The sequence below is a fragment of the Acartia tonsa genome, chromosome 8, assembly GCF_053477335.1.
Source record: "Acartia tonsa isolate MP-2025a chromosome 8, ASM5347733v1, whole genome shotgun sequence".
NCBI lineage: Eukaryota > Metazoa > Arthropoda > Copepoda > Calanoida > Acartiidae > Acartia > Acartia tonsa.
This window is the reverse complement of record NC_137267.1, coordinates 34,808,111-35,096,468: the sequence shown is the minus strand read 5'-3', so window position 1 is coordinate 35,096,468 and position 288,358 is coordinate 34,808,111. Positions and strand designations below refer to the sequence as shown.

The 288,358-nt window shown below is 31.4% G+C and overlaps 3 protein-coding genes across 5 annotated transcripts; all 3 read right to left on the bottom strand.

Annotated features, from left to right (window-relative positions):
• Positions 1-42,455: 42,455 nt before the first annotated feature.
• On the bottom strand, positions 42,456-48,232 carry LOC145326802 (uncharacterized). 2 transcript variants are annotated; one of them, XM_080170218.1, is made up of 8 exons: positions 48,068-48,232; positions 47,860-47,907; positions 47,479-47,610; positions 47,207-47,318; positions 43,677-47,006; positions 43,469-43,516; positions 42,834-43,237; positions 42,456-42,633 (listed from the first exon to the last, which is right to left on the bottom strand). In XM_080170218.1, exon 5 carries the CDS (start codon positions 46,523-46,525, stop codon positions 44,576-44,578), a length of 1,950 nt encoding a protein of 649 aa, XP_080026344.1. In that variant the 5' UTR covers positions 46,526-47,006; positions 47,207-47,318; positions 47,479-47,610; positions 47,860-47,907; positions 48,068-48,232; the 3' UTR covers positions 42,456-42,633; positions 42,834-43,237; positions 43,469-43,516; positions 43,677-44,575. The 2 variants fall into 2 exon arrangements, with proteins under 2 accessions (XP_080026344.1, XP_080026343.1); XM_080170217.1 differs by lacking the exon at positions 47,860-47,907 and having other exon boundaries at positions 47,207-47,610; positions 48,068-48,162.
• A 93,181-nt stretch (positions 48,233-141,413) lies between these two features.
• LOC145326798 (homeotic protein ultrabithorax-like) lies at positions 141,414-266,037 on the bottom strand. Of its 2 annotated transcripts, none has more exons than XM_080170211.1 (10): positions 265,967-266,037; positions 220,762-221,503; positions 220,201-220,358; positions 216,409-216,622; positions 215,663-215,735; positions 176,639-176,692; positions 147,039-147,102; positions 146,380-146,439; positions 145,998-146,063; positions 141,414-143,085 (listed from the first exon to the last, which is right to left on the bottom strand). In XM_080170211.1, exons 2-10 carry the CDS (start codon positions 220,828-220,830, stop codon positions 142,947-142,949), a joined length of 897 nt encoding a protein of 298 aa, XP_080026337.1. In that variant the 5' UTR covers positions 220,831-221,503; positions 265,967-266,037; the 3' UTR covers positions 141,414-142,946. The 2 variants fall into 2 exon arrangements, with proteins under 2 accessions (XP_080026337.1, XP_080026338.1); XM_080170212.1 differs by having other exon boundaries at positions 215,663-215,726.
• Positions 233,869-234,727, bottom strand: LOC145326797 (uncharacterized). Its single transcript, XM_080170210.1, has one exon. It carries the CDS (start codon positions 234,654-234,656, stop codon positions 234,009-234,011), a length of 648 nt encoding a protein of 215 aa, XP_080026336.1. The 5' UTR covers positions 234,657-234,727; the 3' UTR covers positions 233,869-234,008.
• Positions 266,038-288,358: the final 22,321 nt, after the last annotated feature.

Below are 288,358 nucleotides of genomic sequence, written 5' to 3'. Positions count from 1 at the left end.
AGAGCCCCTTTTACAATCTTAAACGAGTCAAGTTTTAAGTCAGTTGACCTAAAATAGACTTCATACTGGTTCTAATGGTATGCCTACCTTATTCTACAATTACTATGAGCCGCTCAATTTAAATTTTAAAATCTACGTATGTTGTGGCTCACATAGGCGTCCAAGGGGGGGGGTAATGGGCCATTTGGCACCCCCAAACGATTTTGGGGGTGCCGTAGGCACCCCCAAAATTTTTTGAACAATACCCCCCCCAAAAAAAAATTACCCCTACCTTGGGGGTGCCGTAGGCACCCCCAACGATTTTGGGGGGGGTATTTACCCCCCCCAAACCATTTTGGGGGGGGTATTACCCCCCCCAAAATAAATGTTCTTTAAAAAAAAATTTTTGGGGGGGGTATTTACCCCCCCCCAAATTGAATGTTCTTAAAAAAAAAATTTTACTGAAAATTTTTTTTGGGGGGGGGGGGATCTATAATGTAATTGTAAAGCACTGAAGATTCCATAAAATAGATACCTAACTAAATTAAATATTTCATGAAATAATGAAAAAGAATTTCTATAGGCAATTTCTTTTGGGAGGATGTCAGGGTGTCTCAAAACTAGTTATAAAACTTACCAGGACCTATAAGACGCTTCACTTTAAAGTATAATCATATTGGTTCATTGGTTAGTGAGTTAATTATTGTATTTTTATGTTCTAAAGAATGAGATACTACTATATATTTGAATAGTAGTGACGCCCTTAGCATCTAAGAACTCGTGTTTTCTAAAGGGTAAAAAGGGAGGAGAAAAATAGCCTAAAACCACTCAAAGGATTGAACTATAATAGTGTGGAACCATCATGGGATCTATGTGAAGCTTTCCTAAAAAGGAGAACTCAGTATTAAAAGTAATGAAATCTGAAGCTATAGTCAAATAAACCTTACTTACTACTTTATGTTATAGGATAGTACTTATTAACTTAATAGATTAGGTAGGTGCTTTTTTTACATAATCAAATTACCCCCCCCAAAAATTTTACCCCCGGGGTAAATTAGTTTGGGGGGGGTAATTACCCCCCCCAACAGATTTGGGGGGAGTATTTACCCCCCCCAACAGACTTTAGGGGGGGTAATTACCCCCCCCAATCAAATTTTACCCCCGGGGTAAAAATTTTGGGGGGGGTAAAAAAAAATTTCGGCGCGCTTCGCGCGCCATTTTACCCCCCCCAAACACGAATTACCCCCCCCCCTAAAATTTTTTACCCCCCCCAAAAAAAAAAGCTTGGACGCCCCTGGTGGCTCACATATCATTTAACTTTAATACAGATTTAGGAACCAAATATTGAAAATCCATAAAAGCGAAGCTCTGAAATGAAAGGACAAACTAACATTTACAGGATAAAATGCATAAGTCTACATAAAATTATTGCGATTATAGTAAAGAAGTTGTATCAACTTTTTTGCTTTTTATTTAAGATAGCTAGCCGGTCCTTTCAGTAAGTAGTAGATGTAAAATTTTTCATAGAATTCAGATATGTAATCGGTTTTTTTTGTAGACCTCTTATTTTTTAAGTAATTTAAGTTTTTTAAAAAATAATGGATTCATATTATTTTTCTCATTCTAATGGTATATATGAACCCATATTTTTTATGTCTGTATGAGAAAATATTTAGGTTTAATGTTTTGATTAAACCGAGGTTAAAAAAATAGATTTTTTCAACAATTACTCAACAGAATTTTAAAAGTAAGGTGTCAAATTAAAGATCTTACTATTTTTGTTTATACTGGCTATTTTCTTCTTTTATTTTGTTGCGTTTTAGTACCTTAAAACCGACTTAATTATTTTTTAAAAAAACTTAAATTACTTAAAAAATAAGAGGTCTACAAAAAAACCGATTGCATATCTGAATTCTATGAAAAAATTTACATCTACTACTTACTGAAAGGACCGGCTAGCTATCTTAAATAAAAAGCAAAAAAGTTGATACAACTTCTTTGGGGGAAACGTGGTTGGAAACGTGATTTTTAGTAGTGAAGCTACTCTATCATTCGAAATGTCCGTCCGTTAGTCCGTCGGTCCGTCCGTCCGTCTGTCCGTCCGTCTGTTTGTCCGTCTGTCCGTCTATCTGAGACAAAATGGGGGAAACGTGATTTTCTCGGCTCCTATTAAAGACAGCTGAAATTTTTAGTGAAGATTCCCATGATAAATGCGCATCTAATCTATACATTGTTTTGTCCATCTGTATGTTAATTGGGGTGCTAGATCGATTCCTAGATTTTTTTGTTTTCATAATTTTCTCGACTCCTTTTCAAGACAGACAACTGAAATTTTCAGGGATTAAGTAAATTTGCATCATACATATTTTTACTAAGTTCAAGTAAGATTTGTATATTAATTCGGGTGCTAGATCGATTCCTAGTTTTTCAATTTTAATGATTATCTCAACTCCTGTTCAGGATAAACGGCTGGATTTTTTAGGGATTAATCAAGTCAACATTTTTAAAAAGCTTTTTTTAAGATATGATAATTGGTTGGGGTGCTAGATCACTTCCTAGTTTTTCAAGTTTTCATGATTTTTCGACTCCTGTTCAAGATAAACAGCTGGAATTTTTAGGGAATAATTAAGTCAACATTATACATATTTTCACCAAGTTTATTAAAGAATTGCTATTGGTTGGGGGGCTAGATCGATTCCTTGATTTCACGTTTTTCTTCTTAGCTTAATGCTTCAAAAGATATCATACATTTTTAAAAGGTTTCGGGATTTATTTCATTTATGTCTTTTAACATACCTAAAAGATTATTTTTCCTGATGTCTATCAATAAATTTTGAGCTTCGATACTTATGGATGTTGTCATCCTTGTTTTAGCATCGCTTTCACTACATGGATTCTACATGATTCTTGTTTTTACTTCAAACTAAATTTAATCTTAACCATGAATCTTAATTAATTAGAAAATGAAGTATAAAATTATGAAAATTGCCAATTACAATACAAAAAAAAATAATTAAATTATTGGCCAAAAAAAGTTAGGATTCTGCTAGTTTGGAACCAATCAATCAAAATACTGAAATTATATCAAAATATAGGGATCTATAGAGATAAGACAATGGCTGTTCAATTGATGTACATTACCAATGATGACACATAAAATTACCCCTTCTGTAGTCCCCAAAGTTGTTAAGCCATCGCACAAGAAAACGTTATTTTAATGGCGTTGCTACAAAAGACCAACTCTACAAAAGACCAACGCCTACAAAAGACCAACTAGTCGGTTCTACAAAAGACTAACGCCTACAAAAGACCAACCCTACAAAAGACCAACGCCTACAAAAGACCAACGACTACAAAAAATCGTAGAGCTGGAAGGTCTATAGCTGCAACTGGTGTAGCATCATATTTGTATTTATCAAATTAATAAATATAATGAATATAATGTATGCTTTAAATAGATTTTAAGCGACACAATTACAAGAAAAAAATTGTAATTATTTTTTTGTATCAATGTAATCAAATAATGGCTTGAAAATCTTCTAAATTTAAAAAAAAAATCTTCCAATTTTAATGATATTCAATATGGCGATTAAAACACAAGGACAAAATTCAAAACCGAAATTTCTCTCTTGAATAACTTTGTCCACAGGCTGAATTTTAAAATTCCGTCCGACAGTTTGTCCAAAGTCTGTGTTTGCTACGTAACGGAATAGTTTCGAACCCGATACAACCTTGCTTTTAAAAAATTGACCCTTTTGTAGTTGTTGGTCTTTTGTAGGTGTTGGTCTTTTGTAGGCGTTGGTCTTTTGTAGGCGTTGGTCTTTTGTAGGCGTTGGTCTTTTGTAGAGTTGGTCTTTTGTAGGCGTTGGTCTTTTGTAGAGTTGGTCTTTTGTAGGCGTTGGTCTTTTGTAGAGTTGGTCTTTTGTAGCAACGCCATTTTAATCTTTGGGGACTAGTGTAATAAACAGCAAAATGCCCCCCCCCCTCTCTCTCTCTCTCTGCTAGTTCCCAAAGTCTTAAAATAACGTTTTCTTATTTGTTGTCTTAACAACTTTGGTGAACTTTACTGAATTTTCAATTTTGTTGGTATAACCACTGCTATATTAATAACCTGACCATTCAAAATACAATAAAAGACCACAAAGTTGTTAAGCCAGCGAATAAGAAAACATTATCGTAAAACTTTGGGGACTAGTTTAATAAACAGCCCATTGTCCCCCCCTCTCTCTCTGCTAGTTTCCAACGTTTGATAATAACGTTTTCTTTTTCGTTGGCTTAACAACTTTGGGGACTTAAGGAATAAGACAATGGACGATAAATTGATGAAAATTTCCCATTTACGATAAGAAATAAACAAATCATTGTTCAAAAAGTTTTGAGGACTTTTATCGAATTTTGATTGGTTAGTTTATTAGTTTATTTATTAGTGTCCAAACGTCCAACCCCTAATCGTAATGTATAGAAGGGGTAATTTTGTTTACCATAATTGAGGATGTACATCAATTAATCTGCCATTGTCTTATTCCTGTAGGTTCCTTTATTTGGGTATAGTCCCTTTAGTGGCAAGGGGCGTTTCGTCATATTCTAAAAGCAAGGCTTTCTATAATTAGGGTCGGTCCGTCCTTTCGTATGTACGTCCGTCTGTACATCCGGAATGGATAGCTTTTTTTTTGTTAATTTATGCATGTTAATTGTCCTATCGATTTCAAACTCTGCATTGTGATTCCTGTAGTAGTTAGGTACGATTTAGAAAGCGCAGCAATTCTATAATCATTATCAGAATGTCGGTATGTTCATTTTAAACATGTAGATTTTTTACTTTTTTAACAACAAATTTTTATGTGATCAATTATCCGATTGATCTGATTTTTGTATATTTTTGTATATTGATTCCTGGGACAACAAAGTACAATATTATAAGCTAAGTAACTCTATAATCAAGTCCTAAAAATGTAAGTATGTCCATAAACATTATCCTGTATGAACTGGTTAGAAAACTTTGGGTACAAGTGTAATTTATGGTCCAATGGCACCTCCCTCCTGGTTTGCTCAAACAAATGCATCATAAAACGGTTTGAGAAATAAAGCCTTCAAACTACCAATAATTTTAATCTGAAGATAGGTGCTAATAATGTTTATTATAATCAGATTGAGATATCAAATTATCCTCCATTGTTCATTATTATGATTTTAGATAAATTTCAGGGAGGGAGGAACATTGGGCTGTTTATTACACTAGACTCAAAAGCATTTAGTAACATTTTCTTATTTGTTGCAACTTTGCGACTTTAATTATCGGTTTATTGAGTTGAGTGTACAAATGTTTCAACCACTAATTATAATCTACAAAAAGCGGTTAATTTTGTGTATCATCATTGGGGATGTACATCAATTTATTGTCCATTGTCTTGTCCCTTTAGATCCCTGATAAATTTTGAAATTCTATCAATTTAACCGTTTTGTTGAAAATAATATTGAGTCATAAAGTAGCTAAGCTCAAAAGATTGTGTTAATTCCACTGCTGCTCTGTATGATACTGAGCAAAGGGGGAGGGGGGAGACTTGTCCTTAAACATGGACTTGTATTCTTACTTTTCTACCGATTAAAACGAAATTTGATGCTTATCCACAATTTTATTCCAATACAAAAGGCTAATGTTTAATAGCATAATGTTGTTTTTTTCTTTATTATAGTATTTAGTATTTACGGTGAATGTTGTTTGTCATCCTTATTAAATTGAACTAATATTATTAAAATGGCTTAAAACCTGTCCTTAAGCAATATATGTGCTAACCGCTCAACTAATATGGTTCCCCTTAACAATACAGCTTAAAATTAAACCACCTCTATTACCTTAATAACAAATAAAATATTATTTGAGATGCAAAGAAAGGATAGAACAATTTAGTTTGAATGGGAGGAGAAAAAACAAATATGAATAATTCCCCCAACCCCTGAGTATCATATAACATAATTAACAACATTTCTTTTCGGTCAAATAACTTGACCTTGTTTGACCCCCCCCCCTCCCCCATCACACACATCCAGATATATTTTTAAGAAGCGCAGCTTCTATCTAATTTGTTTGGCTGTACGTCACAACGTATCTCCATCAAAATAAACATGTAATCTATTGTAACCTAAAGTTAAAAAAATGTATTAAACATTTTTTTAAAGATCAATAAAAGTTTTAGACATGCTTAGAGCTGAAACTGATTTAAATTTGGAAATTATTTTCCTTGTTTCACTAATAAGTCATTGATTATTAGGAAATTCAATCATAGGTTAAAGTGAGGCGATCTCAGTGGCGAGGCAAAGTTGGTAATTTTCAACACACTTTCATTAAATGACACTTTTCTCCATGTTTTAATCGACTGATAGGAAAATCATTAAACCAAAGTTGTTCGTTATTAAATTACACACAAACAAGGATAATAACATCCATAAAAGCGAAGCTCTGAAACGATATGACAGACGAACATTAACTTTTGTTGAGTGTCAGAACTGAATATACAAAATATAAAAATATAAGGTTTGACAATATTATACGTAAATTTGTTGCAAAACTTCTTAAAAACAGAATTATGTTTAAGGACATACTGCCATTTTTAATACTTGATTATAATATTGTATAATATTGTACCTTATTGTAATAGGAATCAGTAATAAGAAATCAGATCAATCGGATGATTTTATCACATAAATAATTCTTATTAGAAAAGTAAAAAAAACAACATGTTTAAAATGGACGTACGGACCTTCTGGTAACGATTACAGAGTTTCTACGATTTCTCAATCGTACCTTACTACTACAGGAATCACCATGCAAAGTTTGAAATCGCTAGGACAATTCTAACATGCCTAAATTAACGAATAAAAGCTAACTATCTCGTACGGGCGGACTGACCGACCCTAATTATGGAAAAGGTTTGCTTTTAAAAAGTATAAATAGTAGCTGTTCATAGGAGAGTTTATAACTATTTCTGCAAGGGTATCATTATACCGAGAGTGATTGCATCAAGAAAAATTCCAATCCCCCCCCCCAAAAAAAAATTAATTAAAACAAGGATGACAACATCCATTAAAGCAAAGCATTAAAACAGTAGAACAAAAGGACATTAACACTTGTATAGGAGAGTTTATAACTATTTCTGCAAGGGTATCATTATACCGAGAGGGATTGCATTAAGAAAAATTCCCAACCCCCCCAAAAAATCAATTAAAACAAGGATGACAACATCCATAAAAGCGAAGCATTAAAATGGTAGAACAAACGGACATTAACACTTGTATAGTGTCTGAACTGAATAATCAGAATGTAAAAGTATAAGAGTCAAAGCAAAATTGTAAGTAAATTTGTTGCAAAACTGCATGATACAGGATAATGTTTATGGATGTACTTACATTTTTAAAAGTTGATTATAGAGTTGATTAATATTCAATATACCAAAAATCAAATCAAACGGATAATTAGATCACATAACAAGGATGACAACATCCATAAAAGCGAAGCACTGAAACGTTAGGACAAACGGACATTAACACTTGTATAGTGTCTGAACTGAATAATCAGAATATAAAGTATAAGAGTCGAAGCAAAATTGTAAGTAAATTTGTTGAAAAACTGCTTGATATAGGATAATGTTTTTGGACATACTTACATTTTATGAGTTGATTATAGAGTTGCTTTGCTAATAACATTGTTCTTTGTTGTCCCAGGAATCAATATACCAAAAACCAGATCAAACGGATATTTAGATCACATAAAATTTTGTTGTTAAAAAAGTAGAAAAATCAACATGTTTAAAATGGACGTACGGACATTCTGGTAATGATTATAGATTTGCTTCGCTTTTTAAATCGTACCTAACTACTAGAGGAATCATCATGCTATTTTTGAAATTGATAGGACAATTCTAACATGCATAAATTAACAAATAAAAGCTATCTATCTCGGACGAAAAATTAACATGTTTAAAATGGACGTATGGACATTCTGACAATGATTATAGAGTTGCTACGCTTTCCAAATAGTACCTAACTACTACAGGAATCATCATGCAAAGTTTGAAATCGATAGGACAATTCTAAAATGCCTAAATTAACGAATAAAAGCTATCTATCTCGGACGGACGGACGGACCGACCCTAATTATAGAAAAGCTTCGCTTTTAAAAATGTGTTGTTAAAAAAGTAGAAAAAACAACTTGTTTACAATTGGAAGTACGGACATTCTGGTAATGATTATAGATTTGATACGCTTTCTAAATCGTACCTAACTACTACAGGAATCACCATGAAAAGTTTGAAATCAAAAGGACAATTCTAACATGCCTAAATTAATGAATAAAAGCTATCTATCTCGGACGGACGGACGGACGGACCGACTCTAATTATAGAAAAGCTTTGCTATTAAAAATGTGTATAACTCTATTCTCTAATACAAAGTAGCTTGGTGTCTGTCCGTCTGTCTGTCCCTTAAGATCTTGGTAACCACTGAACTGAACTCTTTAGGGGAAAAAAATCTGTAAAAAATCTTGATTTGACCAAACTTATTTATCTAGGGATAAAGAGGTGTTTTTAAAAGAGAAGCAAAGCGAAACTGAGGCCTAGAAAATAATGGATTTTAGTGGATAAGACTTTTTAAAAAGAATTTTTTACGACTTTTGTTAGCAGGTTGACTGTCTACTATTAACAGGGATCTTAACCCTTTACGGTCGGGCCCCTTGCCGCACCTTAATCGGTCGGGGGGGGGGGGGGGCGTTGAACGCCCCCCCCTCATTATCTCAGTTACTATTAGAGCTAGAGGGCTAAAAAAATTTGGATCACCCTGCCAGGTTTGCTGGCATCCTGTGCCCGCCAGGATGGAGATATTCAAAAAATTCCAACTCTCAGTTATGTGTTATACCCATACTTAAAAAGTCAAGCAGTTTGGGCTCTTTATCTTTCACACACAGAAAATGAGATAGAAAAAACCGGAAGGGGGGGAGTTCAACGCCCCCCCCCCCCCCAACCGTTAAGGGTTAAGGGATTGGACAAAGTAGCCCCAAAGTAGATAAATTGTTATAAACCCAATAATGACAAGCCAAATATAATTATTTGTTAAAAACTTCAAGTACTAATAGTTTCAAAAGTCATGCAAGGTTGAGTGATTTTTTTCGGACAAAATTTACAAGTACCCCTTTTTGAAAAATTAGAAAATAAACCCCTTTTACCTAACATCATTAAGGATGCTATATTGACGAATATTACATCACTAATTATCTTTTCTTACCCAATATTACACACTTAATTATCTTTTCTTAAAAATACAGAAAATATAAAAATTAATAAGGTTTGTCATATTCCTATTATTCATAGTTGATTATTTTTTTTGAAAATAAAAATAAATAAACAAAATCATATAGGATAATCATATATGTAATATTCATTTTTGAGATATTGGATAATTTCGAATTTAGACAGCCCAAGGTACTATGTCTGCTCTCAATGACTCAGTTGATATAGTCCACAAGTAGGTTTTAGCCCAAAGCAACGAGAACCAACCAACTACAGTTGGGAAAGTGAAATATGATTTATATACAAAAAATATATCTAAAAGTATTATCTTTTAACTGTCTCTCACTGACTCTGTTCATATTTTCTCAAAGCACCAAGCAACATTTGGGAAAATGCACGATTATCAATATAAACAAGATAACTCAATAAATACTACATTTTAATTGTCTCTCACTGAATCTTTTCATATACAAGTAGGTTTTAGCTCAAGGCATAATGGTTAAAAGAATCTTATCTTATCATTTTTATTTTAATAATATTACATTCCCATTCTCTTTTGAGGATTGTCCATAATTTTAGTAGCGCATCTTACTGAAAAGGTTTAATAGTTGAAATAGATTTAAAAACAAAAAATACAACTTTAATAAATTATCTGTTTTAAAATTTTTATTCATCAACCTAACTGAAGTTCCTCCGACTTAAAAAAACCTTTCACCTATCCTCCCTCTCTTTCCATCTCTCCCTTTCTTCTTTCTATCCAACTCTACCCTTCCTTCTCCATCTGGGAGTTTAATTCAAGAAAATAAAATTGCAAAAGATTATTGGACATCCATTAATTTTATCCTCAGAAAATGGGAAAAAGTTTTTGTGAAAATATATAGTTGGAATGGAGGAGGTTCCGCTAGAACAATAAATCAATTGCACAGGGGAATAAAGTATAGAATAAGACAGGGGGGCTATGGGACAATGTCCCTCTAAGTAATATCCTCAATTTAAAGAATAAAGTATAGAATATGACAGAGGGGCTAAAGGACAATATCCCTCAAAGAAATATACTCAGAAAAGAAAACAAATTGTAGAATAAGAAATGGGGGACTATGGAAAAATGTCCATTTAAGAAACTTCCTCAAACAAGAACTTAAGTAAAGAATATGAAGGGGGGCTTTGGGATAAATACCCTCTAAGAAATATCCTCAAACAAACAACTAAAGTACAGAGTAGACAGTGGGTGATGGGACAATTTCCATCTAGCACCTAGGGGCTATGTATTCGTAGAGTAGAAAATTGGCCTAAAATATCCCAAAAATTTTGTCACTCGATTCAGTACTAATTGAAATATCCTCCAACAAGATAATACCATATGGAATAAGACAAGGGGGCTATGTAACTATGTCCCTCTAAGAAATAACCTTAAACTAGAAAATAAAGTTGAGAATAATACATGTCCCTCTCAGATATATCTTCAAACAAGATGATAAAGTACAGAATAAGACAGAGGCGCTATGATATAATGTTCCTTTAAGAAATATCTTCAAACAAGAGAATAAAATATAGTATAAGACAGGGTGCTTTAGGACAATGTTCCTCTAGGAAATATACTCAAACTAGAGAATAAATAATATAACAGGGCAAGGGGCTAAGGGACAATCTCCCTCTAAGAAGTATCCTCAAAGTAGAGATTAAAGTGTAGAACAAGACAGGGTTCTATGGGACAATGTCGCATTAACAAATATCCTCAAACTAGAAATCAAAGTATAGAATAAGACATTGGGTTATGAGACAATGTCCTACTAAAAAAGTCATATAAGAAAGAAAATAGTAGAGAAAGGGGGCTATAGGACAATGTACCTCTAAGAAATATCGATAAATTGAAAATAATTTGTGGAATAAGACAAGGGGGCTATGGGACAATGTCCCTCTAAGAAATATCCACAAACAAGAGAATAACTAATATGAATGTAAGTGTAGCTCAGACTTAAGCTGCATCTTTAGTTTTTACCTAAATTTTGTAGAGTAAATGTCTGTATATTAAGTTGCGAGAACTTCTTAACCACACAAATTAACTTTGTCTGCAAAATCTTCCAAAGAAGTAAATTTAAGTAAATAGTTTAAATTCACCACTGTGTAGCTTGAGACTGAGCTGCATTTCTGGTGGGGGAAGTCAACCATACTTCATTTTTTATTTTGAATTTAAAATGAAAATAATTTTTTTTGGTAGAAAAGGTAATTTTTTCTTAAGGTAATTTAATCTTCTTAAGGTGGTGTTACCCTCACTCAAAATAGTTATAATCCTTACAGGACCCATTAGAAGCAACATAGTATAGGAGATCCATATTGGTTCAGCAGTTCGTGAGATCCTTTGGTTCAGACAGAAACACAGAGATCCTGTTACTATAATATATGGATTACTGATGATATGGCTGTGACTCAAACTCAAGAGCTTTCTACTAAATAACCCAATGAATAATTCTTTTACAAAACAGCACAGAGTATTTTTCCTTACAGGTTTTATCCTACATTTAGGAAGAGAATTGAAGAATGGAGAACTTACTGCGGGAATGGAAATACAAGGGAAGGGACATGATATGGGGGAAGCTTTGCTGCATATAACTAGACCAGAAAAAGAGGAAGAATAAAAAAGAGAGAAAAAAAAGAGAGGTGGGAGGGAAATGCAAATGCTTGAATATATTATAAAAAGGGGAAAGCAAGACAGCTAGAAAAAAATTGGGATGTTAAAAGTAGTAATACATTATAAAGGAGGGGATCCTTGAATAAAAAATAAAAGGGAAGGGGAAAATGCTTCTAGATAAGAAAATGAAGGGAAGGGGATGAAAAGGGGAATATGTAGATTATTCAGCTCTAAAGCTTTCAGAAAAAAAAGATAGATTGAGAAAGGGAGAGAGAGGAAAAAACAGAAGGGAAAGAAAAAACAGTCTCATCCTTTTAAAATTAAAAAGATTAGAAGTTCTTTTATTTTGAGAACATTTAAAGATATTTATTCATTTGGATTTATCAGGCAAAAAGCTAACCTAACCCAAAGATATCAGAATCTAAAGAAAGAAGCTTTTGTTAAATTTTAGATTGAATCTAAAAACCCTGAAAGATTCTACAATTTAAAAAATCTAAATCTTTCTTTAGAAACTTTATCTATTTGTAATTTGATTTTTTTTATTTTGGTGCGTTTCTGATTCAAATCTAGCCAATGAAGTACAAATTACGGGTACAAACCTCTTATAGACATCCAACCCTTTTATTGAACGACCTTTGTCTGGAATTAATTTTTTTGGCCAAGGCATTTCCCCTAATTTAACTATTAATGCCGCTCTTTTGAAATATCAGCAGTAGGAACCATTTTAAGGTGTTGGTTATGCAGTTTCCGACAACGAGCAGATGCACAACTTGTAATGCCGCAGTCGCATGGTTATTGGTTGCTGCGCTTTCTTTTACAAACTATTCCTTGTTTTATACTAAAGCAAATATATCTCATTTTCTCTCTTTTTCTGCATAAAAACCATTTGTTTCAAAATTTTATATATTATTCTCAAGGCGGAAATTTATTTCTACCTATATATCTACCTATCCATTTATATATTAATCCAATAAGTATGCTCGCTATTAATCAAACAATCAGTCTATCCATAAATGCATAAATTCATAATTTCATTCATCTATCAATCAATCCATCTATCTGTCTATCCATCTTTTCATTAATCTATCAATCCATCTCTTCATCTATCCATATAGTCTTCTTTCCATCTTTCGATCATTTCATCAATCAATCTATCAATCAATCCATCTGTACTTCTATCCAAATACCACTCTATCTATCTATCCATCTATCAATCTATCTATCTATTCGACTATCCATCTATCAATCTATCTATCTAGTCATCTATCGGTCTTCCATCTATTCATAAATGTATCAATCAATATATGTATTATCATGGACGTCCAAGCTTTTATCTTTTGTTTGGGAGGGGGAGGGGGGGGGTTATGATAATAATAATAACATTTTGATATATGAAATGTCAAAAACTTACCTGATATGTAAAAACTGAGATTTGAGTCACACTCACGGCAAAACATTATATTTAAAATTACATATCTACTAATGTACCTTTCTATTTCAGAACTATCTTTCTTTCTATCCATCTATATGCCTTACAAATTTTTCCATATTACTCTCTAGGTATTAATATAATTTTTGTTCCAACTTTATTCCAACACATTTAAAATGATTTATTTTTAACACCTTTATTAAATGCAAAGCTTTTCTATATTTTTGTTATATCCATCCTTCTACATCTCTTTCCGTAATGGGTAGATACACTTAGAAATTTATGTTAAAAGATCCAGGTTTCAAATTCTGTGTGATGATTTCTGTATGGCATAAACTAAACTGACATATGAACTATTTATGTGGTCAAATTATTAGTTAGGACGTTTATTTTGATTATGATTTATTTAACCACTAACAGCTTGGCCTCTAGAGGCCTCAATTAATTTCAATTAAATTTTTTTTTTTTGGGGGGGGAGGTTGTTTTCTTTTCTCGGAGGGTGGTGGAACCTTCCCCAAAAATAGTTATGAACATCCCCAGGACCTAGTAGAAGCTACATTGTAACCATATTCTTGTATTGCATATAATACTTTTTTTATGTGCAAAGTAAGATTATACATTTTTACACGATTAAAAAAATTTCGAAGAAAATTATAATTATTTTTCTCGTATTCATTCGAATCCGGTGGATAGGAACCGGTTCTCATCCATACGAAAAAACTATGTCTAGCATCGTATTATATCCAGTTTTCTACGAATATAGAAATGTACAATCATAAGATTAAAACTAGTTTTTTTAGCCGGTGCCTTCGGCACCACGGGGCTAAAAAAACTAGTTTTAATCTTATAATTGTACATTCTATATCCGCGGAAAGCCGTTTATAATACGATACGAGAAATAACTATTATACTATACAATATGCATACTTGATGACCAATATTTTTATTAGTTATTATTGGTCCATTGACGTATCCCTTTTAAACCGATAAATTGTTACTTGGATGTTGCACCATATTTTCATGTACTCTGATAAAGTAATTCTTGCAGCTGGCTAAAATAACGATCCACCCTCTTTTCATTATCCCCTCCCCTCCTACTGGATGAACGAACTGACCTCTAAATAAGGTCTATATTAGCAAGCTAAATTGACGCCAAATTTTCTACTGTAACTATATCGATGATTAGAATAGAGGTGCTTTATTAGAGACAAAAAAGTTGTGGTTTTGCGGGTGGGGGTGGACTACAGGTGGCTTTCTTTTCAAAATAAGATATTCTACTAAATAATCTTCTATCCCTAAAAATGACTAAAATTCTTCTAGAGTAAGATGACAAACTAAGATAAGGAAAACCCCTTTAACCTGTTACACCTATTATGCAGGAATATAGGCATTTCCTATATAGGCATAAATTAAAGTGGTTCTATGATTGTGTCGTTTTCTTGTTACGATTCTTGTAACAATTAGGTACTTAAAGTATGCATGTCAATGTTATCCATTTTTTATCGTTTTTTTTAAGGTTTTATTAACATGATTTGAATTACTTTATGATATAAGTTTAAGGATTGTTATTTATCACATCATATTATAGACAGTTTTCCGGGAATATTAAAATAACAAAACTTAAAAACTGTCTGTAATACAATGTTATTTTTAAGAAACCCGCTCTAATCCAGCAGCTATTTATCAGTTTGGAAGACATTCTGGAATATTAAGAGGGTCAGACATAATATATTGCCATGAAAGGTAGTTATGTAAACAACAAGTACCCTATATTTTTATAAATTGTAAAACATATGTAAACAAAAATTGCCAACTAATTATCCCTATATCCTTGTTTATTGCTAAACAGTCGTTGACATTGCAATCTTTATGTCTTAGGAACATACACACACATTAAAAGAAAGGAATATGTAATCTTTAAAAACAAATTTGTTTTGATCATTACATCATAAAAACTTAACTGTTACAACTTCAGGTGCATGACATAAACAGTATGAGTAATGAATATGCTTGTTTAAAGATGTAATATTAATTTGAGACAAAGGTTGTTCAATCAAAAAGTAGGTTGTTTGTAGATTGATATCTATATACTAAAATAAAGTTAGGTTCAAGCTAAATTAATTTAGGTTAGGGTGCATATATGGTAAGAACGAGAATCTATTGAGGTGAGCCCCGTAGGGTTAGGATACTAAGATAGGGACCGGAAGTTTGTCATAATAGTTATCTATTGCATAATTTTATGAACAGCTTTCTGTGGATATGAAAATGAACAATTTTAAGATTAAAACTATTTCTGTCAGCCACGAGGTGCCGGAGTCCCGGGCTAACAAAACTTGTATTAATTTTAAAATCTTTATTTTGTAAATTGTGGAAAATTGTCTGTAATAAGATGCTGTACTTGATTTTCAGTATGGCTGAGAACCGGTTCTTATCCAGCGGATATATATCGGATTTGAAGCATTTCTGGAAATTCCTTTCCTAATTTTTCATTAAATCTTTGTCTGCCCTTGTTTTACTGTTATATTTTCAGATAATCTATTCCTACCCGAACACAGACATTAAGGAACCCCCTTGCTTGACAATAAATGTAGGTTAAATAGTTTGAATGTGAGTGAAACTGCACTTTTAATCATATTATGGCAAATTTTCATAGTCTTTATTACATACTTTAGACTTTCATGGGCGGTGGTCATGCTATTTTGTAGATTTCAATTTTTAAAATTATTTTTTTCTTTTATGGCTTTGATGATTTTTTTTTCTTGCGGAATAAAACTGATTTTTAACTGTTATAGGATTGTTAATTCGATAATTGAGTTCTTCATTTTAGGGTAGCTTCATTTAAGTCCCGGAATAGTTTTTCATGTACAGGGGACCTTAATAATTGGTTCATAATGAAATAAATCTATAAAAGGATATAAATATCACCATATGATCCATTAGTCTTTGGATAACTGAATAATTATATTCAAAAATGATTGATCATTGAATTAAGAAATATAATTATTGAATAACTATCATATTATATCAAATGCTTTGGTTAGATCAAAGTACATCTAATTAACATTAAATTATCAATTTCAGGGAAAATTACATGTTTTTTTTTTATGATAAACAGTGTTTTTATTACATAGATGTTACCTTTGCCCTAAGCTAATGCGTTCACATTCAAGATTAAGTCTTAATCAAACAGTTTTATTATGTTCAACTATTTAATATTTGTATATTTTTAGTTAAACTTTCATAAGTTAAAAAATAAAATGATTGACTTATTCTAACACAAATTTAACAAATATTGTAAAAAATCTTAATCCTAAAATATATAGATAAAAAATATGGTTTCTTTGTCCTTTAAGATCTTTATTTCTACTGAACAAATTAGGCTAGCTATTTTGGGAAGCATTTTATAGCTGCTTGTTTAAAATACACACTCCCCCTTCTACTTAGATCACAGAGTCCATAGATGCGATTGGCGAAGGCACTACTATTTACATAACACAATAACTATATTTGTAAGGTTTTGTGATAATCAGGAAATTGCAACATATAAATTGATCTTATTTTCTGCTAGGACAATGGATTTGACTGTTTATATTCTCTTTCAACTTGTTTTTCAACATATTCCTTCTTTATTTAGGATTAGTACAAAAATATGTAACAAAATATAAATCTACAAAATGTGCATCACCCCCAGTGAGCTAGATGTAGCAGTATAGAGCAGTATAGCTAGTTTATTGATATGGTTATTGCTATTGCCAGGGGTTTCCCAATAGAGCTCATTGCGACAATTTTTCACTTTTTTGTCATTGCAGTCAGCTTTAAAAAAACAAATATATACTTTATGAAATTATGAACACGAAAGCTTTAGATGTAAATACACAAAAATATTATTTTTATAAAATGTTCAGAGCTAGCTTTATCCAATTTAAAGTAGATGAAAAAATTCGGTCGCAGTGCAGACACAAGGTCGGAGAATCACACACACACACACACTGAACACAACATAAAGTTTATTTTTACGGCCACCTTTTCATCTGTTAGACTATTTGAGGGCTATAAAATGTCTCTTAACTTTATACAAGTTGAAAATTTCTTTATTTTATTTTTTAGAAGCTTTAATATAAAATATTGCCTTTTTATTTTCATTAAAGCTTTTAAAAATATAACTAAAATGGTATTAGAGCAAAAATGAATGTTTCAAAGCACAGCTAAATATTTTTGGAGCTTTTCTCATAGAGATCTTAAGATGCAGACCATATAAGACATTCCCCAAACCTCTCTTTATATATTTGGGATTACACATAAACCAAATCCACTCAGCCGTTTTTATAATCTTAATGAACATGAAAGTCATTTTAAAACTTACAGAATATTTTTTTATCTCACAACTTTAAAAACTAACTTTGGCTGTGTAGCAAAGAATATGAAATAAAAGAATCATTGTTAAAACTTTTACTTTTTATTTACTCGCTATCTGGAAGGTGACCTGGTTCGAATCTTAGCCCAACAATTTCCAGATGAAAGATGCTTGGAATGGTTCATATTGATGCACTTCCTGATTCTTGACTTAAAGGAAGCCTGCAAGAAATACCACGCTTTGACTGCAGAAAACATGCCACAAGTAGACGAAATACCCCAAATTTGAAGCCTTCAGCTTCTATAACAAAAAAATTTTATGTACAATGAAAATTTTGAAAGAATTTCAATGCTAATGTTAGAAATTTTGAAATTAAATTACGTGGACTAGAAACAAAATTATCAGCTTATTTTTGTCAAAAATTTAGGTTGCCAGTAACTAATTAATATTAATTAATATTTTTATGATAAAAATACCCATTTTTCCATTTTTATAGTCAAAATCATTAAAAAAAATTAAGTTTAACTTGCGTTGTACTGAGTGTACTGTAGCCAATCAGAAGGCTGAATCAGCTAAGCAAACAATCACAGCTGAGCTTGTATTAGTTTCCCCCTTGGTTTCCTCTATGATTTTCGTTTACAAATTCAATTTAAATCGAATTTTTTTCATAGATTTTGACTATGAAATGTGATGTTTTTATTGTAAAAATGTAATCCGTTACCGGCAATCTAAGTTTCTGACAAAGATAAGGTTATAATTTGTGTCTAGGCGACGTAATTTAATATTGGTTTTTTCTTTTATGAGCATTGGAATTCTTTCAAAATTTTCATTGTACATAAAATGCTATTTTAAAATGCCTAGAACTTTTTTGTTATTGAAGCTGAAGGCTTTAAGTTTAGGGTATTGGGTCTACTTGTGACAGTCTTTCAGCAGTTAAAGCGTGGTAGTTCTTGCAGGCGTCCTTTAAATAGTTACAGAAGGGGCAATGCTCTGGCTAATAACAAGGGCAACTTATTACCATGCTGCTTTAGAGCTTTTAGAGGAGGGTTATGCAATGAGTTAGTTGTCTGTAGGTCAAATAGCCGCTTAATCTTGCACTTAATTACCAAGACATGATTCTGAGATACAGCAAAGAAAAGGAAGCGATATATATTATGAGGTTTTTTTGATAACTTAAATAATGGCAAACTGTTTTATTTCTTGTCATAATTCTGCACTTTCAAACAAAGTAGCTTTTTGTGCACTGATAACAGCCCCTCTCCCACCCCCCTCCACTTATTTTTCACAATAATGGGGTATGTTTCCTTTTATTAATAGGCACATTGTGTGAAACCCCCATATTTCTGTTATTTTTTATATTTAATTTTGTATTTTTACATAATTGTTTTTTTGTAAACCCTACTGTTACTCTTTAACTTTTTATTCTATGTTAGCTAAACTTTTTTCATTTAATATGTACAAATTTACACAATTGTATTTTGTACTCTGCTGTTACTCTATAATCCTTTATTCTATGTTTGGTAAACCTAGACAAGAGAGGTATCTTTCACCTACTTTATGTCCCCATTAAGAGTGTGCACTCACACAGGGATATTAAGGGATAGGACAATGGGAGATAAATAGATATAAATACCAAATGATGGTAAACAAAATTGCCCGTTCTTTAAATTAAAATTTGGAAACTACTTATTCTTTAAACCAACTAATCTAGATTTTTAGGAGTTTCCATAGATTTTAATCCAATTAATGAGAGAGCTTGTTTATAAATCTTTGGGACATTTATAATCTACATTCCAATGTCCCCTTCCTTCCTGGCAAACACTATACCCTTTAACTGTTTGTGGGGTGTAGGGGGATTGGGGGGTTCCCCTTGAAAGTGTGCACATTACTTTTTACTATTTGTTTGGGATGGGGGGATTGTATTACCCTTTCATGGTGTTAAAGAGACGCTCACATTCTTTGATTTTCTTTAATTAGTATTTTTAAATATGCGAGGGGATCTCATAACTAATCCTCTCCCCCTCAAGTCTAAATCTTATTAAGGAAAAAAAAATTTAAGACTTTTTACCACATTTAAAATAGCACAAAGCCTGTACAAAAAAGCACACATTAAGCTTCTCTTTAATTAAAGAACGGTCCATTCGTTTTTGAGATCTTAATAGACATGTGGGCATTCACATAAAAACTTATATTTAAAAAATATATATATATTTATCTGTTTAATACTTATGTAAGAGAGGTTCCCTTTATAGCTATAAGGAGACAGATTTTATAGTCTTCAAGGGGTTTTCCCAACACTTAAAGTCTTGTTTTTGAGACAATAAGATGTTATCTAATCATTTTGCTTGCAATTATATACACACACACTGACAGACAGACAGACAAATTGACATACAGTGTGTTAATAACGCATTTGTAAGATTTAGTTTTCAAATTCCTAAAAATTTTAAAACTTAAAGGTTACAGGTTTTGGTTTTAAGATGTAACTAATTTGAATACACTGATATACAGAAAAATAGAAATATAGGGTGTTAAAAGCCTCATTAAGATAATCTTTGTTGATTTATATTCTTTTTCATTTCAAAGACTCATATTTAAACCCATTTAGATGCTTTGAAATATTTTTTAATTTAAGGGAGGTTGCCATACTTGGGACAGGTTTAGACTTTCAGATGTAAGAAGTTTATAGCCCTGCTTACAGACTGACTTACAGGGTGATTATTATGTTTTTGGTTTTTGATTAAGATATTGTCTAATAATTTAGCATGAATTAAAAAAACTATTTCTGACAGACAGCTAGTCAAAAATATTTTACAGGGTGTTTGTTCATATATTTTATTTATGGCCATATCTATAGCTTCATGTAACCTTCTACCTACATCTTAAATGGATAATGTTAACTTTTTAAAAACAGACATAGGATTACAATTTCTTTGACACCCTGTATATTTCTGTGGTTAATTTAGTGTAGGGTTTTAATTGCTTGTTTATTCTGTAAGATTCAGATCAAAGTATACATGATATTCATTATTAAAACAAAATGCATTATTTTTACATATTGGTTAATAAATTTTAAAAGTTAAAAACTTCAGGCATTACAGTTTTTTCTTTAGATGAAAAGCCACCTACTTCCTGTATTTCTCTGTTATACATATCTGACATAACTTTGTCTATTAACTGATTTTCTGAACTCATTTTCTGATGAGCAATCCACTAATTCTTATAATCAATTTATAAGACCTAGCATATCGTCCGTGCATTTTTTAACGTCTCTATCATGATGTGATTTGGGATATACCCCACCCACTCTGAGATTCAGCGTTACAATCACGGATTTAAAGGGATAAGACAAAAGCCTACAAATTAATTTACATCCTTAATAAACATCAAATTACGCTCTGTAGATTACAATTAGTGGTTGAAACGTTTGGGCACTCAAATTAATGAACCAATCAATCAAAATTAATAAAATTTCCCAAAGTTGTTGAGCCAACGAATAAGAACACGTCATTATAAAACTTTGGGGACTAGTGTAATAAACACTCTCCCTCAATTTTACAAAGAAGGCGTCTTAACTTTTTTGCTTTTTATTCAGAATAGCTAGCCGGTGCTTTTAGTAAGTAATAGATGTAAAATTTTCCAGATAATTCAGATATGCAATCGGTTTTTTTGTAGACCTCTTATTTTTGAAGTAATTTAAGTTTTTAAAAAAAATAATTAAGTCGGTTTTAAGGTACTAAAATGCAACAAAATAAAAGAAGAAATTTGCCAGTATGAACAAAAATAGTAAGATCTTTAATTTGACACCTTACTTTTAAAATTCTGTTGAGTAATTATTGAAAAAATCTATTTTTTTAACCTCGGTTTAATAAAAACTTTAAACCTAAATATTTTCTCAAACAGACATAAAAAATATGGGTTCATATATACCTTTAGAATCAGAAAAATATTACAAATCCATTCTAAGCAAAATTGAAAAAGTTTTATAAAATTATAATAAACAATATGAGTTTATTTTAAGAATCATAATTTTCGGCTTTAAAGGGTTGACTTGAACAAAACCTAAACAAATGTACATACACTGTAACAGATATATTTTAAACACAAGAAACAATAATGCATTTTTAACTGCATTGTTTTGAAGTTTATAAACAGACTGAAGCATATTTGTTCATAATTTTTCATTCTTTACATGTTATGTAAGTATCACTATTTTTATTGTAGTATCTATTGTATGAACATTATCCTTTTTTTTGTCAATTCTATTGGTTAAGTTTTGAGTTGAAGCTTCTTGATTTGTCAATGTTTGAGATTTTTGATTGGTTAGTTTAATAGTTACAATTAAGTGTTGCCTGTAAAAATATAATATTTTAGGCCATTTTTAATTTTTTAAGTTTTTACTTTTTTTCAATTTTGCTTAGAATGGTTTCGTAATATTTTTCTGATTCTAAAGGTATATATATATGTTTTATTAAACCGAGGTTAAAAAATTTTTTTTTTTTCAATAATTACTCAACAAAATTTTAAAAGTAAGGTGTCAAATTAAAGATCTTACTATTTTTGTTCATACTGGCAATTTTCTTCTTTAATTTTGTTGCGTTTTAGTACCTTAAAACCGACTTAATTATTTTTTTAAAAACTTTAAATACTTCAAAAATAAGAGGTCTACAAAAAAACCGATTACATATCTGAATTCTCTGGAAAATTTTACATCTATTACTTACTAAAAGCACTGGCTAGCTATTCTAAATAAAAAGCAAAAAAGTTAAGACGCCTTCTTTGCTTTAAAAACATTAAAATATTTCTTTTTATATTTCCACATATAAAGCATGTATATATATATTAGAGTGTGTAGATAGAGAAATAAAAAGAAAATTCCTCGTGTAAGTCCGACCATATTTTTTCTTTTTAGCAGCGCAGCTGCTCTATAATTAGAGTATGTCCGTCTGTCGTAAGATTTTACCCTATTTAAATCTTTAGTTTACAAACATACACTCATATGGCATTACAGCTTCTCTAAAAGATCAATTGTCCACAATATTATCATAATATTTTTATTAACATTTTTGTATTACAATTTATTGTTTCTAATTTGTCTATGTTTTTATCTAATTTTTTTATTGTTCTCTTGTTGTTGCTGCGAATGGATTTATTATTACTTAGATTTTACACCATATTATCATGTACTCTAATAAAATAAAACTTGCAGCGGGCTAAAGTAGCGACCACCCCCACTCCATCCACTCCCCTCGTACCTGATAAAACAGTTGATCAATAAATGACAGGGGAAATAGACGACAATTTTCCCCCTGTCACATAATATCCACGTATATTCTACATTCATTAAACATGCGCTACTTATGTAGAAAAATACTCCTTGTTTCTTTTCTCCCAGAAAAGTTTTGAGAAAAGTTTAATGTAAAACTTGATATTCTCGCTGCAACATTACAGGGATAAATATTACCAAAAAAATAAATTTTATGAAAAAAATCTTCAATTTTAATCCATAAATAACATAAATCATGTATTGTTTGTGCTAAAAATGTTTGTTTAACCCTGGTTTACTCTTTTCAGATTTATATTCCTTTTCTTATTAGCAATATATCAGCCAAGCTCTACACAGAGTACTCAGCTAGGGACATGGAGTAAAAATAGTAATAGATTGGGTATAGTTTTTTTTACCTAAAAACATAGACAAAGTAAAAACATGGATATAAATTATTATTTGCTTTGCAGAGATAAAGTACTGTAATATATCAGCTAAGCTCTACACAGAGTACTCAGCAAGGTCCATGGAAAAAATAGTAGGGGTAGGGGTAGGGGTAAATTTTAAATGGGGGGGGGGGTAAAATGAAAGATTTTTTGGGGGTGCCTACGGCACCCCCAAATTCGTTTGGGGGGGGGGGGTAATCGCCCCATTACCCCCCCTCTTGGACGCCTATGGTTATAGCGTTCTCAGCATAAATTAACTACTTTATTATATATCAGCCAAGCTCTACACAGAGGACTCAGCTAGGGCCATGGAGTAAAAATAGTAGTAGATTGGGTATAGTTCATTCTTTTGGCTATAAACTTAGACAAAGTAGTTTAAAAGATTGGTTATAGTGTTCTATGCATAGATAAAGAATTATAATATATCAGCCAAGCTCTACACAGATTACTAAGCTAGGTCCTTAATAGGTTAATAGAGTAAAAATAGTAATAGATTGGTTATAATAAATTCTTTTGTCCATTAACATAGACAAACTAGATTTATCGATAAATTATTTTTAAATTATTATATTAGTATATATTTCATAGACGTCCAAGGGGGGGGGGTAATGGGGCGATTACCCCCCCCCCAAACGATTTTTTTCATTTTACCCCCCCCCCCCCCCATTTAAAATTTACCCCTACCTTGGGGGTGCCGTAGGCACCCTCAACCATTTAGGAGGGGGTATTTACCCCTAGGGGGTAAAAAAAATTTGCGGCGCGCTTCGTGCGCCATTTTACCCCCCCAAAAACGAATTACCCCCCCCTCAAAAATTTTTTACCCCCCCTAAAAAAAAAGCTTGGACGCCCCTGATATATTTTTAAAAACTAGTAATGATATATATTCTTTATTATTGAGTAGCTGTTCTACTTAGACATTACAAATTCATAATCATGTTGTACTGATCTTTTAATACTTTCTCTGTGATTTCATCTAACATATTAGAACTTAATCAAAAGTTTAAAAATTATGAATCTTTTCAAATCATTATTCAAACCTAACTTTCTTTTGAAATATGAAAAAAGTTTAATTTTTAGTAGCGAAGCTACATAATAGTTCTTAATGTTTCGTCTGTTTGACAGTCAGTTATACATAGGTTCCGGAATGATTTAGGCAATTTTTAAAACTTAAGGCTTGGGATGCTTTTAGGCTATTTTACTACCCACTCCTTCCCCTAGATGATAGGGACGCAGGTAGTATTTCTTATAAAAACCGTAAATGCATTTTTTCTTAAATACAATTTTTTTTAGCCGTCAAAAGTCTTTAATAAATAATAAATGTTTTAAAAGTGATAAATCAATATTTCATAAAAGTGTATATAAAATATTAGTTAAAGAGTGTATAAAATTATGATAATATAATTTCGATCGACAAAAAATCAACCATGAAGGACAAAAGGCTTTTTGCTGGCTCTCTCCCTCCTTCCTTTTTTCTCTTTCTCTCTGTTTCTTTCTTTCTTTCTCTCTTTCTTTCTCCAGGAACATAGGATAAAGGCATCAAAGTATATTTTTAGTTTAATAAAACAGAAATTATTATTTTCTTGTAGGGATCTTTTAGATTGGCGGAAAGTTTAATTTACTTGACATTAACCTATCCCTGTACTACTATCGGCTACGCCCCTAGAGGCCTCTAGTGGCACTTTAGATGTTTTTGTTTGTTAAAGTCTCTACGTTACTTCTTTATCTTATGTTACGTTGAAGTCTCACATGTTTTTTAAAATTGATTTTTTTGTCGTTTCTCTTGGGAGGGTGGTTGTGCCCTCCCACAAAATAGTTATAAACCTTCCCAGAACCCATGAGAATCTACCCTGTTAAGGAGAACCCGATCGGTTCAGCGGTTAGCGAAATCCTTCAGTACAGACACACAGACAAACAAACATCCTGTTACTTTAGTATAAAGATTTATTTTTTGTCACTATTTATCCTTTTATTCCTGATTATTTCTGTGGAATTTTGCTTGGTCGGAAAGGGTGGTTTTGCCAGAGGCCAAAATTTTAAACAGGGCTGTATCCTTATACTAAAGTAACAGGATGTTTGTGTGTCTGTGTGTTTGTACCGAAGGATCTCGGTAACCGCTGAACCGATCGGGTTCTCCTTAACAGGGTAGCTTCTCATAGGTCTTGGGAAGGTTTATAACTATTTTCTTGGGGGGTGGGACACCCCCAACCCCCCCCCAAAAATTTTTTACTTTTTCTTTTAAAATCTAAAATAAGAAATTCAAATTCAACTCCCCCCTCCTCAAGTGCCCCTAAAGTCCTCTAAGGGCGTAGCCGCTAGTAGTGTATATATAGCAATAAAAGTTCTCAATTTAATTTTGTACATAGAAGAAGTGGGACTGTGAATTACTCTGGAAAACCTTGGTCTTTCATCAGCCTAAAAAAGTTTTGATTGATTGGTACAAATATGCATTATCCAAAATTATCCAATAATCATATTAATCTACAGAGAGGGTGATTTTGTTTATCCTAATTGGGGATGTTTATCTATTTGTTTATTCCTTGAGATATCTAATTTTTGATACTGCTAATTTGGCGGTCACAGGAAACCAGCAATTTGGACTATAGAAGCATTCATTCAAAATGATTTAAAAGTCTTTTTGAATTTTATTTGAATTTGATTGAACAGCTATTATGATTACAACTTTTTAATTGAACTCAATATTTGATTTTATGAAGGTTAAAAAATGCCGTATTGAATTTCCATTGTTTTTTCTTTTGGATGATTTAGCCTACCCATTGTAAAATAGTCATAAAGCTGCAAGTCAAAAATACTGAGCTCTTTTACCTCTATTTAAAAAAAAAATATTTATTGTACAAAATTGGGCTATGAATTAGCCCATCATCCTCCAACCTAACAACATTTAAGTGTATTATTATGAATTGAAACAAATTAACAGAAAGACATCCTACACCTTTATCTACATTTTTTTAATGATTCATATTTAGCCCTTTGACGCCGGTTTTTTTTGTGGATAAGTCGTCTCCCAAACCATATTTATTATTGCTAAGTAGAAATTATTGTTAATACGTTGTTTTAAATAAATTTATTAGTTTATGGATACATTACAAAAAATTTCGCTAAAAACCTTTTTTGAATAATTTTTTAATGCAAATAATCCATATTTTCTTTATTTGATCTTTTTGTATCTAAAGGGGTTATCTAAATAGTCATTCCTTATTTCTACAATTATTAAACAGGAAGAAACTAAAAAGACATAAAAGGAAACATAGCACTACAGGCAGACAGATGGACAGGTGGACAGAAGGACAAAGAGAAAAGACAGACAGAAGGACAAAGAGAAAAGACAGACAGATAAGACAGACAGGTGGACAGAAGGACAAAGAGAAAAGACAGATACACACAAAATCTTATACAGTAGCTGTACTGATAAAAATCAAGGGGTTAAAATGTTAGAGATGGTCCAGTTGCTCCTTTTGTGACTTTATTGCTGTATCCATAATTTTACAAGTCTAATGGTTTGAAAACCATATACACAACACCGTGCAACAACGCTATCAGTGTTCATGTAAAACTTCTATAGCGAATGGTGTAACGCGTTCAAGAAATTGCCAGAAAGGTTTCAAGTCTGTTGTTTGAAACTATTATTCTCTATTACTTTTGGTATGACCGTTTGTAAGTCGGTCTTTTAGTCTGTCTGTCCATCTGTTTTTTTTGACGTATTGCTCTAATGATTACTAGGTTTGCAGCTAATTTCAATTTCGCTATTGTGTAAAACTTTGCTGAATTGTTAACTTTTCGATAGTGGTGTGTGCAATTCTAAAGGGCAATGATTTATAGCTTTAACATAAACCATGATAGCTTTTAAATTTTAGCGATAAAAATACATAATTTGAAAAATGAATACATATAACATGTTGTGCTATTCTGTGTTGGCAAGGGGGGATAAAATGCTCCCTATCCTAGCTTGAAAACTATGTAGATAAGACACCAAGACACAATCAGGAGCAAAGTTGTTCATTTTTAAAATTCAGGAAGATTAAAATAATTTTACCGCAGTGACACCGTTATTTGCCATTACAAACGATGATAACGGTAGAAAACATGAAATAATAAAATAGGTTCAATTTTTTGATAAATTTTCTCTAGCTTTACAGTAGTTATTAACAATACTAATTAAAAAACGTCGGTTTGTCACCACCAACGGTGGAAAATTAACTGTAAAAAATCGCCATTTAAAAAAAAGTCATAGATATGTGGTAGATGAACATTTCTTATTTTTTCTTTTGTTCTGTTATAAAATGCTTAAAGCCTGATCATTGAGAATAATCATACTCTTAATTCAGTAATAGACTTTTGTATAAATTACTTTTAGAATCATACCGATTTTTTGAGTAAAATGTTTGAAACATAAATTTAGAATATGGACTCTATTCTGTTATGAAATTTCTAGAATCTACCCCCATGCATGTAGGCCAAACGTTGCATGTTAATAAATTTAGTTTTGCTTGAAATATTGAAAACATAACTCTTGATAAGACGAAGCCAAAGTGCATACAGAAAAAAAGCAGGAATATTGGGAATTGGTAAAAAAACGTCTCCGCTAGTTATTTGGTAGGCGATGTGTTCGATCCTTGGCTAGAATTACACTAAATACACCATTATAAATGGTATCATTCCATTTTTTAGGCAATTAGACACAAATTGCCTTATCGAGCTCAGAAACCACTATTTAATTTTGAAATAAAAAGGGGCATGGATAGTTTTTTGTTTGCCTGCTTACTCAAGTTGGTACTTGGTGGCCCCGTAGGGCTTCTTCATCGCAGATATAAATCCCGCAAGATAATTTCTCCACTCAGTACCTAACCTGACCTAAAGTCTCCACATCTCCTTTTTGGCCTATTTACAATATCCTTTATTTATGCGATAAGACGCCACTTTCAGAGTTGATTGAGTTATATCTTTACATTTTTCTTTTAACACAGTTTTTTATATGTTTTTTTCTTCTTGGTGTTAAGCTATTATTCAAATCGTTTCAGCTTTTTAATAATAGTCACATGTATACAATAATACAATTGAAATATTACATTGTAGATATGGGTATTTGGTAGGAAGGATTTTAATAATGTTTTAAAGACATTTTCAATATATTTTTGTTAGCTACCAATGAGCTATAGTCGCCGTTTGATATGTCTATTTTAAATTTTCGTGTACAAAAACATAAATAATTGTATGCCAATAATTCTTAATCCTGATTGGTTGATTTTATTTGACCAATAGGAGATTAGAATGAGATTGGGAAGTATAATATAAAAAAATATTAGTATGTATATGGCAGACAAAAACTAATTTTTTTTTTTCAAGATGATAGTAAATTTTCAAATACAGAATAAAATGTTTTTAAATCTCAGTCGGTTCTGCTAGTCAATATATCAAACTCTCCCTACTACCTATCCCTGTTATGCAGACCAGCCATTAATCAATGGTTTGGGTCCCCTCCTGTGTAGCCCTTATTATTCACTAGGCTATATGTCTTATTATGGTGTTTAAAGTAACCAGCACAATCAACAAAATTAAATAGCAATGACTATTTCTCTTGAGAGATTGACTTCTATACAGTATACATAAACAAATGGCCTCAACCATAGCGTGAACAGAACGAAACTTCCTTGAAAATTTAGGTCCTAAACAAAAGTCCAAGCTTTTTATTTTTGGGTTGTAAATTTAATATATTTTAAAAATTACGACACGCCCCAGTTTTTGTGGGGGGGCGGGAGGAGGTTATCACCACTTTACCCCCTACCAGTACGTCCTTACTCTTCAATGAAGATTCCAGGTATTATCCTGCCAGTTAGAAAATTAGATAACAATAGCAACATTTGAAGATAACTTTTAATTTCTTTATGTGGAAAAGGGTATTTGAAAATATAAGAAGGAGGGGGAGGGATTGGTCAAGGAAAAACATTAGAGAGCATAGTGTAGTTTAGGAAAGAAAATACCTACTTTGGATCAACACAAAGCTTGCCCGAAATTAAAGGCTATTTTCTGTCGTTTTAAATATGTTTAGCAACAAACAAATGAACACAAAAACTAAACCTGACTTGTTATAGAGAAGCTTTGATAACTACTCGTTTAAATAAAAAGAAAGAAAACTGGATCTTGATTTAGATAGGATAGAAATAGAACTTAGATATTCAAAGGAATTTTCATAGAATGAAAATAGAAAATATTTTTTTTTATTGTAAGAATTGGATCTTAACCATTTAAAAGATCATTCCTATAAAAAATTTGACACAAAATTTGGAGGGAAGAATTGTCCTATTCTATTAAAGTTGTTAGCTTTTTTTGCCTGTAGCGAAGGATCTCGCGAACCACTGAACGGATATGGTTCTCCTTTAAAGTGAGGCTTTTTATAAGTCCAGGGAAGGTTTTAGACTTTTAGATTTAACCCGTCAGATGATTTTAGACTATTTTTCTGCCCCATGTACATATACCCCTTTAAATAAGAGCCCTTAGATGATAGGGACAGAGCCGCTAGTTATACATAATCAAACAAACTGAAACACGATTTTTTTCTAGACATTTTTTTCTATGAGATAGAAGATAAATCAAGAGAGACCAAAAGTGGAGGGAAGGGGGACAACGTAAGAAAAAAAGTACAAGAAAGTTTGGGGGGGCAAATATTGGTTGTTGACAAAGGAGTGCCAAACTAACCCACGCGGTAGGGGCGTGATTTAAATATATATAGTACACATTTCTCTAAACTTAATTTAGGGGGTTACATATTATTACAACGTAGTTATAAGACTTGGGAAGCAATAAAATGAGACGTTGGGTATCCCTCTAACTGAACCGATTTTTGATTAGTCAACTGATCTAAATTTGTCTCGGCCAGGATATAATTAAAAGCCTAAGTCGGCCAAGGATTAGCTGAGTACAATAGTTTTAAACTCAAAAAATTAAAAATAAAGAGCTAAATGAGTGATTGCGTCTTTCTCTTTTTATCGACAGACGCACATGGATATATCATTTTCATAATGAATGATATGTATTTCGCATTTTAATGTCAGTTTATGTGTAAATTTGGTGAGCTACATTATTGAGTAGCGTTGTTAAGTTTGCATGGAAGAATTTTGTAATGAAAGCAAAAGTGGGGTAGAGGATTAGGGATGGGGTAGAAACCAGTTACAATAATTCCTATTTCACTTGTCAGTGGATCAAATTCGACCCAAATATTGGGGGGGAAATGGGGAGAAAGATTGGGGGGCAAATAGGGTGGTAAAGCATATCTTGGCAGTTCATGCTGAGTACAAAATATCTTCACTTACAGAATAACAGGGATAACATTGGTACAAATAACAAAATGCAAAAGAAAAATAAGTTTAGGAAGAAAAACACACAAATATCCATAATAAATACAAATAATAGTAAAACTACAAAATATACAAGGGCTCGGCATCCGAGTGTAAGCCTCATTGAAACCGTCATGTTTTAACTTTAAAATTCAACTGGATGTCTAAAGATGTCTCAACATAAACACAATTGTCATAGAAAATCAGAATGCAATCGAAAAATATATATAAGGAGACAATGGGCTGTGTATTACACTAGTCCCCAAAGTTTTATAATTACGTTTTCTCATAGGCTCAACGACTTTGGGGAATATTATTAATTTATCAGACATTGTCTTTTCTCTTTAAATCCTTAATCTTATACATAATAGAAAATATTCAATTAAAAAAAACAATTTAAAAAAAGTTGTTGTAACTAACTAATTTCAGGTTATTTCTCTTGGTAGAATTAACCTAATTTACTGATTGGTTATACACATTATAAATTTTGTTTTCAAGGGCCTAGGCGACATTGAATAGTAAATCAAACAGGTACCCAAAGTTTTTTAAGGATTATGTTATTTCATCATACATGGCTTAAAACTTTAGTTGCTTTAATTTAATTTTGACGGCTGTCTTAAACTTTCCCAGAAATAACCTAATCTTAAAAGGGTTTATTTTGTTTCCATAATAACGTATTGCACATTGTAAAACTTTTGTATTCCAGTCTAATGTTGGTGTAACTTCTCTACATGATGAAGTAGACGGAGGTATTAGGGGTCCAGAATACAAACTATTCCTAGAAACATCAGATCCTATAATATCACAATAAAATTACAGCTGTTCCTTGCTGTATTTTAATTGTTATGGGGAAAGATCGAATGACTTAGGACCAACTTAAGAATGATTCATGCTGGGCTTTACCTACAGAAAAAGAGATTGAGAGAGAGAGGTTGATTATGGAAGATAGAAACCTATATAGAGAAAGATAGATAAATAGAGAGAGAGAGAGAGAGAGAGAGAGAGAGAGAGAGAGAGAGAGAGAGAGAGAGAGAGAGAGAGAGAGAGAGAGGTTGATTAAGAAAGATATAAACCTATAATTAGAAAAATAAAGAGAGAGGTTGATTAAGAAGAAAATAGTCGGATCTGAAAAAGAAAAAATGTGAAAAAAAAATAAAAAGACAAACCTCAAAAAAGAAAGATAAAATCAAAGACAGCCCCCCCCCCCCCAAAAGAAAAAAAAGTAGAAAGAGAGAAATGAAGATAGAGAATTTGGCGAGTTGGAAGTATAGGTTTATATTCTTCTAAGGTACAATCAAGGTTATACATTAAAGGTTCATCATATTTTACCTCACTAAAAAAACCTTTTTATAGATTGTTGATTTTTTTCCTTCCTTTTAAAAAGTTTTCTTGTTATAGAGTTTCTTACTATAAACAACCATTTAAAAGGACTAACGAATTTATTCCCTTCATATCTCAACCCAGAATTAAGGACGTTTAAGCATTTATTTTGAATGGGGTAATATGAGTTAATATAAGGTATTATTTAGAATTTAAGGGGTAAAATGAATGGCTTTAAGGTTTGAGGGGGGTAAACTTCCCTTTAGCCCCACCCTTGGACGTCTATGAACAGAATTTCAAAAAATATCTGAACTAGCAAAAAAAATATAAATAATAACCTGTATTAATAACCTTGTGTTAGATCTCTTTATTCTGGGGGTAACCATATATCAAAAGGCGGGCACTTGGATAGATGCCAGTAGGGGGGGGGGGTATACACCCTCCCACCAACCTAACAACATTTCTGTAGAGGAAAGGGGGGTGGGGGAAAAGTCAGGCTGATTTATTACTTTTCCTTCCCTTCTTATGTACAATCTATCCTATACACAGACACACACACACACACACATACACACACACACAAATATAATGTCTATTTATATGCAAGAACCAATGAATAAATACATATTTAATATATAAACAATCAAATAAAAAAATTGTTAAGAACAATTTTTATGTTCTGTTTATATTATATTTTAATTTTTATTGATTTTTTCACCTTTTTCTCAAAATTAGTGGCTTGCGATAGGAATATGTAGGGGGGGGGGGGGGTGTCAACACCAACCTTAAAATTGAAATTGGACTGGTCTATCTTTCCCTTTACACCCCCGTGCCACTGTGCACGCCACTACTTTGAATAGTAAAAATATGAACACAGTAATAGTGTCTGACAGATTATGACGTAACAAAAAAAATTAGCCAATGAGAGGCCACTATAAATTTTACCATTGGTCAATAACGGCCTCTCATTGGCTAATCTTTTTTTGTTACGTCATAATCAGTCAGACACTATTACTGTGTTCCTAAATAAAATGACGGAATGTAAATCCATATTTTAAGTTTTATAATAAATTTATAAACAAAACTATTACTTTTAGAATTATGATTATATTTTTAATGGCGTTTTTATAACCATTAAAGACTGGTATCTTAAGGTATAGGACAATAAACAATGAATTAATGTACCTCCCAATTCATATAAACAAAAAATGAACCTCGTAATAATGTCTAACTTTTTATCTTTGTGACGTAACAAAAATCCATCTCTTTTTTAGGGGTTTCCTTTCCCACCTCCCCTCTCATCCTTCGATTTTTGTTACGTCACAAAGATAAAAAGTTAGACACTATTACTAGGTTCCAAAAAATAATATAGATTTATACTGATTGTTTGTTTACTATTTTATGTAAGGTTAGGTTAGGTTATATATGCTACAGGGTAGCCACGCAGGGTTAAGACACCACAGGTATAGGCTTCGCAGTTATAGGCCCTATAGGTTTAGGGCCTCCGCAAATGTTAGGCATAGGAAGAAAAAAACATTACCACTTTTATATTAAATGTTATACAAGAATAAAGGGAGAGGGGGGATTTCGTTGCTTGATTAGCACTTTAAGGGAAAACAACCATTCTATGAATATAAAAAGATAAAAATGAATAATTTTATGACTTAAAATGACTGCAACCCAATTTTTGCAAATGGACAACTTGCGAATTTTGAAGAGCAAAGTAGTTTTTTCAAAGTGACAGATTAAAGAATTAGCAAAAAAAAAAGAAAAAATATTTTCTTACACTTTTTTTCATTTTATATGAAACATTAAAGTTTTGTGTTGGCATTAGTTAAAAATGTCATTGCTAATATATTATCAATTAGAAATTTACCTGACAATTACGTAGACATTGTGTTCAGTATTTGGTATTAATATCAAAATAAATTTACACTTTACAACACTCTTCAAATAAGGACTGCAGTTTTTTTGCTGTTTATAGGCAATATCCAAAAGTATGCAAAAATATCTAGAGTAACTTGAGTAGAAACATTTACTGTCGTTGCAGAGTTCATTAGGATTATTCCTTAGACAAAAGCAGGGAGTCTTTCTTTTTGTCTATCTGTGTGTCTGTCTGTTTGTTTGTCTGTCTGTATGTGTGTCTGTCTGTCTATCTGCAAGTATGTCTGTTTTTCTGTCATTTCGTCTGTCTTTCTTTCCTAAAATATCTCACTAACCACTGGACCGACTTGGTTCTTTGATAGTGCTTCTTTTTTTTATAGGGTCCTCAGTCCTGGTTTAAGGGGCTAGGAATAGTAACTACACCTTGAAAATACAAATTAACCAAAAAATAACCACACCCAGAAATAGAAAATTGCTACAGTTATTAAACTTGAAATATGTTCTTAAAGATCTCAAAAATAAGTCGATTAAATCGTTATAAATATTTACATATCATATACACTCTTAGAGTAAGATGTGAGAAAAAAATTGTTGGTTTTAGCAAATAATCAATAATACAAAGAAGAATAAAGCCTGTCAGTCCGTCCATCCGTCTGTCCCTTAAGATCTCGGTAACCAATGACTCGATTGGATTTTACTCTTAAGGGAATATATCTACTGGTCCTGTGGTGGTTTTAAGCTATTTTCTTGAGGGTGGGACACCCCCGAAAAAAAATAATTCCCCCTCTTTTTTTTAGGCAGGTAATTAAAACTTAAAACCACCGCTTTTCTTTTTTTAAATCACCTCTTGGGGCATAGCCCCTATATAGAGGCTAGTAGCGAATCCGCTAGTTCAATATAAAGTAAACATAAAAGTTAAAAACATAGAATAAATTTTTAATTTTTTTATGTACAACTTCGCTTTTAACATTTAAATGATAAAATTCTTGTCCCAGTGAATCAGCCTTTTTAAGTTACAACCATTAAAACACATCGTAAAGTAAGATAAGATAATTGTTTTACATTCATAGATAGATACAAAGATAAATCATGGCTCGGCAGCCGGAGCCTAAGCGTTATCATCAGCCACGCGGCTTTCTCAGCCACCCACCAGCAACAGTCGCAGCCGTGCGGCTTTGAGAAAAAATAATCCACTGGAAGCCTTAGCCAAAAAAATGAACACAGTAATAGTGTCTGACTGATTATGACGTAACAAAAAAAATTAGCCAATGAGAGGCCACTATAAATTTTACCATTGGTCAATAACGGCCTCTCATTGGCTAATTTTTTTTTGTTACGTCATAATCAGTCAGACACTATTACTGTGTTCAAAAAAATTCAAAGTCAGCCACCCAAAGCCCCAGTCGCCTATTGAAGCGGCTTTTAGCCGTTGTAACTGCTGAAACACTGAAGGTGCGGCTGCCGAGCCCTTAAATAAATAAATAGAGAGAAAAAAAATAGATCGGTCTACAAACAGATAAATAGATGGCGAATAGATTGACAGATATATCGATAGATCGATACAAAAATATAGGAAAAGAAACGTAGATAAAAATATCTTAAAATATAAAGTAGTATGGTTATTTTATCTGAAGCTTAAAATTCGATGACTTCTGTACGTTTGAGTTCTCCAAGCTTTACATAGGTCTCAGGGTGTTTCAACGTTAATACATTTTAAGATTTAATTCTGGGGATGTTTATTATTTGATCTTAAAAAACATGTCCCCTAGATGCTAGGGGAACGGCCACTAGTACATTAAAAAAGCAAGGCATAAAGTAGAATAGATAAATTCTGTAGAAAGTTAGAATCCTACATAGAAAGATATTTAAAGATAATAATGGTAGATAGATATTGATTTTCTTAGATAATAGATCAAGGATCTAAATTGATAAGACTATGGCCGATAAATTGATGTGTATCTCCAACTATGATACACAAAAGTACCCCTTCTGTAGATTACAATTAGTGGTTGCTCAATGAACCAACTAATCAATTTTCAATAAAAGTCCCCAAAGTTGTTAAGGCAACGAATAGGAAAACTTTACTTTAATACTTTGGGGACTAGTGTAATAAACAGACCCTTGACTAAAATAAACTTAAAATATACTTAAAAACTGCAGCTATGCAGTAAAAATACCCAAAACATGAATCAAAATTTTAACTGTAGTTTAAAAGATGTAAAATAACCCTTTTATTAGGTTGTAAAAAATGCGTCAAGCACGGAAAAAGAGAATAGTAGATGATTTTTTAAATATTTCCATTGCAAAAACAAAGTTCGGCTGAAAATCATGAAGCATTTTAACTTTTAGAAATATGAGTTTTTTAGTTGTTAAGATGGGAGGTGGATAGTAACCCAATTATGCTATTTTTATGTGATTTATTTAATTTTTCAATATTTTTTATGTGAATTATATGAAACTTTGACCCTTCTTTTATTCCATCACACACACCCTAACTCATCACACACACACTCACACATACACACACACACACATACAGATACTTTCACTACTGTTTGAAAGGTAATAAAACTACCTCACTTTGCCCAAAGTTTCGGATAAGTATTATATTTTTTCTAATTTTGCTTTCATATTTTTAATAAAAACACCTATTAAGAGGTTAAAATTGGTTCTTTAATCTATATAAATAACCGAGCACTGATCCCCCCTTTATTTTTAAAATAAATTTATTGTATGTTAGGTTGCTTTTTCTTATGCCTAACCCCCGAAGGTAGCCATAACCCTGCGGAGCTATCCAGTACCCAATAAATTTTACCTAACCTGACCTAGAGAAATAACGAAGCAAAAAAAACTAACAATTCCCCCTTAATTTCAACGTATTTCAAAATAATGATGGGGGGGGGGGTGGTCTGTGTTCGACTAGGCACTTTAGTGAAAGCGCCTGACAATTAATCTAATGTATATTTTGATATTTTTATGTTCTTTTAATCTCAATTTACTTGTTATTTCTTTCCCTGTTCTTCTACTTTATTTCTCAGGAACATTATCTATTTTCTAAAACTTTGCCATTAAGTGTCCTTAAAAATGAACAATATCGTAAAAACAGAGTTTAAAAGGGTTATAAAAAGACACCAATAAACCTGTGCGTTTTTATCTGCAATTAAGGGGTAAATACTTCTCCTTAAATTTGATTTTCAAACAAATAATAGCCAGTTGAAAATAACTTATAATGTGATTTTTAAGAATTAGAAAAAAAACATTTTTATAAACCCTTAAGTGCATTCAATAAATATTTGACCTTGACTTCTCTAAACTGATAAAAAAAAGGTTAAAAAACTGTTTTAAACAATAAAAGAATTCGGTCAAATTTAAGCCTTTTATGACCGTTTGGAAATTTTTTACTTTTTTTCTTATTAGGTTTAAAATGATTATATAGTTGAATTACATAAAAATGTATAGAGAGAGATGATCTAATATGTATTATCCTATTATATGAAGTAGTAAGCTTTTTTCGTTGATCTAACCGCTGAGTTGATATGGTTATTTTTTACAGTGAAGCCTCTAACAGGTACAGGAAAAGATTTTAGCTATTTTAGGGGGGGGGGGTGTATCTCTATCTTACCAAGAAAAATAGCACCTGGAAAAAATTTAAATTGAAAGTGAAGGGTATACTTCCCCCCCCCCCTTACCTTAGAGTCCATCGAAGCCGCTTGTCTTTAATACAGTTATTTATATTATACTAATTCTTAAGTCTTACAATGAAAGCTCCATTTCCCTCTAATGTAGTGGTGCAGAAAATAGTTTATATAAAAGTAGTATTTGTGTAATTTTGAAGCCATTAAGCAAATAAACATTAAAACAGGCAGCTGTTCTTTTTTTTAAATTGGGCTAAAAAATAACCACAGATGCCAAGGGTAAAGAATAAATATTCTAAGAAACAATTTTCAATAGGAATATAATATTTTATAATGCTCCTATTGAAGAAATGCATTTTTTCCTATTTTTAATAAGACAATTGTATAATGTATATTTTCAGGGATCTAAAGGGATAAGACAATGGCATATGAATCGATGTACACATCCCCATTGACGATACACAAAATTACCCCTTGTGTAGATTACAATTAGTTGATGAAACGTTTAAACACTCAAGTAAGGTAATCTACCAATCAAATTCTATACAAGTCCCCAAAGCTGCTAAGCTTACAAATAAGTAAACGTTATTATAAAACTTTGGGGACTAGTGTAATAAAGATCCCAATGTCCCATCTCTGCCTGGAATATTGTCCTTTTAAATCAATAAGATATATTTTAAGACAAGTAACATTTTATATTAATAAACCACTTATTGTACGTTTATGAGTCAAGCAATTATCAAAAAAAAGCTAAAAAAATTGTCATCTTCAAAATGGATTTAAGAACCTTCTAGCAATTATAAAGTTATACGCTTTGTAAATGATACCTGTTATTGGAATCATCATAATAAGTTAAAAATCGACAGAACAGTTATAAAATTTATAAATTAATGATAAAAGTTATCCGTTATGGACGGTCCTAATTATAGAAAAGCTTCGCATTCAACACTAATTAAAAATGACCTAATAATGCAAAAATCAAGGGTAATGGCGTTTTTAAAAACTTCTAATGGGAATCATTAAATGTAATATTTGCGTAATATACATTAAAATCTAGGATTGATACACAAAATTATCAAGATTTGTACAACAAATTTTTATTTTATTTTGTGTATCCCTTAGGACAATCGTTTTAAATAAATTACTTGGATGTTGCATCAGATTTTAATGTACTCTAATAAAGTGATAGTCATAGCTGGCTAAAATAACGATACCCCCTTTCTACCTCCTTTACCCCATCCCCTCCCCTCCTACTGAATGAACGGACTGACTAATAAGTGAGGTCCATATTATCAACATACATTGACGAAAAAATTCACCGTGTCATAATATCCACGTATATTCTACATCCATTTATTTAACATACTTAAGTAAGTCAGTGGTTTAGTACTTTATAGCTAACTGGTTATAAGATTGGTACGTAAAAACGTACAATATGTACGCAATGTAAAAGTAAATGAATCGTAGGAGAACCATTTATACGTTAAGTGATTAAAGAGTGCAGAAATTGCGTCAAATAGCGTCATTATAGGCAATTTAGACTGCGTTTGCCATTCTTAATGGGTATACACATATTTACGCAAAAGTTTAAGGCTAGCAAAAATTTATTGAATTGCAGCTGCGAAATATATTAGTCATCTACTCGTTTACTGTTTTTTGAGTGTATAAATAACAAAATGGCTTAAAACAGCAAATATTAAATATAACAAACTAAAGTGAATAGACGAACGTATAGACTTTAGATTCGTCTAAAGAATAAAGGTACTAAGAAAGAGAGGTAATGTCTGATTGAGCCAATAAATGAATCGCATCGGAGCATACATGAAATCTCATTGGTTGAATTAAACTGAAGTTTTCTAGTTTTTTCATTAGAGTTAATTAGAGCTGTTCTTTCAACTTTTACTCGAATCAAGTCCATCGCATGAAGTACTGCCTTCATATTGTTGTTTCACATCTATGTTTTATCTGTGCATTAATAATAAATATGCTTCATCTATTGCAATCGTTGTAAAATAATAAAAATCCCTTTATGAATTTAAGTTAATAAAATCATATTTTTTTCTTGAGTTTCTATTAAAACAAAAAAAATAATATCTCGGACTTCAAATGTACATGATTTATAATCTTAAATTCGTAATTCGTATCTATTATAAACATTTAAAATACAAAAATTCATAGTTTGTTTCATGTTTACCTCGAAATAAATTATATAAAAATAAAATAACAACAAATAGCAATACAACAGTACGTTCGTTACGTTTTCAACAGGACCTAGCGTTGTACTGTGCATACACTGTACGCATATGGGTAAGAGGAAAGGGCATATTTTTTTCATTTTGTTCATATAAAGAGTCAGCTGTAAAAAGTCGCATTTCTTAAGATAAAGCTTTTCTCACGTAAATTATATCGTGTTAAAATTTATTTTCTAGTATAGTGTAAAGCATATTACAAATCCTTTAATAAGTTAGCTATGAATTGTTGAATTCCTTAATATAAAGTTAGCTTTCTAGAAATTATATACTTGAAAAATTTTTAAAGTTTTTTGTCAGCTGGAGGAGTTCCTTTGTCAGATTTACGAAAAAGGGGTTCACACTATACTTCTTCTCTCCTAATTCTATTGTCTAAAGTTAACAATATGAATACCTATAAATTTTCTTTAATTCTCTACTACAGTTCTTCCTCACGGTTTAAAAATCTTTGCATAACATAATTGCTTATAATTTGTTTATGATAGCTTTTAACTTAAGTTTTTAGCTAAAAAGCAGGAACGTTCATTTTATGATATTTATACAATGGAAGAAACAAAGTATACGGGTGTTTTATGATGGTAAAATAACTTTTACTATTTCATAAAATAAACTTAAACATTTTGTCATGCTACCGTGTATATGTATGTCAGGTGAGTGAAAATGTATTTCTTACTTAATAGGGAATAGCTTGACTCAAAAACAGGCGCAAGTCATTACAAATCGCAGTAAACCTTTGGATAATGATTAAAAAATGTAGTTGGTCTTTTCTAATATGTATTTAGTATAAATGACATTTTATAGTTGAAATTAAGTTTGTTTATCTATTCTAATATGTCTATTAGTGTAGCTCATAATCTATAATGTTAAAATATAGTTTATATCTCTATTCTATTATGTCTATTGGTGTAACTTTTATATTGTTTAAATTATTTTTATTCTAATTATCTATTAGAGTAATCTCTACATTGTTAAAATTATCTATTCTAATATGTCTATCGGTTTAACTTTTATATTGTTAAAATTATCTCTATTCTTATATACATAGGCGTCCAAGGGGGGGGGTAATGGGGCGATTACCCCCCCCAAAAATTTTTTTATTTTACTCCCCCCATTTAAAATTTACCCCTACCCTGGGGGTGCCGTAGGCACCCCCAACTATTTAGAAGGGGGTATTTACCCCCCCCAAACAATTTTGGGGGGGTAAATACCCCCCCAAAATAAAAAATCTCTAATAAAAAAAATTTTTGTGCGCTTCGCGCGCATTTTTAATACTATATATTTAATAAAATTTAAATTACCCCCCCCAAACTAAATTTACCCCTACCAACAGGTTTCAGGGGGGGTAATTACCCCCCCCAAGCAAATTTTACCACCGGGGTAAAAATTTTGGGGGGGGTAAAAAAAATTTGCGGCGCGCTTTGCGCGCCATTTTACCCCCCCAAAAAACAATTTACCCCCCCCTTAAAAAATTTTACCCCCCCCAAAATAAAAAGCTTGGACGCCCCTGCTTATATATCTATTAGTATAACTATAGCATTGTATATTGTTAACATTAATCCATTATAATATGTCTATTAATATAACTTCTATATTATTGAAATTATCTTTATTCTAATGTATATTAGTGTGACTAATTTTCTATATTGTTGCAATAAAGTTTGTATATCTATTCTAATATGTCTATTTGTATAACTTCTATATTATTGAAATTATCTTTATTCTAATATGTCAATAGTGTAACTAATTTTCTATATTGTCGAAATAAAGATTGTATCTCTATTCTAATATGTCTTTTGTGTAACTCATAATCTAAATTTTAAATTTTTTTATCATCTTTTTTTAAATATGTCTATAAGAGTAACTAATATCTTTATTAATGAAATTTAGTTTGGATCTCTATTCTAATATGTCTATCGACGTAACTCATGTTCGAAATTGTTGAAATATAGTTGGTATCTCTATTCTAATATGTTTATTGGTGTAATTCATGATTTAAAATGTTGAAACATAGTTTGTATCTCTATTCTAATATGTCTATTGTATTGTTAAAGTTAAGTTTATGTCTCTATTCTAACACGTCTATTAGTGTAACTAACATTCTATATTGTTGAAATTGCCTATAAAATTCACATTTTAGATCATAAAAATAAAGTTAATTTCTTTAGCTAACAGTTTCTTTATTATAGCACAAGTATTAAATAACTTACGCATACTATTTAATTCACTTTTTATCCATCTATCCATCCATCTTTTCATCTTTCTATCTATCTTTCTATCTACTCCCCGATGTATATATTCCTTTACAACTTTAATAAAAAGGAAAATTTAACTATTTTTGATAATATACAGCATAGGGATCTTTGAATAGGTCTTGTGATGGTTGTAGCCTGTTTTACAGACACAGAAAAGTTAACCACTAAAAGAATAAAAAAAACTTTAAAAAGTGTTAAAATTTTAAACTTATCATGATTTAATAACAATATTCAAAGCTGCGCCCTTAATGGAAAACGTTTTAGAGGTTAGCAAGGCCGTAACTTAACGGACAAACAAATGTTGGGTGATTTTTTAGAACGTAAGACTACCCAATGTCTTATAAATTATCTTGACCATTACGTGCGGAAATACAAAAGCAAGGAATGAAATTGGCTAAATTTATACAACAATAAAAACACACAAATAACAATAATGGTAATAAAGATAAACTATTAGAAGAATAAGAATATCTGCAGCATAAAGAAACACTGGCTTCAATAATAATGAGATTGTTGATTGGAGAAGGCTGTGGGTCTCAACTGGACTTGATCCACTCGTTGAACTGAAATAATAGAGGTGTAAGAATTTAGAGGATCAATTAATTTTCAATACTGTCCTGAAATTTCATGGGCCAAGGTTTAATCTCTTATAATATAGTTACTCTCAAATAAAGCTTGAATCTGATGCTACATTTTTAGCAGTCATTCAGTATTGTTAGTCTATTCCTCTAATCTCTATTATAAAAATACAGTAATATCTTACCGACTATTGCACAGCTTAGCAGTCCACACCAACAACAATGGGTCTAAGGTCCATCCAGGGATCAACGGGCACTGGAAGGAGCAGCAGTAGGTTGTGTATACATGGCTCTAGCCTGGATTTTGGGCAAAGTTAGTTGACCTCTTTCTCTTATTAGTAGTGTGACACCTTATTCTAATCTAATGACCTTCTATCCAGTACATAATATACATATCTTTAACTAATTTAGGGATCCCTAGATATAACCTATATGTCCTTATTATAAACTATTATGCCTGAATGTTATTGGCAGGTTAACATGGAACCAAGTAGCACACAAGGGGGGTGATGTCCATTAGCACAGGAATCTCCACACATCTAGGCCTCTTGACTCGTACTTGGAATTTACTCTAATCCACACTGTTAACCTACAAAAAGAATATACATTTAGTTTCAAAGTACACTCTTAAAGTAAAATCAATGTGCATTCAAAAGTTACAATAATGCACCTAATTTGCTCTTTTTAGCTATTTGAATTCTCAACAATTAATTAATCAATACTAATGCATTTTAAAACATTTGGATTTACTGTTCTTTTTCTTTAGTGCTCTTAAATTAAATCGGCTATTAAGGCTTTTAAATAGTAAATAAAACCTTACCGTACATCCAAAAGCCCAATCAGACAACAGCAAAAGGACAGTCTGGATCTAAATTAAATAAAGCACTTATTTTTAACTATTTTAAACCAATGTGTTCCAAAGAAATTGATAAAACATTAATGATCAATTACTATTTTTATACACATTGTTTCAATATTCGATATTACACTGTAATAATTAAGATTTTATAGCAATTTTTAATTATTACCTTTTTATTTCCAGAACATTTTAACTAACAGAGTGCCCCTTTGAGAGGGAACACTTTCAACGGCACCGAATGCCAACAAGGCTAAACAATTACTGAACAAAATCACAGTACACTTTATCGTGATTTTGTATTTATATGCATATTATACGTTTATGATAAACATATAATTACATTAACATTCTTTTTGATCTAGTTTAGTAACTTATTGGATATTTCATTTCTATTCATTTATGTGTTATTTCAAACTGTCAACAACTCCCAGTTAAACTATGTATGTGAAATTATTACAAAGCTGGATTTATCAGTTTTTCCAACTTTCACAAAACACTCCGCCAATTAGGCTGATAAATCCTGCTGAGTTACACTTCCACGCCTTTTTGTCAGAATAGTTTTATTTGACTAGTACTATAGACTACTAGGATATAAAGTCTTTTTATTGGACAAACACCTGGGAATTGAAGAGGTGACACACACCTGGAAACTATATGGGGCGGTGACTCACACCGTGTATTTGGGGGCAGTGACACACACTGAGTATTAGGGGGTGGTGACACACACCAAGTATTAGGGGACAGTGACACACACTGAGTATTAGGGGGCGTGACACACACCAAGTATTAGGGGACAGTGACACACACCGAGTATTTGGGGGCAGTGACACACACTGAGTATTATGGGGCGGTGACACACACAGAGTATTAGGGGACAGTGACACACACTGAGTATTAGGGGGCGGTGACACACACCGAGTATTAGGGGACAGTGACACACACCAAGTATTTGGGGGCAGTGACACACACTGAGTATTTTGGGGCAGTGACACACACTGAGTATTTTGGGGCAGTGACACACACTGAGTATTTTGAGGCAGTGACACACACTGAGTAAAACAAAAACTATCAAAATCTATTGCCACGGTTGCTGTAAGGAGATAAGGCATTGCTAAATGCCTGTAAAAGGTTACAGAACTGTGCAGTCATCAATTCCAATTGAAACTTGGCTTTGTGGTTAACTGGTCTAGACCTAAGTATACTCTTATTTTTATTTCTACTAGGATGAATATAATCTGATCTCTGCTGAGAGGAAACTGAGAAAGGTTGTCTAAAATTATTTTGACTAAACTTAGCGCTTTGCCTAGTCTTTCTAGGACCTTGTTCAGAATATTTAGGAGACCTTAGTTTTTCTGATTGAAAACTAGTTGAAAGAGATTGATCAGGCCCTGAGGATTTAGGCCTGTATTTACTATAGTTTGATTTTGTGCTGTGCCTAGGATTACTAGGGCTTGACATTGTGCTGTGCCTAGGATTACTAGGACTTGACATTGTGCTGTGCCTAGGATTACTAGGACTTGACATTGTGCTGTGCCTAGGATTACTAGGACTTGACATTGTGCTGTGCCTAGGATTACTAGGACTTGACATTGTGCTGTGCCTAGGATTACTAGGACTTGACATTGTGCTGTGCCTAGGATTACTAGGACTTGACATTGTGCTGTGCCTAGGATTACTAGGACTTGACATTGTGCTGTGCCTAGGATTACTAGGACTTGACATTGTGCTGTGCCTAGTGTTACTAGGACTTGACATTGGGTCGTGCCTAGTGTTACTAGGACTTGACATTGGGTCGTGCCTAGTGTTACTAGGACTTGACATTGGGTCGTGCCTAGTGTTACTAGGACTTGACATTGGGTCGTGCCTAGTGTTACTAGGACTTGACATTGGGTCGTGCCTAGTGTTACTAGGACTTGACATTGGGTCGTGCCTAGTGTTACTAGGACTTGACATTGGGTCGTGCCTAGTGTTACTAGGACTTGACATTGGGTCGTGCCTAGGATTACTAGGACTTGACATTGGGTCGTGCCTAGGATTACTAGGACTTGACATTGAGATGTGCCTAGGATTACTAGGACTTGATGTTGGGTCGTGCCTAGGATTACTAGGTCTTGACATTGAGATGTGCCTAGGATTACTAGGACTTGAAGTTGTGCCATGCCTAGGATTACTAGGGTTGCTTGTATCAACACATAAGGGATCTGTTATTTGAAGATTAGACTTCCGATTACATAATTCATTAGATGAATCAACAAGATCATCTGCACTAGACCTAGAAGAAATCAGACTAGATCTAGAATCAATTAGTTTAGGTCGCAAAAGAATAGACAAAAATCTTTCTTTTTGTGCCTTACTAAGGGAAATATAGTCAACAGTACTATTATTACTTGTAGAGTTACTAGATTCTCCTACAAGCACATGTGCATCAGCCTTTACAGGATCAGAAATACAATTTGTATGAACATCAACAAAGTTTCCTTGGACTTCAGCATTACTATCTTTAGCCAATCCATCAAATTCAAGTTTAGTTTTATTGAATTTATTCCAAAGCTTTATTAAATGTCTATTCTGATTTATAATTCTTTTATTAATATTTATCAACTCTTTATTTTTAACCTCCAGTTGTTTAACTTTTTCCTGACCAAACAATGGAGAAACAACTGGTGCAAGAGGAATACCATCTACTGCGTCAGTAGATGTAGCCTTGTTAGAAACTGAAACACCTGTCCTAAAGCTTTTAGGAGAGTAAAGGTTATCAGGAGCATTCTGATCAGCTAGGCAATGTTTTACTTTTGTCAAAAACTGCCTTATGGCTGTCAATCCTTCAGCCACTATGTGATCAGTATCAATTATGTCAATGTTTGAAGAAATATACGAATACATTGACACCAATTTGGGACATATTGAGAATTGAATAAACTCAATAATGAAGCAATCAGGATAATCAAGAGGGAACTGTCTGATAAGTTCAATTGCCTGTAATGCAACAGCAGAAACTGAGGACTTTGAGGATTCCATTTTATGTGTTTAAAATTTATCCAATTTACAAAGATATAACTGTAATGGTCAATCAAAGAAATATTTTTCAATTATTTTAACTGTTTAAACATGATTAGTATAGTTGTTGAATAAACTATACAAAAGTAGTTCAATGATTTTGAACTATTGAGGAAAGTAACTAGTTGTTTAACAGAAGCAAACTTTAATGGAACAGTAAACTGTATTAGTCGTTCAATGTTGGGTGATTTTTTAGAACGTAAGACTACCCAATGTCTTATAAATTATCTTGACCATTACGTGCGGAAATACAAAAGCAAGGAATGAAATTGGCTAAATTTATACAACAATAAAAACACACAAATAACAATAATGGTAATAAAGATAAACTATTAGAAGAATAAGAATATCTGCAGCATAAAGAAACACTGGCTTCAATAATAATGAGATTGTTGATTGGAGAAGGCTGTGGGTCTCAACTGGACTTGATCCACTCGTTGAACTGAAATAATAGAGGTGTAAGAATTTAGAGGATCAATTAATTTTCAATACTGTCCTGAAATTTCATGGGCCAAGCTTTAATCTCTTATAATATAGTTACTCTCAATTAAAGCTTGAATCTGATGCTACATTTTTAGCAGTCATTCAGTATTGTTAGTCTATTCCTCTAATCTCTATTATAAAAATACAGTAATATCTTACCGACTATTGCACAGCTTAGCAGTCCACACCAACAACAATGGGTCTAAGGTCCATCCAGGGATCAACGGGCACTGGAAGGAGCAGCAGTAGGTTGTGTATACATGGCTCTAGCCTGGATTTTGGGCAAAGTTAGTTGACCTCTTTCTCTTATTAGTAGTGTGACACCTTATTCTAATCTAATGACCTTCTATCCAGTACATAATATACATATCTTTAACTAATTTAGGGATCCCTAGATATAACCTATATGTCCTTATTATAAACTATTATGCCTGAATGTTATTGGCAGGTTAACATGGAACCAAGTAGCACACAAGGGGGGTGATGTCCATTAGCACAGGAATCTCCACACATCTAGGCCTCTTGACTCGTACTTGGAATTTACTCTAATCCACACTGTTAACCTACAAAAAGAATATACATTTAGTTTCAAAGTACACTCTTAAAGATAGGTTTATTGGTACTAGTAAAATCATTGTGCATTCAAAGTTACAATAATGCACCTAATTTGCTCTTTTTAGCTATTTGAATTCTCAACAATTAATTAATCAATACTAATGCATTTTAAAACATTTGGATTTACTGTTCTTTTTCTTTAGTGCTCTTAAATTAAATCGGCTATTAAGGCTTTTAAATAGTAAATAAAACCTTACCATACATCCAAAAGCCCAATCAGACAACAGCAAAAGGACAGTCTGGATCTAAATTAAATAAAGCACTTATTTTTAACTATTTTAGACCAATGTGTTCCAAAGAAATTGATAAAACATTAATGATCAATTACTATTTTTATACACATTGTTTCAATATTCGATATTACACTGTAATAATTAAGATTTTATAGCAATTTTTAATTATTACCTTTTTATTTCCAGAACATTTTAACTAACAGAGTGCCCCTTTGAGAGGGAACACTTTCAACGGCACCGAATGCCAACAAGGCTAAACAATTACTGAACAAAATCACAGTACACTTTATCGTGATTTGTATTTATATGCATATTATACGTTTATGATAAACATATAATTACATTAACATTCTTTTTGATCTAGTTTAGTAACTTATTGGATATTTCATTTCTATTCATTTATGTGTTATTTCAAACTGTCAACAACTCCCAGTTAAACTATGTATGTGAAATTATTACAAAGCTGGATTTATCAGTTTTTCCAACTTTCACAAAACAACAAATAAACCGTACTACATTATATATGTAATTGAATAGGATATTTGTCAATCAATCTATCTATCTAAATTGGTATTTATGTGGTGAAATACTTAAAAGCCATCTATTTTATAAATTCTATTCCTAAATTAAATTTTTTTGCCAATCTTTTATTAATCGATATATTTTTCGTTTAGTCTATCTAACTCATGTATAATTATCAAACTATCTCTCTATTAGTGTATCTATCTATCTATTCCTATGCATAAATTTTTGTTTAAATGCAATTGTTACTCCACTATAAAGAGTAATTTGAAGTAATTTAAAGCAATACATTTTAAATATATACACGGACATTAATTACAAATTAAAAATGGCGTTTCAACAAGTAATTTATAAATTAGTAATGGCGTTTTGTTTTCGAAACAAGGATGAAAACATCCATTTAAGTAGCATAGCTAAAGCAAAAGGTTTAATCCTTTTCCTATATCACTATTTAGTGGCTGCGCCGTTGGAATCTAAGGTTTTGTATTCAAAGGAAAAGTAAAAAATGGGGAGAAAATAACCTCAAACCAGCCCAAGGCATCCTATTATATAAAGTAGTAAGCTTTTTTCGTCTTTAGCGAAAGATTTCGTTAACTGATGAACCGATAGGGTTCTTCTTTACAGTGAAGCTTCTAATAGGTCCAGGGAAGATTTATATCTATTTTGAGGGAGAGTACTACCACCCTCCCCCAAATTATTAACCTTTTTCTTTTTTAAATTAAAATGAAAAGGGGTTGAGGTCGACTTCCCTCCTTCACCACAAGTGCCCCTAGAGGCCTCTAGGGGGAGTAGCCGCTAGTCTAAAAATAAAGTAACCTAAAACCATCCTGAGACCTATGTTAAGGCTCTTTTAGATAAGTAGTTGCCTCGCCTCTAGCCTGTAGAGGAAGGCGGGAGATTTTAGGAAAACAGCCTAAAACTATCCCAATATATTATGAAGCTTCCTTGAAAAATACAACCCATTCGGACTTGCAAATTCTAAGATATTAAGAATGTATGTATGTCTTCTAGGATCTCGAAAACGGCTGGACATTAAATAAAGGTTCAAGTTAGAGCCCATATTATAGAGTTGCCACGCTTTGTAATAAATCGTGGATCGATGATGATTAAGGGAAGTGCTTTTTATAGTATCTACATATTTAATCATGACTAACATACATTTTTAATTAAAGTTTAAATACATTTTAACCATAGCTAACATACATTTTTAAAGCTATTTCTTCATACTTTTTATAAGCTTTTAGTTTTGCTTTAAAACAAGGATAACAACATCCATAAAAGGAAAGCCTTAGCAATCCATAAAAATTTAATTCAAAATTATTTGAATACAGGATACATGATGTAGTCATACATACATTATTAAGATTTTTATAATAGAAGTTCATCTTTGTAAGCAGATATTTTTCTCAATAAAGTCATTAAAAATCATTTCTTTTTATACTTTTTTTTTATATGTATAGCATATTATTCTACTATTAGAGTCGGCATTATTCCCCCCCTTTTCCATTTCCTTTAGTATCCCCACAATAGGAAATGCTTCTCCCCCCCTCCCCCCCCCCCCCAGATAAAAAATCCCCAAAGGAAATAAATCTCTTGCGACCAACCTCCCTCCCCCCCCGTTCCTCCAAACAAAATTTTCTTTTGAGAATTTCTTTATCTATTGCTTACAGAAGAAATAGTGTTGATACAATATTTCAGATCTTTTTTTAAAATTGTAGTCAACTTAAATTGCATTGATTGGTCAGTTTGTCCATCCAGTTGAAGGGAGTGGATGGAGTAAAGGGGATGAAAGGGGGGAATCGTTATTTTATCCCGCTGAGTGTTACACTTTTTTAGAGAACATGAAAATCTCGTGTACGGTCCAAGTGGTTATCTATTTTTAAAATAATATGATTTTCTTTTATATTACAAATTCATCATGACTTTTAAAATAAAAAAAAACAGGCAAAAAAATCCGTGAAAATGTAGAAATATCGCCAAAAATATGGAGTGCACGATATGATAGAATGGCTTTAAGTCATTTTTAATTAGAAAAACTACAATTCTTCTAGCGCAGCTACTCTATAAATAAGATAATGCCAACCACGGACGACCAAAAGGGGAGGGGTAGTGTTTACCCCAATAAAATAAGGGGGTCAACTCGCTTGCGAATGTTTTTATAATTTTTACTGTATAAGTATAATATTTCACTGTAGTATTTCATTATTGTTTCGCCAAGTATAATAACGTCATTCTTGTATACAATATATGTATAAATATAACTTTATCATATAAGTCATTAATCTTGCTTTAGTTTTTAATTTCAGATGAAATAGAATATTAATAAGAATAGTTATTTCTCGCATCGTATTATAAACAGCTTTCCGCGGATATAAAATGTACAATTATAAGATTAAAACAAGTTTACATATTCGTAGAAAACTGGATATAATACGATGGTAGACATAGTTTTTTTCTCGTATGGATGAGAACCGGTTCAAATCCACTTGATATTTATCGGTTTCGAATGAATACGAGAAAAATTTATATGCTTTTTTTATATATTTTTTTTATATATATTTAAGAGTTAAATAGATAGCAAAAATAGTACTTTCTAATATGTTTAAGTTAGTTGACTTTAAATCCAAAAATATCAATATTTGACTTGCTGCAAATGACAAATTTTTCTACAAGTAGAATGGTATTCTTTAAATTCCTTTTCCCGTATAATTTTACCTACTGTATCGGAGATACAAAAATGGGGGGCTAAAATGGGAAAGAAGTAAAGGGTATGGGTTAGGGGGGTACATATAAGGGAAGTGGGTAAAATATATAATGCTCTGAAAGGAATAATTATTCATAAAAAAAATAAATTTAATTTTTCTGTCAATTTAAAAAAATCTCATGTTACTTGGAGCTTTTTACATAATTACTAAAGCATGGCATAGTGATCTTTTTAAGGGATCTAAAGGGATTAGATAATGGCCGATGAATTGATGTACACAAAATTACTTTGAAACGTGATTGAAACGTTTGAACATTTAACTTTCAAATGAAACAACCAATCAAAATTCACTAAAGCCCCCAAAGTTGTTAAGTCAACGAATAAGAAAACGTTATTATTGTCCCCTCTCTCACTGTTTTTTGCACTTTAGCTGGATGTTGAATATATTTTTGTGAGTACATGTCCGTGTCCATGGGCGGAGTAAATTCAGCTATAAATCACGCTGCAGGATAGAAACACATTTCCAGGGGAATATATTTAATCCTGGTTCCCTCCGACATTATTACTACAGATTCCATGCAACATAAACCAAGCATATAGAGTGCTGTGACAATAGCTATATAGAAACCGCTAGGAATAGCTTTTTATTTACTAAGTATATTTGCGATAACTTTTATTTAATGAAATCTTCCAATTTTTAACATGTACAAAACGGCCTGCTTAATTGCTTCAAGATCCATGTCAGATCTATATAGGAAATAAATGTCTATAAACGAGCTCAAATTTTCCAAGGAATATTTGTTTAAAACTCATAGTGCTCCAATAATCCATAATAAACTCTCATTGCCCAGAACGATAAGACCCATTATTTTACTTTATTAAAAATAAATTCCTTTTTTTAATTTCATGTTGCTATTTACCTTATATTGATGTATTTAATTTCTAATAATAAAAAAGAAAATTTTAACTTATAATATAATAAATTTAAGAAAACTCTGTTTTAAAAGAATTCGATTGTGGCGACATTTTGTGTGTTCAAATATTAAACTAAAATTGTAATCATCATTATTAACCCTTTGGTGATGGTAATGTAAAGAAAAAAATATAATTTAAAAAATCTGTTTAAAATCATTTAAATTATTAAATATTTACTTTCTTTTAGATAGTAATGCCGGGTGAGGAAAATAGATTTATTGAGAAATAGATATGCATATAGAAAACTAGCCAATAGGGAGATAATTATATCGAGCCAACTCTAGCATTGTAATACAGGGCGAAAATTCAAGAGAAAAAAATAGAGGAAGAGAGCGAGAGAGAGAAAACGATAACAAAAGAAAAGAGAGTAGAGAAAACTAAAAATAAATGGTTGAGATAGAAATTTAAGAAAAATGAAAAACTAATAAGGATAAAAAGAGAGAAAAATGGAGAAATTAGAAACAGAAAAAAAGTGAATTTAGAATAAAAGATTTTGAGAAAAAATTAAAGGCAAAATAAAAGGGGGGAGGGGGGCGAACTTAGCTATAAAGGCCTAAAATTCCCTTTTTAGAAAAAGATGAGAGAGAGAAATATAGAGAGAAAAAGCTAAAGAGAGAGAGAGAAAGAGATAAATAGAGAGAGAGAGAGAGAAGAGAGTGATAGATATATAGATAGATAAATAGAGAGCAGAGAAAGAGAAGGAGAGAGAGAGAGAGAGAGAGAGAGAGAGAGAGAGAGAGAGAGAGAGAAAGAGAGAGAGAGAAAGGGAGAAATAGAGAGAGAAAAAAAAGAAAGAGAAAGAAAGAGAAATAGGGGAATAGTAGAATTTTGTATAAAAGCTTTAGATTTATATTCACAAATATAGAGAAATATATTTACATATATTAACTTCAGGCGCGCTTGGTATAAGTAAATTATTCCGTTCTTTTCAGTGATGTTTTTATAATCAGGGAGGGAGGGGATATTAGCTTAACTCCCAAAGTTATAATAAAGTTTTTCATTTGCTGGCTAACAAATTTGGGGACTTTTGATTTGATTGGTTGGTTTATTAAATTGAGTGTCCAAACGGTTCAACCACTGATTGTAATCTACAGAAGGGTTAATTTTGTCTATAATTATTTTGAGAATGTACATCATTTCATCGGCCATTCTCTTATCCCTTTAGAATCCTGGTTTTTATTTGTTATTTGCTTATTTACTTGATTTTTACCTTAGCTTGATCTTTAAATCGTTTTTATGCCGCGCTGAATCGGGGCGATTCAGAGGTGAACCGTAGGCGCGCTGGTGGTAAGCCACAACGCACCTGATTTTTAAAAGATTTTCGGCGCGGTGTTGTTAAATCGCTTGCGCACTCACTAAAATATCGATCCGCGCCAGTACAACTTTATTACTTAAGCAGTGCCAGTAAGGTATTTTATATAAAATACCGTGTCAGTATGGTATTTTATATAAAACATTAATATATAATTTATTTTAAAAATAACTATAAAAATGTTTTCACGATAGTTTTGCAATAAAATATTAAAGTAATTAAAAAAATATCCATTTATTACATATGCAATGGGTCTTTCGTCGGGGCTCAGTGCATGATTCACCCCGATTTAAACCGGCAATGCCACTCGGTGAGTGCCATTGCCGCGCCGGGCCCGCGCCACTGCCCGATTCAAATCGCCCATGCAAATTCGATTTAAAGATTGATATTAATAATTTGATGGTGCGCCAAATGAATCGCCCCGGTTTAAATCACCTATAAACGATTTAAAGATCGAGCTCTTTACACCAATCTTAAATCTGTTGAGATTTCAGGTAAACGCCTAACTTAAAGTATTACTATAAGTAATAAACAAAATCCAACTCTTTTATCAAACAAACTTTGTCTGGAAATTCTAACTGTGCATGCTAATTTTTTACGCGCCTGTTTATTGAGATAATCCTTTTGGAGATTTTAATTATTAATTGAAAATCTTGAACATTGAAACAATAAAATATAATCAAAGTTTTTAGCCAACGAATAAGACTCAAGAGAACGTGTTGAGAAATCATTGGGTTCCAGTATCATTTCCAATCCAATATCCCCTTCCTCCCTGGATATATATGTGCAATTCTTTATATTAAACTAGCGGCTTCGCCCCTAGCCTCTAGGGGCTTTGCCCCAAGAGGTTTGATCAAACCAATTTTTCGTATTTTAGACTTAAAGGAAAATTTAAAAAAAAATTGGAGGGGGAGAAATTTTTTTTTGGAGGGGGGGAGGTAGTCGACCCCACTATTTTAATTTTAGTTTTAAAAAGAAATTTTTTTTTGGGGGGGAGTGTATTTTTTTTGGGGGGGGGGGTTTGGGGTTGTCCCGTGACCTATGAGAAGCTACCCTGTAAAGGAGAACCCGATCGGTTTAGCGGCTAGCGAGATCCTTCGCTACAAACAAACAGACAGACAAACAGACAAACAAACAGACATCGTTCTACTTTGTATTATAGATATCTGTATATCTCTGACAAACTTAGATTATATACACTTTTAAATATAAATATATTTCTATTCCAAATTGATCAATGTTTTAGAAACATTATTATACTCACTAAAAAGTTATTTTGTATAGTGTTTTAGATGGTTTTAGGCTATTTTCAAAATGATTTATTTATATCTTCAAGAGTAATGAATCATTACCAACCCCCTAAGAATTATAAAGTGGCATGGGGGGGGGGGGCTGATCTTCTTAACCTCCCCTTAAGACACTAGTGTAATAAAAAGTAATAATACACCATAACTCATAGGACAGGTATTTAATATAAGAGTGTAAATAATGAAATATTTCTACTAAACATATTTAGGGGTACAGGGAGTTGACAATGGATGATAAATTAATACATTCTTAGTAGTATCTTAAATTCATGTATTTTCAAACTACTGATGGTGTTTTCTTTTTTAGAATTTTTAATGTACAATATTTTTTTATGTCTTAAATTAAAGATTTTGGAAGTTACTGCTCTGCATTGCTTGTATTTTTCAGAGAAGCTTTATAAAAATCTTAGGAAGGTTTTAGGCTAACCATAACAGACGAAGATAATTGTATCTTTTTCTAACAACAATTTTTAATGATACCTTACGTTGTCCCCATTTTTCAGCCATTTATCTATTTACTTTAATACTTGTTGGTCATAAATTTTCTGGGGTTATTCCATTATATAACCAAAACATACTTTATTAAACAGTTGGGTATACAAATGAACTTTTGTGTACTGGAAGTGTGTACTGGTACTCAAATTTTCAAAATTGAAAAAATTTAGGTAATTTTGATTGTTTGGTTCATTAAGTTAAGTGTCCAAACATTTCAACCACAAATTGCAGTATACAGAGGTAATTTGTATATCTGTATTAGGGATATACAGCAATTTATCGACCAAAAAAAAGCTCAAAATCTGCCGAGGACTAATATAAAGCTTTTATTAGAAAAAAATAACTCAATTCACCAAGCCATTTCATTGACAGACTTAAAGACATCCTAATACTACCCATAAATATTAGGATAGTGTCTATAACGATCTACCAGACATACAGACAAACAAACAAACAAACGCACACACAAAATGTTTCGAAAAAGCATAGAAAATGACTTAATTCTATGTTTACCCCCATACCTAACCCCACTGGCCCCCCAGCGCCCCCCAATGGTTTTCCGACATCATGAAGTAAGACACTTAATATGCAGGTTTGCTGCTTTCCAGGGGGCGGGGGGGGGGGTATTTCAACCCCGCCCCCTCCCCCCTCTAAAAAACTAAGGGAGGAGAACATGCAAGGAAATGGATAAAGAAAAGGATAATTAACTTTAAAAAACATTTAGATTATACCTAGAAAAAGAGTTTGGTTCTTTTTTTGTATGGAAATACCCTCACACACAAGCAGACACTAATCTAAACTAACTAAGCTAAACACATTTACCTACAATTCTAAAATGTACTATTGTTATTTTTTTCACCTTTGCTATGAAACTATGTTTAGACAGGGATCTAAAGGGGTAAGACAATGGGCGATAAATTAATGTTCAACCCAAATGATGAAACACAAAACTATTCATTCTGTAGATTATAGGTTGAAACGTTTGGACAATTAACTTAATGAACAAGCCAATCAAAAATTCAATAAAAGCTCCCAAAATTATCAAGCCAACAAATAAGAAAACGTTCTTATAAAACTTGAGTAATAAGCAGTCCAATGTCCCTGATGTTTAGAATACCTATCCCTAAGTAAAGCACCACATATATCTGCATACTAATTTATGTACAATGTTTAAAACAAGAGGCTACATAGATTTATTACTTCAGACCTTTTCATCGAATTTAGGCAACTAGCGGGGGCGAGCATAGTTCAACAGGGGGTGCTAGCAAATAATTTTGGAGTTTATAAACAAATATTTGTTGGAATGGAATGATTGTGAGACCCTATTTCTCAAGGAAGAGGGGGGGGGGGGGAAGGGACATTTGACTGTAAATTATACAGGTACCTAAAGTTTTATAACCTCGTTATATCTATAGGGCAATTTTGTAGATCATCATGAGAAATAAATTTATTGTCAATTGTATTTACTAAACTATAATCCTAAAACAACGCTTACTTAATCTTTTTATTTTTCCAAAGTAGAGAAAAGTAGTTGGTGATAGGACCCAATATAACCTAATCTAACCTAACTTGAAGTAAAAACAAACAAACGTAAAACTAAACCCCCTTCCATTAATTTTGATTTAATTCGAAATAAGGAGGGGGTTCCATGGTTGACTATTATATCGAGGAAAACCGCTAGTGAAGCTATAATTTGGTATTTTGATGCTGATATACATATATGATTTTTAAAAAATAAATCTATAATAATTTTTAGAATTATATTGGCTTAAAAATTTCTTAATTCTTTTAGATTTTTTTAACTGTGGGTAGATTTTTAAAGGGCGCTGACATGGAAGGGGTTTGTTGAGGTCTATATTTACTAACAAAACATTTATCTTCACTTTTAAAGCTTTTTTAGAACAAAGGATTAAAAAAATGCTGAGAAATGAATACATAACTGCAACGAAAGAGGCTTGAAATCCGAAGAAAAACTGTTTTGTCTTTTTGCAGGTCTACATTTTACATCTCGATTTATGTATTTATGTATCTATCAGTCTTAACTAAATAACAGACTCAAGATATTAATAAACATAAAACAAAAAAATGAATTCTCGAAACCTTTCCAATTTTAAAAAATAGAAATAAAATGTTTTTGAAAGACAAGTATGAAGCAGAACTAGGGATAAATGTTCTGGAAAAAAAAACAATAATAAAAAAATATAAGACTATAATCTAGCATTAATCTTGTAATTTTATTATATAATATTCGTGAACAATTCACTATAATACGATGCTAAACATGATTTTTCAGTATGACTGAGAACCGTAATCCAGCGGATATTTATCGGTTTCGAAGCCATACTGGAAAAAATATTTCAAACAAAGGTCTTACACATAGGAAACAATACATTTTGTCCCAGTAAAGATTATTGTTTACTTTAAAATTTTCTCAAATTATTTCACATTTTTTCTCCTTTTTATGTTCAACCTAAACTAGCATCTAGGTAATATGCGATGTCTTAAAGGACAAAATAATATTATGTGTAACAGAACGTAATTTGATTTTTGTCCGTCTTATTGTTTGTTCCAAAACATGTACCTAAATCTTGAAGGAAGCAACTACTTATCTTTTTCTAGACGGCTGGAAAAAAAAATTCTAGGGGCCACACTTTGTCTATGTAGGGAGGGGTGGGGATGTTTAGCCCCACTAACCCCCCCTTCCCCTAGAAATGATTAATATGGCTGGCACATTCTTGTGGGGGTATTAGTCGGGGACAGAGTGCCATATTCTGAACAAAAAACAAGGACAATCATTTCTATAAGTAGCGCAGCAAAAACAATTTATAAAAGATGTTAAATATGAGTGGTAAAAATAAAAGTAGATGAAGAAATGCCTTGGCAATTGGTAAAACCTTGTCAGAAAAACTTGCCGTGAATAGGTGTAAAATATATGTAGATGTTTTGATAGGGGAAAATTGTCGTCGATTTAGCTTGCTAACATGGAACTCGTTCATTGGTAAGTTCGTTTATCCATTAGTAGGTGAAGGGATGGGGTTCAGAAGGTGGACTGGGGGAATCGTTATTGTAGCCCGCTTCAAGTTTTACTTTATTAGAGAATGAAAATCTAGTGTAAGATCCAGGTAATAATAAATCCATTTTGCCATTGCTTTTTCCAATCATCGCAACTGTTTGAGATAACATTCCTTTTGATTGTCAGACCTTTTTCTGTAGTTAAAGCATATCATTTAGTAATATGTCTGTCCTTACTAGAGTTACTATTTATCACTCATTTATTTATAATAAAAGTTTACAAATATCAAAGTTATTAGTCGGAAAGTTTGAACATTACTAGTTTAATACCAACAAAAAAGAATTAAATAATATTACCCAGGAATAAGGTATAACCAACAAGGGAATTTAATCTAAAATAATATTTGGGGGGCAAATGGAGAGGTCGTCAATTTTACGATGTGTTGCCCCCCAACGACAGCTGAAAAACACGTATAGGTTTCGTGATTTTTTTCCGAATTAATTTCGTTATTGGTATGAGCTGAATATTACCCCAAGTTTTTCACCCAACGAATGAGATAATTGGGTTTAAAACTTAGCATAGTTCAATACCAAGTTTATTGGAGAAGAAGGACTCGGGGTGATGAGATTACTTTGTCGTGTCAATTGTCAAGTATAACATCCATTTAGTTTCACTGTTTTGTGTTCATCTGGTTTATGAAATCTCCCCCTCTCCCGAAATTAGCTTAAAACCTTGCAAGGACCAATAGATAGGTTTAATGAAAGCAGTTTTAACTTTTCTATCATAGTTATACTAAAAAATAAATGTTATCCTTTTTTAAGTAGTAAAGGCTCGGTCCTTAGCACCTTATGGTCTATTCAAAGAGGTAAGAAATGGGCAGAAAAATAGCCTAAAACCATCCCAAGGCCAAGATAGAATAGCCTAAAACTATCACGTAACCTATGCGAATGTATTTCAAAAGGGAGAACTCATTTAGTTCTGTAGTAATTGAAACAACTTTACATAACAGGATTGACAGACGGAATATCTAATTATAGAAAATTATATTTTGAAACCCCCTCAAAACGCTCAAAATTAGAATAAATTGAAATATTTTTGAAAGGGAAATAAAAATGATTTATCTAAAATAAACGCATCTAACAGTGGGGCACTTGAAATGTCAACTGTTTACTTAACTCATTTTTAAAAAGTACTCAATAATAAATCTAATTTTAAAACGATTATACGTCTAGTAGTCAGCCGTCAATAAGCACGAGGAAAATAACCTTTAACAGTATTAAAAATCAACTGTAAGTCTAAAACTGGCCAAAATATGGAAATTTATTTAAAATCATTGACTTTTCAAGTCTTTAGATTTCTTCAGAAAATTATTAGAAAAATTACACAAGAAATGATAAATCCATTCAAATACCGACCTCTATAATGATATATAGAAATCTAACTATTTTAAATTTGACAAAAAACAGACTATGAAAATAAGGAAATTAACTTTTTTTCTTGTAGTAGTTACAGAAAGTTAAGACAATAATTTTAAATAATGAATTTTAAGGATAATTAACATGAAAGAAAAAATTTGTGATTTGCTTATGGGAGTAGAGCTAAAGTAAGATTAATGCAAAGATTCACTGTAATGTTGAAAGTGCCTAAATGGCGGCTTAGTCGTTTTTTTCTTGTTTTTTTTTTGCTTGTAAGCAATGTTAGATCATTCAACGTTTAGCTAAATTGAATTTGTATTAATTATGGCTTGGTTTGAGTTCAATTATTCTTATTAAATCTATAGTTACAGAAATAATTATACTTATATTTGTGATATAAGAATCAGTGATAGGACATCTAGAAAGAAAAAGATCTTCTATCATTTATTATTTTTTAAGGATACAGAAACCTTAAGTTTAATTTTCTATTGTAAGAAAATATATCAAAATACACCAATCCTTATTTAGGGCCCCCTTATTATATAATTCAATAACATAAAAGTCACACACACACACACACGCATATCCTAATAGCATTGCAGCTGTAACTTGGATGATTTATTTGCAACAATTTATGAACCGTAGCTTCTCTTCAATAAGGAAGGATTTTTTGGTGGGGGAGGATGTTTTTTTTGTAGGCGATTTCTCATGGGAGGGTGGAGGTACCCATCCATAGAAAATTTATAAACCTTCCTTGACCTCTAAAAATAATCAGTGCAAAGGAGAATCATATCAGTCGTCTAGTAATTATCTTGATCAAAAGATACAGACACACACAATGTTACTTTTATATTAGGGTGATTCTATTTTTTTTAGGAGAAAATTACTCGACTATCCAATTTTAACCTTATTAACTCCTTATCATTATTTTAATATTTACATTTTCTATGCGCTACTCATAAAAGGTATTAACCTTGTTAAATTTAGCTGATTTAGAAGCATAACACTCACATATTAAGAGATGCAAGGGTAAGTAAATTTATTCAGAAGTATTCAACAACTCAATTAATGCGCGAAAAAATAATTTTGTAATTTCAGCTGATTTAGGGGGCAGTCTAAGTAAAAACTAAGGTCGGTTTTCCCTAAAAAACAGCTTCAATTGGGGGGCAGTTCAAGTCAATGCTGGCCCCAAAAAAGCAACTAAAAAAAAACTAAATATTTTTTCGAATTATTTCAGCATTTGGTTTAAACCAGGGACGTCCAAGTTTAAGGGGGGCAAACACCCCTTAACGCCCACCCAGGGACGTCTATAAATTCCTATACCCGAAAATTATTCAAATCTAATTCTGAAAATTTGTGAAGCCTTCTAGTTGATTTACTTAAATTGTTTGTGATCTTTATCAATAAAGTAAAGAAATATCTCGAGTTGTAGTCTATTTTAAGGCACAATTAATTTAATTAAAAAAAATACAATCAACTTATTGATTGCAAGGTTTAAAAACATTACACAAACATTTATTTGCAAAGTTTTTGCATTATTATCATCATTTAGAATTTTAGAAGCATTTATATACTTATTGCTACATCTCTGGCATTTACTTACATACATTGAGATATTTTTAGCATATGACTCTGAGATTTATGTGTGTTTAAATATTAATTTTGGGGGGCTTAGAAAATTAGATTACATATATACAGACAGTAAAAAATCCTGATTTTAGATGGCTAGCATCTTTAAAACGTAGCTCCTCTTTATCATTATACTCAATAAATAAGATATTTTTGTTTATATATACATATATATTATACTTTAGATTAGATTGAAAACAGTAAAATAAAATTCAACGTGTACAGTTAGGGAGTTGAATCCATTTTTATAAAAGCAGAAACATAATCTATGATTATGGTTTGGACCCTCTAAAACTGTAATCTACCCTACCACTTTCCCCTCTCTTGGTGAAGATATCTTCAACGCTGATACGATTTTTGAAATGTAAGATTCCACTTTTGCCTCTCTTGGTGAAGATATCTTCAACGCCAATACGATTTTTGAAATGTAAGATTCCACTTTCAATAGAGGCGAAACTGGAATCATGGTTTACATTTTTAATATCTATGTTTCTGTAATCTTCCATTACTTTTTTAACATCGACATAATAGAAATGTACCATACTAGTTTAAAATTATGTCAAATGTGAAAAAAAGCATAGATTTTATATATAATTTAAACATTGTTGTACATTCTTAATTAATTAAACAAAACATACAAAGAGCCTTTTATAAAAGATGTTTTGTTTATTTAAAAAAATACTTTTAAAAGTGTATCAAATGAGTAATCAAAATTATATTAAGAAAGTCGTTTATTAATTAATTTAATTGTATATATTTGTAATTTTTTGTTCAATTTATTTCATCTTAATATTTCCCTAGTAATCTCTCACCGTGTAAGTAAGCACTAAAAGGTTAATTACTTATCTAATTGTGCATTTTTGTGGTAAATTACTGATCAATTACTGAACAATTTGGTCTGATTTGTGAGTTAAAAGTGGATGGATTAATAAATGGACATTTATAGTAAAAGTTGCTTGTATCAGTTGAAGTGAAGAAAAAGAAGCAGGAGTAATAAGGGGGAGGGGGGGAAGTTCTGACACATTTGAGTAAACCTGGTGTATAGGCTTTATCTTTGGACTGAGAGGATAGGTATATTAGGAATAAAATCATTCTTATATGATGAATTTCCCCCAGATTTAAGATTTTTTGGATAGGCCTCCAGGTTCCGGAGCTTCAGGCCTCCAGGTGGTCTCTGTACAGATAAAACTTAAAAATAAGATTTTTTTTTGAAGAGTTAAAGGTTAACTTATAAAACAAAATATGCTTCTTTTTGATTGTTATTCACATATTTGAAGAAAAAACATACATATTTTGTCTCATAAGCTGACTTCTAACTCTTAAAAAATTGTTTTTTCATTTTTACCTGTAGGGAGACCACCTTGAGGCCTGGAGCTCCGGAACCTGGAGGCCTATCCAAAAAATCTTAAATCTGGGGGAAATTCATCATATAAGAATGATTTTCTCCCTAATAACCTATCCTCTCAATCCGAAGATAAAGCCTATACACCAGGTTTACGCAAATGTGTCAGAACTTCCCTCCCCCCCCCCCTTAATCCCTTCCTTCCTGTAAGCAGTTTATGACGAAAATTGAAGATTTGGCTCATATAATCCAAATAAGCAAAAATTTTCATCGATTGCTTAAAAGGAATTTAACATAAAAAGGTATGATTTGGTATATAAGCCAAATAAGCAATAATTCTCATTGATTGCTTATAAGTAATTTATCAAAAAATAGTATGATTTTGTATATATACTAGCGGCTTCGCCCCTAGCCTCTAGGGGCTTTGTCCTAAGAGGTTTAATCAAACCAATTTTTCGTATTTTAGATTAAAAAGAAAAATAAAAAAAATAAAAAAATTTGGGGGGGGGGGAACAATTTTTTTTTTTTTTTTGGGGGGAGGGGGGGTAGTCGACCCCATTATTTTAATTTTAGTTTTAAAAAGAAAATTTATTTTTATTTTTTTGGGGGGGGGTGTTTTTAATTTTTTTGGGGGGGGGTTGGGGGTGTCCCAACCCCCAAGAAAATAGCTTAAAACCATCAGAGGACCAGTAGGTATAATCCCTGAAAAGTAGAGCCCAATCAGTTCAGCGGTTACTGAGATCTTAAGCTTCAGACGGACAGATCGACATTGTTCTACTTTGTATTTTACTAGCGGCTTCGCCCCTAGCCTCTAGGGGCTTTGCCCCAAGAGGTTTGATCAAACCAATTTTTCATATTTTAGATTTAAAATATAAAAGAAAAAAAAAAATTTTGGGGGGGGGGTATTCGACCCCATTATTTTAATTTTAGTTTTAAAAAGAAAATAGTTATAAACCTTCCCAGGAACTATGAGAAGCTACCCTCTAAAGGAGAACCCGATCGGTTCAGCAGTTAGCGAGATCCTTCGCTACAAACAAACAGACAGACATCGTTCTACTTTGTATTATAGATATACTAGCGGTTTCGCCCCTAGCCTCTAGGGGCTTTGCCCCAAGAGGTGATAAAAAAATTAATATTTATTGTTTTTAGTGAGAGAATGTTGCTATTCTTTCATTCAAAATAAATGCTGGAATAAAAAATAATAAAGGGCAGCCTGCGGCAGCCTGTAGCAGAGCAAAATAAGGGGGGGATTTTTTTGTTTTTTGGGGGGGTTAGGGGTGTCCCACTCCCCAAGAAAATAGCTTAAAACCACCACAGGACCAATAGGTATATACCCTCAAGAGTAGAATCCGATCGGTTCAGTGGTTACCGAGATCTTAAGCTTCAGACGGACAGACAGACGGACAGACATCGTTCTACTTTGTATTATAGATAAGTCAAATAATTTTCATTGATTACTTAGTAGGGGTGTCATGCTTAGTGGTAGCACACTGAGCTACAGTGGTGAGAGTTCAAGTTCAATTCTCTGTTGTTGACTCTAATTTCTCATTCACAACATTAATCGTGCATCATCCCCTGGTTGTGTAAGAAGGGGATTATTGAGTAAGTTTGGATACCTAATAGTCACTTACTTACAGTACTACTCTTAACCCAAGCTCCTCTTTGGAGAGCGTCATTCATTACCGTGACTTAATTTGGGACATCTGCCATATTCAGCAAGGGTAAGGTAAGAGTAGATCTCATGAGATAGCAAGTCAAGTCAAAATGTGCTTGAACATGGAGCTTGATAGCCCTATTTCTATGGAAAAGTGTCTCAGCCTACTCCAGGTCAAAACCATACAAAACTATGGCTGATCAAACAATCAATCAAATTGATTACTTATAGGTATTTTATCATAAAACAGCATGGTTTGGTATATGAGCCAAATAAGCAATAATTTTTATTGATTGATTATGAGTATTTTTTTGTAAAATTACCATGATTTGAATAATAGCAAAAATTTTGATTGATTGCTTGAAAGTAATTAATCAACAAATGGCATGATTTAGTATATAAGCCTAATAAACAAAAACTTTCATTAATTTTTTATAAACAATTAATCAAAAATTTATATTTAATTATTTTTGTACAAAATGAAAGAGTTAAATTTTCTTGCATTAGGGTGAGGGCGGACTAAACCAGTAATTTTTCAGTTTTTGAAGAAAGAAAATATTTTCTAATGAAACCAAGACCATTAGAAAGCTTATGGAAAAGACTATCAGGTTATCCTTGGACTTTTAGAAGTTTGATATAATTGGACTCAAAGTCGTTACCGATTAATACCCCACAGGGGGGCTAAACCAATAATGTTTTTTTCAACCTAAAAAAATCAATGAAAAACAGCCAATCAGACATAATTAGGTTAGGTTAGAGGGATTATCCACAAAAAATTTCATAAGGATTAGACTATTCCTTCTATGTCAAAAATCATTTTTTTTAAAGATGTGAAATTTTAATTTTTTTGCAAAAATTTTCTTTAAAAATAAAATATTTTCATACAAAAACACTGTCCTACCCACTTTTTGGCCTAATTCTTAAAAAGCCCAACTCTGGTCATTTTTGAAAAAAATATTAACTCTATTTTAAAGCTCTCAACCGATTTGAAAAATAGGGCACAATTCTTATTTAAAAAGGTTTTTACAAATTAGCTCTAGGTCTTACCAATTTTTGTGTAGGTCGATCTTTAACACCTACTAAAAAATTTTCAAAAAAAAGTAGACCCAATAGCCCAAATTTAAAGTCTTCAGCTTCAATAACAAAAAAGTTATAGGCATTTTAAAATAGCATGTTATGTACAATGAAAATTTTGAAAGATTTTCAATGCTCAGAAAAGAAAAAACAATATTGAATTACGTCGCCTAGACACAAAATTATAACTTTATCTTTGTCAGAAACTTAGATTGCTGGTAACTGATTAAATTTTTAAAATAAAAACACCAAATTTCATAGTCAAAATCTATGAAAAAAATGCGATTTAAATTGCATTTGTAAACAAAAATCAAAGAGGAAACAAAGGGGTAAACTAATACAAGCTCTGCTGTGTTTGGTTGCTTATCTTTCCTTCAACTTAAATTGTTTACTAATCTTTTCTGTTCTAGGGGATTGTTGTTGAGCAGGGACTGCGGCTTAATGCTGTGGGGTTAGGTGAAGAAATTTGTGGTGAGTGGCTCCCGCCGCGACGGTAGCAGTGTTCTATGCCATTTTTCGAACAAAATGTGTTATTTTTCTCGCTTGAAGATTTTTTGTCCTTGTTCTGTCAAAATTGAAATTTGACGCAGTTTTTTGTTGCAACAAACCACACGTTTTAGAATATTCAATTTTGAATATTCTCTGTTGCATTCATGAATATTGGAACTCATCCAATTTTCAATTTTTGTTAATTTTATTCGTCTATTCTTCATGACGCATGATTCATGACGCATAATTGTTCGGACCTTGGCAGGTGGGGCGCGGCAACCAGAGCGGGGGGGGTCATGGGCACATCTTTCTTTGATCTTTTTCTACGCTTGAATATTCATTTATTAGGGTTGGACCAAAATTAAATCAAAACCAAAATACTTCAAATTAAAATAACTTTCATTCTTTATTTATTTTTAACGTATCCTTTTTCCTTATCCCTTTCTTTTTCCTCTCCATAGCATGGTTACTAGCGTGGTTACTGCAAGTAGAATTCTTTAGGTACCTATTCTTAAGATTCTTAAGACTTCTTGACTTTTTATTTTTATTTTTTATTTTACCTCTTTATAGATAGGTACCTAGTCCTACTAAATATAGACGTATGGGATAAATTATGGATTGTTGTTACGAGTTGCGCTTCTATCTATTGATAACCTTGTTCCTTGGTCTTAGGACCATAGAATTGTATTAACTTTACTATTTAGGAATAGCATTTGGAGGCATTGCACGGCGGTGGGGGACAACCAAAGACGGAGGCGGACAGACTTCTGGGGGTGTAGCAAGCATATTGAAGCATAATTGCGGAATTTTATTATTATTGAGCTATAACAGCAATGTTCAAATTCACTAGTCCGACTATGCTGGCCAGCAATAGCGCTCGAACGTCATCAAGGGCGTGCTCCAGCCTTAGGGCTACGTACTGCACCTGGCTAGTCAGACATGGGCATTATCCGCTATCATTATTAAACTGTTTAGTCATTTTTATTGCTAATAATATGTCATAATGATTGGATGGGAAATAAATATAAACCATCATATAATTATAGTAAATGTGATAATATGCAATTAAAATCATATTTATTTATCTTGTATAATCTATCATAATCAATTTTATTTCCCGATGGAGGATATTGTCCAAGATCGGGGTTTGTCGGATCTATGGTTAATAAATTGAATTTGAATTTGAATTTGAGCTGATTCAGCCTTCTGATTGGGTACAGTACACTTTGTATAACGCGAGTTAAACTTAATTTTTTTAATGATTGTGACTATAAACATGGGTATTTTTATTGTAAAAATATAATTAGTTACTGGCAACCTAAATTTATGACAAAAGTAAGCTTATAATTTTTTATTTCTAGGCCATGTAGTTTAATTTTAAAATTTCTAATTTTAGCATTGAGATTCTTTCAAAATTTTCATTGCACATAAATGTCATTTTAAAACGCCTAAAACTTTTTTTGTTATAGAAGCTGAAGGCTTCAAATTTTGGGAATTGGGTCTACTTGTGGCAGTCTTTCAGCAGTTAAAGCGTGGTATTTCTTGCAGGCTTCCTTTAATGTGAAATCAATGCAGCAGTTGTGATTTGACTTGAATATGGTTAATAAGAGATATAAGTTTTCCGGAATTGTAATGTAGGGAGTAGATTTGAAATCTGCATCAAATTTTAAGGATTTTTTATAAAATTCGTTTTTTGTATAATTCTTTATCTAAAAGCGGAAATACAAATTAAGTTAATTAATTTTGGCATCTGTGATTGGTGGATTTAAAAAATCTGTGCTCTGATTGGATGTCGTACATCATTCAACCAATTAGAGCGCAGGTAGTTTAAAATCCACCTATCCTATTGGTCAAAATTAATTAACTTAAAATGTATTTTCGCTTTTAGATAAAGAATTTTACAAAAAACTAATTTTATAAAAAATCCTTAAAATTTGATGCAGATTTCAAATCTACTCCCTACATTAAAATTCCGGAAAACTTATATCTCTTAATGGTTAACTTGTCTTAGTGTTTAATTGTTTTCTTTTTGATCTTAACTCATTAGTGCCGAACCGGGTTTTTAAGCCCGGTTCCAGAAAATCACAAATAACCGGTTTCCAGCTTCATAATTGCATCATTCTCAGTATGAATCCCCCCTTTACTACCCTGGTTTTCATTTCCCCCTGGAGCAGGCAGTTTTGCTTACTTCAGTTTGCCAGTATAGCTCAACAAAATTTGAAAACCATGAAAATTTTGGTGAATTCAAAATACCCCTTCTAACTTTTTTGTTTTTATAGTAAAGTTGCTGATTTTTTTCATGAAATCTAAAGTTTATTGACAAGTACATCTATTTGTGAATTCGTTTTATTCAAATTATTATTTTTTATATGATTTTTTTATCGTTTTTTTTACGCCCTATTATGACCCTGTTTGGCATGGCCATAAATGCCCGACAGTTTTAAAACCCAGCTCGGCTTTGGTTTTATTACCCGGTTTTAACTTTTCAACCATTAAATATTTCTTAATGATTTATTATTCTTGAGCCACCCTATTAGATATACTCTAGTAATCTCTATATTTGTCACCCAATATTTTTATGCTCTTTTTCTGATATGTATCACCCAATTTTTATATGTTCTTTTTTTGTGTGTGTGAAGTTTCAAAACTTCGACAAACAGGCTTTTTAAACCAAAAAGGGTGGTACCTATAGCCAAAACACTAAATGTGATATATTTAAATCGCTTCGTACATTACTTGTTGCTCTATAGATTACATGAGGTTATGTAGTTTTCAATTACGGATCGTATCAAAGTTCTAAAAAGTGTTTATCTCACTTTGGGCAGTCAAAAATTACATTTTTCATTTTTTTTGTCAAAAAAACCGGGTTTTTACTACAAAACCAGGTTTTAATACTGAGGGAAACCGCCCAAAACAGGTTTAAATGCCCGTTGGGCATTTATGGCCATGCCGAACCGGGTTTTTTTGCAACTTTCCTGTGCAGGCCACTAGAACAAAACAAAAAAAATTGGAATTCTGTTTTGACCATTATAAAGCTTTCCTGAGATTTTCAGCTCGATCGGCCCATAAAAGTGGCGCTTGGCACTAATGGGTTCAACATTAAGGTATAGAATTCTTTACTTATTAAGAATCGTGAAAATTTAGAGACACCAACTCTAAATCAGCCAATAGAATAACTGCAGAAGAACAATCTGGCTAAGTTATTGGAAGAAATGTGTAAAAATTTTGACAGGAAAGAGATAAAATTTGCATTTCTTAAGACAAAGATAGCTTTTTAGAAATTATATGGTTGAAAAATTCCTTTGCTGTATTACTGGAATGATTCATAAATAACAAAAAATAAACAAAGGTTATTTTAAATGTGCATTTATTTCAAACCAATGAAAATTCAAACTGAAGTACAAAATAGAAATTTTGCCTGTCTATTTTGGCTTTCATTGTAGGTGGATTGAATTTATGTAAAGGTAATTCTTATCTCAGGATTCTTTAAAACTGTAAAAATAGATTTAAATATATTTTAAATAGCTTAATAAATTAGATTCAAAAGCCTTATTATAGATTTAATTAACTTTGGGATAATGGTAAAGGACGATGGAATATTAATTACCCTTGCAAAACGATTTAATTTTTATGTAAAAAGGTGTGATAACCAATCTGCCATTGTCCTATCACTCTCAGATAAAGTTTAACTTTGGCCTATGTTATATGTTATAACACATACTTAAGACTTAAAACTTAATGTAATGAAAAGCTTTCACTTAAAGGGAGTGTGAACGTTAAAATTTCTCATCTGATTATCAAATCGTAACATTTTCTAAGCACATTTCACTACATTGATCAACCAAAAACGTCCTATTAACAAAAATATCTAGAAATAATGCATTGATTTTATGGTATTTTGGGAGGAAAAAAGGAAAAAACAAGGAAAATCTGAACGTTTTTGTTTCTTAAAATGTTTGTAAGGGTATTTAACTTGTCATATATAGTTGAAACAATTTAGTTACTGTTAAGGAATTTATTTTGTAATATAAAATTGCCAATTAGTTGTTTTATAACGTAGTAATTAGGTAATAAAGATCTATCTTAAATTTGTATTATTGACAAAAAAATACCTCAAAGTCTACAAAGGGTTGAATCTCATAGGTTATTTAAAATAATGATATTATTTTTTATTGTGTTGGACAATAAATAACCCACTTTGAAGAATTAGTTTACACTTTTATCAGACTGTTTATAAAGAAATATTGCACCTTTATTATTTACAAATTTGTAATTAAAGGTGGGCGAGAGATGGGCCATCTAAAGTTACTTGGATACTAATAAAATAACCTGTTTCTAGCTTTGTTATTGTATTTGGTTTTCAATAAAAAATATTACTTATTTTATCAATTTTTTTGGGGACTTTTATTGGATTTTGAATGGTTAGTTTATTAAGTACTAGCAGCTTCGCCCCTAGCCTCTAGGAGCTTTGCCCCATGAGGTAATTTTTAAAAATAAGAAATAAAAAAAGAAAATTCTGGTGCTGCACACATAATTCATGAGCATCACCAGAATATTTTTTTTTTTGGGGGGGGGGAATTTTCATTTTTTGGGGGGTTGGGGTTGTCCCACTTCTCAAGAAAATAGCTTAAAACCACAACAGGACCAATAGGTATATACCCTGAAGAGTAGAATCTGATCGGTTCAGTTGTTACTGAGATCTTAAGGGACAGCCGGATGGACAGACAGATAGACAGAAAGACATCGTTCTACTTTGTATTATAGATAGTAGATCAAAATTCAGTAAAAGTCCCCAAAGTTGTTAAGCAAACAAATAAGAAAATTTATGTTTTGAGATTTTTTTTTTTTTTTTTTTTTTTTTTTTTTTTTTTTTTTTTTATGAATTATAAGAGTTATTATAACAATATTAAATAAGGACTAATCCAAGATATTCTCTTATAAAAAGTGTAAGTTCATTGTAAAGCAGAAGTAAGCAATACAAAGAAAGAAATTTTGCCGTTTAACATAAAAAGTGTACATTTAAATTAGGTCAATACTAATTCAACATAATATCTTCTCAAAATATGTCCAATTTATACAAAAAAAAATAAAACTTCAGTAAGTTCCAGAAAGAAAAATAATCGTCATCGAGAAGTAAAATATAATATAGAGATTTCTAATATAAAATTTTCTTTAAGATAAACATTTTCTGAAAAAATTGTTCTAGCTTAAAAAATAAGGAAATTACATTCATTTAACATTTTAATTAACCAAAGAAAGTTGTTAAATGAAAGGGTGAAGTAAGCGAAAAATGACTTTGTCTCACAGGGAACATGCACAATTTTTTTTGCCATCTAACTCTAATAGGAGCTGAGATGATATGTGGGGGGGGGGGGGGGGGGAGCGTTGAACTATTAAGGTCCGAAAATGGGACTGATTGTTAAGTGTTATCAACCTTTATTTTTAGGTCCTTTTTTTCTTAAAAATTTCAAACTAAAAAAAATAGAAAAAAAACTAACTAATATGTACAATTTCTACTATGTTGATTTAAATATATGATATGTTATCTTGAATGTATCATTCCAGTTTTGTCTCTATTGAAAGTAGAATGATACATTACCATTATGTCGATATAAATAAGGAAATCAATGTTTATGAATACGCTGATATGTAAACATGAATGTATGATTCCAGTTTCACCTCTATTGAAAGTGGAATCTTACATTTCAAAAATCGTATCGGCGTTGAAGATATCTTCACCAAGAGAGGGGAAAGTGGAAGGGTAGATTACAGTTTTAGAGGGTCCAAACCATAATCATAGATTATGTTTCTGCTTCTATAAAAATGGATTCAACTCCCTAACTGGTGTAGCATATCTATGAATTGCAATTTCCTTCATTCCCTGGCATACTCATGAAAGGCTTGAAGGGTTCAGTATCAATATAATTAGACCTTTAATTGAAATGCCCATATCTTGCTTTAGGTCATCTGTTGAACAGCCTAAAGAGTACGGGATACATCAAAAGATGATATTTTGGTATGTCGTTGAACGCCCCCCCATCCGGTTTTTTCTATCTCATTTTCTGTGTGTGAAAGATAAAGAGCCCAAACTGCTTGACTTTTTGAGTGTGGGTATGAGACACAACTGAGATTTGATTTTTTTTTAATATCTCCATCCTGGCGGGGACAGGATGCCAGCAAACCTGGCAGGGTCATCCAGGTAAAGAGCAAAAATATTTTTTTGACTTAAACAAAGCATTTTATCTTACCAAAATACTAAAATATCCTCTAGTAGTACATCCTCATATTAAATACAGGTGTTCAAGTCAATTTTAGGTTCCAGGTATGATCCTGCAGGTCCTGATCCTCCAGGTCTCCAGAAATCTTTAAAAGGCTCCTGTGGCCGCAATTTTTGACTTAGAGACTTCAAATTTCAAACTTAAGCTTATCTTACATGTCTACATAATGTATTAAAATTTTATAAAGATCCGCCGCCGTTTTCCCGCCGACCACAGACTGCGGCAGCTGGCAGCTGCCAAGTACAGCTGCGGCCGCTGAAATTATATTTTGATATTTCAAATATAAAATTTACATAAAGATAAACATTTTCTGCAAAAAAATTTTATTCTAGCTTCAAAAATAAAAAAATTACAGCCGTTTAAAATTTATAAGTAAAAAAGGACCTAAAAACAAAGGTTGTTGATTAAAAGGGTGAAGGAAGCGAAAAGTGACCTTGACTTACTTAAGGTCGGAAATTAAAGTGATCGCGAAGCTAATTTTTCAAATTGCATTTTTATTTACTTTTTCTTATGTTTTAAGTAATTTTCATTGAATAATGCCTTAAAAATTCCATAAAGGTAGAAATAAATTAATTAAGAATGCCGAGATCCACTTCTCACAAAAATACCACAACAATCTGTGCACTTATAAGACTAAGGAAAAATCACCCTTTTCTTTGCTTACACATAAAAACAACGAAATTTATACTACAAAAATTTTGTTGTACTACACCTCTTTTGAAATAAATGTTCAAACTTGGTTTACAATTAAATATAAAACCTGCGTTAATTTCGTAAAATCAGTTACCAAATATTGATATATCTATGCAGGTACACTAACATATGAAAAATTGTTGAAATCTTCAGAAAATACATGATTTAAGAATAAAATTGGGCAAAAAGAATAAACAAATATCATTTGCTATACATATCTAGCAAAAAAATTAGCAGTCTTACTAAAGGTTTTCCATAAACAAAAGCAATCTTTTTTTTCTCCCAATTATCGGAAAAGAGTCAAATTTTTCTAAATACCTGCCTATATTTAAACCCTAGATATCCAAATTTTGTTTTTTATTTAATTTTTTTTAAAGCCTTAAATTCATATTCCTACAATCAATATACATAAGTTTCAACTAAACATTATTTAAATGAAAAATCCATATAAAATAAACATTCAGGGCCCATTATTTTAAGTAGTTGTCTGTTTCATTCAACAGAGTTGGGGATTTAAAACAAAAAGGTCGTCAATTAAATAAAATCTGGATAATATATAAGTTGATTTTAATTAATTTTTATCCAGTAATATCACTGTTTCATTCACACAGAGTTGGGTCTTTGAAACAAAAAGGTTGTTTATCATTGAAAATCTTGATAACATAGATCATACTTTTCAAGGACGTCCAAGCATTTTTATTGGGGGGGGGGGGGAAGAATTAAAAATTACAATTTCTGAGATGCCTACAGCATCACAAAGTTCATTTTGGGGGGAGAAATCTTTATGTCATAGAGTTAGTGACGTCTAAGCTTTTTTATTTTAAGGGGGGTAAAAATAAAAAATTTTGGGGATGCCTACTCCTTTATCCTCCACCCCCTAGGACGTCCCTGGTGATATTATGTAAAATCTCGACAACTTTGTTAAACAAGTTTATTAATTTATTGATTTATAATCATACAGATTTTGTTTATAAACCCAACGTATTTCCCTCTTTCTTTCTTCGTCCCCTCTCTTACCTGTCATTGTACAAATGGTACCAACAAATTTTGTTAAGTTGAAATATAGAAACCAAACATTTTTGAATATTGTAAAAGTTGCAGTCCCTTCAGTGTATTTTAAGTTATAAGTTTGGACCAATATAGGACAATTTCAATAACTATAATAAGTAAATAATTGTATTCCCATAACTGAAAAGACATGTTATTTTATAAACTGACTTGATTTAATATCTCAGGAACCATCTTTACGTAATTTTGTTTAGTATTAAAATAAAGCCTTGCTTTAATTATTGTACATCCATATACAACAGATTTATATATAAATTTATTAAAAGAATAGAATTTGTGTGCTCTTTATCCTATTCCATGTTTTGAAGAATAAACTTTAATACAATCAAGTTCTGTGGTGTCCGTACTCTGTCTGTGTGTATGTGTGTGTGTGTTTAATTCAACCTGTCTGTACTCAAAAAACGCCTATCTTAGAAAACACTTACAGCAAAACCTTTAATTAATTCACATTTTAAAGTTTGTTTCTTTTAAATATCTTCTATAAATTTTAGTTAATTAATTAAATATAATCTAAGCAAGAATTTTACCCCAAAATAAAATAAAACCTTAATATCTGTAAAAACTTTCTCCATTGATAATAAAACTTTAAAATCCCCCAATTATGTGGGGGCCTATTCGTATTTTTAGCTCTGCAGTATGATTCCAAAAGAGAGTACAAACACACAGACAAACATCCTGTTACTTTATTAGTAACAGGATGTTTGTGTGTCTGTATATTTGTGCCAAAGGATCTCGCTGCAATCAGGTTCTTCTTAACATGGTAGATTCTCATAGGTCCCGGAAAGATTTGTAACTATTTTGGGGGAGGGTACCACCACCTTCCTAAGAGAAATCACAAGAAAACAAAAAAATTATGTTTCTTGATTTAACAAAGAGCATTCAATGAAACATAAATGTCAGACGCAACATAGACATATTTTAAATATAAAAAAAAACATTTAAAGTACCATTAGAGGCCTCTTGGGGCGTAGCCACTAGTTAGAGCTAAAAAGCTTGGACTTTATCTTAACAATTTTTAATAAATGAATGTGTCTTTATACAAAATGAATATAATTAAGTCATATTAATGATATCAAAATATATTCTTATTAATATATTGATTGCTAAATATAAAACAATGCTTTGCTTTTTAAAATGTTTTTAGAAAAGCATTTTCTGAGATAAGCATTTTTTGAGATAGGCGTTAATTAAGATGATACATTATTGATGGTCCCGAGAATAGCTTAATTTTATAGTTTCAATTATAATATTATCAATTGCCTGTATGTATCCTGTTCAATGGTTATATTACATTTTATCATACATATACAAAGCAATTAACTGATTTTAAATGATTTTTAACGTCACATATCTAAAGCCATGTAGATATGTAGAATTAGATATTCATATAAATTTTTAAATAAAGGAAAAAATGAAAATCCAGGTACCATTATCAGTGATATTCATTACCATATATGGCTTTATTTCTGTGACCATCGGAAGAAAATTTTAAATCTATCCGTAGATAACAATTTCAACATTTTTTGGTTAGTTTAATACGGTATGTAACAAAAGCTTTTATTTTACTATAAATTTGCAAGTAAACTTCAACTAAAAGATTGTTATTTGTCGATTTTGATAGGTTTTTAGATATGTATAATAAAACACAAAATACAACGATGTTTTCAAGGGAATAAATTCGTTTTTTTAAAGTTTGATTTATTTTTAAATGGGAAGTATTTAAGACTTAATTCTCTAAAAAGTAATCTTAAAAAACATTAATCAGTGACATATATCAACTTAATTCCAGCTTCGTGAACACTTTAATCATAACACAGGGGACTTGCACAAAATTTTTTAGCCCTCTAGCTCTAATAGGAACTGAGATAATAAGGGGGGGCGTTGAACGCCCACCCCCCCCCCCCCGACTGATTAAGGTGCGGCAAGGGGCCCGACTGTAAGGGGTTAATGTGCATGGTGACGATTGGTGCCATTATTTGGAAGTTAACCACTAAAATACGGTTTTATGATGTAGATGTCCTAAACATATCCAAATTCAGGTACATCAAATAGGTAACAAAGCTTGTCCGTGTACCTCTCTCTCTCCTGATTCAGGTAAGTCATTAATTAACCATGTTATATTTGTCCATTCAATGTTGTCTCAAAGGCCGAAACCACCCCCAAAAAAAGTTGCTTAAACACGGGTTCTACAGCCTTGATTGTATTTTTATTTTCATTTTTTTTAGATACTTTATTTATAATAAATAGATCGATTTTGTTTTTTAAGCAGAGCTTAAAAAATTGATTTAGCCTTTTCTGTACAATAGATTAAACTTTTTAATATATATGTGCTCAAGCGATTATACAGGTTCAGGTTGATTAGGCAAGTTGTTATTTTTTACCTATCCAAGGACATCCAAGCTTTTTTATTTTGTGGAGGTAAAATGAGGGGTTTGAGGTGAGTAATTTAATGTATTTTTAAAAAGATTTATAATAGGGGATTTCAAAATTTTAGGAGTAAACACCCCATTAACCCCTCCCCCACCAAAGGACGTCTATGTACCTATACCCTGTAGATAATCCAGTTTTTCAGAAGGGTATCTAGCTTTAACCTGGAGGATGTCAGGACAAGAGAAAACCTGCAAGAAAGTTTATTTGTATTTGTGTGCCTATCCAGGGACGTCCAAGCTTTTTATTTTGAGGGTTTGAGGTGGGTATTCAAATTTTTTTGAGGGAGTAAAAGGGGGGGGGGGGGGTTCAAAATTTGAGAGGGTAAACACCCCTATACCCCCAACAATTGGCGTCTATGTAATTATCCCCTATAGGTTTTCAAGCTCAGAAGGTTATCCAGCTTTAACCTGAAGGGATGCCCATGTTTTACCTGGAGGGTTATCCAGGTTTTTTCATGGAGGGTTATCCCGGTTTTTTAATGGAAGGATGTCCAGCTTTTACCTGGAAAGTGTCCAGATTTTACATGAAATGACATCCAGCTTTGTTTCCTGGAAGGATGTCCAGATTTTACATAGAGGGATGTCCAGCTTTTACCTGGAGGTATGTCCAGCTTTTACCGGAAGGGATGTTCAGCTTTTAGCTGCAGGGATATCCAGTTTTTACCTGAAAGGATGTCCAGCTTTTTCCTGAAAGGATGTCCAGCTTTTACTTGGAAAGTTGTCCAGCTTTTACCTGGAAGGGTGTACAGTCCAGACTTTAGAAAACCTGCAGGCAAATGTATTTGTATGACTGGAAAGTATTCTACACAAGAGAACATGTTTTTTTTTCAACACAGAACCAATAAAAGATTATTATATGCTTAATTTACTAATTTGCACAAGTTGTACTCTGTACATCCATAAAAATGGTGCAATCTTTGGTTGAGAAAGTACAAATTTGAATATATGTAAAGGGATCGGGTATGAAGAATATAACTTTGAATTAAACCACTGCACTGCGGGAAATAATAGAGGTAGGTTAAATGCCTTAGCCCATAGAAGGAATCAATTAAGGGCCTTGCAGGGTTAAGACTTGCAGGCAAAGATTCTACAGTCAATAGATTAATTGTTTTTGGATAGTTTAGTTATTAATCAATATGCAATTTTTTAAACTTTTGAATTAAACCTTAGATGCCAAATTTGGCTGATACTTTGAAATCTAAAATGCTCTTTTGATTGGAATAGATTGTTTAGTAAATTGTTGATTCTGTTGATCCAATAAAATGTTGGAGTAAAGAACATTGTGTAAGATTTATTACAACAAGCATCCCATACTGGTCATAGACTACATATTGTGTCTTAGATCAGTAAACCTGTAACAAAGATGTAACACAACAAGCATCCCATACTAGGCATAGACTACATATTGTGTCGTAGATCAGTAAATCTGTACCAAAGATGTTTTGCAACAAGCATCCCATAATAGTCAAAGACTGCATATTGTGTCTTGGATAAGAAAAATGATAAGAAGAGATTAACTGAATCCCATTCTGGAACAACATAATGTGGGTAGATCAGTAAGTTGTATTAAAACACATCCCATACAAGTCATAGACTGCATATTGTGTCTTAGATCTGTAAATCTATAACAAAGATGTATTACAAGAAGCATCTCATACTGGTCACAGACTACATATTGTGTCTTAGATCAGAAAAATAATAAAAAGAGATTAATTTAGATCCATTCTTAAACAATTTATTGTGTTGTAGATCAGAAAAATACAAATATGTATTACAACAAGCATCCAATATTAGTCATAGACTACATATTGTGTCATAGTTAAGAAAATATGTATTAAAAACAAGCATCCCACTAAGGTCACAGACTACATATTGTGTCTTGGATCAGAAAATATATGCAAAACTAAATTCTAACTAAAAATAAAATGAAAAATAAAATCAATTAAAATATTATTTGTTATGTATATTTAATAATTAAATGTATTGCATTAGTTAATAAATTCTATTCTATTCTATTCTATATAAAAACATGTAGTCTTGACTTTAGTAAAACATTTAATATGAGTTAATACCCTGGAAGTAGTGTTATTATTTTTGTTACTCACTTATTGTTAACAAGAACGGGTTTCTAGAGACACTGCTAATTGCAAAAGATAAGAATAAACCTTCTAAGGAAGAGGGCTTTGTTAATTCTTACTTAACCTATTGCTCACCCATGGATATTAGGTTAGGTAACAGACAATCAACAATTTCATGACCTTTGTTTAAAATGAGCATGGTAATTAGTTGCACATGTTTACGGACAAGGCATTCCCCCCTTGTCTTAATATCAGTGTCACTTAGCAGATCATTTTTAATGACTCTTGTATGATAAGGTGTTACTCAAACCCAACACCTGGCCCAGGTTGTTCTTAGTATAGGTAGAATTTTTTTTTTGTATTATAAAAATTATACAAAACATACAAAAGTACTATTGTATAACTTTTATAAAAATTTTGTATAGTAAATTTTTTTGGCAAAGTCCCCTCGTACATGTTGTATCAATTTTGTATACAATAGTACTTTAGTGTTTTTTTTATTAATTAGTATATTTTATTTTGTATATGTTGTACACTTTTTTTTATTTTTGTACTAATACCATTTTCCTGATTGTATATCTTGTATTCATTTTTTGTACAATAGTATTTATTTCAAAAATTTGGCAGAGTCCAAACATTTTTTACTTTACTGATTATTTCAATATGTCTACTAAAGTAAAAAAAATAATTAGAGTATAATTTGTGAATTAAAAGAGTTTTTTTGTTTCATACTTATTGTATTTATTTTTTTATACAATAGTACAAAGTTTTGGAAATTTTGTTAAGTCCAAATTTCAGAACTTTGCCTATAAATGAACATTTTATTTATTGTATAATTTTTTTGTGTAATAGTATCAAAAATGTTTTTTAAAGTTCCAATTTTGTAGACTCTAACAAAATCTTAAGAATGTATACAATTGAACAACAAAAAATATACAATAACATAAATTTTGATAAGTTCCAAAGGATAAGGACTTAGGAAATATTTTTACAAAAATGTTTTTAAGTAAAAAATTTTGGGTTTTAATATGTTACTATTGCAGACAAAATTGATACAACATGTACAAGAAAGAAAATAAGGGACTTAGCAAAAAAAATGGACTGTACAAAATTACAAAAACATAATACAATAGTACTTTTGTATATTTTGTATAATTTTCATAATACAAAAAAAAATTCTACCTGATATAGTTTAAATTTTTGCTGCTAGGTGTCTCTCACTTTTTAGAAAAAACTTTTTTTGGGGGGTTTCCAATATATGTATAGTTGTTTAAAAATCCAAAAAGTAAATCTTATTTAAATTGGTTTCTCATTTCATTGTTTTTTTTTCAGTATTTTAAAATATTTCATTTTAAATAGTTACAAAATCTAAACTATAGACACCAGTATACCAAACCTATTCAACTTCAGTATAGCATGGAAAGGATCATAGCCTAGCCATGATAAGAGTTAAAACATGAGAATCTCTTCACTGAGCTTCCATTATAGAAGTAAAAGATGAGAATATCTCATGTACTCTTATCATTATGAATAGTTTAAATCATGGAAATATCTCCCTTAACTCTATGATATTTTTTTGAGAAAATATAAGTTTTCTAACCCTTAAAGAACCACATTTGTACTTTTGTATGATTTTCATAATACAAAAAAAATTCTACTTTTACTATGTATTACCTGGGAAATTTTTTTTAAATTTGTAGTATACATTTTTTGCTTCTTGTACTAATTTTAATTTGTATTAATTTTTAATGACTCATACTAATTTTCTAACCTACAGAATCACGGCTGAAAAATGGTTTTAGTATATAATATATGTCTCTCGTACTAACAAAATTTCTCGTACCCTCGTAAGAATTCTTGCATAACGATGGTATACTATCGTAGATCCCACAAATTTTCTATACTATAGTATAACAAAATTGATACAATTTTAGAGTAAGGCCATGTATACTATTGTAAACAAAAATGTATACTAAAAAAAGGATCCACGTATACAAAGGACTACCTGGGGGGCAGCAAGTAGGCATGATACCATTAACGCTATTGTCATGGCTAAAAGTTGATGTCACTTGTAACTTTACAAAATGAGGGAGATAAGAGGAGAAGTTGGAAAGAAAACCCATAAAAAAGAGATGGATAACTTTTTATATCTGATCTATTTTCTGTATTTTATCTATGAATTTTGCCACTATCCTTACTGTAAAGAGGAGAAACCTTTTAAAAGCAATATTAAACCTCCCCCTTTCCTCCCCCCAATGTTTTCTGTACACACACTCTAACAATAATTTATTCTCTCATACAACAAACAAACAAATAGATAACAAACTGACAAACAACAAACAAACTTGGATAGCTTGCAGAAAAACAGACCAAAAATTATATTTTAAAAAAAAAACATAACATAGCCTTTTTTATTTTGATACTGTAAAGAAGTATTTCAAATAGTGTTCTTCAAAAGTTGTATCTTTTTCCTTAAAGACCATATGCAAATATTGAAATTAAAAGAAAAGAGAGTTATACAAACTGTTTTCAAGTTATTGCCCCCTTTTCTTATTTATGACTAATGCTAAGAGTTTAGAATGCATAAGATGACAATGAATACAAATATCATTAAAAATATTTCTGTGAAAAATAGTTAGAAATGTATATACACAGAGTTAGATAGAAAGATTAAAATTATGTATATCTTAGTAGCTACTAGATTTATATATATTTATCTATTATATAGAAACTTAGTAGATACCCTATAATAGAGGATAGATAGAAAAATATATACACAGAGTTAGGTAGAAAGATTAAAATTATGCATATCTTAGTAGCTACTAGATTTATATATACTTATCTAGTAGATATATACATGGTAGACACCCTGTAATAGAGGAAATATAGAAAAATATATACACAGAGTTAGGTAGAAAGATTAAAATTATGCATATCTTAGTAGCTACTAGATTTATATATACTTATCTAGTAGATAGATACATGGTAGACACCCTGTAATAGAGGAAATATAGAAAAATATATACACAGAGTTAGGTAGAAAGATTAAAATTATGCTTATCTTAGTAGCAGCTACTAGATTCATATGCTTCTCAGAAAGGTAACTGCATTATACAAAACTAATGCAAGTTATTTTGTAGATTGTTAATTATTATAGGGTTAATTATAAGAGTCGGTTTTTAGAATACTGATTCCAATGACAAAGTACAATCTTATAAGCGAAGCGTCTCTTTTTAATCAAGTCCTAAAAAAGTAAGTATGTCCTTTATTCTATATTTGACAGTTGTGCAACAAAATTTACGTACAATATTGTTTAGACTTATTTAGTTATGACACTCAAAAAGAGTAGATGTTTGTTTTTCCTCCCGTTTTAGAGCTTCGCTTTTATCAGGGATAAGGGATAGGAAACCTGGCCATAAATTAGGTCTCGGCATGGTTTTGAAAGGGATCATGCAACTTTTACCATTTGCCTAATTTAATGACCTTACTGGCGGACGGCTCATATTGGCTACCGCTCTAAACCAATAGTGTTCTGTGATTTGGGCTTGTTTTGTATCAACCAATCACCAATTGGCGGAAATTTTAGAAGCAGACAATTCTAGAAAAAATAATAATTTCGTCTGCTACTACAAAATAAATATAAATGGTGTTAGATCACATTAGTTTAATTATTAAATCTGCTTAGAGTTAAACATTAAAAAAGGGCCATATAGAAAAAACAAAAATAACGGGATTATTTTTTGGAAAGAAGGTAGCTACGAATTTTCATTTGGTAGTTTATAAATTAGATGTTGTATTTTGAATTTTAAAAATTTAATACAGAATTGATACAACACCTTAACCCTAATTTTTGTACAATACAACACAGTACAGATATATCATTACATTATAGTATCCAAAGAACTTGATAGAATGTTACCCAAGTGCATATTTATTTATTTATTTTGAATTTTAATTAGCAATGAAATTTTCAAATAAAATTTTTACTCATTAATAAAAATGCAAATAATACAAACTAAAATCTGTCTGAGGGAAACCCAACAATAGCTTTCTGACAGTTCAAATTACCAAAGTAAAAGATAAAAAAATTTTGGGAGAGAAAAAACTTCATTTTAACAAAAGCCATTAATATATAGGTTTATAAAAAGTTATGTTTTTTACTTTAAACTAGCTACCTGAATTTGATTCTATACTTTATCTACACACACACACACAGCTTTTTCATTAGCGTTTAGGACGAACCACTGCGCCATCCCAAAACTGGTTTATTAGGCCTAGGCTTGAAATAGGCCTGAAATAATATTTTCCTACGTTTCCCATCCCTTATCCCTGGCTTTTATAGATGCTGTTATCATTGTTATTTTAATAATCATATGATATAATAACGTTAGAATAATAAACATAATCATAACAAGGATGACAACATCCATAAGTAGCGAAGCACAAAAAATCGTCGATGGGAATACGTACAGGTAGATTTAAAAGGTTTTTACTAAAATCAAGAATAGATTTATTGGATAAAATAAACATGAAACCTTGTTTTATTTTGCATGATGACGATGGTCAAAGTAAATTATATTAAAGATGCTCATAACAATGGGAAAAATTATTTTGATACTGATATCCCATAAAAGTTTGAAAATTGCATCAAAATAAACAAAGATATGGGAAAATATGTAAAACATATAAAAATAACCAAAAACCTGATAAAAGGCAGTCTGGCCGTCATGGTTGTTTTATTAAAACGACAAAAAATTTAATTTTTAAATCCTTAACTTAAAAAATTTGGAAAATCGGACCATATACACTGAAGATATGGAAAAAAGTGTTAAATATATAAAAATAGCCTAAAACCTGTCAAAAAGGCAGTCTGGCCGTCATGGTTATTTTGTTTAAAAGACGGGAAATTTAATTTTGATATCTATAACTGAAAAATTTTGAAAATCGGACTATAAACACTGAAGATATTGAGAAAAATGTTATATATATATAAAACAGCCTAAAACCTGCTAAAAAGGCAGTCTGGCCGTCATGATTGTTTTCTTTAAAAGACGGGAAATTTAATTTTGATATCTATAACTGAAAAAATTTTGAAAATCGGACCATAAACACTGAAGATATGGAGAAAAATGTGAAAAATATAAAAATAGCCTAAAACCTGCTAAAAAGGCAGTCTGGCCTTCATGGTTGTTCCTTTAAACGACGGGAAATTAAATTTTGATATCTGTAACTGAAAAAATTTTGAAAATCGGACCATAAACACTGAAGATATGGAGAAAAATGTGAAAAATATAAACATAGCCTAAAACCTGCTAAAAATCGGTCCGAACGTCAATGATGTTTTATAGTCAATTGTGCTCCTTAATGATGGGAATGTTGTCAAAAAATTTCAGCATTCTATCTTTTATAGGAGCTGAGTAAATCCCATTTCCCCCATAGCGTTACGGACTGACTGACGGACGGACGGACAAAGTGAATTATAGAGTAGCTTAACTCTAATGCTTTAAATGGTAGGTTGTGATTAATATAAGAAACACAGTAGAAAGGGTCTTTCATACTCCTAAAAAAACATCCACTTTAAATTTCTTTGCTTTCCTTGAAATGATCTGAAATTGTTAGTGGTCGACTTCCCCCCCACCCCCCATCTTTTTAAATGTTTCTAGGAGCATAGCTAATAGCCGTATTATAAAGTGTTTGGCTTAATCTAACCAGATATTTCTACATAATATCTTTCCCTTTCCTTGATATTCATAAATATACATTTATCTGAAAGTCTAGCAAAGATACCAACCAACATCTTTATTCATACATACAGACTGGTACACACACACACATACACACACACACACATACAAAACATACACACAAACATAGACAAATGCACAAAAGCAGAGATAAAAAACACTTAGAAATAGAGGGTGGTCTAAAAAAAATATAATATGGTTCATTGGCGCTATCACACAAAGTACCCTCACTCCTCCCAACACTTTGTTCTTTTTTTTGAAAAATAAATTGTCAAGAAGGAGGGGGGGGGGGCTAGTTTTTCATTTGTTTATTACTTTATGTTATGTTCAGGTAGGTTATAATCACTACTAGGTAGCCCCGCAGGGTTAGCGCCTACTTATTTTCAACCGACTACTTGTAATCTATTTCTGGTCCATGTGCCTGATCAAAGGAATATTTTGTAATTCAGATGAAGAAAGAAAGATTTAAGATGGAAACTAGACAAAATTAATTAAAGAAAGAAATATATTTGGAAATAAAAAAAATATATGAATTATGAGAAAAATATACAAAATCTATAGTAATTCAAAATTAGATAGATAAACTAAAAAGAGAAAAGTAGATGAATAGATTGAGAACATAGAAAGATAGATTAAGAATATAGAAAGATAGATTAAAAAGAAAGATGAATGTAAGAATGGAATATATTCTGTGCTAATTCAGATGTCAGAGTAAGAAGAGTTATGCCCTCCTCCCTACACAATAATTCTTCTCTGCATAGCACTACAGACACAATGGGACATAACTTGGATAAATTGGACAAAATTAACAAGTTATGCCCTCCTCCCTACACAATAATTCTTCTCTGCATAGCACTACAGACACAGTGGGCCATTACTTGGATGAATTGGACTAAAATGATAAGTTATGCGGACTACACAATAATTCTTTTCTGTATAGCAATACAGTCACAGTGGGCCATAACTTGGAAAAATAGGACAAAATGCCCTCTTCCCTACAAAATAATTCTTCTCTGCATAGCACTACAGTCACAGTGGGCAATAACTTGGAAAAATTGGACAAAATTACCTCTTCCCTACACAATAATTCTTCTTTGCATAGCACTACAGCCACAATGGGCCATAACTAAGATGAATAGGACAAAATGATTAGTAATGCCCTCCTTTATACACAATACTTCCGTTTTAGCATTATACTTCAGCCACAGCTGGTCATTACTTGGATAAATTGAAGAAAAATTAAGAGTTATACCTTTCCTCTATATAAAAGTGGGTCATTACTGGGATAAATAGGACAAAATGATTAGTAATACCCCCTTCATAAACAATATTTCTTTTTTAGCATTATACTACAGCCACAGTGGGTCATGCCTTGGATAGATTGGACAAAATAACTAGTTTGGCCCTCCACTCCATCCATAAATTCTTCGCTAAAAAAGTTCTATTCTCAAACTAAGCTAAAACTAAGAAAATTTTAAAATATTTAACAGGTTTTTTTCTACAGTAATTATCTCACTTCATATGCCTTAGTAAATGTTTAGTTAATATTCCCCAAAATTTATTTGTGAGCCAATAAAAAATTCTGTAAATAAAATAAGTTTTGACCATATTTAACCGACTGTATCTATTTTGAATAGAGATATGCTTAGTCCAGGTCTTAGCTGGAAACTTTTTGGACTAAAAAATACATCATTACAAATGGTTGCAGCATAGGTAGATAGGCAGATATTTGGATATTCTGAGTGTAAAAATTGTTGAGCATGATAATAGTTATTTATCGTATTAAAGGCAGCTTTCCGCGGATATTAAAATAAGAAAAAAAGATTAAAACCAGATTGGTTAGCCTTGAGGGGACTAAGTACCTTAATCCATGATTTCGTCTAATTAAAAAGACATGCTTAATGCTTATCTTTTATATTCATGAGGCTAGATCCAATAAAATTTCCTACACTACGCTAGATGTTAGGGTTTCCTATTTATATATAGCCTGTACATAAGGCTAAGTAAACCAAAACTCCTGGCTAGCCTAGAAATATTATAGGATTTTGCGTAATATCTAGGCAAATTGGACTAACATTTGATTCTTTCTTAACTTCTCAATTCACCATTGTAGTCTAAGATTACAAGCACACATACTTTAATAACTTAAATTGGAACTAGTCAGCTGCCGCAGTTGCTTTTAAGCTCTATCGGTGTCAAATTAGCTGTCAATTGCGCGAATGATCGCAGTTTCATGCTAATAATCAGCTGCTGTTGGAAAATTTACCAAACAGTTGCCTAATTAGTAGTCTAAGTAACTGCAGAAGTTTCTTTAAAATTCAAGGTTGGAATGCCAGTCAGTTGCCAGCCAGCTGCAAATAATTATTCCCATACAATTTTAAGGCAACAAATTTCAACATTTAGTAAGTCAACGATAATCTATGCTCCGTTTTAAAAAGTTGTAATTTTGAAAAAAAGAAGGAAAAAGGGTTGAAATTGGCCTACGATTAGGAGCCATAAAATCAGGGACTTTTGGATGTGTAAATGAGTTTTTGTATTTTTTGCTGATTAATCCAATACTATAAATTAGTAGGATCTCGAAGAATACTGATCCGAAATGGTTGTACTTTTCAGGGAAGTTTAATAAATGTCTGGTGTTGGTTTATGCTATTTTCTTGAACTCCTTCTCCCTCCCTGGCGATTCTGGTGGCGTATCAACTTGTTTAAATCCATAACATTCCTCCTAGTGTTACCAATGATATCATGTGCTTTATAGCAATGGGAACCTTCTTATACAGACAAACTAAGGACCTTAAATCCAATAATCTATTGACCTATCCTTGAATTCCTGAAAGAAACGGTCACACAGCGTTCTCAGATAATTTTGGTTACAACACTTTTTCAGGAGGGTAGGCAGCTGGTCACAAAAAAATAAAACGTAAATAATCCCTTGGGTTGTTACTTAGACGTCAAAGGGTTGGGTGAGGGGGTGTTTACCTTTAAAACCACCCCCTCGAAAAAAGGTTGGACGTCCCTGGGTTGTTGTTCACTTTTAAGCCTTAGTCAAAAGATTCATATTATCTTAAAATTGTTTTATTTTCAATGAAATTTGATAATTTCTGTTACTATTCTTGTCTTTAGTGAGACACTTTGATTTTGCTAAATCTAAATTTAATGAATTCAAAGTTATTATAGTAACCATCTTGTAATAAGCATATTATATTTTTTTTAATGTTAGGATCAGAATTAATTAGAGAAAATTTACTTCTCATAGTCCTTCTTATTCTAGGCTGCACTTTTCAAAACTAAGGGAGAAAGAAAAGGCAGGGTTAGGTAAAAATGCCATAGGAGAAAAAAGAGTTTTTATCAACTAACAAAAATTTAATTCATCCGCTTGTTGTCTGATTAGAATTTCTTAGAGTCTTTTTTTAGATTTTAAAGTATTGCTTACAGCAGATTATCATGTACTCTGGCTGCCCCCAACCATACACCCCTTTTAATCCATAGCCTCCCCGCCTAATGGATGAACGAACTGACCAATAAACGATGTGCATGTTAACAATCTAAATTCAGGACAATTTTTCCCCTGTCATATTATCTACGTATATTCTACATCTATTAACACTATTGCTATGCTAGGCAAGTGAAATAATTTCTAAAAGTTAATAAAATTTCCAGATAAAGTTTGTGCAATCTGTTGTCATTTTTTCATCTGTTTTCCTATCTTTATTAGGATATTTAACTTTTTAGTTTTGAAGAAACACTTAAAAATAAAAAGTATAAATTTTTATCATGCATGAAATAATCTCACATTAAAACTAAAATAAAAACATCCCTTTTCTAATTTCTTTTTAATAGAAAGTTTAATTTCAAATTTGATGTAATTATCTAAAAGCATTTACATTTCTTTCAAACTATTAAAGTGGCCATTATAATATTTTTTTGGGAAAACTTATCAAAAAATATTTGGATCAAGTCAAGCTGAGTATGCCAATAGCCTGAATTGGCACACGTTACTTGACTTGGGGGAATATTGGAATACTCTACTTGACTAGGGGGAAAATTGGCACACGCTGCTTTACTTGGCGTAATATTGGCATACTTTGCTTTACTTGTCAAGATATGCTTTTTCTTAAATTTTAAAATAATTTATGTATATATACTAGCGGCTCCACCCACGCCCCCCCCCCCCCCCCCCTCGATGTCTTTAGGGGCATTTGAGGTTAGGAGAGAGCTGAAAATCTCCTTTACATTTAGGTTTTAAAAAGAAAAACTATTGTAACATAAACAAAATCATGGTATTTTAAAGGACCAATAAGAAACTTTATTGAAAGAAGAACCATATCAGTCCATCGATTAGTGAGATCTTTTATTTTGAAATTTTAATGGTTTTAGGCTAATTTTCGTAACTTTTCTACTTTTCCACTGCTATTTTATATATTTTACGTACATAAAGTAGTAAATTTGTAGGTTGAATTATTATAATATAAATCGGAAAATATGTTAAATTCATCTTTTTTTATTTTTTTGTCATGCTGCTTTGTTTGATAAACTATTGGCATACTATGCTTTACTTGATGAAATATTAGCATACTATGTTTTACTTGGGGAATATTGGCATACTCTACTTGACTAGGGGGAATATTGGCATATTTTTTACTTGTTACCATTGGCACACTCAGCTTGACTTGATCCAAATATTTTATAATAAGTTAGTCCAAACATAAAAAGTGGTCCTTAAAATTTCAATGAAAGCTAAGTTTAACAAATTTAAAAACACTAATATAATTATATTATATACGCTTTAGGCTTTAACTAGATTTATCCGTCAGTCTTAACAAGGAATTATAATTCAATCCTTCATTAAAGATATATATTTGAAATAAAGGAATGGAGGATTGGTCCCCATAGTTTTATGGGCATGTTTTTTATTTCTTGGCCTAAACACTTTCGGGGGCTTTATATAATTTTTTGATTTGGTAACTTTTCCATTTATAATTTTACTAGTTGTCAAAAAGTTACTCAATTATTGCATGCCCAAGGTCCTGTTAAAACAAATTAATTCATTTTTTTTGTGAGCTTCGCTTATTAAAAACATACTTGTCCTTGTACGTTCAGTATAAGGGTTGTTGATCAGGGATATAAAGGGATAAGACAATGGCTGATAAATTAATACACATCCATCTCCAATAATGATACACAAATTTACCTCTTCTGTAGATTACGATTAAAGGTTTAAACGTTTGGGCCCTCAACATAATTAACCAAATAATCTAAATTCAATTCAAGTCCTAAAAGTTGTTCAGCCAACGAATGTCCCCCTCCCTCAGTCCCTGGTTGTTGCTTATAAAGAGTTGCAATAAAAATAAAAATAGTCAACCCTTCTCAACAATAAAAGGGACACCTGAAAGACCAGTTTATTTGCAAAATATAATATTTTTTTAAAAGCAGCTGTTTTAAATTTTTATGCTGTTATTGAATGCCAATTAGTGAACTGGTAAGTACCATCTTAGTCATGGCTGTTGTTATTTCAATGGTTTAATAAAATAGGTCGTGGCTGTTATATTAACGACTTTTTATATATATTTTTTTGGATTATACACGTCGATACTAAATAAAAGTAGTAAGGGCTTACATAACCTCGATTACGGTTAATGCGGTTTTCTAAGACAATATTTTGACAAAAATGTATGGAAAATCATGTCATTTGTTGGTCATTTACATAAAATTAAGCAATTAACACTTATCATAACCTAATTTCGTTTAAACCACTAATTATAATCTAAAGAAAGGGTAATTATTTGTGTTTCATAATTGCGGATGTACATCAATTTATCGGCCATTGTATCAAGACTTATATGACAAAAAAATATCTTCAAATAAACCAGCTTTAAAGAGACATATTTTAATCAGTGTATCCAGCCTTATTTTCAATTTTTGGAACCATTTTTTGGCAATCCGATCATGATTGTAAAATAATAAAAAAAGATCTTTTTTTAGGTTTTTCGTTAGGAAAATTGGTTCAGTTTTATATTTGTTACTGGAAAACTAACATTAAAGAGTGTCTTTGTTAAGTTAAATAGTTAAAAAAGTATTTAAAGTTAAAATTATATAAATAATATAAAAATTATTAGTGAAATTGATAAATAAATAAAACAGGTATTTTTTTTTAAATGTTTTTTTTATAAACCTAAATTAAATATAATTTTTTCTCACTTTTACAATAGTTTTAAGATTAAACACCCTAATTATTTTATTGATGTTTTAATTATAAAACCATAAAATAAATATCACAAAACCTTTGAATCACGAACAACTTTGGGGACTTTATTGAATTTTGATTCGATTGATTCATTGTTGTGTGTCCAAACGTTTCAAATAATAATTATAATCTACAGAAGGGGTAATTTTGTGTATCATCATTGGTAATGTACAATGTACGTCAATTTTTCGACCATTGTCTTATCTCTTTAGTTCCCTGACAAAATAGCTCCGCTACTAAAAATGCTACACCCCCCCCCCAGAAAAAAATATCCTATTAACACCCGACCCTATTCTTTAAATTTAAAGAAACTTTGTTGATAGCCCCTGTGTGGGTCTCAGTAGATTTTTTTTCCACCTTACCTAACCTAAAATAACTAATAGTTATTTCTTTTATCGTATTATAAACGGCTTTCCGCGGATATAGAATGTACAATTATAAGATTAAAACAAGTTTTTTTTAGCCCCGAGGTGCCGAAGGCACGGGCTAAAAAACTGGTTTTAATCTTATGATTGTACATTTTTATATTCGTAGAAAGCTGGATATAATACGATGCTAGACATAGTTTTTTCGTATGGATCAGAACCGGTTCCTATCCACCGGATTTAAATGAATACGAAAAAACGATTTTATGAATTTCAAATAATACCATCGTCGTTAAGGGGTGTTATGAGAAGTACATCCCAAAAATGGATTTACCGTTGTTTTTGCCATGAATGTATAGTATAAGTATAGATATATTATACAGAAACTACCTTGATCCACTGTCGAGTACCTTTTTCGTCTGCTAGTAAATTGCTTTTAGCTCTTTTTTAGCGACTTGGCTCTGTTATTATTTCCAACTCTATTGGCTAATATTTAATATTGTAAGTCAGCAAAGGGTCCACGGAGTGGGGACATACATTTATTTAACCCCTTCCCCATCTATTGTTTTACTGTAATGTATTTACTATTTTGTTCTGAAATTATGTTATCTATTTGTTGTATCTTTAGTATAAATTCGTGAAAAGTCAAGTTGGGGGATTAGTATTCACAAAATAAAATTGTTAAACAACACAGATATAGACTAAAGTAAAGAATCTATTTGACGTTAAATTAAGATAATATTTGGATTGCGAGAGAGACGACACTGGTCCCCAAAGTCTTATAATAACGTTTTCTTATTTGTTGGTTAAATAACCTTGGGGACTTTTATTGAATTTTGATTGGTTCTTTCAGTTATTTAAGTGTTCAAAGTCAAACGTTTCAACCTTTAATTGTAATCCACAGAAGGGGTAATTTTGTTTATATTCAACATCATTTCAGATTTTTATTACTATTTGTTGTTTTAACAATTTGGATCTAAGTAGTCAATATTTAATGAGATTTTCAATTATTACTTTAACAGAATTAACTGTTCTTTTTAAAAGTATTCAAAAGAAGTAAAATAGAAGTAAAAAGGTAAGAACCACCCCCCCCCCTCCCAAAAAAAAACCAAACTGTTTTTTCTTAAAGCAGCTTTTAACCCCTCGCCCCCCCCCCCCCAATAAAATTATGTCGAGTTTTTTTAATATATTTAATGCTCTCAAATAGTTTTAGAGTGTTGAAGCGACCCTACTTTAAATAATGCATGTCCCTGTACTGTATAGTATAGTGTAGAACTATTACAGGCAATAATCTTATTCTTATGGGTCGTTATAGGTCATTATTCGGTCAACTTTATACATTAGGCATCCAAACATATATCTATCTATTTATGTTTATCTATTTGTCTATCTATCTATCTATGTAATTATCTGCAAGTTTTCTTTTTATCCATCTCTCTCTTTCTCTCTCTCTCTCTTTCTCTCTCTCTCTCTCTCTCTCTCTCTCTCTCTCTTTCTCTCTCTCTCTCTCTCTCTCTCTCTCTCTCTCTCTCTCTCTCTCTCTCTCTCTCTCTCTCTCTCTCTCTCTCTCTCTCTCTCTCCTTTTTTCTTTCTTTCTTTTTCCTCTTTGCTTTCAATTAAAATGTGTCTAGCTGTAAATTAATCAGAAATCTAATTAAAAACAAGTTTACAAAATCATTTAATGAAACCTAAAAAGTTTATTATATTAAAATAATCAAAGGGAAAAGGGCATTTATTCATCGGATTTTTTAATTTTTAAAACTTTTATATATTTTTAAAGTTTTTTTTCAAAGGTTTCGTGAAAAGCCTATAAATAATCTTAATTGAGTTTCAAGTTTTTTTCACATAACAAATAATTTAAATAAATAATTTTTTTGCAAAAATTTTTAGTTTTCAAAGGAAAATTTTGTTTTTGTCGCTGAAACTTTTATATTAAGTTTTTATCTTTTATGGTCATTTAATATGGCTATAAGTTATTGATTTTTTTTATAATTAAAGAATAATAAATATATTTTTGGCATCTCACTTTTACCAAATAAAAAATCTATCGTATTTTTTCCGCTTTCCTTTACAACAACGATTATGATTATTGTAATAACTTGTTTAACTTTACTTGCCGCCAAACTGAAAAGCGCGCGAAGCGATGATGGCTACAGACCATGTGCTGGATGGTTTTGGCGGCAAATAATTGGCCGCCGAAAAGTGTAGTTGCATTTATTTGGTAGGTGTGCATAAGGTTGTTGGTTAAGGTTGATTCAATGCCATTTTTAAAGAAAGATAGATACAGAAAAGGTTGAATTCTAGGAACCTAAAAGGATAAGACAATGACTGATAAATTGATGTGCAACCCAAATGATGTTACACAATATAACTCCTCATGTAGATTACAATTGGAGGCTGAAATGTTAGGACACTCAAGTTAATAAACCAACCAACCAAAATTCAATAAAAATTGTTAAGCCACCGAATAAGAAAGCGTTATTATATAACTTTGGGGACAGCCCACGTTCCCCTTCCTTCCTGGTAAAATAAGCAATTTCTAGAGTAAATGTAACTAAATGATCTACAGAATAATAAAGGGTTTTTAATTAATTAAATTTTTCCTTAATTTTACCTCTAGATAAATCTTAATTCTTCTTACGATTTTTGCCATGTCTAAATATCAACCTCTTTAAATAGCCTTGGTCGAAGCAATTTTGAAACATCTCCATTTTGTATCGTTATATTATATTCGGTCCTATAGCGATCTCACGCACGCACACACACACACACACATACACACACACACACGGCGCACGCACACGCATAATATAACAGAACACAATTTTAATATTTATTATTTTGGGCACATTATTTCGCTACAGTACTCATGGCTTGCTAGATTATCTGGGGGATGGGGGGGGGGGGGTATATATATTTGAGGGGGCTTAACTATTTGAGGCGGGGGTAGGGTAGGCGCATAGAAAAATGGGGGTATGTGTATGTCAAACTATAAAGAATTTATGACCAGGGCCAGAACATGCACATTTATCATGCTCAACCCGAAAGGAATCGCCAGAGATTATTTTGTAAGAATTAGTTGTAGGTACTTTTATAGTTACAAAATGGGCATATATAAACATCATGCTGAACCCGAAATGAATATCATAGCTAGGTATTTTAAACAATAGTTATCAAAAGTCATCACAGATTAATTTAAGATAGAACTTCTACTTAAAATAAGTCAATGCTTAACTCAAAAGAATCACCATAAATTACTTTGAAAGAATTAGTTTTAGGTACAGTCAAAGTCACAGAAAGGGAGAAATATCATGCCCAACCCGAAATTAATCGGCATAGATTACTTTAAGAAAATTAGAAGTAGAGTTATGTAGAAATACATTTATTAACATTTCCCTTCGTAAAATACATAGAATATAACACAAAGTAGCGTATGAATAAATTTCAAGTTTCTAAATAAAATTTTCTATGCAGAAAAAATCGAATTGAGGGGGAATGAAAAATTAGAGGGGAGAGAGGATAATAATACTGATTTAGAGGCAAAAATACAGGAGAGGAGGGGGGGGGGGGGGGGGGGGTAAATTCTTTTTATAAATATATACATTGAAAAAGGGGTTCCTGAGAAGGAGTAGAAAAGGGCATGGGTTTGGTCTAAAAGTGTTCTCTAAAAGTAAAGAACAAAACATTTCATATCTGTTTTTTTTTTATAATTATAAGTCCCAGAATTAAAGACAAAAATCTGACGTTGATAGGGTGGGATGTCTATATGTTTTGGGTTAGTAAAATACTATATACATTCCTAGGACCTCTGTGATGCTTCACAGTAAAGTAAAACCATATTGGTTCAGCGAGGTCCTTGGGTACAGACACACAGAGATCCTGTTATAATTAGAAAAAAACTAGGATCATAAAGAGAAAGACAATAAAACAAAGATCGTATTTATAAAACTTTGGGTACTAGTATAATTTACAATATAATGTCTCTCTTTTACTTAAAATAAAATAGCGCACCTGAAAACATTTGCATATTCTCTTTACTGCTAATTTAAAATGTTTTACTATTTTTCCCTATTACTGTATAAAGCATCAAGTTGCTTCGCCCCCCAGTTTCTAGAAGAGAACAGGAAAATGGCCTAAAACTACTCCAAGACAATAATAAAATTTGTCTAAAAACTCCAACCCAGTCGGACCTGTAATGTGCAAGATCTTCAGCTTCAGAAAAAAAACCTTACTACTTTGCTATTTTGTATGTAATGTAATAAGGATTTTGAAAACCTACCTAGAAAAAAGTATAGTTTGCTATTTTTTTAAACTTTGCTAAATTGTCAGAAATATTTGGTCTGGAATGTACCTATTACAAGCAATATCTAAAGTTCACAAATTCGGGACATTTATTGTACAAAACAAAATTGAACGGGTAGGGAGGGAGGAGACATTGGACTGTAAGATATACTAGTATCCAAAGTTTTATGGCTGCGTTTTCTTTTTTGATTTAAAAACATTGGGTCCTTCTTTATTTTAATTGGTTGGAATCAATCTAGAAGTGTCTAATGTACATTTTAGTCTACAGTAATGCTGTTTTTGTTTATCAGTATTAGGGATGTACTGTACATTAATTTATCGGATATTGTCTTATCCCTTAAGATCCCGATAAATAATGAACAACTTTTTACCATTAAAAAAAAGCATGGCAAATTTTATTTAATCATTTTTAAAACATTGCCTTAACCTTCGTTTTATTGGGTTTTATTGATTTAATGGGTTGATTTTTAAACCTTAATATTTATGAACAGAAATTCTTTTAAAACAACAATCCCTGTCCCTTTTTGAAAAAGTATCTGAGCTATCTACGGTCACATTTTATATATTCTTTTGAAAAAAATAGAGTTTTTTAGAGTTCCTAAAACACTCATGTCTTACCCCAATGGACATATTATTGATTGGATCTTAGTAACACCAGATTTTCATGTTCTCTAATTAAGTAAAACTTGTAACGATTCCCCCTTCCACCCACTTGACCCCATCTTCTCCCCTTCTACTGGATGAACAAACTGACCAATAAACGAGTTCCACGTTTCCTGTCATAATATCCATGTATATTCTACGTCTATTCTTACCTGTTATAATAGATATGCAGTTTCATTATTTAGTAAATTAAACAATGATCTTAAAGATTTATAATAAAATATGCATAAGAAAGTTAGTATTTTTGGAGAGAAGCAACGAACAAATATATGATAAATTTCAATCATCACTTTTCACGATGTGATATAGTGAAATTATTTCTTATTTATTTTCTATTCCTTTTGGATATTATAACAGAGGAAAAAATAATGTTAATTTAGGTTGCTAACATGTAACTCACTTATTGACCTCAGTTAGTTCATCCAGTAGTAGGAAAGTGGATGAGTTAAGGGGTGGATGGGGGTATCGTTATTTTAGCCCGCTGCACGTTTCAAGTTATTAGAGAAAATCTGGTGTAAGATCCAAGTAATACTATATCCATTATAGAAAATGAAATGATTCTTATTATAATGTGAGAAGTAAAAGGATTTACACTAAAAGTATACACATGCACTCACACACATACACACCCACACACATACATGCACTCACACACATACACACCCATCCACACACACAAAATTGCAAACTTATTAATTTATAGCTCTATCGGATCAGCTTGAATTGAAATAATTTATTAGGACTTGTATTTATGTGATTTTAAGCAAAAAAGATACATATTCAGATAAAAATGTGTGTATGTTAAACTTCTTCCTTAACTGTGGCTTCGGTTAGAGTCATGAGGTACCTACCCCAACTGGGAGATATACTTTTGTATTTCTTTACACCTTGTCATAATTCAGATATAATAATAACAACCAGAAAACAGCATTAAACCTGCTAATTACAAATGTTATAATTTGGTCATTTAACTTCCTATAAGGAGCAGCTATAAAAATAAAAACAAAAATAAGGAAAGATATTAAAAGACTGTTCTTTACTTTCTAATAATACAAACATACCATACTTATAGAATAGCTGCGCTTTAAAAAAAAGCCACACTCTCTCTCTTTCTCTCTTTTAGTAAATGTATTATGGCTAATAATAGTGAGTCGACATTTTTCTGCCTATGGCATTATGAGTTCTTTCTATGCAATAAAGGGATACGTTTGTGAAATAAAAATTCTATTAAAAAAATTAAAGGTTTTATAATTAATTCAACGAGAATTAAAGAACGTAATGTTTAAACTTTCTATCAAATGCGTATTGAAGTCAAAGTATTTTTAATTAATGACACCTTGACTTTAACAAAGCATTAGATTATTTAATAAAAAATGGTATACAAATATATAGATTATAAATCAATTTGCAATAAAGCAATTATATAGCTGAAAACCATTCAGTTACCTAAGTATATTTTCACTACACGTAGCGCATCCGCTCCTTGTAGGGTATGTGTGTTTAAATCTCAGCTAAAACTGTGTCATAAATAAAGACATTTAAAATGATTATTACTGCTTTTATGTTAGGTGCATGACATAAATAGTTTAAAATAAAGGATACCGAAAAACCTTTTATAATTTTCTGTTTTTGCGTATATTCATGTAATGTCTTTATATATTAGTATAACCCTTGTGTCTTTTTTCACCACTTTCCTTAATCCTTAATGCATGAGCCCAACTAATTATAAATTTCTTGTTTTTAATCATAATAAATCATTGCTAGGGGGTTTATGGTCTAGCATCAAAGATATTCAAATACAAATTTACTAATTTGTACAGAAAATAAACTTTACAAAATAAGCCATTTTCTTTCATAAAAAAATTATGCTGTAAATAAAAAAATATTGAAATCTTAAAATTTTTAAGTATGATTACATTAGGTATATTTTTAGAAAGATAGGTATACAATTGGCCTTAAAAGTAGATTGCAAGTGTATCAATGTTAGAAAGAGATATATATTATTATACATAAGTCTGTGGTTTCTAATTAAGTACTAAATCTTTTCAGACCCCCTCCCCCCTCCTATACCAAGTTTAAATCTCCGACCTACAAAATGATAGAGCGCTATGGCGCTATTTTAGGTTAGGTTCTAGTGGCGCAACTACTTTTTTTTCATTTTTAGTGCTCTCGGCTCTAGCCTTAAGGGGCTTTGCATTTTGGAAGGCATTTGCAATAAATTTTTTAAAAACCTTTGTTTGAATATAGAATAATCCTTTAGCTTAATCCGAACAGAAAGACAGACAGATATAAGTACAAAATGAATGAGGGAGGGGACATTGGGCTGTTTATTACAAAGTCTCCAAAATTTTACAATACCGTTTTTTATTCGTTGGTTTAACAACTTTGGGGACCTTTACTGATTTTGTTTGGTTGGATTATTAAGTTGAGTGTCTAAATTTTTCAATAACTAATTGTAATCTACAGCAGGGGTAATTTTGTGTATTATCATTGGAGAAGTGCATCAATCTATAGACCATTGTCTTATCCCTATAGATCTCCGAGTTGCTAAGCTCCTTATATAATATACAATTATTAGTTTGTTAGTTGTTGTCATTGTCATGCTTATTAGTTATGACGTTTTGTCTGAATGATTTTCAAAACAATTTTGGCTACACATATTTTTTTTGCATTTATCCTTATAACAAACAAGAATATTTATCTCCAATAGTAGCACAGTAAATGTAGTTATTTTAAAAATATAATCAAAAAATAATTACCAATATATTGCAAAACTAGCGGCTGCGCCCATAGTATCTAATTCTAGGGGGCTCTGTATTAAAAAGGATAGATAAGTTTTTTTTTGTCTGAAGCTTAAGATTTAAATTACTTCTAAACTTATTCAGTTCTCATTTATAGAAAAGGTTTACTTAAGTTACGGGATGGTTTTAGGCTATTTTAGTTTTAGATTTATTTAATTCTTGAGATTGTTTAATCCATTATTTTTATGTCCCCACTTTATATAATAGGATTTGACATTAAAGCTTATTTGTATAGATAAATCAGTTAATTAATGGGTACATCTTAGCGTTGGAGAACTTTGTATCAAATATCGTTGCAGACTTCATGAATCTTAAGGAATAGGACAATAATAAATTGTTTTGATTACCAATGAGGATTAACAAAATTGCCTCTTAAAACAATAAATTTATTGTATGGAAAGTTTGAATACTTCTAGTTTTGAATTAACCAATCACAATATAATAAAAATTATCAAAAATTGCATACCTTTGGCCTTATTGTATTACCTGGAATTAAAAATTAAGGTTAGGTTGAAACAGAGTTAGTTTTTAGCAAAATAGCCAAGCCGGATATCCGGCACCACCACAATGATTATTAATTTTTGTTCATTTTTTGAACTATAGAGAAGTTGCGCTAGTAAAAACGAGGATAAAACAGGGCTATAGGGATTAGACAATAAAAAACCATTTTCTTTTACCTAATATTTTATCGAAATTTTTTTTTTTGTAAACGAAAAATGTCAGTAAGAAAAAAATTTAATGTCTTTCTACTATCCCAACGGCCGGCCCTGTGGTACAGGAAAAGAGTCAGACAAAATTGGGATCTTTTTTTCTTGCCTTCAACAATTGCTTTGTAATTGTTATAGACAATCATATTGGCCTACAAAACTGAGAATAAATGATCTTAAACAATAAAAATAAAAAAACACTTTTAGTTAGATAATATAAAAGATAAAAAGCCTCGCATACGAAATGTTAATTTCTAATAGCAAAGTTTCTCTGAAAATGAGCAATTTTTTAGATTAAACTTACGTCCAATTACGTACTGAAAATAACATGTTTTTTTTTCGGTTAAAAACATGATAACCTTAGCTAAATTTTGCTCCAATATATAGATTGAAATTTGAAGGACTTTTTACTCTTTCGTTTTAAAGTTATTGAAATGAACTTTCTTGTAATTTGACGGACTTTTAAAACTTGGATTGCCTAAAATCTAAATATCTATACGAGATAATGTTAAACTTAACATTACTGTACATTGATTGTGAACATAATTGTTCTTGTTTTTTTTTATATAACTTTAATTTGGCATCCTTGACTTTAAAAAGTGTATTTTGAGGGAGGTGGGAAAGGGGGGTTTAAAATAAAGAAATAAGGATTGAATTAGATGGAAATAGGGAAGGAAGGAAACAACAGAAGTTTTGCTTTAAGATTTCTTTACTTAAAGTTATAGATATACATATATGTACATTGTAAATTATTTACTTTCAATAAAATAGAAATCAAGAAATGTATTATAAAGAAAGAAGGTTTTCGCCAGTTTTCTCTTTTGAATATGGCCGTAGATGTCTAAGGCTTTTAATACGGCAGGCAAAACCACCTGTAATTTTCACTATTTAAAATGATCTGGTGTAGTAAAAACACGACCAATCATCTAAAAAAACAGTCTCCAATTTCTATGGCTGCTTTGTTATTTTTCTTTCTTTTTTGTCGACTTTAATTATAGATTCCTTGGTATTGGTAATTTGAAGGTTTTGTGGCTTTGAAACCAAATCATGCAAGCAAGTCCTCAGATCTTTGGGAGCAAACTTGAAAGGCGAATCATTTTTATAAGCATGTGCTTATTATGTTAATATGTAAAAGATGAACGGAAATTCTGATCATGATTATAGAGTTGCTATGCTTTCTACATCGTATCCAACTATTACAAGAATGACAATGCCAAGTTTTAAAAAGATAGGAAATTTCTAATACACCTAAATGATAGATAAAAGCTCTCCGTTGCCCAAATATAAAAAGGCTTTGCAATTACCAAGGTTTGTTTTTATTTTTTACTATTATTCTAACAAACTAAAATATATATTTTAATTAAATTAAAATCTAATTCTCAAATTATGCTGCGGGAATATAAAAAGTAATTTTGATTATAGTTTTGGAATTAATAAAATGTAAAACACGAAATAATAAAGTATATCAGCCTTTCATTGAATTACTTTTTTAAGAATGGACTTCTAAATAAAGGGGTTTTAACAGGGATCTAAAGAGATAAGACAATGGTTAATAAATAGAGATGTATATCTCCAATGATGATACACAAAACTATCCCTTCTGAAAATTACAATTAGTGGTTTTAATCGTTAGAACACACAACTTAATTAACCAACCAATAAAATTTTAACAAAAGTCTCCAATGTTCTTAAGTCAGCGAATAAGAAATCTTAATTATAAAACTTTTGGGACTAGTACAAAAAACAGCCCAATGTCCCCTCCCTCTACGTGATTTAATATAAGATTTAAAAAGGTAAACTAAATAAAATAAAAATAGACAAATTGGAATTAATGATTAAACTTAACATATTCATAGATTTTTTTTCTCTCAAAAAGTCTCGCTATTGTTTGACTTGGAAGTAATCGTTCTTGAATTATATTTAAAAAAAAGGGGAAAAATAGTTATTCTTTGGTTAATATAAAAGAAAGAGATAGAGAGTAAAGGGGGGCTGATAAGAAAAGGGAAATGGAAAAAGGGGTTTGGCTTTTTACATAGTGTCCAAACAAATCAACTTTTAATAACAGCTTTTTTGCGATAATTAGTGGCTTCTACATTTGCATCGAGGCTTTAAGATTTCCTCCATTATTTGATTTTTATTGAAAGAGAACTGATAATGATTTTTTTATGATTTGTGGAGGGGATGGGTGGGGGGGGGGGGATTGATTTAACACCTTGATAAATAGCCTCAATCCTGCTTCTGATTTATAACAATCGATCTTTTCCCATCTCATTAGTAATATCGCCAGAAAAAAGACATATGGCAAAAACGCTTTAGTATTTACAGGAAGGGAGGATACATTGTTTTTATAGATTTTTAAGATTGGGTTGTACAAACTAGCATTTCTTAAAATTCACTCTTAATATATCTTTTAAATTTCTATTACAAGCCCATATTCTTAAACAAGTCTGCTAGTTTTACTTGTTGTTTTGCAGTCACGTCCCTAGCTTATTTATTGCATGTGTTATCAAAGCAAGATCTATATTACTTTATTAAAGCAACATACACTAACACACACACACACACACACACACACACACATACACTCATACACCCACAAACACACACACACACACATAACGTATGTACAAAAAACAAGAACAGCAAAATCGCATGCAAGATACATATAAAAATTAAAAAGAATAAAAAAAAGTAGCGCAGGTATTAGCCAGCTATTTAATTTAAATTCGTAATAATATTCACTAAATTACTCAAATTGGTGGACAATCAAAACCTAGTTATAGATTAGTTGAACTCAGGGATCTAAAAGGATAAGACATTGGTCGACAAATTTATGTATATCCCAAATGATGATTCACAAAATTGCCTCTTCTGTAGATTAAAATAGTAGTTGAAACATTTGAACACTAAACTCAATGAATTAACCAATCAAAATTCAGTAAAGTCCTTAAAGTTCTTAAGCCAATGAATAAGAAAACGTTATAATAAAACTTAGAGACTAGTGTATTATTCAGTCTTTCTGACTTGAGCTACAACATATGTAAAATAAAAGAGGACTAAACCAACTTATAAAAGCTTTGCATATAAAATTCTACTTAGCATGCATAAGAAGATTTAGAGAGTTCTCATGAGAAAGATTCTTTTTTTATTCCTAACCATTATTAAACTTTTTTTTGGCTGTTTTTTAATATCTTTATAATCTACCACTATGTTTTTACTTTAAGGCTTTTTTACATTTTATCTATCTAGTGAGTTTTTGATATATAAATTTTATTTATATTTCTTAATGAAAAAGTTTTAAAAATTTGTTAGGTTTGGATGGATAATAAGTTAAAGAAAACATAAATGTTTACTTAAATTTTTTATACAGTTAATTTTTATCCTACATTATACTAATTTGTATTTGTCTGAAGCTTAAGACTTTTTAGTTTTAGGCTATTTTTCTGTCATTGCCTACAAATAAAAAAGCCCCTATAGCTAGAATAAATTTATTATATTTCACGTAGCAATCCTTTATATTGGACATAATGTTAAAGTAAGTTAAGCAAACTAGCTATATCCTTCCTTTTACAGTACATCGATAATATGTCAGTTATGATCACATAAGTACAAAATTGTCGTCATTTAGGTTTAAAAGGAAGAATATTTTTTATTAAAATCTGCCCTGAACTACATGTTGCTATTTTTTTTGCAAAACCGCAACCAGACAAAATTGTGCAAAATTAAAATTTGCATTCGTTCATCTGATTAGGCCTTAACTAACTTAAAAAGACGGTCATGGACTTTGTTTTATCAATGGATGTAGAATATAACTATACATAGATATTATTGGTTGGTTCATTAAGTTGGGTGTCCAAACGTTTCAACCACCAATTCTCTTATCACTTTAGATCTCAGACAATTACGTCTGTTTTACCTTTAAAACGAATAGGAAAATGAGGACCGATTAATTTGACTTAATTTTCCTTTTTTTAACTTAAAAAAGAAGATTTTTAAAGTTATTTTGTTATTTATAAAAATACATGTTTAAGTCGGTGAGGGTGTTTTTACGCCTGATTATTAATTAGTCTGACTACTTTTAAATGATAGACGTACATACATAGAACAAAAGTAAAAAATATATAGAGTGCATAAAAAGGAGGTTTTACCACTCCCTCCCTATAAATGAATTTACATTTTTAAATATTTTTTCAAGCATTATTAAATTATAAATTCGAAAAATATGACAATAAAAAGAGTTTCAAAGCAGGGATCTAATGGGATAAGACAATGGCCTATAGATTGATATAAATATTCCTAATGATTATACACAAAAGTACCCCTTTTGTACATTAAAATTAGTGGTTTAAACGTTTATAAACTCAACTAATTTAATTAACCAATCAAAATTACTGAAGCCCCCAAAGATGTTATGCCAACGAACAAGAAAACGTTATTATAAAACTTTGGGCACTAGTGTAATAAACAGCCCCCTCCCCCTCTCTCTCTCTCTCTCTCTCTCTCTTTGGTTTCAAATATTGTTTTTTACCTTTTTACTTACTCCCTTCCCCCTCCAAATATAAACAAATTGTACGCCCTTGGAAAATCCTCTAAAACAAAACAAGAATTGTAAATTTAATTCTAATACTAAAAGTTAAGAAATTAAGAATCTAAAATATAAACAAATAGGATTCAAATTTGTTCTTGAATAATATGTATCATCTTTTTTTAATGCCGTGAAGTAAATTTGATCAAACTTAGCAGATAGTGTCAATAAACCTGCTATTTTCTAAACCTTATGTATGTAAATCTAATTGTGCAATGCCTGTATTATAATTGCCAGGCTCTCTCTCCAACACATTTTAGGTAATTAAACAGGCCATTATAGGCAATTAAAATGATTACACAATTACATTTCTGCAACTTTATACACATTTAGTTTTATTCATCACCCCCTCCCCCCCCCACCTGTGAATTGTGGAGGCATTTTGTTGACATTCCATTGACAATTTTTTGTATTGTCTTCATGGCATTTAATAAAGTGCAATTGATCCCAAAAACTTATTACAAGGGAAAAATTGTGGTCACATTAGCTTGCTAACATGGAACACTTTTATTGGTCAGTAGGAGGGGAGGGTATGGGGTAAAAGGGATTGAAGATGTTTTTTTTAGCCCGCTGCAAGTTTTACTTAATCAGAGGACATGGAAATCTGGTGTAAGATCCAAGTAATAATTCATCTCCATTATCCCAAATAATCAATATGAAACTAATAATAATACAATTAATTTAAAACTAGAAACCCATATCTACAACTTAACACTATTCTAATAATGACTTTATGAAGAAAGAAGCATTATAATATCAAGTAAAATTACCAAGTATTGTAAAATCACAGTGATATATGTACTTTACACCAAAAATGGAGGTTTTGTGTTTTTGAAAAAAAATTCCTTCTTTTTTCTCTATTCAATTAAACATGTCTATATATTGTATATCTTTGTTTCATTTTTAAAACTAAAGAAGTTGATTATGTAAGTGGCTGTGTGTCCATTAAGACCTCTAAAAAGGCAAAGGTGTATTTATTATAAAAACTTCATGTTGTACAAGTCCAAGATCAGGGTTTAGGCTATTTTATGGGTAGCGGGGAAGATAAACCCATATAGATAAGAAAACACATGGCAAAAATTAAAGTCTGTCTCTATTTGGGGTTGATTAAATTATCTGCCGTTGAGGTATCCAAGAATCCCAGCCGTTTAGGGCGTTTTAATTGATAATTGTTTTAATGGAGTTTTAATTAACTGTCACCCACAGTTTCATATCAGTGGCGTTTTTATATCAGTAAAACATTCATAAATTATTCGCAAGTCAAAATAAAATTACATTTAAATGTAATGAAATTCAATTAGAAGTAGATTTTGTTTTAATCCAACATGTGCTTGCTTTGTGTAGTTTAATTTATGATTTAGAGATGCTACCTGCTAAAAAAGACCAAGGGATAATGACAAAAAACTGATTTTTCACAAAAATTAAAAATTGATATTTAATTTCTACCAAATATGTATATTTCTGTATAATAGTTATTTCTTCTTTTTAAAAATTTTTTTTACTTAATTTAAATATTTTTTGGTCAAAAATCTGAAAATATTTAAAAAATAGTGCAGGGACTGGGAATTAATCAAAAGTAAAAACATAAAAGTCAAATAAAATAATAATTAAAAGTCATTAAGGCTAGTAGTAAAATTCTTTACCATTTAAATATATTGCAACCCCGTGTTGAACCTAGTGCCCGCGGTGACATTAAATTTCCTTAGAATTATTCAATGGACGATAAGTTGGTGTACATCCCCAATGATGATAAACAAAGTATCCATTTTATAAATTAGAATTCTTGATATCATTGGGGATGTACATCAACTTTTTGGCTGTTGACTAATCTCTTTAGATCCCTTACTTTGTTGATATAACAAGATTTTCAAAGGTTAACCAAGTAGAAATGATAAGAATTCCAAGTTGTATTAAAGAGTTGTAAAATTAAAACATTAACTAGCTGTAAATGCTTTTTCTGTACTAGTTTCAAAAATTGCAAAAAAATATTTTTAAGAATAGCAATAAAGTCAATTTTTATGAAAGCAGTAAAAAGGTAGTGTTTGTTTTATAGAGTTTTTTGTCTGGTAAACCTTATAAAGGAAAAACTATTGAAATTTATCTTAAATGTTTGCAAAATTATAAGTTATTAATAAGAAAGTGAAAGTTTTAGTTAAAATTTGATTTGTTATTCGATTTTTTAGGCTTTAAAATCTCAATTTCAAAAGCGAAATGCTATTTTAGATACTAGTTGCTTTGCCTCTAGCATCTAGGGGAGGGGAGAGATATCAGGAAAGTAGCCTTAAACCTACCCCAAGACAATTCAGACAAAAAACCTTACTACTTTATAACATTTGCAAGTTTGACAGGACACCTTGTGCTAAAATTCTGCACTCTAGACCTTCCCTCGTAAAATTTGCAAAGAATAAAGGAATAAATAATATAGAGAAATACTTTCAGTAACCTTTTTCGTTTCTTATCGATAAATTTTAATGATTTCTATTATTTTCTTGCTAAAAATGAATTTTTCAAAGAATTATATTATATATATTTTTTTGTATCTCAATTGCAAACTAAAAGTACAATATAAAAGGCTTAGATATAAATAAAAAATCAATTATGATGTATATAAAATTGTTATTATTTCTATTATATTATTAAAAATGACTTAAAATGCCTAATAATCTAGTTTAATGTAAAATGAATAAAGATATAAAGAGTGTATAACATAAACAAATCGTTAAAGAACATAAAACGACGTCATTAAAAAACTAGATCCTACTATAAGCAGAGTAAAAATATTACTCCGCCAAAGAGTAACGAATTTTTTCACTTATTTGTTTCTAGAACTATTTTCATATTTTTTTATATTGATAAGATCAAATTTGAACACATACTGCAAAAGCGATATAAGTCAGCTTTAAAGCTAGCTTCATATTAAGTTTTAAAGTACAAAAAATTCAACAGTGTGTCTAAAATGCTCCAATAGTGTGCCCCACACTTTTATATTACCTTTTTTCGACACTGATGTCGCTAAAAGCATTTTTAGACTCGTAAAACACTCTTCAGCTTTTCGCTGTGGAGACTGGTAAAAAAGTTGCATTTTTAATGGCGTTTAAAAATGCGTTTTTTAGGTTTTTTGCTTAACATTAATTTTCAAAATTAAACTTTTAAGATTAGATTTTATTTGTTGTAATTCATAGTTTAATATAAAATATATAACTTATTTAAATACAAAGCATTTCAAGGGAAATTCACATTTTTACTTGTTAATCTTTTCTATCTTTAGTAAGCTTGATGTCTTGATGTTATATTTATTTTGCTTAATGTACATATAAAGATGTATTGCTATTAAAACATTTTTGGATAAAAAAAGAATTATTTATTTTATTGTTTCAAATTTACTTGGAGTGCATAAAAGTTTCACTTCATTATTATCTTTTACAATTAGGCATTACTTCTGAAACCTATATCCTAAATGTTAATTTCTAAATAAACTTCTATCAGGGAGGGAGTGGACATTGGACTGTTTATTACACTGTCCCCAAAGTTTTAAAATAATTTGTTGGCTCAACAACTTAGGTGACTTTATTGTATTTTGAGTTGGTTTATTAAGTTGAGTTTCCTAACAATTCACAACTACTAATTGTAATCTACAGAAGGGGTAAATTTGTGTATTATCATTTGGAATGTACAAGAATTTATTGGCCATTGTCTTATCACTTTAGATCCCTGCACTTTCATAATCTAAATAATAGTTCAAAGAGATGGATTACAATTTTTTAAAATATGAAACAAAGAAACAGAAAGTCATTTTATAACCATAAATACATCATGGGAATAGTTTTATAAACTGCTTAAACAGACAGTCTTTTTAAAACCATAAATTCACCATAAAAATAATTGTATAAACTGCTTTAACAGGCAGCCCTTTTAAAACCATAAATGCACCAAAAAAATAATTTTATAAGCTGCTTTGACAGGCAGCCCTTTTAAAACAATAAATTCACCAAAAAAATAATCTTATAAACTGCTTAAACTGCTTAAACAGACAGTCCTTTTAAAAGCATCAATACATCATTGAAATAATTTTATAAACTGCTTAAACAGACAGCCCTTTTAAAACTATAAATACATCATGGGAATAATTTTATAAACTGCTTAAACAGACAGTCCTTTTAAAACTATAAATACATCATGGGAATAATTTTATAAACTGCTTAAACAGACAGTCCTTTTAAAACCATAAATACATCATGGGAATAATTTTATAAACTGCTTAAACAGACAGTCCTTTTAAAACCATAAATACATCATGGGAATAATTTTATAAACTGCTTAAACAGACAGTCCTTTTAAAACCATAAATACATCATGGGAATAATTTTATAAACTGCTTAAACAGACAGTCCTTTTAAAACCATAAATACATCATGGGAATAATTTTATAAACTGCTTAAACAGACAGTCCTTTTAAAACCATAAATACATCATGGGAATAATTTTATAAACTGCTTAAACAGACAGTCCTTTTAAAACCATAAATACATCATGGGAATAATTTTATAAACTGCTTAAACAGGCAGTCCTTTTAAAACCATAAATACATCATGGGAATAATTTTATAAACTGCTTAAACAGACAGTCCTTTTAAAACCATAAATACATCATGGGAATAATTTTATAAACTGCTTAAACAGACAGTCCTTTTAAAACCATAAATACATCATGGGAATAATTTTATAAACTGCTTAGTCTACTATAATCATGGATCTTAAGGGATAAGACAATTGACGCTAAATTGATGTAAATATTCATAAAGATGATTCATTATTGTAAACTGTAGGTTGAAATTATTGCTTCAAAAGTTTGGATAAACTAATTAAGATTTAATACAAGTACTCAAAGTTGAAGTCAGTGAATGAGAGAGCATGATTAAAGGTTTGCGTACTATAATAATTTCCAGTCCAATGTCCCCTCCTTCCCTGATCCTACCACTGCATGGCATATTCCTATTCAACTTAATACACATAATGTTGACATACCAGGTGCATAATTACATTCAGTTAAAGGTAAGATAAGATATTTATGGATCTGAAGGGAAAAGACAATTGCCGATAAATTGATGTGCCTCCCTATTGATGATACAAAAAATTACCCCTTCTGTTGATACAATTAGTGGTTGAAACGTTTAAACATTCAACTATATGAACCAAAAAATCAAAATTTATTATAACTCCCACAACTTGTTAAGCAAACGAATAAGAAAACGTTATTAAAAACTTTGGGGACTAGTTTGATAAACAGCCCAATATCCCCTCACGCCCTGTATACTTTACCTTCTAAAAAATGTTACAATAAAAAAATTTAATAATTATAATTCTATGTCGATATAACACCAACGCCAACGTTGAGCCGGGACCATGAGAATATATATCTTCAAACTCTACTCTACCCAGGGAGGGACGGGACATTGGATTGGACTGTTCATTATACTAGTCCCCAAAGTTTTATAAACGTTTTCTTAATGACTTGCTTTTGGGATTTTAATTAAATTTTGATTTGTTGGTTCATTAAGTGGAGTGTCCAAACGATTCAACCACTACTTGAAATCTACAAAAGGGGTAATTTTGTGTATCATCATTGATGGTGTACATAAATTTATCGGCCCTTGTCTTATCCCTTTAGATCCATGTACTCTACCACTACTAAGCCTATAGAGAAAAGCAGAGATAAGATTTGCAAAATTGTATATAAATTTTGCAGTTTAGCGCTATAATGGATGTAGAAATATACGTGGATATTATAACAGGGGAAAAATTGTCGTCAATTAAGCTTACTAACATGAAACTTGTGTATTGGTCAGTTCGTTCATATTGTATGAGGGGAGGGGATAGGGTAAAGGGGGTAAAATTTGCTTGGGGGGGATTACCCCCCCTTAAAACAGGGGTAAATTTTTAGGGGGGGTAATTTAATAGTGTAAAAAGGTACCTACCTAATAATGAAATACTATCAAATATGAAGTATTAAAAATGCGCGCGAAGCGCGCAAAAATTTTTTTTGTTAGAAATTTTTATTTTGAGGGGGGGGTATTTACACCCACAAAATTGTTTGGGGGGGTAAATACCCCCTCCTAAATGGTTGGGGGTAAATTTTAAATGAGGGGGGGGGGTAATCACCCCTTTTAACCCCCCCCCCCTTGAACGTCCTTGACTTTAATATAGATAAAATTAATGGGAAGCGGGGGGGTGGGTATTTATTCATTTACCCACCCCCTTGAACACCCTTGTTGTTATTAATTAGCTTGAATTGGATATAATTGTCTTTATTTTTAATAATTCTCCTCCCTCACCCTCGAGTTGAAGATATATAAATATCTGAATGTAGAAAAATTATCTTTCAACATGCAAGCTGCTGAGATTTTTGCAGAGGCGTGCATAGTATTTATTCTAGGGGTCGGCAGGTGGTTGGTGATAACTAAGGAGGTATTCTTTTACTTCACCTGGAAGGTCTCAGTTATTTAAACTAAAAATATTTCGGGGTATGAGTAGTTTTCACTCCATGCATAACCCCTGCAGAAAGTCCTAACTCTATGGGTTAAATTCCTACGCTGCCCTAATCCTGCGGGGTTGTCCAGTACCAAAAATAACCTATCCAAACCTGACTTAATAACTGACAGAGTGAACTAGTATAAAAGGCCTTTTCCCTCACTTCGCATATGGACCATTAACGTACCTTTTAATAACGACCTATTTTAGGTAAGTAATTGATAGAAGTGTCCTACGGGGAATATACGGGGAAAGCAGTTCGAAGGGTTAGAGCCCTTGCAAGTGTGGTATCCGCCGAGGATAAATGGCAGACACCGGAGTTCAATTAGATTACGGCAGTGTGACAGACGTGGACACCTTACTATAGAGAAGCTACGCTTCTCTAGCTTTCACTAGATAATGATCAACATCTATTTTCAGTTGTCACTTTATTGAAGGTTTAAAAGATACTGAAGCTATATACAACAAACAATAATTACATGGATAGGAATAAATAATCATAACATAAAAGCATAACTAATACATATACAATGGTCAGTTTGGGCAATAATGATCCCCCATCCCTGAAAAGGGTGGGGGAGAATTAAGAATACAGTTAACCATAATAAACATGACAGATTCAATCATTAATTCTAAGCGTAGGGAGGGGGTCACTAGACCCCTTCCCCAGGACTCGGGGGAGGGCCATTGACCCTCCACCGAACCCCAGATCAGGGGTGCCATAGGCATGGCTCACGGTTGCCGAATACCACAACTCTCCCCTCGGAAGGCTGGGAGGTGGTTTCCCTACCAGACTTCCGACAGTGGTTGAGGCCTTCGGTCCGCTCCTTAGGGCTAAAATTATATACAAACGATAATGATTCAATGGAATCCTAGTGGTGAGTATCTTCTTAGGGTTGATGGGCTCCCAATGTGGGATAGAAGGCAGAGGCTGGCTTAGGTTGGACACGTTGGTCAGCGCCGGCAGGTATCAGGTTTGCTGGTGGCACAGTTGTTGCTGGAACAGTCAGCAGTGGGGCCTGCTGGTTGTTGTTGGCAGCGGCTGGGGCACTGGCTGCCAGGTTGATCGTCTGAGCAGCGGCCTGTCCTCCTGAGGGGCCGCGGGGTCTGCCAGAGGGCGGTCCTGGCCTACCTGGGCGGTCATGCCCGCTGTCAGTTGATTTCATAGACACCATTTCCGCGGCTGCTTCCCTGCCGATGGGAATGGCATCCCAGTCCACTGAAAAGTCCCGGGACTTGGCATGGTTGAGCCTGGCTCTAGCCAGCGCTTTCCTATATAAAGCTGGATGGTACAGGAACACTTGTGATATCGCATTCAGGGCTGCTCGGACTCCTCCTTGTGCTGCTGCCAGGGAAATGATGGTTAGGTCCCCCAGCAGTTTGAGGATCAACAACAGCAAACACAGTATGGCTGCGCCATCTCCCCACTCGTGGATGGCTTGTCTAAATCCAGCCCAGACATCCAGGGCTGCCTCTCCTTCCTCCGCCAGTCGGTCAATGTTGTAGGACACTATCCCATGGTCTCCTGTGGCCGAACAGCTGCCTTGCTGAACGCAGGAGCCATAGGATAGGCCGGTCAGCATGGCACTTTTGTATGCTGGGAACGCCAGCAGTTGTTGCCAGTCGTTCAACTCAGCCTGCGAATACAAGCCACCTGAACTGAAGTCATCTAAGGGTTCTGTCAACAACTGTTTAGGCGTATCCAGCGGGGGTGGCCTCTTCTTGGGAGCGGGGGTTAACTCTATCCAGCCTTCCTCCGCGTGCACAGTCAGGGGGTAGGTGGAGGAGCAGGGAATCTTGGTGGCGTGTTCACTGTATACCCGTGTCACAGCGTCTACAAAACCTGTGGGCTCTACTGGCACTTTGTCCCAACACTCCTTGTGTTCGCGGACAACGTACTTGTGACGTTGGCAGGTCAGCTGCAGCAGGATGTCTCCCCTCAGTACCGAGAACGTGCTCCCCTGGACACGCACCGGGTGGGCCGGGTCTAGTTGCTGGAGCTTCCAGCAGTTGGCCGCTACTTCTTCTGCGGCGGTGCTTTTCATGCGCGTTTCCAGGGTAAACCCAATATAACCTGCATGTATCTGTGCTTGAAGGGGAACGTCAACATCCCTGGCCGACACTCTGGGCAGCGCAGCCGCGGCTGGGTCAGCTGCCACGAACAACGCTGGATGGTTTGTGGCATGGGCCTCGAAGTCGCAGTTCACAATCGAGGTGGGGTTGGTCATGTTGATGAAAAACTGGGCCTGATGGTCAACCAGATATGCATCCATCACCAGGCTGGGCTGGAGGCTGCGGATCAGCCTCAAGGGGCAATCTCTTCCCAGGTGGTCCCACACATAGGTTGCTTCCCCAGTGATGCAGGACAGCTCAGAATGGGGACACTCTAGGGTCAGGTGGTCAGACTGGGACTCCACCCGTCCATCCTCCACCACATAGGTCTCCTCCTTGACCAGCAGCCGTCGCTCCTGGAGCACTAATTCGTTGCGGTATAGCTGGCCCTCGAAGTGGACGTCCTCCCCCTCACAACCCACCCCCTCGGGGCTGTTGACGAGGGCGCCCACCATGTCGATGGTGAAGAACAGGGGATGGTTCAGCTGGAACGTCAGTGGCTGGGTCTTGCCTGGCAACGTGTAGACTCGGTTCCTGGCCAGGTCTCGGCACGCTTCTGGGTCTATCTTGGTTGGCCTCATGAGGGTGGGGACCGAGGTCACCTTGAGGTGACCCCATACCCCACACCTGAATGTCCACTGGGACACGGTGAGCTGACAACTGTACCCGGTGGTTTCCCTCACCTTGACTTGCTGCAGGACGTGTACTTCATGGCCAAGGGGCACCTCCTGGTGTAGGGGCTCCGTGTTACACATCTTTTCTTTATTGTAAGACGTGACATGGGTGGGGTTGGCACAGTCCCACCCCACCAGGACGTAGCTGGTTGTAGGCCACACGGCTGCCAGCAGGAGGCCCCACAGGACCATCCACCAATGGGAGAGGCTTCCAGGCAACCATCTTCCTCGTACACGCGGCTGGGGATCTTCAGCTCTGGTCACGGCTGCTTCTTGGGACTGGACACGGCTGGGCTGCTCCTGGCTAGATACAAGTTTCCATTGAGCGTTATCTGTATGCGGCCGAGGCACCCCGATACCCTCCCCAATGACAGACTGGCAAGCGACTGGCACTTGCCTGGGTGTCGGCTCCCCTAGCCCTAAGTGCTCCCTTCCCTTGTCCAAAGCATGCCCAGTGGCATGGGGCTGAAGTGCATGTGGCACAGGCTCGCCCTTACTCACTTCCCTCCCCTGCCCTAGGAACTCAGGTGCATGTGGCACAGGCAAGTCCTTATTTTCCCAAATTTCAATCTCCCCAGCCTCTGGTGCAGGGGGCACAGGCAAGGCTGGGTTTTTACAATATCTTGGATACAACACATTTAACAAATTCAACTTATCCTGATGTTGAGCAGCTGGGTTCCCTTGGCTGGCAGGGGGCTCTGGATGGCATGTAGCTGGGCTCTCCCTGCAGGCTGGTGGCGCTGGCTGACTGGGGGTGACGGGTGTCACCCCTTCCTCTGGGACCGCTGGCTCGTTCCAGGACTCAGGTCTCTCGGTGGCGGCGACGGTTGTCGCCCCAGACATCAGGTTGGAGGCTGGCTCGTTCCAGGATCCAGGTATCTCGGTGGCGGCGACGGTTGTCGCCCCAGGCACCAGGTGGGAGGCGCTGGATAGCACCCCCCCATCATCCCAGGTGGCGACGCCGGGTGGCGTCCCATACATCGATGCAGAGGTGCTGGCTAGCACCTCCTGCCTCTCTCGTTGGGCGGCTGCCAGGACCTCCCCATACACCGTCTCAGGGACGCTGGGCAGCGCCCCTCCACTCTTGCTGGGTAGGCTCAGTCGGGCAGGTTCCATCATGTTGAGGCTAAAAGGCTGGGGCCTCAGCACCTCTGGCTCGGCTATGTTGGTGGGCTGTATCAGCTCTGGCCCCAGATGGTTAAGACTGAAGCCTAGGCCAACCCGGTTGGGTTCAGCCGCGCCGCCCAGTACGTTGATCCTAGCTGGGACAGTCCCAAACTGCGGCATCCCATCGGCTCGGTCCGCAGCTCTGGGGGCGGCTGCTTGCTGTGGTGGTGCTGGGGGCGCGCTCCCTTCCATGTGGGCCACTCTGCTGGGCTTCCCTGGAGGGGCACCCTTGTCGGCGGTGCGCCTGCGGCTGGCTACCTGGGCCCAGTCAGCTCTACAATCGGCCGCCGTGTGACCGTCATAGTGGCAACGCTCACACTTGGCAGAACGGTCACGGCGTGGCTGGGTGCGTCTCTCCTCTAGGCTAACTTCCACAGGCGTTGGGCAGTCTCGAGCTCGGTGGCCTCTCCCCTGGCAGCGGTAGCAGCGGCCTGGAACCTTGTCATCTGGAGCGACCTTCCCCATCTGGTGGAGACCCGGAGCCAAGGAGCCAATCTCCATTGGCTCCGACTCGTCATATTGGGGCAACTGGATGCAGGCAGATCCAGTCAGCCCGTCGGTCGAGTCCACTAAGCACACACCTTCCTTCAGCTGCTTAGTAACCATGGTCACGGTGAACATGGCCTTACGAGTGTACTCAGGTACACTCGTAATTTCATGGTTCATCATGAGGCGTTTTACATTGGCGTTACGAATTCCACGATTTAATTCGTCCACCAACAACTCAAGATCCTCATGGTTGTAGGCGTCCCTATACAAGGCGCACTTAGTTGATATGTACGCTTGTATAGGTTCTGTCGAGTGTTGCTTGTAATCCCTAAACGCTTGTTTAAGCGTTTGGGATTCAAAAGCAGGGCGAAATAGCAATTCACACTCGGTCTTGACCTGTTCGTAGGTCAAGGCTTGGCCTGCCTCGCCAAACAGATGGGACGCCATTTCCGCCGCTTGCCCTACCAGTGACAGTAGTAGGGCGTTGCGGCGGTTGAGGGAATCATGAGGTGGCACGCGGTAAGCCGCCCATGACATCTCGAGTCTGCGGATATGTGCCGACCAGGATTGCTTGGGCGGCCCTCTAAACTCCGGCAGATTGCTCAGCATCAGCTTGCGGTACTCGGCTGGGGCCGGCTGAGGGTCATCCTGGAGCCATCCTGGGGCTTGGTCACCTCCTGGGGCTTGATGCTGGTCCATTGGGTCAACGGTGCAACGGCGGGCACAAAGTTATACAGTACTAAAATGAATGGTTTGTCACTTGAGGCTTCCTAGCCTAACAGCCAACACTGTTTGTATCACTAGGTTGGGAGTTTAGTTGCAAAGGTATAACTTAGCTGTACTTATCACTAGTTAGGTGTTGAGGTTGTAGGGTAGGCTGGTAGAGGTAGATAGATGTTGAGGGTCTGAACTGCTGTCAGGAACTGATTGGGTTTTCCTTTATCACACTAGAGCTAGAAGGAAAGAAGCTTGTAATTCTTTATTTGCTAAAAATACCCCTGTTAAATGCTATGGAGTAGCTCCGCTCCGGTGTGAGTGTGTGTGTGTGTGTGTGCGTGGAATCTCCTGTCCTTGTAACGCGCGTCCGCGCCGTCAAATCCGCGCACACGGGGAAAACGCGCTCTCACCCCTCAACTCGCTCTCTCATTGGTCCGCTTCGTCCGTTGGATTTATGATATTTTCCGCACTCTGTTGCGCTACCCGTGAATGGCGCTCTGTGTGTCCGATCGCTAGCCCCACACTACAGACGGACTTAGTCTAGTGTGGGTAGGAAGGGGGAAGCGCTTGAGGGGACGGGGGTAACTCCGTCCGTTCCCCCTGTGAGGGAGGGGGGTAACTGTGTGCTGGTGTAATATTGCCTTTTCTTCTTAATCCTAGGCTTATCTATTATATCACCCTGATTGTATTTGCCTTCAATGGAGAGGGGCTCCTCCCTTTCCTTGGAATAAGGGGTGTATTGTTGTTGTGCTGTGGGCTTGAGATGTTTTGATTGTATATCAGGATCTTTATTATATCACATCTAGCTTCTATTTTTGTCCTTATCACAATTGCATAACAGATTTGTTTACCAACTCTGTTCTATTTTTAGCTGTTATCACAATACACAATAATCCAAGCCTGTTCTATTCTTAGATTTATCACAACACAACAATTTGTTTGCCAAGCTTTGCTCATAAATCTATTGTTTGGCCATCACATCAGGGTGGTAATCCCTGCAATGTAACATAATATCTGTTTTTCTAGATGGGTGGCTGCGTTGTAGCTTCTCAGGATACTCGGAGTTGACGTAGTTTTTCTCTGTTCTGGTGCACTACACTCGTATGTTAGCTCGCAGCTTGCAGCTATGTGGCATGTTTCAGCCTATCGGCGGCAGGGAATGTCCCGTCCTGCTAGCGCCGCTGATCCAAATCCGGCTGATGGCGGCAGGGAATGTCCCGTCCTGCTAGCGCCACTGGTTCGGATCCTGCTATTTCTTGCAGTAAAGTTGGCCTATTTCCAGCCGTTTACACTTATTTGGCTTGTTTCAGCCGGTCCGCAGGCCTGTTTCAGCCCTTTTGGCGCTCAATTCTCCGTTAGATATCAGCGCTGCTCGCGGTTATTCGTCAAATTTCGCTGTCTCGCTTCCACAACTGCCGGATGCAGAGTTAAACTTTGCTGTCCAGGGTGGGTAATTCAGGTTGCTTGCGTCAGTTTTGCCAGATTCACTGCTGGGAGTACCTTAGCCTCAGATGCGCGTCTGCTCTACACTTGTGGTTCGCCGTAATCTCACACAGCTGTCACCAAAGTTGTGGTATCCGCCGAGGATAAATGGCAGACACCGGAGTTCAATTAGATTACGGCAGTGTGACAGACGTGGACACCTTACTATAGAGAAGCTACGCTTCTCTAGCTTTCACTAGATAATGATCAACATCTATTTTCAGTTGTCACTTTATTGAAGGTTTAAAAGATACTGAAGCTATATACAACAAACAATAATTACATGGATAGGAATAAATAATCATAACATAAAAGCATAACTAATACATATACAATGGTCAGTTTGGGCAATAATGATCCCCCATCCCTGAAAAGGGTGGGGGAGAATTAAGAATACAGTTAACCATAATAAACATGACAGATTCAATCATTAATTCTAAGCGTAGGGAGGGGGTCACTAGACCCCTTCCCCAGGACTCGGGGGAGGGCCATTGACCCTCCACCGAACCCCAGATCAGGGGTGCCATAGGCATGGCTCACGGTTGCCGAATACCACACAAGGACTATAAATCTGTAAAGGGGGAAGGTTTTTTGGTCCAATATTGGTTTGAGTAAAAGCACTGAATAAATTCCTAGTGCAATCTAGATATCATTCTTAAAATTGCAAATAATCATTGTTTCCAGAGACTTGGGGCAAATTTTCACAAATGAGTGGGATGTTGAATAACCAAAAAAATATTAGTTATATTAATTTGGTAGATAGCTACATATTTGATTAAACGCCATTTGTCTGGAAGTTTTAACTGTATAAAGTGCGTTAATTTTTTTCTGATATTGACACTTTTAACGTCTACTGCATGACCCATTTTTAAAATAGGCCATAATCAACCATTTAATGGTGTAGCTACCCTATATCTTTGCTGTGTTACTTAAATGAATTATTTAATTTAAATATGTGGGAAGATTGAATCTAACCACGACATTGAATTATAAATTAAAAGAAGGCCAATTCAGTCCAGCGGTTTGCAAGATAATTTGATACAAACACAAACATTTAGACATCCTTTTACTTTTATATAACGGTTACAATTTTTCTTCCTAGAATCTATTTATCCCTGTAAACCTTTGGAATGCCGACTGCCAATTATAACTTGCATTTTTACCCTTATTTATATTTACCCTGTTAGCATTCGATAGTTCCATGTATATCTGACTAAATTATATGTAATAAGTTAATATAAATAAATATGAAAATTACTACCAAAGAAACTTTCATAAATATCCGAATTTTCAAAAATAACGAAAATAATCATAAGCAATTGGTTAAAAACCTCCATAAAAGTATGGACATTTTTGCAGGAATATACGTGGAAAGCGGGGACATTTGTCGTCGATTCATCTTGCTAATATTGACCCTATACATTAGTCAGTTCGTTCATCCAGTAATAAGGGGTGGATGATGTAAAGGGGTATACGGAGGTATCATTATTTTAGCAAGCTGCGAGCATCACTTTATCAAGGTACATGAAAATCTGGTGCAACATCCAAGAAATAATATATTAATTTTTGCAGGGTGTACTGGCACTTACTTCTGTATACAATCTTATTTTAAATCTACTTTTAGCAATATAAAGCACTTTTATTTTAAAATTCAAAATGCTTTACATCTAAAATGGACGTTCTTAAAATGAAAAACCTCCATGTACATAAAAAATCATGAGAAATAATAATCCAATTTGATTTTTAGAATTAATGGGGTAAACTTTTATTTTATATTTTTTATTCTTTTTTTAACTTTCAAATATTAGTGTATTTCAAACTTTTAAACGATAAAATGAAAGTTTACGCACTAAAAAAACTATGGAATAGGATTTATAAAAACCACTATTTCTCCCCCTAAACGACTTAATAAAATACAAATTGTCGTCCAAAATTACTTTTTCCTGCATTTTTTACTGAAAGCAAAGCTTTTCTGTAATTGATGTTTGTTGTCATTAGGTGTTTTAAAAGGGTTTCAACAACAATTAGTTTTAGAATATAGATTCCTCTTACGATAGGGTACAATGTTATAAGCGAAGCATCTCTATAATTTTTTAAACATATTTACAGAGAGCTTCTAAATAATATTTAATAATTAATGTTTGTCAGATTATGAGTTTCCCTTATAGTACCTAGTCGTGCAAAGAAAGAACCCCTGCTTATTTTCAACATAGAGTTCGACAGACAGTTAGAAGAAAAACACCCTCTGAATTTTTGTCTACGCCTTTGTCAATGTTTCCATACTTGTTTTTAAAATTGTAGCGTATTTATACTTTTAATTAGTAATTTTCTCCGCTTAGAAACCACCAAGCATGGATAGGGGATTTTGCAACGGAAGAAAAACTGTCATTCCTTCAAATTTTCCAGCAGTTAAACTTTTAGATTATTTACTTTAAAAAAACTCTATAGTCTGTTATTGTACAATAAGATCCAATAATTGAATCATATAGTTATGTTTCAAGTTTGAGGCAAAATAGTTTTTTCTAAGGTGCAATTTCCCAGTCCCTGGGAATAAACCAAAAATTCTAAATCTTTTTATTCTCCCCCTCCTTTGTTTTTTGGATAGTAGTACAGCTACTCTATTACTAAGTTTTGTCGTTAAGGAAGCTTAAGAAAACAATCTTTGGCCTTAATTAATAATTATATATTACTATATTGATTTTAAACTTAATGAAAATCTTAAATAAATCTTTTATAATAATACTAAGCCTAAAATATTAAAGCCTCGCCATTCAATTGTAAATTCGTTCTTGTTTTAATCTTCTATAACATATTAATTTGAATCACAAAAAACAAATCCGAAATTATGATTTGAATTTTTAAGAAAGATTAAAACATTTGGAATTGTACTTTCCTTTAATCCCTGCTTAGCCCCCCTTTTTTGATCCAACCAACGTATAGTCATAGTTAATTTGAAAAAGGGGTGATGGGGTGGGGGCGGGTACAAACCCCCTCTTTCTAACTCTGAGTATAAAAAGTTTGGACTCTAATGTGGATAATTTCTTTGAAAATAATTACAAATTTTCAATAAGAGGAAAGACCATTATAGTATAGTATGACGTAATGTGGCTGATTTTTGAGTGACTTTCTCCCCCTACCAATCATTGTATTAAAAAAATGAAAACATAACTTTTATTAATATTTAATTAATAGATCTAAACAATAATCTCTGTATCGTTTTAAATATGGTAAATTATTGAAAAGTTTACTTAACAAGAAAAGTTTTTTAGAAAACAAAAGTTTATAAATTTTACATAATTTAATCTGGACCAAACTTATTTAAATTCTAGTCTGTCGTGCCCTAAAATTAATATTCCGAGAATATATCCATTACTGTGAAATAACTCTAGTAGAGAGAGAGATACATATAATTACTTTAGCTCTGTTTCTAATATAGCCCCGGGGGTGAACAAAGGGGGTGGCAAAAATATTTTTTTTCCTTCGAAATAGAAAAAGATACTATTGAGGTCATTTTCTGCCTTTTGGACCCCTATAAAATACTTAATAATAGTTATTGAAGTTTTTGAATCTCCCTAAAAGGGAACGTTGTGAATTTTGCTGAGTTGGGACTTGAAAGGACACTCTGCAGTCAAGGATATCAAAGAATAAGACAATGGACGATAAATTAACAATTTGTACGTCTAGATTTATCGGTTGAAAAGTTTGGCCGCTGTTAGTGTGAACTAACCATAAAGTTTTGATAAAAAATTAAAGTTTTTAAAGCAACGAATAAGATGTTTATAAAAACCTTAAGTACTAATATGGTATATGGTCAAATGCCCTCTCAATTTCTGCTGTAAAAGTAAAAATACTGGAATTTATAAATAGATATATAGGCTGATAGATAGACAGACTAACAGACATGCTTAATGGTTGATGAACAAATATACAAGAATTGATTAGAATTAGAATAGACAAAAGGAAATATAGAACAACAGGTAGGCAAAAACATAAGAAGAAACAAACAAATCAATGCCAATAATGGATCAATAAATATTCATTTAACAAAAGTATATCCTAATATATAAAGCTTAAGTATTAATAACTACCAAGTTCCCTAATTAATAAGCTTCACATAAGTTTTGTGATGGCTTTAGTCTATGTTATTTGTCAACTTTGATTCTTTGGATGGGTTTAAGATATTTTACAAGCCCTTAACTGCCCCTATATGCTAAAGGGAAGACATAACATAGTTTTCAATCTTTAAGAAGAAAATATTTATACAAACAAAGAGATTCCCTTGGAGAGCCTTTTTTTATTCGGCCACGATTCTTTAAAGTTTATGGCTTAATTTCAGGCCACTGCATAATATCAGGGTGAACACACAATTTAGCAAAAATATTCTGCACTGGATAGTGTGAGCAAATCATGATCATACCAAAATACATAAAGGAAACTATATTAATTTAATATGTATTTTTTTCAGGTAAGCGTTGAAACCCGTTGTGATGTAAGTACTATAGATAACGTTAAATGGATTGAATTTGCATGAATCCCACAGACAACCAACACTTTTATTCCACGAAATTTGTCTGAAACTTTAAACTATGCATATAATAATTTACACTCTTAATTCTTTCGTAACTTGTCTAAAAAAGTAGTAAATATAATTTTAACGTCTCTATTATGACGCGACAATATGCTAGAATCTACCATCTATTGCATAACTTTTATCAATTTACCAAAATAAAATTGGCTCATGGAAAGAAAACAAAGTAGCGGGTTTCGTCGTATTTTTGCAGTAGCTTTTGATAGGTTATTTTAGGTTAGGTAAATGTTAATGATTGCCCCGCCGGTTTATGAAATTGGCCCTGCAGGGTTAGAATCCCGCGCAGGGGCTAGAAATAGGAAAGAAGCGACGGTGAAAACACGACGAAATCCGCTACTTCGTTTTCTTTCCATGATCCAAAAATATTTAAGCTAAATATTACGAATATTTTTTGTACAATTGTGTATGAACGTCTGTAATAATGTAATGCCTGGCTAAAGGCAAGCCCATCAAGTATCGGTTAGGGGGGATAGGTAAATTGTTATGAAATAAGATATGGGGAAAAGTTATGACAAAAAAGCACGTCAAAATTTAATACCTAATTTACTAAATACTTTACTGTTTGTATATTTCTTTCAAGTTCTTTTAAAAAGCTTAAGCTATAGGTATTTTTCTTCTTTTGTGCCCTTGGTCGGTTTTTGGCTATTTCAGGAAACCAATTTTGAAGTTATTTTATTGATTTTCCGTTCTCTTTATCTCTGAGCCTCAAAACACTACAGCCATGCAAGATTAAAAAGGGGTATCTATAATTTGTAAGGGGGGCCAAAAAACTACTTTTTAATATGGGGAGCAAGGTTGAAAAAGGGGGATTTTCAAAGCCCAAGATTTTAATGGCTTAATTTTTTTATAATGCTAAATTTATTGTTGATTTTTAATGGTATTGGAATAATATAAAATAATTTAATTACAATAATGTAATAGTTTCATTAGAAATTATTAGAACATCTAAAAAAATATTAGGTATCTGAAAGAATTGAAATTTTTATTTTGTGTTAAAATAATCAGTATATTGTAATTTTTTACATGTGTCTTTATTTCTTGTGGATGGGCTAATCAATTTGTATTTCAAAATAAAATAATAGTTATTTCTCGCATCTTATTATAAACGGCTTTCCGCGGATAGAGAATGTACAATTATGAGATTAAAACTAGTTTTTTTAGCCCCAAGGTGCCGAAGGCACCGGCTAAAAAAAACTGGTTTTAATCTTATAATTGTACATTTTTATATTCGTAGAAAGCTGGATATAATACGATGTTAGACATAGTTTTTTTTCGTATGGATGAGAACCAGTTCCTGTCCACCGGATTCGAATGAATACGAGAAAAATAAATTTATCTTCCATTGAGTTATCCCAAAAGCTGGGATTAATATATAGATTCGTGCAAGCAATCAGCAAAACTAATAAGAGTTTAATAATTGACAATATAATTTCAAAATTGCATTCATGAACTTAACCAACTCTAAAACTATACTATAATATAAAGTATCCATAGACACAGTGTTTCGCCCTTTTAGGGCTCATCAGTATGGCTCAATAAAGTAGTAGGGTTTTTTCTTTGTCCGTTAAGACCTTGTTAACCACTGAACCAAATGGTTTATCCATATGAAAAGGGCCTTTGGAAGTTTTTGATATGGGGGAAAATGTGGAAATCCTAAAATAGGCAAAAACTGCTAAAAAGCAGTCAAACCACCATGAATGTTTTATATTTAATTATGCCCCATAACAATGGGAATAATGAGAATAAATTTCAGCCTTCTATCTTAAATAGCAGGTTGGAAAATCTTGATTCTCCCACTTTGTCTTTTACGGACGGACCTACTTTTGGAATTATAGGAAAGCTACTCTTTTAAAAACTATTAAAATTAATACCCTTGTACATACTTATTACATCTATCTTTTTTAATAATTTTTCAGAATTCCTAACCATTTTGCTGATTTGCTTATGAAATGCCAACAACTGACCATTTTTTTCGGGTGTAAGGAGAGGTGGAGGCATTTTCGGGGGCTGTATTAATAGAGGGATTTTTAATATTTATGGAGGTTTGATTAGAAAGGGAAAGGCGACTAAGATATCTTTTTATCTCTACTTTTTTTGGTATTCAACTAAAAATAATAATTTCAGTATATTAGCAAATTCAACAAAATAAACTTTTTAAACGTGAAGCTTTTCTATAATTAGGGTAGGTCCGTACGTTCGTAATAGTAAGCTATTTTAATTTATTTTAACATGTTCTATTGGTTTCAAACTTTGCATGATAATTTATATAATTAGGAGCGTTTCAACCCAATCGCTTAGAATCCCTCAAAAAATATTTTTAAAAATCCGCTGTGTTGTTGGGAGCGTTGATTTTTATTTATAACCATGACTTTCTAAATGCGGAATTAATAACTTCATTATATCATTATAAGTCAGGACAACACTTTGGCTCATTGCATATCTTTAAATTAATAACATTTTGGCTTATTCCTGCGATACCCTAACCCTGCAGGGCAACCCTGCACTCAAATAACCTAACCTAACCCAGACTAATGTAACAATTAACACCAGGGATAAATTACTCCTCCTTATTTCAATTAATTTTGACACATTTCCTATTCTGCTAAATGAAGAATTATTGGGCTCCTAACTTCTTCAAAGGTATGATTTCTAAAAGTATTTAGTAAAATAAGTTTTGGTTTAAGTTTAGTGTTAATTTAGGGAGGGAGTGGACCAAGGACTCCAGGGGGGGGGGGGTAAAGTGGGGATTACCCGCCTCCCAAAAAAAAACGCCCCTGGAGTGGACATTGAGCTGTTTATTACATCAGTCCTTAAAGTTTTTTTTGTATTCGCTGACTTAAGAACTTTAGGAATTTTCATTGAATTTTGATTGGTTGGTTCATTAAGTTGAGTGATCAAACGTTTCAACCACTAATTGTATTCTACAGAAGGAGTATTTTTTTGTGTTTCATCATTATCGGCCATTGTCTTAATTACTTCGATTATTTGCTTTTTACAGACTAAAATGACTTTCATATGCTTTTAGTTACAAGTTAATGAATATAGAATATACGTGGATATTATGAGAGGGGAAAATCGACGTAAATTTAGGTTGCTAACATGGATATCACTTATCGGTCAGATCGTTCATCCAGTAGGAGGGGAAGGTATGGGGAAAAAGTGGTGGATGAAAAGAAACGTTATTTTAGCCAGCTAAAACATTCACTTTATTAAGGTATATGAGTATCTTGAGTATGATCCAATTAATTATAAAACCAATTACATTTTTTTTGTAAAAGTAAAAGACTGAGAATGACACTACGCCTACAAATATCAAATAATTTGTAGAGCCCACCTTTTCATAGTAAGGGGGTCAGCAGCCGTATGGGGGGAAGATGGAGGTGTGCCTTCCTCACCCATATTTCCAAATGAAGGGAGGGGGGGGGGGGAGGGGGCGTATCTTTAGTGGATTTTTATCATTCTTAATAACCTATAATCTTTATTTTAATTTATAATACCCTCTTTCTTAAGCTATTAGTTTAAAACCTGGTATGAGTTTTGCCTAAAAAATATTTGCTCTATGACTACTATTGAACCTTTTGAGGGAAGCTTTACATGGGGATATATTTAAGCTATATATTTCATTATTTAAGTCTTGGTAAGGTTTTAGGCTATACATATATAGCCCCTTAACTGCTGAAGCGTAGTGATTAATCAGGGGCGTCCAAGCTTTTTATTTTTGGGGGGGTAAAAATTTTTTAAGGGGGGGTAATTCGGTTTTGGGGGGGTGGTAAAATGGCGCGCGAAGTGCGCCCCAATTTTTTTGTTACCCTCCCCAAAATTTTTACCCCGGGGGTAAAATTTGCTTGGGGGAGGTAATTACCCCCCCCTGAAATCTGTTGGCAGGGGTAAAATTTGTTTACCCCCCCCCCCCCAAAAAAAAAATTTACCCCCGGGGTAAAATTTTTGGGGGGGGTAATTTAAATTTTATCAAAAATTTAGTATAAAAAATGCGCGCGAAGCGCGCAAAATTTTTTTTTTTATAGAGATTTTCTATTTTGGGGGGGGTATTTACCCCCCCAAAATTGTTTGGGGGGGTAATACCCCCTCCTAAATGGTTGGGGGTGCCAACGGCACCCCCAGGGTAGGGGTAAATTTTAAATGGGGGGGGGGGTAATCGCCCCATTACCCCCCCCCTTGGACGTCTATGTGATTAATAAAGTACTATAGGCAATTACATTGGAAAAAAGGAATAACTATAACAAATAAATATTTAATAAAAATAAATTTTAGAGTAGCTTCACTCTTTAAAAATAACAAATCATCGTGGTTGTTTATTTCTAGACATGTCTTTGTGTAAGGTGTTTTACATTTCAACTAAAGATCTAAATGTTAGAGTAATTTGCTTTGTTAGAAAATTAGCAAAAATTTAGGTTTTGTGTTATAATGTAGAGACATACTTTGTCAACATTGCAGGCGCGAATTCATTTGCAAAAATCTGAAAATTATACAAAATCTAATAAATTTAGCCAAAATTTGATTTATTGTGGTAGGTTTAACAAACCAAAAGATATTTTAAAAATACATATAAACATAATTTTAATCTTATTTTTTTTTATTTCTTATCATATTTATTATTGTATTAAAGTAAAACAATAGAGGGGAAAGGGGTTAAATAGTTGTATGTCCCAACCAATGCACACTGTGCCGACTTCCAATTGGTTATTTATTTGCATTTCAGCCAATAGTATCGTAATAATAACACTGTCAAGTCGCTACAAACGAGTAGAAAGCAATTTGGTAGCAGACGAAAAAGGTCCCCAAGACAGAGGCCAGGTAGTTGTCAGGGTTATACATCTATACTTATTATGTCTATCATTATTGATAAATATATATTTAAGTTTAAAACATATAAGGCGATTTTAATTAATAAGGTAACATTTATATTTCCCTTTATTCTTTCTCTATATTAGTTCTGCATGTATAGTTCTACTCACAGATTAATATCCAATATAAAGACAAAATTGTTAATTTGGGTTATGCTTCACAGATCTGGAGACTGGGGGCTTACAGGGATCTAAAGGGATAAGACAATGACCGATAAATTGATGATACACAAGATTACCCCTGCTGGAAAAAAAAGAATTATCTATATGATAGCTGCTTAGTTTCTAGCCTCTTGGAGCTTAGTACCATTAGAAGAATAGGTATAATTATTCTTTATTAGGAATATATTTTGAAAAGCCTTTTCTAAAATCTATATCCCCATTTTATCAATAATTTGGAACAGACAAAATACTCTCCTTCCTATATTATAGACTAGAGGCCTCTAGGTGGCAGGTTGAATTTGACCCCCCCCCCCATACAGAGATCCTGTTATATTATAAGGATAAATTTCAAAGTTGAATTTGGCATTTAGAAACCTAAAGGTTTTCTAACTTTACAGAAATCTTTTTAAAATTTTACTTTGAATTTGACTTTCCTGGCCCCATTTGATATTCCTTAAAAAGTTATTTAGTGTCGGTTTTGACACTTGAATTTGTCATACAAAAGAATATGGGAAAAATCCCTTATTTTCTATTTGGAACAAAGCTCACTAACGATAAAATTTTAATTTTTAGTCTTGCATCTTCTCTTTAAAATAGTAAGTTCCATTCATATAAATATAGTGTTCATATAAATCATAACAATATTATTGTTGACGAGCGGTTAAGTCCCTAGAGGCTTCAAAAGGCACTTAAATGAAGGGAAGGGGGTGTCCAATACTTTTATATTTGATATTAAAAAAAAAAAAAAAGGGAAAATTGTAGGTGAGTCATTTTTTTCTGGGGACGATTTTTCTCAGAAGGGTTTTGAAAAACTTGGAGAAGCCCTATTTTATGAAGTTATGAACCATATCGATTCATTAGTTAGCGAGATCCTTCGCTACACAAACACACAGACATTACATTACATTAAATTTGTTACCTACTAAGTATGAAATTAGAGTAAAACACTAGAGGGAGAAAGGGTTAAATAACTGTATCTTCCCATCGCAAACGCCTTGTGCAACCTTTCTATTAGGTCATTGAAAATCAACCAATGGTGTCGCTTATATCAACACAGCCAAAGTAGCAGAAAATAATATAGAAGCAGACGAATGAGGTCTTTGAAAAAGGAGGGAGGTAGTTGTCTGTACATACATCTATACTATTAATCTGTTAGTAAGAAAATACACGCTGATTTTAAATTATTGAATTGAATTATTCAAATGATCTGATTTATATATGTAAATCAAATGTAGGAATTTATTCAAAATTTCTGCTTATTATGTTTTTTTTCTTTCATAAATTTGTTATTTGTTTTTACTAAATAATACTTTATTCACTGCTAAAAATTAAGATTCTCATTGAGATCTCCAAATTGCGTATATGCAATTTTTTTTTTAAAAAGGTGGATGTTAATGTTGCTTTACTTACAATATAAGGAAAAGTCGCAAGAATATTTCAAAATTCTAAATCCTTAACAAATGAAACTGCAAATTCTTTTACTATGTGTGTGTGTGTGTGTGTGTGTGTGTGTGTGTGTGTGTGTGTGTGTGTGTGTGTGTGTGTCTGTGTGTGTGTGTGTGAGTGTGTGTGTGTGTGCATGTATGTGTATATCTTACTCAGGATATTAAGGGATAAGACAATTGGCAATAAAATTTCTAGAATTACACATTCTGTAGATTTGAAAAGATTGGTTGAAATGTTTTGACACTAGAAGTTAGGCAACAACCAATTAACATTCAATTCCCAAAGTTTTAGAGCCAATGAATAAGATATAACGGTTATGAAATTTGGGTACTAATGGAATCTACAGCCCAATGTACCTTTCCTCCCTGATCTTTCGAGATAGGGGGAATAGGCTTATTTTTTTTGTGCTGCTTTAGTTTTAAAAAAAGAAAAAAACGAGAGAGAAAGGTTCAAGTTAATGTATAGAATATGCAAACCATAAAAAATCTTTTAAAAAAATATCACAATTTCAAGTAAAATAAATGACTACTTCCTTGTTTGTACTTTGTACTTTGCTTTAAAGACCATTCTATACAATTTTATATAGTCTAAATAACCTCTTTTTTAGACCAGGTCATTCTTTGGTGGTTTCCCTCATAGTGCGTCGTTGAGAAACCTCCTCCCATTACATTCAAATAATTGAAGATAAGATGGAATGGAGAGGTTATTTTTTTGTTTGTTTTAGGTTTTACTGGGTAAAGGTTATCTGGGCAGAAATAAGACATAAAGAAAAAAATCCCCTCCTCTTTTTAAAAGATAGCGGGAGGGGGTTATGCTCGATATGCACTTTGAGGGAAACACCCCTTCCTTTTTAAAGCTTAGATCAATACATAAAGAAGCACAGCAATTTTTTGGGGGGAATCTTAAATTTGAATTTAAATATATTCTTGGGGGGGGGGGGGGGATCTAATACGGGTTGTCGTATGCGATTGACATTCCTAAAATACTCGTTTATTATTTCAAAAGTAGAACTATAGATTGTTGAAAAGAGGTTTTAATTTCTTCAAGTTTTATTCAACAAAATAAATAAAAAAAAATTTCATTTCATTTTGGTTTTGAAACTTTTAGCCTTATAGTTAAGCAAACAGGCCGATGCGACTGCATTATGTATATAATAGCTTTGTTGCTAATATTTAGGATATATTTAATGTTATATTACATTGTTGTCTTAAATAAGTATTTTCCTATGATAATTTCACTGAGTGAAAAAGTATCTGATACTTAGTTAATTATTTATTGAAATATATTTCGGTGAACATGGCACCCTCTTCAGTCTAAATGACATAAATCATATTACTTTATGCCAATAAGTAAAGAATTAGGTATTAACCAATGGATGTGTTATTACTTAGATTTTACACCAGTATTTCATGATCTCTAATTAAGTAAAACTTGCAGCGGGCTAAAATAACGACCCCTACCCCCACATCCCACCCTTTTACCCCGTCCCCACAACTCCTCATAATAAACGAGTTCCATGTAAGTAAGCTAAATTGACAACAATTTTTCCTCTATCACACTATTCACGTATATTCTACATCTATTTGTTAACCTTTGCATCTATATATGTGATGAACTGAATTTAGTTTCCGAAAGTGTGCGTAGCTTCCGCGTCCTATCTCAATATTTGCTACTAGCTAAAAATGCTTCAAACTTAAAAGAAAATCAAAATTTGAAAAATTATAATTTTGAATGTATAATGTATAAATCGTTAATACATTAAATCGCTTTTCCATTTGACCGGAGTCGCTGAAAATAGGGTCTGCAATAATTGGGTTATCTGCTGTACACTTTAGGAAACTAGGGCTCGAATAGGAAATCCATTTCAGCTGATCATATATGTACATACATCTAAACATTTTCCATCACTCTAATAACAAAGCTCTAATGTCTAAGAGTGCGGTCTTAAATGGGGGATCTATGGAAAATTTTAATTTCATATTAGTTAGGAGCTTATTTATGTTTTCTTGTAATTTAAAAATTAAAAGGGGTGGATATTTCTATGTGAGAAAAACTGTTGTCTCCAACTTTTACGACACAATAAAACATTATCATTAGGACAAAATAAACTTTTATTTCAATGTCGGATAGATTGTTTTTACTGTGTGATAATTTAGAAGCAAAATTTCTAGCTACGAAATGTCCTTTTGGGTATTTAGATTAATTTTCAGGTTAAATACAATTTTAAGGTGATTTAGAGGATGAAAGTTTTGGCAGATATTGGAAAAAATCCCTGAATACAATGAATTTTTAACAATTTGTGTGTTTTGAAACCTAATCTTTATAGAGCAATGAATAGACAAGCGAACATATCCCTAGTCGTAGGGTAGCTTTGCTGTTAAAAAGTGTGCAGTAATTTAAAATTGATGTAGTAAAATGTTCTAAAATTAGCATTTATAAGAAATTATTTTACACATTTCTTGGAAGCTCAATAGTGTCCCCATTTTTTGGTCAGGGATTTGATGGATAAACCACGGACTGAAAGTCTATAATATGCAGGGCTCGGCAGCTGCGCGTCAGCCGCATGAAAGCCTCTGTGAAATTAACCTTTTACAAGTTTAAAAATCAGCTGGAAGTCTAAACCTGACCCAAATATGACAATCCCTCTACTCAAAAAATATTTTACAGCACCCAAAAAGGTTTCAATTTAAGGTTTAACCGCGACAGGCCGTTTAAGAGCTTCGCTTCTATGGATGTTGTCATCCTTGTTTTCTTTCAAGGTTGAGTTAAAGTAAGATTTCATAAAGACCTCTTTTAGAAAGCTATGTTGTCCTACTACTAATACAGGCGTATGATACAAGATCATAATCTTTAAAAAAAACATAAAACTACACAGTTAACTTCCAATTTGGTTCTCTTGTACAATGTACAAAGAAAAATCACCCCTTGTATTGCCCGTAATTTTTTTTCTTATTAAAAACTAGAAAGGGGAAGGTCGACTTCAACATCCTACCACCTTAAATACCCCTAGAGGTTTCTAGGGGACTTGGGTGCTAGTATTATCAAAACTTAAAGAAATCAAATTTAATAGTAACTTTTCCACCCATATTCCCTTTCTTTCTTGTGATTTTTTTGGCAGTGTCTAATGACAGGTCAGCACAATATTTTTGGCACAAATCTTAATTTAAGTAATTTTTTTGGGGGATAGCGAATATACTCTACAACTAAGGTGTTTATGTGGTTGTACAAATTTCCTAAAACTAAAGTATTGTAAAGAACAGTGGTGTCCATAGGGTTTTGCAAGGGGGTGTATTTCTTGAGAGAGGATGAATAAGGGGAAGGTAGGCTATCCAAATTTATATCTTAAGGCCAAGAATGAAAATAGCCTCGATTTTTGACAAAAAATACACTTTTATCTATTTATCTATCTATCTATCTATTTATCTATCTATCTATCTATCTATCTATCTATTTATCTATTTATCTACCTATCTATCTATCTATCTATCTATCTATCTATCTATCTATCTATCTATCTATCTATCTATCTATCTATCTATCTATCTATCTATCTATCTATCTATCTATCTATCTATCTATCTATCTATCTATCTATCTATCTATCTATCTATCTATCTATCTATCTATCTATCTATCTATCTATCTATCTATCTATCTATCTATCTATCTATCTATCTATCTATCTATCTATCTATCTATCTATCTATCTATATTATAACTTCCTGATGGAAGGGTAAAGATGCCAAGAAAAATACTTATTCTATTCCAACAAATATGTAGTTTAATGTATTTTTGGAAAGTATTATCCATAGAGTATTGATTGGGTTAATGAAGGAAACCCTCTTTTTATGTATCATTTCAATTTATAAGCAAAGCTACTAGTAATTTAAAATGTTCTACGTCCTACCGTCTGTCCGTTAGAAAGGGAAATGTGAATTTCTTTGCTGCTATTCAAGATAGACAGCTGAAAATTGTTAAGATTTTATATGCTACAGGGGAAAATATTGTTGTAATTGTTTTATTGGAAATATAATTCAAACTACTAAAATGAACACAGTAAAAGTGTAGGACTGATTATGACGTAAAAAAATTAGCCAATGAGAGGCCACTATAAATTTTACCATTGATCAATAATGGCCTCTTATTGGCAAATTTTTTTTTTACGTCATAATCAGTCCGACACTTTTATTGTGTTCTACTAAAATACTCTTTTTAGCGTGTTGCTTAAGATCTAATAGATGGCTTGGCCCATTAAGCTTCGCTTTGTAAGAAAGCTTTGTTTTATCAGTGATACATTTGGGGGAGCAGAGGAAGCATAGTCCAATAAGTTCAATTATAGATATTTTAGACAAATTATTTCAAAAAGGGGGTGTTTTTATTCATATGGGATATTATTCCTATTTTTAGTCAAAGGGGGGAATTTATAATAATAGCACTTAGTTGATGGAAATACAACTCTAAAGGTTTTAGTAGCTAATATTTGGAAATAAAATAGTTAATGATTAAAACGTAATTATTGTCAGGCGGGGAGAGGACATTGGGCTGTTTATCACACGTTTTGTTATGCGTTGGCTTAACGCCCTAGTTATTGTTGCATTGTTGTTTTTAGTTTGTAAGTTTTGACTGTTCCTAGGAAAACAAGTTTTAGGCTAAGACATTACCCCTTCCAATACTTAATGTAAAATCTCAAAACATTTAGTTAAATTTCAATGATTTCTTTTTTGACACATATACATTTTAAAAATCCGCTCTTTTTATTGTTTTATTTTTTCAAAAACTGAAGAATAAAGCAGGGATCTAAAGGGATAATACAATGGCCGATAAATTAATGTACATCCCTAATGATGATAGACAAAATCAACTTTTCTGAGATTTAAATTAGTGGCTCAAACGTTAGAACACTCAACTTAATGAACAAACCAATCAAAGTTCACTAAAGTCCCCAAAATATTAAGCCAACTAATAAGAAAACGCTATTATTAAACTTTGAGGCCTAGTGTAATATCAGCCCATTGTCCCCTCCCTTCCTGGAAGAATAAAGTGTATAAAACTCCATTATTATATTGTTGCAGTATGGATATTATGAATATTTATGCACTAGTCATCCCCCTTCCTCCCTTTCTCTGTGTTTCCCCTCTTTTTCTAATATCTCTCTCTCTCTCTCTCTCTCTCTCTCTCTCTTTGTTGAAACGCCATCATTTTTTTTCAAACTGATTTTTAAAATTTATATTTATAACACACCATATAAGATTAAAAACCTTTGTTTTAAGAGCATGGTTTTATATATCATTAGGTTAATAGTGTTAAAACTTTTCAACCAATAATAAAGGATATTTTTTTCATCATTATTTCGCTTCATTCATTGCAGTTCATTTATCATGTTTTAAAATTATATATTTTTCCAGGTTTTACTAAACAAGTTATTCTTTTTTTAAAGAAGAGACTGTTGAATAACCAGCTCAATCTGAGCTTTAATACTGACTCGGTCAGTAAGGCACTTCTTATCATAATAAACAAATTATTATCGCACCGCATTATTAAAATAAGAAGATTTAAATGAAAATAAATTTTATGATTTTTATCTTTATATTCGCGGAAAATTTTCCGTAATACGATGTTATGCATGATTTTTTAGTATGGCTGAAAACCTGTTTTAATCCAGTGTGGATATTAATCGGTCTCGAGGTCGTATTGGAAAATATATTTATATTTTATAATGAAAGGATTTTTAAAAGTTTTCAAAAATCAATAAAACGCCACTATTCAAAGCCAAAGTTTTCAATTTTAAATTTTAGAAATGGATATATTATTATTACTTGAATCTTACACTAGATTTTCATGTTCTCTAATAAAACAATATATGCAGCGGAAAAAAAATAAAGTTTTTCTTAATTAGTATTATGATTAATTTGTCTCAATTTGCACTTTCCTTTTTTTCTAAACTTAAATAGCATAATAAATCAATATCAAATATTATTTATGGTATTTTTTCCTGAAAATACTTATAAATAAGTGTGGTTTAATAATTTTCATTATAAATTAACAAAATTTATTAGAATATATTTACAAAAAAATAAATGGTTGTTTGTTTGTCTGTCTAATAATAGTTTTGTCTGTTTTTTGGGTCAATACATTCCCCCTAAAATTATTTGTTATGGTTTTTTTAGCGTTATTAGTCCCGATGCGATGGTTTTAGCATTGAATCGAACCCATCATCTTACTAAAAATTTGTGGGCACGTCACATATAACGCTAAAGATAGAGCTATACGATTAGCTACAAACGATTTCTTCATTAGTCCAAACCAAAATCAACATTTTCCTTTTGAATTGATTTGAATCCTGCATTTTTAAACTTTTGGGGGGATGTCGAAGGTAAGTTAACTTTTTCTTTGTTTGTTAAACTTCCTTTTAATAAGTTGCACCTTTTATGGGCCCAGGCGTTCCCCCATCTTTAATGTCAAATAGGACCAGACTCAAAACCAACACCTCCCCAATGGCAATTAAATTAATGGATGTAGAATATTCATGGATATTATGACAAGGGAAATAATAACGTCAATTTTATTTGCTATTTCCCCTGTCATTTATTGGTCGGGCTGTCCAACCAGCAGGCGGGGAGGGGATGGGGTAAGTGTGGGTATCTATTTGAAAGAATCGTTGTTGATGGTTCAAACCGTATTTGAACGAAATTGTAGACAAAACTGTGTGGTAAAATTCTCCATTTTCTTCATAATTATCCTATTCTTAACTATAATGGTAATTATATTAGAGTAGAGTTTAGTTATTTTATAAATTTAAATCTTATTTTTTTTAAATTTTACCTAAAGAAATTAAGTTTTAGTTTAGGACAGACGAACGTAAACACTCACCATACCTATAAAGTTGAATCACGTTGGAGGAGTTCCCAAAGTTTTATAACAACATTTACTTATTCGTTGGCATACCAACTTTGGGGACTTTTATTGAATTTTTATTGGGTGGTTTATTTAGTTAAGTGTCCTAACGTTTCAACCACTAATTGCAATCTACGAAAGGGACAATTCTGCGTATCATCATTGGAGATGTACATCAATTTATCTGCCATTGTCTCATACCTCTAAATTCCTTACTAAATGTTCAAGGTATATAAAACTGAAGTGGTAAAATTAGGTAAATAATAACACTAATAAACCATTGATAAAGACATATGAGGTTGCAATTCCAAAACATTTTACTGCTTTGGACATTTTCTCAAAACTGCAAAATTATTTTCTTAAAACTTTAGCAAATTATCCTAAATATACAGTAAAGATAACTTGATTAAATCAAAATATATTGTTTCCTTAATCATATTTTAATAATATTTTTTTTTTGTTATTCTTAGACTCAAATAGTTTTAACATATTAGCTTAGTCTTAAGAAAAATAAGCTTGCTTTTTAAAAATATTTCAATTTTGTATGAGCACTTTTTACATCTTTTACTACCAAATTGTCAACAATTTTACTTTGAAAATACTTCCTCGCCTTTATTTGGCTGTTATCTGTCCTTTTACTAAATATAGATAATAAAAAAATAATAGAAAGATAGCTAAAATTTGCCATAGAAAGATAGATATACATAAAAAGAAAGAAAAATCAAGAAAAATAAAAATGGCGTTTTATTATTTATTTGTAAATGGCGTTTATAAGTTTTAAAGATTTTTAAAAAAATTTAAAACAGATTTTTTATTAATTATTAGCCTTTGCTCTTTTCATGATTTATGATTTTGTAGCATAGCAACTCAAAATACTAATTTGACTTTATATTATTACTTGAATGTTGCACCAGATTTTCATGTACTCTAACAAAATAATGATACCCCTCATCCACCATCTTTAACCCATCCTAAACCCCCTAATGGATGAACGAACTGACCAATAAATGAGCATTTTATTTTTCTAACCTAACTTTTATTGCAAATATAACCCTTTCTGCTGTTATTTTATTAACTTAGAATACTAATTCATAATGCCCAAATTTGAAAAAAAATATATTTTTATCACCTTAATAGTTGTAAGTAAACCTTCTCTGGACATGGATTCACTGTAAAAAAGAACCATATCGGTCCAGCGGTAAGAGGATCCCAACAGTTAAACGGCAGACAGACAGATATCTTGTTATTTTAATGTTTTATTCCTTTGGATTCAGTTGTACTTGCTCATAAAGGATTTATTTGTTTAAAATAAGTCATTATTTTGATAAAATTGATAAAGAATGAAAAAGTGCTAAAATTTTATCTTTTTTGTTTATATTTAAAGATTGGCGTTTTTAAAGTTAAGATTACGAAAAGGGACATTTAATGGAAGAATAAGATAAAAGTCAGGTTTCGGCAGCCGCTCATAAGCCGCATGTTATATCTGCCCCAAATATGACAATCTCGTTTTTAAAATCAATTTTCAAAACATCAAAACGAGTGTAAATTTGAGGCTTAGTCACAGCTGACGTGTGGCTGCCGAGCCCTGACATAGGTTAGATATATTTATTTATTGTTTTTATGTCTGTAGCTTAAGATTTCGATTACTACTATAAAAAAAAATAAGCCGTTTAAAGGAAGATTTACATAGATCACAGGATGATTTTGGTTTATGTATATTCATGTCATTTAGGTTACTTTTCCGGTTTATTTATTCATCTGGATAGTATTTATAATTTTATATTTAGATATTTTAGGCCGGATAGGTTTACTTTTGTTATAGTCCAACATATGTTAACCATTAATTGGCTTAACATTTAATACTTGTTTTCCTTTTTAAATTAATTTTAGAAAACTGTAACCTGTCCTTATTTATCTTAGAATTTGAAGTTTGAACTCGTCTTTCTGAGTATTTTAGATTGTGCAAAGTTAAACAAACCTCATATCCCCCCCCCCCCCTTTCAAGCACTCGGTATTTTTTTGGTAACCTTTTTTCTTAACACCCTGAGGAACACCTAGCCATGTGAAGCCCTTCTGAACATTACTACTGAACCTAACCAAAGCTAGAAATTGGGAAAAAATTGTGAAATTTTTGGATTTTTCGTAAAAGGACTGATATGAATACTGATAATTTGCAAAATGGCACAATGGATCTGTTATATTATTTAGCTACGATTTTATAGATTTTATGTTGTTATCATTTTTTTTATAGAAATGTTAAAAAAGTGAAGAGTGAAGTTACTGCTTAAATATAATTGTCAATTCACATCAGAACGAAAAACTTCAGGAAATTAAATGAAGAAAGGCATCAAAATTCTTTTTCCAACTTTATTAGCAACATGATCATACTATATATCTCGCGTTAGACGTCCAGCAGCTTTATTCATCATTCGTTTCTTGCTTCGCTAATTATGGATGATGACATTTTTGTTTTTTGTAAATGAAAAATAATGACAAAAAGTCTCGCTGCCAAAAAAATGTAGTTTTTGTTTGTATTTTAAATGGGGAGGAAGTTTGGTTATTAAAAAGTATTAAGTTTTGCCAACAATGCCTAAGTTCAAGGAAATTATGTCATAAGTGCCAGGGAGGGAGGGGACATAGGACTGTTTAATACACTAGTCCCCAAAGTTTTATAATGATGTTTTTTTTTTATTCGTTGGCTTAACCCTTACAGATCGGGCCCCAATTCCCACCTTAATAGATCGGCCCCCCTCTATCTCGGCTCCTGGTACAGATAAAGACGTAAAATTTTTTTCTGCTGGTTCATGTTTATTTTTAGAGAAAATTACTTTTTCTAGTCATAGCAGTCAGACCGCTCCTTAGCCGCTTTTTAGCGGCCAGCCGCTAAATTTTAAAACAGCTGTAGAGCGGTCAATTTTGCAGCTAGGATGACCAAATTTTAGGACGAACTTTTATTTTTCATAACAAAAAAATTACTTTTTCTGATCATCGCCGAAAAACGGCAAATAACGGAAACCGCCATTTTCGGCGGTTACGGCGGTAAAACGGCGATTGGCGGCGCAAATTAATATTTTTATTTGTTTATTATTGCTTAAGGATTTACCAAAAAAAAATTATAGGTCTCTAGCTTTAATAGAAGCCACGATATTCATGATATATGTCTGTAGTAAAAGCCGGACAAAAATCGGTCATAAAGTCGGTCAGGGAGCGTTAAAACGGTCATAACACCACTTTTCTCAGATGGTCATTGATATCTAAGTATTCACCAAAAAAATTTTAGGTTTCTACCTTATACACAAAAATCATAATGTAGAAATTAAGATTTATTTAGAATTTTTTCTAATTTTTTTTGCTACCCAACCGACTTTGACCGGACACCACGACCGACACAGACCAGATATCCTAATAAAATCAACTCTTGCCGACGTATAATTACTAAACTTACAAAGTCATGAAGTTACAGCTCTCCATCTTACCTACAAAAAAAATAAGATTGAAAAAACTTGAGGGGGGGGCTCTTTGAGCCCCCCCCCCCCGATCTGTAAGGGTTAACAACTTCGGGTATTTTTATTGAATTTGGATTTGTTGGTTTATTAAGTTGAGTGTCCAAACGTTTCAACCACTAATTGCAATTTAACGAAGGGGTAATTTTGTTATTATCATTGGGGATGTACATTAATTTATCTGCCATTGTCTTATCTTTTTAGATCATTGCATAGAACAGGGATAGGAATATGCAGACACAATGGAGATTTGTTCCCTTTGATTCTTGTTATGTTTGGATGAATTTCTAGTGTTTTACAAACTTACTTTTCTTTCTTATATATTTATTCTAACTTTCATATGTTTATAACACCTCATAATCATCAATGTAGGTTTGTTTGTTACTCTGGATCTCAAAAACGGTCTACCGGTCAGATTTTGTATATTTAAAATTTTGCTTATTACTGACAGTTAAAAGTGAGTCCGAATTGGTTGTACTTTTCAGGAATGCTTTATAAGTGTCTTGAGGTGATATTAGACTATTTTCATTACCTCCCTCGTCTATCCCTAAAGGCTAGGTTCAAAGCATCTATTACAATATGTTAAACAAGCGGCTTCGCCCCTAGCCTCTAGGGGCTTTGCCCCAAGAGGTTTAATCAAACCAATTTTTCGTATTTTAGATTTAAAAGAAAAATTTAAAGGAAAAAAAAATTTGGGGGGGGGGTTCATTTTTTTGGGGGGTTGGGGGTGTCCCACCCCCCAAGAAAATAGTTATAAACCTTCCCGGGACCTATGAGAAGCTACTCTGTAAAGGAGAACCCGATCGGTTCAGCGGTTAGCGAGATCCTTCTTTACAAACAGACAGACAGACAAACAAACAAAGAGACAGACAAACATCGTTCTACTTTGTATTATAGATATAATAATTTAGACGAAGAAGCATTGTTTACTGACAAGACAAGTTTTGGAGCATCATCAAATATCATCACCAAAATGGACAAAGATCACTATAAAGAAACTAAGCTGTAATACTTCAGACAGGTATACTTGGAATAGCGAAGCCTGCTCTCTATATTAACTTTGTATATCTGTTTGTCGTTAACTATCACTTAAGTAAGGTCCAACAAGTAAGCGAAGTATTGTATTTATGATACCAGCCAACAGAAATTAAACATTTTATTGCACGACCTTTGTCAATGGTAATGAGTTAAGTCTGTTCAAGGGCAATTGCAACCTCCATACTCTTATAATAAATGTCACTTGCCTGACATATCAATTGTAGTTACCTTTCAACGTATCTAGTGTGACTCGAACCAAACATCTCCCCGTCCGAAACCGACAAGTTCTAATTATGCTACTAACGAGGTTTTTCTTACTCGACTGCGCGCTAACATGGACATTGAATAGATATAGGATATCCGTGGATATATCGACAGGGGAAAATTTGTAGTCAATTTAGCTTGTTAGTGTATCTCATTCATTAGTCAGTTCGTTAATCCTGATGGAAGGTAGGGGATTGGGTAAAGGGGGTTGATAGGGGGTTTCGTTATAGCTTCAAGGAAATCTTGTAGAACATCGAAGTAATTATAAATCAATTGACATTACATACCAATTTGTAGAATAGCCGTGCTGCAAAAAAAGTTAAGTAAAGAAGAAATTATGAAATACATGAATTTTTATTGATTATTAAGTAATCAATTTCAATTATAAACAATAATAAGAACAAGAGGAAAGATTAAAATTATACAAAAAAGAGATTTTTTTCTCTTTTTTTTTCTTTGATAAAACAACGTTTTACAAAGAATTACTACAAACCCTTCATAATTATTAATATTAAATAAACCTAAAAGCCACTAAGAACTATACACAAAAATATCTTTTTAACAAAAAACTTAGGAAAAAAATTCTCTATACATGAAAGTCAAAAACAATCTGAAATAATTGTGGATTGGATACTTATTGTAATTTTCGGTTTTTAGAAATTTAATAATCCTAAATATTTTAACCATTTAAAATTGATATTAATTGAGTCATACTGATTTTTAGTTTGGATACATTTATGGAATTTTTTTGGTACATCTTTTTAGATCACAAAGTTCACCAGTATTTGTGCAAAATCAAAAAGGGGCTTCAAAATTAAATGAAAGGTTTTTTTCAAAAAAATATTTAGTAAAACTGGATCGACAAAGATTTAAAATAACGTATTTTACAAAAAAAAAAATTAAAGGAAGCCTGCAGAAAATAAACCACTTTAACTGCTGATTGTATTTGTTCCCAAAACAAGCTTAGAATTTGGATTCTAGCTGGTGTAATTTGATATAACAATTTCTATTATCAGGGCTGGAAAAATTTTTAAAAGATTTTCAACTCTCAAAATTTTAAGATGCCTTCAGCGGTGTATTTCCTGCAGGCTTCCTTTAAACTTGAAATTACAGTATACTTGTACCAAATCTCTGTAAACCCATAAACTTTGTCAATCATGTCTTACCTTTACTTTTTAGAAAATAAATCCCTTTCACTGATAGAGCAAAGTTCGAATATTAAAATAAAAGATAAAAGTTGGATGTTTAAAAATCACAGAATATTATGTTTACCTATTTATATGATATAAAAGTTGACTAGATTGCCACTATTTAGAAAGAAAAAACTTAATTGAGGAATACAAATTAAAAAAAAACAAATAAAGACATTTTTTCGAGATAAAATATCTTTTTAGTTTTAAATTAAAAGAATATTATTTAGTCATTGTCAAAATTTGTCTTTATAACTGTATTCATTAAAAAAACTTATTTTTAAATGCAATATCTATGTTTTAAAGAAACTATTTTTTACTTAGAATTCTTATTAGTAAAAAGATAAATAAAACAATATGTTTTGTTTAATAATCTATTTTTCTTAATAATAAGAGAAATTTTCAAATGATTCTTTTTTATAAAAATCTTGAAAGTCAGATTTTTAGGATATCAAATATTGAAAATTTCTTTTACTTTTTTTTCATAAAATCTATTTGATAATTTTTAGGAGGTGTTTTTTACGTAATTTTGTAGATGATTTGAAAGAACTTTTATATTTTGGATACATAAGATACATATAATTGTTGTGGTTTTTGTTATTCGTTGGCACTATTTTATTATTTCATGTACTTGCACAGTTTTATAGCATTTTGATTTCACATTTTGTATTAATCAAGATCATAAACAGGGGGAGGTCTCCAGAACAAATTATTGCCCCCCAACTTTCTGCCAGTTGAATTTATTGTAAAAATGTATTTTTGGCTTCAATTATTGTTTGAAAATTTTTTCCCAAAAGAAAATTATTAATTATTTGAAAAGATTTTCCATTGGCAGAAAAGTGTGGGGCAAAAGATATTTTCTTTAGGTTCCCTATCCCCGTAAAAGATTCATTGGTCTGAAATTGAGTTGGTTTAAGGTTTGAAACCCTTCCCATAACTGGTATTTTAATAACTGGTCTGCTTAATTAAGAGAAATATTTTAAATTAAACTTTTAATCTTTATCAAAAGAATTTGAAATTAATTTTTTAATCTACCTTTTTTTTACATATTTCTAGATTACATTAATAAGTAGAAAGACTTTTTTTTAGGCTACAAAAAATATTTTTTTTCATTATATTATTGCCTTTTATGAGTAAATCATTATTAAATTAGGGTTTTCAAATGATTCTATTACCCAAAAACAAAAAATTGGATACAAAAAGTTAATTTTGACTATTATAATCTTAAGCATTATTTAATTCAATGATATATTCATTTCTATTGCATATTCATATATATTTGAAAGAGTTTTGCTTCTACGTATATTCGTTATTCTTGTTTTTGAAATGATTTTTGTAGGGAAACTTTGTTTTGGATACATTTAGTTTTTAACATGTTTTCTCAATTAAAGAAACATCTTTTCTTCGTCAAGTTAGATTATGAAAAACTGATAGAAAAACTTATTAATTATTTTTCTACACAATATTAATTAAAATAACACACATAATAATTATAATTAATAATTAATGAAAGAAAAAACTGTACATAATAACATATCAATCACTAAACTAATAAATTTCTCACTGGTATATTATGTTCAAAGCTTTCGCAAGTTTCTGGTGGATTTTTTTTGAAAAATAATCGCACATTTTATTTTGTGATGAGGAAAAATACTATTTAATTTTTTTCTCTCTGAAAAATAGCATTTTTGGAAAGCTTTTGTAACCCATTTGATATTATTCAAAATTAAACATTGATTTATGAAAATTCACTGTTAATTTTTGCTGTAATTTAATTGTTTTTTTACAGCCTTTTTTTAATAACTGAGGACAAACAACATTGATATTAATTTAAGGTTCAGGGTACATTTTCTGGCTTCACTCAAATTTTGCTGGCAACTTTGCTGGAGTCTTTGTAAACAGCTGGCTTTTGTAAGCAGTTTTTTTTTATAAAGCTGCAATTTTTATAGCATTTGAGCTGCTAAAAATTAGCATTTTACTGTCCAATTTATTTTTGCTGCTCATTTAGCTAATTTAGCCGCTGTCATACCAGCCTACCAGCTGCTGGGCTAGGCTGGCTCGCCGCTCATCTGCTCTTGCTGCTGCTGCTGAGCCGCCTGGACGGCAGCTGCCTTGGCTGCTTGCGCCTGCTTCTCTTGTTCGTTCAGTTCTTTGATGGCTTGGATCTCTTTCTTTAGCTTCATTCGTCTGAAATAAACAAAGATTTAAGTAAACGTTTTAACAATGGATCTATTATTACTTGGATAATACACTAGAATATCGTGTAGATTATAGATTAAAACTTGTAAACTAAAATAACGATCCAATTAGTCCCCTCATTGTAAACGAACTGACAATTAAGTAATGTCCATGTTAGCAACCAAAATTGACTACAATTTTTCCCCTGTCATGAACTCCATGCATATTCTATATCCATTGTTTCAAAAAAGTAAAAATAAATATGTTGTTATATAGTAATTATACTATCAATATGACGATAATATATCAGCCAAGACCACTTTTAACAATGCAATATAGTCGACGTAAAACATGGATATTGTATATTGACAAATTTATTCCAATTTGATGTGATAAAACTAACATTAGTGCACTACCCTTGATTACTATCATCCTTGTTTAATATCCATTCAATTAGTTAAAAAATTAAATTTTCAATACTCATTAAGTTGAAGTGCCACGCTAAGTGCATCAAGTTAAATTGATGTTTTTTTTTTCAGTTTCCTTAGGGATTATTTTTAGCCTTTTTTTATCCCACTTTTAAAAAGTATCCAGGTTTAAAAATGTAGAAATATATCCATGGTTAAGAAGCTAATTAAGGTCTGAATAGTAACAGTAGAATATATTTAAAAAGTGTACAATTTGCTTAAAAATTGAAAATCCAGAAAAAATATTTGAAACGCCATTAAAAATGCGGGAGAGAGAAAAACGCCATTTCCAGTCTCTGAGATGCATTGTAAATTTAATAGCACTTGGGAAGATCATTAAAGGTAGTTTTGACAATGTTTAAATAGATAAACTAATAGCAGTGCAAACTAGAGTGTGTGTGTGTGTGTGTGAGTGAGCTTGATAGATAAAGTAATCTGTTTATAGGTGCATCAAAGTCAAATTTTAAGGACATTTTAGGCCCCATGGTTGTTTATTGTGGTAGATAAATTAAGCTCTACTTGGTCAACTGACTCATACTGTTAGTTTAGCGTTGCTAAAAAACAACTCTTTGTTTATAAGACCTTTGTTAGTAAGTCCTGAATGTAGATATTATTGTATTGTGCCTGCTTAATGGCCAAGATATTCCCCTTGTTTAACATTAAAGTTTTAGCTCAACAAAACAATTGCAAACAAGAATTTGAGTTATTTTGTCAACCTCCATGAATATATAATCTTGAAGTTAGGCCTGGTATTTTAATTTGTAAAAATTTAAATGTTCACTGAACACAAAAAGTGTTTTTAAATTGTTCTAAATACAACAATTACATGCAAAAAATTCTTTCAATTTGTTCATGTCACTAATTAAGCCCAAATTATAACCTTTAATGCCCTTTTTTTGATATTTTTTGATAATTTTTCCAAATAATTGTATAACAAATGTACTACAAAATTAGATTGTTTTACCTTAAATTGTAAAATTCCTACAGTTAGGCGATTAATTTAAATGTTTGTTTCTTACATATCTTTTAAAAGAAGTGTTACAAAAAAGTAACCCTTGCCCCCTCCCCCACCCAACACTTCCCCATTTATCTGCACGCCAGTGTTTGACTTTGATTATAAAATCCTTGGCCAAGAAAGGTGGAATCTAAAGATAAATGATCTGCCTTAAATACCGAAATTTTAAAGGGGTTTAGTTCACAATGAAATAAAAAAAAGCTGCATTAAAATTGGACATTTTAAACAATGTTTTAGGTTAAGGCAACAGTTTTAAAAATGAGCTAAAATTGGAATCTAAAGATAAATGATCTGCCTTAAATACCTACATTTCAAAGGGGTTTAGCTCACAATGAAATAAAATGGCTTTAAAATTGGACTTTTTAAACAATGTTTTAGGTTAAGGCCACAGTTTTAAAAATGAGTTAAAGGTGGAATCTAAAGATAAATGATCTGACTTAAATACCTACATTTCAAAGGGGTTTAGCTAACAATGAGATAAAATAGCTTTAAAATTGGACATTTTAAACAATGTTTTTGGTTAGGACCACCGTTTTAAAAACTGCGCGAAATTGGAATTCATAGAAAAAATATCTGCATTATATTTTAAAGGGGTTTAGTTGACAGTAGAATAAACAGCTGTAAGGGTGGATATTTTAATAATAACTGCATTCCAAGTGATTTTAGATAACATTTGAAAAAAGTGGAAAAGTAGAATCAAAGAATGTAAAATAAGCTGCCTTATATATTTAAATATCAAAAGATACATACATTAAAATTTATTTCAATATGGACTTTTTAAAAAAAAAGCTTTTGGTCTACATAAGAAATAATTATTTTATTGTAGTTCAAAATTGTCATAAGATTTTCACTGTGGCCAAACAAGAAGCGGCCAAGTTGATTCTGGACAGGTAGTAAGCAGGACAATCTGCTGCATGACAGGTAAAGAATAGGCATAGGTAGGCAGCAACATACCTAGCCAGAACATAAATATGTCACATCTGATTTTTTTCTTGTTACAGAATAAAACATTGCGGTGTCCCATTAATGTAGCAAATAATAAAGATAGTGTGCCTTAATTAATAGACTATAAATAAAAATATATGGATTCTACTGTTTAATAGCTATTTAAATAAATCTAATTGGTGATTTTCAAAATTAATGAAATTAATTGCCAAAATATTTGTCAATTATACATAATTAGCTATTTATACTTCTTCAATACTTGTTGCTTTGAGGGAACAGACAAGATTTATATGTTGACCACGATAAAAAGAAAAGATTTATTTCTTCTTGTTAAGATTAAATTAAGAAAAAAGATAATTTAATAACAAATAATTGATATTTTATATAGCAGTTTGATGTGTGTGTCTTGGCATGTTTTATGCTATTTCTCTGACAGGGTGACAATTGAAAGCCCAATCTGTTTAAAGATCTTAAGCAACACAATAATGAAATACCTGTTTTGAAACCAAATTTTTATTTGTCTCTCTGTTAAACATAACTGATGGGCCATCTCGATCCGTCTGAAAAAAAGAAAAATTGGTCTTCTATTCAAAATTTTCTGTAAAAAACAAACAATCAAACAAGATTGGTTTCTATGAAAGCTTTTGCACTTCTTAAAAAATTAAGATTAACTTGCATTCTTATACAGGCATAAAAAAAAATTTACTTCTAACGAAAAAGATGAAAAATCAATTTTAAGATGTTTAACACACGGACAGATAAACATCTTGGAGACCATTTCTTTAGAGGTTCTTAGTCCATTACAATTAACATGTCATTAATATTATGCATCAAATTATCAGCAAGCTGTAATTGTTATCAATAAAGAACAACTACCTTCTTCTGGTGAGGTAATGGTTTGTGTGAAACTCTTTCTCTAACTCCAATGTTTGGTACCTAGTATACATAAAAAAAATATATTATTACATACATTGCATAATTCAAACAAACAAAAAGGATCATATTTTCACAGTAGCTCTGGATAATTTATTTATTTATTATTTTAGGTTAGGTAAGTGTTAATAATTTCCCCGTATTGTTAGGAAATTATCCCAGCAGGGGCTAGAAATAGGATGAAAGCTACTGTGAAAAAACGACGAAACCTGCTACTTCGTTTTCTTTCCAAGATCCTACAAAAATAGTACAGCAATCCAAGAACTCTCTCCACCCCCCACCACCCATGTTATTAGTAGACCCAACTTTTTTTTATAAATCTGGTAATTTTGGGCATTGAACACCCTAAACATGTATTTCTTCCCCCTCCCCCTCCGAAAAGTTTATGGAGGACATTTACCCTCAGTGTAATTTTTTTGGCAGGGGAAGAGGTAAAATAATTTGAAATGAACTACACTGTATCCAACAAACCCTTTTATTAAACAACTTTTGTCTAGAGTTCCTAACATAATCGCCCTTTTGTAACTTATATAGATAACACATCTAACGTTTTCAATATCCTAATGTCTCTCATATGACGAGGTGAAGTTATATATCATTACCTTGTATACGTTTGTCTGCCTCGTCGCCTTAAACCATTCGCTCCGGAGAATAGGTGGGTGCCTCCTGAAATATAAAAAGAAAATATTCAAAATAATGTTTAAATCTTTTTATGATATTTAGAAAGGGATAAACCAAAAAAACTTAATAAAAAATAAATAATAAAAAAGGTAAATTAAGAAAAAAACAAAAAAAATAACTTAATACAAAATAATGTGTTAAAAAATAATTATTAATTTTTAGGTGAACTTTGAATTAGAGAATAAGAAGGTAATTTGATGAAAAATATTAAGGTATATTTTTATTTTTTATATTTAGTTTATTTATGTTTGATACATCTACACTACTGAAAGGGACAATGGGCTGTTTATTACACAATCCTCAAAGTTTTATGATAACATTTTCTTAATGGTTGGTGTAACATCTTAAGGGACTTTTATTAAATTTTTATTGGTTGGTTCATTAAGTTGAGTGTCCATACATTTTAACCACTAATTGCAGAATGGAAATTTGACGGATCATCATTGGGGAACTACATCAATTTATTGGCCATTGTCTTATCCCATGTCGCCATGTTTTATATTGTCCTTGTTATTTTTGTTAGATTTTAAACTGTCAATTATAGGTTTTTAATTATTGGAGTATTCTCTTTTTGTAACTTGTAACATAACAACTACCCACTGAAAGGGATATAGCTGCCAACGAAAAACTTTTCCAGTATGGTATTATTAATTACTAGATTAGAACCAGTTCTCAGCCATTCTATAATCATGTGTAGCATCGTATTACAGACAATTTTCCACGAATATTAAAATCAAAATTATAGAAGATGATTAAAGTCCCTCCACAGATTATGACGTCATAAGATAAAATAACTAATCAGAGGCCAGCATAAATTTTACCATTGGTCAATTACAGTGTATACTGGGCTCTCATTGGCTATTCTATCGTATGACGTAACAATCTGTGGAGGGAATTTAATTATCTTCAAAATAATAAAATTCATCTTATAATTTTTCATTTTAATATCTGCGGAAAGCTGTATGTAATCCGATACGATAAATAACTATTCTGCTAGTTTTAAATTTACTGTGTTGATAACTATAACAACAATATTTTTCTCATCATTATGTTTTATGTAAAAGTTTTTTTAACTGTTGTTATAATTTGATGTAAATTTTATGTATGTTTTTTTTTATACTAGTCTCTGTCTAAAGAGCTTTTAATAAGCCATTTTCCCTAAGTTAAAAACTTGTTTTGTCCCCCTCTAAATGCTTCTTTTCTCCCCCCCTTAATTCTCTTTTTTCTGCCCACCTTACGATTCTTATCATTGGACAAACAAAATCAGTTTTTAAACATCTTCAAGATGTTTTTTTTTGATTCAATGAAATTATAGCAAATTTCTATCCCTAAAGTCAGTCTCATTAAAGTTTTTTGGTTTAAATTTATAAATCTATTTATTATTTATTTGTTTTTTTTTTAACTGGAAAACAGTAAAAAGTTTGTTTTAAAAACTGATGTATGTCCTGTTTTTTTTGTTTGTTATCATTGGAATACCATAAATACTTCTCCTTTGGTTCAAACTTTCATAAAACTGTACTTTTTGTTAAGCTTATTTTAATTAATGAAAATTATTTTTTTTTCGGCTAGTGAAACTGTTTTTATTTTGGCTTTAACAAAATATTGTGTTCTTATAAAAACATTTTCTATACAAAAAAAATAGATTCCTTCGCCCCTAGATTCTGTAGAAAGGCGAGGGATATTAGGAAAATACGCCAAGTAAGAAATGTATGATTTTAGAATTTTGTCTTTGATTTTGTATTGAAATTATTTAGACATAATTTCTATAATTACTAAAAAGTAAAACAAAAAAGTATTTGAAAATCTCAAAAACTTCAATGCTATACTCATAACATTCCCCCTACAAAAAAGCCCCTCTTATTATTTATGTGTAAAGGAGAGTTTTTGAGCAGATCCATTTTGAAAAGCCTATGGGGGGTCCCTAAACTCAATTCTAGACCCCTTTGGCTCCCTTAAATTAAAAAGCTGCAAGTAAGGCTGGGAATTTGGGTACTGAAAAATAATATAAAAATAGGATAGTAAAAAAATGCTGTACTTAATTGATATGAGAATAGTTATTTCTCGCATCGTATTATAAACAGCTTTCTTCGACAACTCTGGGCTAAAAAAAACTGGTTTTAATCTTATGATTGTACATTTTTATATTCATAGAAAGCTGGATATAATACGATGCTAGACATAGTTTTTATCGTATGAATAAGAACCGGTTCCTATCCACCGGATTCGAATGAATACGAGAAAATATTATTATTACTTGGATCTTACACCAGATTATAATGAACTTTAATAAAGTTAAATTTGTAGCAGGCTAAAATAACATTCCCTTTCTGACATTGTTTGATTATTTGGAACAACTAACCGTTTCTGTGATCATAGCCGGAATAGAAAAATACCGGTTGGAACTTTTTTTTGGCTTTTGTACTCCTTTTTTTAACATTTGAAGGTCAAATAAGATTATGCTTTTCCAATTTTTTAGTTAATTTTTTAAAGTTGGAAATTAGTTTGAAAATGTACTTAACAATTAGGTTTACAGTCTAATATGAAAATCTATTTTGCTTACAACTTTTCCGTCATCGAGATTACAATTTTATTTTATATTTTAAAAGGTAATTTTTTGTTCTCTTATTTTACAAGACGGAATGGAACATTGGGCGGTTTGTTACACTAGTCCCAAAAGTTTAAAATAACGTTTTCTTATTCGATGGTTAACAACTTTGGGGACTTTTATTAAATTTGAATAGTTAGTTCATACGTTTCAACCAGTAATTGTAATCTATAGAAGAATTATTTTTGTGTGTCATCATTAAGGATATACATGAATTTATCGGCCATTGTCTTATCCCTTTAGATCCTGATTATTTTAGCATAAATATTACTTAGAATAGATTATATCATATAGTTCTCCGTTATATTTGCTTTTTTCAATTTGCAAATTTGATAAGGTATTAGAGGGTGCCAAAAAGTTATATTTTATAATTGTTTTTAATGTTATTTTAATTAGAAATAGCAGGAGTTTCTCTGTCAGATTGTATGTATGCATGTATGAATGGTTCGGGAAGGTTCTAGGCTATTTGCGACTAATCCCACAAGAGATGAAAAAATATCCCTCGCCTACCAAAAAATCAACATTTGGTTTTGAAAGTTTATTTGAAATCATAGTTTTTTACAAAAAATCAACATTTGGTTTTGAAAGTCTATTTGAAATCATAGATTTTATAATAAAAAATTTATTTGAAACTCGTTTTTTTATTATTTTGAATTATGCTATAAAATTTAATATTTAATTAATCAGGCCCAGAGAGCCTTTTTATTCATTTTAATGAGCTGGGCGTTTTATTTTGATATTGCTTTTGAAAAAGGAATATGTAATCTTACCGAAAAATTGAAGAAAATGACCTATATGTGAAATTTTGCTGTAAATTTAGGTTACAATGGTCCTCATTTATTGGCATGTTCGTTCATTTAGTAGGATGGGAAGGGAATGGGTTAAAGGGGGTGGGTGGGGGGAATCGTTATTTTGGTCCGCTACAAGTTTCACTTCATTAGAATGCGTGAGAATCTAGTGCATGATTTAATAAATAAGAAGATATTTCAGCAATCTGCCACAAAATTAAACTTTTAAATATTATACAATTAACATAAATTTGCTTAACTCTAAATCCGGGGGGTATTGCTTTATTCTAATTAATGGTTTGATTTATATCTATAGGCAGTGCGGGGGTGGATATAAAGGGGGGCACCATTAGGGGGGGGGGGACTCTTATGAATGAAAAAATGTTGAAAATATAAAATAGTCAAACATTTAAAATAGCAAAAAGTTAATAGTATAAACTTTATTTAGTTTTTTAAAAATTGAATTTTCTATCATTACACTAAAGAATAAATCCAAATTTTGCGGTAATTTCAGAAATTTTTGCTTGTTTTTCCAAGGATCTAAAGGGATAAGACATTGCCGATCAATTTGTGTACATCTCCAATGGCAATACCCAAAGTTACCCCTTATGTATATAGATTGCAATTTCTGGTTAAAACGCTTTGACACTCAACTTAATGAACCAACCAATCAAAGTTCAATAAGGGAACCAAAGTTAATCCAACGAATAATAAAACGTTATTATAAAACTCTGGGGACTAGTCTAATAGAGAGCTCAATGTCCCCTCCCTCTCTGTTGTTTTTTCGCGGTTTTGCATGCGCTCTGGAATAAAGCAAGTAATACCTAATTAAAAGAATAGATTGAAGATATACAAATTTGAATACCACAGCATATAAGAGTGGGGGATATGGATAGAGATTCAGTAATTTTAATTAATTTTCACTTTCGTGCTAAATTGAGAGAGGGAGGGAGGGAACATTGAAATGAAAATTGCACCGGTAACCAAAGTTTTACAACCTATCAAATGGCTCAAAAAATTTGGGTTCTTTTTTCATAAATATTTCAACCATTAATTTTAATCTGCAGAAGGTGTATTTTGTTTATCATCATTGTTCATTTAAGGGTTGAGTTGAAAACATCAAAATACTTATTATGATAGAATAGGAGAAAATATGACATGATTAAAATTGGTGTATGCCCATCCTTATTCCCAAAACTAGCTTGCTGGGTACTAATAAAACAACTTTTTGAGCTTAGGTTATTTCGGAAATTAATAATCAAACAAATAGTACAACAATCAGACTGAAAAAAAATCATATAAATAAGTAAAGCCTTTTTGTTTGTTCACAAAGATCTCGCTAATAATAATGACATTTTTGCATTTCTATAGAAAAGATACTTGAAATGTCCGGAATGATTATTTTGATCCTGATTTATCTTTTTATACAATCATTTTGAGGCAGATTTAATTAACTTCAATTATTTACTATACATACTCGTTCTCTTTCTCTTTCTCTTTCTCCCTTTTTTTAACTGTCTTTTTCTCTTCTTTGCTCTCTCTTAAAATTCTTCTGTCTCTCCTTCTCTCTCTGTCTCTGTCTCTGTCTCTCTCTCTTTCTTCCTTTTCCTGTTTCTACTTTTCTCAATATATAGCATCGTATTACAGACAAATTTCCACAAACATTAAAATAAAAATCATAAAATTAATGCCAGTTATATTAGTGTAGGCCTTCGGCCCCTCGAAGCCAACAAAACTGGTTTTAATCTTATTATTTTTCATTTTAAGCTTCTATAATAAGATGCAATAAATAACTTTTATTATTGAAAGTAAATAAATTTTTTATTTCGATTTTTAATATGTATTAAAAAAATATCTTTGAAATGTAAAAAAGCTATCCCATAATTTTTATAAAAAAAGCTTCACGTGTCCTTAAAATTTTACCACCTAAATTGTCTGTCTTTATTTTTTCATACATAGTTCCCAGGAAGGGGATATCCAAATATTCCTAATTTCTTTGTTGATAACAATAACAGCAAAATGTCATACAATGCAATACATTTTGTTTCTATAATTCCAAAAAATAATTTTCTTGATATGAAAAGTCCCTGCCTGGATTTTTGTAGGCAGATGACAACGCTAAAATACATTTTACACCATCGTAAACTTTTTTATCTCTTTTATCCAAAATAAGGTGGGTTAATGGAAAAAAAATAAGTTCTGGCTGGCTAAAATGATCATTATCAACATATAATATATTATATTTTTTCCTTTTTTGCTGTAATGATTGATGTGAGCACTTAGTTTTTCTTCAGCTATCCTAACGCTGTTCTTTTATATAAACTTTTTAATAATTTTTCCCTATAACCCTGATGTTTATTGAGACTTTTCTTTTTAAAAGAAAGAGAAAGGAGTCATAATAAAGAGTGTTTTAACATTTAAGTTGATTTTTAAAACTCTTTAAACAGCAGGTAAAAAACGTGTCAATTTTGACCGTTTTAATCAAATGCAATAAAGTCGACTTAAGCTAAATTGTAAGTTACTTTATGAATAATTAACATAAGTCAAATAAATAATACGTTTTTGGAAGATTTTACGAAATTAGTTTCGAAGACTTTTTGCACAATTAAATGAACACTTTTTACAGCTAAATTTTAGTACAATGTTTTTTTTTGTTGTTGCCTGAAAATGAAATACATTTTTGTCATTGTTTGAACTGCAGTTTTATAACTACCTTTATAGCATTGTAAATCATTAGATAAATATTATAACATTTAGCTCAAAGTATCTTTTTGTAACTTGATTTTTGACCCCCTTGTTTCTTTAAAAATACCATATAAATTCGTCTATATTTGTCGCGAAAGATCTTTCAAACAGCTTTACTTATCGATTCACAATTCAAAACGAAGCAAAAAGACTATTCTTTTTAAAAGATATCATATAAAAATTAATAAAAAATTTTCGTTAAAAAAACGTACCAAAATGGTTCAAATAAAATGTATAGGATTTTAGTTAAAAATAATACAGCAATTATGACAAACAAGAACTTAAGAAGGAAAAAATGGCAAAACAAAACTCTTTGTTTTTGAGTTAATATTGAAAACGTGCTTGTAGTTTTTTTTATATTTTTAGCTTTGTTTTCTGTATTTTTTTATGTAAAGAAAAGGGCAATTTTAGTTGTTGATGATTTTTTAAAAAATATGAGTTTGACTTACTCCAACATGAATTATTTATATTCATAGAGGGAGGGGACATTGGGATGTTTATTACACTAGTCCTTAAATTTTATAATAACGTTTAAATATTCGTTGCCTCAACATTTGGGTGGGCTTTATTTACATTTTGATTGATTAGGTTATGTTTAGTGTCCAAACGTTTCAACCACTTGTATTCTACAGAAGGGGTAGTTTTGTGTATCTTTATTGGGAATCTATATCAATTTATTGGCCATTCTCTTATCCCTTTAGATCCATGTTCTTATGTTTTCTTTTTAATTACTTTTATGGTTTTAAATTGAAAAAAGAATGAAAGAAGAGTTGTTTAAAAAGACAAGTAAACATGCATAAAAATACACATTTTTCTTATTTTTGACATATTAACAACTTTTAGTGGCAATTTTTGGCTTTTCCTACAGGAATTATATTTAGAGTTTAATATGCACAATGTTTAACGAATTCACTTATCATTATTAAATTCTAAAACTATTGGTGGGAATGTTTAGACACTGTTAGTTTATTATTTAATCAAGGTTTGTACTCAAAGTTTAATGAGAATACGTGTTTAGTAAGGTTTCTTTGTCGGTAACTTAAGATTTTGTTAAGTATTAAACCTTTTGAGTTCTCCATTTTGGTGAGTCTTCAGAAAAAATAAGTCATTGGATGGTTTTTACATTTAAATTTAGTCTTTGGATTGCTTTACGCTATTTTAATCTATCTCTACCCTTTCAAATACAGAGCCCATGGGCCAGCCGCTAGTTGTTTATATACAACCACAAATTTTGATAAATATATTTATATGAAATAGCAAAGGGTTTTGCACATTTAAATCCAACAACACTTATTATTCGCAAATTGCAAAACATGCTAAGAACTCGAATTGCAATTCTTGCAAACCTTTAAATAACTGCAACAAACTAGTAATGGCAAATTAACTAACTTAAATGCCAAAAAATGGCAGACGGAAAAATATATCGTCTTTAAAAGTATTTGTAGTAAAAAGGAATTATGTGATTTTTATAACAAAGGAATTCTTCTTTTGTAAATATAGTTTTATCGGTTTTAGGCTATTATTAAGGAGGTAGTTCAACCCCATTAAGAGTAATGATGTAAAAAGAAAAGTCAACTTTAAATGTGTTTATTAGACTAGTGCGAAATTGTAAAATTATGCAAAAAGATATGCTCTTTTCATTTTAATGCGAAAACGAGAAAATTGGGATAGGGAAAAACTGTTGGAAAACTGAAAGCTAAAGGTTGAATTCCCAAGATTATTTTTCCTTTCGCTTTTCAGCATGTCAAAATTACATGGGAAAAGTATCAGGAACCAGTAAATTCGAAAATCAACAATGATTACTTTCTACTGGCAAAAAAGTAATAGACAAAATATTTTATTACGAGCAGCTGTCGAGCCCTGGATTATTTACCATTAAACCAATTTACAAAAAATACAATTTTATAAGATTAAGACAAAATAGAAAAAAAGAAATTATAAGAGGAAAAAAAACAGCAGTAAAATTTTCCATAAAAGTAGAAAACTGCATAGCCTATAAATTTATCCTTTTATGACATTTTTGTCACGTTTAGATATCAAACGAGAACTGGGATATATTTCTGAAGAAAAAAATCATAGAAATGGATTAACAAAATTTTAGTAGCTAGACTTAATGTTTTTACTTGTAACTTGAATTAAAATTCTGAATTTAGTTGTAAAAGTAATATTTTAAAAACAAAATTAAAAATTAATGTTAAATGCTTTTAACTTTTATCATTATCAGTTTATCCTATTATAAAAAGAAGTAATAGTTTTATGTCTGAAGCTTAAGATCTCAATAACTACTGAACTAATAGGATTCTCTATTTGAAGTAAGCTTCACATAGGTACTGTGATAGTTCTAGGCTCTTTCTTTTTCAGATTTAAGTCTTGGTTTAACGCATTTTTCTAGCCTCTGACTGCTCTTTTCAATACTGAGATTTAGGAGCGCAGCCGTTAGTTATTTATATAATTATAAACTATGTAATAAATGACTTTTTAAAAGTATCAATTCCAAAAACGCCATTACACATATGCATCTAAAATAAAAACGCCATTTTCACGCACACACGCATATGTGAATTGCTTTATTCGCTTAGGGATTTTTTCCTTTAGTGGCGGCAACATGCAAGTCAGAGGGTTGGGGGGTTAAATGGGGGAAATTTTGGTTTGGGGGTGGGGCAGAAAAGGGGAGGACGTGACGTCATTAATCACGTTACGCATGAATCATTTCCCTTTTTTTTGAACCTTCCCCCTATTCATCCCCAATTTAGGTTTTTCTTATTCTATGTACCCCCTTTTTTCGTCTGTCTGTAGGTTTTTCAGGAAATTAGGAAAAACTTTTTTGGAGGGAATGAAAAATGCCATTTGTATAATTTTTCATATCTATATTTTGGGGTTGGCAAGTATTTATAAATAAAAAACAATAAAAGCTGATTTTTTTACAATTGGACTGTCAAAAACTGTAGGATCTTACAAAAAATCAAGCCATTTAAATACATAAATTTATTGCAGAGAAGATGATTAAAGTCCCTCAACAGATTATGACGTCATACGATACAATAGCCAATGAGAGGCCAGTATACACTGTAATTGACCAATGATAAAATTTATGCTGGTCTCTCATTGGCTATTCTATCGTATGACGTCATAATCTGTGTAGGGACTTTAATCATCTTCTATTGCAGATGATAAAATTATGATTGTTAGAAAGACATTTTATGTATTTTTGTTTCTAAAGTTGTTGTCCGTCTATCCCTGTGGTATATTGGAGCTTGATGAAGCTATTGTACGTGCACACAAAGCAACCAACGCTAGTTCCTAGGATCAATATGTTTGTAGAATCACAGCATACCTACTTTGTGGTTTGGCTTTTAATATGCTGTAATATTGTGTATGTATATGACTTTAGGATTTGTTTTAAATATAGCATTGCTAAAATTGTTGAGGAAGAAGGGGGAGGGTGTAATGGAGAATAAAGAGGGGTTATACGAGTTATGTTGTAAGAATATATATTATTCTCATGAATATATCTACACACAGTCACACATACACACACACTCACGCGCACGCACACACACTCACACACACACATAATAAATGTATACAATATTCAAATCTCATCATATCAATGAAAACAGACAGTCTGACAGATACAGCAATTATAATCGATTTATAAAAATAATTTTAGTGGATATCTTTTTATAATACTCAAATACTTTTCTTGTAGTAAAATCCAACAAAAATATGTTTGGTATAACACAAATAATTCATTATTCAAATTATTTTGGTAGCATTATAGCTTTTATTTACAATATTTGATTTTTAGGTTTAATTTAAATACAAGAAATTTGACCGTACAATGTCTAAAATAACAGTGTCCAAACTTTTTCGACAGCAATTCTTATATACATATAATTGAGAGTAAGTTTATTTAAGAACCCTATTTTTTTCTTCTAGAATTGGTGAAAAATAAACAGCAACAATTAAGGAGCTTCGCTCCCAGGAACAACAAGCAGAAAAAAAGTCGACAATTTTGGCAATTTATCGTAATTATCACGTAGGTCCTAATATGTGTACACATCATAACCAGACTTCCGCCAATTTTAACAGGGGTTGGCATAAAAAATCGACAGAATTAAAGTTTAACACGACAGGCAAAGATTTCAGGCAAAACGTTGAGCTATACTCCCAAGATAATATAACGTTTACATTTCTAGAAATAGGTTTACTAACGTCTTTGCCTAGCACAGTATTTAATTTTCATGATATTTCGCTCAGAGAGGGAGGGGACATTGAGCTGTTTATTACACTAATCCCAAATTTTGTATAATAATATTATATTTTTCGTTAAATTTTAATTGATTGGTCCAAGTTTACTAATGCTTCAACTACTAATTGTAATCTGCAGCATTTCAAAGATTTTTAAATATTACTTAATTAATTTCTACTTAAGAATAGAAACAAAATTTAGTCTTTTGTTTTGATTTAAGTTATAAGACAAAAATATTTTATATTCTTGGTTCATTTAAGAACCATAAACTAATAAAGATACGTACATATTCTAATTATACAAAAGCTGCTAATATTAATTTTACATTTTTTACTATGATTTTATTTTCTTAGTTCGTTAGAGTATATTTTCTAACGTAAAACATTTTTGGTGCCAAAAATTTGTCAAATATTTCTGATTTATTCCCTCGGGGCCGAAATACCCCTCAAAATTTTGGGGGAGGGGGGAAGGGGTATTCCCTTATTTCCAATACATAACTCTTATAAAGAAAAATATACAAAAACCTTTCATACACACATATATTTCTTTCATATTTGCACTGTTTACATTCACCCCAAAAGGTTTCATGGGGAGTTTAACCCTCCAGTCCCCCCCCCCCCCCACCAGGGAGGGGGTTATATACGTCTTCCCAACGTAACTATAAATCAATAATATCGCTTGCTCAGATTTAGATTTATTTTTACAGATATTTGGATTATTTATAGATATAAGAAAATAAAGAGATAGATAGACATAAATGATAGAAATATAGCAGAAAAAAAACTTAATTTAAAAAAAAGATTTTCAAGCTACGTTAAATAAGGGGGTTTAACTCCCTCCCACCCCACTCCCCTAAACAAAACTTATTTTTTTTTACAAAATATTTTCTAAAACCAAAGGTCAAACAAAAACAGTCAGTCATCTAAGCACAACACTATCTTCTTATATAAAGTAGTAAATTTGTCTATAACTTAAACTTTCCAAATTTTCTGAACCGATTGATTTTTGATTTTTCCGTTTTAGGGAAGCTTTACTTATGTTCAGGGATGGTGATAGGCTAGTTTATTTAAAGATATTTGTTTTCAGATGGTTTTAGGCTTTTTTTCTGCTCTTTATATACAGAGTCCTTGGCTGCAAGGGGCGCATCCGCTAGTGATTTATAAAACAAAAATTTAATATTTGACAATACATATGATTTATCTTGATAAAAATGTTTTAAAAGACATAGAATAGTTTCTAAATGTTCTTTTGTGTTTGTTTGAACGGACAGACGCGCTAACAAACCTCGATTATAGAGTAGATGTGATACTAAAAGCGAGGTGGTAAATAGAAAAAAGAGGTTGAAAAAATACCAAACTAATTTCGCCAAACATCGATAATAATAGGGCTCAGTTCTATGGGCTTAGGGATGAACATTTTTATTAATAGACAATAGATTTAAAATTCAAAATGGAGGCGTTGTCCACTTTCCCTACATCTTAAGTGCCACTAGAGGCCTCTAGGGGGCGTAGTCGCTAGTGCATAGACAAAGATGTAAGCCTTCATTTAAAATGTGGTATAGGTCAGGTGGTTTTTTAGAATTATTTTCGGGATTACATATCCTCATAGCTGCATGATGTCTTATAGGAAACATTTTGTGGGGGGATATTTTAGTAGAATTTTCTATCAGTGTGGCTCTTTTAGGGGGGGGAATATATAAGGGGGGGGGGGTTGTATCCTGATGAGTGGTTTCAGACAGTGTACCACAAGATTTATGGCCCCCCCGACAACCCACCCATACCTCCCTCTAACCAAACTTAAAACTAGTCTGAGTTTGGTATTTTTTCATTTCTTGATTTTTTTTAGCAAATCAATGATATTTTGATATCTTAGCTTTTTCATTCACTTTTAATTATCTCTTTCCCTTAAATTAATGAAGAAATACGTGGATATTATAACAGGGGAAAATTGTCGTTAATTTAGGTTGCTAACAGGGTCATCACTCATTGGTCAGTTCGTTCATATAGTAGGATAGGGTTGATTGTGGGGAGGTTGTTATTTTTTCCAGCTACAAGTATCACTTTATTATAGTACATGACAATTTTATGTAAGATCCAAGAAATGTTATATCCATTTTGCCTTATTGATATATGTTTGATATCAAAGTTCAGTTTATGTGGAAAAAAATGTAAAGCAATTAGGTGGTTTAAAAAAAGATTTTAGTTTAGATATAAGAATTTACTGTTTTCTAACTGTTATTTTTTAAAATTGGGTAAAATTTGTAACTAAAGGCTTAAAAAGGCTTATTTAGCAAATAATTTCACTTTTAAACAAGAATGAAATTTGTGAAGGAAGGAGCCTTAAATTTTAATAAACATTATATATAAAAAAAAAGCATGTCCGCAATGACCATCATCAGCAATAATTATTTTTTGCGTCGTACTATAAACAGCTTTCCGCTTATATCAAAATGAAAAATTATGTGCTTTAAACCAGTTTTGTTATGCCCTAGGGGGCTGGAGACCAGGGCTAACAAACTGTTTTTGATTTCATGATTTGTATTTTAATATTCGTGGAGAATTGTCTGTAAAGTGATACTATACATGATTTTTCGGTATGATTGAGAACCAGTTCTAATCCAGCATATATAAGTTGGTTTCGAAGCTATACTGGAAAATTATATTCTCTGATATATAAATTAACACATGCCTTAGTTTCATTACTGTCTTATCATTAATGACTTAAGTAATCATGATTACTTAGGTCCAAACACTAAGAAACTATGGCTAATCATTAATGACTAACGGACGGACTGATGATAAAGTAACTTATAGAGTAGACACACTAAAAAAGAATTGGACAAAAAACTGTTAAAAATGCTTCTGATTACACTTAGCTTAGTAAGTCGTAAATCAAAGTATTGGAACAAAAAGCATTTTTTCAGTCAGAGTTGCCAAAAATTCATACCCTTTTAAACTTGATAAAGGAAATGAAAACAATTGGTGGAAATGTTTGAAAACTACTAGTTTGTACAACCAAAACAAGATTACATAGAAGTCCCTAAAGTTTTTTAAGCCAACAAATGATAAACCAAGTTTATAAAACTTTAGGGATAAATAAAATTAGCAGGCGAAAGTTTATTTTTGTTGTCAACCATGTTTAAAACTGCTGGCAAGTATTGTTTTCAAATCTTTGACATTTTTCATTTCAAAACAATATAGATTAGCCGAATTTTGTTATCTTTTTAAAAATGGATTCATTTTTTTAGCTTCACTATGTACTTAGCTTTTTTAGTCATTAAAAAGAAAAGTTCATTTTAATATTGTATTTTTATCTTTGTTGATTCTAATTACTGGAAATTTAATAAAATTGTAATCCTAAATGAGGGTTTTAAAAAAAAAAAAAGTAGGAATCTAAACTTTAATAAACTAAAAATATAACAATCACTTATAAATATAATATATTGATATAAATTACTATAAATAATAAGATATTTTAGGTTTAGACTTATAATCTTAAGATATATTTATTAAAGACAAAGAGGATGGGAATTAGTATTCTTAAAAATTATTATAAAACTTTCAAAGATGCTTTACAAAATATTTTTTTTCTCAACAAACTATATCTCTTTAACTTAACATAAACAATAGTCCCCAAAGTCTTATAATAACGCTTTCTCATTCATTGGCTTAAAAAACTTGGGGACTTTTATTAAATTTCAATTGATTGGTTTAGTTGAGTGTCCAAACGTTTCAGCCACTAATTATTAATCTACAGAGTGGGTAATTTTGTGTATTATCATTGGGGATGGACATCACTTTATCGCCAATTGTCTTATCCCTTTAGATCCCTGGTCTTTTCTGTTCTAAGATTTGCTTTTCAGGAAAGCTTTCCCTCTCTCTGAATGGAACCCCCCCCCCCCTATATCCCCACCTTATAATACTCTGTTAGTGGTATCAGATGTCCACACATTACTGTTAGATATTGTACATATATATAATATATCACAAAAAATTGTAAAATGCACAAAAAAAATTTAATTCCTTTTTTATTCTTTTCCATGTTTGAATTTTGATTAGTATTATGCCAAAATGTTTTAATTTAAGGGATGTAGAATAGCTACTAAAATTTTAAAAATTGTAAAAAAAATTTAAGAGGATATTTCCAAAACTTTTAACATGCTAAAAAGTTAGAGGCAAAAAGTACAATAACTAGTTATGCATTTTGCTCAAAAAAGTTATTTGGTTGTTTTACATACAAACTTGTGTATGATATGATACTAAAACAATATCTAAGCTTTATATTTATGATGACGGTTTTCTTCTATAGTTATAAGACACGCGGACACGGATAAATAATTGATAGAACAAGAAATAACTTATTACTTAAAAGGGATTTATCCATTAAAATGATTGCACATTAGAGCATAGACGTCCAAGGGTAGAGGGGTGTTTACCCAACTCAAAGTTTGAAGCTCCTCATTTTACCCCTCTTAAAAAGTTTTAAAAATCATTATATTATCCCCCTAAAACCTTTGAAACCCCTTATTTAACCCCCCTCAAAATAAATAGCTTGATTGAACGTCCTTGCATCAAATATTATTTGTGACTTTTAGATTTTACCATTAACTTTTTAATTGTTGTTTAAATCTTCTTGTGTTTTAATGGGTTTTTACATTTATCTTTAAAAGTAACTTTAATAGTTGTAAACAAACTATTTTTGAGAGCATCATAAAAGAAAAAAATTGTGAAACATTTACAATGCAATGTTTTGAATATTTTTCCGTGTGAATGAATTGTATACCAACTTATATTTATAAATAAGCTAAGCATCCAATTGGGATTAAGAATTAACTTTGCAGAAAAGCTTTCCTATACTTTAATTGGTTCGTTAGTCTTTTTATATAACTAGCAGCTACGTCCATAGAGGCCTCTAGGGGCACTGTAGTTGGTGAGTGTTGAATTCTAACCCCCAAAGAATTTTTTTGTAAGAAAATTTTTGGGTTTAATTCAGGAGTGATTCCCCAAAATAATTACAAACCTTTCCAGGACCTATAAGAAGATATATAAAGGAGAACCATATCGGTTCCTTTTACATATCTTTTTTTAAATAGTAAAATCTAAATGGATGAATGCATGTAGACTAGAAATGATATTAAATGAAATACAAGCTGTACTACTAATAAGTGCATTGTTCTTGTTATAATAAGTTAAGATTATATAAAGTATTCTGTTATGATTAAAAACTAAGAAATAAGAGGGAGAATAAGAAATTGGGATTATGGACCCCCCTACACCAGCTAATTTTATTAGTAAACAGCACTTTCAGAACTAATTCTTAATACCAAAGCTACTAGCTAGGGACAATTTGGTGACTTATATTAACTTTTGATTGAGTTGAAAAGACTTTCATTGTAACGATCTTCTTTAAGTAAAAGTAACAGGATGTCTATTTGTATATATCGCTAAAAACTGGAATAATATGGTTCTCCTTTGCAGTGAAGTTTCTCATAAGTCCAGGGAAAGTTTATACTACACAAAGTCCGAAGTTTAACTAATAAAATTAAATTATTTAACATGGTTTAGAATTGTTTTAAAATTCTTTGGAAGTGTTGATTTCTAAATAAGATTATTATTCTGTTCTAACATTTGGTTTATACTATAATATATACTTCAAATTTACTTTAATGTGTGAGGGGGGGGGGTGGATGGGGGATAGTACAAGTTTAAAGTTTTTGAACAGATAAGACATAGAACCTAGATAAAAATCTTGAGTTTTAGAAAAGTTAGGTTAGGTTAAGCTCCTTTTCAGAACAACCTTGGTAAACTATCTCATTGATTAACCTCAAATCATAAAAACAGTTTTATTAGTGTCCAATAATAAGTAGTAAAAGCTTACAAAGCCTATAGTTTTAGGGGTAACTAATATTAAAACTTATTATTCTTTAAAGTTGTTTGTTATTAGTAAATATTAGAGGGAGAAAAGTTTTTTTGTACCTCCCTTATCCGTGACATAACCCCCTTATGTAAAGTACAGTAGAAAACAAGGGATGAATATTCATTAAATCAATTCCCCCCCCCCACAGGACCCCCATAATACAACAAAAGAAAGTGGAGGATGGAGAGGGGGGGGGATTTATTCAACCCCTCCACGACAGGAAATTTAAAAGCTATTCAAATTCAAAAGGACTTCGCAGTTGTGGAGTTGCTTTCTGGGATATGAGAATAGGCAATGGAAAAAAAATATTTTATTTTTATAAAATCTCTTTTTTCCACTAGAAACGTTCATTTTTAAAGCCAATTTTATTGATTAGGTTTTGAAGTTGAACACTGCAGGGCTAATATTCCTATTTTTATCATATTTTATCTCCAAATTTCATTAAAACTTAAGAAGCAGTATTATTTGTGGGCAAGATTAAATTATTTTCTATTCACCTATCCCTGTCTCCCTGGTAGAAGAGTTCTATCTTATTCAAATCATATTCTCACTACGCTTTAAATATTCATCTCAATATGAGAGGAGAGAGAAGATTATTCTAAACAAGAAATAATAGAATAGCACAGAGTTGGGTTTTTGAAAGATTAATGTTGGCTGCGTTTTAATCAAGCAATTAAAACCTCGATAACATAGATGAACGAGATTTTTGATTGAATGATATAAACATAGACGACCTTTTTGTTTAATAAAAAAACAATCTCGAATATATATTTGATTAAATAATATATTAAGATTTTAAAACGGACTTCATAATAAACTTTCTTGTAGGTTATCTTTATGAAAATTATGAATAATATTCAAACTCTTTTATATTATATTTCATTCAAACCTTAATAATTTCTGTTCTACTACTTGATTTTTTAGAAAATTTATCTTTTTTTCTAAATCTTTGCACACCCCTCGAATCCTATATCCTTCTTTCATTGTTATCTAATGGAGGATTCATATCCCCCCCCCCCCCATCCACACTTAAAATTATGAGAAGGGAATCAAATCATGTCTCCGTAAGTCATTTTACTGCTATTGTTCTTTGAAGAAGCGCAGCTATGTTATAATTTATTCTTTCTGCAAATTATTCGTCTCAAATCAAATAAATGCGCGAAATTATATTTTAGGAAAACTTTAGGGGTTAAAAAATTAAGATAAAGGAAGATAAAACAATAAGGATGAAACTAAAGTAAACTATTACATAAATTTAACCAGCTTCCTCATGTTGCCATCCTTGTTTGTTTAAAACTCAACCCCCCTTCCCCCCTATGTTTTTTTGCTTTTGAATCCTTTTATTATTTGCTTTCGCAGATAAAAGAATAAAAAAAGAAAATTATTTTTGTCTCTTTTGTTATTTTAAACAATGTAACTTTTTATCACATGAACCCCTTCCCCCACTTCCCATTATAAACACTTTTAAAAGATTCCCACAAGCTCCCTTATTATGCTATGGGTAGGGGGTATAGGCCCCACCCCCAGGATATATTTGATTGCTTCCTTTATAGAAATTCATGACAATTGTTTTAGGGGTTTCTTTACCCCTTAAAAAAAGACTCTCGAATTTCAAACAAAAGTGTAATATTGTAGCTTAAAACTTTCTCTCATGTAATACAATCGAAATAGTATTACATAATACATAATAATTTTGTACTCTAATGAAGGGATGTTTCGCAGCTGGCTAAAATAACGCTACCCAATTACCCTATCCCCTTCCCTCATTCTAAAAGAACGACCTGACCAATAAATAAAAAAATGTTGAATAGTTTATCCGGTGGATAGGAACCGGTTCTCATCCATACGAAAAAACTATGTCTAGCATCGTATTATATCCAGCTTTCTAAAATATAAAAATGTACAATTAAAAGATTAAAAGTTTTAATCTTATAATTGTACATTCTTTATCCGCGGAAAGCCGTTTATAATACGATGCGAGAAATAACTATTCTTTTTTTTCAGGATTGGTGTAAAAACGACTAGAGGAGCTGAACCTACCTGGAACTAAAAGTAAACAATTAAACAAATAATATATTAAATTCAATTCATTAATAATTATTTAATTTCTTTATTTCACAATAAATGTTGCTAAATAATCGAATAATTATAATTTTTGTAACGAAGCTACTCTATGGATCTTTTGCTGGTTCTAAGGCAACTTAATAGTAATGTGATTTAAATAGTTGGTTTGATAACTTCAAGCAGTATAGTTTAAATTCTCTGTCCAATGTCCACTCCCTTCCTATAAAAAGAATAAGAAACGATAAAATTTATTAATAATTCTCAAATTATTTGAGGGATTTCCCTTTGTTAAATATACATTGGAATTCTTTACAATTTGGTGTCAGGATAAAATTCTAAGATTCTAATCAAACAAAAGTCAGATGGGGAAAAATAGCAAGGACAACTATGTCCATGATATATAGTAGCTTTTAAAACTATATTTTTTTTGGAAATGAACAAATGACTAATTATATTTCGTCAAATAAAAGCCACAAATACAAATCCATTTTTTTTATAAAGTTTCGAAGCAGTTCTGTTTTTTTGATGGATAAAGAGAGATGGCTGAAGGGACATAGAGGGAGGAAGAGAGAGAGAGAGAGAGAGAGAGAGAGAGAGAGAGAGAGAGAGAGAGAGAGAGAGAGAGAGAGAGAGAGAGAGAGAGAGAGAGAGAGAGAGAGAGAGAGAGAGAGAGAGAGAGAGAGAGAGAGAGAGAGAGAGAGAGAGAGAGAGAGAGAGAGAGAGAGAGAGAGAGAGAGAGAGAGAGAGAGAGAGAGAGAGAGAGAGAGAGAGAGAGAAATATATAAGATAGAATGAAGAAGTTAAAATTTATCACTTTAACTTTAGAGTTAGAATAAGAAATATTAATTTAATTCAAAATAATAAGAATTTTAAATCAACAAGCGGCAAAACTTTATAAGCAAAATAAATTAAATTATTATAATTTTTTACTTTAAAATAAGAAATTTTTAAAATTATAATATATTTTTCCCTTCATATATTCCTTTGGAACATTAAATTAAAGGAAATGTGTAAATGACAGAAAGGAATAATTTTACATATCAATTTGTTATCTAACATGGATAAAATGAAAAAATTCTCCTTTTTCTTTTTTCTTGTCTTTTAACATATGCTCAGCCTAATTAAAGGTCCTAATTTTCTTATTTAATTTATAAATTACGTAAATTATATTCATAATTACCTTAAATTATTAAAAATATAATGACCCAAGCAAATTAAAACTTTATAAAAAAGCTTATTACATATAATAGGCTATAATATATGAAGGGGGGCGGGGAGGGTTAAAAAACAGTATTTTGAAAGCTTTTATGGAAAGTACCTTTTTTAGCTTAAGTAATAATGATATGAAAGCTTTTGTTTATGACAACATTATTACAACAGCACAACCTATTTTTTTCCTTTTGCTTCAATGAACGCTCCCTTTTATTAATTTGATGCTGAGCTATTTTTGCGATTTCTTGTGATAATAAGCGGAAAAGATCGCACACCTGTAATTTAGATGTATAGAATATAACCCCCATTTTTCTAAGTTAACCCCCGTCTACCTATTAAAACCTTTTTAATTTGGGTATAATAGCTTGGGAGAACTAATTTTCACTGCCCTAAAGAGGTAAACATCAAGCTTCTATATTTAAGGAGTCATGTTAGGAGGGCTCAAGAGACTTGATTATGACAGACATCCTTCTTTCTAATCAAATATTAGTAGTCTATACCTAGATTTTAATGCTATTTAAAAAATGAATCATTTTCGGTGACTCATGTTGCTTGAAACTATCAACCCACTCAGAATGCGCAACTGTTTATTATGCCACCTGTATAATAAACCTTGAATATTAGCGTAGATACTTTTGTTAGCCAGAGGCAGTCTAAATTTCTCCATATATAATATTCACAAACTAAAAGTCAAGGAGTTTCAATCATAGGTAGAAGAATTTTTTTTTACTAAGATTTTTACTGAAAGTTTTATTATATCATCTGGTATAGATACTAAATGGCTTACTACGGTACAACCCTTTTGTTTGTCTACAAAATAAGGGTCAATGCATTCCTAACAGGAGTAAGCAAGACTAAAATACTGTCAGATGTGTTATAAATTACACTAAAGTCTCGTAATAGTAAACCTACTAAGTTTTCAAACTATAAGAATAAACTTCTTGAAATTATGAGATAGAGTCATTTATATGCTTGAAACCAACCATCTTTAACCCCCCCCCCCCCCCTCCTTTTCAATTTATGCTTTATTTTCATGGGGGGAAATTACTCCCCCTTTTCTATACATACTGCCTGTATGTATGTTTGTAAAAATTAAAAACGAGAGATATTTTTTTTAAATTCATGTAAAAAGATTTAAAAAGTTTATTTCTGTTTAAATAGAGGCAGGTAAAGTGTCTAAAAAATTTTTCGATTTACTTTGATTGAACTAACTCCATTACCCCTCCCCCTCACATACATTCACCTTTAGAAAAAAAAATACACCCCCTCTGACGCCCCTCTCCGACCCCCACGGGATATCACTACGTGTTTCTATCTATTACAGTTAGGGTGATATAAAAAAATATGAAAAGATTTAGCGAGAATAGAAATAGAGATTATTATGAACAGCTTTCTGCAAATATTGTAATAAAAATTTAAACCAGTTTTGTTACCCACTAGAGGCCGAAGGCCCAGGCTTTTAAAACTGATATTTATGATTTTTGTTTTAATATTCGTAGAAAATTGTCTGTATTACGCTGCTTTAAGGGTTATACAAAATTGCTGAGAACTGAATCTAAACCAGAGGTTGTTAATCAGTTTCGAAGCCATACAAGAAACAAAGATTTCATAGGTTTCAAGAAAGAAAAGATAAATTTGAAACTTTGATTCAAGCACCCTAACTGTTTAATGGATTTTCGTGCAGAGGAAAAAAATCAAGGGTTGGTTTCAGGGGATAGGGGGAGGTAGGATTCAAATGTGAGGGCTGGGGGAAATAATGGCATAATTATGTGGCAATGGTTATACAAAACGTATTTAGGGGGGTAGGGATTTCAATGGGGGAATTGTAGTATTGATAGGGGAATATTTTTACAAAAAGAATTAAGGTTGGGGGGGGGGGGGGGGGGGAGATAGACCAATAGTATGTATTCTAAACACAGTAGACTCTGCATAAATTTAGAGTCTAATATTTATTACAGTGGGGGGTGGGGGATACAACTGTATTTTAGGCACAAAAGGGAAGGTTTTGAGATACTTTTTACATATAAATTATCTATATATAATATATGTATATATATATATATAGGAGGTAAATTAAGAAATTAAAAATAGCGTAGCAGATACGGAGATAATCATAAACAAAGCATTAGAATTCAAGGACGATTATATCCTAAAGTAGCAATGCTTTAGAACAAAATAGTTTCTGTCGGTAAGAATAGTAATAAATGAAAGATATCTAAATATTTTTCAAAAGAAATTAATAAAATATGGAAAAAATTCTGAAACAAAGGTATGTTTTCTTCAAATGTCATTTACAGTAATCTTATTTTCAAAATATTTTTTGCCTGTTCTTCGAAAATAACCTTTAAAGCACAAACAAAAGGACTAAAAAGACAACAGAAAATCGTGAGCTTTTGCCTTTATTGTTTTTAAATGTTACGCTAGAGCTTTTCAAACAATAGCAGAAAAAAAGACAACTTAATAATTTAATATTATCACAAAAGAATAAAAAATAAGAATAAAATTATTCAAAGCAAACTTTAGAAATAGAATAGTTATTTGATCGCATTGTATTACAGACAACATTCCGCGGATATTAAAAAGGAAAATAGTAAGATTTAATCCAGTTTTATTAGTCTCGAAGAGCCGAAGGCCCAGACTGACAAAACTGGTTTTAATTTCATTATTTATATTTCAATATTCGTGGAAAATTATCTGTAACATATATGATGCTATACATGATTTTTTGTATAGCTGAGAACTGGTTTAAACGTAGCGGATATCAATCGGTTTTGAAGCCATACTGGAAAATAATATCAATTAAATTTCATCTTACACATCTTATGGTAATTATAAAATCAAATGTGTTTATGGAAGCTTTGTGTATGTTCCCATCAGGTCATATTAATCAAAAATATGTAAATTCTGACAAGTAAACTCTAAATTCTTATTTTAAAAAGTAAATAAGTAATTTTAAAGGAAATTAAAAAGGCTTTTAGGGGATGGAAAAAACTACAATCGTGTTAAGCAGGTTATTCAAATTCTTAAATTTTACAATTTTAGCAGCATATCCAATTTTTAAATGCCATATGAGGGGTTGAAAAAACCGCAATTTCGCAAGATTTAACCAATATCCCCCACCCCTAGAATCCCCCAAACCCAGGGGGTTTATTCCCCCCCCCCCCACAGGTTCTTGGATAACCCTCCCTAACAAAACTATACCCCCTTTTCTTTTCATAAATATTGTGTAGCAAAAAATGTACTAATTTCCTTTTTTAACCGCAGCTAACTTTGGTATTGTAAAATTTACAAAAAAAAAGTAATGGACAAGGAGATAGCAACGGAAGAAAAACATTTTTGTCATGGAAATTTCTACAGATTAAACATAATTATTAACTTTTTTTCTATTCCATATTTTAAGAATGATAATAGCTATTTATTCCATCGTATTATAGACAGCTTTCCGCGAATAGTAAAATAATAGTTTTGTAATTTGTTAGATGTTTAGATAAAGTATACCACAAGAAAAGGAAGGAATTTTTAAAAAGAAATACTAGCGGCAGCGCTCCTAGCATTCAGGAGCTCTGTATTTAAAGGAATAAATGAAATACGAAAAAAGCATAAAGCCAAACTTAGATATAAAAATCAAATAGCCTAAAACTAATCAGGAAACTATATTATCAAGAATATAATTAGTAGTTAAACTTACTAGTTTATACAATAGGATATGATTTAAAATTTTTGTTTTAATAAGATCAAGATAGATACAGTTTCTAACAATTTAAAGAAATAATAACAACTGTAAAACGAAAACAAAGATGACAAAATTCTTAAGTAAATATTACCAGTCTGTATACTTGATGTAAAACTTAAAGAAAAAATATATTCAGTATCATCACTGCAAAAACAAATAGGAGGCTATTTTGGGCTAATATTCCGTAATCTTTACAGCTAGTTGTAGGCCATTTAAAGGTATTTTTCTGCCATCTCATACGCTCCTTCTTAAGGGCGTAGAAACTTGATTTCAAGATTTGTACAGCTTTAATTGAAATTAATGAGCAAGATAAGAGTGTGTTCAGCTTTGTGTTAATTTAAGTTGCTAATATGGAACCAACTTATTGGTCAGTTAATTCATCCAATAGAAGGGGATCGGAGGGGATTGGATAAAGAGGTGAATAGGGGGAGGGGTATTCTTATTTTAGCCACATGCGATAGTCACTTTATTAGAGTGTACATGAAAACCTGGTGCAACATATAAGTAATGACATATCGATTAATACAAAATAACTATTTGTATAAATGAGCAACCTAAAAATAACCATTTATTGAATAAAGCAGAAACTCAACAAAATATTTGTTACAATTTAATTTGGGCGATATTTTCTTATCTTTTGGTGCAATCATGTCTCGTTGTCGTAGAATCTATGGTTTTACAATCAAGCTAAAGACATGATTTTAGCGTGATTTGAAACAATCAAACCTTTAATTGCACAATCTTTGTCCGATGGTCTTAAAAATAGATAGATTATATACTAGTTTCATACATAAGACCTCCATCTATTTCTTGTCACGCGGCTGACTTGGCAGCATTAAGTTTGTTATTTCAAACCATTTGATTTAAAATTTGGGCCATAAAAACTCCGTATAAAATTTTTGGACGTGCAACAATTTTTGCTAAACCCAAAGATATATTTTGCCATTCTACATGAACAACTGTGCAAAAAAAAGCCTTGCTTTCATGCGCCTGTCAATTAGAGGTGGTTAAGACTGTGTCGTAAAACTGCTTGCGACCCAGTCAATACTAATTGTCTTATCCTTTAGTGAGGTGCATTTTTTTGCAAGTGCATCTTCTTTTCAGTTAAATCTTTAATAATGCAACCAGCTTCGCTCCCAATTACTTTGATTAAAGCATTCTTTTTTTAATGATGGTTGTTTCTATTATTTATTTATTTATTATATTTATTTGTTAGTCTGTTATTAGTCTAGCTATGTTTCAATTTAATGAAAAGGCTTCGCAACTGTCAACATAATTGTCCTTGTTGTTTTTGTTTTTATGTAAGTTTGTGCAATACATTTTAAGTTAATTCAATTATAATTTAAAAGATTCAAATTTTTTCTTTTAATTGAAAAGTAAGTCAATTTGTTGAGCGTTCCATCTCTTTAAAAAACAGTAATTTTGATCAAACAGACAACCATTTTTTTATATCAACTAGGAGTGGTAAACATCAAGAACCCTGGCTTTTGACCTTCCTATTTCTCTAAATCGCTTGCCTGACATGACAACAGGAGGTCTAAACATGAAAATTATTTTATTTTTGTCAACCCTGTTCTACTATGGATTGTTTTTATCCTTGTCTCATTAGAAAATATTTGAAACCACCGTCACGTAAGAAACAACTTGCAAATTTGGTTGCAAATTTATTTAAAATCTCTGCAAAATTCTTTATTTTTGCAAGCAGTCTTTCCCTTAAACCCCCCTCCCCACGATTTAGCTATAGGCAATTCTTTTTCAAATAAAGAGAAGGGGTGGGGGGGAATATTAATCTGTGTATTTACCAAATAACTGTTACTACTTTGCCATATGGTTTCTATCGTTGAACTCTAAGTAAAAGTATATAGTTTATCCGGTTTTTTTTTAAATCAATAATTCTTTAACAGCTTAGACTTTTTAACTTTCAAAACAGACGGCTACAATTTCAAACTTACAGAAATACTTCGAAAGCAGCAAAAATTCGCAAGTTTGCTTGAAAAAATGGCACGAAATATTTTACTTAACTATTGTGGTAGAATTTTTACAATCATTTTATGATTTTTTTATTACTTAGAGTTTGGGGATAGGTGAATAAGGTTTTTTTTATTTGGAAAGGTGTCGGATTGCCACGGGAAGGTGTCTGGTTCGAGCCTGGTCTACGCCATGGCATACTAGAGAAGTTAAAATGGTAGTTAAAGATGCCATTTAAGGTGTTTGACATTAATAATAAGAGAAGAAGAAATGCCTTGGTGCGGTACTAGTTAATATGTGAAGTTAACACTTTCAGACAAAAGTCAAGCAATCAAAGGTATGTTTGTTTGTTATTTAATCCTATACACTAATATACTTGTGGGTGAAAATTTTCTTTAATTAACATATCTCTACATCCGTGTAATTATTGTATGACTTGCATTGCAGAAATCTTTTTATGTGTGTTTGTGTGAATTTAAAGACTTTTTGCTGTTGTTTGAAAATATAATTTTAAATTTTATAAAGTTTTGTATCTTGACCTTTAATTAGGTAAAAAAAATGTGATTTTATATGAAATTTTACTATTTCATTGTATCGAAAGCTCTCTGCGGTTAGTAAAACAAAAGCTAAACTGTTATTATTCGTAAAGATTGTCTGTTATAAGATACATGATTTTTTAGTATGGCTATTAATCAGTAGATGTTAATCGGTTCCGAAGCAATGCTGGAAAACTTATTATATTTTTCTCCAACTCTCATAAATAATAATCTAATTTTAATTATTTGCATACTATTTTTATATTTCATTTAAATGGAAATAATTCAATAATATAAAGATTTGCATACTAACAAAGGCTAACTATAAAGTAACTACGCTATTAAAATTCTAACATTCCATTGAAAGAGAAAAAGTATGATAATATATAAAGTTTATTAGGCTGTAAAAACTATAAAATCCATAATTATTTGCAATAATACTTTTGCAAGAGTGTGACGTCACAACACACTCATAAAAGCATATATAGGGATTTCCCCAATGGCCAGAGTTGCCAAATTTTACGAACTATTTTCCCCTTTTTAATAGCGAAGCTTTTCTATAATTAGGGTCGGTCCGTCCGTCCGTAACGGATAGCTTTTTACGTTAATTTAGGCATGTTAGAATTGTCCTATCGATTTCAAATTTTGCATGGTGATTCCTTTAGTAGTTAGGTACGATTTAGAAAGCGTAGCAACTCTATAATCATTACAAAAATTTCCGTACGTTCATTTTAAACATGTTGATTTTTTACTTTTTTAACAACTAATTTTTAAGTGATCTAATCATCCGATTGTTCTGATTTTTGATATATTGATTCCTGGGACAACCAAGTATAATGTTATAAGCGAAGCAACTCTATAATCAAGTCCTAAATATGTAAGTATGTCCATAAACATTATCCTGTATAAAGCAGTTTTTCAACAAATTTACTTACAATTTTGCTTCGACTCTTATACATTTATATTCTGATTATTCAGTTCTGACACTATATAAGTGTTCATGTCCGTTTGTCCTGCCATTTCAGTGCTTCGCTTTATGGATGTTGTCATCCTTGTTAAAACTATCGTAGAAGACATGATAAATTAGTTCACCCTCTTTATAATTTATAGTATTAATTTTGTTTAATAACCTATTAATTAAAAATTTAAAGTTAAATTGGGTTAAGCTTAGTTTGAAGAATATTTTTGGGAGTTTATTTTTGACTGTTAGGAAGAAATATCATTGGCAACTATGTTTGTATAAATATTCTCATAATTTTTGAGTTTATGTTAAGACTATTGCAAAAACAGAACATTTATACAAAACTAAGTATTTTTTTTAAAATGATAAAACGGGGAAGACAAATATTTAAATACAGACAAGTAAGTTTAGTAACGAAAGTAATAAATAAATAAGTTTTATCTAAAACGTTTTAGCAAAAATTTAAATACTTTTAAGCTTTTGTAACTGCTAAAAGTCAAGGAAAATAAATTTAAGTTTAAAATAATCTCGGAACCTCTCGTGTGTATTTTTATGGGGTAATTTAATGGGTAAAACTGGCCATATAATCCCGGAATATCTTTATACTCTACACACTTAAAAGGTCTGTACCTATTGGATTTTTGTTAGTAAAGATGTTATGATTGTTTTATATAGAGTTAAACGTAATTTGGTTTGTACTTTTTTTCAACCTCCCTCTACATCAAAATACAGAGTCCTTTGATGATTGGGTAACAGACACTAGTTCTATGATATAAAGTAGTAAGGTTTTTTTTATCCATCCAATAAGATATCGTTGAATACTGAACTTACCCCCATTTAAAACTTAGCTTCTAGATGCTAGGACCGCATCCGCTTGTATTATATAAAGTAGTAAGGTTTTTTGTCTGTCCTATAAGATATCGTTAACTTCTTAACTGAATGAATTTTCTATTTTGACAAGTTTTATAAAGGTTCCGGCGTGGTTTTGGAATTATTTTTTAGAAATTAGGTATAGGGAAGGTTTTAGGCTATTTTTCTGCACACTCTACTCCACGTCAAACACAGAACATTTATATTATAAAGGCAAAGGAACTAGTTTCTTTATAAATTAAACAATAAATGTACTGCCCTATAGTAAAAAAAATCTAACATGTAACGCTTTAGAAAAATGTAACATACAGTCCTTCTAAAGTATTTGCAAATGGGTCTAAAAGTGTTTAAAATTGCCGCACTTTATGTCAAAATTATTGATTTTTACCCTTTATTCTCTTAGGTAGCGAAGCTTCTATTTATATTGGTCAAACCGTCCGTGCGTTAAAGTGTGCTTCGTCTCCAACGTTGTGAATTTTGTTTTGGTCTCTAATAACATATAATATCATAGCTGTACAACGTTTATTTGTTCTTATTTCATATTTTGACTTAGCTGCGATAATTTTGATTATAATTGTCCTTGTCTTCTTATAATGGTATGTACAAGAATTATAGGTTTTCTCAAGAATAATTGCATACTTAAAATCTGGAAAATAAAGGTCGTAGGTTCGTGCGCAAACCTTTCAAGGCATATAGAATCTGAATAATGATTATATTGCCTCCAACTTTTCCGTTAATCATTCAAATCAGACAAAATTTATAAATCGTTCACTCTCATGTTGTAATTATAAATGAATAATAAAAAGTTAGAAAGTGAAATGCAAAATAGTTGCTATAGGTGGAATATCCCTATCAAAACCTAATAATTTTTAGAACTTTAAAACAATTTCCTTGATATTGGTTTAACTTATTCTTACTAAATTCCATTCCCGCCTTATTTAAAGAGTAGCGTCTCGCTAACTTATATAAGAAAACGGTTTGGATAGCCTTAGCACTTCTTATATTAATGGATGTAATATGTGGATATTATGAGAGGGTAAAAATGTCGTAAATTTAGGTTGCTACTTTTCCTGTCATTTGATGGTTACTTCGTTCATCCAGTAAGAGGGGAGGGGATGGGATAAATGGGGTTATGGGGGGATCATTATTTTAGCCCGCTACAAGTTTGACTTTATTAGACTACATAATAATCTGGTGTAACATCCAAGTAAGAATAAATCTATTGGTACATAAAAATTTTAGATTAATCAATTAATTCTTTAATTTCAGATAACGAGTAACAAGAAAATCAAAGAAACAAACAAAACCAAAAAGAAGTAAACTAAGAAAAAAACAATTCTAATGAAAAAAAATAAGTGATTTTAAAATGACGTTTTTACAATTTAGCCAGGACTACTTTAAGATACATATTGAATATTGTTCTCAGACTTATGGAAATAAAAACTTTTAAATTGTGTTAAAACCTTTTTAAAGTACTAGATGCATCAGTTTAATTTGAGATATATGTCATATGTTTGTGATTAATCCTTAAAAAGTTTTTTAAATTTTGTATGTAAATGTACAATTCAGTAGTACATTACTGTAACCTAATATTTAATTGTCCGACCATTATTAGACTTGTAATGTTGCCTCGCTAAAAATAAACCCTTCATCGGCTTGATTGTAAAAACAGCATTCTGCAGGAGGGATAAAGCTCTTTCAAGAAAAATTATATTGCTTCCATTTTTTTTCGACAATAGAAATTGCTAATTTTGGAAGAAAAAAAACATACAATTATTATCGAATAAAACAGAGGTAAAATATAGTTTTTTTTTAAAGTGCTCTATCCTTGCTTCCTGACTGGCGCGTAGCTACTCTATGTGTATAGTTACCTGTCAAACTAAACAACTCAGAGGATGTTAAATTAGAAGACATACCTGAAAAATCTATTAAAAGGATTAGTTAATAAATGCTGAAAAAAGAAGGATTAACAAAAAATAAAGAATAATAAATATAAATGTTAATGTAACTTGATTTATGTATTATGTTTTTCTGCTAAGATCTCTTAAACGGCCAGACTAGTCAATACGCATATTTACAAATGCTATGCATTGATCCTGGGCAAGTTTTAGGCTATTTAAAGGGAAGATACGTCAAAATCCCCCTAAACATAGAGACCCGGGCAAGGATGTCCAAGCTATTTTTTGATGGGGGTAAAATTAAGTGTTTCAAAGGTTCAACGTATTTTAAAAAAAAAACCTCTTGGACGTCTAGCGACCCGGAATAGAATTTGAAATCTGAAGTAAACATCACAACGCCTCCCCCCCCGCACTCAATTTTTTCTCTCTAGAATATCAAATCCTGTTTGTGTTTAATGTATTACGTATAGCGATAGTAAATCACTATTATATTGCTTATAAAGCAAGCTATGGTCGATCCTTAAAAATCTGTGAAATATTTCTAAACTCCTTATACTAAAGTAACAGGATGTTTGTTTGTCTGTGTGTGTATCTGTGTATCTGTGTGTCTGTACCGAAGGATCTCGCTAACCGCTGAACCGATTGGGTTCTCCTTAACAGGGTAGATTCTCATATGTCCCGGGTAGGTTTTTAACTATTTTGGGGGAGGGTACCACCACCCTCCCAAGAGAAATCACAATAAAATCGAAAAATTTTTAAATATTTTCGCCGCATAGTGTCGCTAGCGTAGTCTCGCTAGCGTAGTCGCGCTGCGTAGATGCATGAATTTAAGAGCTGATAACGTAGACAAATTATTTCTCAAATTAGATATTTAAAATAAATTAAAAACATTTAAATGCCACTAGAGGCCTCTAGGGGCGTAGCCGCTAGTATTGCTTATAAAGCAAGCTATGGTCGATCCTTAAAAATTCCGCGAAATAATTCTCTTTTTTTTTCAAATATTATGTCAAAGTGTAATAAAATTCTTGTAAATGTTAAAGAATAGGATTGAAATAACTACTATTAACTGACATTAAACCTTTAAATTCATGACCTTTCTTCAATTCTTTTAAAGTTATTTTTTTAAGGAACGAACTTATATTAAAGAACATAATTCTTATTAATTTAAAAACCGTGGGTCGGCATTGATTTTATTATACAATGTTCTATTAGGGAAAGAAATAAGTATTATCATATTTTATATCAAACTATATTGGCATATTCCCTCTAATAAATGAAAAATAGGGGGGGGGGGGTGGTCTTCGTTTGTTTGTTTACAACAACAGGGCAGTTTGTATTATATTATATTGGGTAGCCCCACATGGTTAGGCATTTGAAGAAAAAAATAATAACCCCTGGCCCCTCTTATTGATAATTTCAAAAATAAAGTGGGGGTGTAACAGTGTTCAACGGGCATTTTGAGGGAAAGCACCCGATAATTTCAAAAATTTTATCAAAATATTGTTTATTATTTGTTCATAGAATTTTTCTTTAATCTTCATTTAGGTTAGGTTAGGTTAAGTGTTCGATAAAAGAGCATGGCAGGGGGGGGGGGGCGGTGGTTCACTAATAGTTATGAAGGAAATAACCTCTTTTGCCTTTGAAATTGTGAAATAAATAGAACATTGTAACTTTTACCTATTGAATCGATGAAAGCGATAAAATCATGAAAAAAAAACTTGAATGCGGTATCTCTCATATAAATCTGTATTGTTAATAAAAACAAAGATAATAATATTCATAAAAGCAAAACAAAACTAATATTTTTACGCTTAAACTATAGAAAAGAAATATGAGAGACAATTTAAACTGTTGGTTATCTCTAGTGTTAACTGTCTAGACCCCCCCCCCCCACCTTATTTTGAAATAAATTGAAAATGGGGGTTGGCTGCGGGGGGGGGGTCATATTTCGTTTGTTTATTGGTTACTTTGGGTTAGGTTATGTTGGTTATTGGATATGGGTTAATCACATCTTAAACCGATTACATTTACATTTTACATATGGGTAAGTTCAAGTTGAATTAAATTTCTAACATTATTACGAGTTGCAAACCGTCTTTGTTTTCAACTTACAATCAACAATTTAGAATGCTTCGCTTTTAATAAAATAATATATATCATGTTAAATGCATTAAATCTTATAAAACTTTATTTGAACCTCCTTGTTAAAATGTGTAATAGTTAATATCCTATGAAATAATGTACCGAAAAAATTCTAGTACTTCTAGAAATGTTAGGTAAGCTTTAAATTTGTCCCAGAAAGGCTTTCAAATGTGTTATGAAAACCAGAGAGGTAGGAAACATTTGACTGTTTATTACACTAGTTCCCAAAGATTTATAAAAAAATTCTCTAATTCGTTGGCATTGGGGACTTTTATTTAAGTATGATTGGTTATTTTTTTAAGCTAGGTGTCCAAACGTTTTAACCACTAAGGGGTAATTTTGTGTATCATCATTGGGGATTTACATCAATTTATCGACTATTGGCTTATAAATTTAGATCCCTGTATGAAAACCTCAATAGAAAAGGAAATGTAAAAAAGCCTTCCCCCCCGCACTAGTTTTTTTTTTATAAAATATAGTAGGTAATGAAGGAGTGGGTCATTATTGGTCTATTTGAAACAAATGAAATATTATATAAAATGTGATGTAACCAACGTTAAAAGATGATCGTTCATTAATCATATTTTAACACTTTTATTACAGTTTTATTACCATATTCTATATATTCTTTCTAGGTATAAAAACTTTAGAAAAAAAGCTATTGGATTAAAGGATTGAATTTGTAAAAATAACAGGAAAAATAAGAATGAAAAAAAAAGAAAGAGAGAAAGAAAGGAGATAAGTAAGGAAGAAAAAAACAGCATGGTTAAAGAGAGAATTTTTTTTCGATGTTGCCTCTATTTTTAATTATCTATTGTTTAAATAAAGGTTGGTTGATATTATTAAAACTGAAATATTGATCCTATTATGTTCAATGATATTTTAGAGAAAAGTAGTTGGAGTTTTTTTTATGTCCATTAAGATAAAAAAAAGAATCATAAATAATTGTCCCAATCTTTTAAAGAAAAGGAAAATATAGAATTTTTTCCCTGCTTTATTTTACATTTTACCCCTACGCAAAATTAGTGTCTATACAATTCAAACACTTAAATAAGCACAAACACTTTGCGAAAATTATATCTTTAAAGTTTTAAAATAGTAATGTTATTATATAATTCTTCAAATTGATAACAATTAAATGATATATTTAAAATTAAAGAGGTTAATAATTTTCTTTATACTAACATATTTCAAGTAAATATTTTTATGACACCTTTTTCTTGCTGTTTTATAGCACCACTATATAAGTTAACTATGATCAATCCACGAAGCTGTTAAATTATTTCAATGGGTTGGGGTACAAAATTGTAAAATAGTTTAAAATCGCTAATTCATAAGTTTTGAATTTTTAGTACCTTTTGCTGCTAATTCAGACACGTAACATTTTCTTTTGAAGTAGGGGAATGTATTGGTCTATAAACAGGTGCATTTTAATAACAAGAGCAATAATAACTTCAAGACAAGGGTTCTTTAAACAATGATTAATAGTTACAGTCATATCTTGTATTTAGAAGCTGATCTCAAATACTATGTAAAAATATATTTCCCTGTTTATTCTTCGATGTAAAAAATGTATTTTCTTTGCATTTTACTCATTCTTGTAATTGTAAATTTAATGTTTTTACACTAGAACACTGAAAAACACATTTAGAAACAAATAATTCTTCTTTTATATTTATAGCATTTTTCAGTTTTCCCTTTTTTTAACCTACTTTTAAATTTTTAGTTTTCAGTTTAAAACGTGTAACTTTTAAAGGCAGGTTAGGTTTGAAAGTTGAAGCTCCTTATAGGGCATATAAAAAATGACAATAATAGGCCAATACACAGACTAAATTACAAATGGCAGGCCAGTCCATATTTTAATTGACAAATGGAAGGCTAGTATGACGTCGTTTTTTATGGGTACTTTAAAAGCTTTTTAAAAATTATTTTTGGACATGAGGGTTTTATAAATTGAGTTGCTAAGATTTTCTCCCAATTGTTTACACCTAGTCTTTTTATTACTTCATCCCATTAAATCCGCAGACTATACGGGTGTCAAAAGTTTCTTACAAATATCTGTAAAAGGCTTGTTTTCTGCAATTTTATAAATTCATAGATGTATATTCTAATAAATTCTTTAGAAAGCTAATAATACATGATTAAAAACAAGACATAAAGAAAAAATGTATGTTATTTATCTAGAGTAAAATAACCAGTATATAACGGATTTAACTCAGATTCTGACACCCATGAACGCGAATAAAAGTTTTGTATAATATTAATAATGGTTAATGGCTCAATAAAGCATCTGATAGAACATTATACATTGTAATGATTTCTAGATCATTCGCTACACACTCTCCCACCTAGTGTTAAAACATTCTGGGGAGTAATTTTGAGCCATTTTTTTTAACAAGGATGGCAACATCCAAACAAGATGGTTAGACAAAACTAACAAATTAAGAGTAACACAAATTTAGAATTCAACATTTCTTATATATCTATGAAACTGAGGGAAGTTTAATTTATATTCTATTCCCAAATCCCAGGATCCCTTGGAATAAAATTAATTTATGCCAGGGTTATTACACCCGGTAAAATAGTTTTTTGCAGGTGTTATATCCCTATACCAAATTTTAATAATTTAGCTTTTTCTTATGGACTCCCCATTCGCACATTGTTTGAGACCCATCCATCTCGAATTAATAACTAGGGTTCTAAAAATCAACTGTGAAAGAGATACGGTTTAGGAAAAATAATTTGTTGTTTAGAAGATTTTTTTTATTTTTGTAGTTATAAGTCAAAAGCTTAATGCTTAACCTTTACCCAAATTAAAAGCGAATTATTTCTTCTTTTTTTGCCATGTGTATTAACATATTTAAAAATAGTTATTTCTCACATCATATTATAAACAGCTTTTCGCGGATATAAAATGTGCAATTAAAAGATTAAAACCAGGTTTTTTTTTATATTTGTAGAAAACTGGATATAATACGATTCTAGACCGGATATTAATCGGATTCGAATGAATACGAGAAAAGGTTTTCCATTTTTCATTAGTAAATATTTGATTTAATTTGTCGATGTAAGTATAAGGATATTTTTGCAAGAATATAACCATGTGGATAAAGTGTCATCAATGACCACTATCATAAGAGAATAAAACTGTAAAGTTTAGAGTTTAATAGATACACCTTTTTTTGTAATAGTAATCCCTGTCAAAAAAAGCCCATAAAAATTTTATCCCAACTTCTAGTGGTATTTATGGTTAAAGGTTTAATTATGGATGGTTTTCCACAGGGTTGCTTCATAAAAAGTTTGAATTTGAAAGTTTAAATGCAATAATGTATCTTTAAGGTATGAGGTTGTTTCAAATTCAAGATGAAAAAGGACAGGCACATTTATCTAGAATAAAATCTATTTGACTATTTTCTGTAAATTAAAACAGTTATCTTTTTTTATGGATATAATGACAGACAATTATAAAAATAGCCCAAAACCCGACAAAGACAAAAATACAATTCTCAACATAAAAGTTTAGGCATTTTTTAGATCAAATTATATATATACACATAAACCAAACTACTGTAAGTATACGATATACACAATACAGTTTTTTTTAACATTGAACAATGAGCATATATTTTTCAGACATTTAGGTAATTATTTCTTTTTCTTGAAAAATTCTATACCCCCAAGGGTTTCTAAAATAAATATGGGTTCTAATCCTAACTATAATTTAATATATAATATAATTTTGAATTGAGTAGTTTGAGGTTATAAGTATGCTTAACATATTTGACTAAAAAAAGAGAATGAGAGAAAGAATAAAGGGAGGGAAGTGACATTGGGCTGTTTATTACACTAGTCCCCACTCCAAAGTTTAATTTTAACGTTTTCTTACTTTTTAAGTTGTTGGCTTAACAACTTTTGGAACTTTTATTGAATTTTGATTGGTTGGTTATTAAGTTGAGTGTCCAAACATTTCAACCATTGATTTTAATCTACAGAAGGAGTAATTTTGTGTCATCATTGGGGATGTACATTAATTTATCGTCCATTGTCTTATGTTGTAATAAATTGTATGTAATAAAATAAAAAAACTAAACAGAAAAGATATAGAAGTAGATAGAAGGTAGACAATGACATAGGTACTTTCAAAGGATAAAGATGGAAGAAAAAAGATAGATAGACAGTAGAGGCAAAAATTAGAAACAATAAGAAAGAAAACGGAGGACTGGATTTTTTGGTGAAAAATATTGATAGTGCACAAAATGGGAGGTATCTTTTTAACTTTAGGATATTTCTATAGTTTGAAAAAAAGCAACAAACAGTAAAATTGTATTAAATGAAATGCTACTAGGCTGTTACTTTTCTGTAACCAATCGTTCATAGAAACCGCTCTTTTGAATGGTGTTCATCAAAAATAACATTGAATTGCTCTCAATAATAACCAATAATAACTCAATAATAAGCCCCTCCAGGGGTTTAAACCTTGTGGACGGCTACCTTTAACTAAATATGATAAACCTTAACTTAATCTAACCTTTGGAATGCTATTTTTTGGAATTAAGTACAATTTCAAACAGTAAAAAGAAAATCTAGTGTTGCTAATAATTAAGTTAACAAATACATTCACATATCTCAAGAGAAAAGTTAACAATAAGTTTTAGAATCTTAAAATGTTGATTTAAGTAAAATAAGGAAGCATGTAAATAAATAAAAAAAATAGAGCTTCTTTTGGCCTTTTACCATTAAATTCAAAAGGTATTTAATAATTTTAGGCAAAGTTGGTAAATGTAAATGTTAAAAGCATTATTATGTGTTTGTATGTAAGGTTTTATAATTAGAAATTGAAAATATGTTCTATCTAAAAATAGGTTCTTTTGCGCGCTTGTTGGGACACTTTTTTGTAATAATTCCTGACCGACGTTAATGTGGTGATTAAACCTGATTGATTAAAATTAAAGCAACATTCTTTAATTTTCAATCCATACACCTCAACCTTACCATCCAGGGACAGGGTAATGGCATCTAAAAAAAATTTACACCCACTTTTACAATCAAAATGAAATTTGTTGTGGCATGTATTCTTATAATAAAATAACAGGATCTCTATAACAGCTGAACCGATATGGTTCTCCTTTACAGGTTAGCTTTTCATGTGTCCTGGGAAAGTTTAGAACTATTTTTTTGGTCTAAAATTTATCATTTTAACTGGTGGTTGATATGTAGACAAAAAAAACCTTACTCATACTCATCATACTAGAGACGTTTAAAATTACCTAAAACCAGTTAAGACTTTCGGACAAGTGATATATAATCAAAGGGTTGGGAGTATGTAATAAAAAAATGAAATATAAAGTAATTTATATTACTAGATTTATATGATTCTTTTATATCATTGTTTGTCGTTTGTTCTATTTTATCGAAACGATTATAACTTTTTTTGCCCTAATAAAAATTGCCATAAAAGCATGTATGGAATCATAGAAAAACCTTAGTTATCAAATCTATATATTTATGAAAATTTGAAAATATATTTTACTTGTTATTTTTTTCTGATTAAAATGCTAGCTTATTTTTCTAATTGTTACATTAAGGTTAAGACATCCAGAAAAGAGTCATACAATCAAATTGATAATGTTTGTGTGATGTAGCCTCATTTATCGCAATTTGACAGAAAAGATGAAAGAATATTTTACGTGATGCTTTTAAATACTTTACCGATACTCAATTTTAGTATTTTTCCATGGTTTCTTGAATAAATACATTACCTAAAATATAAATAAAGGTTAAAGAGTGTGTTTTTAAATGTATTTCTAATGTGCATATGTACATTACAGATTAACGTAAGCCAACTTTACTTAAAACATGATTTTTGGTTCTTAATCTAAAGAATAGATACATTTTTAATTGGATCTTACACCAGATTTTCATGTTCTCTTATACAGTGAAACATGCAGCGGGCTAAAATATCGATTCCACCCTTCCAACCCTTTTACCCCATCCACTCCCCTCCTACGAGATGAACAAACTGACCAAAAAACGAGTTCCATGTTTGCAAGCAAAATTGACGACAATTTTTACCCTGTCATAATTTCCACGTATTTTCTACATCCATTATTTTTAGTAAGTTTTGTAAAATGAGATTGAACTGCCTTAACAAATTTGGGCACTTTTATTGAAATTTGATTTGCTAGTTAATTGAGTTGAGTATCGTCCAATCGTTTCAACCTATTTGTAATCTACAGAAGGGGTAATTTTGTACATCATTATTGGATATGTATACATAATTTTATCGGCAATTGTCTTATCGATTTAGCTCCCTGGAATGAACGACTGACTAGCTTATCAAATGAGTAAATGGTGGTGGGGTTAATGAAATTACAATGATCAGCAGAATAGGGCGAAACAAAATTTCGAACTGTATTGAGAGGTGCCTCGGTGTAGTATGTCACTTTTATGTGACTTCCACACAGAATATCTAACTATATAGAATACTGAAAAAATATACTTTGAAATCAATTATAGATATTCATCGTATCGTATTATAGACAGCTTACCGCGAATATTAAAATAGAAATTATAAGATTGCAACCAGTTTCGGGGCTAATAAGGCTGGAGTTAATTTTGTGATTTTTTAATAATTGTCAGTAATACAAAGTTATAGATGATTGTTCAGTTTGGCTGAGAACCGGCAAGAGAATCATCTAGTTGCTCTGAGTAAGAAATGGATAGAACAATAGACAAATATTGTTTACCAATGTTCCTACCCTCTCTAGCGAAACTGATACTAATCTACCAAGAATCTAAATCAACCAATTACACATAGGGCCATCGTTTTGTCATGTTTCACTTTCCTTGGTCCCTATATTGATCTATATAAAACATGTCTATGGTGTATAACATACATGTTCTCCTACTGTCTTTTAATCGCTTTCATTTTTAATGGGGCGAAAAGTTTCCGATATTATAGAATCTCATGCATAGGGATAAGAAATCTAAATATAGGATGTGTTTGTGTCTGTCTGTTTATATAAGCTTAAGATATGGCTAACCGCTGAACCAATATGGTTCTCATTTACAGTGAAGCTTTTTATAGGCCAACAAAAGGTTTATGATGTTTATGATATTGTCTTTTCTGTTCTCCAAAATTTTTTCATAAAGAATTCCCCCTTTCACTTTTAGAAACGTATGTGCATGAGTGTGTGTGTGTGTGTGTGTGCGTGTGTGTGTGTGTTATTAACTGCCAATTTAGCCAAGAAGGTATTAGGTTCGATTGATAGCTTTTAATCCCATAGATAAAGCTTCTATAAATCAAGGCTAAGTATTTAAAATTTACTTATATCAATAGCGTAGCAACCCTACATCATTTTTAAAGAGCACAAAATGTATGTTTTGGTAGGTATTATCAATAAATAACTGACTTATTCATTTTTACTCAAGTTTAAATGATCAAAAACAAAAAAAGTGGCCCTTTCTAATCAAAAAAGACAAAGGCTGCCGGCAAATAAAATTAGTTTAATTTTTAAAGGTTTCAAATAAAATTTAAATGACCAACAAGCTAAAAAAACAATTAGGTTAGAGAAATATATTACTTTTAGTGCTTTTTGGGACAGAAAACAAATTTTCTTAGGAACTGATGAAATAACTTTTTTGCCCTTGGTGTTTAATGTATTTTTAGCGCAGCTACTCTTTGACTTTTTGATGGTCTGTTATATTGATTTGTCTAACATATGCAATTCATAGTTCCCTAACATTTCTTAGATGCTTTAAGTATTTATAGACAATGGATGTAGAATATACGTGATTATTATGACAGGGGGAAAATTGTCGTCAATCTAAGTTGCTAACTCACTTTTTGGTAAGTTCATTCATCCAGTAGGAGGGGAGGGGATGAGGTAAAGGTGATAGATGCGGAAGTTATCATTAATTTAGCCCACTACAAGTTTCACTTTATTAGAGAACATTCAAATTTGGTGCAAGATCCAAGTAATAATACATACATTTTATAGACCTACCTAACCTCTTTTTAAAAGCGAAGCTTTTCTATAATTAGGGTCGGTCCGTCCGTAACGGATAGCTTTTTTCATTAATTTAGGCATGTTATAATTGTCCTATCGATTTTAAATTTTGCATGGTGATTCCTTTAGTAGTTAGGTACGATTTAGAAAGCGTAGCAACTCTATAATCATTACCAAAATGTCCGTACGTCCATTTTAAACATGTTGATTTTTTTACTTTTTTAACAACAAATTTTTATGTGAACTAATCATCTGATTGATCTGATTTTTGGTATATTGATTCCTGGGACAACAAAGTATTATGTAATAAGCGAAGCAACTCTATAATTAAGTCCTTAAAATGTAAGTATGTCCATAAACATTATCCTGTATCAAGCAGTTTTTTAACAAATTTACTTACAATTTTGCTTTGACCCTTATGAATTTATATTATGATTATTCAGTTCTGACACTATTCAAGTGTTAATGTCCGTTTGTCCTACCGTTTCAGTGCTTCGCTTTTATGGATGTTGTCATCCTTGTTGGTGATTGTTTTTATGAAGTTAAAAATGGACAAACTACATCAAATTAAGAAATTTAAAATATTTTTGACAAATTTCGTAGTGGTTGTAGACAGGGTAGGGAGAAATTGCGCAGATAATGCAATTACTGACGTTATAAGCAATCGTAGGTAAAAATACACCCTAGTTGTAGAGTAGCTGCGCTTCTAAAGTTCGTATTGCTTTGTCAATATAAAGGAAAATTAAATTTAAAATACAACTGATTAAAAGTACAAAAAAAAAGTAAAAACGGGCTAGACCTTCAAAAACTGTTCTTTTATGTCTAATAAATTTTACCCTTTCATTCCGCTCAAAAACCAATTCTAACTTTTTTATTAGACCAATATCAGCAAAAAGGGAAAAGTCAATAGCAATTAATAATAATCCCCCAATTTAAAAGTTCTATATTTTACCGATTTCAAGAAAAAGTAATGTTTCATATTCAGCAGTTTCCCAGGTTGACCAAAGGCCTCTCTCCCCCTCTTACTTAATTTGCAAAAAAATCTAAATCAGAGTAAAATGAGAGGGTAGGTTTCCATGTACTTGAGTTTTACATAAGATCAGTTTAGGTTAGGATAAACAGGGTTGTCCCACAGGGCTAGGGGTTACTTCCTTCCCTTTCTTTCATTTGTTAAAAAATAAAGAGGGAGGGGGGTCGTTGTACTCGCTAGGCGCTTAAAGGGAAAGCATTTGGATTCGACAAGAAGACTATTTAATAAATTAAAGACAAAAAAATTTTCTGGTACATTTACCCATGCTTGTATCCCTGGACCAATATATACCTTTTTACTCTTCCCATTACTACATTTTTTCTCTTTATTTTCCTAGCTGTTTTTACAATAAAAAATGTATTTCTAAAATAGCAATACATCTTTTAATCAATCATTTATTTTCAAGAAATATTTTGGTAAAAACATATTTTAAGTTTTTCAAACATACCCTATCCCTCTTTAGCTCTGATACTGCAGGGCTTTCATGGACTTTGCTTAAATTTACCTAGCCTATGCAATTTTCTCAAAACCAAAAAAATCTCATTTCTATTGCTAAAATAAAGCAAAATTTTAGCTGTTTAAAAAAAATATCAGTAGGTTTTAGTTTGGTTTCTTTTGGACCAATTACAATTATACAAACGCTTCAATATACTGTAAAAAAAAATATTGCGTCTCTAATTTTTATTCAAATAATTATTGCTTTTTCTCTGGATATTGCTTTATGTTGTTGTTCTATTTTCATTGTGCAATTGGAAAAAAAATACAAAAAACAATACATATTGCTTCAACAATGATTATCTTTACATAGTAAGGAATATTTCTAATTATTTTTAGAGTGACTTTAAAGTGCTTTTGTGAAAAAATCAACCAAACACTAACAACAATTTGGCGAGGCTATTTTACCCTTTTTGGAAGAAAATTGTTAGTCTTCTATCTTAAATAGCAAGCGAGAAAATGACATCTACTCTTTAAAACATATTTATACAAACGAAATATTGGATTTGTAGAGTAGCCTATCTGGTTAAAATAACCAAAAATTTACTTATTTTTCTTTCTGTTACTAAAAGGGTTATTCTGAGACTACTTAGAAAAGATTGATTGGTTTTCAAATTTTGGGTAATTGTTGGAAGCAAGCTATGTTAAATTCCATTCCAGTATGGCTTCATAAGCGATTCATATCCGCTGGATTAGAACTGGTTCTCAGCAATACTAAAAAATTATGCATTGTATCGTAGAACATTACAGACACTTTCCAAGAATTTTTTTTTGCATACAATTGCTAGCACAGGCCTTAGGCTTTTCGCGTTAACAAAACTGGAAATAATCTTACATGTTTTTTTCATTTTACTTTCCGCGGAAAACTGTCTATAATACTCTGCGTGAAATAATTAAGCAAAGCCAAGTATGAAGAAATTATTACTGAAAATAGCATTATTTACTTTATTAAAGACAACTATAGCCTGTCAAATAAGTTAAATAAATGAAATAAAATATTTTTGATTAAGTATAAAGCTATGTTTTTGAATTCTTATTTTTTATTTTCTGTTTTTATCTGTTTAGGAAACGGTATAAATAAACAACAGTAGCAGTGCCTTAAATTAGATATTTTATTTTCAAAGGTGTCTAATTTTAAACCATTTAAGAGCTCCTTTAAAACAGCCATTTTTAAAGAATTCTCTTTGTCATGTATGAGATACAAAAAAGCTTTTTTAATTTTTCATTAAGTTTTTTTTGCCAATTTAAAATATATTATTGAATATATTGGTCAGAACATTATGTAATTGGATATAGAATATACGTAGATATCATGGCATGGGAAAATTTATCTTCAATTTAGGTTGCTAACAAGGACATCATTTATTGCTAAGTTCGTTCTTACAATAGGAGGGGAGGGAGTAAAGGGGATGGATGGAGTGATTATTATTTTAGCCAGCAATCTGGTGTAAGATGAAGGTAATAATAAAGCTAATATTATAGAACAGTAAGATGTATAAAAAAAAGAGCATAGTTTGTCGAAAATTCAGGAGCAAACAAGTTTTTGAATGTTGCTATTTCTGGCATTTAAATTGTGTTAGATTGTATGAAATCTTACCATTAACGGTAGGAAATAAAATTAGTTTTTTTTCTTATTTTTATCGATCAATTTAAAGTTTTATATTTCCTATTTAGACATCAGAATTAAATGAAATAGTAAATTGACTAAAGTTCAATTCTATTTGTAAAATATATGTTTTATGGCTTAAAACCTTCCATGGTAATTTGTCTTAGAGTAGCTATAAAACAAGAAAACGTAAGATTTTTAAAGTTAAGATATGTTCAGGCAATCCATATAAAAATAGGCATTAATTATGTAATAAATCTCAAAGACAAGGAATATTATTCCCATAAACATTTTTTTAAACTTAGTTAAATAATATGCTTTTTGAAAAACTTTCATTATTGAATGACGGATAAGTTTACCAATTTTTTTTTCTCCTAATCTTCAATTTGCTTAACGAAACAATTATCCCTTCCCCTGACAAAATCTAACAAAAAAATTGAAGGTATTAAATCATTTTAATTATTTTGTTGGTAAGCCTAAATGCTCTTTCATCATTTTAAACTGTAATAAAATTGGTTCAAAAAAAATAGTTGAGAAATACAATTTTAAAAGGTTTTGCTGTCTAAATAAAAGACCTTTTACCTATTACTTTTAAACCAATAAAAAAATACCAATAAAGCATTGGTTGTAAGACAATAATCGTTGTCATAGTTTTAGAGTAGATGCATTGCAAAAAAAAAGTGCAAAAAAATTCGCAATTTCAGTTATGTTATTATACTCTGAAATATGAAAGTTACAAAAGGTTGAAACTAGAACGGGATGTTCATTGTCCCCCCCCCCCCCCTCCTCTAACTCGGAAAAGATAAAGATTGCCTTCTACCCTCCCTCCTCCTCTTCTTGGCTTATCTCACTTTTTAGACTATATACCACTTCCCTTTGTAGATTTTTGATAATAAAGTTATTAGAAAAGACCAAGTTTCTAATATTCTAAGGGAAAGATATAAATATGAAAAGCCTCAACTATATGACGACACTCCTTTTCAAGGTTAAAACCTCGTTTTCCCATTAAATAATTTTAAAACTTTGGATGAAATTGTCACAATTCTTTTTTCTAGGTTTGTTTGATAATTTTTTGTATCATTATAAGAATAGCATCACTTGGAGTGAGCGTGTATTAATTTATTCATTGTAAACAGCAGATAAACCAGCAATTAACATGTAAATAAAACAGCTGCCTGTAAGACTCAAGAAAATCAATCTTTTACGATTTTTATAATCAGCCAAAAGTCTAAACCTGACTTAAAAATTTCAAAGCATTAAAAAAGGGTTTAAATTTGAGGCTTAGTCGAGGCTGCTGAGCCCTAATTTGATTATTATTTACCAAGCTGATAAGTCAAATAAAACCTCTATTTTGTGTAGCTTTATTGCCAGCCCTTTATTTATATTGTACACTAGGCAGATTTTAACATTTTAATTAATGTTGGAACACATAATTAAAGCTCGTAATTAGATTAATTAAAATATTAATTAAGTCATAACTGCGCATGCTCAATTGAACATGAAAAGCGTCGGAAAACAAAAAAAAAGTAATTTTATAATTTATATATAACCATGGTAGTGCAGCTGCTACTCTATAACATCTCTGTACGTCCAAAATCAACTAATCAAATAATTTTTACAGCGCTAATATCTTATTTAATGACAATGCATCTTATTGTTAAAATTTTACTGTACTAAAATTGCTGCGCATATTCGTCCTTGATTATGTTAAAAGCAATTCCATAATTTTAATAAACAAATACTTACCTTTTTAGAGCTAAATCAAATTAAAGGATTTAAACTACTTATAAAAATAAAGAAATATGGAACGTTAGAATAAATAATAGTAAAATATAACAGACAAAGATTTCAATTTAAATGTCTATAGACGTCCAAGCTTTTTTAAATTTTGGTGGGTGGGGGAGGGGTGATAAAACATTTTTTTTGATTGTAGTGCAGTAACGTCTAAGGGGAGTGAGTAGAAAAATCTTAATTCAAACATGGGGATGACACAGGCACCCCCAAGTCCCCCCCCCCTTTTTTTATAGAGAGCGAGGGGGGGGCTATTAACACCCCAATCGCCTTGACATTTTACAATTTTTGACAAAAGTAAGTTTTACTCCTTAACATGTCAATTTTACCCCCGTTGTAATTATTTTGGGGGGATTAAAAATATTTCGGTCAGCTTTGGCAATTTTCTTACCCACCAAACTTTCATTGGGATAAAAAAAAGCTTGGACGTCCTTGTTAGGAAATATATCATTAAAATGTTTGGTTGCTCTTATTTTGTTTTTATTTCTTGTAATACAAAATAATAAAATTAAAAAAACCATATGTTCAGTTCATAGAAATTAATAATTAAAAATTCAAATTAATAAAAAAAAAATAAAGTTTTAAACCATGCTTAAAAATTAAATTATATGCAATATGTAAAAAGACAAAACAATGAAGATATAATAACAATAAAGTTTATTTTAAAGTGTATTGTAAAAATGTTAATAAAATTTGAAATCATGCATTAATCTTATTTAAAATTTGTTTTAAAAAATGGTAAATATTTAGGTTTTAAAATATTTTTCTCCAAAATTAAAAAAAAAATAGCCAGAAATAGGTGAAACTGAATAATTAAAAAAAGACTAGAGCAGGACATACAAAGATTTAATTCCAGTTTTCGAAATTAATTTTCAAATTCGATTTTTTCGAAACAGAATATTGACGTTATGAGACAAATATCCATTAACCCTTTCTAATGACGTCATTAAATATGAATAAAATTTCCAGCATGGTTTCGAAACCGATTGATTAGCACCGGTTCTCAACCATCAGGCATTACATAGTATTACAAACAATTTTCTACGAATGATAAAATAAAAATCTTAAAATTAATACAAGATTTGTTAGCCTAGGACTTTGGCTAACAAAACTAGTTTTAATCTTATAATTCTTATTTTAATATCCGCGGAAAGCTGACTATAATACGATGTTTTATTTCTTTGTATATCCAGTTCCATATTTTTTATATCAGAATCACACTTCCTGCTTCTGGCTTTGTAAATTTATAGATATTTAATGTGATACAGTGATAGATTAAAAGAAGATAATTTATTCTTTCCCCAAAACTTTAGATTGAGGGGAAGATAAATTTGTCCTCTATAAACCTATCTCTGTATTCTAGAATATATGAATAATTGTCTAACCTGATAATCCTGGACGGGGAACACATGAAAAAATAGTAAGCATCAATTTTTAAATTAACAATATTTATGGAGTAGCTTCGCTACTAAAAATTTCACAATTAGTATCATAAATGTTGCAGGGAATATAAGCTAACACATCTCATTCTCGACATATTTTCTTTAAGTTACTTTTTTTAACTACAGCCAAACAGACTTTTAAGACTTCAAAATTTGATAGCGTAACAACAAGCTTTTTACCCTTTTCATACAAGCCGGCTTCGTAACTATAAAAGTTTTCGTTCTAGTTACGTGATAAAATTATGACTCTTGTCAAAATGACTAAAATGAGTTTTTTTATCTCCCAAGGGACAAATTTACATGACTTTGTATGTTTATTCAAACTGCAGATATAGTCCTAAAAGGCAAAAGTGTTCCTTTTCTATGAAAAGATTAACTTATATTTTGTTTTAATTCTAATTGAAATCATAAAAGATTTGAATTGGTTTGCTTAATAATTAAATTTATTGAAAGTTTAAGCTAAATAAAAGATTTTTTTCGACATTTAAAGAACACTGTTTTTAAGTCTATTTTTTGGCCAATAAAACATCAGTTTTTGTGTGTTAAATTTCATCTTTTTCAACTCTTTAAAATTGACATCTAATTTTTCATTGATTTTTCGATTGCCTGAAGCAAATTAGTTTTAAATATAAATGTGCCTCTAGTCTCTCAGATAATAAATTAAAATTTACTCTTTAAATGTAATGAGGGGGGGGGGGAAGGTCGGAAGAGAAAAGTTTTTTTTTCGGAAGGGGAGGGGATTTTTATAGAGAACTTAAGTGCATAGGTGGAAAGAAAGACATCCAGTTCAATAGGCAAAGCAACTTCAATTGCAAAATAATAATGCCAAAATGATACCATTGGAATTATTTATGCTTGATATTTATGATTTTAACATACCAATAAAATTTCAAAAAATTAAAATATTTAGCCACTCCTGTGAATTATATAGTGTAATAAAGGTATTAAATCTATAGGTAATGAATACTGAGCTCGATCTTTAAATCGTTTATAGGTGATTTAAACCGGGGCGATTCATTTGGCGCACCATCAAATTATTAATATCAATCTTTAAATCGAATTTGCATGGGCGATTTGAATCGGGCAGTGGCGCGGGCCCGGCGCGGCAACGCCACTCACCGAGTGGCATTGCCGGTTTAAATCGGGGTGATTTATTTAATAAATAAATATTTTTTTTTAATTACTTTAATATTTTATTGCAAAACTATTGTGAAAACATTTTTATAGTTATTTTTAAAATAAATTATATATTAATGTTTTATATAAAATACCATGCTGACACGGAATTTTACATAAAATGCCTTACTGACACGGCTTATGTAATAAAGTTGTACTGGCGCGGATCAATATTTTATTGAGTGTCGCAAGCGATTTAACAACACCGCGCCGAAAATCTTTTAAATATCAATGTTTTATAGGCGCGCTGTGGCTAACCACCAGCTCACCTACAAATCACCTCTGAATCGCCCCGATTCAGCGCACTATAAAAACGATTTAAAGATCCAGCTCTGAAATAGCTTCTTAAATGTTTTTTAACTATTACTCAAAAATATTTGATGATGTAATAATTCAAGGTTGACAACATATTTTAAAATCAATTTGAGGAAAATGTTTAAATTGCTAAATTACTTTACTTTAAATTATCATATTTGTCCTATTATCTACGCTAGCGGCTACGTCCCTAGGGCACTTGAGGGAAGGCGGGGGCGGAATTTGACCCTCAACATAAACGTTATAAACCTTCGCTGGACCTGTGGAAACCTTCACTGTAAAGGATAAGTTCTTTAGTTACACAGACACAGAGACCATAGGCGTCCAAGGGGGGGGGTAATGGGCCATTTGGCACCCCCAAACGATTTTGGGGGTGCCGTAGGCACCCCCAAAATTTTTTGAACAATACCCCCCCCAAAAAAAAATTACCCCTACCTTGGGGGTGCCGTAGGCACCCCCAACGATTTTGGGGGGGGTATTTACCCCCCCGAACCATTTTGGGGGGGGTAATTACCCCCCCCGAACCATTTTGGGGGGGGTAATTACCCCCCCCAAAATAAATGTTCTTTAAAAAAAAATTTTTTTGGGGGGGTATTTACCCCCCCCAAATTGAATGTTCTTAAAAACAATTTTACTGAAAATTTTTTTTTGGGGGGGGGGGAGGGAGTAATCCCCGCTCCCCCCCCCCTAAAAAAAGTCATAGTGTGACTCGAGCCTTGAGGTGTAATATATTTTATGTTCTTCGTTTGGTCTCCTAATAGTTAATGAAAAGTACATCCTAATGTTTCAATTAAATCAGATCTTGAACACCATGATAACAAAAAATTTAATAGTTTGATCATGTTTTATTTGCTTGGGCCTTTATAAGGGCTAAAACCATCCCGGGGATCTATGATGTAATTGTAAAGCACTGAAGATTCCATAAAATAGATACCTAACTAAATTAAATATTTCATTAAATAATGAAAAAGAATTTCTATAGGCGATTTCTTTTGGGAGGATGTCAGGGTGTCTCAAAACTAGTTATAAAACTTACCAGGACCTATAAGACGCTTCACTTTAAAGTAAAATCATATTGGTTCATTGGTTAGTGAGTTAATTATTGTATTTTTATGTTCTAAAGAATGAGATACTACTATATATTTGAATAGTAGTGGCGCCCTTAGCATCTAAGAACTCGTGTTTTCTAAAGGGTAAAAAGGGAGGAGAAAAATAGCATAAAACCACTCAAAGGATTGACCTATAATAGTGTGGAACCATCATGGGATCTATGTGAAGCTTTCCTAAAAAGGAGAACTCAGTATTAAAAGTAATGAAATCTGAAGCTATAGTCAAATAAACCTTACTTACTACTTTATGTTATAGGATAGTACTTATTAACATAACCCTTAACGGTTGGGGGGGGGGGGGGCGTTGAACGCCCCCCCATCCGGTTTTTTCTATCTCATTTTCTGTGTGTGAAAGATAAAGAGCCCAAACTGCTTGACTTTTTAAGTATTGGTATGACACATAACTGAGAGTTGAAATTTTTTGAATATCTCCATCCTGGCGGGCACAGGATGCCAGCAAACCTGGCAGGGTCATCCAGGTAAAGAGCAAAAATATTTTTTTGACTAAAACAAAGCATTTTATCATACCAAAATACTAAAAAATCCTCTAGTAGTACATCCTTATATGAAATACAGGTGTTCAAGTCACTTTCAGGTTTCAGGTATGATCCTGCAGGTCCTGATCCTCCAGGTCTCCAGAAATCTTTAAAAGGCTCCTGTGGCCGCAATTTTTGACTTAGAGACTTTAAATTTTAAACTTAAGCTTTTCTTACATGTCTACATAACGTATTAAAATTTCATGAAGATCCGCCGCCGTTTTCCCGCCGAACGCCAACTTCGGCGGCTGGCAGCTGCCAAGTACAGCTGCGGCCGCTGAAATTTATATTTTGATATTTCTAATGTAAAATTTACATAAAAATAAACATTTTCTGGAAAAAAAATTTTCTTCTAGCTTCAAAAATAAGAAAATTACAGCCGTTTGAAACTTTTAAGTAAAAAAAGACCTGAAAACAAAGGTTGTTAAATAAAAGGGTGAAGGAAGCGAAAATTTACTTAGACTTATAAAAGGTCGGAAATTCATTATCAAACAGGGGACTTGCACAAAAAAATTTAGCCCTCTAGCTCTAATAGGAACTGAGATAATAAGGGGGGGCGTTGAACGCCCCCCCCCCCCCCGACTGATTAAGGTGCGGCAAGGGGCCCGACTGTAAAGGGTTAATAGATTAGGTAGGTGCTTTTTTTACATAATTAAATCACCCCCCCCAAAAATTTTACCCCCGGGGTAAATTAGTTTGGGGGGACTTGCACAAAAAAATTTAGCCCTCTAGCTCTAATAGGAACTGAGATAATAAGGGGGGGCGTTGAACGCCCCCCCCCCCCCCCCCCCGACTGATTAAGGTGCGGCAAGGGGCCCGACTGTAAAGGGTTAATAGATTAGGTAGGTGCTTTTTTTACATAATTAAATCACCCCCCCCAAAAATTTTACCCCCGGGGTAAATTAGTTTGGGGGGACTTGCACAAAAAAATTTAGCCCTCTAGCTCTAATAGGAACTGAGATAATAAGGGGGGGCGTTGAACGCCCCCCCCCCCCCCCCGACTGATTAAGGTGCGGCAAGGGGCCCGACTGTAAAGGGTTAATAGATTAGGTAGGTGCTTTTTTTACATAATTAAATCACCCCCCCCAAAAATTTTACCCCCGGGGTAAATTAGTTTGGGGGGGGTAATTACCCCCCCCAACAGATTTGGGGGGAGTATTTACCCCCCCCAACAGACTTTAGGGGGGGTAATTACCCCCCCCAATCAAATTTTACCCCCGGGGTAAAAATTTTGGGGGGGGTAAAAAAAAATTTCGGCGCGCTTCGCGCGCCATTTTACCCCCCCCAAACACGAATTACCCCCCCCCCTAAAATTTTTTACCCCCCCCCAAAAAAAAAGCTTGGACGCCCCTGACAGAGACATTCTGTTACTTTAATAAAAGGATAACAAATCAATTGTTCTTATAAATTTGCATCTTATTATTTTTACTTGACAACTCAGCTATTGGAAAAAAGCTATAAATCAATAACTATGAGAAACCTGATCGTTTTTTAGCTTTTCCAAAACAAGAAATTTTTTCATTGCAAAAAATCACTACAATCGATTTGTATCATATAATTTGTTGTACAAATATTATTTTTTTTTAAATACAGATTCTGATTTTCTAACATTAGTTTTAGCGAACTTAGGGAGTGATGAAAAATTGGATTGCAAATTTAACTGGTCACCAAAGTTTTTAACACGTTCTATCATTCGTTAGATTAAAGACTCTTATTGAATGTTGATGTTAATGTACAAACTTTCAATGCTCAATCGTTTACACCAATGAATTTAGTATGTAGAAGTGGAAATGTTGGTGGACATCATTTTACCAACCATTGTCTTATCCATAGAAAAACTACATTATTGATTAGCAATAGGTGGATTGTCTTTGGGGGGAAAGAATGCCCTTATGTCCAATTTTCTTTGCCATTCATCATTGTATCTGTCTCTCATTCTTTCTTACTCTTTCTACTTTCCACTTTCTCCCTCTTTTTTTTTCTCTCTCTCTCTCTCTCTATCCCTCTTTCTCTCTCTCAGAGGAATTTGTTTTGAAATATAATATTTCTTATTTTTGATTTAGGTGACATTCCAAGTAGATTTATATCCAACAGGAGTTGCCGCAGTTTCCCCTGCGTGCCTTTTAGACCCCCTTTTACATGGGTCATAAATTAATCCACCCACCAATTGATGTGGTCTGTATTCTTATTTTGGTAGCTTGTGACCTTATAAAGGAAGAAAAGTTTGTATATTAATTCAAAGAGAGAGGGGTAAATTTATTGTGAATTGTATTAGTTCCCAAAGTTCTATGGTTTGCAACTTTCATTTTATATTGTATAGAATGTGTTGTACAAACAAACATCAAAACTTTTACAACAATAATTTTAATTTACAAATAATAAATTTTGTTTATCATTATTAGAGGTGTCAATTTAATATCCATTGACTTAAGATCACCAAGATTAATTGGTCCTTTAGGCCATTCGAATTTGTTTAATTGCTGTTGCAATGAAAAAAAACTGTTCTTTCAATGGGTCAAATTGTCTAAATTGGAAATTGATTAAAATAACATACATCATGGATGAATTTTGCTCTTTCCTTAATAAATGAGATACGTAAGCTTCTAAAGAAGTTGTATCAACTTTTTCACTTTTTATTTAAGATAGCTAGCCGGCTCTTTTAGTAAGTAGTAGATGTAAAATTTTTCATAGAATTCAGATATGCAATCGGTTTTTTTTTGTAGACCTCTTATTTTTAAAGTAATTTAAGTTTTTTAAAAAAATAATTAAGTCGGTTTTAAGGTACTAAAACGCAACAAAATAAAAGAAGAAAATGGCCAGTATGAACAAAAATAGTAAGATCTTTAATTTGACACCTTACTTTTAAAATTCTGTTAAGTAATTATTGAAAAAATCTATTTTGTTAACCTCGGATTAATCAAAACTTTGAAATTAAAAATATCCTCTCACAGGCATAAAAAGTATGTGTTCATATATACTTTTAGAATGAGAAAAATAATACGAATCCAGTCTAAGCAAAATTGAAAAACTTTTATAAAACTAAAATAAAAAATATAAGTTTATTTTAAGAATCATAATTTTCGGCTTTAAAGGGTTAGCTTGAATAAAACCTGAATAAAACCTAAACAAAAGACAATGCAATGTAGCAGATATTTTTTAAACACAAGAAACAATAATGTATTTTTAACTGCATTGTTTTGAAGTTTATAAACAGACTGATGCATATTTGTTCATAATTTTTCATTCTTTACATGTTCTGTAATATCACTATATTTATTGTAGTATCTATTGTATATATTGTATGAACGTTCTCCTTTTTTTTTGGCAATTCTATTGGTTAACTTTATAGGTTAAGCTTCGCGATTCGTCAATTTTCGCGATTTGTGATTGGCTAGTTTAGTAGTTACAATTCTTAAAATAAACTTTTTATTTTTTATTACAATTTTTTAAAACTTTTTCAATTTTGCTTAGAATGGATTCGTAATATTTTTCTGATTCTAAAGGTATATATGAACCCATATTTTTTATGTCTGTTTGATAAAATATTTAGGTTTAAAGTTTTTATTAAACCGAGATTAAAAAAATTTATTTTTTCAATAATTACTCAACAGAATTTTAAAAGTAAGGTGTCAAATTAAAGATCTTACTATTTTTGTTCATACTGGCCATTTTCTTCTGTTATTTTGTTGCGTTTTAGTACCTTAAAACCGACTTAATTATTTTTTTTTAAAAACTTAAATTACTTAAAAAATAAGAGGTCTACAAAAAAACCGATTGCATATCTGAATTCTATGAAAAATTTTACATCTACTACTTACTAAAAGAGCCGGCTAGCTATCTTAAATAAAATATGAAAAAGTTGATACACCTTCTTTAATAAATTAGAAGTTAGAACGTAAGAGACATAGATTTAAGTTTTTAAGAAATGATAAAAACAATTTAATGAGCAACAAAGGGGGACTATCAAAATATTGAAGAGTATTTATCAGAACTAGAGTTATTACCGAAACCCTGTCCACTTGCCTCTTTTAGAAAGATTTTTAAAAGCATTTAATTTTCAACTTAGCAATATTTCGTTCTTGATAAAAATCTAAACTTTAAAGTCTTGTCGTTAATGAATGAAAAAGACAGAAAGGTCAAAATTTTGATTTATACGTTTCCTTAAATAATTTATTGTTTTAAAGTAGATCTTTACTAGTTAGGAATTTATTTCAAGTTAGGAGTTTAAAATAGTTTGGACTAAACTAAAGTGGGCAAAAAGGTGTTTTTCAAGACTAATTTTTAACAGTTATCAAAGCCACAATAGGGCCCTAATAATAGTAAATTATCGTATCGTATTAAAGACAGTGTTCAGCGGATATTAAAAGGAAAGGAAAGGTTGTAATTTTAAAGTAATACTTGTTTTATTAATAATAATTTATGTATCTAATTTGTTTAATAAAAAAAACATTTTTCAAATGCAATTAAAAGCATTGTATTAAAATATTAATATTTAAAGCTTTGCGGCTAAAAATATAGATGTAATATACTGTAAAAAATTGGAATTTAGTTATAAAATTTATTAAGGAAGGAAGGGGACATTTTGCTGTTTATTACACTAGTCCCCAAAGTCTTATAATAACGTTTTCTTATAAGTTGGTTTAACAACCTTGGGAAATGTTATTGAGTTTTGATTGGATGGATCATTTAGTTAGGTGTCAAAACATTTTAACAACTAAGTGTAATCTACAAAATAGGTAATTTTGTGTATCATCAGTGGGGATTTATACAAATTTATTGGCCATTCTCTTATTCCTCTATAAAAATTGGTAAAATAAAATTACAATATTAATATTTTTTAATTTGAAAATTTTTAATTTTTTAGAGTACATAAATTTGATGCTTTTATGATATTAGTTTGCATTTTTTATCAGTTTAATTGATCGTTTTTATTAAATACTGTAAAATTTTCAAATATTTTAAAAATTTAATATAATCTTATCAAATTAATATTTATGGGAGCGGGCACCTTTTTTGTAGGTTATTTTATGGGTTTTCTAACTTCACCGCACCAACCCCACATCCCCACCCCTCTTAAGCATAATAGCTTAAAACCTGTCCTCTATGAAAACAATTTTCGAGCGTCGTTTACAAGATCTTAGAAGAAACCTATTTAAACATCCAATAATAGATAAAAAATCTTTTTTATGTTATTTTTAAGAGTATTTATGTTGAGCAATTAATTAAACAAATATGGATTTATTACTCTCAAAACTGTCAATTAATATGACTAAATGTTCGCGAGTTTTCAACTTGAAGCTTCTCCATAATTTATACAAAGATTATTTTGAATTCTTAACCTATTTGGTTTAAAGTATTAGAAAAAAATACACCCCTAAATAACGCTTCTGTACTTTAAATTATTGGTTGAAAAGTTTGGACAAAAGTATAATGAAAGCAACAAATTAAAATTTAAGATTTTGAGCCAACGAATAAAATAAGGTTTATAATTACATAAATCTTTGGGTACAGTACGATGTCCCTGCCTTTCAATTAATGTTGTTTGGTGACTTATAAAGAATATTTAAGTTAATTAAGATGTGCTTTTAATAATTATCATATTCTTGTTCTTAAAACTTTAAAATTTGATGATTTTAAATTTGCAAAGCGGGGACAGTTGCAAATCTGCATTTGTGTATGGCCTAATTTAATGAAAAATAAATCAAGTAGAACAGGGCACACAAAGACTTCAACTTTAAGTTTATTGGGATAAGTGATGTATCATTTGAAACAAAAGTATTTTACACAAAGTTGCCAGAAAGGGAGGGGACAATGGGCTGTTTATTACACTAGTCACAACATTTTTATGATAACGTTTTCTTACTCGTTGACTTAACAGCTTTGGGGACTTTTGATTGTTTGAATTATTGAATGGAGTATCCAAACGTTTCCATTAATTGTAATCTATAGGAGGAGCATTAATCTGTATCATCTTTTGGGATGTTTATAAATTTATCAACCATTCTTATCCCTTTAGATCCCTGTATTTATATGCTGCAAAATAACCCAAGTTAAGTTTAAATACCATAAAAACTCAAGAACCCAAGATATTTTACAATAAGTTTTTTCTATGGCTTAACTTATAATTTTGGGTTTTGTTAGATCAGTCAATTTCTATATCGATTTCGTGCCCGATTCACATTTAGTTAAATTTGGATCTAAATTTGGTTAATAAAAGACTCCTTAGACCTTACTAAAATACCATTAAAATCAGGGTGGCTGCAAACTATCAATATATTCCTTGTTAAGCTTAAAACTGATATTTTATTAACATATTATTGGTCATTATGCCATTTGTATGGTATTGGCTTTGGAAATACTGAAATTAATAAGCATCTACTATAAACTAATTTTAAGCTGATTTTCAAGTAATGAATGTTGGCATTCTTGTTTTTTATTTACAATTAATTTTATTGATGTAAAAATAACTTAAGGAGTGTAAAAATATTTCATAGGATTAAAAAGATAAAAAAAATGGTATAATATATATTTTTAGTGCACCATTAAGTGCTTTTTTCAGACTGTTTGAGAAGAATTAAATCCAAATAACAAGGATGACAACAACCATAAAAGCAAAGCTACAATAAAAAATAAAAAGTGTTGAAGTGAAGCTACTATAATAACCCATTAGTGCCGAACTTCCCCCCTGTCGTCAGAATCGCTTGAAATTTTAAACACAGCTTCCTTAAGGGATTGTAAGACATTTGTATTTTTAGATTTTTTGATTTGTGGCATACCAAAGAAGTTTTTTTTTTGCGTCGTTTCCGACGCATTCGGACTAATCATTTTTCCCATGCGTCTATTATGTACCATATCGGACTAATCATCTTAGGCCTTTACTGTATAATCTATTAGTTGCTTCGCCCCTAACCTCTAGGGTGGGTGGGGAATGTCAGAAAAATAGCATAAAACCATCCCAAGATATTTATAAAGCTTTCCTGGTAAGTAAAACCAATTCAGACCCGAAATTTCTATAATCTTTAGCTTCAGACAAAAACCTTACTACTTTATAGTATGGAACACAATACTTGCAGCGGTTACGCCCCTAGAGGCATTAAGGGGCCCTTGGAGTGGGGGTGAGTCAAACACCCTCTTTTAATTACAGTTTTTAGAGAAAAATTTATAAAAAATTTTGAGAGGGGTTTATTATTTTCTAGGGGTGATTTCTCCTAGGGCGGTTGTGGTACTCTCCCCCAAAATAGTTATAAACCTTACCAGGTCCTATGAAAGGCTACCATGTAAAGGAGAATAATATCGGTTCAGTGGTTAGTGAGATCCCTTTGTACACACAGACACATATATATAGAATGTATATCCTGTTACTTTATTATAAGGATGTACATAACACAGATACTTTACAATCAGTGTCTGCCTGTACGTCCATTCGTCTGTATAAAACAATTCAGAATATAATTATTTGGTACTAGTAGCTACGCCCCTAGAGGCCTTTAGGGGCACTTGAGATGGGGAGAGGTCATTGAATTCAACAACAATATTTTTGTTTTAGATTTAAAAAGAATTAATTTAATTAAGTTAATTCTATTTTTTTTGTGTTGGCGATTTCTCTTTGGGGGGTCTTTTTAAAGGGGCGATTTCTCTTTGGAGGGTGGTGGTACTCTCCCCCAAAATAATTATAAACCTTACCAGGTTCTATGAGAAGCTACAATGTAAAGGAGAACCATATCGGTTCAGTGGTTAGTGAGATCCCTTAGTACACACAGACACATGTAGAATGTATATCCTGTTACTTTATTATAAGGATACATCACACAGATACTCTACAATCAGTGTCTGTCTGTACGTCCATTCGTCTGTATAAAACAATTCAGAATATAATTATTTGGTACCAGTGGCTACGCCTCTAGAGGCCTTTAGGGGCACTTGAGATGGGAAGAGGTCATTGAATTCAAAAACAATGTTTTTTATTTTAGATTTAAAAAGAATTAATTTCATTTAGTTTATTCTATTTTTTCTTGTGTTGCGAGGTCTTTTTTAAGGGGCGATTTCTCTTTGGAGGGTGAAGGTAACCTCCCCAAAAATAGTTATAAACCTTCCCAGGACCTATGAGAAGCTACAAAGTAAAAAAAGAAGCATATCAGTTAAGCAGATACACAGAGAGGTATCCTTTCACTCTATTACAATGCTTTAGCTAAGAAATATGATTTTGTCGACAATTATATTGAACAACCCAATACATGACAAACCCTCGCCCCCCCTCCCAGCCCCTGTTAGTCCCCAAAGTTTTATAATAACTTTTTCTTATTTGTTGTCTTGCCAACTTTGGGGAATTGTATTTGTATTTTGATTGGTTGGTTTATTAAGTTAAGTGTCCAAATGTTTCAACCACTAAATGTAATCTACAGAAAGATTTTATGGTATAATAGCCCTGAGTAAGTACATCAATTTATCGGCCATTGACTTATTACTTTAGATCCCTAACAAATACATTTCTTAGTTGTAGAGTAGTTGTTAATTATTTGGATGCAATTGTATGTATACATACGGACGTATATACAGACAGACCATAATTGTAGAGTATCTGCGCTATTTTTATGAATACCTTAACAGCTAGGCTGCAATAAAAATTACAGAAGTATAAACATATTTACAGTCTTTAATTGGCTGTAATTTTGATATATAGACAGACATACATACATTCCCTAGTTGTAAGGTAGCTATTATTTATTTGGATACAATTATAGACAGGTGGACGTACAGACAGACCCTAGTTGTAGATTATCTGCGCTACTATTTTTATATCCTTAAAATAAAGTAACAGGTTATGGTATGTCTTTGTGTGTGTAGTGTACCGAAGGACCTTGCTAACCACTGAACCTATATGGTGCTCCGTTTTATGGTAGCTTCTACTAGGTCCTGGTAAGGTTTATAGCTATTTTGAAGGAGGGTACCACCACCATCCCGAGAGAAATCACCCCTAGAAAATAAAAAACCCCAAAATTAAAAAAAAAATTTTTTTTAAATAATTGTAATTGAAAGAGGGGATTTGACTCCCCCTGCAACCTAAGGGCCCCTAGATGCCTCTAGGGGCGTAGCCGCTACTTGTATTGTATTCCATACTAAAAAGTAGTAAGGTTTTTTGTCTCAAGCCAAATATTACAGAAATTGCGGGTCTGAATTGGTTTTACTTATAAGGGAAGCTTTATAAACACCTTGGGATGGTTTTGTGCTATTTTCCTGACATCCCCCACCCACCCTAGAGGTTAGGGGCGAAGCAACTAGCAGATTATAGGAGATTATACAGTAAAATTCTAAAATGATTAGTCCTATAAGGTCAAAAAGGACGCAATGGCTAAAATGATTAGTCCGAATGCGTCGAATACGACGCACAACAAATTATCAAAAAAAAGTATGTAAACTAACTAAAATTAAAGAAAACTTAGCAGAAACTAAAAACATATAATAAATGCTATAATTAATTATAAATAAGTATGTTTTAATTCATTAATAGAAAAAAGTTAGACCTGGTGTGGAAATTTTTTCCTATTTTTTCCACCTCTGCCATGAAAATATGATTTCATCTGGTCATCGAATTAAGTGAGAGCCCAAGCAATGTAGAGGACAAAACTTGAAGCTCTATTCAGTTATTTACAAACATTTAAAAAGGACATCATAAAAAAATAGAGTGATAGTATAGGTTTGAATTTGTGCGTCGTTTAAGACCCTATTGTCATTAATGGGATAATAAGCTTTGCTTAAAGGACATCCAACTTTGGAAGGGGGGAGAAAATGTGGATGATATTTCTCCCCCCCCCCCCTCCCCCCACCTCCCAAAAAATCTAGGGGAAGTTATTATTAAAACATTGTAAATTTTACCCCCCGGATAATACGTATAGGGGGGTGGGGAGAGAAGATTTTTACGGACTTAGCCGTACATACAGACTCAGAATCTTATTGAAGAGCAGCTTCGCCTGAAAGAATTGGATTTTTGAAAGGAATTAAATCCAGAAAAAAAAGGGTTTTTATTGCCTTCAACCCTTTGACCCAATCTTATTGAGAATTTTTTAATGGCTTTTTTGCCCTTCTTTCCTTGCAAAGTCTTTTTTTGACTTCCCAATGTTTTGAAAAAACAGTAAATTTTAAAATAGCAATACTAATAGATTTTAGTTTAAAAATGTTGAATTAAGCTGCTAATTTTATTGACTTGAGAAAGGATCTTCCATTGATATATCCCTGTATCTCAAAATTAAAATAATGTAGCAAAATTATTTAGGTTTACAATTTTTATTCAAAAAAAAGAATAGATTGTGGAAACAGTTTTAGCTATCCTGCATTTTTCGGAACATGGGAAAAATTTAGAAGGATGAAAAGCGCCCTACATAGTTTTTTTTTCTATTTCTTTAGTCGACGTTTCCCCTTTAATAAGACCATTACATGCCTTCAATGAAATTTAAGATTCATCAAAATGAGCGTTCGTTATTGTAATTTTGACTGTCTGATAAGTTGGAAGGGAAAAGTTTTTCTGTTGGGAAAATCCTTATGCTAATATCATAAAGAATTATTAGATTTATAATATTTCAAGCGTGCCATTTACTTATTGAATTTAAAGTTAAAATTAGGGATAGGACAATGTTATATTAATTTGAATCCATTATCCCAAACTAATTGATTTCTGCTGGTAATAATGCTTGAACCTCGATGGTATTGACTAAAATCATGTATAGTATCGTATTGCAGACAATTTTCCACAAATATTAAAATAGAAATCAGTTTTGTTAACCCGGGTCTACGGCCCTTCGGATCTAACTGGTTTAAATCTAAAATTTTTTCATTTTAATATCCACCAAAAGCTGTCTATAGTACGATGCGTTAAATAACTATTTAAAAATTTTAAGTTAGATACTTTTAAAGGATTAAGGCATTGTTATATTCTTCCAAATTAAAGTTTGAAAGTCTACAGAAACCTCCGATTATAAATCAGTTAATATTTGACAGGTATATTAACTTTGGAACTCCTTTATCAACAATATTCAATGAATTTCAAGGACAAATTTTTCCATGAATACAGCAGCAATAACAATGCTAGAAATATTCACCTTTTTTGTCACCAATTAATGTCAAAAGATTTGTTTTTAAAATGAAACATAAAAGTAAATTTATATTATTTTCCTTTAAATGGGACAAACGGATAATTGTATAAATATTAGCTTCGCTCTTATTAAAAATTCACATTAATATGTATAACACATTCTTATATGATAATCAAATTTAGCTTTAAAATTTAGATATCTAATAAAGACAGGCAAAAACTTAATAATTTTTTGTAAATCATTAAATCAAATCTGTGCATTCAAAACAAAGAATTGAAATAAAGCTTTCTTTTTGAGTTTTCCAAAAACTAAAAGAAAAGTGGCTGAAATATAAATTTTACAGGACATGAAAAAATGTTTAGTTTAAACTTAAATCAGGAATAAGGTATAGCAAACAGGCGAAAAAAATCTAAATAATTTTGGGGCAGACTAAAAGGTAATCTATAATACAAAGTAGCTTGATGTCTGTCTGTCCGTCCGTCCGTCCGTCTGTCCGTCCGTCTGAAGCTTAAGATCTCGGTAACCACTGAACCGATTGGATTCTACTCTTCAGGGTATATACCTATCGGTCCTGTGGTGGTTTTAAGCTACTTTCTTGGGGGGTGGGACACCCCCAACCCCCCCAAAAATAAAAATTTACCCCCCCCCTCCCAAAAAAAAAAGATAATTTTCTTGAGAATACATTAGACTATGAGCAGCACCAGTAGTAATTTTCTTGAGAGAACACATTAGACTATTTTTTTACGAATTTTGCGAATTCGTTATTTAATCGAGAAAATGTTTTCCTGCTGAGTAGGTGCGAAAATTTGTGATCCGTTCTGCTGGGTAAGTAATAGAAGATGTAATTATACCTCTTGGGGCAAAGCCGCTAGTCTTTACTATAAAGCACTGCCCCCAAAATCACGATAGAATCAGTTAAAATTATTAAATATATTTTCATATTAATTTAGTTGTTGGTTACTGCTGCGCTTAAACTTTAGAGTCTTAATATTTTGCCGCATTTATATCCTTCATTAGAAATTGCATTTCACTTTGATAGAATCAATTTTTAATTTAATCAATTGTTCTTTAGTCCTAGAGTGTTGACAAATTCCATCAATTAGTGACTAAAAAATATCATTTCAGGGAATAAGGATAAGTTTTCTTAATAAAAAGATTGGTTGGATGCATATAAGCTTTTGGCACTTTTATGTTCCAAAAGATCTTTAAAACAGCTCTTAACTTGTAAATGTTAGGGAATTTTTATTACCTAAGACAGGTTTGGGGCTATTATTCTTTTGGCTTTACTCCACGAATCTGAATCATGATTAAGGTGTATCTCTGAACCAAAGTTTGCTTAATGGTGAACAGTGCATGTTTTAATGGTCAAATGGCCTTCATACGATCCACCCTTTGATTGCACGACTTTTATTTGTAAGTCCTAACTATGATTGGTTATGACTATGAGTTGCGCCTGTTTGTGGCCATGGCATTCTAACTATTCCTAATTTATATTTAAAGCACCTCTCTGTATACCCTTCATATTATTATTCAGAACACTTTTCCAATTCTATTATAGGCTTAACAAGGGAGGAAGCATAAAATGAAATTTTACAGTGCAAATTTTACATTTACAATCTGTTTGCAAAACTGTTGCAAATTTTTTGCAATGTATTTATACTTTTTAAGTGATAAGTTATATAAGAAACTTATACACAATATCCTCACATATATATGTGTGTCTAGAAAGATCTTATAAACGGCCAAAATTCTCGCGGAATTGTGGTATTTCCTATGGGTAGGTTTAAGGCTACAAAAAGAAGTAAAAGAAAACGTTAGTATACTTTTAATAAATAAATATATTTGCAAGTCAGAATAATAAAATTCTTCATCTATTTCACCTCTTTGTTTTAAACTAATATAATTTATTCGATTTATTAGTTGGAAAAATGTCCCTAAAAATTACAAAAATCAATAACAGAGCATATAAGTCGTTTAAATTTTGGGGGATTTATATTCTTTTAAAATGATAAAATATACAAAAACGTTGCATGATTAAAATATAAATTGTTAGTTATATGTATACTATTCCTTTGTATATTAAAATTAAGATTATAAATTACATTGCTATGAGCTCAGTTTTGTTAATTTGTAGGTCCACCTAGGCCTAAAAAAGGGCATCTAATCGCACTTTGATCACGATTGAAAAATAAATTTTAAGGCTTGCTGTTTGACTGGGGGACAGGTTTTTAAATAGTATACTCTCCCCTTATCATTATTTTTAATTAATGACTAATAAATGGCTTTTTTTCATCTATGATTTTCAATTAATTTGTCTTTTACAAGATTTTATGTAATATAAACATGCATTCATAATAAAAAATAATTCAAAAAAGTTATTTAAAAACTAGATTTCATCGCTCCTAAAAATTCATATCGATATGATCTTTGTCTGTTCGGATTTTTAAAAAAAGTTTTGGATGTGTGTTTATTAAAACCTCTAACACAGCCATTTTGATAGTTATGAACTAATAGGTAAGATAAGATGTGGTTGTAGGTATGTGTATTGGGAGGTAAAACGACAGAAGATTATGAGTCGAGCGCTTCGCGCGACCCATCGAAAACAACTTTAACGTCAATGTTCGATGTTTAAAAAGGTAAACCCAATAAATATCTAAAAAAGAATTTCTTTTTACAATTACGTGTCAATAAAGGCGTTTTAGCAACGAAGTAAAATTAAAACTGAAAAATGCCAATTTAAAAAAAAATATATTGAATAATTTCATTGCAATCAATACCTATAGTTTTCCTACTATTGATTGCATTTTTTCTGCTATTTAACCCTGACTTAGAACTTGAAAAAAATATTTCATTGACATTACCTTCGAATAAAGAAAACTATTTTTGGCTACGAAACCGATTAACACGCTTGAATTAAACCAGTTTTGTAGCCCGGGCCTTCGGACTCTCGGGGATAACAAAACTGGTTTTAATCTTATAATTTATTTTGGATCCACGGAAAGCTGTCTATAATACTATTGCTGTTATGAAAAATGTTTTAATTGTGATTGCTCTCAAAATTTAATTGCAAACTTTATCAAACATTTTTGGTTGTTTCATACACTAACTCTATAAAGCAAAGATAATGACCGATTTTGTTAATCCCCGTAAACCGTAAAAAAGGCAATAAAAACGAACATTTTTTTTAGCAAGAAAAGAAAAAATAAAGCATTTAAAAAGATTCTTATCCTGTTATATTAGTAAGTTTTTTTTTGTTTGTAGCTTAGGATTTCGATAACCACTGAACCTATTTAGTTCTCAATCTTAGGGAAGCGGCACACAAGTCATAGGATGGTTTTGAGCTATTTATTTCTTTATTAAAGTCTTGTTAATTATTTAATTTTTATTTCTATATTAAACCTAAATTAGACTAAAGCAGCTTTTACAGTCAAATGCATACTTTCTTGGTGATTTTATGAGAAAATGATAATACTTTTCTTTTTTTGAAGTGTTTATAAAAAGCTGTAAAATGAAACAAGTTTATATTTATAATTTTTGCGAGTAAAAGAGCCCTCATACAATTGAGTGGCTTATCTCCTCCACAAATAGCCTTAAACCTGATTTGGACAAATATTATAACCCCACCCCCTCCTTATTTTGAAATAATTTGGGACCCCAGCCCATCAACGGGTTTGCAGTTCAAATATTAATATTAAAAGTTATAGGCAAAACAGTTTTAACTTGAGTAAAAAATTCTTCGCTTCTTAAACTTGTGGCTAGCTAATTATGAAAGATACAAATTTATTATACTAATACCCTCATAAATATATTAAACAACAATCAAAAAAGGTTCGTTAGAAATTTTTTCATTGCTTAATTTATGAATTATTAGTACTAATATAGTTTTTTAAAGCGCAGCTTTTCTGAAAATAATGTATGTGTGTTTTCAAATTTCTGGGATTTTAATGGATAAGACATACTGATGTTAATAAATTAACTTCGGTAGGTTAATACTATTGGTTGAAAGTTTAGACAACCAACAAAATAAATTCAAAAAAAGTATCCAAACTTTGATTCAACAAATAAGATAACGTGTTCATAAAATTTTTAGTGACATCGAAATTTACAATTTAACCTCCTTTCCTGAGAACTTTCGTAGTGGTTTTAAGCTTTGCTTTTGTAAAAGCTATCATCCTTGTTTTAATGTAACTTCTTGAGTGGTTTATTACATAATCTTTAATATATTATAATCCGTATAAAATAATAAAAAACATATACAATATACATATTATGGTTATATCAAGGTTAGCGATGCTAATTTTTATCAGATTATCATTAACTCTAATAAAGTTAAACTGGCTAAAATAACGATCCCCCCAACCACCCCTTTACCTTAACTCCTCCCCTCCTACTGACCCCAAAGTTGTTGAGCCATGCAACGATTATAAAACTGTAACATAAAACTTTGGGGACATGTGTAATAAATAGCCCAATGCCCCCTCCCTCCCTGGTCTTTGTGCCTGTGATTGTGTGTGTCTGTGTGTGTGTGTGTGTGTATCGGAAACGTGAAAGGTATAAAAATATCATTGATACTGATTTAATGGCCGTTATATCAAGATAGAGGGACGGGTTCCATAAAGAAACTTTATTCTTATACCACAACAGACAGTGTACTTCAGCTAGCCTGCTTAATTATTGTAACACTACGGTTGATCATCGTTTTAGAAACCTTGTCTTTATTTTTCCCTTTTTCGCAAAAAAATATAAAAGAACGTGGCTTTCAAATAGCCAAACTATTTACTTTTTTTGCTAAAAATAAAATAGCGTGAAAACAGAAAATTGCCCTTAAAGGGACATTTGGATGCTTATTACACTGGTACCCAAAGTTTTAAACCTACATTGCTTTACTTGTTGAATCAAAAACTTTGGGTAGTGCTACTAAATTTTTATTGGTTATTTCGAACCTAGCAGTATTCAAACGTTTTAACCAACAGAAGGGGTAATCTTATTTATCCTCATTGTGGATTTATATCAATTTATCGTCCGTTTATCTCCCTAAGGGCCTTACTGAAACTTACTTCACCCAACCTAACCTTTAAACCTGTATATAAGGTAGGGAAGAATTGAAAATTAATGATTTTTAATTTTGATTACTGAAACAGTCTAACCAGAGCAGTTTTAGCTTTATGACACAACACTTTTTATTAATCACAGACACACACACACAAACACACACACATCAAATTTCCCCGGTGAAAAAAAACGACTGAACGTATAAAATAACTATTTTGACATCGTTTATTGCCATTTTAATCTCTTTTTTAACAGCAATAACATGGGATAAGGGGATAAGTAGATTAGAAGAATTTTTAGCAGTGATCTTAAGGGATAAGACAATCGACGATAAATTGATATATAGATACATCCTCAATTATAATAAACAAAATTACTCATATTGAATAATAAAAAGGATGCCTTTTTTAATTAGTGTTGTTTTATCTATAGAAAATACTTTTTATATACACTTGGTAAAGTAGAAAAATGGTATAAATACAGAATACAATTTATCAAGTTATCAAAGAACATTTAATGATCTTTAAATTCTAGAATCTCCGGCAGAAGTTGAGGATTTTAGAAGCTATTAATAGCCAGAGAAATGAATTAAAACTGCACTGCATATGCAAGGGAATGGTAAGATGATTAACCAATATTTTGCAAAGAAATTTGTTTGAATTTATTCAAATTTTTAAAATGTCTATCAACCTATCTATCTATCTCTTTCTTCTCTTTCTATTTTACTTTCTTTCTCTTTTCCTCTCTCTCCATCTATCTATTTATCATTAATATATCTCTCTATCTATCTATCTTTCTTTTTCTTTATCTATCCTCCTTTTTCTCTAACTATCTTTCTCTATCTATCCATATGAATTATTTTCTTTTTTTCTATCAATTATATCTTTTTCTATCTTTTTATCAATTCTTCCATCTCTATTCTTTTCTTAATCTTTCTCTTTCAATTAATTTACAAAATATTTACTATTTATGTAACCACTATGAGGTTGCTACGTATATATAAAAAGATTACCATATTAATGTGTTCTAACCTAACCTAACTTAACCTAACACTTTCAGTTACATTTTTAATGGTTAATTTTTTAGATGGATCAATTTAAAAAGCGAAGCTATTCTATTATTAATTTTTGTTGGTTTATCAAGTAATTTTGTCACCACGGCATGAGAAGAGACGTTAAAAAAATTACTTACTTCTGTAATGTCAGTCGCAGAAATTTAAATCATTACTTCAGTTACTACAAATGGATATTTTCACCCTTGTTTTAAACCATTATAATTGTCATTTTTCATTTTATATCTAACATGTAAAGTTTTTGTTAATTATTGATTTATCCTTATATAAAAGTAACAGGATCTGTGTCTTTCAGCTTGTGTGTGACTATCTGTCTATATTGTAGGATCTATATGAACCGATACAGTTCTCCTTTACGGTGTAACTGAAAGTTTTAGAAAAATTTATAACCATTTTGGAGGAAGGTGCCACAATGCAATGGTAATTTTTGACTTGTGGAAGGCAAGGAAATAATAGGTATAATACAATAGCCGATAAATTGATGTAAACCCCCGATGATTATTTACAAATTTACCCCTTTGTAAATTACAATTTGTGGTTGAAATGTTAGGACAATCAACTAAAATAACCAACCAATCAAAATTCATAGTTGTTGAGCCAACAAATAATAAAACATTAATATAAAACTTTGAGGACTTGTGTAGAGCGCAATGTCTCCTCCCTCCCTATATTCTTCAATTGACATGCCCCTGTCCCTGGCCTGGATAGATAGATAATATAAAGTCAAATTTAAAGCAAATATTATTTATGTCTTGGAGGTGATCTGAAGCCTTTCTTCGGCTAGCTAGATGCTAAATGGGAGTCGGAAATTCTTTGTACATTTGTAAGAAAGATTAACCCCCAAAGAATTTACTAATTTGTATTCAAGCAGCTGTGGGATGTGGTAATGAAATGACTGATAATTCTTCATAGCATTTCCGAAAATATAGCCTAAATCCCATACAATGCTAATATAAGGCTTCAAATCAATTTTTTCAAGATTCTGTCTTTTGTTAAGAATAAATTGCATGAAATAGTCCCTTTTAAAGTCAGCGTATTCGTCTCTAGTTTATTATAAATTCTAAAGGGACGTAATATCAATTTTTAAAGGATTTGTTTTATATCAAGTACGTAATTTAAATATAATTTAAAAAAAAAAAACTTGATCAAGAAAGCTTCTTTTAATGTTAAGACGCTAAAAACATTTCCAGGTAGGATTCGGGTTATTTTTGGGATGAGTGTCCCTTTATAAAAAATCTAATTCGCACGAAAAAGAAGTCATAATTTCTCATTTCAAATTAAAGATATTATTCATACAGCTGTTTCTACTTTTAAGTAAAATTTTTTTTATATCAAAAAGTTATTTCATTCTGAAAACCAAGTTGAGTTCGGGTAATTGCTTTTTATCATTTATTTCTTATTAAAAAAATTCTTCTCTTATTTTTAAGGATTTTTTTTCATGGTAAAATTGAAATTATTGAATTAACACTTTTTATATTCATCTATGATTTCCAGCTATTTTAATAGTCATAAAAACATCAGAATTCTTCTTTAATTTTCTTCATTTTTACCAATATAAAAGAGCTAGAATCTTTTTTCTGTTATCATATGAAATATTTAAACAAGATTGAGCTTTTTAGACAAACCCCAAACTGTCCAGTTTTGAGCAAGACGATTCCAGTTACGTCATATACGTTTCGGGAAAGAAAAAGGGAAGGGGGAAAGAAAATCTCTTCAAAAGAGATGGGAGAAAAGGGAAGAGATTTTCTTCCCCCCTTCCCTTTTTATATGACGTCACAGGAATCGTCTTGCTCAAAACTGGACAGTTTGGGGTTTGTCAGCTTTTTAGGGAAGACTAAAGATTATTTTCGGGCAGGTTTAAATTATATTATAAAACTTAAGATTGGCATATTTGTACAACCCCAATTATTACAAACAAAATTATACCTTCTGTAAATTTAAAAGTTAAGGCACTTCTATTTTGTACCAACTAATCAAAATTAGATATAAGTAACCAAAGTTTTAAATATAAAAACTGAAAGAACGTGTTTAAAAAACTTTGGGTACCAGTGTAAATTACAGTCCAATTCCCTACCTCCCCTGAGTTAGGATATTCAGATATAAAGAAAAAGATAGAAAATGGATGTCTTTCTTACCTGCTATAGCCATCCACGGATAGAAAGTCTGATGGGGGGAGGGCTGCTGCAGCTGGGAGGGGGGCTGGGTAACCTAAATAGATAGATATACACACTTATAAAAGCTGGGAGGGGGGCTGGGTAACCTAAATAGATAGATATACACACTTATAAAAGCTGGGAGGGGGGGGCTGGGTAACCTAAATAGATAGATATACACACTTATAAAAGCTGGGAGGGGGGCTGGGTAACCTAAATAGATAGATATACACACTTATAAAAGCTGGGAGGGGGGCTGGGTAACCTAAATAGATAGATATACACACTTATAAAAGCTGGGAGGGGGGGCTGGGTAACCTAAATAGATAGATATACACACTTATAAAAGCTGGGAGGGGGGCTGGGTAACCTAAATAGATAGATATACACACTTATAAAAGCTGGGAGGGGGGCTGGGTAACCTAAATAGATAGATATACACACTTATAAAAGCTGGGAGGGGGGCTGGGTAACCTAAATAGATAGATATACACACTTATATAACACGAGTTAAATTAATGTATAAGCGACATATGGTCATGTTATATATCCTATAAAACATACGATGAACACCTTAAAAAGTATATTTCGTGTATATAAGATAAACTGCATAAAAGCTGTAGACTGTTAATTTTTTTTTATGACAAATCATTAGCATGTCTTTGTAAAGAGTAGCCATAATATTCTTTAATTCAGAGGCTAACCAAAATGCGCGAAAAAAGGTTTACCTGTGCTGCCGCGCTGAGGGAGGAGCAAGTATTCATCCAGGCCCTGTCCCTCGCATCCACAGAGGAGGGGGTGTACCGGGTCATGTCAGGGGTGCACACGGAGGGGCGCACTGCACCCCCGACTCCCCCGGAGCCCCAGCCGGGGACACCACCGCCCGTGGCCCCTATGTCGGGCTTTATTGGGTAGCCGTTCTGCTCTTTGCACTCAATTTTACTATTCAGGGGGGAGGGATATTAGATTTTTTTGTGTTTTATATGACTGACATAGCAGTGGTGAAAAGTATAAGATAATGGATGTAGAATATATGTGAATATTAAGACAGAGGGAAAATTGTCTTTAATTTAGCTTACTAACATGAAACTCGTTTACTGGTTCGTTTATCCAGTAGGAGGGGAGCGGGTGAGTTAAAAATGGAGGAATTGTTTTTTCAGCCCTCTGCAAGTTTCACTATATTAGAGAACAAAAAATCTGGTGGTAAAATCCAAGTAATAACAAGTAACATAGTTATTTTGTTAGATAGATAGACAACCAGATAGATTGATAAACAGATAGATAAATAGACAGAAAAATAGACAGACAATAGATAAATAGAAAGATAGATAGATGACTGATGGGCAAATGTCTGTAAGTTCATAGAACAATATAACCATCAAATTTTTTACATACTCAAAGTCTATAAATGTGTACATACTATTTTAACAAGGATGACAAGATCCATAAAAAATATTTTTGAGCACAAAAATTTATTTTGTCATAAAATAAGAGAATTTGTTTACTAGTGGCAGCACCCCTAGCATCTAGGGGCTCCATATTCGAAGGGGAAGGGATGAACAAAAAAACTAGCCTAATAACATACCAAGACAGCATAAAAAACCATCATAAGACCTATGTGAAGATTCACTAAAATGGAGAAAGTAATCAGTTCAATAGTTATTGATTTCCTAAGATAAAGACAAAAAAACTTTCATATAACAGGATGTACTACTAAAAACCTAAAAAAAAGAACGTCCAACAATAAAGAAAATAAAGAAATACTGAGTGGCTTTACTTCTTTTAATAGTTTGTAAATGCATATATTATACTTAATACAATGATGTATAGAAGGAATAAAGGGATAGGCCAATAAAATATTAAAGTGTATGAGTATAATCAACCCGATGACAATACTACAAAACTAACCCCAATCAAGTCAAACATAAAATTTTCCAAAAAAAAATTTGGTATAAGTTAGGTATAGTTGGGAGAGAGGTATAACTCTGGGGTTTGAAGAAAAGGGTTAATGGCGCCGGAGAGTATAGTTTAAAGAATCATGTAGGTATTTAGTTTGATATATATTGAGAAGATTGATTTATCTTCTATTAACCTATCCCTGTATTTTCCTTATGGATTGTTGTAGTGGGTCTATATGGTAATAAAAGTGTTTAAAGCTGGCTACAATGAAACTCGTGGTGTGCTCTTAAGTCCGCGAAAAAACTGTCTATAGCAGCAAAATTATACAATTGTAGAGTTTAATTTATCAATTTAGCAAATTTTTAGAAGCGCAGATACTCTATCAATGATATAATTTGATTAAAATCAAAGGCATGATCAAGGGAAGTGTTCTAAATCAGTGATATATCGACAATACATGCAAAAAATTCGTCAATTTATTTCAAATTCATAATAATTTACTATTTATATATTTTATATTGTTTGTTACTTTGCTGCTTATGGTATTGCTATTTTTAAGCAAATATGGACTCTTGTGCTTAAAAATATATAAAAAAAGTTGTCAATCTATGTATTTTGGGGCAATATGAAATTAATGTTAGCTAAAATGTTCGCACACCGTTTCGACTGGATAATAGACTTTAATGGCTTTATAACTTGCATGCACGTATGTATGTATGTATGTATGTATACTCTACTCTTTTTTTAGCAATAGCGCAGCTACTCTAAATCTAGGTATGTCTGTCTGTCAGCCTATTGGACCTTAAAAGTTCGAAAACAATTTATTTTAAAACTTTAAATAGTCTCTTTGCAATTAAAAGAAGTTTATTGAGAAAATTTATATTGTATTATAACATACATATATTGTATAATCAGTTTTTAGCTATTTTTTGCTGCGCTGTTTATAGAAAATTTTGTCCTTGTTTTTAAGCAAACATACGGCCCCCTCAATTTTAAAGATAGTGAAAACTTTTTTTTCATTTGAATTTTATAAATGTTAAAAAAATAATTACATTCCTTTAATGAAATCAACCCTATGTATCTTAAGAATAAGGAAAATCCAAACTTAAAAATAGACTTCTCAGTCCCTTTAAATAATGCACAATTGCCTGTAATCGCCTTTTTTTCTTGTTTATAAATCTACAATGTTAGAATGCTATAGCCACATTTTACTAAACTATACATTTTAAGGTTCATGTAGATATACGTTTTTAGTATTATTTATCGTTTTATGTACATAATTCTAATCCTTATATAAAAGTAACAAGATCCCAGTTTTTCTGTACTGTAGGATCTCGCTGACTGCTAAACCGAAACTAATCCACACCACTTCAAGTACGCCTAGAGGCCTCTAGGGGCAAAGCCGCTAGTAATGAATATTTCAGTAAAGTCTGACTATGCAAATCTTATCTGCTAATCTTAATTGTAACAAAACGTACAATGTACATGTATCTACGTAGTAGGGGTCAATAGAAATTGCCATTTTACATATATTTTTTATTTAAGGCATTTTTAAAGCATTTTAGGCCATGTTTACTAAATAAAACTTTATTAGGGCAAAAAAAATAGGGAAAATTTGCTAAAAATACGGTTTCATTAAAAAAAGATAAAATCGTAAATGCATAGATATAATGGTAATAATATGGTTATAAACTGGGATACAATGATGTCTAGAACGATAATGTATATAAGTAGCGGAACAATAACAAGTTTTTAACATTACAGATTACAAAGAAAAGAAATAAGTATGCTAGAATAAAGTTGTAAGGTTTTTTGTCAGAAGCAAAAGATCTCAGAAAATATTGGTCTAAATTGGTTGTAATTTTTAGGTTAGCTTTACAAATGTTTTGGGATGGACTCTCCAGCCCTCTTATATTAAATAATTTTCATGTGATTCAATAATTATAAAATCCCCCAATTTTAAAAAGTAACCGGCGACTTTGTAGTTAAAGAGTGGCTGGACTCCAGAAAAATTAATAATTTGTGCATTGCATAAATGAATTGTAATAAAGTAAATCCTAAATAATTATATATGGATAATAGTAAAAACATTTAATAGCTATCTTTTTATTGTTTTTTTAGCGTAGCTACTTTTTAACTTGTTTTTGTCTGTTCGTCTTTACGTTAATCTGTTCGATGGATTCTATAAGTTTAGAAACAGATGGCCTAAAATTTTTCGAGTATGGAACATTATTAAAAAAAAAATTTTCTTGCTGTTATATTAATTTATTCTTGATTTTTTCAAATTGTATATTGGCTCGATATTTATGGTAAAATTTGTCCTAGATTATAGTATACAGAAAATTTGAATAGAATTGTTTTTGATAATAATAAAATAAACATATTTCAACTTATATAATTTTGTAAAAATTTTTAAAATTTGTAGAGCAAGTTTATAAGGTGCAAATGTTATTAAAGGTTTTGTTTATGTTAAAATTACATTAAATCATTTTAATTGATGTAAATAAATAGTTTTATTACATGTAATCTCTTACATAACAAAATTACTTAAATTTTAAAGATTTTTCAAAATTGGAAGTATGAACTTAAAAGAAATTATTTTAAAAAATCTAATATTTTGCCTATAAGAAGAAGGGTCACTAAGAGAGCTATAGAGGGAAGATTTGGAAGGGCTAGCCGGAGACTCATATCCCCCAGTTGGGTCCTGAACAGCCCTGGCCGCCTGGTGCTGGCTGTAGGCTGTTACACCCCCCAGTCCACCCAGGCCGATGGGAAATCTTAACAGATTATAGTTTTTTTTAACTTGAAAAAATATTTCACTTAAGTTTTCATGGTTTACCATTATATTAAAAAAAACTTTGCCTTATACATAAAATAGATTAAATTTTCAATGAACTTTTAACCTTTATGTTTCAAGTAGTAAAAATTCTTAAAGCAATTCTTTAAAGTTAGATATATTTTTTTAAGATTGCAAATATGATTTGAATATATCTTTTTATTTTAAATATCTTCACTAATAAAATGTATATTATTTTTAAAAAAAGAAATTGGAATTTTTTTTTTTTAAGCAAAGTTATCTACTTTTTTATAAATGAAAAAAAAAACATGTACTAAAGACTTAAGACGAATTTTTAAGCTGCTTTAAAATTTTTTATAAAAAAAAACTATTAATCTGTGTTCCTATAGTCGGGGGTGGCCCCTGCAGTTCCTCCTTGTCCATAGAACCCGCCTTGGTCGAAATAAGAATTCATTTTTATTTAGCTTTGTATTTGTACGTGTCTCTGACTCTTACAATTGTTTCTCTATGCAAGAAACAGGTCTCTTTAACTCTTACAAGATTATTCTTTCCCAAAAAATAAACTTTTTGTTTTTCACTTTTTTGAAATCACGAAAAATGTTCTTTTAGCAGCGACATTTTTTAAAAATCACTTTTTTATTCTATGTTTTTTATAACTTTTTATATTTTTACAATAACTAAAATTGAAACTATATGATATAAAACTATGGTATATATATGTTATATAAAAAGATATATATATATGTATGTATATGTTAATGTACGTATAGTCACTATATCACTGCTGTGTCTCACTACTGGAGTAGTACATCAAATTTTTACTCAATTCCGAGAGATAGATCGTCTCTCTCACTCCCTCTCTCTCTTTCTCTCTCCTTATTTATCCCTTTTTCTCCCCTTATATCAATCTTTTTCTCCCTTATATCACCTCTTTTTCGGCTCGTATACGTGTTGAATCCCCACTCTCCTCACCCCCTCGGGTGTGTAGGTTATATATGACTAAGGGGGGGCTGAACGTCCAATGAGATTGCGGCAAACGTTGACGAAAATCCCCTCGCCAAGCAGTTTTTCGAAGCGTAGACTTTTTTGGGCTGGATAAAGACTAGGCTTCCTCAAAATTTGATTTTCTGAAACAAAAAAAAATTATTTTTACAAAATATTGATTAAAATAACTAAAAAAATAAAAAATAATATTGGAATATTCACAAACCTGACTTAAAATAAGTAAAACACTAAATAAGTTCGTATTTCGCGCCGTCTTGGTGCTTAGTGTGGGGCACAAACAGAAAATGCCAAGTTTATCCGCAAGTTTGATGTGGTGTCGCTAGTGTTCCAATTTCGACTAGTCTCACACTCTTACTTAGAAAATCCCCAAGTTTTCACCCAGTCCCTTTTATTAAAGTGTTCCTCTTTCCCTTTAAAAGAAAATATAACCTTCTCTTTTAGCAATAGTTCCGTTCTACCCCCATGCTGTTGATTTTAGCGGCAATTTGCGAAGAAAATTGCCGCCAAAATGTTTAACACAGCAATTGGTTGCAACTTTTGCACCTTAGATCGCAATTTAATGGCCTTAGGAGTGCAATTGATAACTTTTTATCAATTGTAGCGTGTGTATGTGTGTGTATGTGTGTGTGTGTGTTTGTCTTGCACCCAAGTAAACAATTCATTCTAAGCAAAATACATGGATTTAATTGTTTCTACAAATTATATCAATTAAAAATTTTGAATAAAGATGCCGAAATTTTAAAATCAAAACGCCATTATTATTTTTTTTCAAAAAAGCTTAAAATTATAAAATTGACATTAATATTAATTAATTACGGGATATTATAATGTATTTACATGATATTTCATGTTAATTTTGAGGAAAATACACCTTTAATGTTTATATAAAATAATATGACATTTTTTCTAATAAATAAGTGTATTGTTCAACTGAAATTTGTAATTAAAATAAAAAACTTTAGAAATATATTAATATAAAATAATCATTTTTAACATAATTAATATAATATATATATTTCTAAAGGCTGAGCCCCTAGTATCCGAGGCTTTGTAAACAAAAAGGATGAGAAGGGAAGAAAAATAGCATGAAACCATCTAAATACTATCAATAGAAATTGCAATAAATCATCCCAGAACCTATATGAACCTTCTCTAAAATGTAATACCCAATCTATTAAGCAGTTAAATCTTAGACTACGGACAAAAAAAAACTTACTACATTATACAATAAGATAATCCTAATAATTCTGTTTCTAGATCAAATATAAGGGTATAAACCTAACCTAAGGTAATTAAAAGTAAAATTATTAAAATCATTTTTAAGAATAGATAGATTAAATTAGCTAAAGGACAATATATTTGGTTTTAAAAGAAAAATCTTTTTGTTAGAATTTTTAAAAATAGTTATGTATCACATTGTATTATGGACAGCGTTCCGCGGATATCAAAACTGGGTTTAGCTAAATCATTTTCATTTCAATCTTTGTATAAAAAAATGTCTGTAATTCAATGCTATACATGTTTTTTTAGTATGGCTGCGAACCGGTTCAAGCGGATATTAATTTATTTCGAAGCCTTACTGGAATAGATTTTAAATAATTGAAAATAATTATGTGCTCTTTTTAAATTCTTAAAAATATTTTTAATTTACCAATTATATTATGTAACTTTAATTATATACTTTAAAATTAAACAGAAGATTTTTCAAAAAGATAAATATTTTCATATTTGATTTTTTTGTAAAAAAAATATTTAGCTTTTCATAATTTTTAAAAATGTATGATATTTAGATTATCAAATTTTTTATAAATTAGTTAGTTTTATGTCCCTCGCTTAGATATCGAAAACTATTGAACAATTTTTGATCTATTTTATGAAATCTTTATATAGGTTAATTAAGATGGTTTTATACTATTTTATCTTTAGATTTAAGTCTTAAGATTAACTAGGCTATTTTCTTCCCTTTCTTTATAATTACAAGGCCCATTGATGCTAGAGGCGCAGCCGCTAGTTAATAATAAAAGGGAAAAAAGTATTTCTTTTCATTTTTTTTATTGATTTATATATATTTTTTATTTTGAAAAATCTAATACAAAACGCCATTAAATTTTTAAAAATCCTTTAAAAAATAGGTCTTTTAATACCATAAAAGAAAGTTGAAATGTATAACGGGAAAATTTGGTTCTTTTAGAGCAGCCTTTTCTTTTACAGATTTTTTTGTTTGCTAGTCAGATTATAAAACAAATCTTCAAAAATGTTAAAATTGACCCCTCATAAAATAACCCCCCTCTAGTATTTAAAAAGTTGAGTAACTTAATTTGTAAAAAAATATATAATGTATTATAGGTAAAGTTATTTCAATTTTAAAATCTATTTTGATTTATCATTTATTTATAACTTTAATGGGACTTATTATTATACATACATAAGTAAGAGGATGTCTATGAGTCTGTCAGTATGCCTGTTATTACCGAATGATCACGCTAAGCGCTGGACCGATATGGTTCTCCTTTAAAATGCAACGTCACATAGGTTCTAACAAAATGTTATTACTTTTTTAAGGGAGGGTACCACCATCCTTCCAAGATAAATGACCTCTAGAAAAAAATTATAACCATAACTAAATTGGAATATGGGGGGGGGGGGGTAAACTTCTTCTCCAAAAGTGCCCCTAGAGGCCTTAGGGCTTCTAGCCGCTAATATCTAATAATTGTTTTAAATGCTTTCCAACAAAACAAAAATACATAAAATGGGCTTTAAAAATATAATTCTGGATTTTTTTAAAAACAAAAAGAGGTCTAAAACTAATCAAAAGGATTGTATTAATTTTTTTCATAGAAAAAAGTATTGAAGCAGCCATCAGTAGGTGAAGGAAAAAGTATTTACAATCCCCAAAACAAGTTAACAAACACTGACGGACACAGACAATTATTTTTTAAACTTTTACCATATTTTGGGGGTGGTTATATCCATTTATAATTCTCCTCCCTTAAGATTTTTGTTTTTACCCCTTCAATGAGCCCAAACCGTTCACGACTCTGCCCAACCTTGCTTACCTAACCAAACTTTTTTTTCTATAAAATGTTAATGATAGATTTTTTTCAAAATTAATATTTTTAGAATAGTCACAGTTACCAGTAAGGATTTATACTACTTTATTTTGAGATTAAATTCTTAGGATGGTTTTATGCTATTTTTGCTTTGAATACAAAGCCCCTAGATGTTAGAGGTCACAGCCGGTTTATGTCAAAAAGTCAACATAAAATTTCATATTGACATATAAAATATAAATGAATGAAGATTTGAAATTGTTTTTAAGAAGTTAAATTCCTGTGCGAAGAGAAACAATCATAAAATTGTTCAAATGGAGCCAAAAAAGTTTACAACCACTACCCAGTTCAGCTTTTTTTTCAAGTGACATTGACCTTTAATAAACTTTTCTATCTATCCTTCTATCTTTCTATCTGTTTGTCTGTTTTCTATCTATCCCGTTGCATTTACTACAATCTATTCATAAATTTGTATTTTTTTAAGAGTACCTAGTTATATTTGTCTAGTGATATTGTATATTTAAAATTAAACATATAAAAGCTTTATATTGTAAAATAAGGTAATTTGCATTACTTTTAAAATTGATAATTATTGAAAAATAGATATTATTTTTCAAATAAATTATCAGTAATTGAATTAAAATGTCGTCTTTTAATATCTAAATAATAAATATTTTTAGTATGAAAATAAAAATATTTGAATCATTCTTTTTACATTTTACTTTTAAACAAAGCTAAAATTTTTGAATCTAAATATTTTTATATCATTTATGATTTTTTGCCATTGTAAATTTTATGTATGTAATATATATTTTTAAATATAGGTTCAATGGCGATCTTAAGACAGTTGACGATAATTTGATACACAAAATTAATCTCACTTAAAATTTATAATAAAAGAGTTCTATGTTAAGAAGCAAAATTGACGACAAATTTTTCCATGTAAATATATCCACTTATATGCTGTTAAGAAACTACATTTCAAAACTGTTTTGATTATAATATTTGACTCAAAATTGTATTTAAAACAAAATGAAAACGCTAATTAAAGGTGAAGAAAAACAAAATATTTATGAGAAACAGTTATTTCTATTGGTAGTTGCATCTTTTAAGACTTTTTTTGGATTCGGTGTTTCAAAAAACAATTCAAAGATCAGGACAGGGGAAGAATGGACAAAATTGATAATCATTCGTAACCTAAGTAACAACTCCTGCATATCAAAAAAGTTAATCATCAATGCAAAGTACAATCGGTATATTATTACTTGGATGTTGCACCAGATTTTCATGTACTCTGATAAAGTGATACTTGCAGCTTGCCAAAATAAAGATCCCTTAATCTAAACCCTTTACCCTACCCCTTTTTCTTCTACAGAATGAAAGAACTGACCAATAAATGATGTCCATGAAAGCAACCTAAATTGACGACTATTTTCCTCTGTCATAATATCCATGTATATTCGACATACTATATACTCTATAAAGTGAAACTTGCAGCTTGTTAAAATAACCCCTTTACCCCATCCCATCCGATTCTACTTGAAAACTAACTGACCAATAAATGATATCCATGAAAGCAACCTAAATTGACGACAATTTTTCCCCTGTCCTAATATCCATATATAATGTATATTCGACGTTCATTTTTACAATAATCGTGTTTCCCCTGCATATTCACGCAACAGGAATTATAACATTATTTGTGCATATGAAAACATATAAAAGCCTTGTAAAATTCGCTGTAAAATTGCCTAAAATTCGCCCATAACTATAACATAACCCTAAAAGTAATGTTGGCATAAATAGTTTAGAATGTCGTCTTAGTCGAAAGAAATATTCACCAAACCTCTCCATATTACTCTGAGCGCCAATTTGGAAAGAGAAAAATCACAAGACATTAAACTATCGAAAGATAGTAAAATTTTGATGAAAGAAAGAGAAATAGATAAAAAGACTTAATAATAGATATAATATTTATAATGGTACGAATTTAGGACAGGAAAAGGTGCAAGAAAAAGAAGAGTTATGAAAGTAATTGTTTTTTCGTCGATTTCTCTTTTTTTAATATTTTTAAATCTAAACAAATTATTTATAATTTTCAATAGCTTATAAAAACAGTTTGACATTATTAGTCTACAAGATGATAATAAAAAAATTTTAAAAAATGAAGTTAAATAGTTTATTTATGACTCTACCACTTGTTAAAAGAAATATGTTAAAGTGAGATTATAATAAATATTCTATCTGTACTAAAAGAAATCATTTACCGCTGTATCTTCTCTTTTAAAGGGAGGCTTCTTATCACAACCTTTTAATCTTTTATAAAAAAATTTCTTCCAAAACTACCTCTTCATGCATCACCTTTATAAATAGTTCAAAACTACAAAGTTTTTTTGTTTTTTTTTCTGAAAATAATTGGGGGAGATTTTACTATGGAAAGTTTGAGGCAGATATAATTCTCTCAGATCTCATATCCTATTGCCTGGAATATGTTTCATGTTTATCTTTTTAGTTTTATTTAAATTCAAATCCCCCTCTTTACAGAAAAAGACATTAGCAGCCCTTATGGAGGCTTCAACAAATAGACATTTAGAAAGATATGGCCTTAAAATTTGTGGTGAGATTTATTTCTTGAAAATCGACTTTCTATTGGGTGGGTATGGCGATAAAAATGATATTTTAACTTAAAAGAGAAGAGGGGGGGGGGGGGTTAAAGTCAACAAAATAGAAAAGAAGGTGTTTATTTTATAAAGTAAAAAGATATCTATTCAATTAGCTTCGATAAATTCAGCATTAATTGTATAGGGTTATTTTATAAATTATTTCTTAGCCTTTAAGCTCAAGGAGATTTCGAAGATTAAAAAGTGTAATTTACCATTATATTACAGATAACCACAAGAAATTAAAAAAAAACTTTGATTCTTTTGCTTTTTTGATTAACACTTTGGGATTTTAAAATGTTTTAAAAACTAAAAAATGCTTTGTAAATTTTCAGATAACCCAAAGATTTACAGTAGTTACGGTCTTAAAATCTAGTATATTTCTAAAAATTTTATTAGACAATTTACTATTTTAGATGAACACCTGAAAATGAGGATTTTTAGATATGACTTGAAAACAACTTTAAGGCGTTAATCTGTTGAAAAGTGTCGAAAATGTGCTTTAATGGACCTAGCATTATTAGGGTGGATTTTTAGGGGGTTAGGGGGACTAAAAGGTATTGTTATTTCAATTTGATTTGGACCATTTTGGATACAGTATGTTCCTAGTAATGTCGACATAAATATCAGGCTGTTAGTGTTTACCCCAGATTATGAAAAATTTACGTAAGCAATGACCACCATGTAACCAACATAGAAATCATTGCTTAGAATTTTGAAAGGTATTTTAATAGTTAATTGTTTAGCATAAATCAATTATTTAATTCTGTGACTTTGGTGTTAGGGATCTATTCAGGGGTATAAGGCAATGATGATACACAAAATTACCCCTTCTGTAGAATAAATTAGTGGATGAAACATTTGAAAAATAAAGCTAATGAAGCCAACGAATATGAAAATGTTATTATAAAACTTTGGGGACTAGTGTAATTAACAGTCCAATGTCCCCCCTCTCTCTCTGAATCTATTAGGAGCTCATTGGGGGATGTGCTAAGGGGGGTTTTATATAATCTTGTGGGAAAATTTGAGCTAAACTGCCATGCTATGAAACGAGAGGTGCTAAAAATTTTAATGTGTTTACAATTATATAATATTTAACACTTATACACATAAATACAGACATACATATACAAACTCACACGCACACTTAAAATAATACACAAAATAAATACACAGACTAAAAATAATCGAGGACGTTTAGCATTCTGTAATTGATATTCCAGTATGGCTCAAAAACCGACTAAAATCCGCTGGATTAGAACCGGTTTCAGCCACACTAAAAAATCATGTTAAGCATCGTATTACAGACAATTTTCCATGAATAACAAAATAAAAATCATAAAATTAATACAAGTTTTGTTATCCCGGGCCTTTGGCCTCGCGTGGCTAAAAAACTGGTCTTATAATTTTCATTTTAATATCCACAGAAAGCTGTTTATAATACGATAAGATGATAAATAGCTATCAAAATCATCCAATCTAATCACAGATTCCTTGGTCGATATAGGTTTATTCTAGTTATATCTAAAATTGCACAAAGTTTTTAAGCCAATGAATAAGAAAACGTTATTATAAAACTTTGGGGACTAGAGTGATAAACAGCCCGATGTCCCCACTCTCTTAGATAAAAAAGTATTTCATTAAATTGCATCTTACTTTAAATATACAATTTCAAAATGTTCTCATTACCTATCAAAAATACAAGTCTCAATTGAAAATATATTAAATTGTCAAATTTCTATTATTACTTGGCGTTGGTTCGCGACGGCAAAAAATATCATATCTGCGTATTAATCATTCTTCAAATATTACATCCATAAATACTGATATTTAAGACATTATAACTTACATTAACCAATACTACTAGAAACTTAAATCTACCATAAATATAAAGCAATATTTAGACTACAGAGTTTTATCTGACCAAAATAATAATTGTAAAAATTTGAAACCCAAGTAATTCTGCTGATGTGAATAAACATACCTAATTAGCACCTTAATTACTAAATGAGATATGAGTCTGCCTTTTGTGTATGATTGTATGTGATTTTGCCATACGCATGAGAATTTCTCATGTGTGCGAGATCATTCCCAAATTACAATGGGACACCAAACAACTTTAATTTATGTCAGAAAAAAAATAAAATTAAGGGAAAGTATTTTTTTCCCTATGTTAAACCTCTGCGGGGACCACTAACCATGCGGGGCTATCCTATACCCAAAATATTCTTAACCTAAACTAACTAAAGTAATAAACAATCGAACGAAACCCACCCCCCCCCCCCAAATTTTCAATTATCTTCAAAATTAAAGGGCGGGGTTTCTGTCCTCAATAAGGCACTTTGGGGGAAAAGGTCATGCAATAAACTTTATCGGAACCAAATGTTTAGACACACAACATAGAACATAAAACTACTTTAATCCATAGGTTTTATATACAATAAGCATAGAATGTCCTTTTGATAAGGTTGATATTGAATTACTTAAAGTTGTTAGTTAAATTTCAAATAGGATGATCAATTGTACTTAAATGTCTGTCATTTTATTATGTGACATTCGTATAAAACTAAAAATTAATTAGATTAGCAAAATTTGTAAAATTGTAAAACTTCATTATTAGATGGAATTTAATGATAACTATAGATTTGTAAAATCATGTGTCAAAATTAATATGTATAAAAATTTAGCGTCAATCAAAAAGCTCTTCGAATGAAAAATACAATTTTTACTATTTTGAAGTTTAACTAATAAATATAAATAATAATTGGTATACTCCTATAGTAAGATGCTTTCACGAAGGCACGGAATTTCGGGTTTCGGAGGGTTAGATTCATGATTCAATTCTTTCCTAATTAACCTGAACATTGGCATCTAACTTCTTTTGTTTATGTCGACATAGGGCTATTTACAAAAAAAAGGCCTTAGTTGATAGAATATCGACATTCTATTATTTAAAGCTTAATTGTTTAAATCTAAACAATAATATTAAAAGATTTGATGCAAAGTTTTAATTTTTTACTAAATAATGTTTTACTGGGACAATAGCAACTTTAAAGTTTAGTATGCCAAGAAAAAATAATTTAATTAACGTGTATATATTTTAATCAAATATGTATAAAATATCAAATTTTCTCTCACACCCCTCCATTTAAAAATTTTCCTATCCCTCCAAATTTAGAACTAGAGTGAAAGGAAACTAGCCATCAATAGGAACTTGGAAGAATGACAATTTCATAAAAATGTGACTCCACTAATTAGACCCTTCAAATTCGTTATTTCAAATTGGGAGGAGGGGGGTAGAAATGGGGGTCAGTTACACTTGCGAAAAGGGAAATAAGGCCTTAAATATCAGGGGGGTGGGGCTAATTAACCCCCCTGAAAGAATATGGGGTGTGGGGGGGGGGGTGAAAGAAGAATACGCCCATCCATTATCAGTTTAATGTTTGATTGAAATTGTAGAAGCATAATTTCTAAATTGATGGATTGAGTTTCAATTAGATGGAGAATTAAGATGTTTTTGTGTGAATTTTTACATTTTTATTCGCAGAAAATACCTATTTTTCTTTTTCTTTGGAAATAGCGCAGTTTTCTTAAAACTATGACCGTCTGTCTGTCTGAAGTAAAAGTTCCTATTTATTTCAAGATTACTATTACGATGAGGCATAGTATAGGAAGTAGTTATTTGAAAGTCGATAATTCTTGGCAATTTATGGCAATTTTGACATTTCTTTATTATGACGTGGTAAAATCCACTTAACTATATTAGATTTGAAAGAATAATTCATATTACTATTAGGTAAGCTAAGTACTATATCTATTACTACGGTTCAAAAATTACAACAACTTTATGTAGGTGTCTTGAATTTTCATCAAATTATTTTTTTTCGCTCATATTAATATTAGTATAATTTAGGTTTTTAGTTAGAATTAAAAAGCATACATCTTTTTTATTTCTTTCTTTAAAATACTTTAGAAGGCATGAAAAAAAGCGTTATCTAGATTGAAAAATATACACCTAAAAAGTGTCTTTGGCATGAGGCCAAAAAAGATATCAATAGAAAGACAGGGAGATAAAACTATGTGCGCCATAGACATATTGGGAATAGTGAGAGAAAGAGTTGAAAAAAACGAAAAATTCTTAGATTTGTTTGTAGCGATAAGAATAAAAAATGAATATCTTTTGGATTGAAAATTACTCTTTTTGAAAGCTAGTGGCTGCCCATCTATCCTCTAAGCAAAATATGATATTGGGGGATTTTTTCTTAGGCAATATCTATTCAAGAAGTTGACCAATATAAAGCTTAATAAAAAGTTATGAAGGTAGCGGTCAGCCGTTAAAGAAGACTAACTGGATGCATATTCTTACATAAACATATACACGCATACAACTTGATACTTTAATCAAAATTAAATTGTTCTTGATATAGCAAATTAAATTTTAACAATTCAAACCAATTTATTAGTTGATAATTAAGAGCAAAAAAGGTTTTTTTTATTGAATTAATGTTATTTCACCGTAAGTTTTGCTTTTTCTTAAACTTTATTTTATTTTCATGACTATAATGCGTTTGTTTGTGTGTTTAGAACACATTATAATTACAATTAAAGTCTCTCAGAGGAGAACAAGAACATTTACATGCATCGTCATAAATAGCACAAATTTAAAAACCAAAAATAGTTACTCATTGCAGATTTTTATAGACAGATTTCCGCGTATATTAAAATGAAAAATGTATGATTAAAACCAGTTTTGCTAGCCAAAAGAGCCGAAGGCCCTGACTAACCTTGACCCCTCGGGACTAATAAAAATAATATTTTGTAATATTTTATGTTGGCAGATATTGTCCATTATGCGTAGAACTGGATGTTTTCATCCTAATAAGTATTTAATTCCAAGCAATATTGTCAGTAAACAAAAGAGTTAGAGTCAATTTACGTAGGTAACTTATGCGGACAGACGTTCAGACCTTGATATAGAGCAGCTGTGCTGCTAAAATGCGCTGTAATTGTATTTGACAATAATTGTTTGTAATTGTCTGTAATTGCCTCATAGTCGCATTGTAATTACCCAATTTTATGTAATTTTAAACTCCTGGCTCGTTTTTCCTTTTTTTTTTGCATTTTTGATTATTTTTTAAATATAAAAAGAAAAGCCTATGCTAAAAATTTAGTTTAATAAGAGTGTTTGTTATCTTAAGGTTATAAACAGTGCAATGTTTTAGGGAAGCTTTTTTGCTCCTTTAAGGCAAGTGTTTTGATATTTTGTAGGGATATCTTAACCGCTCTAAGAAACTGGCCCTGAAGGAACCAAACTTTTATGAAGAAAAAATAAGATTTATATTATAAATATATCCATTTTATAGTAATTTGATAACAAACAAGCCAATACGTAGATTTTCGAAATTAGAATATATTTAAATTTTAAAAAGAAAATTAAAACTTTACCCCGAATCTAATGCTCTAAAAAGAAAATGTAGAATAAAAGTTTTAAATATTTTAGACTATTTTTTTTAGTAAAGAATTGAAGAATTTACAGGGATAAGTTTTTATGAAAATAAAAATTAAAACTAAAATTGTCAGTAAAAATCCAATGAAAAATACTTATTACCAAGAACAGGACTTACATCCAAAGATTGTGCAGTTAAAGGTTTTTTATGTCCTTTATGAATCTAGCATCTAAGGGCTCTGTATTCGAAGGAAAATGGATAGGCAGAAAAATAGCCGAAAACCCTCCCTTGACTTAACAAATATAAAATTTCCTTTAACAACCTTGGGATCCATGTGAAGCTCCTTTATAATGGAGAACTAAATCGGTTCAATCGAAATCTTAAGCAACAGACAAATAACCTTAGTGTTTTTATATAATAAGATAACTTGCTTCCTTGAGCAGCAACATAACTTAAATTTAAAGCATAACTTTATTTGTTTAATTTTAGAATATTTTCCTTTTGATTTTGTGAATATATGTAGAATATTTATTTGAAAAGTAGCCCAGAACATTCAAATATTTTGGCATGAAAGCAAAATTGCTAAAAATGAAACGTAATTATTAGCAATTGAATCAAGCTAAAATACTTTGGACAAAAATTGTTCCTTTACTACATTTAAAAAACATTAATGCTTGCTTATTACTTATTTATTTAGTTAGTTAAAATCTAAATCACCCCAAACCAGCGTTTTTCATCAATAAATTTGAGAGAGAGAAAATCGTTGGCTCTTAATTTTCTAAAACTAAAGTAATACACAAGGCCTTTTTACAAAAGTACATTGTTATTTTTGGATTTTGATAAACAGTACATAAAATAAACTCTTTAGGGGTTCAAGTAACTTAAGCAGCAAACAAAAAAGTTCTTTGAGTTAACCTGATATGTAGCTTTATTTGCAAAGATGCAAAAACGTCGCATATTTGTAGAATGTTAGCTGGCTTTCTAAGTTTCTAGTCCCCCCATTTCAAAGAATTATTACCCTTTGCATAATGTTTTTAAATAGAATTGTTTTCTGCTTAATAAAATAATGTTTTTTTTAAGCGTAGCTACTCTGGAATTCCTTCCCGCACGTATGTCCGAAAAAGAAATAGTTTTATCTAAGTATAATGTACCTATTTATCTAAGTATCATACGCTTGCCTATCAATTTAAATTTATTCATTCTAACTTTATAATACATCCAATATGCTGATTGATTAAAAATCTACCATTTTAAAAAAATATTTAGAACCTTTTTGTTTTGAGAGCAAACCGAAATATGAATTAGTATATTAGTAATGAACACAAAATGATTATATTGATACAAAATTTATTTATGATTAGACACATTTTATCAACATTCAATAATTATAATATTTATAATGATATACTAACAGGATCACAGTTTCAGAGATTTTAAACAGCATGAATAAATTTTAGTGGCTTCAAATATTCAACAGAAAACACCACGGCCGGCCAACAAGCCGGGCAGCAGGGAAGGCGGGATACCGGCTGTGTTGTGAACGGAGGGAACGGCATTCTGATACATCTCTGACTCCGCCAACCTCTTGGACTTGGCGCGGCGGTTCTGGAACCAAATCTTGACCTGGGTCTCGGTGAGGCCCAGCTTGTCGGCAAATTCTGCGCGCTCAGCAACTGTGAGGTAGTTCTTCTGCTGGAACTGTGATTCTAATTGGCGCAACTGGCTGCCACTGAAGGGTGTGCGGGGCTTGCGGTCGGATCTGTGCTTGCGCAGGCTGATGGGCAGAGCTGCGGGCAAACCTCGGCTGCGAAGCAATGCAGACAAAAACATGGGAGACCCAAAGGCAGCGGGTGAAAATGGATACATGTTTTGTTGAGGGCTTGATGGCTCGGGGGAGCTCATGGGAGAGCCACGCTCCATTCCTGGAGATGTGGAGGTTGGCCTGTTGTAGGCTGGAGACGGGCTGCGGGTGTAGCCACTGCTGCTGTATGAGGTATCCAGAGGATCCTCAAACGCAGAAAATTCTTGTTTCACTTTAATTTGTGTGGTCTCTGGCTTAGTGTCCTTTTTGCAGCCAAATTCCGGAGATAAAATTGAGTCAATGGAAAAGTTGGCCATTTTGACTTTTAACTGTTTATTATATGTTTATGTTGTTGAAATGAAAGTTGGTTGATAACTGATGATTGTGAGCTGACCGACGTTCTTATATACGCGCCCTCAAAGGGGGGAGTGGGGGATGGATGTTAGGGTTAAACAGCGGGGGGAGGGGGGTTAAACATGACTCCTCGGATAAGCTTAACCAGACAAAGGGGAGATTAACTTCTAAAATCACAAATCAAACTTCGCTGAGTGGGGGGGAGGGGATTATTTTGGGGTAAAGGGTTAAATTAAACGTCACCTAACAAAATAGGGGGAGGGGGTGATATTTAACCCTAGAAAGGTGGCGACAGATAATAGCAAACAGAGTAAAGCAATCTCCTGTTTTAAAAATCCATCCCCTCCCCCACGCTGACTTAACCCTATCTAACGCGGTCTTTATTAAGTTAGATTTACATTCAACTGTGTTTCAAATCAATAGATAAATGTCAATCATTCCATAATCTTTCAGTTTTTTTCTTTTTCTGTCTGTCGTCGATTTAAAAAGCCAAATTTTTCGGTTATCTGTGTTTTAAGTAAGAATAGGTATTAGGAAAACTAAATTAATTTAAGATTCAAGCATTCTTATTTGGTTTTATTTTATATTTAGAAACTTTGGCAATACCTATTTAACAACAATAAAAAAATTCAGATAGTCTAGTTGATCAGGCATAAGAAAATGATAAATATATTTCCACAGCTACGCCCATCTGCAGTAATTTATTGGTTGAAAAGTTTAGAAATTGCTAGTTTGAAACAATTAATCAAGAATTAATAAAATGACCCAAAAGTTTTTGGGCATAAGAAATGAGAAATGGTTTATGGCTACTAGTATAATTTGCATTCTAATGACACCTCCCTCCCTATATTCTATTATGGAATAGAAACCTATAGTTACTACATAACACTTTATTTTGTTAATGACATTATGCCTTTTTCAGAACACCTGTCCCTCCCCTGTCGACAATTGCATTAGACACGCACACAATTAAATGAGTGGGCCCCCTGCTAGGGGGAGGGATTCGAACCCAGTTAGGCTGGGTTAAATTGTTGATAACTAACAATTATCTAAATTGGTCCGTCAAATGTCACAAAGAAAATTAACAATACGAAAAACAAGAACATCATTTATCCAAATCAAATTGATTGTTGACAATGAATTAAATGATGTTTTAATTTCTAATAGTTTGTTTATTTCATGTTAAAATGATCTTCATTGGGTCAAATGTGTTTTTTCGCATCTTTTTAAGCAACAAAATTGAGTAATACTAGATTCTTTTTTGATTTTTAGCATAAAAGAAAGCTAAATGTTTATAGGTAAAAAGCCCAGTCTGCTAAATATCATAAAAATACATAGAGGAGCTTTACTCCAATTATAAAAACCAAAAAAATCTGTCTGCAATTCATAGCATGTCATATTGCATTAAATAACATTTCATAATTGACATTGATTATATACACTTATGGATGTATTGTTTAGTATTTTAAAGATTTTAAATTTTTTTTCCTGAACTTTATAATAACTCCTAAAATAGCTTAAATCCTTGTAATTATAATCTAAGAACTATTATCACATATATTGAATAAACTTATGTATCAAATAGGATATATTTGTATTTTATATTTTTCAATTTTAGCTACAAATAGACCATCATAAGTAAAAAAAATTCTCGTATTCATTCGAATCCGGTGGACAGGAACCGGTTCTCATCAATACGAAAAAACTATGTCTAGCATCGTATTATAAACCGCTTTCTACGAATATAGAAATGTACAATCATAAGATTAAACCATTTTTTTAGCCCGTGCCTTCGGCACCTCGGGGCTAAAAAAATGGTTTTAATCTTATGATTGTACATTTCTATATTCGTAGAAAGCAATTTATAATACGATGAAAGAAATAACTATTATAGGTTTTTAACGATTATGTTTACATATGTTAAATCTTTGAAAAAATTATAAAGTTCTTTTCGCTTTTACTTAATATTTATCCATTACAAAAATATCCAATGTATGATATTTAATTGTTGTCTGAATTTTAACAAATTTACAGTCATAACAGATTTATGTATGAGGGCTGGGGGGATAGTTATTCATACATTTTAATCATGTATTGCTTGTGTGAATTCCCCATCTCAATATCATATTTTATTTTAATAATATTACTTTTGGGTGTAATTAATTTCCTTTTGGAATCATACCATCTAAATATTTTATGTTTTAGCCATCTTTTTTTTTAAATTTCATTCAACATTAATTCATATTTCATAGTTTAAAATCCAGGGAACTAAAGTGAAAAGACAATGGCCTATAAATTGATCAACATCCCCTATGATGATACACAAAATTACTTTTTCTGTAGATTACAGTTAGTGGTAGATACATTTGGTCAACTAAATGAACCAACCAATCAAATTCAATGAAAGTTCACAAGGTTGTTAAGCCAAACAATAACGTTATTAAAAGACTTTGGGGACTAGTGTAATAAACAGTCTAATAACCCCTACCTCCTTGATACAATCACTAACTTTTTGGGGTAATTTAAAAAAACAAATATTTAAAATACATGATTTAAATCTGAAAATGTGGTTGCTGTTTTAGAGTTGAATCGGACCTTGCAATACATTATACCTATATCAGGGTATATTGATTCAGAGTTGGTAAATAAATAGTTTTAAATACGGTCTAAAAAGAAAGCAAGTTCTGACACTGGTTTATGGTTAGAGGGAAGGGTCTTGGGCAGTTAATTAAACTAGTCCCCAAAGTTTTATATTAACGTTTTCTTATGCGTTGTTTTAACAATATTTAATGAATATTAATTGGTTGGTTCATCAAATGTGTCCAAACAATTCAAACACTAATTATAATCAACATGTATGGGTAATTTTGTGTATCATCATTATGGATACACATCAAATTTTCGGCCATTGTCTTATCCCTTTAGATACCTGGGTTATTGTCTAAATTTTACCTTTTATTTTCCAACTTTGTTCTTTATTCATAATACCTTAGATAGATTGAAAGATATAAGCCATGGTATGCTTTTAATATACACTCCAAAACTCAAACTTGTAATTTACAAAAAAAAATCTAATCTTTCAAAATCATGGAGGGAAAAGGAACAATAAAGAAATCTATTTTGTTTTGATTTTTTGAGATATGAAAAAAAAGCAAAAACGTATTTCTCAAGATGTTCTATCACTTCCAAATATGTAATTTTTATTTATCGCATAGTATCGTAGACAGCTTTCCGCGGATATTAAAAGGCCTAGACTAACAAAACTTGCTTTTATTTTATGATTTTCTATTTTGATATTTGTGGAAAACTGTCTGTAATATGATTCTGCTATACATAATTTTTAGCATTGCTGAGAACTGGTTCTAATCCAACGGATCTTAATCGGTTTCAATGCCAGACTGGAAAAAATATTTTTTGTTTGTTGAAAATAAAACAAAATGTAATATTGACCTTTGTTTTTGAAACTGCCTGGCACCAAATGCTTATTTGCATAGACTACAGGCTACTTCTATAACAATTTAATAACCTATAATACAGTAGAATTAAGGTGTACTACAGCTTGTAATTAAACTATGATAAATCTGAATAAAGAATGCGGGAACCAGTTTTGACTCCTGCTAAGCAATGGCGCTAGATATTGACATGGGGATGACAGTATTTTGTCTCATAGCCTCGTAATTATATGATGGATTGTTTAGTAAAGAAAAATCAGAGTTGGATATCAGTGGAGTATTATACACTTGAGCAGTTATTTTACCTAGGGAGAGAGAGGACATTGAACTGTTTGTTACCATAGTCCCAAAAGTTGTATGATAATGTTTTCCTATTTGTTGGCTTAGAATTGGTGACCAAACGTTTCAACAACTAATTGTGATCTACAGTAGGGGTAATTTTGTCTATCATCTTTGGGGATGTACATCAGTTTATCGACCATTGTCTTATCTTTTTAGATCCCTGTATCTTACTTATAACAAATCCAAAGAAATTGGGAGCTAGGGGAATTCTGTTTTCGAGAAATAAAGAAGCGATTTCAGTGACATTTCTTTTTGTACTAAAATTATATTTAATAACAGAGTAAATATTATAAAAATTAATGAAGTAAAACAATTTTAGGACAATTGGTGTTTAAAGGCTTTAATTTTACATATATTGTACATAAACAATCAGTGTATAATATAAGTCTAATATAGTGCATTAATTAGCAAGCATTTCCTATTTCAGATTCGTCAAATTTGTCAATAGATTAGATAATTGTCCTCAATTTCTTAAACAATGACATGCCCAAAATATTAAAAGGGATAATATTAACAGCTCAAGTAGATAGAAATACACTCAATTCTCTAACTATATACCACAAGCTATGTAAATATGTAAGTAAATATGTTATTAGAGGCTTAATTAAGTCTATTAGCTGATATATTTTGGTTCCTACTGTTTGTTTGTTTGTTTGTTTTTTGTCTGGCACAAAAATGTAACTAATTATTAGTTATTAGAACCATTTACATTTAGATTTATAAAGCTCAGATACTAAAAGATTCGTTGCTTTAATGATTTTTCTATTTTCTTTTTAAAAAAATAATGTCACTTTTATAATTTGTAACAACGAAAAAGGAAAATGAGAATCCTAAATACTAAATTCAACAGAAAATTATGATTAAAAAGGTCCTTTTTTCAAAATTTACGAGCATAATAAAACTAATGCATTAATCATCTTAAAAGTATCGCAGCTTCTATTTATAAGGGGGGAGTTTGTCTGTTCATCATCGTCATTATCAAAACAAGATAAACTATGAGGTTAGAAATGCTTTTTTCATGTAAATTCCTCTAAAACGTGAGCATATTTTATTGCATAAAGTAAGGACGCTCTTTAAATGGTTTTTGGTGCAGTTTTTTTTGCACAGTAATGCCCTTGTTTCGTTAAATTTTAAAAAGAATCTAAAATTAACTTTATTGACACTGCACTGGAGATAGAGCTTTAATTATTGTAAATAAACAATAAACCAACAATTGATAAATGAACAGCTGAAAATTTAATTAATCTTCAAAAGTTTAATGTTTTATAAAAACGGTCAAAACTTTTCAACCACTTTGTAGTTAATTGTTTTAGTGACAACAATTACAGGATGCTGTTGTAAAATGAGCTGTATATGATAAAGTAATAACTTGGTTTAAATAATAAACATTGGATACAGAATGGTTTGTTTGAGTCCTTAAATAGCTATTAAAAAATACATCTTCAAAGACCTTAACGCACCAATAGAGAGACAGTGGCTTTTTTTCTTTATAATTGTAATATTGAATGGACGTATTTTCTTTTTTTGTCATTTACCACCTTTCTTCAAGACACGTAAATTATAATGGAGGGGGGGGGGGGGAGGTGTACCACCTTTCTTGAAAACGTAATTAATAATTAGGTTAGGGACTAGGGGGGGGGGGGGGTTGCAGTTTACGAGCAGATGAAAAACAACCCACCTAACCACATAAAAAATATTATTAATCTTTAATTTGGATTAAATATTATTCGGGGGGTTTCTTTGAATTATTACCGTCTTTTGCTTCATTTTTGATGTGGTACATTTATTAGAGGGGTGGTATTTTTATTTTTGTGTGGCTGGGGGTAGGGGTAAATGGGCGGAGTTAGCAGGTTGACATAATTACAAATAGTGTTTTAATTCACCTTTCTTGTCGACAATCAAATTTATTGAACATTTGCCCGTAAATAATTTAGATTCAAGAGTTAAATTACTTGTTTATTATTGTTACTCTTTAGAATAAACAAGGAGCTTCGACACTAACATTAAGCCTCTAGGGGCTTTAATAAACACATACAGATAAAACCATATAAAGACTAATAGGAAGTTTCCTATAAGGCTGAAAAATACACCAATTAACAAAGCCATAAAATAGTTTTTCCTTCATAATACAAACTTTGATAAATACATTTCAAGAATTATTTTGACTCCTATCATTATCCGCTTAATTAGAACTGGTTCTTAGCCATACTGAAAAATAATGTAGAGCTTTGCATTACAGACAATTTTCCATGAAAATAAAAAAAAACCATAAAGTTAATACCAGTATTGTTAACCCAGAACTTTGGCCTCTACTGGCTAACAAAACTGGTTTTAATTTTCATCTTAATATTCAAGGAAAATTGTCTACAAAACGATGCGATAAATAACATGTATGAGATTATTCCGAATCAATATTAATTTAACGTTATATTTAATGAAAAAAGTGTAGTAAGGTATTAAACAGTAAGTAAGGTATTAAACAGTACGAAAAGAGAATATAAATAGTTTTCATATATATTTTATTCAATCTTTTTAGAGTCAAACCTTTCTTTTAAATTTTGTTGTTGTTAAATTGTTGACTTAAAACGATAGTCATAATTTAATATCATTGCAAGAATAACGTTACAGTACCACCAGGTCTTAGAAAGGTAGGGACAAAAGTTGAATTTAATGAAGAAGTAAATGATAGTCAGATAATGTCTGAAAGAAGCGAAATATATTTTATGCATTAATTTCATGAGAATTTGAATCAAAATAGTTTTTCTTTAGTGGAAATATTCCTGTAATTATATTAAGCCCTAATCTATTATTTGACTTGTATAAAACTATTTAAATCCGCTGTCACTTCCTTAACCCAACAAACGGCTTAGAACAGGAAACGGGTAAAACCATAAATATTATAAATATCTTATTAAACAGATATATAACATCAAGGTGTTCAAATACAACAAGTAATTTTATGTTTTAGAATCAATATTTTTTGTTCTTTTTCTTAGTTTATATTTGGCAGATGATTTTTTCTTATATTGTGAAATATTCAAGGTTCAGGTTAGATCAATGGAAATAAATTAATCCTCACTCAAACTAAATGAGACTAAAATTACAATATTGGCCTGTTTATGTATCTGCAATATAAAGTAGTGAAGTTTTTGTCTGTAGCGTAAGATTTTGAAAACTGCTGAACCGAATGAGATTTCCATTTTAGGGATGCTTAACACATATCTTGGTATTGGTTAAGACTAGTATACTTAAGTTTTTGTATGGTTTTTTACTATTTTTTATTCCCTTTTTACTCCTAACAATACAAAACGATTGATGCTAAGGGTACAGTCACTGGTAAAAAAATAAAAATAGTAAATATTTATTTTAAGTGGCTTTCATTTACATCTCTTAAAATGCCTAGGTTCATGTTTTATGCTATTTTCATGGGGCTATTACTTATAGGACGCTCCTACAATCTACTTATTTAGCTATTGTATACTTTTTAGGAATTTTGAATGAACAATTTTATAATTTCTCAATTAACAAGTTATAAATGGGAACCGGACGTAACCTACTGGTCCCCAACACTGGTCGGACTGGCGGAAACCCATAACAACACAGAATGACCGGAAAGTTACATTATTATTATTATTATTGATTCACTCCTCCTCTTTTCCTTAGCCTATTTTTGCTGACCATAATTTCCACTCAAAAATTCAATAGAGTAATCGTATAGAGTGTGTATTACTGCAAATAATAGTTATTAATCGCATATGTTTATAGACAGCTTTCCGCGGATATTTACCAGTTTTGACAGCCCCGAGGGATCCAAGGCCAGGCTAATAAAGCTGCTATTATTTTTATGATTTTCATTTTGATATTCGTGGAAAATTGTATGAAATACGATGCTGAACATGATTAGAACCGTTTCTAAACCAGCGGATATTAATCGGTTTCAAAGACATACGGGAATAGTTATTTCTTTCATCGTATTATAAACGGCTTTCCGCGGATATAGAATGTACAATTATAATGGTTTTAATCTTATGATTGTACATTTTTATATTCGTAGAAAGCTGGATATAATACGATGCTAGACATAGTTTTTTCGTATGGATGAGAACCGGTTCCTATCCACCGGATTCGAATGAATACGAGAAAAATAATTCCTTATTTTTAGTCAATTTGCCAAAATAATTAATAGTTGAATTAGATCTGGTTCTATCAGCAGAGAAAAAACTTTTCTATCAATAATTTCTTATTTCATAGAAGAAGCAATTTTGTTTTACATTGGTTGGGGATGCACATAATTTAAGATCTAGCCTTCAACTTTTAGACTCATCAAATCTCTACTAGATCAAACAGCCAAATACAGGTACTAGACTGTTTATCTAAAGCCCTAATGCATGCCTGCCAATTAAGAAAATATATCCAACAGCGCATCTAAATAAAACCCCGTCTCAAATCAATCTATAGCTAATTGGTTTAATTTTCTATTCATTCGGGATAAAAGAACAACCCATTTTCATTTCCAATACCAATTGTCTCCCTCGTATTTCTACCGGAAAAAAATCTAGATACCCCGCCCATACCTTTCATTAGTTGACGTTTGAAGGAAAATGCCTCCCCATCAATAGATCCCACCCCCACAGAAGGGAGTTGTGAACTTTTAAAAAAGGGGAAGGGGGTGAGGGAAATGCACTCTGACCGCTAATTAAGAATTTTGCCAGCCTATTTATTTGACCCATTAATTATATTACCATTTCCCATTCAAAAATTTGACGGGCCGGGAAATATTGAATTGTTTATGACCCCAATGGGAAAATATTACACAATTCTTATGAAATTATTACCAACTGTCCTTTGATCTCAAGAACCTTTATCCTGAGGTTTCCTTTGAATTATATAATTATTCTATTTTTAGAAATAGATGAAAGGCATAATTGAAGCGAAGAATATCTTAATTTTTCATGACACCATTGAATAACGCTACTAATAAAAACTTTAAATTTTAAAATCATACTTTGAAAGCCTTTAAAGTTTTTACATGAAATTTTAACGTAGACCTTTCAATAAAACCTAAATTATCATGTTAGATTTTTAGATTTCCTTAGACTTAAAAAATATAAATACTACAATCTTAATTATCAATTTACAATCAAGTTTAATTCCGGTCAAAAAATAATTTCCTTAAACTTCAAGTTTTTCTTGTATAAATTGACGATTCTATTTAATACTAATAAAGTAACATCCTTATCCAGATAGAACGGAAGACAAGTATAAATATGTTTAATAGTAGCAAACTTTTACAATATTAGTTACAGTAAAACAAGGATGACAATATCCTTAAAAGCGAAGCTCTAAAATCAAAATGATAAACGAACAATAACTCTTGTAGAGTGTCATAACTTTATAAGCGGAACGTTAATTTGTAAGTTTAAACAAAATTACTTTACTTATTATAAAAAGTAGTAACTAAAGATCACTGATAATGTTGATCCGAATTGGCTGGACTTTTCAGAAAAGCTATAACTGGGGCAGTTTTAGGTTATTTCTAATTTCCAACGACCTTCCTTAAAGGCTAGAGACGATGCAACTAGTAATTAATAAAGCAATCAGGATGAATAGTAATAAAGCAATGGTTATAAAACCATCTTCTCTTAATAATTACCCTTTTCATTTAAACTTGACAACATTTCTATTAAACTTAATTCGTTTGTTGGTAGCGCAGCTACTCTTTAAGTAAGTCTGTCCATTAAAGTAGCCGTTTTGACTTTTAATTGTTTTCTTACTATTACATCTACTAATCAGTCTTAAAGTATGTATTACTAGCGGTTGTGCTCCTAGCATCTAGGATCTGGAAGAAAGCAGAATATAGTTTAAAACCATCTTAGGGCTTAAGTTTAAAGTGTGATAAAGAAAACCATCCTAGGACCTATGTGAAGCTTTCCTAAAATGAAGAAATCAATCGGTTCAATAGTTATAGAAATCTTAAGTACATAAATTCAAAGTGTAAAGTTACACTCTTGTTATTGCTGCGCTACTTATGCAAAAGTTGACCTTGTTTTTTTTATATTTTTTACCATTATTTATATTTTTGTTAATAGAATAAAGGAAATATAATAATGATAAAATTAGACAAGGAATTAAGGAAATTATAGCCCCAGAGAATTGGTTAATCATTCCAATTTTTTCAACAAGACTTCGAATCCGTTCTGTTTATAAAGTGCTAAAAATCCATGTATCGTATTTTTTATATTGTCCTAGTTATCATAGGATTAACTCTTTTAAGTCCTGTCCTAATTTTGTATTGTCATAACGTTAACATAACTAATTGGAGTGTAGTCATATCATTGATCGAACGATATTTCGATATTATGTCAGCTATGACCAATTTTAGTTGCAAATTCCGTTTTCAATTAATAGAAATTTGATATTGATATCGATAAAATGTCAACTGTTTTGACAATTTGAGGGGGTAAATAAAACCGTATTGAGGACTTTTTATTTTCCTATCCGGGGATAACTGTATATAATGACATACGATACATTCATTTAAAATATAAAAAAAAATATTTCTTGTTTTAATAATCATTTTCATGGATAAGACATTGTACATCCCCAATGATGATACAAAAAATTACCCCTTCTGTAGATTACAATTAGTAATCTACATTTTACAGAATATAGCTCCCTGTTCATGGATAGGCAGATAGATAGATAAAGGAGTGAGGAAAGGGTTGTAAATGAATTATTATAGACAGACATTAGCACAATAAAACATTTCACAACTTAATGCTACAATCAATGAAAATTAAATTAATAACATTTCAATCAAAAATTAACATAGAATTGGCTACTAATTATTAATAAATTGAGATATTGAGTGGAGAAAATAAGTTTTATTCATGATAGGGGCCAAAAATTTTTTTGTGTACATTCTCACAACTTAGTTTACTTTTACTAATATACCATCTATGGACTTTCTCGCTTTTAAATGAAATAGTTAAAAGAATAGTAGACTAGAATTGGGACTACAATTACGATGAATCAATAAGAAAGATTTTATTAGTCTTGTTACTTTTAATAGTTATTTATCGCATCGTATTATAGACAGCTTTCTGTGGATACTATAATGAAAAATTGTAAGGCCGTTACTAACAAAACAGGTATTATATTTTGCTTTTATTTACATATTAGTGGAAAATTGTCTTTAATGCTTTATATATTTTTTAAGTATGACTGAGAATTGGTTCTAAGCTATACTGGAAACATATCTTTACTCGTTTATTGTTAGATGAGGCCGTTAATATTTTTTAGTTTTAAACATTCTTTAACAGCAAGGAAGTGTTTTTAATTATCAAACATTTAAAACAAGGATGAAAACATAATAAGTAAATAATCTTAGGATAATAAAACAAACTATACTAGAATAGGATTTAAATCTATAGGACAACTCTAAAACTGTAAGAGCCGTAACCTGTTTTATTTTGTAAAATTTCTAAATAGCAGCTTTTTGTTTTAATAATGTTAAAAACCCAAAAAATGTTATGGAAACCAATTATTTGCAAACAAATATCCCGTAATCCATTAGTTAGACATATTATATCAAGTTTTGTCATCACATCAAAATTTGTAAATACGTCTAGTCGTCAACTATACTCCCCCCCCCCCTCCCCCATTCCCAGAAAAATATGACCTGTTACTCCACCTTATAGCTTTAATTATTTACGCAATCAAGATCCAAAAGTAATTTACTTAAAAGTAAGAAAATAACATTAAATATTTGGTTTAAATTTTTTTAGATAGTCTTGAATTTTCCGTTTATCAAAAATTAAACTTGCTTTAAAATCGTCAAATAGACGAAAATCATCCATGGTCTGAAATTTAATAAATTTGTCTGAAACACCTGAGGATCTAAGGGAAGCTTCCTTAAGATATTTCATCGGTAAGGTGGTTAGTGAGATCTTTAAAAACTTTTTTACTTTGCATAATAGGATAGCTTGCTAATTTATAGATTTAGATTTTGTCTTCTTAAAGTTCATTTTTTACAGCTGATTTTTTACTAGCCGAAATTTTGTAGGCAAAACATTTCTCCCTGACTTTTAACCCTTTAATTAAATAATCCTTGGAAAAATTGCATGAACGATGACAAAACACGAATATATATAATCCGTTTTTAGAAACATTACAAATGGGTGGTCTAAATGGCCCCCTCTCCCCTCAAAACATTCGTTAAAAAGTCATCTAAAAGTATCATTTCATTATTTTTAGTATGTTTTAGCAAGGCAACGAGAAAAAAAACTTAAAATGGGCTTTTGTGGTGAGCTTATTTGACTTTTTTTAAAGATACAAAATGTTTATCTTTAAGTCTAAAAAGAAGCTTCTCTGAAAAAAATACTTTGTATGTTAATTCGTCTTATGATTTTTAAAGACATAAATAAGGTCTTTAAATTACCTTTTTTGCAAATTCAAAAATTTACGGTTTTGGGGGGGAAACAGTTTTCCCTGATTTATAATCTTGCAGATTAATTTCTGGATCTTAATCCTGATCCCTGGGTGAAAGAGTGCGCGAGATTTATAAATATTTATATTCATCTTAGTCCCTAGAAAGGGTGCGCCACAGACAACCTATCATACAATTTTTCATTGGATTTACAAAATTAATCCATAATTCCTCAAAAGTTTGACCGTTTATTTAGGATTTTTTAGATTTGATTTTTGGGGATTTAACCCCATCCAGACATTGGGATAAGCTAGGGTTTAGAGTTTCAAGAATTTTGATACCAAAGATTTAAATACATAACAAACAGCGCGTTAAAAGTCATTACTTATGGAATGTTTCCAAGTTTTTTAGACTTTTTATATCTCTGCTGTAGGTATTTTGGTCATTTAAGGTCAGATTTAAGCCTTTTTTTAGATTAGCTAATACAAATTAATTCTAATAAATCTTATATAGAAACTAACTGATAGTAACTTGTACCGAAAAGTAAAATATTAAAATATTGTTTATCTAAGATTCTAAATATATTTGCCCATATTTTATTTCATAAAACAGGTACGATTAAATTCATAAGTAGCACAGTAAAGACATTTTTAAAAGAAAAAACTGAATTTTATAGTTATATGGAATATTTAGTTGATTTCGTTGTAGATTGTCGCAATTAAGGACAAACGGACAGACCCTAGCTATAAGTAAAACAAATATGATTTTACCAGTGGTTTCGCCATTAACATCTAGGGACTATGTATTGAAGGGGTAGAGGGTGAGATGGAGGGAACATGCAAAATATCATAAAAAACTATCCAAATGAATAAATTCAGAAATAATTGCCTAAAACCTTCCTGTGAGCTATCCAAAACTTTTCTAAACTGAAAATCTTAATTGGTTCAGTGGTAAGCTATATAAAGTAAAGTAAGAATCCCTAATACTGTTTGATAACTTTAAAGATTCATTTTGTCAGTATTTTAATTAAATCACATAATTTGGGTAATCTTACTTAGAAAATTTCATTTCATGTAAAGTGCTTTGCCTTAAACGTATTGTTGGTGTAAAATAGCATGCCATAATAGTTATCAACCAAAGGATATGTTCCGTGGAAATGTTAGCTTTTGGCTGACAGAAAAATAGCTTACAAATTATCATTTAAAATCTTTAAATTCTTTCATTGAAAGTTTACATACATATATGTTTTTGTCTGAAATTCTATCAATCTAATCTAATCTTATAAAATATCATATTAAATCAAAGAAAAAGCTATACATTATCATCAAAAAACAAAGATGAAAATATTCGATAATCAATAACATATCCCCGCCCATATTAGATTATTTGCTCCTCCCCATGTTAATGAAAAATGACCACTTAAACCCCCTAGTGGAAGGGGGTGGTTGAGAGAGGGGGTTACATATGACATACAGCCAAATTAGCTACGGTATGTTTATTGGTATTATGTGGGAGGTATGTGGTATGTTTGAAATAAAGGTATGTAAGGCCTGGACAAGAAAAAGGTTACGGTTCTTTGGATTATAACATTCTTGGATAATAATTTTGGGTAAAATATTTGTGGGTGGAGTTGTTAAAGGTATATGTCATTATTTTTTCAATTAGATTCATTATTGAAATATAATTTTATTAGCGGCTGCGTCCCTATCACTTCACGGATCTGTATAACCTTAATCTAAAATTGAAATAAACTAAAATTAATAAGGGGCCTGTGTAAAGCTTCCCTAAAAAGGTAAACTCACTCAGATCAGCAGTCAATGAAATATTAAGTTTCAGACAAAAAAAACTTAATAATAGAATATGATTTTCAATTTTACACATAAAGATTACTAGGATCTATGTTCAGTTTATAAGTGATAACAAAATTATCTGGAAAAATATAGTTTTAATTGAGCTTATAAGTCTGAGGCAGGTTTAAAGCTATTTTCCAGTAGTAATTTAGAATTACCACCCATTTAAGTACGCGAGGGTGGCTAAAAAAAGAGTAATTGTCAATCTTTCCGTTTGGCAGTTAATAAAATGGACAATAGCATCTATCAAAATCAAAATTGACTCCTCCCACTTTTTCTATCATTCAAAATTAATATATCTTAACTACCATGAAAAATATAGGATAGGACAATTATCCTTAAAAACATTTACAAATTATCAATTTTTTCTTCAAAAATATGTTTTTTTTCAGCCTATTATTTACAATATGAGTTACATTATCAATACTAGAAACCTATATATACAATAAGATTTTATTCTAATAATGACACTTTGCATTTAATTATCTAACAACTAAGAGCTTTTTTCGTAGGGGGATTGATAATACAGAAAAAAAAGCCTTAAACCATTCTTGGCTATGCAAAGCTTTCCTAAAATGCAAAATTCAATCAGTACATTGCACATAGGGGCAACAAGGGGCAACAATTCACCACCCCCAAATCAAGTTTTAAACATTCTATGAGTATTATCATACCCAATGTACATCAGATTTAAAAGGAATCGTAAAAATACGCTTTTTAAGTAAGCATTCTAATGCATGGAAGTCAAGAAATGCAAAAATTTTCTTACAGAAAAAGGCATACTTTTTGTGTTTCACCAACAATTTTAAAAGTATTATAAAATCTCTTAGAATTAACGTAATTAGACAAAATAACTTCTGATGAGTCATGCATTACATATATTTTGACAGTATAAAAGAAAAAAACACAAATTGAAGAAATAAATCCTAAATAATTATAGTTGAAGTCAAGATTTTAGTTTTTTTTTGTTTGTTTTTTAATCAACATTTAAGTAGACAGTAAGAGAAAACATGTTTTCACCGGTTGCCACCGGCTAAAAAAATGATATTTGATTACCCAAAGACATATTTTAATCGCCAGTACTGGTTTCATTTACCCCCCCGCGCCCCCGTAGGGGTTTTTAGCGCGTTTTCTGAGGCTGGGTGCACGAAAACTTTGTTAGGAAAATCTTTTAAATGCGCTTTTAAAGTCAAAATGAAATATGTAATACATATAAATAAAAGACGCAAAAACATAGTTATAAGAAATATTTATTTGATTAGACTTTGAATTAAAGTTGATAATGAATATTTTCAAGTTCTATTGCACTAAATGACGGAGACGGGAGGAAGGGGGGGGGGGGGCTAAACCTAAATCTAAACCTTTTTATGTTTGATGTTTTAATGTAACTGAATAATCGTTTCTATATATTATTACAAATATCAGGGATCTAAAGGGATAAGAAAAAGGTCAATAAATTGTTGTACATCCCCAATGATAATACACAAAATTACCCCTTGTGTAGATTAAAGTTAGTAGTTAAAACGTTTGAACACACAACTGTAAAACTTTGGGGACTAGTGTTATAAACAGCCCAATGTCCCCTACCTCACTGCGGAAAGGTAAAATTAATATGCAAATAACGTGAGGTTCTTATAATCATTCTAAATTGGAATTAGCAAGTAGTCTATCTGTCTGTCTATTGGTAATGCTTTGATTTTAAAATATGTAGTTACATGGTATTCATGTTTAACGTAAGCAGTTTTTTTAGAAAGGGAGGGGACTGTTAATTACACTAGTCCCCAAACTTCAAAGTTTTATAATAACGTTTTTATATTCGTTAGCATAAGAACTTCAAGAAATTTAATTGATTATTTATTGGTTGGTTCATTAAGATGAGTGTCAAAACTTTTCAACCACTAATTGTAATCTACAGATAAATAATTTTGTAATATAATTAATTAAATATGTATCAATATTGGGGATGTACATATTAATCGGTTATTGTTTTGTTCCTTAGATCCCTAGGTGTTAATATATAATACAAAGTAGCTTGATGTCTGTTTGTCTGTCCGCCCATCCCTTAAGATCTCGCTAACCACTAAATCGATTGAATTCTGCTCTTCAGGGAATATATCTTCTGGTCCTGTGGTTGTTTAAAGCTCTTTTTCAAAAATAAAAACCCCCAAAATTTTTTTCATATTTCTATAATTATGGTCGGTCCGTCCGTACGTCTGCTACAGTTAGCTCTTTTACTTAACTTAAACAGGCTAGAATTATCCTATCGATCTCAAACTTTTCATGCTGGTTTCTACAACAGTTAGGTACGACTTAGATAGCACAGCAACTCTATAATCGTTACCAGAAAGTCCGTACATCCATTTATAACAAGCTGATTTTTACTTTTTTGACAACAAATAATGGTTTTGAATGTTAAAAATATCCTATTCATCTGATTTTTTTAATACTGATTCCTATTTCAATAAGGTGTAATGTTATAAGCGAAGCATCTCTATATTCAAGTCCTAAAAACGTCAGTATGTCCTCAAACAATAACATGTATTTAACCAGTTTTAATTACATTTTTGTATAGACATGCATTAATATTCAGTTCTGACACTTCACAAGTGTTAATGTTCGTTTGTCCTTCCATTTCAGAGCTTCGCTTCTTTCATGGATGTTGTCATCCTTGTTTAATCACCTCTTGGGGCAAATCCCCTAGAGGCTAGGGGCGAAGCCGCTAGTATACATATAAACAGTAAACAAGAATCATAATATTATTATAAATATAGATATTAGTTAATAAAAATTTATGTTAATCATGCCCACATTTATAATGGATTTATTAAACATAAAAATAAAGTGAAACTTGTAGCTTGCTAAAATAAGGATCCCAGTCCACCCCCATTTACACCATCCCCTCCCCTCCTACTGAAATGAATCCCTGACCCCAACTTTGACACTTTGAACACTAAAATCGGACTACAATTGACATAGTAAACTTTAAAGGGCCCGAAAAGCTAGTTATAGGGTAGCTTCGCTACTAAAAAATTCTCATATTGCTCTGATAACCAAAACCTCTTATTAGACATTTTAAACACGAAATTCAAGATAGTTGATGGATAGATAGATGGATAGATAGATGGATAGATAGATGGATAGATAGATGAATAGATAGATGAATAGATATATGGATAGATAGATGGATAAGTAAATGGATAAGTAAATGGATAATCAGATGGATAGATGGGTGGATAGATAGAGGGATAGATTGATGGATGGATAAATTGATAGTTAATGGATAAAGAGATGAATAGTTGATGGATAGATAGATAGATCGATATACAGATGGATAGACAGATGGATAGATAGATGGATAGATAGATGGATAGATAGATGGATAGATAGATGGATAGATAGATGGATAGATAGATGGATAGATAGATGGATAGATAGATGGATAGATAGATGGATAGATAGATGGATAGATAGATGGATAGATAGATGGATAGATAGATGGATAGATAGATGGATAGATAGATGGATAGATAGATGGATAGATAGATGGATAGATAGATGAATAGATAGATGAATAGATATATGGATAGATAGATGGATAAGTAAATGGATAAGTAAATGGATAATCAGATGGATAGATGGGTGGATAGATAGAGGGATAGATTGATGGATGGATAAATTGATAGTTAATGGATAAAGAGATGAATAGTTGATGGATAGATAGATAGATCGATATACAGATGGATAGACAGATGGATAGATAGATGGATAGATAGATGGATAGATAGATGGATAGATAGATGGATAGATAGATGGATAGATAGATGGATAGATAGATGGATAGATAGATGGATAGATAGATGGATAGATAGATGGATAGATAGATGGATAGATAGATGGATAGATAGATGGATAGATAGATGGATAGATAGATGGATAGATAGATGGATTGATAGATGGATAGATAGATGGATAAATATATGGATAGATAGATCTATAGATTGATGGATAGATAGATAGGGTAAGGGGGGGCTATTTTCGGGAAGGGATTAATCTGGTAATTTTCTATCTACCTTCATAAAATGACCTTTATCTCCATGTTCCTTTCAAATGACAGAAAAAAACATAAAAGCAAATTTGTTTGTTGTTAAATTACCTACAAAAAAGTATGAAATGAAATTTTTGTGAGATGAATTTTAAGGGTACTAAATAATTAAATCCCCTTTTTGGTTGATTTGCCCCAATGTGCATTGGTTAGTGAAATCTTAACGGATAGACAAAAAAACATAAAGCTATATATTTGGATAAAACAATATATATCTGTGACTTTTTTTTTCTCAAAAACCATGTCTCCGTTCGTGAAATCTTAACCACCATGACCAAATTAATCTTGTAATTGTATGAAAGAAAGGTGGTCCCAAGGCCCAATGGACCTTGATAGGACACTACGACACTTTTTGAACGAATTGAAAATAAGAGAGGTAGTTGTTTCTTTTGTTTGTTTATTACTCTAGATTAGGTTAGGTTAGGTTATGTTGAATACTGGGTAGCCCCATAGGTTTAGGGCACCTTAGGGGTTAGGCATAAAAAAACTACCCACCTTCCCCTATTCAAATTCAATTTTTAAATAAGGTATGAGGGTTGGGGTTTGGTGCTCGACATGCACTTTGAGGGAATGCCCCAAAAAATTTTAATTTTATAATTTGAATATAATATGAAGTTTAAGAGGTTCTTTTTAATTGGACGAAAAAAGAAAAGGGACATTAAGAGACTACTTCATTTCTGTTTCAGCTGCCTGTTGGATAAAAATAAATTTAAAAACAATTGAGTTACACCTTCAAAAGAGTAACAAATCAACAACAAAAAACGATTTAAGTGAAACTATGAAACAATACAAACATATGCTGGATTATGTCACTACTAGGTTAAGCGCCCAACCTAATTGTAACATGATCCAGCATCGGGTCTGATATTAACCTAACCTAACCTTACACAAAAAGTTGATGGGATAAAACAAACATGACAAATATCTACAAATCTAAAAGTGTTGCTCTATTACTAATATGTCTGTTATTTTTTTAGAAATAAAAGATGGACGGATGGATTGGTAGATTTATGAGGTTCTGAGGTCCGAAACGAATTTGGATTAATCAAAGACAGATAGTTTTCAGGGATTTTAAGGGATAAGACGATTGACGATAAACCTCTATGTGTACAATAATAAACAAAATTATCCCTTTGAAAATTGAAAATTTAACCAACCTAAAAGATTTTGCTCCAAATAATGACAGAGCATTTTTTAAAAACTTTGGGCTCCAGTTTAATTTACAGTCTAATAACCCCTCCATCCTTGGAAAGTTTTATTTTCAAGACGAAATATTGAACACAAGAAGTATAAGGATAGGTCAATGGAGGACAAATTAACCCCCGCAAAAAAATCAAATATACCAGGGTGGGTGTAATCTATTTTGGGCTTAAAGGCAGCTTGCAATTACCCAAAACAAAAATGAACCTTCTTTTCAATGAAAGCTATTTTCATCAGATTTAAATTCAACTTTATTTTCATTTTCAGTTTTGCTTCGAAACCTATTTACTTCCGGCGGATTAGAACCGGTTCACATCCACACTGAAAGTTATTTATAGCATTGATTTACAGACAAATTTTCCACAAATACTAAAATAAAAATCATAAAATTACTACCAGTTTTTCTACCCGGATTCGAGGCTAACAAAAAAGGTTTTAATATCCACGAAAACTATTTTATTGTTGAACAATAACAGCAAACAGATTTAACAGAAAAAAATCAAACATTCGAGATTTTAAGTAACAAACACACAATCACACAACCAATTACTTGATGTAGATAAATTGCTTTGAAAGTTCTTTGAAATTAATTAATAAGATAATTAAAACATAGAAAAGATTTCTCAAATCTTTAATTGCCAAACTTCCAAAAATAAAACGCCCTTTTTTAGTTGTATCGGAGAAAGAAAATCCCACAGAATATTGAAAAGTACCACTTATACAGACAGCTATTAAAATTGTTTGATAAAAATCTGTTTTGTTATTCTAAAAGGGGCCGTCGGTTACGAGGCGATACGAAAAAAGAAGTTATTTTTCATTTCAAAAGCTGTAATAATAATCATACAGCAAACTACTAAAAAAGAATACATTTCGTCTAAATAAAGATTTTGTCTTTCAAAACATAATTTTGCTGAATCTTTTTCCATGTGTCTTATTTTGTTTCTTTAAAAGAGATTGGGGGTAATTTGTTGTTGGTTGATCAACGAAAAAGGAAGGGACATATAGTAGATAGATGGTTCATATCAAAAGAGGGAGGAGAGTTGAAATAAGATAAGAAAAGGTCTCTATTGAAAAGGGGAGGGAACTCTAAAGACATCAATCTATCTCGTATACCAAGAGAATGTGTGTGGGGGGAGGGGAGTGTAAAAGACTCCGCCCACAAATTTGATTAAGAACAGGAATTGCAATGAATGACCAGTACCTTTTTTTAGGGTGGGGGGGGGTATTTAAAGGGGGACCAATATGATAGAAATAAGTAAATAGGCCGAAAATTATTTTAAAGATATTTGATAATCTTAATTAAATTTCATATATTTTTTTATAAGAGACTTTTTTATAAATATATTCATTATATGTGGTTTTACCATTTTTAGACTTTACAATTTTCCACGAATATTGAAATAAAAATCATACAATTAATACCCAGTTTTGTTTGCTTCGAGATGCCGAAGGCCCGGGGAAATGGGAGAGATAGAAGAACCACGGGGACAAGAGACATCGGACTGTAACTTGTCAAAGCTTGATTGGTTGGTTCAAATTTTCATTGTCCAAACTGTTCAACCAATAATTTTGTTCATCATCAGAGAGGATGTACATCAATTTAACGTTAATCGTCTTATCCATTAAAATCCCTGATAGATAGGCAGATACAGGATAAATAATTGTGGGGGGAAATGGGAGGGGTGGAATGGGACATTTGGCTGTTATTACACAACTTTGGGGACTCTTATTAAATTTTGGTTGATTAGTTTATTAGTTGAGTGACCAAACGTTTTAGCCACTAATTGTAATCTACAGAAGGAAAAAAATTGTGTATAATCATTGGGAATATACATCAATTTATCAGCCATTGTCTTATCCCTTTAGATCCCTGGGTAAAAACAGCCCATCAACAATTAGTTAAGGCTGACATATAGGGGGTCAAACTTTTGTTTCAATATTTAAAAATAGAAAAGAAATGTGGATTTTTTGCTAAATTTTAAGTAAATTAATTCTTTTATATTGATTAAAATTATTTTATCTTAAATTATCTTCGCATATAAAGCTAAAAATAAAGCTTTTATATTTTTTCAAAGAAATTTGAAGTAAAGGTAATTAACTTTTTAAATAATTTTACTAGTAGAAAAGTTAAAGGCAAAGTTTTTATATATTCCAGAGTGATAAAAGTTATTTATCGCATCGTATTATGGACAGCTTTCTGTGGATATCCAACTGCAAAATTATAAGATTAAAATCAGTTTCCCTAAAAAGGCGCCAGATTTTATGATTTATATATTTTAATATTCGTGAAAAAAATTTTTTTTTAAAGTTTAATCATGCAACAAAATAATTAAAATTTTGCAGCAACATATAAAAAGTACTGCGAAACATAATAATGAAAAGAAAATGGTTAATTTCAAGTAATTAAATTATAAACATAAAAGTTTGTTTGTTTAATTATTCAACACATGGAAAGGTTTTGTGAAGAATAAAAATATTTAACATGGTTCAAATACAGGGATCTTGGGAGATAAGACAATATATAGACGATAAAGAGAAGTACTTTCCAAATGCTGATGACCAGATTTCCTCTAAAGTAGAATAATATTATTGGTTGAAAAGTTTGGACACCTAATGTTTGAACCAAACAATTAAGACCTATAATACTAAAAGTTTTACATTCCAATGTCCACTCCAACCCTTTTGAAAACTGTGGATGGAAGATCATTTTAGGCTCCACATCCGACATCCAACCCATCCATATTGCAAGATCTTTGTATGATAAAGTCAATGAACCAAAAAGAAGATTTCACCCGTTTAAGGACCAAGATATTCCCCATTACTCATGTAATCTTATTATATAAATTAGCAAGGATTTTAGTCTGAAGATTAAGATCTCAATAACTACTTTACTGATTGTGTTCTCAATTTGATGATGTGTTAAAATAAACCAGATATGTATTGTGCCCTTTTGTAAATAGTTTTTAGCATACCAGTCCCTTTTTTGCATGTAAGTCCATATTGAACATTTAGTAAATAAGAAAGAGGCTAATTAAAAAGTGTTTAAAAATCATTAATGTCACATTACCCTCCCTCAAAAAACTACTCCCCCCTGTTTCTTCAAGTGCTAGATTAATGCATACCGCAACGTAAAAACTTACTTTTTTTCACTGAAAAAGGAGAAAATTTTGGATAGGTGAAAATACAGATAACTAACTACAGATCAGAAAGTATTCTTAGAGGTATTTAATAGGAGTAAACAATACTAGTTGCTTATCGCATCGTTTTATAGACAGCTTTACTTGGATATTAAAATGAAAACTATGAAAAGATTAAAACCAGGTTTGTTAGCCCCGAGGGGCCGAATGACTGGTAACCGGGCCTAATCCACCGGATATGAATCGGTTTCGAAGCCATACTGAAAAATAATTTATATAATTATTAATATTTGAGAGGTTTAGAGATTAATAACCAACATTTTTTTGGTTTAGTAGGGAGAGTAGTTACTTCATTTTAAAATTGTCTAATAAAAATAAAAATTGACATCTATGTAACCGTTGATTATTGCAAATGAATCTTTCATTTTTCAGATGGGCTTTTGGTCTTGTCTTGAGTTTTTCAATTCCCCCCTTCAATGAAAAGTCCCATAAAAATCAAATCATCTTTTCCCTCAAAACAAATTTATGTTTTTCCTTGAAGAATTGCCCCTTTTCACAAAAAAGCCTGTGGTACCTTTCTTCTCCTCTAAATATACACAGTCAAATCTCTGCAGTGATTCTGCAAAAATTTTCGCAACTTTTACTGCCTTTAAACCTCAGGTTTTACAGGCAGTTAAAAGTAGTTTTACAAGGCATACAACTATCTATCTATCTGTCTATCTTCTGGATATCTTTAAGACAATCTCTTTATTTGCAAATTTATATGTTTCAAGTGTTGCAAATTATGTGCTAAAATTATTGTATTGGCAAATTTTGGCGCTTTTATGGAAAAAACGATAATTGGATATTAAATTTAATAATCTTAAATTATCTGAAATTGAATTTGTATGTATTTTAGTTTGTGTGTTATTTAAGATATATGAAACGGCTTAATTACACAAAGCTTTATGTTAGTCCTATTGTATTTTAAGTTTATATGTTACTAGCGGCTACGCCCCCATTGAGGTCTCTAGGGGTACTTAAGGTAGTTGGAGGGAAGTCGCACCAATCTTACATTAAATGTTAAATTTTGGTATTTACAAAAATAGAAAAATTGTGAGGGTAGTCATTTTTGTTGTAGGGGTGATTTCTATTGGAAGGGTGTTGGTACCCTCCCCCAAAATATTCACAAACTTTCACAGGAACTATTTAAACTTCACTGTAAAGGAGAACCATATCGGTTCAGCGGTTAGTGAGATACTTCGGTAAAGACAGACAGAGATACTTTTACTTTAACCCTAAAAAGCATGAAGTAGATAAATACACACACACATCCTATTGCTATGGAAGAAAATGGTGTAAACAATTTATTGAAGTAGGAGGGCTAAGATGCTTTAAAGATTAAAAATTAATAATTAAAAATGTTTAAAATACATACATTTAAGTTTAAAATCATATATACGAGAGAAGTTTTATGTACGTGAGACGTGTGGTCGATAAGTTATCAAAAACTTTTGGTTGGAAAGATTTATATTTTTTAGGACTTTTCTGTTTTGATACCAATTAGTTTCAAAATTCATCTCTAGCTCATATAAAATGAGGACAACTAACCCTTTGATTGCACGACCTTTGACTGGATGCCACGGTCCTGGTTGGTTTAAAAGGAGGTTAAGTGATCAATAAGTATAGGAGTATAATGAAATGATTAATATCCACTGGAATAAGAACCGGTTATCAGTTATAATGAAAAATCATGTTTATCATCGTAAAAAAAAACTAAAATTAATAATAGTTTTGTTAGCATGGGCCTCTGGAAAACTGTCTATAATACAATGCGATAAATAACTATGAAAAAACCTGTTAAGAATTTCCTATTAAAAAGGCATTTTCTATTTTAATTGGAAGTACATATTGTTTTCTCTTTAGAAAAGACCTAAATTAGTTTGAAGGGGCAAAGAAAAATTTGGGGGTGGTAAATGGTTTTGCCAAAAAACAAAGTCTTCCCATAGTTATTTTACATATATGTAATATTTGTCTAAAAAGTAGAAAAAAACATGTAACGTATTGAAATTGTTTATATGTGCAAAAATAGCCAACGTAATAATGACAATGTCAGATCGAGAAAAAAAAATATTGTAGGATTAGTCATTTTATTACACCATCATATCTCTTTATAGCGCGAGCTTTGACTGGAAGTCCGATCTATGCCAATAAGTTGCGTCTGTTTTGGACCAAGGCATTCCCCCTTTCTTCTGCTAATTATGTCGTGTATATGACAAAGCAGTAGTAGGTAAAATCTTTTGTAACGCATTTCGAACCCGTCACCTCGTCTTTAATAAGCTGATGAGCTACGTTTTAAGCGGGTTTTAGTAAATTAATCTTGTATAAACCCCAAGAAGGAACATGGTTTATAAAAAAAAAATCGGGGGAAGTTTTTTCTCTCTACGAAAAAGGGAGTCCCCCCGACTTTATTGGAGATGTGCATTTTCAATTAGAGTTTTGCGTGCAATAGTTTTTGCAATACCAAAATTTATGCCCTAGAATCTGCACATTACAATCTCAGGGATGATGATAAAGATAATGAAAAATCAGGAATTTCAAAATTAAGGTTTTTTTCGCAGCGCATCTACTCTAGGATATTTCTGTCATCCCGAGACTGGGAAAATGTATGCGAATTTTTTTGTTTATTTACAAATTATTTTCCAAAAAAAAACAATTATCTTCAACCAATTGACTAAATAAAAATGTCATCTTAGTGATATGTTGACAATACTCAATATATTTCCAATAATAAATTTGAATAAAAGTTTTAGTTTAAATGGCAAAAATTTATGTGAGAGGTCTTTTTCGAACACCTTACCGTACTCCTGTTTGGCGATTATTCCCTCCTATTTTGCATGTTTTTCTAATTTCAAATAATTGCGCCAATTTTATGAAAGTAATTTCAAGACATTCTAAATTCTAACTGCAATCAAGCCCCTAGCCCATATGGGGGAAGGGGGGGGGGAGAACACTCTCTAAGATTCTTACTATTTAACATGACGTCAATTTAACTTTAAAGCTGTTATTTTATCAACATAATACTACAGCTATAGCGAAACTTTCGGTAAAACTTCGGTAAAACTAACACTAGTAGTATTTGAACATATACACTTTAAAATACTCGATATTAATTTGATCAAATTTATAAGACTTGGGAAATAAATTTTAAGACGTCATTCTCATAAGCAAATCATGTGTAATTGAAGAGTAGACTCGCTCCCCCTCAATGATATGCGTAAGTTTATTCCACCCTACTTCTATGACTGAATTATTAGTTTATACATACATATAGACAATTATTGGAAAAAAAACAAGAAAAGAAACAGGCAGATATACAGAAAAGACCATTTATCCTTTTCTTAACAACCTTTGTCTGTAGGATCTTTAAAATAAATCTTGCAGCAGAGAAACGTCAGATTTTCATTATCTATAATACAAAGTAGAATGATGTCTGTCCGTCCGTCTGTCTATCTGTCCGTCTGTCCGTCCCTTAAGATCTCGGTTTTAGGCTATTTTCTTGGGGGGTGGGGACACTCCCAACCCCCCCTAAAAACAAAAAAATCCCCCCCACTTTTTTTGTGCTGAAGATTTCCTTGGTCCTTTTACGAATTTCGCCAAAAAAAAATTTTATCACCTCTTGCGGCAAACGGTAGTAACTTTTTTTGTCTGTAGCTTAAGATTTATATAACTACTAAACCTATTGAGTTCTCCATTTTGGGAAGCTTCACATATTGGATGGATTTGGGCTATTTCACTTTTAGATTTAGATGTAAACCTTGGGATTGTTTCAGCCTTCTTTTTGCCCCTTGTTACTACTTTAAAGACAAAGTCACTAAACGCTTAGGACGCAGCCGCTCGTTCTAGTTTATTTTAGTATGCCTTAGATAAATGTAAAATAAGATTCAATATCTAATTAAAGTCTTTAAATCTGAAGGAAGTGATTTTGCCGCCATTATGATGATATTACAATTAATAAAATACCCACTTCTGTAGAATAATGATAATTTGTTTTCTTACAATTTGCTTTACAGATTATTCCTCCCTTGGTCCTTATTTGCATCCTATGAAAGCATTTCTATTTAAATTTTGCATCAAACATTTGAATAAGGGCCTAGTCAGGGTTATTAGATGAGGTAGAATATTAATTTATGCATAAAAGAAAATGTTAGGACCCGGGTGCGCATAAAACTCAAACTAAAACCCAATTGTGTGCAAAAAATGAATTCCGAAAAGATGGATTGTCTGTTTAGGAACAGGTTTAGACATCCTGCTGAAATTTAAAATTATATTATTAGCTATTTAGCATTTATATTATTACTTTTTTTAATTTACGAGGCAAGCAGGCATGAATATATTCTTGTATAACAGTTTAGGATGTCTGACTGTCTGTCTGTCTTTACCGAAGGTGCTTTCTTGTAAACTGTTTAACTAACAAGGTTCTTTCTTGTAAACTGTTTAACTAACAAGGTTCTTCTTTGCAATGTAGCTTCTCATTAGTCCTGGGAAGGTTTATATCTATTTAGGGGGAGGGTACCACAATTGCCTCAAGAAAACAACCCCCCTCCAAAAAAAATCAATATTACTTTTTTCTTTTAAGAACTTAAATTGAATACAGAGGGGTCGATTTACCCCTTAACTCTCACTCTCCACTAAGTAAACCTAGAGGCACCTAAGGGAGTAGTCGCTTGTGTTGATAAGAGTATCCTACACCATTTATATAATTGTTGTTAATTTTCCTACTTGAATATGCAACCTTGTATCTGACATTAAGAATTTAAGGGGGTCATAAATACAGCACACATTGCAAAACAATATTTTATAAAATGTGATACATTAATTTTTGTAAAAGAAAAGAAAATAAGCATTTTTTTGCACCAGCGGCTAAGCGCGCTTAGTTTTAGAATAATAAGATTTCGTACCCTTGATAATTTTTTAAGGGACTTTTTCTATTGGGATGGTGGAAGTACCTTTCCCCAAAATTATTATGAATATTCCCTGGACCTATAAGAAGCTACACAAAAAAATAAGAACTATAAGATCTAGCGGCTAAACGATATTTTAAGCAACAGACAGACACTCACACACATACATATTGTTACTTTTTATAAAGAATAACTTTTGTTTAATTAATAATAGTTATTTCTCGTATCGTATTATAAACGGCTTTCCGCGGATATAGAATGTACAATTATAAGATTAAAACTAGTTTTTTTAGCCCCGAGGTGCCAGAGGCACCGGCTAAAAAAACTGGTTTTAATCTTATGATTGTACATTTCTATATTCGTAGAAAACTGGATATAATACGATGCTAGACATAGTTTTTTCGTATGCATGAGAACCGGTTCCTATCCACCGGATTCGAATGAATACGAGAAATGTATTTCTATTATTTAGATTTAAAGTAATAAACACTTGATTAAATCATAAAAGACAGGAAAAGGCTGGAAATGAGAATTAGTACAATCATAAAAGTCTTTCAAATCTAGTAAAACACTATAACTTAAACTTTTTTGGCCTTAGGCCATGCTGTTATTAGCTGTTTTAAAAATACAACGTTCAATTTAACAACTGTTTTACTTTAATTACATGCTTACAGTATGAAAAGAAAGCTTTTCTTTGACATGTATATTGTATATCCAACAAATTTTGCAATATTAAGGTAATATCCAGAAACGTAGCTATTTTATTGATTCTTAGTTGGTAATTCTTGTGATGAATAGGAATAAAGAAACTACGATTGAAAAGGAAACCTCAAAATGTAAACATCTCATTTTATCCCCCTCAAAATTATAAAAATAAACATTAGATTACCCTTTGAAACCTTTTAAACCCCGCTCAAAATAAAAAGCTTGGACGTCCCTACCTTCAGCAGATGCTTAATGTTCGTTTGTATGTTTAAAGCAGCTTATAGTGCCTGTAAAAAATGACGTCATGCAATACAAATGACAAATCATAAATTTTATCATTGGTTATTAAAATGTATACTGGTCTATCGTTGGTCATTTGTATTGTATGACGTCATTTTTTATAGACACTATAAGTGGCTTCATATATTTGTTTTATTTTTATAAGCGACGCTAAATGAAATGAATGTTAATAAAAAAAATATAAAAGAAGTTAATTTAACATAATAAAATAAGTATTAAAACGCAATTTTACATCTATAATAAATGTTAATGAATAGTTAAACATTGTACAGTAATAATTTTAAGGCCTATAAGTGTTTTTTTTATGACTTAATATAAAAATTGCATATATCTACATATAAATATTTAGTTAGTAGATTAATTATACTTGATTTTATTAAATTTAAATATTAAAACTTGTTGTTGATATGTTGACATACAACTTCTTCTAAAAAATAGCCTAAAACCACCCCATGATATGAATAAGCTTCATTAAAAACAAGCTTTTTGATTTATTAAATGTAATCCCTAAGGATGTTGTTAAAAGACGACATTTGTTTGAGACTCTCCTTTTAAAATATGATGTAGAAGATGATTAAAGTCCCTCAACAGATTATAACGTCATACGATAGAATAGCCAATGAGAGGCCATTGTAATTGACCAATGGTAAAATATATGCTGGCCTTTCATTGGTTATTTTATCGTATGACGTCATAATCTGTTGAGGGACTTATAGAATTATAATGTACTTGCTGTTGCACCCCTAGCATCTAGAGACTATATATTTCAAGGGATAGGGAAGGGCAGAAAATAAGCTACAACCATCAAAATACTTATTACAGCAAGTACATTATAATTCTACATCATAGAAGATGATTAAAATCAGCGCTCGGCTCCCTAGCCTATAACCTAACCTAACCTAAAACTAAAATAGTTGTTCGTTGTCGGGGGGAAGGGGAGGGGGGCCAAGAGAACTCAAATTTTCAAAATTGAAAAAAAAGAGGAGAACGCCTAAGAATCTTCTATAAATCGGTTCAGTAGTTATCGATTTATTAAGCTACACACGAAAACCTTACTACTCTAAGAGGATATACATACCTAAAGACTTTGATAGAAATCACAAATTTTTCTATAATTCAATCTTAGGTTCGCTTTATTTTAGTTTATTAGTTGAAAAACCAAACCACCAAAAATGTTTTATATTGAAAAATATTCTAAACTTTACTCTATACATATTTTCCTAGGAATCCTTTTAAAATTGAATAAAGGCAATAATACTGTTGTTGGCACAGCTTCCCTAATTTTACTACCTTTAAACATTGGGTAGGAGCCATGGTATCTTAACAAAAGTTAAGTGTCCAAACATTTCAACCACTTATTGTAATCTATAGAGGGGATAATCTTTTTAATCATCATTAGGATGTACAATGTACATCAATTTATCAGCCATTGTCTCATCCCTTTAGATTTTTAAACCTTCAATATACTATTAAAACGAAGAAAAACTGCAATATATTAATACAAAGTACAACAACGCATTTTAGAGCAGTAAGACTCACTTTTATGCCTTAAAACAAGCTCGTAAAACTAGTATATGTTTCTATACGATGAAGATTTCCATATTTTCTAAGTGTGTCACTAAAAAACCCCTCTCCTACAACCCCTAAGCCCTATCCTAACCTAACCAAACCTAATAAAGGCATTATAACCATATTTTTTAACAAAATTATTAATTAAGGTGTGGGAAGGAGGGAAGGCGCTGGATGGGTGGAGATAATTACTTATATGCCATTTTTCTTTCCATATATGTATCTATTGAAAAAAATAAAAACACTACAAAATTAAAACTTAAGTAACACTTAAAAGTCATTGAAAAATACACAGGAGATTTTCTTAATCTTTAAAATATTTTAGATAACTGATCTAATAATAATTATAAAAATCTAAATACATTAATAGTATGAATCCCTAATTCTTTTATGTAAACACAAACACATAATATATAAAATAATTTTAGCAACTTAAAAACTAATTGTTATAATGACATTGCAGAAGCTTCTAATATGTAGTTCCTATAAAAAATGACGTCATACTGGCCTACCATTGCTTAACTAAAATGTATACTGGCCTGTCATTGGTTATTTAGTCTGTGTATTTGCCTATCATTTGTCATTCGTATCGTATGACGTCATTTTTTTCTAGACACTATAAAGAGCTTCAATTTTACAAGGCAATTAATTAAATAAATTAGGGAAGGATTAATAATCACTAGCTTTATATAGACATGGCATAAATCACTTTCACGTATTTACGGACGGACAGATACACTATAGTTATAATGTAGCTGCGCAACTTGAAATAGTTGACTAGTTCTAAAAACATTAATTTATCAAATATTAAGAAATCACAAATAAAATCACTTAAGGTTTTAAAAATAGTCAACTATCAAATAAAATTTTTAAATCACTTTAACAAAATTAATATAAAATGTAAAGAATATTTTTCTACTATAGCACCCGGTAGTTTTGATAATAAAATTTACAGGTCGTAATACGAGGTAATACGAGCACGTAAAATGAAAACTTTTTACATTTATTGTCATTTAAAGTTGCATTTTGCTTCCCTTCCTTACTATCTCTCCTTTATACTTTTACTCCTTTTTTATTACATATAATGACCAAATAGGCCATAAAAATGAGAAAAGAGAGAAAGAAGGATGTATAGGGAAGTTAGACAAATTGACAAATTGAATGTAATAACAATAATGAAAGCCCAATACTATGTACATGTGGTGGGCATAATAATAGTCGTTAAGTTGATGATAATTTTCCTACCTGTAGTAGTATTTAATGGGCCCTGGTTATGACTGCCCGTCTGTCCGTTCCACAATAGAATGAGAAAAGAGAGTTTATAAGAGAGAGAGAGAGAAAGAGTCAGAGGAGAGAGACAGAAAAAGAGAGAGAGAGAGTGTCTAAAAAGACTTTGAGCTAAGACTAGAAGTTTAACAAACAAAAAACATAAGAATATGCCCCTTAAAAATGGTATTAATCATTTAAAAATGACCACTTTATTACAACTAAAAAATGCATAGTAATATGGTCAAAAAAGTGTAAATAAAAAGTTGTAAAAAAGTGTAATTTTACTGCTGAAAGTTAACTTTTATTTGGCTGTAAAACATAAAAGAAAAAATTCCTCTCCTCCAAGACTCCTAAAATGCTTCCCTGTTTAACCCCCCTTTATCCCCCCCCCCCCCACTCCCAATCACTACACTTTATTTCTTCTGTGTGGGCCACACTAGGCCCCCCTGACACCCCCCCCCCTTCTCCCCCCTTACATAATTTGATCATACACACACCCCCCGCACCACTATAACAGAGGAAAACACTTTTGGTCAGGGTGAAAGAGGACCAAAAATTTAAGTAAATCTACAACATTTCTTCCCCCCATATAGTAACAAGCTAACAAAGGCTAAAGTTAACAATTTAGACTTTGGGGGAGTTCAATTTATTGTCCATTGTCATAACCCCCCTATCCCTGCTTTTATCAAAACTCCATTCCTAATCAAAACACCCCCCAAAACAAGAAATCTCCCCCTTCAGCCCCGTCCCTGTTGCTCTCTTTCCCTTTTCAAGTTTTGTGGCGCTAACAAAGAGTAATTTTAAATAGAAGAAAAAAATCCCAAGGATCTTTTTTGCTCCTTATTTTTTCCCCCAGTTTCGCTTATCAGTGTAATTTTGATCTTTGTTTAAAGTATATAAGATGTAAAATGAAAAACCATATTGATTTTAAAACTAGTGTTTCTACTTGAAGAATTGAAGAAGGCAAAATAGTTTTACAGTTAAAATATTCCTTCTGTGTTTGCCTTTTAGTCATTCAAAACATTCTTAGATTTATAAACTCTAAAATGAATTTTACAGAAAATTCTCTAGCCATGAAATAATCTTTGAAAACTCAAGATTTTGAGCCTCCTTTCTTCCCTTTTTAATGTTTAAAAACCTCCTAACACATCCCCCCCCCCCCCCTCCAACTTTATTTTCTTAATTTATACACCCCTAACATTTCCCCGGGGAACACGAAGCCCTTATTATTCCCCATTAATGCATTCCCCATACCTAACTTAGTAAGAGTAACATACACACACACACACACTCACAATCACACACACACAAACTCACATGTACACCATATCTAATTGGTGGGACGAGATAGCTTTGGGGGGCCGCCAAACAATCAAATCTTTAAAAATATTTTTTTCTTTTCCTATTTTTATAAAGACAAAAAACTTTTTTTGGGGAATTTTTAGTATGAAACATGAATTGAACTTATTGTATAAATATATGCCTTTTTATTAACATAAAATAATCAATAAAATTAGCAAAAAATTCTTTAAAACTCTCTTTTCCCAAGATAGAACCTAAACCTACTCTTCAGATATGTACAGGGAGTAAGGGGGCATTGCACTGATAATTAGTTTTATAACCACTTAATAGTATTCGTTGGGTAAAAACTTTTGGTGTTTGCATTGCATTTTTATTGGTTGGTTCAAAACTTTTAAACCAATAATTTTAATCTACGACGAGAGCATTCTTGTTTATCATCATTGGAGATGTATCAATTTATTATCCACTGTCTTATCCCTTTATATCCCTGGATATGTATAAGGCGAACTCAATATAAGCAGATACACACACACACCCTCACACACAAACACACACACACAAAAAGAAAACACACCCTTAATATAGCTTGCACACCCAAGAAGGATGGTTTCTCAAGGTTTCCTTTGCTTAAGTATGACAACAGGGCAGCTAGCTAATCTACGATCAAATTCTACTGTAATAATATTGTATTGAAATTATAGAAATAGCCTAAAACCATCTCTCCTTAATTGAAAATCTTGCATTATCTATAAATTTACTGTTCATAATTAATTTTATTATTTTCTACCCATTACCTTATGATTGGCTATTATATCTATTAAAGGACATTGTATTATTGATTTTAAATGCATTTTTGACATTCAAATGGCGTTTAATATTATTTAAATAAAGATTAAAATAAGAAATATCTCGAATATAATAATCAAAAAACCTAATACTCTGGAATACTTAAAGTAGTAAGATATTGTATTTTTATTTATTTGTGTCTTAGCCATTTGCCTTTAGGAACTTCTTAAAAGAAATCTTAAATCTTTTTCTAAAACAGAAAAAAATTGGGGATAAGTTTTTCTTTCTTTGAGACTTATCTCCTTAAAGGGGTTGATGTAACCCAGCTAAATAGATTAAAAACATATATTCTCTAGAAATTGTTTCAGCAGAAAAACATCTTCTTACTTTAGTCCAAAAATATATTTTTTAAAGTCGTTTAAAACTTGTCTTTCTTTATGTGCTTTTCTCAATTTGTCCGATTATTTTCATTATTTTATATTTTCTCTTTTAATATGTATATATTTTTCATCATTTGAGAGTGTACCTTTTAATCTTATTATAATCTAAGTGCATTTTAATCAGTTTGCAGATTTATATTCACATTTTAACGCGGATTAAAGGATAGATAAATAGAACAATAAAAAAAACTTCTCCAAAGTAACATTTTTAAATAAAGCGTGTAAAAGTGCCTCATAAAAAGGGGATAAAGTAAAAAAATTTTTTTAGCTTAACCTGATATTCCCTTCTAATATGAGCTCTCACTGAATATTTTGTCCAAAAGTTGTAACATTTCTCCCCTTATTTAGGTGGTACTTTTACCGACTTCTCATATAAGAGTTTTTTATGAAATTTAAGGTCAGGTTCAATTTATGTTCTATTTACTACATATTTTAAATCTTAAGAAAATCAATATATTTTTTCTGAAAAGGTTGTTATAAGGTAATATTGAATTACCCTATTTCTGAATTTACCGCTGAAATGGACCAATAATAAGTCTCCTTATTTAAAACCTTTCAATAATATCCTTGCATTTTGACAGGGCGATTTATGATTGGTGCATTTTATCAGCAAATTCAGAAATTTAAAAATATCATATCTATGAGAAATATTATGCAGACAAAATGTATTTTTTTTTTGCATCTTTATTGCATACTATATTTGTATAAATAAAATAAATTAAGTTACTTTAAACGAGTTATATAGTTTTTTTCTTTTGGAGCATTAATATAATTTTATTTCATAAATACCCAAATTTTTTTATCAACACGTAAGATAAATCTTGTCTTGTCTATTCTACCAAATATTTTTCAAGACTACCTGAACCTTTTTCCCTGGCTGTTTTATGCGTTGTCAATTAATTAGCTCTGCTGTGAACCTTAATTGACTTTAAAAAGCTGTTTTTTAATGGGACTAACAAGAATGCATAGAAAAAAATCTAACGCAGCAATGATAAACAAAAATATCCAAAATATATATAAATGTTTTTGAGAAGTTAAAAACAGGCGAAGCAGCTTACAATGCCCATAAAGAAAATGACGTCATACAATACAAATGACCAATGATAGGCCAGTAAACATTTTAATTTACCAATGGTAAAATGCATACTGGCCTATCATTGGTGATTTATATTGTATGACGTCATTTTATTTTTAGGCACTATAAAATGTTTCAAAGCAGGCATTTTGATTTTTAAAGTTTTTTAATGTACAGTAAACCTTTAGAGTATCTGCGCTTAATAAATATTGCAAATTAATTAATATTACGCAAAAATCAATTAATATTTATTCACAATTATTGCGTAAAATATACACTTTTAAAATATTACTATAGAAATTGCTGTAAATTTGATTTAGAACTTATTATTTATTTTATAGTTTTGTGTAAAACGCCATTACAATTGAAAATATAACAATTTTTGTTTTAATCAAAAATGCTTTTAAAAATTGTTTCTTTAAGATCTTAAAACTACAAAACCAATGCTTTCAGGAAGCTTCATTAATCTTAAAAATAGACTATTATCAAAACTACTGCAGACAACTAATTTTTTATTGTACGGCCTTTGTTTGGAAATTCTAAGTATGCATGGTAATGAGTTAGGCCTGCTTTGGGATAAGACATATCCCTTCTACTTTTACTATTACGGTTATATCTTTTAACATCTTTAGTTAGGACGCGGTTTTGGAAAAAGTCTTTAAGGGTTTTTGGACGACAAACGATTGTGTTATGTATTACTAAAAAGTCTTATGTTTGTATGACTTTAGTATAGACAGAACTTTTTAAATGGCAGAACAATTTGTTAACGGAAGTTATAGGTAGGTAAAAGGTACATTATCGAAGCTTCTTTATAGTTAGTATGAGTCCATGCGTTTATTTGATGTGACATTTGCTTCAGGGAGGGACATTGGGCTGTTTAATACACTAGTCCCCAAAGTTCTGTAATTACGTTTTCTTCTTAGTTGGCTTAACAAATTTGGGGACTTTTATTGAATTTTGATTGGTTGTTTTATTAAGTTGAGTGCCCAAACGTTTCAACCTTTAATTATAATCTACAGAAAGGCTATTTTTTTGCATCATCATTTAGGATGTAAATTGTTTTGAAAAACTAATAGAAGAGCGTTAGAATAAAATTTCATAATAAATATAATTTAAAATTGAACCATTCAAAAAGTAAAAAGAAAAAAAAGCTAACTGACCCTTCACTTAAAGAAAGATATCTTCATGTAGTTTGTACATAGTCTTTGATATCAAAATAAAAGATTTTTAAAAAAGAGAACTAATTCAACATTTTTAGCTTTAATTTAATGTCCCATATTGAATATTGTATCTGAGTAAATTAAATATCTAATAAATAAATTATTTTTTATGGAAATTTTTTTTTCAATACAGTTTATTACATTTTCACATAGGAACAGAAATAAAAAAAAATTTTTATCATTTTGATTAGAGAAAATTTTGTCTTATTCGATGGCCTAAAAACTTTAAATCTGTAATGGTTGATACAAACTACCAGTTTTTTAAACTTTTCAAGGGAAAAATTATAATCTTTAGAAATGGTAATTTATTTTATTATGATTTTTGTGAGACAAATATATATTCCATTGTCTTATCTCTTAAGATCCCTAGAAAATTTCAATAAATTAGAATATATGCGCTCTAGATGAAGAAAAAGGTCACTTTAAAACACATCCTTTATTCTATAGAGGGACATTGTAAAAATATATCCAAAGCAGTATTCGTCTAATTTCACCGTCTATTGGTTGTAGAATGTTTGAAATGATAAGCCTAAAAGCATCATAACTTGTATTTCCATTAAGATGTCACAAAATTGAGTCCCCCCCCCCCCCCTATCTATCCCCCAATTAAGATAAACCCCCCAGGAAAGTTTGAAAGGGGGGAGGGGGTGTATAAAATTATGATTTCATATCTCTGACTTTTGGAGAGAGACAGAGGAAATATATAGCTACTTATACAGAACAAGCATGATAACATTCTTAGAAAGTAAAGCTAATAAATATCTTAAGAGTTATGATAATCTCCAAGGATGATAAACAAAATAACCCAATCTTCAGAATATAATGTTTGATAAAGAAAGACAAAAGTAACAAATTAAAGGCAGATAAATTGTATTAAGGAAAGTTATACATTAGAAATTATATTAATACCTAAAATCTTGAAAAGTACTTAAATCTTAATTTGGTTGTATATAACACATCTTCAGAAGGAATAATTATGTTTATAATAATTGGGGTTGTACATCAATTAATCTTCCATTTTCTTATCAAAACAGACACTCCCAATATTAAAGTGATTATGAAGTAAAGTAAGGGAAAAGCCCACCAATAGAGATGCTTCGAATACAAAAATATATATAAGGTCATTTTCCATTACAGAAAATGTTTGTAATTTCCTCTAAAAAGATAAAGTAGAAAAAGACAAAAAATAATAGAAAAAAGTTTAATATTAGTGTAACATATTCTACATTGGTTGGTTTCAAAATAAAAAAAAACGCCTTATCGTAGATCACTGAAGAGTAAACACGGTATGTTTTCTGGTATACTTATCCTCTCATTCATAAATAGAAAAGGCCTTAAAGTCCACTTTTTAATATCATAAGCTGTCTGATAATTTAAAAAAGGAAATGACAAGAAAAAATTTAGGCATTAAGGATAGGCATATAAGTGCTTTCCCTCAAAGTTCCTAGCGAGCAGCGTAATCCCCAACTCTTATTTTTAAAAAATTAAATTAAAAGGACCGAGAGGTTTACTGTTTTCTTTCTTTGTGCTACCCCATGCGATGGATTCTTTTTAAAGTAAAAAAACAAACTCAATTTTTTTTCTATATAAGTGGGAGATGAGGTTAGGCCTTTTTTGGGGATTCCCTAAACTAAAAAAATGTATTTTAAGCTGGCTTTTTAAAGATTAGTTAAACAGGAATAGAGCAATGAACTGTAAATTAATTTCCACCTTACAAAATTACTTATCAAAAACGACGTACTTTAAATTAATTTTCCGCAATATTATTATAAAGACAAAGAGCCCAATATAATGGGTTAACATTTACAGATCAGAAAAAAGTAACAATACCAAACCTTTGATTGCACAATCTTTAAATAAAAGTTTTCTTTGTACATGGTCTCATGATAATATATACCTGTTTATAGGCCAGATCATGTCCTAACTATTACTGTCAATCTACAGCAGAACAAATCTTTAGTGCAATGACACCGCTGTTTTAATCGATTTTCTAACATATCAAGTCTCCGACAACTAACGGACGCGTAACACTTTACGTCATCAGCATACCCCCCTTGTTTAATTAGCAATCTTTGCAAACCCTAAACCTATCATCAACCACTCCTCAGGTGATTCCTAAGACAATCATTACCAGCAAAATAACAGTGTAGTACTAAGTTTCCATTGGCTGTAAATCTACTGCATAATGATTAGAAAAACAACGCTAAAACCCGACTCAAGCTTGTTAAGAGCTTTCAAAGATAATAGAAAGAAAAACAAGGATTTATTCGTCCAAAACATAAAAAATATACGAACTAAATTAAAAATATGGTCAAAAAAACTTTGTTTGGAAGTCCTCACTGTGCATTGTAATGAGTTGCGCCTGTTTATGGGCCAAGGCATTCATCTACCCTTACAAAGCTTTAGTTAATACCATTTTTACGTCTTTATTATGACGCAGTGTAGGCCAGACTCTAACCCAACAACTCCTAACACTAATGCTGCAGGTTTATTGGGCTTACATTAAGTTGTTTTTTTTAATGAACTTAATTAATTAATAATAATCTTTAGTTGAATCAAATAATTTTTCAAAATGCAGAAATTTAAATTTTTGAATCCCCAGAATTGGTGAAGTAAGATATTTAGAACAATTTATGCGGGTTAAAAATTAAAAATTTACATGACCAAAAAGTGCAATAAGAAAATACCTTAAAAGCACTAAACATTGCGTCTATGGCCCATTTTAGAAACTTAACCCCCACACAATCCCCGCCTCCCCTAAAAAAAAACTCCCCTAGTTTCTTAAAACCCCCATGTTTTTCCCTATCCCCCCAATTTTCACATTGCAGATTTCTGTGGTGTCTAAAAAGCTTCTGCCTAAAGCATTGCAGCAGTATGTGTTGATAGGTCATCCTAAAAATCTTATGTGACAGACCAAAAATAAAAAGACCTAAAATCCTTGCTTGTAAAATGTTTGAAATGGATGTTTTAGTGTCTATAACTGTGCAAAAATGTTTGCAAACTCCCCCAGCCCTCCTTCAGTCTAGATCTTAACATTTGCGCATATTTTTCGCAAAGTTTATTGCATGTAGGTGGGGATTATCAACCGCAAATGCAAAAAAACACAGTTTTTGAGTAATTTGTATTTTGTTTAAAATGTAATTGTAGATCATAACTAAAGATAAAATACAAAGCCTGTTAATTGGCCATGACAATTACCCTGTCCCGTTTTAGAAAAATTTTGTTAAAATTTTTGCCCCCAGCCATAATATGGTTGATTTATGCAAAATAATGACCCATGCAAAATATTTTTTCTGTAATGCAAAAATTGCGATGGTACAAGCACTGCAAATTTTTTAAAATTTGCAAAAAGACCTGTTTTAAAAGCTCTTGTACCATCTCAATTTCAGAGATTTTAAAAAAATTTCAATTCGAGTGTGTCAAAATAAACCTGAAATTTACCAAAAAAAATGGGGGCAGTCTCAATTCTAACATATGAAGGACAAAGGTGTAGCAAGTAATCTTTCAAATTAAAAATTGCCAAATTTCATACACAAATAATAGGGTTAGGCCGGATTGGATGGATACAGATATCTGGCTGATCTATAATTCTGGATATCAAGTATTTAGGTTTATATTGACTAGACTATATAAGTTTGAAGGAATTTTAATTAATATAATAGATTTGAAATCTGCATAAAATTTTAAGGGTTTTTTATTAAATTCGTTTTTTATTTAATTCTTTATTTAACGGCGCAAATACGATTTAAGTTAATTTATTTTGACCAATAGGAAAGCTAGATTGAAACCTACCCGCGCTCTAATTGGTTGAATGATGTACGACACTTAAGCTTCTCCAATCAGAGCGCAGATAGTTTTCAATCCACCAATCACAGATGTCAAAATTAATTAACTTAAATCGTATTTGCGCCTTTAAATAAAGAGTTATATAAAAAACGAATTTTATAAAAAACCCTTAAAATTTTATGCAGATTTCAAATCTATTATATTAATTAAAATTCCTTCAAACTTATATAGTCTAATATTGACACACTAGAATTGAAATTTCATAAAAATCTTTAAAATTGAGATGAAACAAAAGCTTTAAAAACGGTCTTTTTGCAGATTTTAAAAAGTTTGTACCATCTCAATTTTAAAGATTTTTACGAAATTTCAATTCTAGTGTGTCAATATAACCCTAAATACTTGATATCCAGAATTATGAATCAGCCGGATATCTGTATCTATTGATTCCAGCCCAACCCCATTATTTATGTATGAAATCTGGCAATTTTTACTTTGGAAAATTACTTGCTACACCTTCTTCCATTATATGTTAGAATTGAGACTGCCCCCATTTTGTTGGTAAATTTCAGGTTTATATAGACACACTAGAATTGAAATTTTGTAAAAATCTTTAAAATTGAGATGGTACAAGAGCTTTAAAAACAGGTCTTTTTTGCAAATTTTAAAAACTTTGCAGTGCTTGTACCATCGCAATTTTTGCATTACAGAAAAAATATTTTGCATGGGTCAATATTTTGCATAAATCAACTATATTATGGCTGGGGGCAAAAATTTTAACAAAATTTTTCAAATCCGGGACAGGCTAATGACAATATCTTCAAAACTTCTGTAAGAATGTCATTCATACACAAATCAGCTTTTATATTTTCAGCAATAGCAGCCGCTAAACAGCGAAAAACGACTGACAATCCCCGACATATTTACATCTTTTATTTCTAGTTGACTTAAATTTATGTCTAATCTTTTTTCTGTAACTTTAAAAGTTACACTTAAAATGTAATTTTATCCAAAGTACTAGATAAATAGTTCACCTTGATTGATAATATAAGAGGGTTAATAGTTTTATTAACTATTTGTATTTATTGCTTGATTTGTCATTTCAGACAATTATCTTGATTTGATGGTATTTGTCTTTAAGTCCTAACTATTTATAGGACTTATGGTAATAGGAATTATTAATAAAAAATCAGATGACTAGATTACAGACGTTCTGGTAACGATTATAGAGTTGCTACGCTTCTTAAGTCGCACCTAATTGTTATAAGAATCATCATGCAAAGTTTGAAATAGATAGGATAATTATAACTTGTTTAAATTAAGGATAAAAGCTGCCCTGGATGGTCGGACAGACCGACTTGATTATAGAAAAGCCTTGCTTTAAAAGAAACTGATAAAGAAGTTTGAATCACTCTATGATTATTGTAATCTATATTCAATTAAATTAAAGTTAGTTCAAATTGACAAAGAAATAAAATTTAAATTGTACTTAAATAGTCCTTAAACATGTGTTAATTAATAAAACCTTGCACTTTTAGGATTATCGAGCACAGAAACCCTCTCCAAGTATTTGAAATAAATTGAAAGTGAGTCGGGAGATAGTTTTTCGTTTGTTGTGCTTACTTTAGAAGATTAGGTTAGGTTATATTGGGTAAAGAGTAGCCCTGAAGGGTTAATGATCCTGAATATTAAGCACCACAGGTTTAGGACCCCTCACAAAAATAAAAGCTACACCCTCCCCCTTTATTTTAATATATTTCCAAAATAAGGGGGGGACTCTCTGCTCGCTAGGGGAAAAGCACCATTTTCCGCCAATAACTACATAATTGTTCTTGTAAACTGTTTTTAATCTTTTTTTTGTATATGGCATAAACTCATATTTTCAACTTCCCTGTCAACATAATGGGACAAAAGTTACTGGTTTACTGGTCCCCAAAGTTTTATTTTCTTTAATGCATGGAATTTATCAATACACAAAGAATTGTAGATCAGGAACTGTCTTTAATTAACAGTCGAACGTTATGACATTTCTCATTTATAGAGTAGCTTAACTTAACTCAATGTATCCCTAAAATCTTGAAATTAGTACCAGTTTTGTTAGCCCGGGCATTTAGTAAGCTTATAATTTTTCATTTCTATATCATTTTAATAAGTTGTCTAAAATACGATGCTACATTTTTAATTATTTTTAAACTTAGAATTTACTAGGGAATTGATAAGTGCTCGAGGGTAAAATCCTAAATATCTGTGGTACAGAAGTTTATAAACCTGAATGCTCCCGTAAACTAGCACAATTATCAACCATAAAAATAGCAAAAGGAGTTTTAATCTAATTACTACATTTAGTGATTTGCTAATAAGAAATCAATTTTATGTCATTTCTTATAGCATTCTTTTCTTTTATATAAAGTAGTATTTTTTTGTCTGTAGCTTAAGTTCACAATAACCACTGAACCGATTGAGTTCTTCTTTTTATGGAAGCTTTACTATAACAATTTATCTGTATGTATAACTTTTTAGCTCATAGTGTAGATAATACATTTGACGGACAAACAAACACACTTTTAAAATAGCAGCAGTGATAACATTTTTTTTTTAATTAGCTATGAATCACTGGCTTTTTATTTGTAATATTGTATGTACATACTTGTGTCTTTTATGATAGGTAAAGATAATTGTTTTGGCGGCTCTGGTCCATATCAATACAGGCATATGTATACTAAATAAGTTTCTTTTAGTCTTTTTTGGACAACTGAAATATGGAGCATATAAAAAATTAGAAAGGTCCTTTCAAACAAAGTGCCTGTTGAGCACTGCTAACTCCCCCCTCCCTCTTTTTTGAATAAATGTAAAAAATAGGGGAGGATTAGTATTTTCTTCATTTAAAAACCATGTAGAGAGCCCTAGCCTCATGAGGCCTCTATCTGCGGTGGCCTATCCCTGCGGGGCTATCCAGTACCGAATATAACGTAATGTAACCTAACCTAAATAATAGGGTTGGGCCGGATATCCGGCTAGAACTTTTTTTATATTTTACACCAAAAATCTCTGCTTTTTAAAATTTTAAATGGCTATAATTTTCTTATTATTAAAGATAGAAGAACATTTTTTGAATATGTTTATCTTTATGCAAATTTTATTATATGAAATCTCAAAAGTTTATTAATAAATATTTTTTGCTACTTTAATATCTGGTAATTTAGCCGGTTATCCGGCATTTGAAATCAGCCGGATATCCGGTATCCGGCCAAAAAAGTATCCGGCCCAACCCTACTAAATAATAAACAAAAAAGGGTGAAGTTTCATCTCTCTAGAGAAGCCTTTTTAATTGTTTTTACTGACTGGCGAAAAAATGAGATAAATTGTTTTTTCTTCAGGTGTCATTTCCCTGTCCCTTTGGTAAAAAGTTCATAAAATTTGAAGGCAAAAAATTGCTTATCTTTATAGAGTAGCCGTCGCACTATACAAAGACATTTTTGGGGTTTCAATACATTTGTTTGTGTTTTGCTTATTTAAATATCTACAAGGATGATTTTATCCAGAAAAAGCAAAGCAATTAAGAGGTTAGCAATATTTCAGATAATTATTCCAAAAAAGTAATTAAATAAGAATGAAATAAGGATGACAACAACCAAAAAGCGAAGCTCTGAAAGAGTTGGACAAACGAAGATTGACACTTATAGAGTGCCAAAACTAAAGCAACAAGTTTTAAATGGTCGTACAGATATTCTAATAACAAATATAGAGTTGTTCCGCTTGGTAAATCGTACTTATCTACTACAGGAAACAACATACTAAGTATGATATCAACAACTCTAATATGCCTAAATTATCGATAAGAGCTCTCCGTTAACACAGACGGACGGATCGACCCTAATTATAAAAAAAGCTTCGCTTTTAATAAGTAATATTATCTATCAATGTCCGTTAGTTGCATCAATTATAAATCCTAAGATCTCGCAAACAGCTGCACCGATTCGGTTCAGCTGTTTAGCCTGGACATTCCATGATAGTAAAAAAAACAAGGATATTTTTGGGGAAACTGTATCAATATAGCCAATTTTAATTAGAAAATTTGCATCGAATCTTACCCAATTAACCACAAAATTGCACATTTGAATTTTCAAAAAGAATTATCAACTTTTGTGCAGGCTATGTAAAATCTACAGGGAATAAATGGCGTTTTATCGTTGAAATCTGAGACAGTCCAGTTTTGAAGCTTGAAATGGCGTTTCATGACCACTCATGAAAAGAGTTAAGTTCAGTTTTATTTGAATTTTATGTTTAACTTAAGAGTTATGGAAAGCAGACAAATCGCCATATTTTTTTTTGGGGGGGGGGAGTGGTGGGGGCGGATGAGTTTTTGGTGAAGGGGGGATGATTATGGGTAGTATAAAGTATAAACCCTTGAGAATGGGTTCAAGGTCGCCCTAAAAATGTCATTTATGTATGGATATGCAGTTAGCGTGGTTTAAAATGCTGGATTATCCAATATTTGTTTTCGTAATGTTCCAACTACAAAACGGAACATGCTAACCGGTCGATCCTCAAAGTAATATAAAATAAACAATTGATAAATTTGTCTGTTAAATTAGACATTTTATAATAAAACAGAGACTTAAAACTATAAAACAGACTATTCTAACAAGTTAGGTATGATTATAACTAACCTATTTTTCGGACAGCGTATTTTGTTTATTATTGACACATAGCTCTAAATCGGGACATCCTAACTACGTATAACTATTATGTGACGAAAAATGTCTCCTTTTTGGGACATCCTAATATGCTTTTATATTGTGATGTAGCTGTAAAACGGGTGCATCTTTTTACAGCCACTGAAATGACCGATTGAGGACCGTTTTCGGCGTCGTAATCGGGTTGACCACAAGGACTTTTACGCTCATGTACGACATGATAAAAGTTTGGCTTAACAAAAATTGTAAAATTTAGCTTAAAATAGTTATAGTAATTAATAAGTTAGTTTTTGTTAACGTGTTGGGATAGAACAATGGACGAGAAATTTATGTACAACCCCAATTAGGACAAACAAAATTACCACAAGTAATTAATAAAACTATTGATGAAAAAGTTTGTACAGCCAAATCAAGATTTAATAAAAGTACCCAAAGTTATAAAATCTACAAAATTGGACGAAGAAATTATTTATATTGTGTGCATTTTCAATTTTCTATTGTAACCAAACTTTTTAGTCATGATTTCAAGTCGCTTATTGTTTTCTATTATTTTTAACGTACATTGTACAAATTGTACATATCAATGAATCTTTGTGGTAAAATTTGTAAATCATAGAAATAACATTTCACGATTATGTTTTCCTAAATTTCTTTACACCTTTTATGCCTATAAAACATACAGTGTGTTTTTTTTATGAGAACTTTTTTGAAAGCAATTTTACCCCACTTATAGTTATCAGAATTTAATTATTAATGGCTTATTTTCTTCGTTTTTTAATGCAATTAATAGAACAATAAAAAAAATATTTCAGTTTTTATTTAAAAAGTACAGTAAAATCTAAATTTCAAAACTTAGGTGTCAACATCTAAAAATGGTTTTAGCGCATTTTTCTTATGCTCAAATATTCAACCTTTTGCATGAATAGCTGCTAAACACTTCAAAATTGAGATATAGAGCTAAAAATGTATACAGATACTATTAGGGACATGTACTAGAACATATCAAAGTTTGTAGTTCATATCTCAACCAGGGAGGGAGTACTGGCCCTCCAAAGTCGACTACAAAAAATCCAATTTTTTTCTTGCAAAGGGTAGAAGATTTAGGCATAAGGAAAATGCGCTAAAACCATTTTTATGACACCTAAGTTTTGATTTTTAGATTTTACTGTACTTTTTAAATAAAAACTGAAATATTTTTTTGGTGTTTTATTAATTGCATTAAAAAACGAAGAAAATAAGCCATTAATCATTAAATTTTGATAACTATAAGTGGGGTAAAATTGCTTTCAAAAAAGTTCTCATAAAAAACACACTGTACATATATAGATAGATATATAGAAAAGTAGATAGATATGCCAATGACCCCGAAAGAGAAATATTTTAAACATATTGCATCTATTTTAAAAGGTCTTTTGAAGTGATAAAATAGTCTTATTTATCTGAAACTCATTATGATGATTCATAAGCAATTTTGTAAATTGTTTAATTTTAAAAGAAAGAGAGTCAATATATAGCTTTGACTCGAACGTTTCATGGGCCTTAAAGAATTAGACAATAGACGCTAAATTGATTTTCGCCCCTTAATGATAATAAACAGAACTACCCCTTGTGTAAATTGAAATTATTGGTTGAAAAGTTTAAACACTACAAGTTTAGAACTTACCAATTAAAATGCAATAAAAGAAGCATAAGTTATCTGGCTAAAGAACAAGCTAACGCAAATTTTCGCACAAATAGTAGCGAGTTAAAGTAGATGAATACACAAAGTTAATTTTATTCCCCTCCAAATGGGCAGTAAAAGGTTGTAAAACCGGTTTAAAGAGTTGGCAAAATATTCTGGAATGGCGCAATTTGTGGGTAAAGTTTTTGCAAGTATAGGCTCGTAAAATTATTGCAACCTTTATTTGGACGTAAACACTCAATTACGAGATTTGTACAGTGAATCATCATCCCCAATTTTAATAAACAAAATTACCCCTTTTAAGAGTCAGGCCACTAGTAGTTTGAAACTACCTATCAAAATTCAATAAAGGTACCTAAAGTGTAGAACATTATAAAAGTACCCATGGCAACAAATAAGATATTTACGTTGCCTAATTCGTTGGCTTAAAAATTTTGGGTACTTTTGTTAAATTCTAATCAATAATTGGTGTACAAACTTAAACCATAATATTTATCTCCAACAGGGTTAATTTTGTTCATAATCATTTGATATGTATATCAATTTATTGTTCATTGTCTTAACCTTTAAGATTCCTGATACATTTCTGCAAGAAGTACATAGTGTACAAATTTTGAAAATAAATAGTAATCACTATTTTGTTTTTACTATCTATTTACTGTTCTTAATACTTTTAAAGAGGGGATTAGGTTAAGAAATTCGCACAAGTTTAGATTTATTTTAATTACTTTTGAGTAGTGCAGCTACTCTAAAACTAATTTACATACGCTTGCATCAACTTTCAATGTCTTTTGTTTGATTAAATTTTAATTTAAAGGTGCAGTTATTCTTAAACTTTATAGGTCAACTACATATTTTTGTACACATTGGAAAAAATTTCAAGTATGGCCTTGAAACTGATCGATATCTGCTGGAATAGAACCAGTTTTCAGCCATTCTAAAAAAATCATTTATAACATCGTATTACAGACAATTTTCTACGAATATTAAAGTGAAAAATAGATACCAGATTTTTTGGCCCTGAGGGGCCGCAGGTTTTTTTCTTAAAATATTTCATTTATATCTATAATACGATGCGATGAATAACTATTTTATTACTTTCTATTATTTCTATCGCCATCTTTTATTGCTGTCCTACTTATTTGTGTATGTGTCCTTGTTATTACGAAACCTTCAACTTTACTTCATTTGCAAGACATTTATAACAAATCCGTTGACCGGAAAATCTATCTGTATAGTAGCTTCGCTATAAAAAAAACTCATATAAAAAGCATCAATATGCTAAAGAAAAATTATACACAAACCTTTTTCAATGTGTACTTGAATATACATCCATACATGTGTGTGTGTGTATATATGTGTATGGTTAAACCACGCCCTAAATAATAAATATTCAGATTGGGTGCCCCTAACTTAATACAATACCTTTAAAATAGCCCTAGGAAAACCCCCCTCTCACCCCCAAACAACCCGATGGAGTTAGAGGATTATTAAGCATACAGTATATACGAAGTCTACAATATCTAAAAGCTTTTCAGCAAGCTCTTAAAAAAAACAACTAATGAAACAATTTTTAGATTAATATCTAATCCATTTTTAAATAAAAATAGTGGTTATGGGGAATTCATAAAATAATAAAATAGAGAACAAATGATTTGCATGAGAAAATGAGAAACTTTCTAAATGTATGAATAAGCTATTGCTATTTCATTCTAAACACATACAACACAATGGATGTAGTATGTACATGGATATTATGACAGGGGGAAAATTGTCGTCATTTTTGCTTGCTAACATGGAACTCGTTTATTGGTCAGTTGGTCATTTTATTGGAGTGGATGGGTTAAAGCGGGTGGATAGGGAAATCCATATTTTATCCCGCTGCCAGTTTCACTTTGTTAAAGAACATGAAAATCTGTTGTAAGATCCAAGTAATAATATATCCATTCTCACAGGATAAGAATTGGGAGGGATATGACATTTGGGTTTAAATTATTCTAGCCTCCTTATTTTTATAAGTTTGTTCTCTCATTCGTTGGATTATGACTTTTGGGATCTTTTTTAGTTCTTGATTGCGTTGTACAAACCTTTCTAACCCCATGATCATGAAAGTTATTTTTAAATTTAGCGATAGGATCAATCGATAGGACAATTCTAACATGTCCAAATCAATAAAAAGAGCTATCAGATACGAATGGACTGAAATAGTAAAGCTTTGCTTACTGATTCTCTACCCTTTACAACCATCCAATTATTTACTTATATCATAGATTTTTTATAAATGAAATAAATAAATCATTAAAAATTCAATTTATGATAAGCTTTGGCAAATTTTCCTAAACAATATTACAATTTTTGGTAAAACTTCATTAATAAATGAAAAAGTGCTATCTATTTATAGCTGGCTGTATAAAAGGGTAGTTTTATATCTTTTAACATTTCTAAAAATTATGAGAATTTTAAAGAAGTTGATAGGTAGTAATTATAAAGATAATTTATATTCTTTTATAAAATGAATGTGGGGTTAATGTAGTGTAGGTTATTTTGGACAGCTTGGGTTATTTTATGTAATATCATATTAATAATTAAGTTAATAGAGTAAAAGAATAGAGGGGGCACGAGCTTTATGTAACTCTACCCACGGGTTGGGACAATCTCAATTGGATTTTTGAATACCAGTCAATAGCAGAAATATAAACACAGCCAAGTCGATGCAAAAGGGCAGAAAATAATTTGTTAGCAGACAAAAAATGTTCACAGCACTTGGGCCATGTAGATTTCTGGGTTATGCCTCTATCCTTATACATTTATCATATTATCAATAGGTTTAAAGCCAGCTATGTAAATACTCTGTATTTTAAGTTGAAAGTAGAATTTAAAATTATATTCAACAAGAAAATATCCCCTCATAAGAATATACCCAAAATTTCAAGTATCTCAGTTGTTATTAAATATTGAACTAAAAAACTAATATGGCAATTTGTTAATTAGGCCAAGACTTTAAAAACTATTAACAATTCCCTTAGGATCTTTCTCAAAAAAGGAATTTGATTTGAATTCCTTGCTTTTTTAATATCAGGGCCAACAAAACAGATTATAATATCAAATTTAAAACACCAAAAAAAAAAAAAAAATTTAAACTAATTTTCTAAAACCATTTGAATTTACCTAAATTACCCAATGTAAAGTTTTTATAACCTTAGATTGTTTCTTTATCAAATTTCAAAGTGTTTATTATAACAATTATTAAAAGGATATTCATAGATTATCTTGGTGTCCTGAATGTTTTAGTAGAGTGCTCAGTTACTCTATAAACAAAGTTTGTCTATACGTTAATCCGTTAATAATTATACCAGCTTTGGTTTACAAAGTATATTTGTCTTTACATAAAAATACATCTTGTCAGTAACTGCTTAATTGCCAGAAAAATAAGAATTACTCGGCTGCATTTGAAGATAGACAGGTGAATTTTTTTGAAGTTTCCACTACCAAGAAGCATCACTATATTTCTTACGTTGTGGCATAGGTTCTGAAGATTCTTATGAAGATATTTCAGTTCTTTCCCAGTACCCAGTACCCAGGAAGCACAGTATACTGCCCTTACCCTGCGGTGTTAATTATACTTGCGGTACCATGGCCCTTCCAGGCTAGTGCGTACCCAATATGATTTAACCTAACCTGATTTAGGGTAAAGTACACGAAAAAACCTCGTTACATTTTTTCGAAATAAGGGTAAAGGTTTCTGTGATCGCCAGGCACTTTGAGACAAATCGCTGATACATGTAACCAACGAGTATTAGCTATATAACTCACTCTGTATGACTGTATGTTGGGTCATTCTTTACTATTCAAAGTATGTATTCATAAAATATGAAACAAACAAAATAAGCATAAAAATTTAAGTGTCCTTTTATTGTATTAAATTGTTGAAAACTACAAAAGGTTAATTAGTAATTACTATTGCACGAAATATAAACAAATTTTATAATAAAGTTATACACATTTTCTTAAAGCAAAACTTTTCTATTTTATTATTGTTAACTTAAATTTTAACATGGTAGAATCGTCCTATAGTGTTTAAACCATGCATACAGATTATTATGATTATAAAAAGTCGGTATATATTTTTGGGAAAGTGTTTGTTTTTATTCTATGTATGGATGTATTGAGTACAGGGAAACCTCGCAGGGATAGGGCAACGCAGGAATTTTTTCCCGCCAGTGATTTGGAATGATGAGAAGAAAAAACACTCCTCCTCCTTTCTTTCAAATAATTTCCAAAATAAGGGGGATCTATGCTCGCTTGGCACTTTGGGGAAAGCACAGATTGAACTTTAGGGTAGGAGGGGAAATATTTAATTTACAACATTTTATGTTTTATCCGATAAATATGTATATTTCAGTTGCTTAATATAATTATTCCTACTAAATTATAAATCAAGGGCGATTACGTCGAAATTATTATAACTTTTCATTTAATACCTGAAACTATTATGCGAAGTAGGTTAAACAAAATCTCTAAATTCTACAGAATAGATTATTGAAATGACCAAAATTCAATTCAAAGTCATATTAGTAGAACGTTATATATGATTTGTAGTTAAGTAGCAACGTTTATAAATAATTTTGGTAGATTTCAGCTGCAAATCAGACAACCTTAATCCTAAGCTTAGATAGATATGTATACAGATTGTTATACTTATTTGGTTGTAAAAATCATAGATAGATAGATAGATAGATAGATAGATAGATAGATAGATAGATAGATAGATAGATAGATAGATAGATAGATAGATGATAGATAGATAGATAGATAGATAGATAGATAGATACATTGAAAGATGTAAAGGCACCTATGGCGTCTAGGCCTAACATTTTTGTCCATAATTCAACTCTCATTCTCTACACTTAAATCAAGCATATACAACACCAAAAAAGACTTTTTACAAGGTTTTATATACAGTTTTTGTTCAGACTAATCGTGTCAAGAAAAACTCAACTAAAATACACCAAAATAAGAAATCGTTTTAAGAATATTAACATCCAATAACGGGAAAGGTTTTTGGAATAGTACTTTTTGTTTGTCCGTTAAAACATCAATGTTAGGGAAGCTTTGCAAATGTTCCTAGATGCTAGATGCCTAGATGCAAGCATAAAAAAGTCAGGATTTGACACTTTCAAATTTTGTTTGTAAAAAAAAGACTAAAACATAAATGGTCGAAAGATAAGTTTTTACAATAACTAAAACTTTTCAACAACACTGGTGCTAAAAGAACAGAAGGGTATAAGACAGTTCTTATACTGGGGGTGGGGGGGGGGTCATGGTTCTAGGCCTATTTTTAATAAGGGGCATATTTTTTTTTTGGGGGGGGGGTGTAAGGTGGGGGGGATAGGGAAGAAGATAGGCAAATCACTATTAGGCATAAAATATGCACTTAGAATAGTTTAACCCTCACGTTCTCTATAGGGGGGCTAAATACAAGCATAACCGCGGATAAAGGGTTGAGTAAAATTGGCCGTTATTATAATTTCTAAACGATGCTTTTTTTTACTTTCTTCTTGCTTAGCGGTTAGGTCTATTAAAATCGATTTTAAACCATACATGAAGATTACAGTAACAAAATGGCTTAAAGTAAAACTAACTTTAGTTGTGTAAGGGACATATTTTTTTTATTTTGAATGGTGATTCCAAGGACGATGAGGCAGACCTTTTCATACAATTTTGCAACTTTTAAAAGTGTATTTCAATTGAACATTTCATGAATATTCTGTTTCTTTCCTATCAATTTCCAATCAAAGTACTATTGGCTACGCCACTAAAAGATTATAGGGGCACTTTTTAAAGGGACGAGGGGGGAGTGGAAGAAAACTGAACCCTCAATTCAAAACAGACACAATTGAGGCGGGGGAGGTTACTTTTGAGCTATTGAGATCTTCCTGTACATACATACAGACAGACCCAAGGACATCCTGTTACTTTTTATAATAACTAGCGGCTACGCCCCTAGAGGCCTCTAAGGTGGAGAGTTTACAACCCCCCCCCCCCCCGAATTTTTTATTTTAGTTTTGAAAAGAAAAATTTTTCAAAAAATTGGGGGGGGTTAGTTCTTCTAGTGGTGATTACTCTTAGGATGGGGGTGTTACCCTCCCCTAAAATAGTTATAAACCTCCCAGGACCTATGAGAAGCTACCCCGTAAATGTGAACCATATCGGTTCATATCGGTTATCGAGATCCTTCGGTACAGACAAAAAAAACCTTACTACTTTTATAATAGGAGGATAAATGTTGATGTCTGCATTAATGTTAGTGCAAGCTACTCAATAGCTGGGTTCGGTCCGAACCCTTCTTCTATTTAAAACAAGGATGACAACATCCATAAGTAGCGAAGCACAAAATTTCGTGGATGGGACTGACGGTCATTGTTGTTTTCTAAAAACGACGGGAAATTTAATTTTGATATCTTTAACTGAAAAAATTTTGAAAATCGATTAATAAACACCAAAGATATGGGGGAAAATGTAAAAAATATAAAAATAGCCAAAAACCTGCAAAAAGGCAGTCTGACCGTCATTGTTGATTTCTTCAATTGAGCGGAAATTTAATTTTGATATCTTTAACTGAAAAAATTTTGAAAATCGGTCCATAAACACCAAAGATATGGGGGAAAATGTAAAATTTTGATATCTTTAACTGACGGTCATTGTTGTTTTCTAAAAACGACGTGAAATTTAATTTTGATATCTTTAACTGAAAAAATTTTGAAAATCGATTAATAAACACCAAAGATATGGGGGAAAATGTAAAAAATATAAAAATAGCCAAAAACCTGCAAAAAGGCAGTCTGACCGTCATTGTTGTTTTCTTCAAACGACGGAAAATTTAATTTTGATATATCTAACTGAAAAAATTTTGAAAATCGGACCATAAACACCAAAGATATGAGGAAAAATGTGGAAAATAAAAAAATAGCCTAAAACCTGCTAAAAAGCCGTCCGACCGCCATTGATGTTTTATAGTTAATTGTGCTCCTTAATGATGGGAATGTTGTCAAAAAATTTCAGCTTTCTTTCTTTTATAGGAGCTGAGTAAATCCCATTTCCCCCATAGCGTTACGGACTGACGGACGGACAAAGTGAATTATAGAGTAGCTTCGCTACTAAAAAAGATATTGTGAAAGGTAATGTTTCTTTAGTGTTCGCAAGAATTTACTTATTCTTATACCACAAATACACAGATATACACACACACACACACACACACACACACACACACACACGCACAAACATGCATAAATAACAAGCTAGAAATAAAATATAGCCTGCTCTGCCTTAAGTATCAATTTTATAAATTTTAATCATCTTAATTGAAAATAATCGATTCAAT

Bases quoted from the DNA above. Each gene is read 5' to 3' on its own strand.
- LOC145326802 (XM_080170218.1), bottom strand. From the start codon at position 46,525: ATGGAATCCTCAAAGTCCTCAGTTTCTGCTGTTGCATTACAGGCAATT.
- LOC145326798 (XM_080170211.1), bottom strand. From the start codon at position 220,830: ATGAATTCTTATTTCGACCAAGGCGGGTTCTATGGACAAGGAGGAACT. The intron at 147,103-176,638 runs GTAACTATACAC...TTTATATTTCAG, and splicing joins TGAGTTGTTTAGTTTGACAG to GAGGCACCCACCTATTCTCC. The intron at 146,064-146,379 runs GTAGTTGTTCTT...TCTTTTTTTCAG, and splicing joins CATTACCTCACCAGAAGAAG to ACGGATCGAGATGGCCCATC.
- LOC145326797 (XM_080170210.1), bottom strand. From the start codon at position 234,656: ATGGCCAACTTTTCCATTGACTCAATTTTATCTCCGGAATTTGGCTGC.